Here is a 263,785-nt window from a genome sequence, read left to right as displayed (position 1 = left end):
GAGCACAGGGAGCGTGGGAGAGAATCTCCCTGCTCTCAGTTCTGGAGTCTGGCCCCACCCTGGCCCACAGTAGCTAGACTCAGCAATTGCAAGGGAAGTCCTTCTCAGACCCTCCAGCCCTGGGTTGCTTAGTGCAGGGTCTAAGGTCTGCTTAGTGCAGACAGGATCATCAGAGAAATTAGCTGCAAAACTCTAAATCTCCACAGAGCATGTGCGAACAGATTCTTTCCTAAAGGTTACAACCTAGCCAGATTTGGGTGGATTATTACTAGGAGGGCAAAGAGAATGTCCCTGATATAAAGGTCACTCTTGGTCAAATGTCAAGCCCCTGCTGTAAAGCATGGAGGTATTGAAGCTTCTCAAAGAAGAGGTTACCATATATATTTTTTTTTGTTAACATGGGCAAAACATATTTCTCCCTAATCCTAGTCTCATAAGGTTTAACCATTTTATCTGAAATTTTTCACACAAAAAAATTCAGCCTGAGGCAGACACCTAGCATGGGAAGTGTCACCCTGAACAGCTAGTTTGGCAAAATTGTAAGGAACTGAAAATTGGGTCTTATAATGTGAAGTGTCAGGCAACCTTAAGCATAAGTGGAGCTGGTAGCACCACCAATATAGACAGGACCAGGTCAACAACTCAGGTGGTAAGTAGTCATTGTGACCAAGGTAACTCAGCCAATCCCCTTTATTATTCTCCAGTTAATTTGCATGGTACAACTCTATTAATTGAAATGAGTTGGTGGGGTGGGACTGTACACATGTCAAGAACAGAGTGGTTGAAAAATTTCCACCAAAACTGTTTGATGGAAATTTGAGTTTTTGACTGACTAAAATATTTTCGTCACAGTGCTTCATGGGAAATGTAGTTTGTTTGCCTCATGGCCCCATTCTCCTCTGTGGTCTGGGCTCTCTTGCTGGACTGTATCTCCCATGAGGCAACTGTACCCTTGTCCAAGAGGGGAGACCATGGTGCATCAAGAGAGATTGTACTCTGACCAGGGAGTCTAGCCTATAGGTGGGAATGGAAGCTTGAGGCATCAGATGTATAATTCCCATGAGGTACCACAGTAGCATTTCGTGGTTTTGATTTGTGGCACAAATCAAAATTTTCTTTGAAAATTTAGGCTAATTATTTTTGTTTACATCAAAAAATTTTTGGAGGTGAGAAGGAACCTATTTTAACAACCTGTAGTCAAGAATTCTCATAGACTTCATTATGCAGAAAAGGCAAAAGTATTCAATAAATGGTTCTGTATTTGGAAAGAAACAGGATGAGTTATCTTTTACTGATAAGGAAACACTTTCTATTCCATCAGTAACTAAGAGATTGTTAAACAGCAGTTATTAAAGTTATTTTTTTTTAATTCAGTAAGGCTGGACAACTTGCACTCAAAAGTACTACAAGAATTAGCCGAGAAGCAATCTGAACCATTAATGTTGATTTTTAACAAATCTTGGGGAAATTCCAGACATTGGGGGATAAACTAATGTGATGACCACATTCTAAAAGGGCAAACAGGATAACCTGGGTAACTAAAGGTGGTTAGCATGACATCAATCCTGGACAAAAATCACAGAAAGACTGATATGGAATGCAATTGGTAAAGAATTCATAGATGTAGCATAATTAATTCCAATCAATGTTGTTTTCTGGAAAATACATGTTGTCAGACAAATTTGATATGGCTTTTTGATGAGATTACAAGTTTAGTAGATGACTTGATATAGTATTCTTAGACTTTTGTAAGAGATTTGACTTGGTACCTCATGTTTGCAGTGTTGTTGAAACTGTGCTTGTCCCAGGGTATGAGAGAGACAAGGTGGGTGATGTAATATCTTTTACTGGACCAACATCTCTTGGTGAAAGAGACAAGCCTCCAAGCCTTCAAGTTCCACAGAGCTATTCTTCTTCAGTTTGTCTCTTTCACCAAGAGACGTTGGTCCAGTAAAAGATATTACGTCACCCACCTTGTCTCTCTTAGTTCCTCATGATATTCTGATAAGAAGTTTGCACTATACAAAATGAATATAACCTATATTAAGTGGATTAAAAACTGGTTCTCTAACTCACAAAAAGTAATTTCATATGGGGAATTGGCATCCAATTGGAGTATTTCTTGTGAGGTTCCACAGGGATCTGTTCTTGACCAAATGCTATTCAATATCTTTATCAAATAGAACATCACTGCTGGTATAATTTGCAGCTGACAACAATTGGTGGAGTAGGGACAGGTCAGCTTTACAGGTAGATCTGAAACACTTGATAAGGTGGGATATGCACAGTCATATGACTAGGGGCAAAGAATATTGGTCACCCATACAAGATTGGGAGAGAGTATCATGCAACGTACTGGCACTGAAAGGGACTAGGGAGTAACAGCAGGTAACTGACTAAATGCGAGCTCCCAGTGTGATGTTCTATCTAAAAGGACAAATACAATCCTCAGATGCATAAGCAAGGAAACTATCAAGTAGAAACAGGGAGGTGGCATTAAGGGTCCAAAATGTCATTAACACAGAATTAAGATTGCCCAGGCATGCCTCAAACCTTTCCAGAAAATTGGGTTCCACTACACTCAAACCTCTCAAAACCAGGAAACACAAACTTCTGAAAAAAATTACAAAATTCAAAGCTACAGTACACGATGCCCCAATGCCAATCACACATGTTAGCACTTTGCCCATACAGATGCTACAGAACACTTTGGGAACAGAACACATGAGTAAAGGTCTTCAAGGGCATCAACTCATCTAGATATTTGCCTAGTTTTACAAAAAGCTACCTAAAAAGCACTAGCAAAGTCAGTACAAACTAAAATTTCATACAGACAATGACTTGTTTATACTGCGCTATAAACTATACACTGACATGTAAGTACAATATTTAAATTTCAATTGATTTCTAATTCTATGGTAAAAATGAGGAAGTCAGCAATTTTTCAGTGACAGCATGCTGTGACACTTCTGTATGTTTATGTTTGATTTTATAAGTAAGTACTTTTGACGTGAGGTGAAACTTAGGGGTACGCAAGACAAATCAGACTCCTGAAAGGGGTACAGTAGTCTGGAAAGGTTGAGAGCCACTGATCTAACACACCTTCTCTTTGCTAAGGCAAAACTCACCTATAGGTCAGGCATAGTGAACAGCAGCTACCTACACTTGGCCTACACTCAGACAAACACAGACCACCCCAGACTTGCAAAATGTTACCATCCTTTCCTCCTGGCCCTGACAATTCCATCTGAGACATGGCCTTCACTTACCGCTCACTAAGTCCCAGAGACCAAAGTGCTGATGATCCCAAGACAAGACAACCCAATGCACTGCTTCTGACACAACCTACAGAATTCAGTGCTGAAAGGAGGCATGCTTGATTTCTCAAGGTACGTGTGCACCTGCCTCACATCACAGTGACAACGTCTCCAACCTGCTCCAATCACTCCCCTCTCAGCATTCAGTACAGCCCCACCTAACACAATGAATGCAACCGGAGTGTGTGCAAGTAAATGCTGCAATTCAATCATATGGAATGCAACACAAACAATGGCAGATTCTTAGTCTTTCATGTCTACTTAGGATGGCACCACCTTTACTGACCCACACCCAGTGACTAATGCCAGCTCAATGGGGCAGGCTTAAGTTTGCATTGAAGGAGGGCATATACTTTAACTCTTCATTTCCTGGTTTTCAGAGGTTTGAGTGTCACTGAACCTGATGTTCTGGAAGAGCACAAGGCACCACTGGGCAACGCTGTTAAGTTTTTAAGCAGTTAATTTCCCTATTTTTTCTTATCAGCATCCCCTGGTTCCACAGCCCAGCTTTCCCTCTCCACTGCCTCTGGCTCCTTAGAACTGACTAACAAGCCACAGAAGTCCCTGGATGCATGTTAGTCCTTTCAGTGCCATGCATCATCTCATCTCTTCACTCCCCTCTCTGCCTGTTGAGCAGCAGCCCAGTCCTCCTTCCCCAGCCAGGAAGAGGTGTGTATTGGCAATGGCCCCACAAGTTGAGGAACTAGGGAGAAGGTGCAGAAACAGTGCAGGGACTGATGTGGAGTCAATGGGGACATGTTTCGAAGGGTGGACAGAAATAGAGGTATGACTTGTAATAGGGTTTGGAGGAGCAGAGCTGAAGCCTCCTCCATACCTCACTGCACAGCTCTGACCTTCTTTCTTTTCCACACTGTCCTCCTTCTCTGCTCTGACCTCTGCTAGAAGCAGCAGCAGCAGCACTAAAGGAAAGGGTCAGCCCAGAGCCTTTTCCCCACTGCAGGAGGCAGCGTGGGAAAGGAAAGGTGTCCTGGTTTTTTTCCCCTGATCAGGGAAGGGTGCCCCTGAGCCCCTTCCCTCAGCCAGGTGGCACAGTCATGAGGAGGAATTCTTGAGCAACGAATTGTATTTGTAGGGCAGGGCACAGACGGGACCATTTTTCTCCCCCTTCAAGTATGTCGCTGCAGGGGAAACTTCCCAACCTCCCCTTTTATGGTTCTGCTCTGTCAACACATCTGAGCTCCCAGAGAGCCCTTTGACTTACTTGTTGAAAGAGCATAGAAAAGCTGAATTTTTGGAAACCCACTTCTTTCTCAGAGCCTGCTGGTCACTGAACTGGGTTTTCAAAAGCAGTGTTTAAACAATCTCCTACACTAATAGGGGCTAGTTGTCTAGGGGTGTGCTGGTCCCTCTGTAGCTGTACCCGACCCTTCACTGCTCCAATATTCCCTTGTGTCCCATCCACATACACTACTGACCCCCATATTTTGTGGCTCAGCCCCAAAAAGTTATAACAACCAGAATATGTTACGAGCAGCTCATGATTAGGGGGCTGAGTATTAGTAACCCCCTGAGCAAATGACCCAGTGACTTGCTTTCCTTTGATCACACTCAGTCCCACTGTTCAGGAAACAGATGAAGAGCAGGCATCAGGATTATGCTACCCTGACTGCTTATTAGCATATTTTATCTTTCCTCTGTTTAATTAATGCTAATTTTCTTGACAATTCATCTAGAGCAGGGTGTTGATTAATCGCAATTAACTCAAAAAAATTAATCACGATTAAAAATTAATCATAAAAGTTCATTCATACAAGTACTATAGTGCAATCTCTTTATCGTGGAAGTGCAACTTACAAATGTAGATTTTTTTTTGTTACATAACTGCACTCAAAAACAAAACTATGTAAAACTTCAGAGCCTATAAGTCCACTCAGTCCTACTTCTTGGTCAGCCAATCGCTAAGACAAACAAGTTTGTTTATATTTATGGGAGATAATGCTGCCCTCTTCTTATTTACAATGTCACTAGAAAGTGAGAACAGGCATTTGCATGTCACTTTTGTAGCTGGCATTGCAAGGTCTTTACGTGCCAAATATGCTAAACATTCGTATGCCCCTTCATGCTTCAGCCACCATTCCAGAGGACATGCTTCCATGCTGATGATGCTCGTTAAAAAAAATGCATTAATTAAATTTGTGACTGAACTCCTCGGGGTAGAATTGTATGACCCCTGCTCTGCTTTACCTGCATTCTGCCATATATTTCATGTTATAGCAGTCTCGGATGATGACCCAGTACATGTTGTTCATTTTAAGAACACTTTCACTGCAGATCTGACAAAATGCAAAGAAGGTACCAATGTGAGATTTCTAAAGATAGCTACAGCACTTGACCCAAGGTTTAAGAATCTGAAGTGCCTTCCAAAATCTGAGAGGGATGAGATGCGCAGCATGCTTTCAGACGTCTTAAAAGAGCACGACTCCGATGCAAAAACTACAAAACACAAACTACCAAAAAGAAAATCAACCTTTTGCTGGTGGCAGCTGACTCAGATAATGAAAATGAACGTGCGTCGGTCCGCACTGTTTTGGATTGTTATCGAGCAGAACCCACCATCAGCATGGACGCATGTCCTCTGGAATGATGGTTGAAGCATGAAGGGACATATGAATCTTTAGTGCATCCGGCAAGTAAATATCTTGCAACGCCAGCAACAACAGTGCCATGAGAATGCCTGTTCTCACTTTCAGGTGACATTGTAAACAAGAAGCGGGCAGCATTATCTCCTGCAAATGTAAATAAACTTGTTTGTCTGAGCAATCGGCTTAACAAGAAGCAGAACTGAGTGGACTTGCAGGCGCTAAAATTTTACGTTGTTTAATTTTTGAATGCAGGTTTTTTTGTACATAATTCTACATTTGTAAGTTCAACTTTCATGATAAAGAGATTGCACTACAATACTTGTATTAGGTGAATTGAAAAAAACCTCTTTTTTACAGTGCAAATACTTGTAACCAAAAATAAATATAAAGTGAGCACTGTACACTTTGTATTCTGTGTTGTAATTGAAATCAATATATTTGAAAATGAAGAAAACATCAAAAAATATGTAAATAAATGGTATTCTATTATTGCTTAACAGTGCAATTAATTTTTTTAATCATGTGATTAATCGCAATTAATTTTTTTTAGTCGCTTGACAGCCCTAATCTAAAAGTAAAATCCGTCTGCATGTAGACTTCAGAGGACTTTAAAATATCAAACTAGAAACTTTGGTCTGAAGGCAAAGCGTCCAAAAGGTTTTTTGCTGCCCCAAGCAAAAGATTTGCCGCCCCAAGCTCTGAGAGCGCAACTGCCCAAGGAAAAAAAAAAAAAAAAAAAGGTGGCCGGAACGCTGCCCCTGGCATTGCGCCGCCCCAAGCACGTGCTTGCTTTGCTGGTGCCGAGCACCGGTCCTGCCCGCAGAATGCAAACAGAGCAATTAATGTGCACAACACATTCTCTGAACACTGCCAAGAGTAGACTTGAGCTCCCAATATGGCCAGGTTCAGTCTCCACAGCATGTCACCTTGAACCCTGCAGTTACTGTGACAAAAGACTGCTAGCAACAGAGTCCATAGACTTGCTGCACATGAGCATTTCACCCTCTGGCATGTCAGTTTAGCTCAAACCAAGCTGGAGTTCTAAATTTAACTGTCAATAACTTGCTTCCCCAAAGGGGCTGGAGCGGTCATCCTAGCTGAGCTCAATCCTGAGCAGGTGAAATCTGTCTGAGGCGGATCAGAGCCTTAGAGCCCCAGAAAGGCACACACACACACACAAAGCTAAGAAACAGGTGATTTTGTAAATACATGATCTGGGGGTCTGTATTTTGGGAACCCCTTGCTCAAATGACCCAAACTTTGGGCCAAAAACTTTGCCCTGCATCCCCATGAGGCACAGCAATTTTCACAGCAATCAGAGGCAGCATATGAATTTCAGAGCATTTATAATTGGTCTTCCTTTAACCAGTAAGTGAGGCTCAACCTTGAGTGGCTGGTCTGCTATATGATGGCATTAGGGAGCCCGTTACTGGAATAGTGTGTTTGGTTCTGGTAGTCACACTTCGACAAGGATGTAAAGTTGGAAGGGGTTCAGGAAGGAGTTACAAGAATGAGTCACGATCTGGAAAGCACGCTTTACAGTGAGAGACTAAAGAATCCCAGTGTAAGAGATGGTTGAGGTATTTTGACTAGTCTACAAGTTCCCTCACGGTTAGAGATTTCTGATATTAGAGGGCTCTTGAGTCTAACAGAAAAAAGTGGACTAAGATCCAGTGGTTGGAAGCTGAAGCTAAGCTATTCAGACTAGAACTAAGATGCAAATGTTTAATAATGAGGAACAACTATGGATCCAACAATAAATCCACCAGGTATCATAGACCACACACTGCAACTTTAACTCTTCAGTGTAGGAATGCTGATGGAGCTGTCCTCCACTTGTAAACACACTTTGCACTGATTTTGGAGTAAATCATCACCATCCTTACTGAAGAATAAAGGTGGAAGAAACATACCAATGTATTTTTGAGTCGAGGTCAAAGAAAAACCTTACACACTTCTAAATTACCTTTTCACTTCAGTGATATAGTTGTATGCTGTCTAGACAGCTACAGAATCTGTCAATCTCACACTCAGGGTCTGAGTCATCCAGCTGTATTTAATGACTTCCTGAACACCGAAGACCAAATTCAGATTGGAGTTTAAGCCCTTATAGTTTATGCCTTCCAGCCTCTTGGCATTTAAATTACATCAAATTAGGCTGCCTTACGTACATTTAAAACCACTTAACAACATGTGATTTACTGAATTTCTGCCAGATGTGAACAAGGGCTCTCAAAAATGCGTCGCAAAAGGCCTACAGTTGCACTGGATTTTCTCCAGTGGTAGTGCAAACCTGCACCATCCCTGCAGGAGCTCAAGGAGGCAAAATTCCTGACCTTGCTGGCGAAGAAGGTGAGCTCATCAGCTGCTGCTTCCCTTTAGCAGTCCTGGCCTACTTCCTTTGCTACATCAGTTCCCTTCAGGACACTGGTGTTAGGTGGAAAGGGCATTGCTATTGTCCCATCCCCTCAGGCATGCTATATATACCCGCAGGGGTGAAGGAAGAGAGAAGTCCCTGTGTTCCCCGATACAGGCCCTTCAACAGCAATTCCAGGCCCCAGGGCAGAACAGTCAATGGGCCACCATACACGTAGAAGCCGCGCTTGCATGGACACAGTCTGCGTGACATCTGGGTGGTGCTGTGCCTGTGCTGGCTATTGCCCAGCAAGCGGCTGGCTCTGCTGCTGGGGGCGCTCTTCCAGCATGGCCAGGGCTTCCATATGTCCGCCCAACTGCCTAATTCCACAAAGCCTAGGACCCTTCCCCCACCCCTTTCCTAAGGCCACGCCCCTTCCCTGCCCCTTCGCCAGGGCCCCACTCCCTGTTCACTCCATCCCCCCCTCCCTCTGTCGCTCGCTCTCCCCCACCTTCACTCACTTTCACCAGGCTGGGGCAGGAGGTTGGAATGCGGGAGGGGGTGCAGGCTCTAGGAGGGGGGTTGGGTGTGGGCTTTAGGCTGGGGCAGGGGTGGACTGGGTTAGCACTTACCTTGGGCACACCCCTCTGGCAGCAGCTCCTAGGTGGGAGGTCCAGGGAGTCTCCGCACGCTGCTGCCTGCAAGCACCACCCCCACAGTTCCCCTTGGCTGCAGCTCCCAGCCAATGGGAACTGCGGAGTCAGCACTGGGGGCAGGGGCAGTGCACGGAGACCCCCTGCCCCCCCTCCCTCCCAGGGCCGTAGGGCCATTCTGGCCACTTCAGGTAGTGGCATGGAGTGAGGGCGGGAAGGAAGCCTGGCTTAGCCCCGCTGCACTGCCGGTGACGGCAGCCCCTGGGCCCTTTTAAATCACCCAGACTACTGGGCAATTGCTGCCCCTGTCAGTGGGCCTGCCCTGATCACAGGGACATCTCTTATGTGAGCTACCCAAGGTGGGGGGTGAGATAAGAAAAGGCTGCTTGTGGACACTTCCACACTGCAATACAATCTTAAGGGCCAGGCTCAATCTGCCCCTAGCGATGTGCTTACTGCCAATACCTGCTCTACGCAGCCAGGAGACGTGGCACCTCATTCCCAGGCTGTAATTAACTAAGGGGAGGTTGGAAGGCTGGAAGAAATTGTGGTGCAACTCAAAAAAAAATCATTTGGCTCCAGGGTTCCTCCTCTAGAAAATCTGGAAATAGCAAGAGAAATTTCCTGCACTTATAAGACTTAAAATATTTTCAGGATAAAAGGGCTCAAATTCTGAACTCAGAAAACTTCACAGTGGGGCAAACATCCCAATCAGAGCAACACATGCTCATTGAAATCAGCGGGGCCCCAAGCACTTTCATTTCCCATTAGATGCACAGAGGAGAAAGAGAGCTGAGGCCTGAACCCGACGCTGTGAACCAGAGTTAGGCCATGTATTAAAGTGGATGTTTACAAATTCACTATATGAGAACCAGAGTTAGGCCATGTATTAAAGTGGATGTTTACAAATTCACTATATGACCTTGGCAAAGGCACTGCTAGCATGGCTGAAACACAGGCACTCCGAAGAAGCGACAGATACTGGGTATGTGTGAGAACATACTCCAAACAATTAGCCCAGGGACATGTTGGCCTAGTGCTAAATAAGAGGGTCTGCTAGAAGTAATGAATAGGGATGTTGTGCCGGAGACACCTGGAGCATTATACAAGGGGAGGTCACAAGCAGATGTCTTGAAACATGTGAGAAGGTACGAAAGTGGTTTATCTCAGTCTATAAATATTAGGATGCCTTGCCTTCACCATTTGTGAGGCCTTGGGGGCAGCAGAAATTCCCACTGCTGATGAGATGTTCCATGCCACTGGACACTCTTGTGTTAGTGTACCTATAACCATGGAGCCAAGGCACAAGTAATGTGTCTTGAGGGCAATAAACCTGGCCGAGCACCTTTGTCACTGAGCCATGCCAGTGGTCATTCTTTCTGAGTAGTACTGTCAAGGCCTGTTGAGCCAACTATCTTCGCAGGGTTTGGACAGCACACAGAGAAAGCACACACACACCTACCTGACAGCAGTGCACATAGAAAGGGGCCTGGAGTTCCAAAGATACATATGCACAGCCTCTTTTTGTGCACAGATATGTGGCTCTTGCAAGCCACTCAACCCCAGTACAATACATTAAATTACATTAATTTAATGTAAATTAAATGCCTAGATTTCAAGGCCAGGAGGGACCATTTTGATGGTGTAGGCTGACCTCCTGCATAACAGGACCTAGAATTTCACCCAGTGATTCCTGCACCAAGCCCAGTAGTTCATGGCTGAACTGCAGCATCTTTTTTATAAAAACATTCGATCTCAAGTTAAAGACTAAGCGATGGAGAATCTACCACATGCCAGTTTGCTACAATGGTTAATTACTTTCATATGTTTCCAGTTTGAACTTCATTGTTTTAATTACGATTTTAATCGGTTAATTACTTTAATATGTTTCCAGTTTGAACTTCATTGTTTTAAAGTTTGAGCTGTTGGATTTTATGCCGTTGCTGGACTGAAGTGCATTGTGGTATCAGAGTAGATCAATTTATGCAGCAAGGTTATTAGCTACTGGTAGAGAGCCCTTATAAGCATGTATACAACACTTTTCCTCTGTGGATCTCAAAGTGCTCTACAAAGAAAGGTAAGCATTGCCACCTCCATTTTATAAACAGGGAACATGAATTAGACACTTCACCCAAGACTACTGAAGCAAGCTACACTGAAAAACACATACCCAAGTGAGTCTTTTGGCACTGAAAGCCAAGGTGCTATCCTGTGCCACAACACACAACCTGCTCATATGAGGCATGGAACATATAGGTAGGGCCCTTCATTTTCGGGTTTTATTTTGTTTAATTTTCCCCAGGAATTTATCAATGTTTATTACTACAATAATGAAAATCTGAGTAAAAAACTATTAATAATTTTTCTGGGTAAATGCTGGGTTTTATATTAGTGGATGAAAGGATGGGGGAAAGTATTCCATAGATTAATGGTTTGATGAATAGAATTCAATGTGATTTGCTGCAGAACTAAAATAGAACTCAAGACACAATGCCCTCTCTGAGTTTAAGAAAACAATGTGTCTCTAATCCCCAAATAAAACTTTTCATTTGAATAAACAATTTACTGTTGTAGACTTCGAACTATTCGCCTATGAATATTTACATTTAATAATTGGGCCACACTATTTGCAGTGCATACACTCAGCTTCATCCTCTTCTCCGGTTTTTGTTTTTTTAAAACTTTCAAATACTTCCCTGTGTTCTGAAACGTATTCTGACTCAGATTTTCATTTTCTTCCCATTTAAGTGTGTCAAATCTTTAAACAGTTATCCCCTAATAGCTTGAAACGTGTACGTGGTGGGTGTGAGATTTATCAGTACGTTCAGATGCGTGCACACTTCAGAGCTTGCATGAGTGCCTGTTTATCGGGTGTATCTTCTAGACTAATACAGAGCCTTACTTCAACAGACAGCTTTGCATATCCACACAGACTAATGTATCATAATAAATCTTGCTCATGCAATGAGTTGTATTTTCCAAATAAAACAAGTTATTTTTATATATTTGAATTATACAAAAGTAGGGTGAAAATCGGAAAAAAATGAATATGCTTTTTGTAAAATCCAAGATTTTTTCAGTAAAAATTGGTTTAAACTGAAAACGAAGGGACTTACATACAGGCCAAGAATCTCTCTATAGGAAGTGCCCTGCAGGAATGATTTCCTGTTCTTTAGCCACCAGCCAATTAGAAGTAAGACATGTGCCTATCTTAATACATTTTATTTAAGGAGGGCACTGGATCTGGGCTCTCAGAATAGCCAAATGAGCCAGACTTCTGCCAACAGTCTGCAGAGCCCAATTCCCCAAGCTTGAGGGTGCATAGTTTTATAATGTCAGAAGCAGTGCAATTTTTTGATTCCTGGAACACAGAGCATGAGGAGAATAATTGTGGGAGTGAACGGCTCCAATTACCTAGGAGCAGTTCCTGAAGCACTGGCTTAGATGACATCTCTCTGATAATAATGAAGGGAGTCTTCTTGTAGATCAAATTATTTGAAATATTTGCTAGCTTGCTCTAGCACTCCCATGACAAGTTAACATCAGCTACTATAATTTCTTACAGGTTGGTTCCTGTTAGCTTGGTGCTGTAACACTGGTAGCCAAGTGATATTTAAAGCAACTTTCCCCTTGCTATTTTTCAAGGAATCAAAACATTGATCTCTGCTTTCAGTTAACCCACTCGAGATAAGAATCCAGATGCCAGAAAGGCTAAGACAGCAACAAGAGCAGACTCCTTGATGATAGTGGGACTACTTTACCATGTTGCTTTTTATGGAAAATTGAGAAACTAGGTTAGAAGTTTCAATCTTGCCAAATCTTCTTCTTTTTTTAATTTGCAAAAAGATAAATTGGGGTTTCATTGACTGAAATGACTGATCCCTTTGGCAACACTGCAAACATTTCCATCTGAGTCAGACAAAGTAATGACAATACCTGCATCTTAATTACACTCACACCACCATCTAATCCCACACTATCATAATGCTTTATTTCTTAAAGGGCAATGAGCACTATTTTCAGGTTTGCAAGCTAAGAAAAATGAGTGCTCATGAGGTTCCTAAATGAATAGAGCATCTAGCCTCATTCATTGCACGCGTGTAAGTACCAGCCATCTTGAGCAATGGATTAGGCAGGCGTACTGCTTGAGGGAATTTTTTGTTTCATGATGATATACTACTCTACTACTACTAAAGTGGAAGAATTAAGGTTGCACAAAAAGCCTTAAATTCTCATTTCTGAACTTTGCAGTGCTTGACCTCGCAACCTCAACTTTCTTTTTATGTAGTTTCTTGTAATATATAGATATAGATAGATATATAGAGAGTCATTCTAAATATTATGTCCAGGTAGACTCTTGAATCTGTTCAAGTTGAGGATACGCTGTGTCCAGATTTATTTTTAAGTGGGTCAGCTTTGTAATACAGCTGTTTGATTTCTATAAATCCTCCCAAACTTATTTTATGCAATAAGATTTCAATGGCTCCTTCAGTATCTGATACTTCAAGTACTCAAATATATTCGATATCGACACAAACAGCAGAGACACTAATTTTTGAGCTGCCATTATTGTACTACTGCAAGTCCACCAAGAACTCTTTATATACCACAACTCAATAGTTTCTTGTTGATCTCCTCTCCTGGCAATTTTTAAATCAAAGTTGGATTTTCAGATATGCACTAGTTCAAACAGGAATTATTTGGGGAAGTCCTATGGCCTGTGTTATACATAAGTCACAGTAGATGATCACAATGGTCCCTTCTGGTCTTAGTACCTATGACCCGATTCTCCTTTGTCTCAAACAACAAACACCACCACCTTGGAGGGGAAGAAAAAAGACCTCACAATATGCCTGGAACATCAACATATCTGGGTGTGGGTGGATTAAGGTGTGAGGAGCGAATTCCAAAGTCAAAGGGCTTTCACAAAGCCTGCCCTCTTGTTTACACTGGATTTCCAGTTTGAGGAACCACTACTGTCTAAAACTAGACAAGCCATTTACAACGCACACTTTGCTTCTCTACAAAAGAAAAAAGACACTAAACTTTCTAAACTACTACATGCTACAAGGGGCCACAGCAATGGTTCCCTCACCCCACCTAGCAATATTGTTAACCTATCCAACTATACTCTCAGCCCAGCAGAAGCAGCTGTTCTATCTCGGGGCCTCTCCTTCTGCCCCTCCACCCCCACGAACATGATACAGTTCTGTGGTGACCTAGAATCCTATTTTCGACGTCTCCATCTCAAGGAATATTTCCAAAATACCTCTGAACAACATACTAATCCACAGAGGTCTCCCTGCCAACACTACAGAAAGAGGGATTCTAGATGGACTCCTCCTGAAGGTCGAAACAGCAGACCGGACTTCTACATAGAGTGCTTCCGTCGACGTGCACGGGCTGAAATTGTGGAAAAGCAGCATCACTTGCCCCATAACCTCAGCCATGCGGAACGCAATGCCATCCACAGCCTCAGAAACAACTCTGACATCATAATCAAAAAGGCTGACAAAGGAGGTGCTGTTGTCATCATGAATAGGTCGGAATATGAACAAGAGGCTGCTCGGCAGCTCTCCAACACGAGTTTCTACAAGCCATTACCCTATGATCCCACTGAGAGTTACCAAAAGCAACTACAGCATTTGCTCAAGAAAATTCCTGAAAAAGCACAAGATCAAATCCACACAGACACACCCCTGGAACCCCGACCTGGGATATTCTATCTACTACCCAAGATCCATAAACCTGGAAATCCTGGGCGCCCCATCATCTCAGGCATTGGCACCCTGACAGCAGGATTGTCTGGCTATGTAGACTCCCTCCTCAGGCCCTACGCTACCAGCACTCCCAGCTACCTTCGAGACACCACTGACTTCCTGAGGAAACTTCAATCCATCGGTGATCTTCCTGATAACACCATCCTGGCTACTATGGATGTAGAAGCCCTCTACACCAACATTCCACACAAAGATGGACTACAAGCCGTCAAGAACACTATCCCCGATAATGTCACGGCTAACCTAGTGGCTGAACTTTGTGACTTTGTCCTTACCCATAACTATTTCACATTTGGGGACAATGTATACCTTCAGATCAGCGGCACTGCTATGGGTACCCGCATGGCCCCACAGTATGCCAACATTTTTATGGCTGATTTAGAACAACGCTTCCTCAGCTCTCGTCCCCTAAAGCCCCTACTCTACTTGCGCTATATTGATGACATCTTCATCATCTGGACCCATGGAAAAGAAGCCCTTGAGGAATTCCACCATGATTTCAACAATTTCCATCCCACCACCAACCTCAGCCTGGACCAGTCCACACAAGAGATCCACTTCCTGGACACTACAGTGCTAATAAACAATGGCCACATAAACACCACCCTATACCGGAAACCTACTGACCGCTATTCCTACCTGCATGCCTCCAGCTTTCACCCTGACCACACCACACGATCCATCGTCTACAGCCAAGCTCTGCGATACAACCGCATTTGCTCCAACCCCTCAGACAGAGACAAACACCTACAAGATCTCTGTCAAGCTTTCTTACAACTACAATACCCACCTGCAGAAGTAAAGAAACAGATTGATAGAGCCAGAAGAGTTCCCAGAAGTTACCTACTACAGGACAGGCCTAACAAAGAAAATAACAGAACGCCACTAGCCGTCACCTTCAGCCCCCAACTAAAACCCCTCCAACGCATTATTAAGGATCTACAACCTATCCTAAAGGATGACCCAACACTCTCACAAGTCTTGGGAGACAGGCCAGTCCTTGCCTACAGACAGCCCCGCAACCTGAAGCAAATACTCACCAACAACCACATACCACACAACAGAACCACTAACCCAGGAACTTATCCTTGCAACAAAGCCCGTTGCCAATTGTGCCCACATATCTATTCAGGGGACACCATCACAGGGCCTAATAACATCAGCCACACTATCAGAGGCTCGTTCACCTGCACATCCACCAATGTGATATATGCCATCATGTGCCAGCAATGCCCCTCTGCCATGTACATTGGTCAAACTGGACAGTCTCTACGTAAAAGAATAAATGGACACAAATCAGATGTCAAGAATTATAACATTCATAAACCAGTCGGAGAACACTTCAATCTCTCTGGTCACGCAATCACAGACATGAAGGTCGCTATCTTAAAACAAAAAAACTTCAAATCCAGACTCCAGCGAGAAACTGCTGAATTGGAATTCATTTGCAAATTGGATACTATTAATTTAGGCTTAAATAGAGACTGGGAGTGGCTAAGTCATTATGCAAGGTAGCCTGTTTCCTCTTGTTTTTTCCTACCCCCCCCCCCCAGATGTTCTGGTTTAACTTGGATTTAAACCTGGAGAGTGGTCAGTTTAGATGAGCTATTACCAGCAGGAGAGTGAGTTTGTGTGTGTATGGGGGTGGGGGGGATGTGAGAAAACCTTGATCTATGCAGGAAATAGCCCGACTTGATTATGTAAAGAGTTGTCACTTTGGATGGGCTAGCACCAGCAGGAGAGTGAATTTGTGTGGGGGGGGTGGAGGGTGAGAAAACCTGGATTTGTGCTGGAAATGGCCCACCTGTTGATCACTTTAGATAAGCTATTACCAGCAGGACAGTGGGGTGGGAGGAGGTATTGTTTCATGATTTCTGTGTGTATATAAAGTCTGCTGCAGTTTCCACGGTAAACATCTGATGAAGTGAGCTGTAGCTCACGAAAGCTCATGCTCAAATAAATTGGTTAGTCTCTAAGGTGCCACAAGTACTCCTTTTCTTTTTACTGATCTGAACTAAGGCAATGTGGCATGGATTGAGAATTAACTTCAGAATTGTTAATTAGATCAGACTAGGAAACTGTCTAGCACCATTAAATCCTAGTGTAGACAAAGCCACAGGTAACCAGTTGCCAAACCATTTAGGGCATATTAAATCATAATTTTTCTTTCGTGTTCTCTCACTGCCTAGAAATACAGAGAACCTTTCCATCTAACTACTCTTCTTTCTGCCCTGTTGATGTTAATTCAACAAACTCCCCATTTGGTGAAATAGGATTAGATAAGATGACGATGATGATAAATAAAAGTCTTTTCCGACAGCAGGGTAAAACTCATGGGAGACTGAGTTTTCTGAAGCAGGTTCTTGCCCACCTTATCCAGAAAAAAAATTCAGCCCCTTTATTCCCACCGGCAACAGACACATTTAGGAAACTGCTGGGTGAAGGCTGTATGTGGCGAGGCAGGTTGTTTGACACTTTGGGTGTTCATGAGATAATTTTCTAACACATTTTTGGCATCATCCCATTGGAGCAGCTAAATATATTCATTAGTTGTGCTCACCAGAAGCTTCAGTAATGCATCCAATTCAGGCCCTCTACCATGTATCACCCTAAGATGGAGACATTTCAAACAAGCTCTGATATTTTCCTATAAACAGTACAGGAAATAAAATGTAACCAGTGTGAAGTGCTGCTATGAAGTCCATAGAGTCTTAGAGACTGTTTAAGGCCTGGCTGTAAAAATCACACAAAGCATTGGCATGTTAATTAACGAACACCCTAATTGAATTAAAAGGGAAACTGTCAGGTTAAACATACTTCTAAAATTATTATTCAAACAAACAATCTAAAAACTGTCAGGTTAAACATACTTCTAAAATTATTATTCAAACAAACAATCTAAAAATCTCTTCACCCTTTATTTAGAAACTTCATTTACTTGGGTTTATACAGCTAATTTACTTTTTGTACCTCGTGTAACTTTGACTGCTATGACAGATTAGTCAACTTCACTTTCTGGCCCTCTGGTCATAGATCAATGTTGTAGTATTTCAGGTACAAACACTGCTCAGAAAAACCCAAACAGAACACACCTACGCTGACATTTAAAAAAAAAAGTGGACATCTTTTTCTTAATAAATTTTGTAATTTGTTCAAACAAATCTAAATTTTGGACTTGAAGTACCTGACACTGGGTAAAACATTCCACTCCACTTCAAGTGAAAAGGAGCAAAATGTAGTAGGTTCTTCTGGGATGTTCCAAAAGGTAGTGTCCAGGCTTGGCATAATGATCCCTCCCAGCCCCACAGAAGAACCGGTACAGGAACAAGCTTCACAAGTGTGGAGGAACAGGAGTGGGGGCACAGCTGCTCTGCAACATTAACTGGACTAATGCTCATTACTGGTTACCTTCTCTCCACTCCAGCAGAGCTGGAGAGAAAGGATCTAGCCAATGGAAGGCAAAATTCTCCAATTGAACATCCAGCAAGTATAAGGCTCCATAATCCAAAAGGAAAGTAACTTAGGTTATATCTATACTACCGCTGCAAGTCGATCTAAGTTACACTACTCCAGGTACGTGAATAATGTAGCTGAAGTCAACATAGCTTAGGTTGACTTACTGAGGTGTCTACACCGTGCTGGGTCGACGGGAGATGCTCTCCCGTCAACTTACCTTACTTCTCTTGTTCGCAGTGGAGTACCAGAGACAGTGTTCTGACATTGATTTAACGGGTCTTCACTAGACCCGCTAAATCGACTCCCAGTGCATTGATCGCAGCAGCCTTGATCCTGCAGTAGTGTAGACATAGCCATACAATCATAGAACTGGAAGGGACCTCGAGAGGTCATCTAGTCCAGTCCCCTGCACTCATGGCAGGATTGAGTATTATCTAGACCATCTGAACTCCATACAGGCTGGGGGAAGGATCAGGCTGGGCAGAGAACCAGAATCTGTATGTATGAGCAGCAGCAGCCAGGGATCAGACACTAGACGGCTGAGAGCTGTGTATGCACCTGTGCCTGGCAAGGGGCCAGCACCAAGCTTCATGGCAGCTTTCAAGAGGATCATGTGGAGGGGTCCCAAGGAGACATAGTTAACCTTATGGACATTTTCTGGAGTGCCCCTAGGGGCTGAGTTAAGAGCTGGTGGGTCAAGCCTTTGTGCAAAGGAGAGTGAGGACGTGCTGATAGCTGAATGGGTCTGGATGCTGGGGGGCAGTCAGAGGTGGTGCTGCAGTAAGGGGTGAGTTTGAGGCTGGCATGAAGGGAGGGGAGGCTGCTGGGTGCAGAAGTTGTTATGCAAGGGGGAGTGCTGCAGCTTTGCTAACACCAGTTGCCCCAAAATATCCATTGCCCCCAAAAGTTAAAACTAATTTCAATATGAGACTTTTTTAAAGTTGATTTTAATTTGCCTTCTGGTGTTTGATCTTTTAGACTTGAAAACATGAACCCTTTATTTACAACCACACAGTCTAGAAAGGTTTTTTTTTTTAAATGAGAGCTTGGATTCTCCTGTAATAGCAGGATTCCAGGAGCTGGGGCTTTAAGAGAAACACCAACTATCATGAAACATGTGACAAAGAACAAGAGTTGGTAAGATGGGTGCTGGGGCAAGAGGACAAAGCGTAAGGCTCATATTGCAAGTGGGAGGTGAGGGCAGTGCTCCAACAAGGAGAAGAGATGATGGTTTTATGGAAAATAGATCTTGCTAACAAACTGAGTATAGCTTTTAATGAGATCATAAGTTTGAAGTAACAGTGATATAGACTTTTATAAGGGATTTGCCTTAGTCTTGTAGGACAATCTGATAAAAAATAGTGCTATACAAAATTTGGTTAACTGATAGATCACAAAAAGTACATGGCAAAGCTCATCACTTGAGGTGTTTCTCATAGCATCACACAGGGATCTGTTCTTGTGCTGATGCTATTCGCTACCTTTAGCAGTGATCTGGAAGAAAATATAAAATAATTACACATAAAAATGTGTAGATGATACCAACTGGTAAAGTGGTAAATAGTGACTGGGACAGGTCAGTTACGCAGACCAACCTGGATTATTCGGCAAGGCTCATTTGAACAACATGCATTTCAATACAGCTAAATTTAAGGTCAAAATCTAGGAATAAAGACTGTAGGTCTGTGGCGGGGTCTAATAGGCCGTCTCTGACCTCTGCTGGAGGCATTGGTGCATGGACATCCCCTGCTCAAGGAAAACGCATTCAGATTGGGCTACTACGAAGACAGTTCTCTGGAGGCCTAGAAGGACCAGGTAGATACACTGACCAATCAGGAGCCAACCAACCGGTTAAGAAGTCTTGCCTGCTGCTTCTCACTGGTAGAGCTGGAGGAGATTGTGACAGAGGAGGTGTGCCCCAGTGTTAGCCCAGGACCCCAAGGCCAGATCAGAGCATTGCTGCAGTTAAGCGGTTGCCTTTGTGCTTTTTGTTTCTCCATTTAATGGCTCAGGCAGCCAAACTCTGAATTTTGTTATTTAGTTAGTTGACTGCTTAAGAGACCAATGTCAGGCTTACGGCACCGACCACCCTGCTCCAAACAGGAGCCAAAGCCTTGTGGACTCTGGCAGGTAACGCTGTCCCCTGGGTGCTGCAGAGCAGCCCCACTGCCACAAGGCCACACATAAAGATGGGGGAGGGTAGCTTGGAATGCAATGACACTGAAAAGGACTAGGGGGTAATTGGCCATAACCAACTGAACGTGAGTTCCCACCGAGATGCTGTAGCTAAAAGGAAGAACAGGATATCTGAACATATAAGCAGGGGAATGTCAAGGAGGAGTAGGGAGGTGGTATTATCTCTGTTTATATTATTAGTCAGACTGTTATTGGAATACTCTGTCTCATTCTGGTGTTCACACATCAAAAAGGATGTTGGAAAACTGGAGAGGGTTCAGATCTAAAAGAATGAGTCACGGTCTGGATCACCTGGCTTACAGGAAAGGACTAAAGAAACTCAATTTTAGTTTATCCAAAACAAGGATAAAAGGTGACTTGATCACAGTCTGCAAGTACATTCAGGAGGAAGAGATTTCTGATATTAAATGGCTCATTAATCTAGCAGAAAAGGTATAATGAGATCCAATGGTTGGAAGCTGAAGCTAGACAAATTCAGACTAGAAATACGGCTGACATTTTTAACTGTGGGGTAATTAATCATTGGAATACTTTACCTAGGGACATGGTGGATTCTCCAACAGTACAGTCTTTAAATCAAGACTGGATATCTTTCTAAAGCTCAACCAGAAGTTATGGCTTGATACAGAGATTTCTTGATACACAGATTTCAGCTTTCCAAGAGCTCAACCAGAAGTTATGGCTTGATACAGAGATTACTGAGTGAGGGTCTCTGGCCTGTGTTCTGCAGATCAGATTAGATCAGGGTGCCCAACCTGTGGCTCACCAGAGCATTGCCTAAGGCCGAAGGCCTGCTTCAACACAACAGTAATGGCGGATTTATTAGCATTTTGTCATCATGTTTACCTCATTTTAGTTTACACAAGTGTGTAAACAGATAATATTTTACATAGAAACAACCTATCTAATGCCATACGAAACAAGCTGAACTTAAAACCCTGTTTGGAGAAGGGTGGTCAGTGCTGTAAGCCTGACATTGGTCTCTTAAGCAGTCAACTAACTAAATACAGGTGACTTTAAATCTTATTAAAATATGTAGAATCTGTTTGGCCCACACAAGGTTGTGCTTAGGTTTATGTGGCCCTCCTGTGTAATAAGGCTGGGCACCACTGGGTTAGGTGACCATAATGGTCCCTTCTGTCTTTGGAATCTATGGATGTATGTGGAGAAGTGAGATTTCAGTGGGGGGGCAGGTAGCTAGGGAGACACTGCGTTGAGAAAAGGAGACCTCCTGGGTGAGAGAAGAGGTGTGGAAAGGGGCTGGGAGGTGGAAAGGATGACAAGGGGAGGCCTATCCCAAGAGAATTGAAGGGGGAAAGACCCTAAAGAAAGTAAGTGGGTTATCAAAGGGGGAGAGAGCCCAGGAGAGGGAAGGGACCCAAGTGGGAGAGAGGAACTTGGGCTGAGCTCCTGTATGGAGACATTCCAGGGGAGACATCCCAGCAGGAAGATGAAATAAGTGGATTTAGCAGGAAGATGGAGAAATAGGGACAATGAGGGATGGGGAAGAAGAAAATAAAAAGAAGAAAAGGGAAGTGTTGGAGGTGCAGAAAAACAAATGCTGAAAAGGACTGAGAAAAAGATGAGATTGGAGTGAAAGTTAACAACCATCAGTGGAAACACATTAAATCGCTGTGTCCCAAAGATCTTTTGGTGTCAGCAGGCAGAGGGCACAGGGGCACATAAGCGTTCCAGAGATCCCCTGGATCTAGTATCTACCTACCACTTCATGCAGGAGAGCCATGCAAGGCATGCATTGAAAGCCTATATCACGCTGGTCATCACAATCACTGCAAGATGTATTTGTGGAAAACATGTGAAGGGTTATGTATAGGGCCCTAGCAAATTCACGGCCATGAAAAACATGTCGTGGACCATGAAATCTGATCTTCCCCCCTGAAATCTAGTCTTTTGTGTGCTTTTACCTTATACTGTACCAATTTCACCGGGGACACCAGAGTTTTTCTAATTGGGGATCATGACCCAAAAGGAAGTTGCAGCAGGGTCACAAGATTATTTTAGGGCGGGGGTTGCAGTATTACCACCCTTACTTCTGCACTGCTGCCTTCAGAGCTGGGCAGCTGGAGCGTGACAACTGCTGGCTGAGGGCAGGTAGCAGTGCAGAAGTAAGGGTGACAATACCATACCATGACATCCTTACTTCTGCGCTGCTGCCTTCAAAGCTGGGCTCCCAGCCAGCAGCAGCCAATCTCTGGCCACCCAGCTCTGAAGGCAGTGCCGCCACCTGCAGCAGTACAAAAGGATAGTAGAAGGATAGTAGTACCAAAAGCCCTCCCCCCTGCCAATAACCTTGCAATCCCCCCACAACTCCTTTTTGGGTCAGGACCCCTACAATCACAACACTGTGAAATTTCAGATTTAAATAGCTGAAATCATGAAATTTACTATATTTAAACTCCTATGACCGTGAATTTGGTAGGGCCCTAGTTATGTATACATACTAAAAATTATGTTCTCCAGGGCTGTGAACAAAGGCAAGTCACCAAGAGGTGATCCACATTCTCCTATCAGGCAGGGGGAGAAGAGACACTTACCTCACTCTGGCTGGTCATGTGCAAATTGTATATTGCCTGGCTCATAGTGGCTGCCCATTTACAGTCTGAGCAACATGCTAATCAATAGATTGCAGGGGGGTGTAGGAAAAAACAAAACCAGCAGGGGTTATCCAGTTTAGGGGTAAAGCAATGAGCTTTTGAAACTATAGGTTTTTAAGGCCTGGCTTGACAAAGCCCTGCCTAGGATGATTTAGTTGGGGTTGGTCCTGCTTTGAGCAGGGGGTTGGACTAGATGACCTCCTGAGGTCCCTTCCAACCGTAATTGTCTATGATTCTATAATTATATGTTGGTGCAGCTGAACCATCAAACTTTGAGGACAAGCTGTCAACAGGCTTGATCTCAGGAGAAACGATCTCAGCCAAGCTCACTGAAAGCTCTGGGAGAAGGACTTGGTGTACACTATCTTGCAAGAGACAAGTAAAGTTTAGTGAGTTAAGTTTAGGCTCTAGAAAGCCTGCTATGATTTTGTTTGATATGTAACCACTTGTTTCCAAGATTCTCACTCTCTAATCACTTGGACCTCTGTTCTTTGATAATAAACTCATTCTTGTTTCCACTCTGTTATATAAGTGTGGTGTGTTAAACAGGGTGGTGATCCTGAGTTGACTCTTGCATGCTGGCATGCTCTGTTCCTTTGGGAGGAGTGAACCCGCGAGTTCTGTAAGCATTCAATGGGTCAAGGACTGGGCACTACAGGGAATGTGTGGAGGACTCTGGGGTTGGTGTATGCCTATCGCTAACCTCTACAGAGAGCGTGAGGCCTGGAAGGCAGAGCCTGTGTGGCCAGAGGCTGGTGGATTCAGGGAGCCGATCCACCGCAGGCACAGACAAACCAGAAAAGTCAGATTTCCATACAGTGGTTTTTTGCTGCAGACAGACAAGCACTGTGATATCAGGGGTAACGCAACCAGTCATCAATCGCTCTCTCCTGTTCATTTGCATACTTTAATCCCATTGGTTGAAGTGAGTCAGCAAATGAAAATACAGGTGACTTTCACAGAGTTGGTGGGTACAGGACGAGTAACCGGGGCTGCTTCAGGTCAGGGGCTGAATTGGCCAAGTAGGAGTGAGGCTGGAGATTTGCATTATGGCTCCTTCCCTTCATGCTGGACCTGGCTCAAACAAAACCGTGCACCTTTGCCCAATCCAAACTATCTGGTAAAATCATCTAAACAGTGCCCATTCGGTGCTGCAGGGAGAAAGATTCCTCTGCCTTCAGCACCAGGCGGGCAGATGACCAAGGCAGGCAGCAGGGTTAGGGTTCCAGGAGGGAGGAAAGGAGTGAGGAATGGCCGAGTTGCCTCTGATGTCACAATGGTCATGGTCCTCTGCCTGGAGCACTGAATGTCAAGGGGAAGCTTTTGTTGAAATGAAACTACTAACACAGTGGCAAGAAGAAGTAGCAGCAGCGTAGAGAAATTACCCATCACAGGGCGGGTTAGTAGCAGTACCCTGTAAAACTGCTACCAGTTCAGGGACAGCGACTGTGTGCCTGCCTTTCACGCCAGCTGCCAAATCAGCATGTGTCAGCAGGCCAAGCATGCGGCCCTCTACTATGGCCCTGGCATAAATACAAGGGTCTGCCCTGACACGCTAACAACTGAAACAGACCATGTAGGAACAAAGGGAGATGGGCCGCCATGGAAACCAGCGCCTCTGGCAGGGGAAGCCGAGCCCAGGGCTGCTTGGTAGATAGTTTTTAAAAATAGCTTCTGCGAATGCTATGTAACAACACATCCAGACTCCGATTTTATCTAGCAGACACACTGCTGACATGGGCATGGGATGCAGAAATAGGCACTTCGTCATGGTGAGTATGAGAAGGGGTAACATGGTTTTGTTTTGTTTTCAGCAGCGATGCCAGCTGTTCAAACCTTTTTATTTTACGTCTGTGTGTCTGATGAGCAGTTAGGGCCCTAGGACCTCGTGCATCTTTATTGGCCTCTGCCAAATTTTGGTCCATGAGAATGCAAATTATTTAAATACAGACTCGCACCAGGAGGTTTCTTATTCACTTACAAGCCTCACCAGGTCCCTTGATCAACCTGTGTTTTCACTGCCAGTGGAGGTCATGGGAGAGGATGACCCTCACATGTTGCATTTCAGGCATCAAGAGACCACGGGCACCTGTTTTAAAGAAAGATTACAAGATCCAGGATAGAAATCAGGATACCTGGCCACTTGCTTCTCTCTCTGCCCCGATGGGGATTCCTGGGCTAAGTTGAAATAACCGCATCACTGTCTCCCCCTTCCCTTCACAATGTCAGTCCAAATAAACAGTGCTTATTGGGGCTGAAGAACGTGTAGGAACATGGCTCTGCGGGACCTGTGTTTCCACAGCAGCTGGGAGGTAGAATGGGTCGCACAGCCACCATCGGGATGGCTTGGGCCTCTGCTGGATCTTCTGGGATTATCACATTTGGGGGTAGCCAGAGGTTTCCAGGTCAAACTAGTTCTCCAGGGGAGATCGCTAGCCAACCATGCAGCTGAAAGAATCAGGTGGCAATTCAGCTTCCAGTCTTGAATGTGAGTATTTTACACATGCAGGAGACAATATGACCCTCTCCCTTCACCAGCATTAGAATGTAGTTCAATCTGTTACTGTTAGAATAGCTGCTAAGCCTGCCTGTTCTTCCATAAATGTTACCGCGGTTTAAGTGCCATCTGTGCAGAGGCAATCTGCCATCAGTTTATAAACCATGTGCAAGTAACAGGAGAGTTCTTTAATTTAGATGCTTTTTTCCAAAGTCCTCTCAACAAGTTAAACATGTCAAATATTTTTAATGATTGAAACTAGTTCATTTCAATAAAACTTCAGCTAAGAACTTTTAAATATCTTTTTAAAAACCCTCACACTGTTAAATCAAAATGATGTCAAGAAAGTTGAAACATGAAGGGAAATGCTAGCAAAACTCTGACAAGAAACTAAAAGAGCAAGTGACCAAAGTCAAACAGCATCAAATGGCATCTGCTTGAGAGCAAAGAGAATATTACAATGGCTCTACTAAGATCAGAAAGTGAATTGAAATGTTAGCAAAATAAGCACCTCTTTAAATCAACCTCCACATATTCCTATTTCCATACTCAATTAGCTTCACAAGAACACTAAGAGGTGTCTGAAGTCTCCTTAATGTAATCATCCCTTGAGGGAAATTTCCTTTTGCATCTTTGTACAAATTGCTCTTACTGAATAGGTGATCATTTCACTCCGGGAGATGGGAGAATGCCTGTTCCTATCCGGCTCAATTCAAAAGTCTTTTTTCTGCACATCTTCTTGTATTTCCATTCTTGTGTCTGAAATTAGGACACACTTGGAAACACTAATTACTTCATGATCTAATAGCAGATTTAATCTAGCTGTATCTCTTATTCAGAGTAACAAACCCCTTCCTTTGGATTCAACCCCCCATTTTCCCCAGATGCTAATGTACACGTGTTGCATTTATCACATTTCACAGCAATGGAAACCTTCCTAGCAATAAAACTAGCAACACCTCTGCAACACAGTCTGACAAGTCTGTTAGTGAATTATCCTCTGTACTGCCAGATAGTAGAAGCGGTTTCCGGAAAGGAGGAGAAGGGGTAGATGATAATCAGCATGTGCTAATGACAGAGATGAGAATGCATCAGCTGGATTTGACAGCCAGGATTTTGCAGATTGGCAAAATGCATCTACCCTAGACAATCATATCGTTAGTAACTGAACAAGGATTGCACTGCCAAAGTACCAGCTCTGGCCAAGGCCAAAGGCATTAGCTAAGAACTGACAAGCTTGTTGCCGGCACCCAGTGCCAGAGGCAAGCAACAGCAGGGATTCGTTGCCCGGTGTGCGTCACCCAATAATCACAATGGGGTGGAGAAGCAGAAAAGTTTATTTGAAGCTTCAAAGAAGGTACAGGGAGAATAGAATCTCAAATCCTGCACACAGAGCAGGAAGTTACACAGGCTTTTATACATTCTTTTTTCAACATACTTATCCAATAGCAAGCTGCCCTAAGTATCCATATAGCCAGCCAATCCAGTTACCAGCTAATTCCCTTGTTCTCTGTACCATCTATTAAACTATAGATATAAAGCTGCTTTGTTCAGCATTGTTCTGCCATATCTGCCCTGTTTGGCCTTGTTTAGTTTCAGAAAGTCTGACTTTGCAACATATTGTTGTAAAATCCCCAGCATGATTGCTGCAAGTGCCTCCGGCGGGGGGGGGGGGGGCAAGGACACTTGGGCCTAGTGCAAGGGGGCTTCATCGACACTCATGGTCTTCCACCCTCCCGAGTTACCTAGTGTAGTGCCCAGTGTCCCCAACAAGCTCATAGCTGGAACCCAAACCAGATCACCTGTATGTTAGTTTTGTTCAAAATAGGTATTAGTCTTACAAGAATGTATTTGATGTTTAGACACTCTGAAATGCTTGTACGTTGTGCATGCATTAATTTCACTTTTAGTGTCTGTATACCATGCTATGCTTCACGGGAAGTGCAGCCCTGTCTGCAGAATGTTGCCACAGTAAAGACTCAGGCTGACAAATGGTGTGGCTTTTCTGTTGCAAGTTGAGGAAATACATGTCGCGACTCAAGCATGGCTTTAGGCACTTTTCCGGCAGTAGTGCATACAGAAAGCCAGGAGATGAGCCAAACAGTTAGTGGAATTGATGCTGCTGCTTCACAGAAGCCAATGTCTTGCCATCAGCCTAGCAAACTAGAGATGTAAAGCAGGAGTAGTCAAAGAAATCAGCCTCACAAGCAAGATGTGCTGAGCCACAGCCCTTTAAGAAACGTGGGCCTTCACATCAACCCAGCAAGCTAGAGGTGCTCATCAGATGATGATAGAGGCCTGTCACTTCATGGCAGCCCAGTAAGCTACAAGTCCTGAGGATGAGCTCTCTCAAAAGTCTGGGCTTCAAACAACATCCCAACCAGACATGTTTTGAGACAGTGACCCGTGAAAGTAACATGAGAGGCCAATGTCTTAAAATCAGACAAACCAACTTAAAATAGCTCAGCCTGCAAAATCAGAGGCCTATGGCTTTGTATCACCCAGAAATCAAGAGTGCTGAGCCAGTAACCACAAAGGCCTTAACAGATTGGTAAGATAGAAGTGCTGAGCTCACAGGCTCAGGGGCCTGACCCTCAATATTGTCCCAGCAAGGCAGAGGTGCTGCTGCGCCAGTAACCTCAAAGTCTTGATCTTCTAATCTCAATAGTAGAGTTTGTCCTTTAGTTTAAGCAAGGACTGAATCACTTCTACTTAGAGCAGCAACTTCTGCCTGCTGGAGTGGAGGGATTAAAATAGCCAGAGTACCAAGATTTACATTTTCACAGATGGCTCAAAAACTGTGCCGTGATCATGCAAAGCCCTGTCATTTGACTGGGTAATAGTGACTGTCAGCAAATCAGAGGACAGGGATTTACCTAATCACTGATTATGCAAATCAGGCCCTAACAACCAGAGTGCAGGGAATGGAATAACTTGTGGGGGGGCTGGGGGAGAGAACTGGGAGAGTACTGTGACTGAATAGCACCCTTTATTGGCTGTCAGTTCCAGTTCCGTATGATATTAGACATTACAAAATAAATACCTGGATGTAAGAAACTACATGTTGGTAGGATGAGAGATGCCCTGAGTGCAGGGTTCATTCTCAGCTTGAACGCTTCTGGCTTAGCTTCGGGGTTACACCAGCTGTGGCATATGGTACTTCCCAACAGTGCGATTTTAGCTGGGACTGAGAATTTACTGGCCCGGGGCTACGCAGCGGGCAGTGGGCCACTCACTGACCTGAGAACTCCTCCCCAGGCAGGTAAGCGGGAAAGGGAGAGGCCAAGAGGGTGCACATGAAGGAGTGTCCTAACCCTTTAAGGGACAGGCTGGAGCCTACAACCAGCCAAGGAAGCCTCCTGCTCTGCCCTGGGGGTGAGTGGTTGAGCAGGAACAGGAAGTTGACCTGAAGAGAGGGGACCAGGAGTTATGTGTTTTGAGGTTCTCCCCCCAACTCCCACATTGGGTCCAGAGACTTTTGTTTGCTGAATAAGTCTGGGAGCTCTAAAGTGTAAGTCTGGGAGTCCCAAGGAAAGAGCCTTATGAATTCCATTAAGAATGCTCCGTCCATGAGACCTTCCTAAATGGGACATGCTTGTTTTGGTTTTCCTTTGCGTGGATCCTTTATGGGACAACACAGCAGCAGGACCACCAGGAGTAGCAAGTGGAAGGCCGAGAGGAGTTTTGGGATTGAAGCTGGGGAGAGGGCTTTATATCAGTGATTTAAACCCCTCCACGTGGATTTAAACCCAGTTGCAGCTTTATAAAACAAACTTGACCTATTGCAACTTCAGATGAAGATTTATAATTAACTAAATTATAAATGCAGTGTTTTGAATACTACCACTAGTAAGGTGTCACTTGAATCTTTCAAACTCCCATGGACAATACATAAATAATTTAATTGACAATTAAAGCCTTGATCTGGCAAACCCTTGTGCAGCTATGTAACTTTGCTCATATGAATAATCCCATTTGACTACATGGGGACTACTTGTGTGCTTAGAGATAAGCACGACTAAGTGTTTTCAGCACTGGGCTAAAATTGTATATTTATTAATACTTTTCTTAGTATCATAAAACCTTTGTCACTTCAAAACAAACATAAACTTGACTTTTACTAGATTTTTAAAGGTATGAGGTGTTGCTGCGCTCAGCTTATTGAGAAGCTGGCTTTTAGGCTCTGAAGTGCCTAAATCACTTTTGAAAATGAGATTAGGCTTATAAATCAGTTAAGCATTGCAATGCTGAACACATCAACGCCTAAATACCTTTAAAAATCTGGGCTTTAATACATGAACAGAATTAGTGTGCACTATGTTATACACAGGCAAAACATTTCAGTGATAGGAACCTGAAGGGGGACTCCTAAACCCATGTGCAGGCTGGTGAGGGGTGAGATTTTCCAAAGCATGTCAGTGATTCAAGAGTATGTCATGTTAGGGGTGTGATTCCCAGCTGAAGTAGATGTACCAAGCGAGCTTTGATTGACTTAGCGTGCTAAGAACAGAATTACAGCCATGGCAGCATGAGCAGTGGGAGGTGATATATATACGTAGCCAAAACTTCAGGCACGTACGCGGAGGGGCTAGCCCCTTGCTCCACAGCAGCTATCCTTCTATTTTTAGCTGCTAGCTCAATCAGAGCTGGGGCTTTAAGGAAAAACCACAAATATTGGGAAATTTGCGATACAAACCACAAGAGTTGGTCTGACTGCATTGCTAGATACTGTGGAGTAGTTACCAAATCCAGTTGTGCACCCACTGCGTTCAGTGCAAGTTTTGCCACTCACTTCATTGAGAGCTGGATTAGGCCCGTACTTTGGGTTAGTGAAAATGGAATCATTAAAAATATTTATCCACTGGGGGAAATTAATCCCTGGTGTAACTAGACCGAAATCACTTCTGCTAAGAATGAATTAGGTCCATTATAGGTGATATAAATGTTCTATGATTACTTTAACCTAACAAGTTTGTTTGACTGTTTAATAGACTTATATTGGGGTTCTATGAACGGTCAAGGGCAGACAGAGTTAGAGCATTTTCTATGTGATTTGAGGGTGAAGGAAACAGTGGAAGTTCAGCAAGGGGACTAGAAAGAGAAAGGGGGGGGGATGGTTTCCCAGCTAACCAGCATCACTAGCTCAGGACCCCTTTGGGTGTAAAGAATCCATAGCGTTAAATGGAGAGAAATGGCGAATTGTCATTGGAGGCTCTAGACTGACAGATCATGAGAGCTATGAAGGACTAAATTGTAATCCCTTTACTCACATAGAGCAGCCCTACTGATTACACATGGTGCAAGGTACTTTCCAGCATTAGTAAGGGTATCTTAACTTTGCCCAAAAAGAAGCAAAGCATCTATGGAAAGTGGAGCAACTGGACAAGCATTAGTATTGTGTCTATTGGGGGTAATGCACATGCGAAAACATAATTCAAACTATACATGTAAAATGATGGGGTCTAAATTAGCTGTTACCACTCAAGAAAAGAGATCTTGGATAGTTCCCTGAAAACATCCACTCAATGTGCAGCGGCAGTCAAAAAAGTGAACAGAATGTTGGGAGTAATTAAGAAAGGGATAGATAATAAGAAAATATCATGTTGCCTCTATATAAACCCATGGTACACCCTCATATTGAATATTGTGTGCAGATGTGGTCGCCCCATCTCAAAAGAGATATATTGGAATTGGAAAAGGTTCAGAAAATGGCAACAAAAATGATTAGGGGTGTGGAACAGCTACCATATGAGGAGAGATTAATAAGACTGGGACTTTTCAGCTTGGAAAAGAGACAACTAAGGGGGGATATGATAGAGGTCTACAGAATCATGACTGGTGTGGAGAAAGTAAATAAGGAAGCATTATTTACTCCTTCTCATAACACAAGAACCAGGGGTCACGAATGAAATTAATAGGCAGCAGGTTTAAAACAAACAAAAGGAAGTATTTCTTCACACAACACACAGTCAACCTGTGGAACCCTTTGCCAGAGGATGTTGTGAAGGCCAAGACTATAACAGGGTTAAAAAAAGAACTAGATAAGTTCATGGAGGACAGGTCCATCAATGGCTATTAGCCAGGATGGGCAGGGATGGTGTCCCTAGCCTCTGTTTGTCAGAAGCTGGGAATGAGCGACAGGGGATGGATCACGTGACGATTACCTGTTCTGTTCATTCCCTCTGGGGCACCTGGCACTGGCCACTGTCGGAAGACAGGATACTGGGCTAGATGGGCCTTTAGTCTGATCCAGTGTTGCTCGCCATCCTTACTTTTATGTTCTTTAAATACTTGCAGATCTTTACTCATATTCCCCCTTACTCCTCATTTAGTCCCACACTGCAAATCACTTTTGGCTCAATCTTCTCCCCCCCCCCAACATTTTTGTTGCTCTTCACTCCCTTTCACTTGTTGAAGTTTCTCTCGATTGGAGGTACCCACGTACTTTGTCTTTTCCTCCCATTTCCTTTCATGTAAATGAGATGACAGTAAGGCTGATCTCACATTTCCATGTTGTGTGCTATGTGACAGAGGCACAACTACCAAAACGACACTGCCAGCTACGGTGGATTTACGCCTGGATTGACGGCGTTCAATTCCAGATGCCTCCACGCCAGGCAAATGAACGAGAGTGCAGAGAAGGGCAGCAGAAATGGCCAGGGGGTTGCAGATAGCCTTGCAGTGCGAAATGTGTGTAGCTGGGCTAAGTGATGAAAAAGGGAGATGTGATAAAACATCACAGAGGGAGAAAAAAATGTCATTGTTCAAGGGGGCCTGACTAGGGGTAATGGGATTCAATTTTAAAAGGGGAAAAAAATTCAGCAATAAGCTCTTCCTGCTGAGCAAGCTGTTAAATTGTTTAGTGAACTTTTGAGGAAAGTTGGCAGAAACCCCAGGGCTTGAAACATTTAAAATTATATAGGATGTTTGCCAGTGCTTTTTTCCTACGAGGAACAATCCTGCATAGGCAGGGAAATAAACAGAAAAGCTGATTTTGCTTGAAACTCCACATTTGGTCATTCATAGGATGGGAGCCAAGTTACCAGACATCCAAACAGTGATGTACTTCCCTATAAAATGGTTACAGTCTCAAACGGAGTTCATGCAAGTGGTGCAAACACAGAAAAAAATGCCAGTAAAAGCAAACCAGCCCTTTGCACAATGACTTTCCCCCAGCTATAATGTATAGGAATTTGCCCTTTCAGGCCAGGAGGTGGCAGTATAAGCTAAGAAATGTATTCAATTATTATGATACTAGTTTGTATTCATGTGCGTTATCCAAGGAACAGGCAAACTCCAGTGTTTCTCTGGCCTTGTCTACACTACGAAATTAGGTCAAATTTATAGAAGTCGGTTTTGTAGAAAGCGTTTTTATACAGTCGATTGTGTGTGTCCCCACACAAATGCTCTAAGTGCATGTAGTCGGTGGAGTGCGTCCACAGTACCGAGGCAACCGTCGACTTCCAGAGCGTTGCACTGTGGGTAGCTATCCCACACTTCCTGCAGTCTCCGCCGCCCATTTGAATTCTGGGTAGAAATCCCAATGCCTGATGGGGCTAAAACATTGTCGCAGGTGGTTTTGGGTACATATCATCAGGCCCCCCTTCCCTCCCTCCCTCTGTGAAAGCAATGGCAGACAATCATTTCACACCTTTTTTCCTGGGTTACCTGTGCAGACATCATACCACGGCAAGCATGGAGCCCACTCAGATCACCATCACCATATATCTCCTGGGTGCTGGCAGACGTGGTCCTGGATTGCTACACAGCAGCAGCTTATTGCCTTTTGGCAGCAGACAGTGCAGTATGACTGGTAGCCATCATTGACGTATTCCAGGGTGCTCTTTTAACCGAACTCGATGAAGCCAGGGGCGCATGGGCAAACATGGGAGTGACTCAGCCAGGTCATTAAGTTTCATCTCATGGTAATTCAGTCCTACCAGCAGTCCTACTGCACCGTGTTTTAATGAGCACCCAAGAGATGACAATGGCTAGCAGTCGTACTGCACAGTCTGCTGCCAGCAAGATGTATAAAGATAGATGAAGTGGATCAAAACAAGAAATAGACCAGATTTGTTTTGTATTCATTTTCTCCTCCCTCCCTCTGTGAAATCAACAGCCTGCTAAATCCAGTTTTGAGTTCTATCCTTGAGGTGGCCATTCTGTTTCTCACAAAGCCACCCCCTTTGTTGATTTTAATTCCCTGTAAACCAACCCTGTAAGCCATGTTGTCAGTTGCCCCTCCCTCCATCAGAGCAACGGCAAACAATCATTTCGCGCCCTTTTCCCTGGATTGCCCGAGCAGGAGCAGACGCCATAGCACAGCAAGCATGGAGCCCGTTCAGCTCACCACAGCAGTTATGACCATTGTAAACACCTCACGCATCATCATGCAGTTTATGCAGAACCAGCACCTGAAAAACCAGGCAAGGAGGTCACGGAAGCGCAGTGATGAGGATATGAACACACTTTTCTCTAAAACCATGTTCCCCCGCAATTTGGAGATCATGGTGTTAATGGGGCAGGCTCACGCTGTGGAACGCTGATTCTGGGCCCAGGAAACAAGCACAGAGTGGTGGGACTGCATAGTGTTGCAGGTCTGGGATGATTCCCAGTGGCTCTGAAACTTTCGCATGTGTAAGGGCACTTTCATGGAACTTTGTGACTTGCTTTCCCCTGCCCTGAAGCGCAAGAATACCAAGATGAGAGCAGCCCTCACAGTTCACAAGTGAGTGGCAATAGCCCTGTGGAAGCTTGCAAAGCCAGACAGCTACCGGTCAGTCGGTAATCAATTTGGAGTGGGCAAATCTACTGAGGGGGTTGCTGTGATGCAAGTAGCCAACGCAATCATTGAGCTGCTTCTATCAAAGGTAGTGACTCTGGGAAATGTGCAGGTCATACTAGATGGCTTTGCTACAATGGGATTCCCTAACTGCGGTGGGGCTATAGACGGAACCCATATCCCTATCTTGGGACCGGACCACCAGGGCAGCCAGTACATAAACCGAAAGGGGTACTTTTCAATGGTGCTGCAAGCACTGGTGGATCACAAGGGATGTTTCACCAACATCAACTTGGGATGGCCGGGAAAGGTTCATGATGCTCACGTCTTCAGGAACTCTGGTCTGTTTAAACGGCTGCAGGAAGGGATTCACTTCCCAGACCAGAAAATAACTGTTGGGGATTTTGAAATGTCTATAGTTATCCTTGGGGACCCAGCCTACCCCTTAATGCCCTGGCTTATGAAGCTGTACACAGGCATCCTGGACAGTAGTAAGGAGCTGTTCAACTATAGGCTGAGCAAGTGCAGAATGGTGGTAGAGTGTGCATTTGGACATTTAAAGGGTCGCTGGCGCAGTTTACTGACTCGCTCATACGTCAGCGAAACCAATATTCCCATTGTTATTGCTGCTTGTTGTGTGCTCCACAATCTCTGTGAGAGTAAGGGGGAGATGTTTATGGCGGGGTAGGAGGTTGATGCAAATCACCTGGCCGCTGAATACGCGCAGCCAGACACCAGGGCGGTTAGAAGAGCACAGCAGGAAGTGCTGCGCATGAGAGAAGCTTTGAAAACCAGTTTTATGACTGGCCAGGGTACTGTGTGACACTTCTGTTTGTTTCTCCTTGATGAAAACCCACCCCCTTGGTTGCCTCTACATTCCCTGTAAGCCACCCACCCTCCCCACTTCAATCACAGCTTGCTTGCAAAGGAAATAAAGTCACTATCATTTAAAAAACATGTATTCTTTATTGATTATAAAAATAGGGAGATAACTCACAAGGTAGCCCAGGTGGGGTGTGGGAGGAGGGAAGGAAAAGGCCACTTTAAAACTTCTTCAATGACAGCCTTCTGTTGCTTGGGCTGTCCACTGGGGTGGAGTGGTTAATGCCCGGAGCCTCCCCCCACCCGTGTTCTTGGGCGACTGGGTGAAGAGGCTATGGAACTTGGGGAGGAGGGAGGGCGGTTAAACAGGGGCTGCAGTGGCAGTCTGTGATCCTGGTGCCATTCATGAACCTCCACCAGGCGCTGGAGCATGTCCGTTTGATCCTGCAGTAGCCCCAGCGTTGCCTCATGCCTCCTCTGATCTTCCTGCCACCACCTCTCCTCACGTTCATCGGCCGCTTTCCTGTACTCTGCTATTGTGTTCTTCCACACATTCTGCTGTCAGTGCTGGATGACTGCATGAGCTCAGAGAACATTTCATCGCGTGTGCGTTTTTTTCGCCATCTTATCTGAGATAGCCTTTGGGACAGAGGAGGGAGGCTTGAAACATTCTCAGCTGCTGGAGGAAAAAAAGGGAGTGAAGTATTTAAAAAGATGCATTTTACAGAACAATGGCTATACTCTTTCACAGTGAACAACACTATTCACATTACATAGCACATGTGATTTTGGTACAAGGTCGCATTTTGCATCTTATATTGAGTGTCTGTGGCTTTGGTGTTAGAGATCACACACACAGTGCCGGGCAACAGAATTCAGCTTGCAGGCAGCCATGGTAAGCCATAGTCTTTCGGCTTCTGCAACCTTCATAACAGCAGCCCCCTCCTCTCCCATACCAAGCAAAGCCGATTGAGTTGGCCATTTAGTGCTGCAGTTTTCCTCTTAACGTGCAGCAGCAGTAACCAAATTAACTCCTTCCCCCCATCCAATTATCTGGGATAATCGCTTTTCCCCTCCCCCCACCGCCTGGCTGGTATCGGGAAGATCCCTGCTAGCCAAACGCGAACAGCTCAGTGCCAATGCCCTCCCCCCCACCGCGTGGCTAACTGTGGGGAGGATTTCTTTTCAGCCACAGGCAAACAGCCCAGTAGGAACAGGCACCTCTGAATGTCTCCTTAATTAAATTCCCCTATTTTAACCAGGTTACCATGAATGATATCACTCTTCTGAGGATAACACAGAGAGATAAAGAATGGATGTTGCTTGAATGCCAGCAAACATCAGGACCAAACACTGCCAGGCTTTGTCATGCAATGATACCAGATTACTTGCTACTAGCATGGCGTGGTAAAGTGTCCTACCATGGAGGACGGAATAAGGCTGCTCTCCCCAGAAACCTTCTGCAAAGGCTTTTAGAGTACCTCCAGGCAGGGGTGAAAGTAAGTTGACTGACTTACTGGTATGCTGGGGCCAGCTCTGGCCCCTGGAAGGGGCGGGGCTGAGGGGGTCAGAGCCAGCCCCAGCCCACCCTGTAAAGTAAGTGCCCCCCTTCTCCTACCCCCCTCCCCCACTGAGGTAGCAGCAGTAGCCCAGGGCTCCTGGGGCTATTTAAAGGGCCTGGGGTGCCACTGCTTCTACTGCCCCAGTCCTTTAATTAGCCACCAGAGCCCTGGGGAAGTGGCAGGACTCCAGCAGCTATTTAAAAGACCGCAGCAGCAGAGGCAGCTGGAGCCCCGGCCCTTTAAATAGCTCCTGGAGCCCTCACTACCCCAGGGCTCTGGGGGCTATTTAAGGGGCCTACAGCTCCCCTGCTTCTACCACCCTGGTCCTTTAAATAGCCCCCAGAGCCCTGGAGTAGCGCCGGTGGGGCTCTGGCGGCTATTTAAAGGGCCGGGGCAGTAGAAGCAGGGGAGCCCCAGGCCTTTAAATAGCCGCCAGAGCCCCGCCACTGCTACCCCAGGGCTCCAGCAGCAGGGCTCTGGAGGCAATTTAAAGGGCCTGGCCAGGCTCTTTAAATTGCCCCCTGGGGAAGCCAGGCTGCCCCAGTACTGTGCACCGGCTCTTGCCGGATGCCGTACCGGGGCATACTGGCTTACTTTCACCTCTGCCTCCAGGAGAGCTTCATGGAGATGTCCGTGGAGGATTTCCGCTCCATCCCCAGAGATGTTAACAGACTTCCAGTAGCAGTACTGGCCACGAATGCATCCCATGTCCTCAGAGCTACTTAATCATTAAAAGACACTTGCTTTTATAATGTATTATATTTAAAAAGGTACACTCACCAGAGGTCCCTTCTCTGGCTTCATTGGGTTGGGAGGGTATTTCAGTCAGGGTGATAAAAAGATCCTGGCTGTCGGGGAGAACTGTGTGCTGTGTGCTCTCCTCAAGCTCATCCTCCTCCTCCTCCTCATCTTCCCCATCCACAAAATCCTCAGGCATGGCAGAGAGTACTCCATCATCGGAGTCCACGGACAGGGGTGGGGTAGTGGTGGTGGCCCCCCCTAGAATTGCATGCAGCTCAGTATGTCTGGGGCTCTGTCCCAGAGCATCTGTTTGATTCTTTGGTTTTCTGGTACATGTGTCTAAGCTCCTTAAGTTTCACGCGGCACTGTGTTGCGTCCCTGCTGTAGCCTCTGGTCCTCATGGCCTCTGAGATTTTTTGAAATGTTTTGGCATTTCATCTTTTGGAACGTAGTTCTGATAGCACAGATTCCTCTCCCCATACAACGATCAGATCCAGTACCTCCCATTCGGTCCATGCTGGAGCTCTTTTTTGATTCTGGGACTGCATGGTCACCTGTGCTGATGAGCTCGCCTGGCCAAACAGGAAATGAGATTCAGAAGTTCCCGGGGCTTTTCCTGTACACCTGGCCAGTGCATCCGAGTTCAGAGTGCTGTCCAGAGCACTGTGGGATAGCTCCCGGAGGCCAATACCTTCGAATTGCATCCACACTAACCCTAATTCGAAACGGCGATGTCGATTTCAGCGCTAATCTCCTTGTTGGGGAGGAGTACAGAAATCGGTTTTAAGAGCTCTTTATGTCGAAAAAATGGCTTCGTTGTGTGGACGGGTGCAGGGTTAATTTGGATCTAACGCTGCTAAATCTGACAAACTCATAGTGTAGACCAGGCCTCTAACCGCACCTTTCTTCCATTTATGTCGATAGCTGTAGATTTGTGGTTGTGGGGGATCAGGGTTTCCATGCAGTAGAAGTTGGAAGGGGCTCTCTTTGTTTCTCCAGTAGATTTTGTCTTTCAGCATGTGTGCTGCTTGAGAGTCCTTGAATCCCTGTATTTGATCCCCCTTTTCCACTGTATGAGGTTCAATCTGCTTTGCTTTCGGGGGCATTGTGAATGCCTCTCTAGCTGTCTTTCCTGCTGTCTCCTCAGTTCTGCCACCAATGCTAGCTTTGTGTACATCTAACAAGTGTCTTTGCACCTTCTTTCCCTGTAGGCATGTAATGTTCTCTACACACTGCTCTGCAAGGCTGCCACCTCAAACCTACTCTTTGAGACCTACAAGACCAATTAATAATTGAGAGGCTGGATAACTGTGGCACATCTAACAAAGTATAGTGTACATATAAAAAACTGAGCACAGGACAGGATTCTATTAAGCCTCTGTCTTTTTATCTGTAATTTCCTGGACTGTAAGCTTTTTGGGGCAGGGGGCTGAACTATCCTGTATGTAAACTGTACCTAGCACATTGCAACACTTGTGGCCTACTGCCCTCCTAGCAGAGGGAAGTTAGTGTTGCTCACCAGAGGAAGATGGTCCTTTGCCCAAGGGGATTACACACTAAAGATGACAGGCAACAATTCAGAGAGATGCAGCACCAGGAGGTGCTGGAGTCGTGGCAGGGTGGTGGTGCCAGGACTGGGCAGTTGTGTATTTTTAAAACAAGTAAAAACTTTCCTAAGGTGGTGGATTAACACAGGCATGCTTCACAGAAGAGGACTCTTGCGGGGGTATTGAAAGAGAAGAGGGTGGACTAATTCTCTCCAAATGTGTACATTTTTAATATTTAAAGGCTTTATTTGAAGGTTGTCGCAGATTCTCCATCACTGGCACCTTTTAAATCAAGACTGGATGTTTTTCTAAAAGAGCTGCTCTCATTCAGACAGGAATTATTGTGGGGAAATCCTATGGCCTCTGTTATAGAGGAGATCAGACAAGCTGATCACAGTGGTCCCTTGGCCTTGGAATCTATTAAACGATCATAGAAGGGAAGGACTGTAAAATGCTGGTAATAAAGAGAAACACAGAGAGGGCTGTGTATGGGATGGGCACACATCCATGGTGCTTTCTCAGGGTTAGTGTGTTCCTGTTTGAATGGCCAACTGATTTGAGGTCAGAATTTAACCCCTGACAGTGATTTCTTTCTGCTTGGATAGAGTAAAATTACTAAGGACATTCGCAGCTTTCACTGTGTCTGAATTTGGCCCATTATATTGAAATTCCACTGAAGGTGATGGTCCTGTGGCCCTACCTCCCAAGGCACAGGCATACGGAATGGAACTGGTGTGTAGACAAGGTATATGTTGCATACTAGAAAGATGAGTAACAGAGGGCTGGGGGAATTAGGGAGGTAGGATGCCTCCCCATGCTTTCCCCAGAGCAGTTCAGTGTGACAAAGTTCCTGCGCTACCTTGGTGGGTCTTGTGCTTATTGGCGGATTTGCTCGCCTTGGAGCTTCACAGCAGCCCTCAGTTTGGCCGTTTTTCTGAACCCACAGTCCAGGTCGACTCCTCCTGTGTCCGGCCAGGAGTTGGGAGGATCTGGGGGGAACCCGGGCCCGCCCTCTACTCCGGGTTCCAGCCCAGGGCCCTGTGGAATGCAGCTGTCTGGAGTGCCTCCTGGAACAGCTGTGCGACAGCTACAGTTCCCTGGGCTACTTCCCCATGACCTCCTCCCAACACCTTCTTTATCCTCACCATAGGACCTTCCTCCTGGTGTCTGATAATGCTTGTACTCCTCAGCCCTCCAACAGTCCGCGTTCTCTCTCTCAGCTCCTAGTGCCTCTTGCTCCCAGCTCCTCACATGCACACCACAAACTGAAGTGAGCTCCTTTTTAAAACCCAGGTGCCCTGATTAGCCTGCCTTAATTGATTCTAGCAGCTTCTTGATTGGCTGCAGGTGTTCTTATCAGCCTGTCTTAATTGTCTCCAGAAGGTTCCTGATTGTTCTGGAACCTTCCCTGTTACCTTACTCAGGGAAAAGGGACCTACTTAGCCTGGGGCTAATATATCTGCCTTCTATTACCCTCCTATAGCCATCCGGCCCGACCCGGTCACATCAGCTCTGCATCAATTCAGCCATGGCCTGTGTACTAAAGGCAAAATAGAATCCAGCAGTTGCTAGGTAACAGTATTTTGCTCTGGAGGGGGCAAGTTTAATCAACTAGTGTTGGTTCAGATGATGTAATGCTTCTGATCCAGTATGTGCTAGAGAATTTGTAGAGGAGCTCTCCGTCCGTCTCCAACAGTCTGTCTCTGTAGCTGAGACCACGACAGCTATCATGCTCACCAAACTGAGTTAAGCTCTGTTAATAAAGCAGGCATCTCTCATTTGCTTCTCAACTCCAAACAGAACAAGTAGGAAATCATGAAGCTGCTTAAGATGCTACTAACTGCAAGTTGATGCTTGTTCTTGCATCCATTTTGCGGTTAATGACTTGTGTTTTGAAGCCAAGAATGGTAAAGCTATTGTCATGGAAATTCTCCAAGAGTTAAATGGAAATCAAGATAATGGAAATGAAAGCACCAATGACAGTAGAAACTCAGGGTCAAATACTCCCTTAGCAATTGCCAGCAATGCTGTCAACATCACTTAGCATTTTAGAAATTCATAATGAAATTGACAAGATCCAACTAATGCCAATTAGAAATGTGTTGAGAATCTGTCAGGAACTGACCTGAAGAAAAGGCAGATGAAAGTATTGAACTCAAATGGCATTAATCTAATGGAAGTGGAGCACTTTGCAAGACAAATTTTACGATTTATGACGTGATTGGAATAACAGAGACTTGGTGGGATAACTCACATGACTGGAGTACTGTCATGGATGGTTATAAACTGTTCAGGAAGGACAGGCAGGGCAGAAAAGGTGGGGGAGTAGCACTGTATGTGAGGGAGCAGTATGACTGCTCAGAGCTCCGGTATGAAACTGCAGAAAAACCTGAGTGTCTCTGGATTAAGTTTAGAAGCATGAGCAACAAGGGTGATGTAGTGGTGGGAGTCTGCTATAGACCACTGGACCAGGGGGATGAGGTGGATGAGGCTTTCTTCTGGCAACTCGCAGAAGCTACTACATCACACGCCCTGGTTCTCATGGGCGACTTTAATCATCCTGATATCTGCTGGGAGAGCAATACAGCGGTGCACAGACAATCCAGGAAGTTTTTGGAAAATGTAGGGGACAATTTCCTGGTGCAAGTGCTAGAGGAGCCAACTAGGGGGGGAGCTTTTCTTGACCTGCTGCTCACAAACTGGGAAGAATTAGTGGGGGAAGCAAAAGTGGATGGGAATCTGGGAGGCAGTGACCATGAGTTGGTTGAGTTCAGGATCCTGACACAGGGAAGAAAGGTAAGCAGCAGAATACGGACCCTGGACTTCAGGAAAGCAGACTTCGACTCCCTCAGGGAACTGATGGGTAGGATCCCCTGGGGGAATAACATGAAGGGGAAAGGAGTCCAGGAGAGCTGGCTGTATTTCAAGGAATCCCTATTGAGGTTACAGGGACAAACCATCCCGATGTGTCGAAAGAATAGTAAATATGGCAGGCAACCAGCTTGGCTTAACAGTGAAATCCCTGAGGATCTTAAACATAAAAAAGAAGCTTACAAGAAGTGGAAGATTGGACAAATGACCAGGGAAGAGTATAAAAATATTGCTCGGGCATGTAGGAATGAAATCAGGAGGGCCAAATCACACCTGGAGCTGCAGCTAGCAAGAGATGTCAAGAGTACCAAGAAGGGTTTCTTCAGGTATGCTGGCAACAAGAAGAAAGCCAAGGAAAGTGTGGGCCCCTTACTGAATGAGGGAGGCAACCTAGTGACAGAGGATGTGGAAAAAGCTAATGTACTCAATGCTTTTTTTGCCTCTGTCTTCACTAACAAGGTCAGCTCCCAGACTGCTGCGCTGGGCAACACAGCATGGGGAGTAGGTGGCCAGCCCTCTGTGGAGAAAGAGGTGGTTAGGGGCTATTTAGAAAAGCTGGACATGCACAAGTCCATGGGGCCAGATGCGTTGCATCCGAGAGTGCTAAAGGAGTTGGAGGCTGTGATTGCAGAGCCATTGGCCATTATCTTTGAAAACTCGTGGCAAACGGGGGAAGTCCCGGACGATTGGAAAAAAGCTAATGTTAGTGCCCATCTTTAAAAAAGGGAAGAAGGAGGATCCTGGGAACTACAGGCGAGTCAGCCTCACCTCAGTCCCTGGAAAAATCATAGAGCAGGTTCTCAAGGAATCAATCCTGAAGCACTTACATGAGAGGAAAGAGATCAGGAACAGTCAGCATGGATTCACCAAGGGAAGGTCATGCCTGAAGAATCTAATCGCCTTCTATGATGAAATTACTGGTTCTGTGGATGAAGGGAAAGCAGTGGATGTATTGTTTCTTGACTTTAGCAAAGTTTTTGACACGGTCACCCACAGTATTCTTGTCAGCAACTTAAAGAAGTATGGGCTGGATGAATGCACTATAAGGTGGGTAGAAAGTTGGCTAGATTGTCGGGCTCAACGGGTAGTGATCAATGGCTCCATGTCTAGTTGGCAGCCGGTATCAAGTGGAGTGCCCCCAAGGGTCGGTCCTGGTGCCAGTATTGTTCAATATCTTCATAAATGATCTGGAGGATGGTGTGGATTGCACTCTCAGCAAATTTGCGGATGATACTAAACTAGGAGGAATGGTAGATATGCTGGAGGGCAGGGATAGGATACAGAGGGACCTAAACAAATTGGAGGATTGGGCCAAAAGAAATCTGATGAGGTTCAACAAGGATAAGTGCAGGGTCCTGCACTTAGGACGGAAGAATCCAATGCGCCGCTACAGACTAGGGACCGAATAGCTAGTCAGCAGTTCTGCGGAAAAGGACCTAGGGGTGACAGCGGACGAGAAGCTGGATATGAGTCAACAGTGTGCCCTTGTTGCCAAGAAGGCCAATGGCATTTTGGGATGTATAAGTAGGGGCATAGCCAGCAGATCGAGGGACGTGATCGTCCCCCTCTATGCGACATTGGTGAGGCCTCATTTGGAGTACTGTGTCCAGTTTTGGGCCCCGCACTACAAGAAGGATGTGGATAAATTGGAGAGAGTCCAGCGAAGGGCAACAAAAATGATTAGGGGTCTGGAACACATGACTTATGAGGAGAGGCTGAGGGAACTGGGATTGTTTAGTCTGCAGAAGAGAAGAATGAGGGGGGATTTGATAGCTGCTTTCAACTACCTGAGAGGTGGTTCCAAAGAGGATGGTTCTAGACTATTCTCAATGGTAGAAGAGGACAGGACAAGGAGTAATGGTCTCAAGTTGCAGTGGGGGAGGTTTAGGTTGGATAGTAGAAAAACTTTTTCTCTAGGAGGGTGGTGAAACACTGGAATGTGTTACCTAGGGAGATGGTAGAATCTCCTTCCTTAGAGGTTTTTAAGGTCAGGCTTGACAAAGCTATGGCTGGGATGATTTATTTGGGGATTGGTCCTGCTTTGAGCAGGGGGTTGGACTAGATGACCTCCTGAGGTCCCTTCCAACCCTGATATTCTATGATTCTATACATTAATGAGCATCAAATACAGTGAGTGTGGCTGTTTTATTTCTTTAAATAATATTTCTATGCTGAAATAACAGTGCACTACAGAATGCTTATTGCATACTATATTTTATTCAACACTCCAAGAACACCATGTTCCAAAACTAAAGTGAATTATTTATATAATCATCTTTAAATATTGAATATTTGCTTCAGCTTGTTCGGTGAAGTAAATATCAACAAGCATGTTTCATAGCTGATACCTTAAACATATTAAAGGTCACAATGAAAATTACTATTCTGAGTCCATCAAATCTGTTGTCACAAGATTTTTGACTCAAAATCTAAAATCTACCTATGGATAAATATGGAATCATAGAATCAGGGTTGGAAGGGACCTCATGAGGTCATCTAGTCCAACCCCCTGCTCAAAGCAGGACCAATCCCCAATTTAATCATCCCAGCCAGGGCTTTGTCAAGCCTGACCTTAAAAACTTCTAAGGAAGGAGATTCTACCACCTCCCTAGGTAACGCATTCCAGTGTTTCACCACCCTCCTAGTGAAAAAGTTTTTCCTAATATCCAACCTAAACCTCCCCCACTGCAACTTGAGACCATTACTCCTTGTCCTGTCCTTGTCTACCACTGAGAATAGTCTAGAACCATCCTCTTTGGAACCACCTCTCAGGTAGTTGAAAGCAGCTATCAAATCCCCCCTCATTCTTCTCTTCTGCAGACTAAACAATCCCAGTTCCCTCAGCCTCGCCTCATAAGTCATGTGTTCCAGACCCCTAATCATTTTTGTTGCCCTTCGCTGGACTCTCTCCAATTTATCCACATCCTTCTTGTAGTGTGGGGCCCAAAACTGGACACAGTACTCCAGATGAGGCCTCACCAATGTCGCATAGAGGGGGACGATCACGTCCCTCGATCTGCTGGCTATGCCCCTACTTATACATCCCAAAATGCCATTGGCATTCTTGGCAACAAGGGCACACTGCTGACTCATATACAGCTTCTCGTCCACTGTCACTCCTAGGTCCTTTTCCGCAGAACTGCTGCCTAGCCATTTGGTCCCTAGTCTGTAGCTGTGCATTGGGTTCTTCCGTCCTAAGTGCAGGACCCTGCACTTATCCTTGTTGAACCTCATCAGATTTCTTTTGGCCCAATCCTCCAATTTGTTTAGGTCCCTCTGTATCCTATCCCTGCCCTCTAGCGTATCTACACTCCTCCCAGTTTAGTATCATCTGCAAATTTGCTGAGAGTGCAATCCACACCATCCTCCAGATCATTTATGAAGATACTGAACAAAACTGGCACCAGGACTGACCCTTGGGGCACTCCACTTGACACCGGCTGCCAACTAGACATGGTGCCATGGATCACTACCCGTTGAGCCCGACAATCTAGCCAACTTTCTACCCACCTTATAGTGCATTCATCCAGCCCATTCTTCTTTAACTTGCTGACAAGAATACTGTGGGAGACCATGTCAAAAGCTTTGCTAAAGTCAAGAAACAATACATCCACTGCTTTCCCTTCATCCACAGAACCAGTAATCTCATCATAGAAGGCGATTAGATTCTTCAGGCATGACCTTCCCTTGGTGAATCCATGCTGACTGGTCCTGATCACTTTCCTCTCATGCAAGTGCTTCAGGATTGATTCTTTGAGGACCTGCTCCATGATTTTTCCAGGGACTGAGGTGAGGCTGACTGGCCTGTAGTTCCCAGGATCCTCCTTCTTCCCTTTTTTAAAGATTGGCACTACATTAACCTTTTTCCAGTCATCCGGGACTTCCCCCGTTCACCATGAGTTTTCAAAGATAATGGCCAATGGCTCTGCAATCACAGCTGCCAATTCCTTTAGCACTCTCAGATGCAACTCGTCTGGCCCCATGGACTTGTGCACGTCCAGCTTTTCTAAATAGTCCCTAACCACCTCTTTCTCCACAGAGGGCTGGCCATCTATTCCCCATGTTGTGATGCCCAGCGCAGCAGTCTGGGAGCTGACCTTGTTAGTGAAGACAGAGGCAAAAAAAGCATTGAGTACATTAGTTTTTTCCACATCCTCTGTCACTAGGTTGCCTCCCTCGTTCATTAAGGGGCCCACACTTTCCTTGGCTTGGGATTGCTTGAGAATAAGGGCATTCTCAGGATATAGAGCTGTTAACCACCCAAACTGTGAAAAATGCTTCAGCTGCTATCTCTCTGCAGAACATGTGTGGTTTTATTACACCAGATTCTGCTGCCCACGTGCTGAGTAACACATTACCTCACAAATAGTGCCCTTGACTTAAGTTGGCTTGTTTGTGGCGTGAGAGTGGCAGAATCAGTCCCCTACTAACCGTGGGCCCAAACATAGATCTATAGACTAAGGCCAGAAGAGACCATTATGATATTCTACTCCAACTTACCTCTGCATAACACATGCCAAAGAACCTCACCCAGTAACTTCGAGCATCAAGCCCATAACCTGTTTGAGCTATAGCATCTCTCTTAAGACAACTTTCAGTGTTGATTTAAAAACTACAAAAAGCTGGAGAATCCACCATATCCCTAGTTAAGTTGTGGAATGCTGCATAGCATGTAGTCAACGTGGGGAGGAATGCCATGAGTCAAAGACAGGAATCTGGCAGGAGAACTGGAGTGTGTGAACACAGCTGAGTTTGGCAGATTATTCTTTATGAATAATGAAAGGGTTGACTGCAGACAAGTCTGTGGTGGACAGAACAACTTGGGGAACACTGTAAACGCCTTCTGTGATGGGAGGCTGGTTGAGATTTGATGGTCCTCATTTAAACAGACGGGTGCCAGCCAGCTGGGTTCAAAACTCTGGGGGCTTGTTAAATGGATGTGAGGGGCAGAGGGTTTGATGTTAAAGAATCTGAAATGCTTACAGTTAGAATGACAGAAAGACAATGTTCTGCAAAAGATCAACTGTAAGACTAAAAGTTAGTATTATCTAAAGTGACTACAGAAAAAGGCAGTGAGTGTGGGGAAAGAACTTAGAAGACATGCTAAAGGATGCTCCATACAGGCAAAACAGAAAGCTGGTGGGAGGCTCATCACAATGAGACTGTCTGCATCAATGGGAACAAGCTACACAAGATAGACGAATGAAGGAAAAGGTTCTCCTTTAGACACAGTCTGGGCACACCTAACCTGTAGTACAGGGGTGGGCAAACTTTTTGGCCCGAAGGCCACATCAGGGTTGCGAAACTGTATGGAGGGCAGGTAGGGAAGGTTGTGCCTCCCCAAACAGCCTGGTCTCCACCCCCCTATCCGCCCCCTCCCACTTCCCACCCCCTGACTGCCCCCCCTCAGAGCCCCTGACCCATCCAACCCCTCCTGCTCCTTGTCCCCTGACCACCCCCTCCTGGGACCCCCTACCCCCTATCCAACGCCCCCTGTAACCCTTTACCCAACCCCCCTCCCACTCCTTGTCCCCTGACCGCCCCCACCCGGGACCCCCCATCCCTAACCACCACCCCAGGACCGCCCCCCGCTCCCTGTCCCCTAACTGCCCTCCCCCAAACTGCCGCTCCATCCAACTGGCCCCTGCTCCCTGTCCCCTGACTGCCCCCCAGAACCCCCTGCCCCTTATCCAATCCCCCCACTCCCTGCCCCGTTACCATGCTGCTCAGAGCAGCAGGAGCTTGCAGCCCCGCCGCATGGCCAGAGCCAGCCATGCCGCCGTGCTGCCCGGCAGGAGTGGAGGGCCAGAGAGCTGGCAGCGCAGCGCGCTGAGGCTGTGGGAGGCAGGGGGGCAGCAGGGGAGAGGCCAGTTCAGGGGCTGGGCAGGACGGTCCCACGGCCTGTAGTTTGCCCACCTCTGCTGTAGTAGCTGAAGAAATATCAAGGTGGGTTAAATTCAGTTCTGAGCTGTCCAACTTTCAGTACTGTTCTGCCCTGGGAAAAAGCACCAGTGGTCAACAGGGCATCCTGTCCTTTAAAGTTGGGACCTTCCTGTCCTAAGGGAAAAGCACACATACCCAGGGAGTCAATAAGAATGGCAGCGCTGTACCCAGGAAGCAGGTGGCTTCCCCCCCCCCAACAAGATAAGCTCTTGTCTCATCTCTAAGGAATGCCTCCTTTTGTTTTGTCTTTGGAGCTTCAGCAAGCTGATTTGCGGTCTCTTCCCATGCTATATAGAAGTGCTGCATGTTCAACCCAGGTGTATTTATACCATTCAGGCAGGTGCACAAGGAGGGATTTGTATAACACTTGGGGAAAAACATTCGTTATCCAGCTGACTCAGCCAAACGTAGTGGGGATTTATGCCAACGTTGAAGGTCTTGCTGCAAGGCATGTGAAAAGGTTTGCAAATTTGCACCCTAGCTAATGTAACTGACCCTGCTTTCATTATCCATCTAATGCTGCTTGGAAGGCAGCTAAGCTCTTGGTTCCCACACTCCCCCAGAGGAGTAATTTTGCCCCAAAAGTTAGAAGTGGGGAACAGAGTCCCCTGCAACACTGCAGAACCATCCCTCCCAACACCCCCAGGGGATTTTAGAACCTCAGTGTGCTTTCTCCCCATTCACCACCAATCCCCCAGCACTTACCTTGGCTTCCCTCTGGCTCCCATCCTACAGCGTTTCAAGTGGCTCCCACCCTGTGCCCAATTGCGTATTTCTGAGAGCAGCTGGTTCATGTTTCCACTATTCCCCCAGCTCCACCTCCCCAGCATCCACCCTCCGTCCCCTCCTGATTCCTCAGTGTGAAACTGCAGCGGGCTCCCCTGCTTTCCACAAACTCCTCCCATGTCTCCTCCCTCTCCCCCCACCTTGAACCTCATTCTCTCCTTCACCCCAGCCCCACAATCTCTCCTCCCACTTTTCACTAGTGCATCTCTCTGTTGTACTGGGGTTATCATCACAATGGTATCAACCTTCCCTCCCAAAGCCTCCAGCCACATCCCTCTCCCAACTCCCTGCCAAACTTCTAATCCCCTGTCTCTTCTCCCTTTCCCCACCCCAACTTGCTTTCTTCATGGCCTGCTCCTCCAGCATGTCCCTTCCCTGCCCCCTCACAGGTGCTCTGGCATCAACTCTGGGTCCTGCTGCTATCCTCCCTCCTGGAGTCCCCTTTCACCCTCCCCCCAAGCCCCTCCGTTCCTCTCTGCCCTCAGGGGTCCCCTGTAATCCCCCCATGCACCACAGACATTCCTCCATCCCTGGCCTCCCCAAACCCCCTATTGACACTCCCATAGCAGCCTCCCCTGCCCTTCCTCATGGGCAGCAGCCTCCCCTGGAATCCAGATGTTGCCCTTCCCCCAGAGAAGCCCATTCCCCTTCTCCCTGCTGTACCAATCATCCAGCTGCCCCCGCCTCCCACCCCAAAGCAGCTCCTGACTCTGCCCTCCCCCACACTGTCCCTTGCTTCCTCCAAGGCTGCTCCTGCCCCTCATTCCCTGCCTGGACCCTCCAGGGCTCTTCTTCCCTCTCCCCCAAACCCATGCAGTCCTCACCATGCTGTGTCCCTATCCCCAGGAGCTCCCCCTTTCCCTTGTACCTTTGCCCCAGGTGCCTCACACCTTAAGCAGTTGGGGGAGGGGAGAAGGGAAGGTGCTGATTTCAGGCCAGGCCTGGCTCCTGCTCCACAGACACTTAGAGCCTGGAGGTGAGGCGGCAGGAGGCCAAGCATGGTGGGGAACTGACTGCAGGTAGGAGTCACAGCTGCAGCAGCCAGACAGAGCAGCCCCCAGAGGCAGAAGGTTTCAACATGGCTTCCCATCTGGGAGTAGTAACAGCTGAGGGTGTAGGGGGCAGCCTGGTGGTGGGGGAAGCAGCCTCAGACCACTCTGACCCGGCCCCTTCACAGCCAACCAAGAACTGAGGGGAGTTACACAATGTCCCTTCCAGCTGAGAGATGACCCCCCCCCCCCCCGAGGATACCAGGTATTCTGCTCCCTGCCTCACGTGCTATGGGTCAGGAAGCTCTCTGGACCCTCCACATTCTGCTCCCCATTGGAGCATCTTTAAACTGGATCGTTGAAAGCCCATCTTCACATAGCCACTCAGGAGACTCATTCAGTCTGTGACTTTGCACTCCATAATGTTTTATGGAAATAGGCTTATGAGTGTAAATATGAGGTGACTGGAATATGCTTCATGGAAAGGGTCTCTTGTAAGGTATCATTACAAAGCTTACGAGCTACTGAGTGTGTTCATCCCATTTGTTTGTGTGTGTTCTTTCTAGATCTGGAGTTAGGAGAATAAGATATAAACTTGTATCACTGATGTAAACATATTAAGTGGAAGCCATTAAGGGTGCTTCAGAATGAATGAGCTGTCAATGGGTTTGTTTAACTGCAAACCTTCCTATGTATGTGTCGGCCAGATCCTGGGTAATGAAGAATGACGTCTTACAGTGACATGTGACCTGAACTGGAATCCATCTTAAACCTGGTACTTTTCCATTTAGAAGGAGGGGTGGGGACCCAGAGAGACAAAAGATTCCCACCTTGTGCCAAAGCTATAAAAGGGGGTGGAGCAGGACAAAGAAGGTCCCAGTCACGAGAAAGGTCCTGCATTTCACCTAAGATGCCTGCTGGAACTAACAAGGACTGTACCAGGGAAAAGGATTGGGCCCAGACTAGGAAGGAGTCTAGTCTGTTCCTAATTGGAACATCTCTGCGGCTGAGATTTACCTGTATTCAGTTTCTTAATGTATTAGGCTTAGACTTGCGTGTTTTGTTTTATTTTGCTTGGTGACTTACTTGAAACCACTTAAATCCTACTTTTTATACTTAATAAAATCACTTTTGTTTATTAGTAAACACAGAGTAAGTGATTAATACCTAGGGGAGCAAATAGCTGTGTGCATCTCTCTCACTGTTATAGAGGGCAGACAATTTATGAGTTTACCCTGTATAGGCTTTATACAGAGTATAATGGTTTTATTTGGGGTTTGGATCCCATTGGGAACTGGGTGTCTGAGTGCTGGAGACAGCTAGTTTTTGGTTAAAGTCTGCAGCTTTGGGGGCATGGATCAGACCTGGGTCTGTGTTGCAGCAGGCTATCACATCTGGCTCAACAAGGCAGGGTTCTGGAGTCTCAAGCTGGCAGGGAAAACGGGCTCAGAGGTAATTTCAGCACAGCAAGTGACAGTCCCAAGGGGGTCTCTGTGACCGAACCCATCACAAAGTCTACATAAGGGTGTAACTGCAAATATGAGACTTGCTTAATTGTAACCCACATTAATGGGGTGACCACTTGCCTGCCTAATGCAATACAGAAACATTTAAAGAGGCTTTGGAAATAAGTTTTGTGAGGAAAAGTTAAGTTATTTCCTCTTTTAAAGAAAGAAATAGGCAGAAATTGTTTGTTTTGTTTTAATTGATCATTGATTGAATGATGTCACATTTCAAACAAAGTGTTTTGTTCAAAAATTTTGTGCCCAACATTAATAGCCCATTCATTTTTTGTTTACAAGGTTTACTCTTAGACTATTTCCTTTGTATACATACACATGTATAGATTTTCATTTCACTAGTAGCAAAATGCCTTGATACACTGCATTTCCTGATAAAGATGCCAAAAATAAGGTTCAAACTTCCTTTGTCCTTCCACTCACCAAAACCAAAAAACTCTAAGTACAGTAGCAACTACATGAAATTACACAAAGTATCTCCAAGTGATTTAAATCTTCCTAATGTAGACGCTGATCGCTTCTAGAAGACTAAATTGCAAATATACAGTACATTCAATTAAAGAGAGGTTTCTAGATGCCTCTCAATCCTGTTTTGCAACACTTCATCAAAAAACTTCAATCAGAAAATGCATCCTTCATAGAACAGTTGCATTCATATTTTTGGAGTGTCTGTTTTAAAATGTGAGGCAGTATAATCACCAGTCTGGCAATAAACTTATCTTAAGCAGGGGGTAAGCGAGTTATACAAGATTCAAAGAGATTAGGACCATAGTGCATTTGTTATTCTCTTACCTTAATACACAGATTTCAATATTCTATGACCATTGCTGAATATTTTGAAAATACATCTCTGGTAGTGAAAAGATTTCTGCACTAGGAGCAAACTAAAGCAGTTGGAAAGTGACACATTCTTGTTAGCGATTTTGAAGGCTGATTACCTTCAACTCCAACAGAAAAATGTCAGCAGACCCACAAAGAAAAGTGCAAGACCAAAATGTTAAGGTTTTGTTTTATTTTAACCTCATTCACAATATCAAAGTATTTGTGATAAAGAAATTCTTGGAAAACTAAGTGTAGAACTTATACAAGAGAATCACTTTTAAAATCAATTAAACTCATAAGACCCTGCAACTATTTTTCATAGGCAGCAAATGAAACTATTGGCTGTGACAACTTGGGCCTACATTGCCAGTGACTGGAAAATTAAAAGCCTGATCTGGAGACACTGAACATTCGTGAGTCCCAATGACTTTGAGAATTGCAAGTCCTCAGCACCTCCCAGGACAGGCCCATATTTGTGCAAAATCTTAATGCCCAGAACACAACTTTGAGAGAGCCAACTCTGCTTGGAGAGGAACTCATTCTGCTCATGGCACAAAGACAGTTCTTCTAGGAGGAGGTAAAAAAAAAAAACCAATTCAATCTAGTGAGCGTGAGCACTAAAATAGTAACAGTTCACTTTACACTGAGAAGTGCAAAGGGAAAGACTACTTGCCGGTTTTGCTGATGGATGACGAAGGGCTGAAAGTGTCCCTACTATTGCTATTTATGCTTACATCCCTCCTGGCCAGTGTGGCTTAAGATGACAATTTCAGGTCCTGCCTACCTTTTTTGCTGGAGGAAAAAAGTGACAAAGTGCAAGGGCTATTTAATCACTGTTCTTTCGGTAGCCTGTTTAACTCCATAGCTAACACTCACGAGGCAGAAAAGACTTCTCTGTTAATGATTCTATATGGCTACCAATGGATGAAAATACCAAAATGCTCAATTCTAAATCACTATTCTATTCCTATTGGATACGTCCAATGAGTTCTCAAGCAAAAGTTGGGAAGGCCAGGCTTGGCTTGCTTGGTGTTCTTACAGTTAAAGAAAAAGCAAGCAGATTTCATCACCACCACACACACTTTCAGAAAGATATTGCCCTCTTTTTAGGTCATCTTTAAAGTACACTGAACCATTCTTAACCACGCCTTTACTATCAGCTCTCCTTTGGGTCAGATCCATAGTCACAGCTCAATTGCCCTACCCTACAGAGCTGACAAATTCCTATTGCATACAGTTTATTACCCCAGAAACAAAATTACTAGAACTGTCCCTCACTTTCACATTGTATATTCCCTTCCCTCACTGTCCCGCCCTCCCAAAATAATGGTCCCTGCAGCCAGGCCTTGGTCCTGGATGTAACTGATTGCCTGTAGGCAGTGCTGCTCCAAAAACAGCTGGAGAACAAAGACCAGAGATTATATAAGTCTTAGCCTCTGATTCTGCATTTGGTGATGATGGTGCAAGGCATGGATAATTCCATTGCAATCAATGGAGTAATAGTGACTTTTTTACACTGGTGTTTTAAGTGAGTTTAGAATCAGGCTGTTGACCTCTGCTCCTCCACAATGATTTATGCTACATCATCTTACGTTTGCTTCTGCACTACAGCAGTCAGGTTTTAGAGTAGCAGCTGTGTTAGTCTGTATCCGTAAAAGGAAAAGGAGTACTTGTGGCAACTTAGAGACTAACAAATTTATTAGAGCATAAGCTTTCGTGAGCTACAGCTCACTTCATCGGATGCATACAGTGGAAAATATAGTGGGGAGATTTTATATATGCAGAGAACATGAAACAATGGGTGTTACTATGCAGACAAACAAGAGTGATCAGGAAAGGTGAGCTATTACCAGCAGGAGAGCGGGGTGGGGTGGGGGGAACCTTTTGTAGTGATAATCAAGGTGGGCCATTTCTAGCACTTGACAAGAACAGTAGGAGGGGAAATAAACAAGGGGAAATAGTTTTACTTGCAACAAAGCCCGTTGCCAACTGTGTCCACATATCTATTCAGGGGACACCATCATAGGGCCTAATCACATCAGCCACACTATCAGAGGCTCGTTCACCTGCACATCTATCAATGTGATATATGCCATGTGCCAGCAATGCCCCTCTGCCATGTACATTGGCCAAACTGGACAATCTCTACGTAAAAGAATAAACGGACACAAATCAGATGTCAAGAATTATAACAGTCAAAAACCAGTTGGAGAACACTTCAATCTCTTTGGTCACTCGATTAAAGACCTAAAAGTAGCAATTCTTCAACAAAAAAACTTCAAAAACAGACTCCAACGAGAGACTGCTGAATTGGAATTAATTTGCAAACTGGATACAATTAACTTAGGCTTGAATAAAGACTGGGAGTGGATGTGTCATTACACAAAGTAAAACTATTTCCCCTTGTTTATTTCCCCTCCTACTGTTCTTGTAAAGAGATGTCCCCACTGGCTTTTCTTTCAGTATAACTATTTTCTGGGTGACAATCACGTGCATGCTGGTCATCTGGGCCAATTACAGAGCAAAGCCTCCCGACCTGTAACTGGTGCTTTGGGGGTCATTAGGGCTAGAAGTCAGTCTCACCCCTGCACTTCTCCAACTGCTGCTCATTATGGCAGATGAGCCTGGAAAGGCCCTGCCCACCTCACCCCAGTATAACGACTAGGGAAAGGAATGATGTCAGAATTAGAAGTGACACAGAACAGTCACCAGGTAGTTGCCCTTCCCAATAAACTACACTCACAATCCAATACTTAGCTTTGTCTAGCCTTTAATCATTACGTTGATAGCACTTCCTCTGAAGAGCTACTCTGCTGTTTACAGTCTCAGTTCAGAACACTAACTTGCTATAACGTCATCTGAACTTCTAAACAGAAACCAGCAGGGAACAGGCATGTGTTTCATACACTGGTCTGAAATATTTAAGTCACCCTCCACCATCTGATTCTGAGATGGGGCAGCTCAGCTCTTCCTTTCTTTGAGGTGCATCATTTAAGTTCCCTGCAGTTTCCTGAGTTGAGGTATTTCTGCTGAAACACTAAAAAACAGAGGCTGGTGTTTTCAAGTCGGGGTGCCTAAAGCTGGGCTGCTAAGTGAAAGGGATCAAGTACTAATCACTAGGTTAACTTCCATAGGAACTGCAGGGGCTCAGCTCCTTTGAAGATTAGGCCACTTATTTTAGGTGCCTAACTTTAGGTACCCATGTTTAAATACTTACGCCCAGAGGTCATGGCTGTGCTGATGTTAAAAGGTCCCATGACAGATTTTGTACGATTAAGCACCATGTGCAGTGGTGACACTTCCTGTCCCCAGCCATGGTGGAGATCTGCTGCTCCTTGCACTAGAGCTTGTGGCATTTCAACAGTGATAGTGATTGTGATTTCTGAAAAACCACAAATGGACACATGAACAGTTCTTTACTGAAACCCAGTCTACTATATACAGTCTTGTATCCGGTAAAACAATTCAGCCCAAGGAAATCAAGTGTGACTAGCAAGATTTACTGTTTACACATCCATACAGCAATTTCCATCCCCAAAGACTTCATACATCTCTATCATTTCACCCATCAATTAAATGGAGACAGCTGGGGTGAAAGGCAGGCAACTCATTCCTTACAGTACTCCACAATTGGTTAAGGGGGAAAATCCTATGCTGTTTATTATTCATATCACCTCTCCATACTTCATTACTTCTCTAAGACTTCACAGTAACTGGCAGAATTGCTCTTTTCTTAAAAATCCACTACTGCACTCCCCAGTTCTCCTAGACTTCAAAGGACACCACACTGGAAACCTAGCCACATTTCAAACTGCCTTGAGTTTCTGGTCCTGTACTGGTCCTTCCCTCACCTCGCCAATTTTTATTATTTTAAAATTGCTCCCTGCGGCTGCCCCAAAACCAGCACAGTGATGATACAAGAGAAAGAGTGCAAGTGACTGCACATAAGTGCTGCGAAATACACAAACAGAAAAAAATAGTTCTCCAACCTTTTCCGTTACAGTAATCTTAGTTGCTATACTTGTAGCAAAGAAATAAAAAAGCATGATTTTAAAATGGACAGCCTTCCTTTAAAAAGGATTGGTCCCTGAACGTCCTGGCCCAAAAATGTTTAAAACTGCACTACTGCCTAATGGTCCAACCCTCCCGAACCCCCGTATACAAAACTTATATTGCTTTACATTACCTTGCCCCAGATAGATTTGTAAGAGTCTTTATAATCTTAATACTTCAGCCCTCCCAAGAGGACCCTAAATTTCATGAAAATAGGCCTTGTATACAAGAACTACGAAGGGCCCCAAACATGTAAAGAGTGTTGCTCATGTCCATTCCATTCTAGGTGTGTGTGCACCCATGTGCACAGATGTCAGACTTTTGCCTTAGCGATGTTTGTAGGGCCAGCTGTGGCGCCATCTGGAGTACCGCACTCATGCGGTGGTATATCAGGCGCCAGCGGCCCTGCGCCCTTTCAGTTCTTTCTTGCCAGCAACTCCAACAGAGGGGCAGGAGGGTGGGTGAGGGAATGGACATGAGCAACACACCTTGAAGAACAACAGTTACAAAAGATAAGTAACCGGTTTTAATTCTTCGAGTGCTTGCTCATGTCGATTCCATTCTAGGTGACTCACAAGCAGTATCCCTGGAGGTGGTCTCCGCATTAATGGACATGCAGCTTGTAATACTGCTCTACTGAAGCCGGCATCGTCTCGGGCTTGCTAGGTTAGCACATAGTGAGATGTGAATGTGTGAATGGATGACCAAGTGGTGGCCCTGTAGATGTTTGAAATTGGCACATGGGCCAGGAAGGCTGCCACTGAGGCTTGTGCTCTAGTCAAATGGGTGGTTACAATTGTTGGTGGAGGAACTTTTGCCTGATGATAGCAAAATCAGATGCAGGCGGTGATCCAAGATGAAATTCTCTGGGTGGACACTGGAGGACCTTTCATCCTGTCAGCCACCGCGACGAACAGCTACGTTGACTTGAGGAACGGCTTGGTCCTCTCGATGTAGAAGGCTTGCAGTGAGTGCAACCTACGTTCCTCCTCAGACTTATGAGGCTTCATGAAGAAGACTGGCGAAAATATGTCCTGGCTCATGTGAAATTGCGAAACCACCTTGAACAGGAAAGCTGGATGTGGCTGCACCTGGACCTTGTCCTTGAAAAACACCATATAGGGCAGGTCCGAGGTAAGTGCCCTAATCTCAGAGACCCTTCAGGCAGAAGTTATCACCACTGGGAATGACATCTTGCAGGAAAGCAGAAGAAGGGAACAGGACACCAAGGGCTTGAATGGAGCTCTTATGAGCCTGGCAAGCACCAGATTCAGGTCCCACAGAGGGACTGGGTCCCAGACCTTGGGGTAAAAGTCATTCCAGACCTTTCAAGAATTGGACTGTTATGATATGAGTGAAGACCAACCTGCCCTGGAATGGAGGGTGAAAGGCTGATATGGCAGCCAAATGGACCTTAATTGGAGCTTGAGATGCATAAGGTAGCCCAGGATCAACTGCAGCGAGCTGGCCTGCTCAGGCCTAACCCCTAGGGCCAAGGCCCAGCACATGAATCATTTCCATTTGGCCAGGTAGGTCGCTCTAGTGGAGGGCTTCTTACTACCCAGTAAGACCTGCTGGACACGGGCCGACCACTCCTGCTCTTCAGCAGTTAACCATGCAGCAACCAAGCTGTCAGGTGCAGAGCTGCGTGATTCGGGTGCAGGAGCCTGCCATGATTCTGGGACAGGAGATCCAGCCAGAGGGGCAGCTGCAGTGGGGACATCACTGACAGGTCCATCAGTGTGCCGAACCAATGTTGGTGAGACCAAGCCGGGGCTATCAGGATGACCTTGGCCTTGTTCTGCTTGGTCTTCACGAGGACTCTGTGAAACAACAGCACTGGTGGGAAAGTGTACATCAGAGCCCCCAACCACAGAAGTAAGAAGGCATCCAACAAGGAGCCCATGTCGATCCCTCAAAATGAGCAGAACAGGTGGCATTTTCTGTTCTTTTGAGTTGAGAACAAGTCCACCTGGGGAGATCCCCACTTTCGGAAGATCCCACTGATTACCTCAGGGTGGAGTGACCGTTCGTGGCGACATGAGAAGGCTCTGCTGAGGTGAGCTTCTAACATGTTCCTGGTCCCGGAGAGGTGTGCTGCCACAAGGCGAATGGCATGCTGCACACAGAAGTCCCAGAGCCAGAGAGCTTCCTGGCAGAGGGCTGATGACCTGGCTCTGCCTTGCTTTTGTTGATATAAAACATCGTGGAGATGTTGTTCATCAGGACTTGAACCACTTTGCCTTGTAAGTAGGACCGAAAAGCCTGACAGGCCAGGCAAACTGCTCTGAGCTCTCTGACATTTATGTGGAGGGAGCGGTTGACCCCCAACCACTGGCCCTGAGTACCAAGCTCACCCAGCCCAGGTCTGAGATGTCAGAAACCAGAGTTAGCGACAGGGCTGGGGCCACGAAAGGAACTCCTTGCAATGCCAATGCGGGGTCCAACCACCATGCCAGTGATGAGCAGAAGTGGTCCGGCACCTTGACGACGAGATCGAGGTCAAGCCTGTTGGGGACATAGACCGATGCCAACCAAACCTGTAGCGGCCAGGAGTGGAGCTGGGCATGACGGACCACATAAGTACAGGCAGCCACGTGGCCTAGCAACCTTAGGCAAGTGCAGGCCGCAGTGAGCGGGTGGCCCCTTACACAGGAAATCACATCTGACATGGCTTGGTAATGGGCCTCCAGAAGGAAGGCTCTGGCCTGTGTGGAGTTGAGGATTGCCCCAATAAACTCTATTTGTTGCACTGGTATGACTTCTTTTAGTTCACTAACAGATCCTGGTTGTGACAGGTGGCACACACTATATCTGCACTTGATCCTGCGACCTGCCCTTGATTAGCATGGAGTCCTTAAACTTATGGAGGGAGTCCCACAGGTTACGGTTATATCTCCCCAAAAGAGCCTCTGAATTGGAGACTGGCCATTGAATAAATTTTCCTCACAAGAAGTTCCAGTCTCTTGGCCTCCTCATTTTTTGGGGTGGAACTAGAATGTCCTTGCTTGTCTTTCTTGTTGGCTGTTGAAACAACCAACGAACCCGGGGGTGGGTGAGTGTATAAGTATTCAAACCCCTTGGTGGGGATGAAATACTTCTCAGCCCCCTTGGAAGTGGGCAGGATTGAGGATGGGGTTTGCCAGAGGCTTCTGGCAATCTTTAGGACGCTTTTGGGCACCGGGAGCACGACACGTGCGAGGGAGGATATAGAGAGCACATTAAAGTGTCTGATTGCTCTGCCATCTCTTCCACCTCTAGGCCTAAGTTAGTGGCCATCCTTTGGAGCAGGGCTCGGTGCTCCTTAAAGTCATCCGGTGTGCTAGCACAAGAGGGCCCCACCACAGCCTCATCTGGAAAGGATGAGGATGACTGAGCCATTGGGGGAGGGCCCGGGACATCAGCTCTCTACCCCAGTGTCTGTTTGCACTTCGCGCACTAAGCCTGGTGCCATTTGATGCTTATCCAATGGGGCGACCAACGATTGGTACGACAGGGGCATCGGCATAACCGGCATGCCCCAGGCATTCCAGTAAGGCCATTGCGCTGGCCACTGGCCCTGCTGCCAGCATGGCATCGCTGAGGTGGACACAGCCTCAGGAGCCCAGTCACGACGGAGCTGTCTCAGTGAGGGGCTGAACTCCTTCTCCATGCCAGAGGAATCCTCCTTCAGTGACCATTGCAGGGCTGTCAACACCTGAGTCTGGTGGCTAACCATCGCTGTTGGTGAACGGTGTCTTGAGTAGGCAGACTGGTGCCGGGAGTAGAGGGAGCAGCGCCATGTCAGGGAGCGTCCCTGTGGTTTAGGTGACAGATATCGTTGGCGTGGAGGGGGTTGGCGTGAGGATAAATGGTGCCGACCATGCAGTAACCGGTGCTTCCCTCTGGGCAAGTCCTGATGAGAGGATGGAAACCAGGAGAGCAGTGATGACGATCTGTGGTGGTGAACCGGTGACCTAGGCTGATGCGGAAACCAGGGACATGGCAACAAGGAGCTCTGCCTCAGCTCCGGAAACCAGTGGCATTCACTCGCCTTCTGGGAGGCTTTCATGGCTGGCTTGCCCTCGTAGGGAGACTTTGCCAGGTCCATCGCCGCACGCGATGTCCTTTGCTTTCTCAGCGCCGGGAGCTGGGAAGGCATTAACTCCGCCATAAGTCTGGGTCCCCTACCACTCCCAGAATTGGTGGCAGATCCCTTGGGGGGCAGGAGGTCCCCACAGGGACGTGTCCCTCTGTGGCTCTGGCATGGACGGGACGCCAAAACCGGGTCCTTTACCCAATGCCCCTTGGTCTGTCTTGCTCGGTGCTGGGTCCACTTTTCAGACTTCTTCTTGGGCACCGGCAAAGGGGATCAGTGCCAGGTAGAGCCCGGTGCTGGGGTGCACTACGCACCAAGGCTGAAGTGCTGGGGACACTTGCGTCTGGCCGGGACAGCTCTGAGGCTGGGCGGAGAGCAGCCTCCATCAGGAGGGCCCTCAAACAAATGTCGCGCTCTTTCTGTGTCTTGGGACGAAAGTTCTTACAGATGCGACACTTTTTTTACATGGGATTCCCCCAGGCACTTCAGACAGCTGCCATGCAGGTCACTAACAGGCAGGGCTTAAAACCCGGTGACCTGGGGCAAAGTGTGGGACCCTTACTGAGTAACTGCAGTACTTAACACGGGGTGGGCAAACTTTTTGGCCCAAGGGCCATATTGGGGTTGCAAAACTGTATGGAGGGCCAGGCAGAGAAGGCTGTGCCTCACCAAGCAGCCTAGCCCCCGCCCCCTATCTGCCCCATCCCACTTCCCGCCCCCTGACTGACCCCTCAGAACCTCCCACCCATCCAACCCCCCTGCTCTTTGTCCCCTGACGGCCCCCGCCCCTAACTGCCCCCCTGGGACTCCACCCCCTTTCCAACCCACCCTGCTCCCTGTCCCCTGACCTCCCCAACCACAGTGCACACCCCCGGCCCCTGACAGGGCTCCTGGGACTCCCACGCCTTTCCAACTCCTCCTGTACCCCATCCCCTGACTGCCCCCCCCCGAACCTCTGCCCCATCCAACCACCCCCTGACAGGCCCCCCAGGACTCCCACACCTATCCAACTTCTCCCTGTCCCCTGACTGCCCCCTGGGACCTCCCCAGCCCCCTTACCATGCTGCTCAGAGCAGCATGTCTGGCAGTCACGCCGCCCGGCTGGAGCCAGACACGCTGCTGCGCTGCTCTGCAGGAGCAGGCAGCCCCACTGCCCATAGCACTGCCAGCGTGGCTGTGGGGGAGGGGGGACAGCAGGAGAAGGGCTGGAGGCTAGCCTCCCCGCCCAGGAGCTCAAGGGCTGGGCAGGACGTGGCCCACACACCGTAGTTTGCCCATCTCTGACTTAACAGCTACTTACTAACTAATCTACAATAAACAAAACTATTTACAGCTGTAACGCAAAGGGAAAGAACCACTGACCACCTGCGAGGCAAGGGAGAGGGGCGCTTTGACCAACCAGCACAGACGGCAAGAAGGAACTGAGAGGGTGGAGGACCGGTGATGCGCGATATACCGATGCATGAGCGTGGCACTCCAGAGGGCGCCACAGCCGAGCCTACGGATACCACTAAGGCGAAAGTCTCTTACAACTGTGCACGTGGGTGCGCACACACCTAGAATGGAATCAATATGAGCAAGCACTCGAAGAAGAATCAGTGGGATTAAGGCTAATTCAGAGTTGTGCCGGCACAAACCCATACTTTCGATTTCAGATCAGAGTTCAATAATCCTCCTCCACTCTTTCAAAATTCACAGTGACCGAATATATGTACACACGTTACATACAGAGGTAACAGTTCAACTGTGTTGTATCCGAGTTTGGTGGGAGCCTGTAAAGTGCACACAGCATTCAAATAATCTCTTCGCCAACCCATTCACTGTGATGCCGATTTGGCAGTGGAAAGCCTCATTTCATGCAAATTGTGGGATAATCTGAATTAAAAAATTAGAAGACGCTCATTGTAAGACAGGTACCTTGACATCACTGCAGCTCCTTTCTCAGTTAAGAATCCAAACTGGATACAAAGGCAAATTGATTAAAAATACACCTTTTAAGATACTTGGGTAGATTCATAGATATTCAGGTCAGAAGGGACCATTATGATCATCTAGTCTGACCTCCTGCACAATGCAGGCCACCGAATCTCACCCACCCACTCCTGCAATAAACCTCTCACCTATGTCTGAGCTATTGAAGTCCTCAAATCATGGTTTAAAGACTTCAAGGTGCAGAGAATCCTCCAGCAAGTGACCTGGGCCCCACGCTGCAGAGGAAGGTGAAAAACCCCCAGGGCCTCTGCCAATCTGCTCTGGAGGAAAATTCCTTCCCGACCCAAATCTGCAGTGCAAGAGACTGTCACCAAAACTAAATATCACTCTAACAAACATTTGCAAACTAGCCCCCAGGAACTGGGATTTACAGTTTGGAGTTATACAATAGTCATTGGTCGTTAGTATTCAGTTATCCATATACTGGGTACATGTTAATTTTTGTTTTTTGTTTCTTTTTTAAAGAGATGAGAAACAGTACAGTGAGCTGTGTTCTCACACTGGGTTCTCAACTAGTCTTGCACTAGCCAACGCACTCACAGTACATCAAGTATATGATGCCCTAACTATACACACTGGTTTGTTCTTTGCATATAAACACATGTGCATGCATGCTTCTAAAAATCAAGTTCTCAGACATACAACATAAGTATCCCACTGTCAGTATAAGCACAGGAAACGCTTTCAAGGGGCTAGCTAAGAATATACCATTGACTCAGTTAAAACAGACAAATAAAAGCAGAGTAAACTGTTTTGTGCTCACATTTCAAGTTTTAGAATAAATGACTGGTCAACTTTTTTCTAGTATGGTATTTATAAAGCCAATGGAAGGCACATTCCACTAGAAAAAAAATAAGAGTAAATGCTGAAATTTATAGAGTAGGAAAATAAACACTAGTCATAGTGGTGCCTTCCAAAAGTTCATAATAAATAATAAAAAGTTAGAATATGCAGTCCTTATATTAAAGCTAAGATTTGTTTCCAGGTTCATGATATGCATTTAAAATCAAATCAAATCAAATCAAGAACAACCCTGGCTGACTTTCCATTAACTGGGAGTTATTTGGCTAAGCAACTGTCAATTCATTGTAAGGAACACAGGTATTGCCAGAAAATATTTTAATTATTTACAGAATGATCATCAGAATGATTACACAAAATACAGATGAAAATGTACACCTCTTATAGATTCAACAAAAAGATATGCTGAGCAAATTCACTGCTGATAATATAACTAAAGCACCTAGAATAAGGCGACGGTCACCAAACATCAAAATCAAATCATGTAACTATTGAAAATATAAAGTACAAATTGAGGTTGTGTGTTTCTTTTAAAGAAAAACCAAAATCAGTGGATTTGGAATGGCTCACACACTTCTGATACCATTACGCCAAAAATCAGTGGATTTGGAATGGCTCATGCTTTCGATACCATTACGCCAAAAATCAGCGGACATCATTAAAGTTATTTATATTTCAACATATTTAAACCTGAATGGAAAGATCTATTCTCAGGCTAAGATTCTGAAGCATTGAGCAGTTGTTCTCTGAGTGCATCTGTGTATGTTTTGGATTCTGCATCTTACAAAATGTATCACCCACTTCCGAGTATGATTTCAAACTGTGCTGAAATCATGCAAAAATCTTTCTTAAATCCTAGAGAGAAGAAATTCAGACTAACAATTCTCCACTCCATTTTGCTGCACATACATTTTGAAAATCCTGTAAAGATGAAGTTTTAGAAAAGGGATTTTGATCCCTGGTTTTCAAACTCTGACCATGCATCACTCAACTCCATGAAGATCATTTTGGCATACTGTTCATAAGGCTGTCCTGTGGCCTGTAAACAAACAGAGCAGGTATTAGGAGCTTACTGCAGAAGTCCAAAGAATGTAAAGAACTGCAGCAGGGCTTGAGAGAAAACTGGATTTTACTAACAGTGAAATTCACACCCTGTCTCTTGTTTAGCCCCTTTCTGTTTACCTTTATTTGTTATATAGTGCTGTAAGTGTGCATGGCTTTTTCATCCAAATACTGTAATTCCCTTTTCTCCCCAAGTCCCCATATATACCAAAGTCATAGTTTAAATGGCACTGAGAGATTATAATTTGCCTGCATCACTTGAAATTTTTAGTCTAATTTGCTCAATGTAACTGAAGTCGTACTAAAGTTTCCATCTTGTATTAAAGGAGTTAATAGACATGGTCTTCATTTTCAGCAAGTGGCTCTTTAAAAATGAAATCAAAACTAATTTAGGTAGAAAATACTGCATTGCAACTCTTACATTAGTAACCCACAATGCAACTGAAGAGCTATTTCCAAGAACGCTGTTAAATTCTTTTACACTGGAGTCCGACTTTCCTAGTTGAACATACACTGCTGACTAGGAATACTCCTAGACTTTTTAGCCTGAAACAAATACACCAAGTTATGGAGGAAGTTCTGCAATCTAAATTGGTCTGTGGAACCAGTATGTACACAGTAATACTGCAGATACACCACCTGCTCAATTTTAACTCATCCTGGCTCAGATGGGCATAAACACGAGGCCCCATGTATTCTGCAACCCCAGACGTTGCTGCAGGATTATGCTCCAGAATTAGAGTTTTTTTTAAAAAATTCCTTAATTCTTGCTCTTGTTGTTAGAAAAGCAAGAAAATTTGAACCAAGCGCAAGAGATGCAATTTTATCTTCCTGCATCTGTACACAGCCACGAACAGGAGCCCTGAAAGGGGTGAACTACCCTAATTCTTTTAAAGGGATGTTATTGCTGACACTACGGATAATGTAGATATAATCACCATTTACACAGGGTCTACTGTGCTTATTGGATTATTCTTTTTTTCCATCTTTTTTTTTTTGTTTTTAAATTGGAAGCTGCCACATCATTCCTACCAGGACCTTTCAACAGATTTTATATCCAGTTTGCTGTGGATTATATGGGACCCTGCCTCCACTGAAATCTCTGGGAGGCCTAGGAGTTGGAGGATCCCCCCAAGACCCATTCAAGGAGTAGAGATTAAGCACAGATTCCACTGATCTGCATTTTGATTGGCAGATGTCCAGAACCTAACAGAACTCTGCTCCAGTAACTGGGCTTTCCTCAGACTGAGCTGAGTGGGACCCAGATGTGCAGGAGTTCAGGTGAGGGCAGGGCTCAGCCCTGGCTGCTCTGACACCTCATTACTGTGATATGGATGACAAGTGAGACTTGAGAATCCTGTACTGCATGGCCTCATTAGTGTGCTAACTTCAGAAGACAACAAAACAAACAGAAGGAAGGCAGAGCCTGTCGCTGGCCAAGCACCCATGAAGCTGGGTCCAGCAGTGAATGATAATATGAGTGGTGGAAAAAGTGCTTCTCAACCTTTGTATCTGAAGGGAATCCTTATCTCCACAGTCTGATGCTGCCACCTTGAAGTGCCAGAGTTCAACACAATAACCGTACAGCAGAAAGGTGGACTGAAAAAACACTCAGAAACTAGCCTATTGTCCCTGCCAATATTAAAACTCTTCCCCACCGAGCCTTGCTGTGCTTGCTTGGGTTTTCTGTTCAAAAGCAGGAAGTTTAGCAGATTTTCCTTTTAGGATTGCAGAATTAATTGGTAATACCAGTTCGATAAATAGCCTTTAACATACCCAAGAAAACTACTCACCTTATCTGGATGAACTACAAGTACTGCTTTCCTATAGTACTTCTTTACTTGTTCAGGGGTAACGAGGTCTGCCATGCCAACTGGCTTCCACTTGTTCTCCCCTTCCCAGAGCACAGTGTGAAGAGTGGATATTAACGCTCTTACATTTCTCTCTTTTCCTTCAATCCAATCTAGAATCTGAAACAAAATTAGAAAAATTCAAATTGAATGCAGTTGCCTTAAATGATGTTTCCAATTTGCTTGAAGATATTTTCCTCTCCTATCACTGAAAACAAGACAATTGGACTCTGGGCTTCAAAAATGTTGAGAGCACTTTGCAAATATGGTCTTAATCATGCATCCAAATTCCAAAGAGTGGATACCATGCTTAGCCTTGGAACTCAACAGTGATATATCAAGTCTGCTAGCAGAGGACCAGCATGCTTATATGTAGTTAATTTGGCTCTTATATAGGAATCATTCCAAGAGAACTGAATTAACAACAAGTTACGTTTAAAAATTGTAGAATAGATGACAAGAAGTTATCTGAACAAAGTAACCATGGCAGAATATTCATTTTAGTTACACTAATTAATCCCATGGTAACAGAGGTTGTCCATTCCAATGCTAGAAATCTTGTTTTACTTGTAAATTTCAGATAAGGGTCTTAAGATGTTTTGAGACTTGTACACTCATATGGTTTGTTTGAGTAAATTGAAGTTTTCTGTACTAGATTGCCCCTTGAACTACAATTGGCTAACAATGCACTTTTCTTAGTTGATTTTATATAATGATATTTATATCAATCTATATAGAATCCCTATGGCAGTAAGGTGAGTATCTCTAAATTGTAACACATTATGTAATATCTCCCATCTTCCCTACTAACCAGGGTGATGGTAGGTAAAAGGCTCTATTTTTTATTTATAGTATTTTACATTAAAAAAGCATTCAAACCAACCTATGGACATGAGTTAAAATATTCCATCAATAAACTGATTTCCCCAATTCCTCCCTGAGATTATTTCTATTAATATTGTTCAGAACTATGTATATTATCCTCACAATGTTTTACAAAACTGAATAGTAAATGTTACCATTTAACCTTATCTGCAAGTAACACACCAGGAAGAATTACAAAATCTGATCAGAATTCACTTGGGGTGATGCCACCGTGGAGACTGGAAAGAGTAATTTTAATACGAGTTTAATAGTCCATTTTCAGTGGATTTGATAGAGGGACAGAGAGCCACCGTGAGGAGAATGAATGACTGCCCTAAGAAAGGTTTCAGAGTAGCAGCCGTGTTCGTCTGTATCCACAGAAAGAAAAGAAGTACTTGTGACACCTTAGAGACTAACAAATTTATCTGAGCATAAGCTTTCGTGAGCTTACTTCATCGGATGCATCATCAGATGCCCTAAGAAAGTGATTCTCAAGTAGTTTTTGTTCTCCACAAGACATAATTTTGTATCATCAGTCACATCCATCACAGTACCATAGCCCTGAACCCCTTCACTGAAAGGGCACTAGTGAAACTGTACTTTATTGGAGAAAAGGTAATAAAACAAGGCTCTAGCTGCCAAAGAGTGGACCTGATAGCAATGAAAACCTTTTGACCCAAAAAGAAAAGGAGTACTTGTGGCACCTTAGAGACTAACCAATTTATTTGAGCATGAGCTTTCGTGAGCTACAGCTCACTTCATCGGATGCATACCGTGGAAACTGCAGCAGACTTTATATACACACAGAGAATATGAAACAATACCTCCTCCCACCCCACTGTCCTGCTGGTAATAGCTTATCTAAAGTGATCATCAAGTTGGGCCATTTCCAGCACAAATCCAGGTTTTCTCACCCTCCACCCCCCCACACAAATTCACTCTCCTGCTGGTGATAGCCCATCCAAAGTGACAACTCTCATTGTGTAGAGAGTTGTCACTTTGGATGGGCTATCACCAGCAGGAGAGTGAATTTGTGTGTGGGGGGGTGGAGGGTGAGAAAACCTGGATTTGTGCTGGAAATGGCCCAACTTGATGATCACTTTAGATAAGCTATTACCAGCAGGACAGTGGGGTGGGAGGAAGTATTGTTTCATATTCTCTGTGTGTATATAAAGTCTGCTGCAGTTTCCACGGTATGCATCCGATGAAGTGAGCTGTAGCTCACGAAAGCTCATGCTCAAATAAATTGGTTAGTCTCTAAGGTGCCACAAGTACTCCTTTTCTTTTTGCGAATACAGACTAACACGGCTGTTACTCTGAAACCTTTTGACCCAAGTTCTCCCAGCTTGGTACAGACCAGAAATGCACCCTCCCATCTTCTCCTTAGTCAAAAAGAGATTTGTGCTTGTCTAGCCAAGCTTGTACCAAGACATGCTCTTTAATGAAATGGGAAACCTAGGCCCTTGTACTATCTAGGGGAGAAAATCCTACATTAGATGTAAAACTTCAGTTCACACACATTAGGATTTTACTTGTTTGTATCTGGGTTTGTTTTCAGCTATGAGTTGGTAACTACGTTCATCAGAACTTTCCAGCTCTCTCTCACTCTTCTCCCCCCATATTCAATTTCCCTGTCCATGAGATTTTACCTGCTGCTTTTCTAGTCATTTTCAAAGTCTCAAAATCCTTTTACAATAATTTCTTGTGAAATGAACATTAGATCTGTTCTAGGATTACCTTGTCCACCTCCCATTCTGGATTAGGTGGTCTGTAACAGACTACCCACAGCATAAATTACCCTTTCCTTTTTGCTCCTTTTTATCTTATCACACACTTTAGAGAGGAGTTTTACCACCATCTGCACTTCAAAGCATGCCAATATGGAACAAACCCTCTCCCCTGAACAAATCATTCTCTTCTGTACTGATACCCCAGTTGCCCACTGTATCTTGGTTATGCTAAACAATTAGGATATACATTCATGCATTAAGACCAGTAGGTTCCTCAGTTATTCTGCACATGGGTAGAAACACATGTAAAATTTTAGTATAAACTTCTACCATCTTTGTACCCCTTCAGTTTCTTTTTTATCCTTCAATATATCCTCCCCCATTCTACCATCAATAGTTCTAAGTAACAGAATTATGTTTATATTTGAATCAAAACCACTGTTTTTATTATTAAATATCAAACCTTTAATTTTAAGGGGTCCATGTCTTTAGACATTTCTTGCTTTCTCATCTCGGCAATTGTCTTGGTTCCTTTTTTGTCAGATTTAGCTGAAAACCCTTGATTAGATAATAAATCCTCAAAATCATTTTCTGAAACTTTTGGCTTTTGTCCTGTTAAAACAAAGAAAAGAAAAATGCTTACTGGTACATCATCATGGCAGAGGTAACAAGTGTACCACACTGTGTGTATGTCTATGCTGCACTTTCACTGATGGCAGCACGTAGGGTGTGTATAGCCACTTGCCACAGCAAAGGGCAGGCCATGTCATCGCTGAGGTGTATATCTACACACAGCAGAGAAAGGCTCCCGCAGTGGGGATCTGCCAGAGCCTTTCCCTGCTGAAAGAGCCTTTCCCCACTGCTGGAGCCGTTGCCTGCGGCGGGAAAAGACTCCAGCAGTGGCACATGATGCTGCTAAAAAAGCCGCGTAGACGGGGGAGGCATTACTATGCAAGTAGAGAGTTGTGTAGAATCACAGAGTCGTATGACTGGAAGGGACCTCGAGGGCTCATCTAGTCTAATCCCTTACACTCTTTATCTCAACCATCCCTGACAGGTGTTTGTCTAACCTGCTCTTAAAAATCCAGTTATGGAGATTCTACAACCTCCCTAGGCAATTTATTCCAGTGCTTAACCACCCTGACAGTTAGGAAGTTTTGCCTAATGTCCAATCTGAACAGCTCTTGCTGCAATTTAAGCCACAGGCTTCTTGTCCTATCCTCAGAGGTTAACAAAACCAATTTTTCTCCTTCATCCTTGTAACAATCTTTTATGTACTTGAAAAAGTATGTCCCCTCTTGGTCTTCTCTTCTCCAGACTAAACAAACCCAATTTTTGCAATCTTCCCTCATAGGTCAAGTTTTCTAGACCTTTAATCATTTTTGTTGCTATTCTCTGGACTTTCTCCAATTTGTCCACATCTTTCCTGAAACAAGGCACCCAGAACGGGACACAACACTCCAGTTGAGGCCTAATCAACACGGAGTGGAGCAGAATAATTACTTTTCGTGTCTTGTTTACAACTCTCCCGATAACACATCCCAGACTGATGTTTGCTTTTTTTGCAACAGTGTTACATTGACGACTCATATTTAGCTTGTGTCCACTATGACCCCCAGATCCCTTTCCGCAGTACTCCTTCCTAAGCAGTCATTTCCCATTTTGTATGTGTGCAACTGATTGTTCCTTCCTAAGTGTAGTACTTTGCATTTGTCCTTATTGAATTTCATCCTATTTACTTCAAACCATTTCTCCAGTTTGTCCAGATCATTTTGAATTTTAGTCCTATCCTCCAAAGCACCTCCAACCCCTCCCAGCTTCGTATCGTCCACAAACTTTATAAGTGTACTCTCTATGCCATTATCTAAATCACTGATGAGGATATTGAACAGAACAGGGCCCAGAACCAATCCCTGAGGGACCCCACTCATTATGCCCTTCCAGCATGACTGTGAACCACTGATAACTACTCTCTGAGAATGGTTTTCTAACCAGTTATGCATCCACCATATGGTAGTTCCATCTAGGTTGTATTTCCCTAGTTTATGAGCTGTAGCTCACGAAAGCTTATGCTCAAATAAATTTGTTAATCTCTAAGGTGCCACAAGCACTCCTTTTCTTTTTGAGTATCAAAAGCCCTACTGAAGTGAAGATATACCACATTTACTGCTTGCCCCCCATCCACAAGGCTTTTTACCCTGTCAAAGAATGCTATCAGGTTGGTTGGTCACGATTTGTTCTTGACAAATCCATGCTGACTGTTACTTATCACCTTATAGGTGTTGGCAAACTGATGGCTTAATTATTTACTCCATTATCTTTCTGGGTACTGAAGTTAAGCTGACTGGCCTGTAATTCCCCAGGTTGTCCTTATTTCCCTTTTTATAGATAGGCACTATATTTGCCCTTTTCCAGTCCTCTGGAATCTCTCCTGTCTTCCATAACTTTTTGAAGAGAATCGCTAATGGTTCAGATATCTCCTCAGGCAGCTCCTTGAATATTCTCGCATGTATTTCATCAAGCCCTGGTGACTTGAAGACACCTTATTTGTTTAAGTAATTTTTAACCTATTCCTTCTCTATTTTAGCCTCTGGTCCTACCTCATTTTCACTGGCATTCACTAAGTTAGACAGCCAATCACCACCAATCTTCTTCGTGAAAACCGAAACAAAAAAATCATTTACAACTTCTGCCATTTCCACATTTTCTATTATTGTTTTCTCCCCCTCATTGAGTAATGGGCCTACAGCGTCCTAGGTCATCTTCTTGCTTCTAATGAATTTGTAGAATATTTTCTTGTTTTATGTCTCTAGCTAGTTTGATCTTGTTTTGTGCCTTGGTCTTTCTAATTTTGTCCCTAAGTACTTGTGTTATTTGCTTATATTCATCCTCTGTAATTTGACTTAGTTTCCACTTTACATAGGACTTTTTTTTTTTTTTTGAGTTTCAGATCATTCAGGATCTCCTGGTTAGGCCAGGGTGGTCTCTTGCCATATTGCCTATCTTTCCTATGCAGTGAGATAGTTTGCTATTTTACCTTTAACAATATCTTTGAAAAACTACCAACTCTCTTAACTGTTTTTCCCCTAAGGCCATGTCTACACTAGTGAGCTTACTGATGCAGGTGTGCTGATGTAAAATAGCTCGTGTAGCTGCTCTATATCCACAGGAGAGAGCTCTCCCATAGACATAATTAAACCACCTCCAACAAGCAGCAGTAGTTATGTCAGTGGGAGAACCTCTGTCCACATCGGCGCTTCTGTCGGTGTAACTTTATGTTCCTCAGAGGGGTGTTTCACATATCTCAAGGGACCATTCAAGGTTAAGTGGATTATAGGTTTTTTTCCCTCCTTTCCCCCTCTATGTCTGAAGGGCCACTTAACCTTGAATGGTCTCTTGAAACGTGTTAACTCCTTATGCTAAACAAACTACCACCTTGTATTTAACTGTGACACTCTGGGCTTTTCTACACTTAATGAAGACACTACCTACGCCCATGGGAGGAGTTCTTCCATCAAGGTAGGTAATCCACCTCCCCGAGAAGTGGTTAGCTAGGTTGATGGGAGAATTCTTCCGTTGATCTAGCACTGTCTACACCAGAGGTTAGGACGGTTTAACTGTGTTGCTCAGGGGTGTGGATTTTTCACACCCCTGAGTGACAGTTATAACTGACCTAGTTTCCTAATGTAAACCAGGCCTCTGTGTTCATTTCCCAGACCTGAAGAGCTCTGTGTAAGCTAAAAAGCTTGTCTCTCTCAACAACAGAAGTTGGTCCAATAAAAGATATTACCTCATCCACCTCGTGTCACTGATATCCTGGGACCAACACAGCTATAACAACAATGCATATGTCATCCTAATATCTATCAGGAACTGCTGGTAGACAATGAGAGATATCCGAGAAGTGGACCTTTATCTGAATGCAACTGCTTAAATGCCATTCATGTTACTGCTATTAGACCTCATTTAACAACAAAACAAAACATGAAGCCTTTAACATGACTAAAATAAATTCTTCAGAACCTTTCAAAGCTTCTGGTTTTCATAAAGCCCCACAACCATGCTTGTAGAGATCACAAGGACTTCATATGCAACACGCCATTATAACTATAGTTCCAGGAAACAGAACTTACCAAAGCCTGGAGCTCGGATACCTCTCTCTTCTCGGCCTCCAATAACACTGAAGTTCACAGTATAGTTGGGTTTACTCTGTGTGCTGGATTTAACTTGCTGTGGTTGAGCGTGGGATTGCCATGAAGTACCTGTACTTTGTGGTTTCTTTGTCTGCCACTGATTCCCTCCTTTCTGGGACGGAGCTGACTTCTGACCAAACCCACCAGCTGGGAATCCACCACCAGAAGGACCTAGACAGTAATAGTGCGTAATTTAGTTGTAATACATTTTGAAATATTTCAAGTACTTAATACAGTCTCGCCCAAGTTCTGGTCTGGACACCTACCCAAGTGATTTAGTAAGAGACACCCTTCAATTTACATGAAATCTAATGTAGAGAACATGGGTGTCTGAAAGTGAAACTTAATGAGAACAGTTTCAGCAAAGCTAGAGACCATATCACAGTTCTAGCCTGGAACCCATTACTGTGTGTCAGTTATTCCACCTCAAACCTGAACCACTTAACTGTCATTTTGTGACAACTGCTAACAATTGTCTGATCGGTCACCACATAGTGCACTTCAGTGGATATATTCAACACAGGAAAATACATTAGATTTTCATTGCTAACTCTATTTACATTTCAGTATTTACTAATTATTATGAGAAAGATACTGGGAAACTCCCATCGTACTCAAGAAAAAGAAGTGTGCTCTGAAGGCACTTCCATTAAAATCCATGCCCTCGAGCTTCCTTTTGTGTATTACTGTTTTTAAATAAAGAAGTCTTCACCAGATTGGGGAAATGGTTCTAAAGCTTTTAAAAAAATATTAGTAATGGGCTGTATACAAATACGGAGAAAAAAACGGAACGAGGTCTGACAGCAGAGAAATTGCTTTGAGAACACCACTGAAGTACGATATATACACAAACCCAACATACTAAAATTATCTTGTCTGATAAGCTAGCATTATCTCCCTCATTAAATCACAGTCTAGATTTCTCTAGTACCTCCCATCTCTGCCTGGAGAGGAAAATATATTAGCCCTCCGTAGCTTCACCAGCTAAAACCGAAGGCCTGATCCTCCATTGGTTACACCGGCGTAAGCCCAGTGTAATGGAATCCAGCTCGAAAGCTTTAGTTTCAGCACTCAGCAGGACAAGCCAGGGAACGATACTCCTAGCCAAGGCTCCACCCAGACTGCCTTTATTTGACTTCTCTTTCCTTCAGACACATTTCTAGAAAGCGAGTTTCCTTGGCAACTGGCCGACGTAACACTTCCTGGCACAGGCCTATTCAACTGAAAAGTAGCTTGGTAGTTGAATTTAAATGCAGTATTATCATCCAAATTCAGACTGGAAAGAGGAAGGTCACATTGTTACACCTCCGTAAAACAGATCTAAACCACTTCACACTACAACAGGTATAAGCCAAGCATAGACAGGCCTTAGACATCCAAACACAGGCAGCAATGCCCTTTATTTCACAATTTACCCTGCACCCCACTTCTACAGAAAGTCACAGTTGGGATGTTTTGAGGAAAAAAATCAAAACAGAAGGCCCTGCATGTATGGGTCTATTTGCAGCTTTCCATGCTACACTTGAAAAATAAACACTGACATGCACATTTCCCTAAAAATGTTACAACGATGGAAAAGAGCCCAAGAGGGGCAGCCACACTGGTTTTCAGTTTTAACAAAATCCAAGCTGGCCAGCTTTTTGGCAGGCTTTAGGCCAACATGGTACATTCTTGTTTCTTTGTTACTAGTATCGCACGTTGTGTTACTAGTATCGTACGTTGGTCAGCCAGGAGCGAAGCTAAGCCAACTTCTCATTCCAATAATCCCTCAAAACCTGACATTTACAACTACTGCTGGACATTTTGATTGCTATGAACAGAGGGAACCTACTAATTTGAGGCCTTGAGATAGGACTCAAAATCCTGCACATACTTTACAATCAGTTCCAAGCCTGAGGATGCCAAGAAGTTGAACTGACACTTTATTCACATCCTAGTATTATTTCGGATGAGATAATGACAACATAGCCACTCCTAATGGAATACATGTTTACCACTGAAAATGAGCCAAAGTGGACACTACGGGCTCAATCCAAACCGCACTGCAGTCAATGGGAGTCTTTCCATTGGTTTCAACAGGTGCTGGATCTGAGTCTACAATAGCAAGCTTCTGTAAACCCGCTCGCAAAACCTGACTTGCACAGGGTCTTTTGTTAGGAGAGTAAAACAGGTTTTTTGCATCTGCACTGTCATGATAAAGCGGGGCGAGTAGATATTTTATTGGGCAGCCTTACAAAAATGTATTGGAACACTTTTGGCACCTGAGCTTTGCACATATACAACTGAAAGGTTTGCAAATAACTTCAAACCTGAACAGGACCTTCAAGGCAAGGCAAACGTTGTATTTTATCATTTTTGTTTAAATTTGGTTAATTTTACGGACAGTGCATTCAAGCATTGACAATATTCATAGTAAAGGCAATAGGAAAACACCTTGTTGCGAGAAGCTTTATATGGTATATGAACACGCAACAAGCTTCTAGTGACAACCATGCAAATTGCTTATATGGAATAATTTGACACCCTCTACTCTGGTTGTCACAAATAATTATGAGCTTTAATTTCAACAGTGCTGGACCAAGATATCTCCGACACTATCTCCCCACTACACCCCATTGTGGTGGTTACAAGTGGCTGGCCAGCTCTTGCAGTCTGATGCTGAAAGCTGTGCAAAGAGGGGTGCAGAGGTATTTTCTGCATTTGCAGCTTGCTTCTGCATCTCTTCAGGTGATTGCCAATGAGAGGAAGGTGACAGAGGTGAAGGAGGGAGCTGATTTTGGGGGCCATTGGTATTAGTAATGCTTAGGTTCGTTTTTATAGTAAGGGCGAAGCGCTAGTCCTGATGATGTTTCTTTGGGATGATCCTGTAGCGCAAGGGGGCCATAAAAGTTGCCTAACCAGCTAGGCTGCAAATTCCCCTAGCACAGACCTAACGCCTCAGGTGACACTGGGCTGGGCTATCTCTAGGGTGCCACATCTTCAGGCCGCAGCATAAGAAGTATGGCCAAAGCACTTCTACATCCGGTTGTAACTCCCTCACTGGACTGTGCGGAACACTGGCATAGATTATGGTCTGACATATACCAGTGTAAAACTGGGGTAACTCCAGTGTAGCTGATGGAATTACATTGGTGTAAAATGTATAAGGGAGGACTGAATCTGGCCCACTAGGACATACTAAAGTGACATAGCTATTAAGATAAAGGCGTGGATGATGTTAACCATGTCATATTTGTTTGGCACACGGCTAACCTAATGGGGATGGTATAAAATGAAAAACGGTGTAAGTTACATCAAAACTATTGAGATTATCTGGCAAAAATAAGGCCTCCATTGGCATGAAGTAAAGCAAAATAGAAGTGTGTTGGCACTTCTGCAGCATCTAGCATCTCCCCAAGAGCTTTCATGCTTGGCATAACATCATTTTCTCACCTCCCCAGCACGCAAGTGCCTTCAATCTTTCTGCTCCTTTGTGCGTCTGGCTGCCTAAGACAATGGCAATGAACCACCAGGCGTAACAGACTGGCACAACTGCTCATTTTCCCACTGAAGCAGCATCACTGCAGAAGCACCTTGAAGTTATCAGGTAAAAGTCTGAGGATCATCAGCTGAAGCAAAGACTTCATTGCCAGCTGCATGTGCTGTATTGCTGCATGCAGCACAAGGACCAGGCTCTGATATCATGACCTCTGTGCCTGGCCTCCCGCCAGCCCCCCAAGCTTGCACATGCAGTGGAGCAGAGAACTGAAATCTGCTCTCAGTTGCTACAGATTCCATCCAGCTTCACTATTACATTGTAGTTATAACACAGGAGCAGAAGGAAAACAGACACCGGGGGGGGCGGGGAGGGGAGAGGCAACATGGAGAAAAATCAGAGTGAGCCAGCACTTCATGGTTCCATTAATTTCCGATTAATTTAAACAAAAATCATGTTTTAAGCTTAACATATTTTTCTTGGACAGAAGCTCTCTCAACGTGAACTGCACTGAGACTGCCGACAGGAAGCTACACATTCTAATAGAAAGGCGTAGAAGCTTCCTTACTGATTTCAGCAAGAGTAAGAACTTGACACAAAGCCAAAGACTCTCAAAAAATTCATCAAGAAAGCAGAGTCCACACTGGAGACTAACAATCCAGAAGAGGAGGAAACCTGATATCTCATACTGATTTTAATGCAAGGTAGAAAAGACCAGGCTTCTCTGATTAAGTTGGCACATATTTTACTAGGGAGTAGGGGCCAGGGAGTACACACAGACAATTTAGGGAATGAAAGACCACACACCATATACACTTTGCTAATTGTATCAGAGATGTCTTGCTTACCCTTGACTTCCAACCCCTCTGCTCCCTGTGCCTGACCACCTCACCTCCTCTCACTCATACTCTCCTAACTCCAGATCCTTTTCCTTAGCATGAAAACTCGCACTAGGATCCTCACTTCTCAGAAGGCCAATCCTTAACCCCAATTGCCTCGCCAACTCCCAGCGTCTTTCTTTTCCACTCCACCTCCTGAACAAGCTGTTTATAGTCACTGCCTTGATTTCCTCTCCTCTAATCCATGCAGCCTGTGCACTTCCCCACTCGACTGGATCAGCTCTCACTAGCTCTCCCATTACCTCTTCTTGACCAAGTCAAAGAACTGCCTTCACCTTCCCTGAGCTTTCTGCTGCTTCTGAGAGCGTCAATCACTTTCTCCTTCCTGGATTTTTACCAATGTGGTCTCCATTTTCTACCTGCATCTGAGGGCTCTTTCAGCATCTCCTGTAGCAACTTCTTCTCTTCCTTGCCTCCACTGTTAGGAGTCCCTCACGGCTCTGTCCTCAATCCCCTCTTCTCCCTGAGTGACTTCATCGGCTCGCAGCTTCAGCTACCACTCAAACATGCTCCCTCACTCCTGTCAACTTCCTCCTGTCCCTTACACAATATCTAAAGGTCTTTCCAAAAGTATCATCCTGGATGCACTTCTGCCACCACCAGAACCCAACGGAGCTACTTCCAAAACCTTTACCACTTCCTGTTATCAGTACCTTGATCTTGCATCACAAGCGCAAGGCTATTTTAGACTTCTCCCCCTTCCTCCCTTGCACATCCAAGATAGCACTAAATATCACTACATCTTGCCATTTATTCCATTTCATAAACATTTCAAAAAAATTGGACCATTCCTTTCTGTCCTGTCATCATTGCCTGCCTTAGCTTTAATAACTGCCTCCTCCCTGGCCTCCCTCAGCACCGACATCTTTCTTCTCAATCTGCTTAAAACTCAAACTTTAAACTTGTCCTTTCCTCCAAAGCCCTGTGCAACATTGCCCAGTGCAACATTGCCCCGAGCAAGTCTCAGATTTTGTCGCCCAGTCACACCACCCAATTTGCTTTCTTCTACTCCAGAACTCTTGCTTTCCTCCAGGCTGCCCCATATGCATGGGATGATCTCTCAGTCAGTGTGCTAGTCCCCACCCCTTCCCAAAGACCTGTGCTTTCATAAAGCCCACAAACTAACTCCTTCTCAAATGCTTTCTACATCCCATATTTAATAGGCAAGAGAAAACTGAATGGGTTTTTAAAATTATTTTGAAATACCACCTCCCCCAAATCTCTCAGTGTATCTTCAGAGTAACAGCCATGTTAGTCTGTATTTGCAAAAAGAAAAGGAGTACTTGTGGCACCTTAGAGACTAACCAATTTATTTGAGCATAAGCTTATGCTCAAATAAATTTGGGTTAGTCTCTAAGGTGCCACAAGTACTCCTTTTCAGTGTATCTTGTTTCTTAAGCCTGTCTTTTGGATAAAAAGGTTCTGGGATAGAGACTATCTATATAATGGAGTTTTGTACAGTTGGAAAGATATGGTCAGTACATAAACATTAACTCATAACCAAATAGTTGGTTATTCATTTTTTCTTGATTGAATTTGCTGCCATATGGCATGTGACTATTGACAAAAGGAAGTGCTAATCAAGGTTTCTGAGGTTTCCTTTTTAACTCAATACTTGCTGCAAAATTATACAAAAATATTGAAGAGAAAATAGCTAATTTTAACAGTACATAACAAGTCTGTAAAGTTGGGTGTAAATTTACAGTGCTACTTTACAGATAATGACGTACACTGCGTGCAACTCAGGAAGTCAGACACTGAGATGGCATGTGGATAAATACTGAAAAATTCTCACTACTAAACAATGATTCATAAAATGATCAACCCTGTAATGAAACTCAGCGTAACACTGATCATGGGTGAGTACTGAGAGAGAGTTTAACAAAGAAGTTCTTGACGTTCCTGTCCAGAGCCCAACCATTAACCAGTGAAGAGAGATTACAGTTATTCATGTATTCTGTTTCCTTTTTTAAGTTACCAATATAAAATAAAGAGCAGTTTAACATTTCTACTAATGGTGAAAGCAATTTCAGAAGTTCTGCATCACAGGAAGGTGCAAGAAACCTCACGGTGGGCAATTATGGAATAACATAATTAAGGAATAACATGCTTATTCAGAAACGTTTCGAAACGTTTTTCAAACCAGTTCATTTAGAGATTGAAGCATTAAAGGGTTTATATTGCTTCCAAGCTATGTTTTCAAAACATAATTTCTACGTAGTAACTGGAAGTTCCCATCTGTATAAATGTCTAATCTTTATCTGAACCCTGCTATGCTCTTGCTCTCAAGGCTGGTGTGTGAAATTTGCTGTCACTAATTAGCTGTGTGTTATATAAGAAGTGTTCCCTTTTATCAGCATTAAATTTACTGGAACAAAAAAAATCAAAGCCACTAGATGCATTCAGAAAGTCAGAGCACTGGACGGGGACCTTCTTGGCTCTGCCACAAGCCTACTGGCTAACCTTAGACAGATCACATCACCTCTCTGTGCCTCAGTTTACCCACCTGTAAAATGTGGATATGATACTGCTACCAACTTCCTTTGTGAAGTGCTGAGAGATCGACAGATGAAAAGTGCTGTGTCAGAGGTAAGGATTGTTATTAGTTACTTTGCTCTTTTAAGAAAACGTACAAGATTACCTGGAAGACCAGATTTAAGGTTAGCAAGGTCAGCAAAGGGGTCGAAGTTCTGAGATTTTGCTTGGCTGAAAGACAAACCTGAAGGCACACTTGTCTGGCTTCCTGTAGTAAGAACTTGGCCTGTGTCATAAAAACAAATATGAAGTTATGTACAAGCCACAGATGGCAGGGGACGAAAATATACATTTTTTTTAAAAGGTCTTGACAAAAACGGTCTCCCTGATTCCTAGGAAATTGCTATCAATATTTTCTCTGTAGATTCTTGTCTGAGGCCTCTCCTCCAAAATTCTTGTTATGTTACAATGTTAGCTTTTGCCACATCTGTAACTGTCAGTACTTTAAAGCCAAGTATTTTAATGTGACTGTATTTAATGAACCACATGAGAGCCACATATGGTTGTTCCGTTGTTTTGGGTGGCTGATATTTGGAGAGCACGCATTTTCTTTAGCAATGGAAATACACAATATATTTTTGTTGCATAATAATACCTTCAAGTGCAGACTTCTTAGGCTGTTGTGATGCTAGGTTGGTAGTAGTTGGGGAATCTGCCCAAGAATCCCATCCACTTAAAAGATCTGGGTGGCTTGCGGAGGAAGTCATCTTAGGTAGGTCTGGCGCCAAATTTCCTACAAAAAAATTGCAAAAAATTGTCAGTAACAAACCCACAGTGGTAACTGCACTTTTTGGGAAGAGTACCCAAGACTTCTATCCAGACTCCCAGCTGGGTCACTATTTGGCCGGTTTACATTCCCTATATTACTACCAATTATCAAAATTATATAGTGTTGCTATGTGTTCTTACCCATCTGCCGTGTTCCTTGAAGGGTTCTGCCATTGGAGTACTTGAGAGAGAGAGAAATCAAAGCCATTTTCAAATTTTGCTGAGCAGGCCAAAATAAAGGTACCTTCATTCACAGCTGCTGCTGTTAAATTAACACTTCAGCTCTTCCAGACTAAGGGATCATACAAGGGTCACTGCTTCAGGGTCCTCATCTGGTTTTTTACAATACAGCAGGTGTCTCCAAATCAGCAACACTTTAGGAATGGCGCTCCATGCCACTCAACAGTTCAGGAACTACCAAGCTCCTAAAATGGATTTACATGGGCTATGGGTAGGGCCAGTGGAGCTCCATTTGGGGCAAAGGTTTGTCCATGGACCCAATACCATAATGACCACATAGGCAGCTGAAGAGCAGGACACAGCAAGGTGTCTTCTGCTCCACCTTGGGAAAATAATTTTAGGGACAACTGAATCTTTTGCTCCAGAAAGAAAATGTGGAGAGTGAACCTTCAGGCCCTTCCCTCCATGCATGCCGCAAAAGAAGAGTCTGTCCTGATTCAAAACGCAGAATGAAATAAGAACAAAGTTAGACTAAGAAGGGTTTGAGGGGATGGTCCCATTGACTGCCATTACTTATGTCCCATCTTAACTTAGAGCTGCTTCCTTCTTCCCCACCTCAGCAATTTATGCATTTCACTGATGGAATAAGCAACTCATATACATATCATTTGGCATCCTTTCAGAGTCAGAAGTGCTAGATACATTGGCATTTATTAGTAAATAACATTTAGCTCCTCATGTTAGCTTTGAGCATTCCCTCCAACAGTTTGCTGAGAAACTAACATACAGGAATAATACACAATTTTGCAACGCATTTGTGCTCTCTCTTTTCTTGACTGCTCGGGCAATTGGTGACCAGAGATACAGACTGCAACTGAAAAGTTCTTTGGTGAAGCTGGCATGTAGTTTAGCATCAACCCAGGACAGCTAACAGAACCAGGGCATGTAACCCAACCACCACCACTCAGGAAAACATCATGATTTTTCCAATTTTCTCAGCCTTCCAATCCTGAAGAGCCTCACTTTTTGGAAGCTGAGAAAAGACAGCACCATCACCTAGTGTGTGTGGAATATTCTGAAGATCTGGTTTAACAGAATATAATCTGAAGCTCCGTATTTGCTAGTCTCCTTTTTTTAGCCCCCTTATGTTCAGATTGTTTAAGTAAAGAAATTAAGTCTGTAGCACTTATGGTTGCAAAGAAATCCTTTAAAATAGGAATTATGTGTAACCGACTCAGACATAGCTACCTCAGTCTGCAAAGAGCCTGGAACAAAGTCTCAGAAGTTAGTTGCCTTGTTCATCTAAATAGAATGTTAACTCTGGATCCTAATGAGGATATTTATAAATATCAGCACTGAAGTATCATACCATATATTCAATCTTAGCTACCTCACCAGTGATCATTTTAGCAGATTCCTCAAGCCAAAGTACTTCTGTTACATGCAGCAACAGAGAAGACATCGGGATAGAGGACAGCTAGTTTCTGACAAAGGTTGCAGGAAGCAAGCGAGCTAGGGCATAATATAGCTCCTAAGTGAATAGCCATCCTCTCTCTCTGAAGGCATTAAAACTACTTGTCCAAACTAGTCCCTCCAACAGGTTATTCCAAGTTGGAAACAGCAGGAGACGCTCAAGCCTACGCTTGTTTAACTTCTAATTATGATCAACTGTTATAGCTCTTCCCTACAATCTAATGAGATCTGGTGATTATTTACTGCCCATGAAACTTACTCATTCATTTATTATTGAATTATACACACCCATCACTGCTCCGACACTGAGTTCACTCCATCTCATTACTGTGGATTATTTTAATGAACACTGAATACTACTAATTCACTTTTTAATGAGTTTAAAATTGCTTCTCTATTCAAATGACCCTAGCTGTGCTTGTGTCTCGCTCTACATCACTGGTAGCGCTCTGGACATGGTCTCTCTGTCTCTCGCTAAAGAAGTTGCTCTCCTTTGCACTTACATTTCAGATCACTGTACACCAGTCTGTGTTTCATTTCACTCGGTGGGTTTTGCCTCTTACCTTACAACACTCACTTAAATTAACAGCACTACAATTATCTTCCCATTCTCTAAATTTCTTATTAAAATAAATGCATAAACCTGACCACAAGGCGGGTAAAAGCCCAGAGATCCATTTCAGACACCGTACTGAAGAGTTTTCATTCTGGAGATAAATTTGAGAGATACCCAACAGCAACCTACCTCCCCATTTCTGCTGGGTTTTATGAAGCCTGTGTGACACCAGTTTGCTGTCAAAGGAAATCTGATGACAAATGCTGAACAACAATCTCACTAGTAAATCACTGAAGAGGAGAAAATGGGCTTTTCTGACTCTGAAAGGACACCAAACATTTGGTGTCCTTTCAGAGTCAGAAGTGCTAGATACATTGGCATTTATTAGTAAATAATATCTAGCGCCTCATGTTAGCTTTGAGCATTCCCTCCAACAGTTTGCTGAGAAACTAACAAACTTTTGCAACGCATTTGTGCTCTTTCTTTTCTTGACTGCTAGGGCAACGGGTGACCAGAGATGCAGACTGAAAGGAGGGATTAGAATTGTTCTATCTTCATGTGACACACAAGCTTGCAATTGTACAATTCCACTCAAGATATCCATTTCCTGGTTTGGGGGGAAGGGAGCACCTGAAACCTGAGGATATTTATGTTGCACTGAATGAGGATTTTAGTGCATGCCATGCTCTTCCCCATGGCAACAAGCACCATCCTTGCTGCCAGCCAGCCTTTAAGAAGCTCTCTACTGACTTGAGGTTTAAGAAAAAACACTATTCAGTCCTGGGGAGGAGGGGGCATAGCAGAGCCTCTCTCATCAAGAGAGTATAATTTAACCAAGGCGTACTTACCTGGGCTGTACTGTAATCATTACAAAAGTATCTGCTATCCATAACAACCACAAAAGGAGAATACAAAAATCCACTTGCAATTTACTCATTCACAGAGTAAAAGAAGGCTTGGTGCAGCTTATGTATGGAACACCACACCTCAGTGCTAAGCAACTTCAGCTGATTTTCTGAATCCATTGGTTATGGCAAAGAAGAAATTTCATACAAATGTTTCACACACTGGGTCATCATTAAACACGTACAACAGAGCAAATGCTACTGGGGGAATTGCAGCAAAAAGTTCAATTAATGCTCCCCGCACTAGCCAGGGCACAGCTTTGATGGGACAGAAACACTGGAGACTCTTCCTGGGGCAGGAAAAGATCTGAATTGGAACAGCTGAGGCAATGTTCCACATGCCCATTCCTTTTCTCCACTCTACCTCCATGCCTTCACTGTGTGGGGACCTCTATTTCTCTCTTTCCACCCCATGGTGCAAGGCCTACAGGACAAAAGCAGTGGACCACATGCTGCATCTGGCCCCGTTGTGTTGCCAATGGACAGTTGGGGTCATACTGTGACTAAGTGATTGGCTCCTGTCTGTTCCTTGCTTGGGCGATAGGGGAGGGGAGTTTATACACTTTGTGGACTCCTCCTTTCAGCCACATCCTTCCCACCCTTAATCTAGTTGCTGGATCTCGGGGGTGCCAGGAGCTTGGTTTATCACCAGTTTGGGGGTCTGAAAGGGATTTTGCCCATATGGCAAAACTAGCATATTACTGTGTGGGCTTTTTCACCTTCCACCTGGCATCCAGGAGGGCTGGTTGGGGAATTTAGGTTACAACTGCTGCAAGGCAGGCTCCTGTGAGGTTGGTGGGTAGAGGGTCCAATTGATGTCCTCATAGCCTAAGGCCTGCATCAGTACACACGATTCCCTCTTCACTCCAGTCTCAGCTCTGCAGAAAGCTATATCCATCACTCATGCTTTTCCTGCTCACTTTCTGCATGCTCTGATCTCCTCTGAGCAGTTCACCTTGCAGGGTTAAGGACCTCTTTGGCCAGACTTTCAAAGGAGCTCAACTCCCATTTACTCACCTACATGAAACGGCCCCATTTTCAAGAGTGCTTATTACGCAGTAACTCCCATGGAACCCTAATTTAGTTTTCATCAACACATCCCAAAGGTATTTTCTTGCCTAAATATCTATGAGGAGCATAAACCCAGAGAGCAGAAATAAGTTGGAAAGGGATTTAATGCCCTTACATCAAAAAACTCAGTGTCCATGTTTGCTGTATCACAGCACTGAGATTCTGTAACAGAAGTGACAGCAGAAAAACAAAAAAAAAAAGATGGCAATTAAGCAGGATGCATAATTAGAGCCCTGCGTGGATACAAAATTTGTATCCGCATCCAATCCGCAAAAATGGTCCGCAGATATAAAGCGGATATCCGCAGATTTGCAGGGCTCTACACATAATACAAACAGAGACATTTCTTCTTGAAGATGAGCTCAAGAAAAGGCTTTGCACCCATGCAATAAACAAAGCAAGGCAGACTCATTTACAGCAGCTACCAATATCCAAACAATTAAGGCCCATCTTCCATCTCTAATAGTGCAAGTGCCATTAAGAAGTTCCAGCTGCCACAGCTGGGTCAAGAGCTTACACAATGTGTAACTTGACTAAAATAGCTTTTATAAAGCAGCTGAGCCTAATTCATGGTATGGTTTGTAAAAGCCATTTTATCCATTGTGCCCTCCCGACACTGGTGACCCAAACACACTAGCTGAAATGTGACCAGACCAACAGCTTTAGAAACAGAGACATGGCCTGGACCTTACTGTTTAGGGGACATGGCTAAACAAGGGCTAAACATCCCACCTCCATCTATGAACCGCAGAAAAGCTCCTAAGTGAACATGGTTAACTGCATGAAAAGAACCTCCGAACAGGAAAGACCACCTTTGACTGCCTTCACCGGCATCCTATTGCTTGCTCTCTCATTTTCCCCCAGGCTGACACCACTGTTGTTCTCAGTTTTTATGTAGGTGAACTGTACTATTTTTCTGTAAACATCATTTTGTATGATCTTTGGGGCAGGGAATGGTCTAACTAGGTAACTAGTTTTGTGAAACATCTTGTTAGTTTACAGTAAAAATTCAGTGATTTTTAATAATGCTTTTGCCCTTTTGCTTTGTTCCATCCTGCCTACATGACAAAGTGAAACAGTGTGGCTCAATTCCCCTACCTGAAGTGCATAAGGACCTTTAGGCATTGTCTAAACTACACAAATAGTCACAGTTTCTTTTTGCCTGTGCAGACAGAACATCTTGCAACCATGTTAAAATAGGCTTGTGATGGGGTATACAAGCCCACACCGGGAAAGAAGGAGTAAAAGGACAATACTGGGCCCACCTAGCCCCGCCCCTCCAACCCTGCAGAGCCTACTCCAAGTGGAAGCAGAGTTGAAAAGGAAGCAACCCAGCTCAGAAGTGGGGAGAAGTGCAGACGTGCCCCTGCAGGCTCCTGGAAAAGGGATTACAGACACTTCCCTGAAGCACCAAGATGGTATGCTGAGCCCAGTGAGGCTAACCATTTGGTTTCCTTTTTATTTTCTGTTTCCTTATCTGGGACCTGCAGCAGACGGAGCAGTGGTAGCAAGCAACCCAAGGAGGGTAAAACAGAAGGTTCACCACCCCCCTCCAGAGGTCAGTGTTGCTGACACTTCGAGGGCCTTGGTTCGGAGCACAGTGGAGTGGGTGAACCCGCTCTCTCCTACTACTACCCTTCCCCCAAAGATGAGTGGACGTTAACCACTAGGCTACCAAGGACGCTACTACAATCCTGTCATGTTTAGACATATGTATCCATCAGGATTCAAGTGTCAGTAAGCCTGCAAGCACTTCTTAAAGACAGCTTCATATCTACTATTGTTGTAACACCTAACACCACTGGAAATGAAAAGTCACATGTTCAATCTGTTTACTCTGACCCTACACGAAGCGGTGCCAACTGCGCAAGTTTGCTGTTCCCTTGAATAACCAGGTAGCTGGGTTTTTCAACTGTCACCAAAAGCCATATAAAACATTAGCATGCCTTTTTCGAGGCATTTCTTCATTTTTATTTTCGATATTATTTAAAAGGGCATTATATTAGAATCTGGAGGGGTTTTTTGTTTCTTTTTTTTTTTTAAATTAGTCGACTTAGAATTCAGGCTGACAGTCCCTTCAAAACAATTCCCTAAAATGGTTATAACATGGCTTTTTCAAAACCAGGATTCAAAATTGTGTTTTAATATGGTCAGCTCTGTAGTGTAGACAGAACTTTTGTGGCTCCAGATAAGCAGGTTTCCAACAAACAAAACTGAAAAATTTAGGTTTACTTTTTTGTTACAAAACAGGCTGGGACAGTAGGTAGTGCAATATATGTACTTTAGGACTATTGTAATTGTTCAGACACATTACATGATAGGTGAGTTAGTCTGGACCTTGATATGGGCTTGCTCTCAGTGACTGTGGCTGATGAATTCAGACAATCATCACAACTCCACCAGTCCCTTCATTCATCAAACCAATGAACGATAGAGAAATACCCAGGAAGCTGGGAGAGACGGCCTCTGAGAGTCAGATACAGGGTAGGATTCCAAATCCAGGCAAAAGCTTTTCCCGCTTCGTCTGCCCTAATTTCCTACCAAAAAAATTCCTCTTCTGAGGGACACCTGTTATCAAAGTAGATACTGAAACTTTCTATGCCATTATTTTCAGTTGCACAAGTGATGATTTATCAGACAGCCTTCATATTGATCGGCTATACAGCAGCTCAGCTGAGAAAATGCAAATGGGCCTTACCATTGTATAAAGAAACAAGAAAGTATTGGGATGCGCCTTTGAGAAGAAAAAATTCTTCACTGCTTGGTATTAGTCAACAATCCCCCTGCACTTCTATATTATCCCTAGTTTCAGATGTGATTAATGAGAATAGGTAATGTGTATATTCAGTTTTCCTGCATCATTAAACAATTGCACCTTGCCCTAAAGCATGAAAGATTCCCCAACACACATAGCTGGCATCTGCTTCAATTTTGCAAAGGGAAAATCATTTTCAAGTAATATCTTGCTTTGAAATGAGTCCAGTGTGGGTCGTTTTATAAGCCTAGAGAGAGCATAACATGATAATTACACTTATTTACAATATAGACAAGGTATGTCCAGCCAGATCCCTTTGACTGGCCTCTTATTTTAAGAACAAACTACTGTGGGATCCAATATTCCCATGCCCAGTTTTGGATACCATTTACAGACCGCCCCCGACTTACGCAATCGTTCCGTTCCAGAAAGCCTTGCATAACTTGAATTTTGCGTAAGTTGGAAACGTAAACCCATACGTTACGCAAAAATTTCCGCAACTCGAAAATCCTATTTCTGACTTATGGAACTTTTTCCATAAGTGCGAATTTGCGTAAGTCAGGTCTTGCATAACCCTGGGAGCGTCTATATACGTGGCTAATACTCAAATTGCAATATGGCACACTGCAAAGTAATCTAGTACTACTCCATCAAGTACAAGAGGTTGTCCCAAAACAAACATTTCCACAAAGCAAGCTTCTGAGAAGAAGAAAGTGCCCCTGGATGTCAACTAGAGGAAAAAGCAGAGCTGACGAAAAGGTATTACTATCCCCTTACTACCATTCACACCTTCTAAGTTCACTCTTAACTGTATATAGCTCACACCACCATTTTTCTGGTTCCACATATTTATTCTTCCTAGCCTTGTATTTGACTGCATGGCAAAGCTGAAAAAGTTGCATGGCTGACCTTGTGCCAAACCACAGCACTTCCTCCAACATTAAAGGAAACAAAATCCCCACAGTGGCAGTGAGTGGTAATCGTAGGACCCACAGAGGATATTGTCCAACATGCCTTATGGAATCTGGCCTCGGTCTTGGTGTGCAGAAACTACCTCTCTTCCACAGGGAACTTCTAGGTTTTAGAAAAATTGTGTGCACCTCGCCTGAGGGAAAGGCCAATGCTATTTGTCATGTTAACCATCTAGGAGGACCTCTTCCTGAGACAGTAAGAACTACTCCACTTAAGAAAATGGAGGATTGTGCCCCTGAAACGCCATGGTACATATAACCTGACTCTAAATGGGTCCCTTGCCACTGAGCTCCTGTTTTGACATTGTTAAATTATGAGTGGGTATTTCAACTTTACAAGCCTTTGAATACAGTCTAGTACTCACATTACGATAATCTCATAATCACCACCAGGGCTCTGCTCTGCTTAGTGCTGTACAAAAGTAAAGTTAGACCTGCATCCTGCCTCAAACTGCTTACAATCTGGAGACAAGATGCAAGGAGTGAATAACAAAAGGCGGTAGGGAATGAAGACAGTTATATCATGTGGTTTACAAAGACTAACCATTTACACAACATTTGCTCCCATCCCCAGGAGAGAGTGACCTAGGCCCACTACCTATAGTTTTCTTCATTCATTTGCTTCGCCTTCTAGGTAGGCCACTCCCCAATCTCCCATTTACCTGACATTATTAGCCCTTTATTTAAAAAAGATGCAGACTATCCCCAGCACAACATGGGGAGGAGGTGACCAGCCCTCTATGGAAAAAGAAGTGGTTCGGGACTATTTAGAAAAGCTGGACGAGCACAGATACATGGGGCCAGATGTGCTGCATCCGAGAGTGCTAAAGGAGTTGGCGGATGTGATTGCAGAGCCATTGGCCATTATCTTTGAAAACTCATGGCGATCGGGGGAGGTCCCGGACGACTAATCTAATTGCCTTCTATGACAAGATAACTGGCTCTGTGGATGAGGGGAAAGCAGCGGACGTGTTGTTCCTTGACTTTAGCAAAGCTTTTGACACCGTCTCCACAGTATTCTTGCCAGCAAGTTAAGGAAGTATGGGCTGGATGAATGGACTATAAGGTGGATAGAAAGTTGGCTAGATTGTCAGGCTCAACGGGTAGTGATCAATGGCTCCATGTCTAGTTGGCAGCCGGTATCAAGTGGAGTGCCCCAAGGGTCGGTCCTCGGGCCGGTTTTGTTCAATATCTTCATAAATTATCTGAAGGATGGTGTGGATTGCACCCTCAGCAAGTTTGCAGATGACACTAAACTGGGAGGAGAGGTAGATACGCTGGAGGGTAGGGATAGGATACAGAGGGACCTAGACAAATTAGAGGATTGGGCCAAAAGAAATCTGATGAGGTTCAACAAGGACAAGTGCAGAGTCCTACACTTAGGACGGAAGAATCCCATGCACCGCTAAAGACTAGGGACCAAATGCCTCGGCAGCAGTTCTGCAGAAAAGGACCTAGGGGTTACAGTGGACGAGAAGCTGGATATGAGTCAGTGTGCCCTTGTTGCCAAGAAGGCCAATGGCATTTTGGGGTGTATAAGTAGGGGCATTGCCAGCAGATCAAGGGACGTGATTGTTCCCCTCTATTCAACATTGGTGAGGCCTCTTCTGGAGTACTGTGTCCAGTTTTGGGCCCCACACTGCAAGAAGGATGTTGAAAAACTGGAAAACGTCCAGCGGAGGGCAACAAAAATGATTAGGGGACTGGAACACATGAGTTATGAGGAGAGGCCGAGGGAACTGGGATTGTTTAGTCTGCAGAAGAGAAGAATGAGGGGGGATTTGATAGCTGCTTTCAACTACCTGAAAGGGGGTTCCAAAGAGGATGGATCTAGACTTTTCTCAATGGTAGCTGATGACAGGACAAGTAGTAATAGTCTCAGGTTGCAGTGGGGGAGGTTTAGGTTGGATATTAGGAAAAACTTTTTCACTAGGAGGGTGGTGAAACACTGGAATGCGTTACCTAGGGAGGTGGTGGAATCTCCTTCCTTAGAAGTTTTTAAGGTCAGGCTTGACAAAGCCCTGGCTGGGATGATTTATTTGGGGATTGGTCCTGCTTTGAGCAGGGGGTTGGACTGGATGGACATCCTGAGGTCCCTTCCAACCCTGATATTCTATGATAACTCTAAGAGGATGAGCCCCTGTAGGGAATTAGCATCTCTGAAATTTCCATTAGGTGGAGTTTTAGAAAAATATCCTTATTCCAGGGTTTCTCATTATTCCTTGGGCAATTCATCATGGACATGTGGCATAACATTGGTTTGTTCTAGGTAGGAAATACAGCTTGAGCTCACTTTGTTTTTGCCCATTATGATTAAAAGTATGTCAAAGATATTTCTCGTATTTAGAAAACTCTGAGATCTATATCCTTTACAAGGGTAGCTAAGTTTCATTATCCTCGTTTTACAGCTATGGAAACCGAAAGAGAGGGATTGTGACATCAGAAAAGAACAAAGTTTTTCTGAATGGCAGTCCAAGCCCTATCCAGGGACTACCTGCACAGAAAGATGTTCACATACTGATATGGACTGTACTGTATTTTTTATTTGCTCCATAATTCAGACATGTTTCTAATACGGATTTCAGATTTTACAATAAATTAAAATCAGAAGGTGTAACTATTATGGCAAACGTATTGCATGACAGTTATACTTCTGAATCACATCTCACTGAATATTAAACAAAATTAAATTGAAAATCCACAAAGATTCATTTTAGCTTTATTCCAGAAATTGAGAATTTAAAGGGTGACACAGAATTCTTGTGCCTTCAGTTTTTAATTAACAGGGATATATATTTTTAAATTTTTACAGTCCAAATCAAGTAACTTGTTTCTGTTTAGTAAAGCAACAATGTAGTCTACAACTTCATTAGATAGTATCTGAGTTAACTGACAAAATTAAATGGATGATTTAATCGTTAAATGCTGTTGGGTTACTTTAGATACACAGTACTGGAAAACTGAAATTGCTTTTGATGAGTATATTGGTGAGTTGCCACTGAGTGATAGTTTGTATTACTAGCTCTCTCTGCATTTATAGAAAATCAATCATTTTATGTGTTTATTATTATTATATTTGACTAGGATATAATGCTCATTATAGCAACTCTAAACTCTCCCACTTATACTCTTTTTACTGGAATTTTTTTATGGTAATAGCATTAAAAGGAAGCACATGGAGAAAAGGTACCTATGGTAGCCGGAAGAAATCATTGAAATAAATTAGCTCCAAGTATTATATAATGTAGCCTATAAATATATTTTAACAAAATTACTTCAGTACAAGTAGTTCCAACTAGCCTCAATTCTGAAATGTTTAAAGGAAACAACATTCTTCTAACAGATCCTAATCCAGAATCACTTGTATTCTTCTACTTTCGCTTTCCAAGGCCTTAAGAACCTAAGAACCTAAGATATTCAAACCTAAGCATGTAAATCATATTTACATTTAGTAATCTAGGTAATTTAATGAGATTGAAAACACAGCTCTCTGTGTAACCTCAGTTCTACATTGTCATCTCCCAGAAGACAATTAAACACAGGATTAGCAAAAGGTTAGCAATCTTGGCAAAATAACTGTACCAAGATTTACTACAGTAACACTATACAGGAAATACTACCAGCTGGACATGTTCATCTGCGCACCGGGAACATGGAGCTTATTAAAATAGCAGCCACAACAAGTGGATCTGTTAGACGCTAATCAACCTTGACTAAGCTGATAGAGTAAAGAACTAAACCCGGGGAAAGCCACAGAAACCCTTATCAAAAAATCATGCCAAAAGTACACTTACCTAAATGTAAGAAGTCTGAGCTGGAAGAAGGAGGTGGTGCACTTTGTGTGGAAGGAAATACACTAGATGTAGATGTTGCATTTGGATTAAGAATATCTCCAAAGAGATCAGGACCGGACAGAGTCGGCTTCTCAGATCCTGATGACATTGTGAATGGGTCAAATGGATCAGCTAAAGAAAGAGGCAGAAAACAAAATTATCTTGAGGGCAGGTGTTACTGCAAATAAAAATCACAGGAAAAAACTTACACCCTCTTGGGCAGGGGCAATAAGGTGAGGTCATGGGTGTCAACTGACGAAGCCTTTTGAAGTTTCTCTTCTTTACAGCAGGAGACAACCATCTGTCCCTGCCCCCCAGACATTAGTACTTACATGCTATTAGACAAGCAGATCATTTCAGCCAATCACAGCCAGGGAAAACAATTATCCCTTCAAATGTAAATCCTTACTGACACTATAAAAATTCAGCCACAAGGCTCACTTTCTCTACACAAGCCGTTCCCTCAATCTTGAGTCATTCATTTCAAATCAACCCACATTTATCCAAAAATTCACATTAGTAGGGAGATTTTAAAAAGACAGTGACAAGATAGGAATCCCAGAGCCCCAGATAAACTGTAACCAAAGTGGGCTGTTAAACTAGCAAAAACAAAACAGAAAAGCCACAGTACCAGGAAGGCATGACTAAAGGTGATTAAGGTACACAAAGAGCGTGACGCAAGAGCTGGAGAAGACAGCAGCACAGTGTCCAGGAGGGAGCTACTTCAGTGACCGCTGTCAAGGAGAGAAATAACTGGAACAGTATTTATAGCCAGCAGGGGATGGCACGTGATAGCTAGCAGGAGGCTTGGCTCAAGCTCTGCTCTGTACCTGTTGCCCTCAAGGGTCAATAAACTTCAAGAACTAAGGGACTTCTACCAGTCTGACTCCAAAAAACTAGATCCAGGAGTGATAATCCAGTCCTGATGTATCTTTAGATAACATGATTATATTGCATATGATGTTGTAAAGCAGGGGTGGGCAAACTTTTTGGCCCGAGGGCACATCGGGGTTGCAAAACTATATGGAGGGCTGGGTAGAGAAGGCTGTGTCTCCCCAAATCATAGAATCATAGAATATCAGGGTTGGAAGAGACCTCAGGAGGTCATCTAGTCCAACCCCCTGCTCAAAGCAGGACCAATCCCCAATTAAATCATCCCAGCCAGGGCTTTGTCAAGCCTGACCTTAAAAACTTCTAAGGAAGGAGATTCTACCACCTCCCTAGGTAACGCATTCCAGTGTTTCACCACCCTCCTAGTGAAAAAGTTTTTCCTAATATCCAACCTAAACCTCCCCCACTGCAACTTGAGACCATTACTCCTTGTCCTGTCCTCTTCTACCATTGAGAATAGTCTGGAACCACCTCTCAGATAGTTGAAAGCAGCTATCAAATCCCCCCTCATTCTTCTCTTCTGCAGACTAAACAATCCCAGTTCCCTCAGCCTCGCCTCATAAGTCATGTGTTCCAGACCCCTAATCATTTTTGTTGCCCTTCACTGGACTCTCTCCAATTTATCCACATCCTTCTTGTAGTGTGGGGCCCAAAACGGGACACAGTACTCCAGATGAGGCCTCACCAATGTTGAATAAAGGGGAACGATCACGTCCCTCGATCTGCTCGCTATGCCCCTACTTATACATCCCAAAATGCTATTGGCCTTCTTGGCAACAAGGGCACACTGCTGACTCATATCCAGGTTCTCGTCCGCTGTCACCCCTAGGTCCTTTTCTGCAGAACTGCTGCCTAGCCATTCGTTCTCTAGTCTGTAGCGGTGCATTGGGTTCTTCCGCCCTAAGTGCAGGACTCTGCACTTATCCTTATTGAACCTCATCAGATTTCTTTTGGCCCAATCCTCCAATTTGTTTAGGTCCCTCTGTATCCTATCCCTGCCCTCCAGCGTATCTACCACTCCTCCTAGTTTAGTATCATCCGCAAATTTGCTGAGAGTGCAATCCACACCATCCTCCAGATCATTTATGAAGATATTGAACAAAACCAGCCCCAGGACCGACCCCTGGGGCACTCCACTTGATACCGGCTGCCAACTAGACATGGAGCCATTGATCACTACCCGTTGAGCCCGACAATCTAGCCAACTTTCTACCCACCTTATAGTCCATTCATCCAGCCCATACTACTTTAACTTGCTGACAAGAATACTGTGGGAGACCGTGTCAAAAGCTTTGCTAAACTTTGCCAAAACAGCCTGTCCCCTGTCCCCTATCCATTCCCTGCCCTGCCTTATGATCATCTAATCTGCCCCCTCCTGGGACCCCCCGCCCCAACTGCTCTCCCGGGACCCCACCCCCTATCTAACCACCCCTTCTCCCTGTCCCCTGCCTGCCCCAACCCTTATCCACACCCCTGCCCCCGACAGGTCTCAGACACTCCCATGCCTATCCAGCCCCCCCATTCCCTGACCCCCCCCCGAACCTCCACCCTATCCAAATGCCCCCTGCTCCCTGTCCCCTGACTGCCCCCCGGGACCTCCCACTCCCCACCCCCTTATCATGCTGGAGCCAGCCATGCCACCGCGCTGCCTGGCAGGCCTCGATAAGTTTATGGAGAAGATGGTATGATGGGATAACATGGTTTTGGTAATTAAATATTCATGGTAAATAGGCCCAATGGCCTGTGATGGGATATCAGATGGGGTGGGATCCGAGTTACCCAGGAAAGAATTTTCTGTAGTATCTGACTGATGAATCTTGCCCATATGCTCAGGGTTTAGCTGATCGCCATATTTGGGGTCAGGAAGGAATTTTCCTCCAGGGCAGATTGGAAGAGGCCCTGGAGGTTTTTCGCCTTCCTCTGTAGCATGGGGCACGGGTCACTTGCTGGAGGATTCTCTGTTTCTTGAAGTCTTTAAACTACGATTTGAGGACTTCAATAGCACAGATATAGGTGTGAGGGTTTTTGCAGGAGTGGTGGGTGAAATTCTGTGGCCTGCGTTGTGCAGGAGGTCAGATTAGATGATCATAATGGTCCCTTCTGACCTAAACATCTATGAGTGCTGGCAGGCTGCAGGGGATGGGGAACAGCGGGGGAGGGGCTGGGGACTAGCCTCCCCAGCCAGGAGCTCAGGGGCCAGGCAGGACAGTCCCGCGGGCTCTAGTTTGCCCACCTCTGCTGTAAAGCACATTATCCTGAACACTAAATCCTCATGCATATACAGCCTGCCTTTTGCTTCAGCATGCAGGTACAGAATCTCAGACATCAGTCTGACTTAAGAAGGTAATATGCAAGTTGAAGCACCAGATATACTCATTCCTGTAATTCAACAAAACTACTATATGACTGTTACTTTCTTTATATAATGTAATGACAGGTTGAGGTGCATTTTTCAGTGCTTCCCCACAGCTAAGTTATCGTACAAGGAGCACATAGTCAAAGGATAAACTACACTATATCTTTTATGGATTCCTGCCAATGAGAGAAAATGCTAAACCTAAATAATTTGAATAATTCAAACAACTGAGCAATAATGAAGCAGTAAATAAATATTTCAGGGATCACATAAGTTATCTAGAATGCAGCAATGTAGCATGTAATTCTAGCTTTCTGTCCAAATCTGATGACCTTTGTGCATTTAAGTTAGACCCCTTAACCACTTCCCAAAGAAAATGATGTCATTGTAACAGGGATATTTTAGAATGACATTTACAGTGATGAAACTAGGGAAAAAAATTGGGTTGAAGGAACATTTAATACTACATTAAGCTTGAAGGAATTCTGCACTCTAGAACTAAGACTAATTCTAAATCAGAAATCAACTGATGGATCCTAGTCCTCTTAGCCCTCTTAATAAAGGAAAGCGGGACTTCTATTACAGAAATCAAAATAATTTGCTTTCTGAAGATCAGGCAGTTGGGAAGGTTTTGCTTAATTCATAGATAGTAAGGTCAGAAGGGACCATTATGATCATCTAATCTGACCTTCTGCATAACGCAGACCACAGAATCTCACCCACCCACTCCTGAAAAACCTCACCTATGTCTGAGCTACTGAAATCCTCAAATCGTGGTTTAAAGACTTCAAGGAGCAGAGAATCCTCCAGCAAGTGACCTGTGCCCCAGGCTACAGAAGAATGCGAAAAACCTCCAGGGTTTGTATATTCTCCTTGCACTTTAGGCTTATGTAGGTGCGGATGCTGAATTACGGGAGGATCAAGACCTAGCACTGGCCCAGTTCTGTCCACACACTGGCCCAGTTCTGTCCACACACTGTCAAAGAATCAGACTAGTAACATCCAGTAGTTCTTTAATCATGTGTTAGTATCACTTCTTGGAGCTCCTGTCTTGTGACAGGGATAAATGACTGTATACAAGTGCAAGACTCAGATAGTAATGACTGAGTTGTCGTCTTTCACTCAAAGCTACTATCAATCTCCGGAAAACGTTAGGAAGAAATGGGTAATCATCCTTCCCTGGGTTGGCAACATAAGTTCTATGTACTCTGATCCAGAGAGGAACATAAAACAAATCAACACTTTTGCATGCAGGACAGTACAAGGTTTTGCTTTGGCACGATTATTTTTTTTTAAACAAAGTGAGATGAATGTGTGTAAAACTCAGCTGAAGCTGTACTTCAAAGTCATGAAAACAGGGAAAAACGCAAGATTGTCAATGTCATATTTGGAGCAAAGGTGCCTTTTTCAATGAAGGTAACAGTCCCCACATTGTAAACTTGAACCATGTGAAAAACTTCTAAGTGTTATCAAGCAATTATTCTGTCATAAGAAACAGAAAAAGTACATAGTAAAAAGTTTAATTATTATGTGCCCCTTTCGCAGATTCTGATGATAGACTGTAACAGATCTTTTAGGTTTCGACCAAAACATGGTACTAACATAGTGTACAAACAGAAAAATAGTAAAGCAGCTAATAACTATAGCCTCATTCAGTTATTCACACTATATCACAATTCCAAAGTAGAGATAATTGAGTTACATACCAGCAGAAGACAATGTTGTGGATGGAGATGTACCCTGGTTACTGGCTGAAGGCTGAGGTTGACTGCTGAAAAAGAAGTCTGCCCCTTCTCCTAGAAGGTCCCCAGTAGACTCTTCTGAAATCTGTGACGTGCTACCCACAAGCAAATTGTTCAGTAAGTCTGCGTTGCTAGATGAGCTCTTCATCTCTGAGGCAGTTTGATTCTGCTCTGATGGAGCATCAGAGTCTAGTCCCAATAAATCTATATGGTCTTCCAACTGAGGTTCTCGTGGTTGGGCACATGGAGTTTCAAAATTAGCTTCAAAAAATATATTTGCATCTTCTTCTGGAGGACTGGGTTTTTCTTTTTCTTCAACTAAATCGGTTCTTCCTTCACTAGGAAATGCAGAAAATTCTTCATCTGATGGGTCACTTTCATCCCTGTCATCAATCAGTCCAAGATGATTATCTTTAGACAAGCGGTCCTCTGCTCCAGTCTCTGGATCTTTTCCTTCTATTGAATGAATAAAAACAGATTTACCGTTTTATAACACCTTGAAGTTAACAGGATTCTCCTGCTCAACCAGGATAAACCAGGTTCAAGTGCCAGGGTCTGAACTTAAAGCTCCTTGCACAAGAAAGGTCAGGGGGCAGGCACAGAGAAGTGAATTGCCACTGGCTTGCCAAGCTCAGAAAAGGCGGTAGAAAAAAAAAAGGGGGGGGGGGCTTGTTTTCCTGCAGGTTTATTCTCCGGCCACTAGAGGCCACGACTGCTGCTACTGAGCACTACCTACAAATGCTCCAGTCCCCTCGTCTCCTTCCATCCTCAGAGGCACATGCCCCCTTCCCCACAGACAAAGCCAAGGGAGCAGAATGGCTCTGACTGCCAGGAGCACATGGACCGGAAATGTGACTAAGTATATTGCTCCATCACTCAACATGTGCATCTATTATCACTGCACAATTAAAGCAGACCCTTGTGCTGGACAAGGAGATATGATCTGAGTTGGGGATGGGAGTGAGAGAGTGGGGAAGAGCCTTCAGTCTGACACTCCCCTTCAGGACACTGAATAAATTATGGTTTAAAGGGCTTTATATTATACTGCTGCTCTAAAATCAGTGGTAACCACTGTCACCAATGGCACCCCAGCAATTTTACTGTCAAGTGCTGAGGAAAGCCAGGAACCGCGTGGAGACACAGGGCTCTCTGAAAACACCAGAGCAGGCAGGCCATGTTTTCAGTCCAGACCATGCCGGAATTTCTTGGCCAGTCTACCTGCTCACTTTGTAGCCAGCATCCGTAAAGGAAGTGGGAGGATACAGCCTTGCCTCAGTTTGATTTGTGAGCAGCAATGCATGACTATTACATAAGAACATATGAATGGCCCTACTGGGTTAGACCAAGGGTCCATCTAGCCCAGTATCCTGTCTTTTGACCTTGGCCAGGGCCAGGTGCCCCAGAGGGAATGAACAGAACAGGTAATCATCAAGTGATCCATCCCCTGTCGCTCATTCCCAGCTTCTGGCAAACAGAGGTTAGGGTCACCATTCCTGTCAATCCTGGCTACTAGCCATTGATAGACCTATCCTCCATGAATTTATCTAGTTCTTTTTTGAACCCTGTTATTGTCTTGGCCTTCACAACATCCTCTGACAAGGAATTCCACAGGTTGACTGAGTTGTGTGAAGAAATACTTCCTTTAATTTTTTTTAAACCTGCTGCCTATTAATTTCATTTGGTGACCCCTAGTTCATGTGTTATGAGAAGGAGTAAACAACAATTACCTTTACTTTATTCTGATTTGGAGATCCCAAATGAAGGTGGACGGCAACATTTGCAGACCTGAAAAGCTCACTCATTTTTAAATGTTTTTTACTTGCACTCTGATGAGGCAACACACAAAACTGAAGTAATCATGATCTGTCCTTTTGCTACCACTGTGCAACAACATGTCAACGCTGTGGCAATCCTTGCAGGTGGGGGAGAGACAACTGATGTATTGCACAAGAGATTAGTCTTTTTGGTAAATAATTAGTAACTTCACCTACCTTCCCAATCCAGAGTATGGAAGAAGTTATTTCCATCAGTGCTGCTGCTCTGTGGAGAATCTGGCTCAGTAGGTGCGCTTTCGGGAGATTGTTCCGATTTGGACTCTTCTGCTTCATACTGGGCTGTTGAACCTGGCTGTCTAGGCAGTTCAGGTTTACCTGCCAGATGGAATTTCAAGCCAAAAACCTTAGACATACACTTCTGACGTTGAAAAAATGCAGATTGTGTCAATCCTAACATGCAGCATGTGGTATCTTACTCAAAAACATATCAAGGTGGCAGTCAGGAAGTAACTCTTGGTTGGATCTCATGAGCAAGCTGCTATTCTTTGTGTAGGAAAAAGGCCAGAAGCTGTGAATTTAGGATGGAATATTAACCCTGGTTTCAGCCACACACGTAACAGCACTGAAATTAAATTAAGGTATCAGACTTAATATTCTAGTAGAGTTTTGTGTCCTATATTTAAACTGATGTGACTCTATTCAAGTCAGCTGCCTTCAGGTTTCTGGTTCTTTATGGCATAGCAGTAACACTCTGTAGATATTACAAAATAGAACAAGGTGGATAGGAGGGCTGTGAACAAAACTCAGCCATTTCAAAACACAGGAAACAAAGAGCCCTCCGTTTCCCTTCCCCCACAACACAATATCCAAAAAGAACAGGATCAATGAAACTCACAGAAAGTACTTAAAGTGTAGGGCAACAACAGTGTACCACTGATATAGGATGCAAAGCTGTCAACCTCAGCTTGGAAGCAGGTGAGTGACAGCACCCTGCTCGTGCAGGAATTGGTCACTTTCCTTACTTCAATGTCAGGTGCTGGGCTGGAGGGATATCGTAAGAAGCTAGGGAAGATTGACTTATCAATAGCTCTGTAGTCTCACATAAGAACAAGCGCTCCCTGCCAAATCAAAGAGCACAAACAGAAGTACAGCTGTAGCAGTGGGACAGGCTAGCCACCCCGGTACAATCCTGCTGAGGACCCTAAGCATGTACCCAGAGCAGCTAGCTCGCCCCACCCTAACTACGTTCTTATTCTTAGTGCGCTAGCTCAAAACAGTATGCATACGCCTACCCAAAATGACAATTATGCTTCCTGCTCAAGTGTCGACATACCCAAATGCCAGCAGTGTAGTGTCTGACTTACTGGAGTGCTGCAATATCATCTTTGTTTAAAAACCAAAAGATTCACAAAAAATATAGTATGGGATAGGCTAAACTTTAAAGGGGTCCTGCCAACTCAGCTTTGGTCCCAAGTTTAAGTTTTATGAAAACAAATTTATGAAGATCTAAGAAAAAAAACTATAACATTTATCTTAAGTTTCAATATTTATATATATAAATATATATATATAGAAATATATATATTTCTCCCCTCCAGTTTTTGAAACCCAAACATTTCAGGGCTAAGGATCTAAGTTAAATCAACTTCCAGGATTTTCTTTTTCTCGAGATGAAGACAAATTCAGAAAGTAAAGGAGTACTTGTGGCACCTTAGAGACTAACAAATTTATTTGATGCATCCGATGAAGTGAGCTGTAGCTCACAGAAGCTTATGCTCAAATAAATTGGTTAGTCTCTAAGGTGCCACAAGTACTCCTTTTCTTTTTGGGAATACAGACTAACACGGCTGCTACTCTGAAACCTGTAAAGGAGCATAGTAACTAAGTGTTTAAAAAAAAAAAATTCTCCCACTTCCAATACCAACACCTTAGATTAATGTAAAACAAAAAATTTTGTTCGCAATATGACTTAGTTGAGTGTCTTAACGAGAATACAATATAAAAGGGAGATTATGTTAAGGAAAGAATAACAAGGCTTAATGCAAAATGCAAGCCTGGCAGAAATATACTTTTCTAAAAACATATGAAAAGGGGAAAAGTGACTATATGTTGGATCAAGAGAAAAGAGAGGCAAAAAGCAAATACATTGAATTTAAAAAGATAAAAGAAGCAGAAAGACAATAAGTTAGGTCTTATTTATTCTCTAAATACAGCCATACAGAGAACACTAAAGAAAGGATGAAGGAGTGAAACATGAAAACTAATGAAACCAAGAAAAAAGCAAACACTAAATATAGAAATCCTGGCAAGAATTACTAAAAATATATCCAGAACGAGGAAGTTGGATAAAGAGACAAGACGCAATGTTAAAAAAGTGAAATCCCTTCAAGAACAATGGATACTCACGAATGCGGGGAAAATCTTGAAAGAAACAATCCATAACTCTACTGGAATAGGCACAAGAAACATCTCAACAATATATTTTGAACTGTGGGTATGAAAGACCACTTATGGAGAATGTTAGAATACTTTGAACTGCATTGATGAAAGTGTAAACTCAGCTAATCAGCAAAAGCTGAGCAAATTCTCCCCAGGTTTTGGAGGCAAAGGGCTCAACTGCCAAATATTTTTGTTTTATGTGTCACTCCAAATAGGGCCTCCAGAGCTCTAAGAAAAGGTGAAAACAGTGCCAATATAGATAAAAAGACTGGGCTAATTACAATCTAGTATTAAGGAAAAACTCATATTCCTTAATAACATGCAAGGGTACGGCACAGCTGTTCACAAGAATTAAGTTTTCCCTTTTAAAGGAAATTTAGAAATCTGTTTAAAAATTTATGTCTGAAAACGAAACAAAATGAGTCCTGAACTGGAATGCTTTAAAAGGATAGGAAACAGGCTAAAGTTTCTAATGCCTCCAAAGTTAAGCTTTACCAAATTTTGATAAAATCTCTTGTTGTTCCTCCCGACTGGAGAAAAGGATCTTGGGATTCAGTCCCTTTATGTTCAAGTTATCCCATGGCGCTCGTTCACTACAGGGTTTGTCTCTGGGCTCCACCTCCACTTCCAGATTCACTTGAAATAAGTCAGGATATTTCTCTTGAATGTCACAGGCATCCAGATCATACCTGTAATATGTTGATGTAATAAAAATCACAAATCAAAAATCTTTCAAGGCAAATATTCAATCAGCCCATCAGGCTCACTATCTTGGACTGCAACAAGCTAAGTGACTAGTACTTCTATGGAATTAGTGTGCAAAGCATAAAACCAATTGGATTTGGTAATTTTTTCCCTGTTTAATCTCACAGGGATGATTTATTATGAAGAAATTTCAAAAAAACCCTCATCAAAAGACGTTGAGTCGAAGGAAGTGTAGTCAATCAAAAGCCAGGACTCATTTTGTTAAAAATGAAAGCTATCCATTTCCAACACTACTAAAACACATACTCCACCGTAGATCTGTTGATCTGGCAAGTAAAATAATTTGAAAAAAGTTTCTGCAAGTTGTGTTCAGCAAAATATTCACGTACTTAGCAAATTTCACTGTGGTGGCATTCCGGGGCACAAAACCTGTGTGGAATTGAATCTGGAACATCTTCATTGAAGCCATCTATGGGGAGAAGAAAACATAGGATAATTACATAATTCTGTGTAACAGAAGCTAAGGACTCTGTATCTTACTTTCCTTTCGGTAGAAAGCGTTTTTGATATTCATGAACGTATTCTCTTTCAGTTCAGTTTCTCTAAACATACAGTAGCTCCATATAGCATTTTTCTTGGGATGGCTGAATTTGGACTTGTTTATTTCTATTTTTCAAGTAAGTTGGTCGTATCACTGAAGAAACACCATCAGAAATAAAGACACAAGGGACATGATTCTAATCTCTACACCTGTACAAATTGGGAAAAGCTTCATCAAAAGCTAGTATAGCACGCTCAAAATCAAGACAAGCAGTGGCAGATTAGCCACTCAGGGGCCCCAGCCAACGAACTCGCTCTGCCCGGCGCTCCTGCTGGGAAGCAGGGGAAGCCCCCATGCCCCAACCCCGCCCCCCAGCAGGAGCGCCGGGCAAGTGGGGGAAGCCCCTGCGCCCTGACCCTGCTCCCCGGCAGGAGCACCGGGAGGGGGATGGGGGGGGACTGCAGGCAGAAGGGATGGGGAGAGGCCCCCACTTGCTCTTGCCCAGGGCCCCACAAACCCCTAATCCGCCTTTGAAGACAACACATAATTCTGTAGGGTAGAACTCTGGATCTTTCAGTAGCTTTTCCAAAATAACTAACATTTACAGGATCCATCTACAGCATTGAGGGAGAACAGCCTAAACAGAACTACATGTATTAATCAAGCAAAAGTTTGTCAGCATCTCAGTACTTATGTTTACACAGAATGTCATGTGTATGAAAGGACTTCTGTTTCCTGTGCAATATCCTGGCTGTCAATCTCACATTGGCCAGCATTATACGTTTTTTTTAAACTGATTCATGATATCCATCTAACTTATCCAACTCTTCCTTCTGCTGACAGACAAGACAATTTTCCCTTCTGCAAACACCAATGTAAGTAGCTTGCCTTTATTTACATATATACATCAGTCCTGGAAGAGAGGTAGCCAGAAAGTACACAGGGCAATCCATCCTTTCAGGAATCTCAGCCCAAAGGTAATGCTAGGTTCCCTGAGACCAAATGAGAGAGCAAACTCCCCTGCTGCTGCCTGCAATTAGGGTGACCAGACAGAATGTGAAAAATCGGGACGGAGTTGTGGGGGGCACCTACATAAGAAAAAGCCGTGAAAAATCAGGACATCTGGTCACCCTACCTGCAATGCTCCCTCTCCAAACACCACTGTGTCTTGCTCAGAGCTGTGTACTATGAAGGTAAAACACAGCAGGTCTTCCCAAGACTCAACAGTTGCTCATACTCTAATTAAAAGAGCTTGGAAGATGTAGAAAAGCACTATCTGGAGATACCTGCTGTAATATTTGCAACACTACAGTATCAAATACCAAGGAAACGCAAATCTAAACTTGACTCCTAACTTCAAAAAGGAGTTACTTTTAAAAAAGAATATATTTTCAATAAATGTATTGTGAACAGTACAAATAGGATAATCCTCTTTCTTGTTGATGTGTATTCACTTGACTATGAAGAGCAGCATTTACCAGATTAACATACATAAACTTAAGGCAAGGCAACATGTTTCATTATTAGCTTTAACTGCTATTGTAACATTTTCATTTCAGTCAAAATCCATACAAGACAACCCAGTTCTACAGAACAACCAAGTGCAATTTGGAAGATCAGAATGGACAAAGTCACACTAATGGTCAAAACAGGGAAACGCCATTACTGGGGCTGTCACTGCCCATACCTATGCTGTGGCTTGGAGTTCCACTAGGACAAAGAGCTAAAATAGAGAGATCATGGCAATAGACATGTTAAAAGTTTAGTGTCCAAGATTCTTAACTGGTAAGTGCTCAGTCCTTTGGGAAGTCAAGCAATTTATCTAGGAGCCTAACTTTACACACTTTTTTGTTGTTGTTTTTTTTTAAAGTTTTGGTTTTGTTCCAGAGGACAAAATGTCTTACATACCCTCCTTCTAGTAAGACACAGCTATCCTTATCTTACCAACCTCTGTGGCTTTCGAAAAAAGTGAAATCAGCTCTACTTATTTTGTAGCCAATAAATAGACGCTTATAGTTTCAAGTAGTGATCTTCACGGCTAGTTCTCCACTTTCAATGCACTAGCAGCAAGTTTCATAGTCAACATATATCAGTGTTCAATTACCAGGAAGTGGGAAAAGCTTCTAAGAAAGGCACCAAGAACTGCTTATGACTGGACAGTGGCCTCCCTCAACATTTAACCAAATGTTATTCAAGCGACTTCTTCGCTGAGTTGGGAGCAAGATTTTTCTGATCTGGCAAGAGTCCAATTAAAATCCCACATGGAAAGCCAGTTTTCCAAAGAGACAGTATGTCAGCCACAGGCTACGTGTACAAGATACTACACTTGCTGGAGCAATGGTCTGAGCCAGCATGTTAAATCCTACCAATTCATACAGATTATATCGCAGGCCACAGAACCTCACCTACCCACTCCTGTAATAGTCCCGTACCTATGGCTGAGTTACTAAATCCTCAGATCTTGATTTAAAGATCTCAAGTTACAGTGACTCTACCATTTAATCTAGTTCAAAATAGCAAGTGACCATGGCCCATGCTGTAGAGGAAGGTAAAAAACCTCCAGGCTCTCTGCCAATCTGACCTGGGGAAAAATTCCTTCCTGACCTCAAATATGGCAATCAGTTAGACCCTGAGCATTTGGGTGAGACCCACCAGCTGCACACCTGGAAAAGAATTCCCTATAGTAACTCAGAGCCCTCCCCATCTAGGGTCTCATTTTTGATGGCTGGAAATACTTGCTAAAAGCAGTCGCAGATGGGCCATATGCCACTGTAGACAACCACATCATACCATCCCCTCCATAAACTTATCAAGCTCAGTCTTGAAACAAGTTAGGGGTTTTTTGCTTCTACTACCCTCCTTGAAAGGCTGTTGCAGAACTTCACTCCTCTGATGTTTAGAAACCTTTGTCTAATTTCCGAATACAATATTCCAGGCGAGGTCTCACCAGTGCCTTGTATAATGGCAACAACACTCCCTTACATCAACTGGAAACACCTCGCCAGATGCATCCTAGTCCTGAATTAGCCTTTTCCATGGTCACATCACATTGGCGACTTATAGTCATTTTGTGATCAACCAATACACCAGGTCTCTCTTCCACCTGTTGTTTCCAACTGATTAAGTCCCCAGCTTATAGCAAAAAGTCTTGTAGTGCATGGCCTTGCTCTTTGCACTATAAAATTTCACCCCATTTCTATTACTCCAGTTTTCAAGGCCATCCAAATCTTCTTGTAGAATATTGCAGTCCTCCTCCACATTCGCAATACTCCCAACTTTGTGTCACCTGCAAATTTTATTAGCATACGCTCACTTTTTGTGCCAAGGTGATTAATGAAAATGTTAAAATAAGATTAGTCCCAAGACCAATTCATGAGAAACTCCACTAGTAACCTCCCTCCAGTCTGACAGTTCACCTTTCAGTATGACCCACTGAACCAGTTCTTTACCCACCTTTCAATTCTTTTATTAATGTCCATCTTCTCCAATTTAGCTAATAAATTTCCCATATGGAACTGTATCAAAGATCTTACTGGAATCCAGGTACATAATATTTACTGCACTTACTTTGTCTAGAAAAATCAGTTATCTTTTCAAAGACAGATCAGATTGGTCTGGCATGATCTCTCTTTTGTAAAACTATGTTGTATTTTACCCCAATTACCATTTACCTCTATTTCCTTAACTACTTTTTCTTTCAAAATTTGTTCTAAGACCTTGCATATAATTGAGGTCAAACTAACGGGCCTGTAGTTTCTTTGGTCACTTTCATTTCTTAAACAAATTTGCAATTCGCCAGAGTATGACTCCCGAGTTTAAGGATTCATTAAAAATCCTTGCTATTGGGATCACAATTTCATGTGGCAGTTCCTTTAATATTCTTGGATGGAGATTATCCAAGTCCCCTGACTTGGTCATTAAATTCTTTGAGCTTGACTTCCAACTCAGATGTGGTAATTTCTACTTCCATATCCTCATTCCCATTAATCACCCTGCCAATGTTTCCAGTCTCATCGTTACTCTTATTAAAAACAGAGGCAAGAATCTGTTTACGCTTTGGGCCATGCCTAAATTATCTTTTATCTCCACTCCATCCTCTGTGCTTCGCAGTCTCACTTCTTCTTTCCTTATTTTCATGGCTAAAGAACCTTTTACTGTTGGTTTTAACTTCGTATGCAAGGTCCAACTCTGCTTGGCTTTTGGCAGTTCTCACTTTTTCCCTATATATTCTGGCTTCCAAGAGGTAGCTTTCCTTGCTGATCCATCCCTTCCTTCCATTCCTTGTAGGCTTTTTGCTTTCTCTTAATAACTTGTTTGAGATGCTTGCTCATCCAGTTTGGCCTACAACCCTGCCCCATGAATTTTTTCCTCTTTGTTCAGATGCAGGCTCCAGGTAGTTTCTGCAATTTTGACTTAAAGTCATTCCAAACCTGCTTCACATTCAGATTTTTTTGTTCTTCAGTCCAGTCCACTTCCCTAACTAATTCCCTTAATTTTGTGAAGTTTGCCCTTTGGAAATCAAGGATCCTAGGTGCAACCCTAGTTATCTAGCCTTCCATTTAGCTTAAACTGAATTAGCTCATGATCACTTGAACCAAGGGTGTCCTCTACAACCAATTCTTCTTTGAGAACCTAGCTACTCACCAATACTAAATCTAAAATGGCATCGCCTCTTGTTGGTTTGGTGACTATTTGGTGAAGAAATCAGTCAGCTATCACATCCAGGAATAGCTGGGCCCTACCATTATTAGTAGCATTTGTCCTCCAATCTATAGCCTCAGAAATTAAAGTCCCTCATAAGCACACAAATCCCAATAATATTTTATTTCATTAAAACCATTAAAGAGGTCTCTGTCCATATCCAAATCAGATCCTGGAGGTCTGTAGCAGACCTCAAGCACTATCCCAGTGGAGCCTCTTATCTTTCTTCTCTGAAGTGATTTTGACCCAAACAGATTCAGTTGTATCCATCCCATCACTCCTAAATTTCTTTACAGTCTACCTCATCATTAATATACAATGCTACTCCATCACCTTTACCTTTTATTTCTGTCTTTCCTGAACAGTACGTACCCTTCAATCCCTGTACTCCAGTCAGACTACTATTCCACCATGTTTCTGTTATCCCTATAATATTGGGTTTCACTTCCTGCACTAATAGGTTTAGTTCCTTCATTTTATTACTTAGACTTCTTGCATGAGAACGTAAAGACATCTTAGTTGTTTCTTATTGGCTTTGCCCAGATTCCTTCTCTGATTAGGTACAGTCATTCTACTGCCAGTATCACCTGACTGTTACTGGCAATTGTACTGGCACTATCTTTCCTCTTGATGTACAATCTCCTACCCTCTGTTGTTCCCTTCTCCTTTGCTGAATCCTCTAGGACTCTATTTTCCTTCCACTTGTTATTAGTATTAGGTGTTGATATAACATGAGCATCTCCACAGATTTCCTAATTTAAAGCCCTTTTAATCAGTTGAGCCAACCTCCATCCTAGAAGTCTATTTCCCTCCCTACTCAGGTGGAATCCACCCCATGAAAACAGTCCTCTAACCATGAATGCCTCACAGAGGCTGAGCATCCAATGCCCTCTTTATAGCACCACTGCCTGAGCAGGCTCACCATAATCACTCTCCTCCTCTAGGAAAAGGTAGTATCCCACTGAAGATCACATGAGCATCCATTTCTTTAAAAACTTTTAAAACTTTTTCCCAGCTTGGCATACTCTTCCTTAGAGAGACTCTAGCAAGATCATTTGTCCCATGTGAAGGAAAAATCAATGGATCTTTTACTATTCCCATTAGGATCCTCTTCAGCCTCAGTTCCACGTCGTATATGTTAGCTCCCAACAGATAGCACACCCTTCTGTTCTCTGGATCAGCTCTGGTGACAGATCTGTCTGCACTTCTTAGTAAGGAGTCTCCAGTCACTCGGACCTGCGCCTTTCTGGTGCTGTCACAATTCTCCGGCCTTCCCCCTTCTGTTTTTTCTGGCTGCAAGTCCTCGTCTTTTGTTCTCATTTGCAATCTTCTGTGAATCTGCTACAGGTATTCTTTTTTTGTGAAGCCAAGTAAGCAGTCAACACAAAGACATGCAGATATAAAACAGTCTCACCAGCTGACCTCTCTCGGCCCGGTTATATACAAGGAATGCCTGAAAGCCATATCAAAAACTTGATTTTTTTTTTTTTAAATTCCTCACTGTACAGACATTGAGCTGCTCACTGACTGCTTTTTGCGTGCAGCAAAACGTTTTGGCTTAACGATCAGTCTAAAGAAGACAGAAGTCATGATCTAGTATCAACCAGGAAGTACTGCAATTACTCTAGTTGAGTCCATTGAAGATGTACCACTCAAGGTCACTGACAAATTTTGCTGCCTAGGCAGTGTTGGGTCATGTGAGGCAATAATGATGATATTATGAAGCACATTGATACAGACAGTGATGCCTTTGGACAACTTCAGTGTCATCACTGAAATGAACAAGGTATCAGACTGCCAACAAAAATTCCTGTTTACCTTGCTGTCGTCATCCCCACACACTTCTATGGCTGCACTATGTAAACCACTTAACAACACGACATAAAATGCTGGTACCGATTCCACGTATGATGTCTACAGCTGATAACAGGTATATAATGGCAAGATTTAGTTCCAGATATTGAGGGATCCTTAAGTTCTGCAATATCACAGGCACTGAAGTTTTTATAGCAAAAGCACAGCTGTGATGGTGCGGTCATGTGATCCGTATGCCTGAGAATAGAATACCAAAGACAGTTTTCTACGGAGAATTGCAACTGGAACTCATTTAGGGACAGACCAAGAAAACATTACAAGGACAATGTTGCAGTGGGGGAGGTTTAGATTGGATATTAGGAAAAACTTTTTCACTAAGAGGGTGGTGAAACACTGGAATGCGTTACCTAGGGAGGTGGTAGAATCTCCTTCCTTAGAGGTTTTTAAGGTCAGGCTTGACAAAGCCCTGGCTGGGATGATTTAACTGGGATTTGGTCCTGCTTCGAGCAGGGGGTTGGACTAGATGACCTTCTGGGGTCCCTTCCAACCCTTATATTCTATGATTCGATGATTCTATGACACTCTCAGGGTCAACCTCCAATCTTGTAATGTAGACTTCAACATCTGGGAGCACTTAGCCCATGACAAGATGCAATAGTGGCAGCTCTGCCACCCTGGACTGAAACATTTTGAGATCTCATGGATTGCTGCAATCAAGGAGAAGCATGCAAGGCATAAAGCTAAAAGCAGAGCACATTCATCTACAATTATCTTCACTGGTGGCACTTGTGTACAGGGCTACAGGTCCAAAATTGGTCTCGAGTCTCTTCTCAGGACCCACAATAAGTGACTGCAGCTCAGCTGTCCCAGTCAACAGAAGACTCCATTACTGTGCAGAACGCTCCCTGAAAATAATCTGGGAGAAAGTTTTACAGAGTTTGATTGCAGATGCTGTCTCAGAAGTTCAACATCTGGATTATCTCTACCTCCATTAGTTTACCAAGACGGGGAATTAGAAATTCAAGGAAATTCTCAAGCTATTTTTAAGTTTTAAATAATTGCTGGAAAACCTGAGTATTATCCCAATCAGCTGACTGTAGGAACTGAATGCTGCACAAGTTACCAATGGCCCATTTTTCCTAACCATGTATTTTCTTTATTAGCAAATTGAACTAAAACTACAAAGTTGTGATTTCTAATAGGAACCAGAAAAATCATCTAAATGAATCTGGCTTCCAGGTTGGTGATTTTCCAGACTTACCAGGAAAGTTTGCCTGAAGTTTCTTGTAAATCATTATGTTTTATATGAAGAGCTGTCTGACTAAAGTGGATAGCCGCAAACAGGACAGTAATCCCTATATGCCAGTTACAGGTGGTAAACATATGCCATGAGCTAGCTGCACATGTTCTCAGTGTAAGTTAGAAATTGTAAACTTGATTGTTACTTTACTTCCGAGTCAGGGATTTCTGAGGTTGTGGTGTGGAGACTGAGTTGCAACAGATTCACATGACTATGATGTAGCCATGGTGGCATGTAGAATGGACTTCCATCTTCAACGGTCCCTTGCAAGTTTTCTTTCTTTGACAAGATCAGCGTAGGAGGATCCGAGCTGCTTAAATCCCTAATTGCATCTTCCGATCTCATGCGTGATTAGCCTTGCACTCCACTTCCTTCAACCGTAGCTCTATAAAACTTCTGTAAAAGCATATCTTCTTCTGCATGTTGGGCATGACCCCAGCATTGAAGTCTTGTTCTCAACTGGTGCAAGACTGCAGCAAGCCAGGATCATTCAAGTACCTCGTTTGACAAAAATCAAACCAATCAATGTTAAGAATACACCGTAACTTCTGACACTGAAAAAAAATTTAGTTTCCTCTCAACTGGTTTTAATGGCCACGATTCTTTTCCACATAACAGTTATCATGACTACAATATTGAACACTCATATCTCAGTTGTCACACAGGCATCTTGCCACCCAAACCGAGGCCTTGGAAGATGCTGAAACATCATTTATGCAAGACCAATCCAACGTGCGACTTCTTTGGTAATAAAACCTCCTGCTGACAACTGAATACCCAGATAGATACAACTATTCACCCATTCAATGTCATTGCCATCTACATGCATCAGCAGCAGATCGTTCATTTCCATTTTATAGGAGGCATGCATAGCTTTGGTTTTACCACCACTGATCTTGCGTCCCATAGATTCTGCAGTTTTTTGCAGCATTAACTATAGAAGGTAAATAATCTCTCCAAGACAGTATCAGCTGCATAACTGAGTTGCTCTAAAGATGAATCTTTAAATTTCACACCACCTACTTTGGCCTCAATCAGTTCTGTCTATTAGATAGTCTATTAGAACATTAAACACAGAAGAGAGAATGTATTCCTGGTGTACCCCCAGTTCTACTGAAAACCATCTGTAATAGAACCATTGACCCTCACACAATGAAATGTATCATGGTACAGTTCCTCCACTAGGCAAATTAAGTCCTCAAGCATGCCATAATGGTATAGCAATATCCACAGTGCTGATGGATGCATTGAGTCAAAATCAGCTGCTAAGTCCATAAATGTGATTTCAGTTTCCTTTGTCACTCTAGCTGCTCTTTAACATTCCATGGAGCATATATATTTGGGGTAGCCAAGCCACAGCATGTAAGCCACATGCAACTTTACAAGAGTTGAAGTGAGGCTCTTGGAGCCCCTTTCCCCATTCTGGTAGGCAGAAATGTTTGGGGGAGTTTGGGGCTTCTGCCCAGCAGAGGGGGTGGGTGTGTGTGTGTGTGTGTGTCTCAGGGTTTCAGTCCCATGGGAGGCGCCTACTGGTGTGCCCTGGCTCTCGAACTTCTGAAGAGTGTCATATACAGCTTGGAAGGTCAGTAAATTTGGCCATCATTGATATATAGCATGGATTGTCGATTGACCTGGATGGTTCTCCCTCATTTTTAGGTTGAGACAGTATTTCTATCAGTTCAGTTGTATGATCATAAGCACCTTCCCTGGGATTGACAGCAGCGTTATTCCTCTATAATGTGAGCAAACTGAATGGTCTCCTCCCACACCTTTCAAAAAAGGATGTAGGCCCTTTTCCAATCTTCTGGAATATGACTGGTTTCCCAAATTTTTAAGGCAACTCTATGAAGCCAGTGAACTAAACCATACCCTTCAGCAGTTCTGATTAAATAATGTCAGTACCAGGTGATTTATTACTTCGTAACTGGTCGACTGCAAATCTAGTGTCACCAGCCTGTTTTCTGCTGGGTTCATTTGTTAAGGACTCTGTTCTGACCTTCCAGTGCATCCATTCTGCACCATGCCTCTTTTTTCCTCCCATAATTTGATGGCCTCCTCAGTAATCCAGCTGCTGCTTCTTTATTGTCCTTAGCCCCAGTTTTCCAGCAACCTGTGACAGAATCCTGAAATGAAGTCCACTCTTTCTCCATGGTAGTCATCCAATATAGAATATTTGTTGGAAATCGCTACCGTCTGACTATTGGCGATCACTTCACTATACCACTGGTTCTTTGTTCCCAGAGCTGGTCCCAATCTGGATAAAGTGGGAGGGTTGGGCAATGACCTGGCAAGCCAGCCGCGTAAAACATCTCTAGCTTCACCAGCAGCAGAGCTGGAGCTATTTGATGTAAGTTACTGAACTGGATCCAGATCTGCTACAATTAAGACAAAGGACTTCAGAGATTTGACATCCAAACTCTCTGTGGCTCAGCTTTGATTAGTAAGAGTCAGCCCAGCCATGGACTACCTTCTATCTTCTGTAAACTTGTCATATGGAAGGCTGTCATTTAGTAATACCAACTATCTTGGATTTCTCCAATTTTGGCAGATTTCCTCAGAGAGGCAAATACAGCTAAGCTTGGCCTCTATGGTACTCAGAGGTTTCCCTGAGTATCACGAGACAAAAGTTCCCATGGAAACCTAGGAAACCTGAAGGAGGAATTACACAGATTGAGTGAAGAATGTGTAGTAGAGAAATACAATAGTGAAAAAAATCTGAAAAACTAACTTCTACCAGCACTGAAACTATTTGCATAGATGACGAAATGCTTTTATCCATCATATTTGCATGCTAAAATATTGTTTTCAGAACCTGTGAGAGACAATAATTCCTTGAATTCTGTAGGTAAGTAATCCTGAAATGTATAAATATTTAATATTTCACATATGTATCTCCAGACTTCACTATGGCTACACCAAAGCAGAGAAAGCTAGAACTTTTAGTAATTTGGGTTGAGAGAGAATTCACATGCAAGCTTTGCTTTTATAGCCTGAAAAATGTTAGCATTTTTAGTTGAAAGAAAAATCATGAAGCAACAATGTTCTGTTGTCTCCTGCAGAGTGAAGGATAGTAAGGAGACTATGCACTGAGCCAAACCCCAGATGGAAGCAGGGCACTGGAATAGATGGACCTCCTAATCTGTGCGGGATGGAAATTCCTGGAATCCCACTTTGCTACAGGCCCAAATACCTATTCCAGTTGTGGTCTCTGTGTTCTGGACATTAAAAAAAAAAAAATCTCACTATCATACAAGTTATCAAAGAGGTGTATCATGGTGCCCCCCCATGATCATGGTAAAGTATATTATACGCCAGCTCTCTTGCAATGGAGAAAGAAAAGGAAGTCAACTCTTGAATGTTAAATGTGCTAGGATGCATGCTATCTTGTTTATGCAGCTGTCAGATGGCTGGACCTTTCATGAATACAGTGAGGCAAGGCACCAAAACAGATGTTGGGGGTCGGGGGAAATAGTCCCTATTTTTAGAGATGCTGAGCATCCATAAAACACGCTGACTTCAATGGGAGCTACTCCATGCTCTGCACTTAGGTTTATAAGTGGCTTAATTTTTCATATATGTGCACTTTGGATAGTAATTTTAGGTGCACACACTGTGAAAATCATCGTCCAAGTTAAGTCATCCTAAGACAATGAGCGTCAATTCTAGCTAGAGTTAATCACTTACTACATGCTCTGAATAATGAAGAATCAAACAAACAGTGACATTTTATATCTAAAATTCAATCTCCCCAGAACTGGGAAGGATGGTGGTCTGTTTCAGTGAGAGTTCAGATAGTCCATACAAGTTCAATCTGATACTGTATCTATCACAGAATAAGTCAGAAAACGTAATTCTGTTTTTTAGTGCCATGACAATAGCAAGGGATTCCAAACAAACATTTTACACAACTGTAATCAGACAGCCAAGAAGGTAGCTGTTTAAGATTTTGTTTTAGTGATTTACTCTTGGCAATTGATGTGATTAGAGAGCCTGTATTATACTGCGGTTTGACTTTTAGACACAAAAAAGTGATCAACCTTCCTTTTGGTGGGAAATAAAAACAGATGAAGACTCCTGGCTAAAACATGAAGTTCTGATTTTTTTCTTACTTCTAAGTAAGGAACTTCGGCAGAACTTCATGGAGAACAGAGAAGTCCGGGACAGGCGCTCCAGGCATAAGACACTGGGGATAATTACCAGTTGTTGAAATGCTTGCTTACCAGAAAATGCTGAAAAAGGAGCAACTAACTGTACACTTCTTGTCAGAATGCTGACCAGAGGCTGCATGTCATGACAGGACTGAAAGGGAAGGTTGAACTCCTAGCCACCTGAAAACCTCAAACTCTTTTCTCAAAGACAGATGAGCACACAGAAGGGCAACAGTAAAACCACTTAAGTCAAACTACTAACAACCAACAAACACCACAGTAATCATGAAAGAGACCATGGGGATTGTTCTGCATTGCGAAGAATAAACCCTGTAAAGGTTCCATTAAGTATGTCGTTACCTTGGCTTGGAGTCTGCCTCCTAATGTTGACCTGGCATGATAGATCACAATGAGAACATCACCTTGGACGGTTATACCCAATTGGATTATGGCTTTGCCATCCTCAGTTTTGAAGTCTCTGAAGAAAAAGCACATCTCATGTTAAGTTTCAAGAAAAACAACTGCTTTGAAATTGATGTGTTTTTACCTGTTCTGTCTGGTTACTCCAGGTCCTTCTAGGCAATTTAGAAATTTCAGAACTTTGTTTTACTATGGAACTAGGACTTGATATTTCAGAAAGTAACGTCTTTTTTAGAAATTGTCCCTCTCCCCACAGGAGACTGAGGACCATCTAGACCAGCCTACTATCTTGCACAGTGGCAAAGAATCAGATTGCTGTTACCACACTATTGAGCTGACCATAAAACTAGTTACCACACTACTGCACGCGTCACAGCAGTGAGACACTAGGTCTTCCTAATGCCCATTCCTACTGCTCTCCTTAGCTTATTGCTAGGTTAGATAGATTATCTCCCAAATTTGCTTCACACTCAGTGCCCCCCTCTCAAGGAGGAGCAACCACCTTTCCCAGCTTCTATAACAGTATGTAGCTCTGCCCCTTGAAAGGATCAATTTCATAGCTGCAGAGAGCTGTGGGTGAGGTCTGAGCAGGCATGTGAAAGTTGTCAGGGGCAAAATGACAGACCATCATGCTGGTAGCACAGATGCATCTGCACATGCTGGGTTCCTGAAAGACCACTGCTGAGCTGTGGTCTTCCACCACTTTTCCAGTTCATCTCTCTGCGAAGCTCTCCTAATCCAGTGTGTTTAGAAGGTGCAACCCCATTTGTATCCCCTATTTTTAACTCCCGGAAGCAGGCCTGACCTTCAAATGTCAGTGGAATCTTTCTCTGCTCCTCCTTACCACCAGAGTTTGGGATTTGAAATAGAAGATTACAATAATATGCTGCTGGTACCAGTTCTCTTCCTGCCTAGGTCCCAGACTCTCCCAGAAGCATAACTCTGACACTTTCACATTCAAATTGCCAAGACTACAGCAATCCTGCTCAGCTCAATCTGCTCCTGGAAGAGCTGACAGGAACTGTTGCTGTGTAACAGTATGAATCCAGTTGAATTTAGGAAAATAATTCAGGAGAGTCTTCCGATTAAGAGATCATGTGGGAAAAACACAGCCATTTTAAATCAAAACGGAGTTGCTGCCATTTCTATACTGTCTTTCCCCAGTTCCGGTGCTGCTTTTAATCACTGAGCCAAAGCTGAAAACAAGTTGCTAATCTCTGTTGTGAGCTCCTGATCTCATTTTAAATGGCCAAGTTTTAATAGGGATGTATTGACTTGACATATAGAATTTCACTAGGCACAACCTTAACACATGCTATATCTATCCCCTGCACAATACCAAGGGTTTAAATGCGAGTCTGAATACGAACTATCCGCTGCTCTGAGACTGTGTATGGAGTTAGGCCTTCCAGACAGAACTTGGGTAGAGTATCCCCAGGTCTGCCCTCAGTGACCCCAAGCAAAGGCAGAACAGACCGGTTCTTTCCATGCAAGATTTGTATGAAAGGTGTATTCGCTGCACTGGCACAGTAATCTTTGGGGAGCAATGTTTCAGTATTAAAACAGCTCCAGAAAGAGTTCAACCTTAAGTTTAGGAAACAAGTTACAACCTGCACTTACTTCATTTTGTCATATTCCTGTGAAGTAGTAGTCACTCTTTCATCCCCAACATAAACTTCACAAAAAGGCCTACAGCCATTTCGCAGCTTGCTGAACAGAGGAACTGGTGTCATGGTAATTGATTTGATAAGGATTGGCTTGCTGTGAGGAATAATGGGTTCTTCTGAAATCATGTCACACATGTACTCTATATACCTGTCAAAACAAGAGGTATTCGTTCAGAAAAACAATACAGCCTAGAAATGCATGATTCAAAACTTACCTTGTCATTGTAAATATTCAATTCAACAGTGTTGCATGACACCATTACTCATAAGCATAAGGGAGTGCATTTAACAGCACATTAGGAAACTTAAGTCTGATTTTATCTATTTCAAAGTCAACCTTGCATGGAAAGAATGAAACAGAGAAAAGGGGAAAACAATTTAAATGTGTATGTCTAAACACATTTCACCCATGGCCAAAGGAGAGTTACTACAGCTGTATCCATGCACAAATTCCCATATTGTTCTAACTTAGGCACCTATATGGCCCCCATCAACAGTAGTTGAGTGCCTCAGTCTTCAAAGCATTTCTCCTCCCAACACCCCTGTGAGGTGGGGGATATGCTAATATCCCCATTGTACACATGGGGAACTGAACCACAGAGGGACCAATAAAGGTCACATAGGAAGTCTATGATAGAGCAAGGAATTTCACCCAGCTCTGTCAAATCCCAGACAAACATTCTAACCTCCAGACCATGCTTGGATTCATCCTGGTCAGAATGCACTGACTATTTCAGTAGTGGGGCTTTAAAAAACTTAACCAATTTTAACCAAGTCGTATCTAATTTAAATAATTCTAAACTGTAGTGTACAATTTTGCTCCTCTGCAGTTTGCTAATCCACACACCTCCTTTTCAGAAATCTCTTTATTCTGAAAGGCAAAGATTTATTGGCAGATCCTCTAGTGAAGTCACTTGTTACTTAGATTTCAGTACTTTTACAAAATCTAAATACAGTAGACCTGAAAAACTCAAGTTATACTACAGTTGCCAAAATAGATGATACAATGCATCAAAATGATATGCATTTACTCTTTTTAAAGTAGTATGTATCCTCTTATTCACTAAATATGCAATGAACTGACTTCAAGTTAGTACTTGTTATACTTTTGGATTCTGTAAGTCTGAAGAGTGCTCAGACAGCTGGAACTTACGTCCACAATGAACAAGCTATACTTTTTGTCTCTTCTACATTTGAGACTATAGGTTATACTTTGCTTTGTAAAGAAGTATTTAGGACAGTTTTCATTTCAAGCATTTTACAACCTCAGCTTTCATTCTTAATGTAGTTCCAACACACATCATGTTGATTTGTTCAGTAATTAGGGTCACATGAAAAATACAAAGATCTTGCAGAATTCAAAATTTACCCAGTTCTATAGAATAGGAGTACTTGCGGCACCTTAGAGACTAACATATTTATTTGAGCATAAGCTTTCGTAAGCTACAGCTCACTTCATCGGATGCATTCAGTGGAATTGAGCTGTAGCTCACGAAAGCTTATGCTCAAATAAATATGTTAGTCTCTAAGGTGCCGCAAGTACTCCTTTTCTTTTTGCGGATACAGACTAACATGGCTGCTACTCTGAAACCAGCTCTATAGGTGACTCATTTGGTTTTTCACGTTTTATCATTCTAACAGGCTAATTCCTAAATCAACTACCTTGCCCTACAAATTGGTGTGCTAATTTTTTTTTTTTTTACAGTACATGTTCATATGTAGATTTGCTTCAACAATGCTTTGAAGAGAGATTGATACTGTACCTTTTATGAGAAGGCCAAATGCCAGGTGGACAGCGTTTCATACTGAACATATAAACCGCAGCCTCCGCAGTAGTGAAGAGACGGCAAAAACATAAAAAAGAGCAAACTACAACAGCAGATGCTGCTCTTCCATCCTACAAAAAATTGTGACCTAAAGTTATTAAACCTAGTTGAAAATGTTAAGAAAATTACTGAAGAACATGCCTGTCTACACAAGAAGCCAAGTTCATATCCTTTATTTCAAGTTATGAACTAGGCATAATTTAAGTTGATAATGGCTGGTTTTTGAACCACGGTTTTACTAATAAGGCTTTAATGTCGTGGGATCAGTGGCAAATTTCTTTAATAATTAAAATTAAATGTTTTTAAAGATGAAACATAAAAGCTAAGCAAGAAATAAACTGAATTAATTGCTCATTTGAATGCTAGCAATAACTGAGTAGCTACTAACTTGAGCTTTATATTATCTCAGAGTTCTGAGTGTTCATTTTCTTAGCATCAGTACCCAAATTTTTAACCACATTGTCTGGCTGCTGAGTGGGAGATCCATTTTAGGCACTTCTTCTGCTGACAAGTTAAGGGGCTTCCATTACAGCGCCAGTAAGCCTTGAGGTGCACAGGAATAACCAGCAAAGCCATGCAGTTAACATTGGCTCCAATTCCTGCCCAGCAATACATCTTTGGTAATTATTCATATTTAGAGGAACACAGAGGGAAGTCTGAGACATTACAGAAAAATTCTTGAGCAAAAATGTCATTTTGACAGGGCAAAACATTCAGGAAATGCAACACGATTAAGACCACATAAGAGAAAGAAATAGTTAATTGGTAAACAAGTCTCTGATGACAGAGCTTTGCACTTCATACAGAAGCTTGATAATTTACAGAACGGAAACAGGAGAAATGTCAATATAAGGGGGTTGTGAAAAAGAAAAGCATGTACTTCAGTTAATTTGTCCCACCACATTTTGATGGGAAGGTGGTGACTGAATATAGTAACAAAGCTAGTGCTTGGATCAGAAGTCATTAAGAGAGTAATCCAATGCAAAAAAAAGTCTGAGCCTGCTGAACTCTGAAGATCTCTCCCCCACACCCTCCCAACAACTTCAAAGCAAGTTAACAGATTATGGCTACATTATTTCACAGTAGGAGTGCAACCTTCTTAAAATACTATGTACATCAGCAAAATATGAATTTCAGTAGCACAGGTCAAATATAGCCATTTGGTGAACTATTTAAACTGGAAGGCTTATTTAAATGAAGTCATTGTAGTTTTATCATCGAGTTCTAAACGTGACTGTTCATTAACGATGACCATCATTCTGTCTGCATAAACCCCAAGTTATTAGGCTTTACTACAGGTGAACACGTAAGGGAGGGGGTATAATGGTGCAGTGCAGCCTCCTGACAGCTACTTCATTCTATGGGCTAGAATGGCAGCTTCTGCACCAATTGTGAAGGAATGGTAGGGCCACTGGATGTGTTATTAGAAATCCCATAGCCCCTCTAAGTCCAGAAGGCCCTTCGTTAAATGTGGCTTACGTGGGGCAAAAAGCTTTACTTGAGGTTTCCACATAAAGATTACTTACTTCTAAAGTAGCAGGGCTTATATTATGAAATACAGTGTTACTGGTTCATTCAGGGGAGGCCTTGCACAAATACATGGGTAAAGAAGAATTATAAATCCTTTACATTAATCCTTAATTTTGTTTTTCCAGCTCCTTGCATGCTGTTTCACCTCTATGGGGAAATATCAACAGAACTACGATCATCATTAAGACACTATCTAGTTCTCTGAAGTTTGTTTAGCTCCTGGATCACAGCTTCAGAATGAAAGACACTTTAGGCTTATGCAGTTACTCAGAAAATTTACTGTATCTTCTAATTAAAACCACCAGTTCGGAGACTTCTTTTGTTTTTCTGGTTTCTAAACAGAGGAACTTCTAGTAAGAAGAATCTGAGATCTGCATATGGCAGGTATTGCTCTTTTCTATTAAAGTAGAGGAATTTATGCCAGTACTATGTGGAGTGTCTGACCTGCAGCCATACCTCACTCAAGCTTTCCATCATGTCACATCTCAAACAGGGCTGAACCATGTATGTGCATTAAAAAGAGATCTCCATAGACTATTGCAAGAAATGGTGTTAACTCATGAGATATCACTCCTGAGTCTGTACTGAAACAGTGCCTTAAGCATGGTATTTAGAGACACTACACTGGTGGAGGTACCATCTTAGATGTCAACTAGACTCCTAAACACACATGGAATTTTTAAACAATCACAGTTTTTCCTGTGAGAGCTGTGCATTAACTAAAGTTGTACTGGGAAGCAAAAAGGGAATGTATTTAACTTTTCTTCTTCTTGACCTATTGAACACCAAATTGGTGCAAGTTACACTATTTTACCACATAAGCTCCTTTTTTTTTTTCCCCCCAAAAGAAAACACACACGTAGACTGCTACAGAATTGGCTTAAGACTGTAAAAATCAATGTTACTCATAAAAAAGGATTAATACTGCAATCCTCACTGTCACCAAAAGCTGGACTAGATGAAAAATTTCAGATGTACCTACTACTTACAAGGCAGTGTACAATGCAAACTTTTTTGTGATCTTGCTTTAGCCATAAATGCATGTTCTTGCAAATGCTGTAAAGGTTTTGAAGATTTGGTGCACGTCTTGCTGGCCAACCACATTCAGAAACCTGGGTTGGGGAATGAGGTAAGAGGTAAGAAAATAAAAGTGACTACTACAACACTTATATAAGCTGTAACAACAACAAATTGGCAGTTCTGCATGTAAATATTAAATCCAAGAACAAATTTAAACAGGAGCAGTCTCAAATGAGATCTTAATTTGGATAAGCTCTTCACAATATTCAGCCCGAAAGGTCCTTAATCCTGACTGTTGTCTCTGGGTGCTACAGCAATACAAATAAACAGCTACAACATGAAGTTGCACAAGGCTGTTTAAATATCGGGGGTAAGTCTATGTTACAATAAAAACCACACTGCACCAAGTCTCAGAGGCTGGGTCAGCTGGCTCAGGTGGAGGGGCTACAAAATTGTAGTGTACACGTTTGAGCTCGGGCGGAAGCATGGGCTCTGAGACCACCCACATCATGGGGTCTCAGACCCCAGGCTCCAGTTTGAGTCTGAACATCTACACAGTAATTTACAGACCCGCAGCCTGAGCCCCGTGAACCGGAGTCAGCTGATCCAGCCCAGCTGTGGCTGTACTGTGGGTCTTTTATTGAAGCATAGACAGACTCCCAAACACACTACGTAATCCTCCTAAAAAGACTGTCTTAATGTCAGGGTCAGAAAAAATTGGCAGAACGGAGAGTTCTGCTGACTTAGGCAGGTTCTGGGCACCCAGAAACTATATTAGAATGGGAGAAGCTATTACATTAGAAAGGGAGTCAAAATAAGCTGGGAGAGGATTCAAAACTAGCATTAACTTCAACTGTAATGAACGCAAAAGACAAGAAAGTTCTGAGAAAGTCTTGTATTGGTGGATAAGCATAGGAGCGAGAACTTAAGCATGAATTAGAGAAATAGCTGCCTGCCAGGCCTAGATTATCCACAGATGAGGAAACATCCATTTTGCAATGGCTAGTCAGCGGAGTATTGAAGTTATAAGCATGTTGTGTTCCTCTGTGATCGTAACATCACAATGAGTCTCAAAGGTGAGTCTTTCTGGACACTGAAGGAGTCTTGAATGCTATTAGCTTCTGACATGGCTGCTTTCATTCAGCAGGATACTCTAAATTTAGAAACTGTCTTCTTTTTGTGTCCACAACAATGAATTAATGAGTCCAATTTGTAGCATGACTATATTGTGGAGACAAAATTTTTGCCCTGCTAATATCCAGAGAATTAAGTAGCATGTCCTTTAGGTGTATGAGGTTCAAACAAAGATGAAAAGAAAAAGCTTCCGGATTCAAGGGAAACAAAGAGCTTATTTTCCAGAATAAATTTCTGTGTGTGAAGGAAACCTTGTTTTCATAGGTCTTCAAATACCTCTGGCTATTGATGGGAACCTTATCAAGATCAGTTTGAGCAACAGCATTTGACAAGTGCAGATCCACACTTACCTTCTGACTACAATGGAACAAGGAAGGACCATGTCACTGACCGGCTAAATGAACAGTAAGGCCTGACAAACAGGAGGTCACTTAAGGCTTTGGATTTGCCAATTTCAAACAGTGCCTTCACCCATGCCAAGAAGGCTCGGGCTGTTACTGCATGGGCAAACAAACACTTTAAATATGCCTGCTAAGGAACTGTATATCTTATGGGTAGACTCGAGTTTTCTGTCCAGGGAATGAGATTTCTGTAAACTGCAAATGTGATTTGAATTGGAAACTTTGGATAAAGTTAGACTTTTTTTTTATTATTAATTATTATTATTATTATTATTATTAAAGGAAAAATGGTGCATTTGGAGGACCTTTTTAAATTTTTTTTAGTGTTGGAGGCATGTTGCTGATAAAGCTCTTACTTTCAGGATTTTTCCAAATGCATTATGGGTCACAATAATCTTAGCATTAACATTGTGCACCCCAGAAACCTTTAGGCGAAGACCCTAAAGATCCCTCAATCTTTCAGGCTTAGTCACTTTCCAGGCAGCTTTAGGCAAACAGCTCATCCTCCCCATCTGAATTCTAATCCTCAGGCTCCCATTTGCAGACAGAGGGAATTCTCTTTTAGGTCTGAGGTGCTACCTCGTGTCCTTCTATGGCGAGAAGGGGACTTGTGGGAAGAAGGGGTAAATGGCAAGGACAGGCCAATGGAAAGCACGGTGCTGGGCAGACACATGATTTGGGGGGAGAAGGGGGCAGAGGAATATTATTTAACTCTTATATGGATGAAGAAGGGATGTTAATGGAGAGATCCCATCTCACAGCTAAAGGTCCAAGAAGGGACCTGGAATAGATGAGACTTCCAGACTATCCAATACTAACACAGAGAAGGGCAGGCTGGGTTATGCTGCATCCACCATTTCAGGAAGCAGCAAGGAGTAGGCATGGCTAGATCGCTCACTTGAGCGAGGGCGACATTTGTGGGCTGGGTCCAGATGGAAGAGAAAGATGGAAAAAGGAGAAATCCCAGTAGCGAAGCCATCATAAGTAGCCCCCACGGCAGTGAGGGAAGCCTCTGCAAACAGGTGGAACACAGGTTTGTTCCTGAACCTCATGTACTATATACATATACGGAGGTTCTGGGTGCCTAGATGTTTCTTCAGCAAAGCTACACCATTCCAGTAAGTGGAAAAATCCTTCCTATTACCAAGTCTGAATTGGTGGTAAAAGCATGGCAGAGGTAATGTTGCCATGAGACCTTTAACTTTTGTAATTGCTCATTTGTGAGTTTAACTATGCATCCTAAACATTGGATTGCAGAAAACTGTAGCATGTAATACAACAAGAAGTGGTAGATCTACTCAATTTATTGTGTTCAAAGACCTACTAAAGGAAAAAAATCAATATGCAAGAAAAACACATACACACCCTATTATGAAATCTTGAAGACCTGTATGTTCTTGGAGATAGATTGTAAACAGCATAGTGTCCAGGGTGTTTAGAGTCTAAAAATAACCGTACATCTTCTATGTTATTTTTGATGGCAGATTCTACACCTTCTGCTGGAAAGGACATCACTGAAAACAGAACATCACCAATGTTTGAGGTATCAACTTTTACAAAACCACAGTTAAAAACAATGATTAAGAAAGATGAAGCTATCATACCAGCAATTCTGGAAGTGATATATGATATATCTAAATCTCCCTTTGCATAACTGAAATAAAAAAAACAGGTCTAAGTTAATATATTTAAAAAATGAATTCATTCAAATGCAAATAGAAATTTCTGAAGCAGTAGTAAGAGCTCTGCTTAAAGCAGGATAGCTGTGCACTGCAGGGTAACACAAATACTGCAGGACCAAATACATTTAGCTAAGAAAGGTAGCTGTTGTGGAAATAGATTAGATTTTCAAATGGAGACTTTTTTTTTTTTAAACAGACAGTCCTTGCACTTACGCATGAGGAGGCTAACAAATCTTAACCAGTGCAGTTATGACATATGCTGGCATGACTGAAGCAACTCACCTGCTTATCAACTTCCAGCTATTCAAACCTTTTTATCAGTATCTTCCTACGTTAGGTACTTCTATGGACCTCATTACTACAGTATCAAAGTGTCTCAAACTTTAATGCATTTATCCTCAACGCCCTATGAGGTATGGAAGTGCTATTATCCCCATTTCACAGATAAGGAAGTGGAGCACAGAGATTAAGCGACTTACGTAACAGCACACAGGGAGTACGGGGCAGAGGAGAGAATTATACCTAGGTCTCCCAAGTCTCTGACTAGCACCCATCCTTCTTTCCCACACAGGCTCTTATTTCCTAAGCAGTAATTAAATGTTTCCCACTTTATGATTTATATTTGAATTCTATTTTGGAGACTATCTAGTAGGTAAATTGAATATTTAAGATGCACTTCCATGAAAAGTAGCCAGTATGAATTTACAGAAGACAGATCATTGCTAAAAATGTAAGGAAGAAGTTATGTATATACAGCATTTGAACTGGAAAGTAGCTATTGAAAGAGGGCTTCAAGACACTAGCAGGTAAGGTATTGTATTGTATTGTACTGTATTGTATTGTACATGGGTGGACCACATAGGTAGCAAGCTGTTCAGCAATAATAAGTAAGCAGGAAAGAAAACACTTACGAGGTACAGAAAACTAGATCAAACTACAATTAGTATTTGGACAATTTGTTACAAGGGGGTTTAAATCTGTCTACGACATGGAAGATAAATGACTTGTAATGGTAGTTATCTATATACAGTAGGGTTACTCTAAGAGGGGAAAAAAGGAGACATCATCATGAAGTCTTCCTGCAGGATAGAGAATAAACTAAATGCTAGCATTAATCTTCAGAGATTCTGTCTGCTCCACCACCACACAGCTCCTGGGGACTTTGAAAATAGGGGGCAGTAAAAAAAAAAAAAAAGTCCAAAACAAAAACACTTTTTTTTTACAAAAAAGAGTTTTGTAGCACTTCCCAACCCAAGATCTCAAAGTGTTTTATGAAACTTGACAGCTCCCTTATGAGGTAAATTCCTATTACCACTATTGTACAGATTGAGGCACAAAAAGATGAAGCACAGATGACTCACTCCAGGTAGAAGTCTGACCCAGCCAGGAATAGAAACCTGATCCCCTGACTTCCACGTTGGTGTTTCGCCCACAAGAACACCATTCCTCTCAAAATAGCTTGGACAGACAAGGCGCACAGACAGATAAAAATGGAAATCTAATTTTCTATAGGTAAATATGGTAATGAAGGCACAGATCTAAGGGCATGGTACAGGCCAGTTAAGACAAACTCCTCTAGACAACATTTGATTTATCACTTTACTGAATGTCTGCTCTAGATGATCAAGCAGTGTTCATTTGACCTTCAACAGGGATCAATTCAACCATGTGCTGAAAGGGGAAGTGTTCTAGCCATACCAATATTTATGCCTTTTTCTGGTGGAAGTAGCCCACTTGTCAGCCCTCAGGCATAGTGGGAAACGTAACAGGAATTGAAGAGGTGTGAATTCTTATTTAGCGCTGTAAAGGTATTTAAACAAAACCAGAAGCTTTAGCTACATGTTCAACAAAAAGTTTACCTATACAAATGAAGGCTCATTTTATCAATGGGCCTTGACAAACAGTGGCTAGATTTAGTTTGCTTAGTAGTAAACTCATTGAGGGGGGTGGGGGCAGGGGGGAGAGAGTCTCACACAATGGGCAAATATCTAAAATTAGCAAAATTCACAAAACAAGCTGGTTAATACAACTATACCTAATTACCTTGGACTGCTAACGGATACAGGTGTGAAATGATGAAAAGTTAACCAAGAAAAAAAAAATGGTCAGAGGAAATCAGCACAAGATATCAAGAAATCATAGCAAATGATTTTGAATGACAAATCACATTCATTCAATTCATGTGCTAATACTTGAAAGTATCCTTCCTTTTACAAGTTTGCCAATTCTTAAAGCAATGAACATTACCAAGTATGCCGTTTATGTTGCAAATTATGTTCTAAAAGGAGTCACAAAGGTAGTCCTCAAATTCACACCAATCCTGTACGACAGAGCCTTGTTTCATAAAACAGAATTTAATCATCGAGCCATCTAGTGCCAAACCAAAGTTCCATGCACTGAAACAAACCAAAGCCCATTTCTGAATTGAGCCAAGAAACAAAATGCATCCGATGAAGTGAGCTGTAGCTCACGAAAGCTTATGCTCAAATAAATTGGTTAGTCTCTAAGGTGCCACAAGTACTCCTTTTCTTTTTGCAGATACAGACTAACACGGCTGCTACTCTGAAACTAGTAAAGAAATTATCCAGCAATAAAAGGCACCTAATTGTTGCCTGGACTCTTAGGCTGTAAACTCCTTGGAGCAAGGACCATGCCTCCCTTTCCATTGTGCAGCAACTAGCAAAACAGGACCCAGATCCTGACTGGGGACTCTGTTACCACAAACACACACTAGTGGAAATTAGCAAGTTACCCAGTTTACCTTCTGGCAAGTACATAACCCACACTTCCCAGAGACTACACAACAAGAACAATAATTATTTGTCTCAAATATTACAACACCGTTAAGATGAACAAACTTTTGATTTACCAAGTTTGAATCAATATCTACTGTACATGAAAAGAAGAGACTGAAGACTGTCTGGCATTTTAGAGTTCAAACCATTTAAGAGAGGAGTTGTCTAAAGCTAGGTTTGAGACTTACATGCATTTTATAAAAATTATAGGTTGTGAAAACGGTAAAATGTACCTAACCATCTGAAGTACTACATATGTATTAGTTATGCTCAGATTAATGCAATATAAAATAGGACTAATTAAAACAAATCCTATTTTAAATGTGTTAGAATTAAAATATTGACATGGAGTAATCTTAAATCAAGCATACAGGATAGTAAGGCAAAGCTGCAGATTTGAGGGCCCCTATGAGTACGGTTGAAGTGACTAAGAATAGAAGAACAGGTTACAGAAGCAGTACAGGAAGAAACAAAATCTCATTCATTGCCACCTTGGATACTGGCTCAATGTCATCTGGGGTAGTCAGAGGTATTGAAATCCACTAGTCCTTACAGGGCCAAAACCAAAGCAGATTCCATACAAAATTGTGAAGAGGTCAGAGGCAACCTTCTGGGCAATACCTGTGCACGCAACAGCTGTGTGGTAAGATCATTCCATCACCCTCCCAAATCCAATATGGTTACATTCAATCACAAAAAGTATTTAAAAAAAATAATAAAATGGTGGAATGGGCTGGACCAAGAACCTTATGGGCTTAAATGTTCTCTATTAATGAAAGTCAAAGAAGCAATGTTCGAGTTGCTCAGCGAAGTCCCATTCCAACCAACTTGACCCAATCATCTGAGTGAGACAACCGTCAGAAGCAGCTCAGGAGCTAGTATTTTCTCCCATAATGTAAGAAAAAGTGACCGCTTATCCTAAGAAATCTACCAGCAATAAAACTCTTGACGTGTTTACAGAGCCCCTACACCCTAATGACTCATTTCAACCAGTAGAACTGCAACACACAAGCTAACTTGGGACGAAGGGTCATGATTGGTTGAGTTCCTCTCATGTCAGAATGGTCCCACTAAAGATTGATGTGAGCTATTGACCATGGCCTGCCTAAGTATACTTAGATTTATGAATTGTTAATAACAATTACAAACCAGTTGCTTCAGATGTGGCCTACACAAGAGATTTGAATGAGTTTTAACTATTAACAAAATAAACAGGCTCTTCAAACTTCCTTAAGATCGTTAAAAGAAAAGGAGCACTTGTGGCACCTTAGATTAGTCTCTAAGGTGCCACAAGTACTCCTTTTCTTTTTGCGAATACAGACTAACACGGCTGTTCCTCTGAAACCTGTCATTAAGATCGTTAGTTAGACTAAGCTCTTGAGGGCAAGGACAATCTGTGTGGGTTTGTCAAATGCCTACCACAGTGTGACCCTGATTCATGACTGGGGCCCATAGGTACTAGTGCAATACTCAAAATCATCATAATGAATAAAAAGTCTGAAACAAATGCTAAATTTCTTAGAGAACTCATTTAAAATTATCTTCAGCTCAAACTTATTTATTTATAAAGTTAACAGAAAATTCATTAGGAAATCTCAGTGAGTAAGTACTGTAAGTTTGGGGAGGATGCTCTGTAGTCGCCATACAAAGAGGATGAACTCTAGTTTAGAATGCAAAGATCAACCTTACTAGGGAGTCACAACCAACACATCCATAATACATCACTAAAACTTTGCACATAACTTGATAGAAATAAAAAATATGGTCCCTGCCACAAAGAGATTAGTCTAAATCAAACAATTACAGGAAATTATCAGATACAGGAATTGGGCAGTATCCCTTTAAATAGTTTGAGAGCCCTCTAGTGATGCTCACTGTGTTTCCTATTTAGGAAACTGCCAGAGCAGCAGTGTAAATATGTAGTCAGGTCTTGCATCTTGTGTATTTAATTAAAAGTTATCTGGACTCCACTGCGCCCAAGTAGTTCCTTCATATTAGATTTGTTGTGTGAAAAGTCAAGGACAAAAAAAAATGCACATAAGACAAAGGAAGCAGTAAGAAGGGGGGGGGGTGAGCATTAAAACAATGAAGATAATGTGAGGTGTATTCTATGCCCTGGTCTACACTAGAACTTTAGTCGAATTTAGCAGCGTTAAACCGATGTAAACCTGCACCCGTCCGCACAATGAAGCCCTTTATTTCGACTTAAAGGGCTCTTAAAATCGATTTCTTTACTCCACCCCTGACAAGTGGATTAGCGCTTAAATCGACGTTGCCGGCTCGAATTTGGGGTACTGTGGACACAATTCGACGGTATTGGCCTCCGGGAGCTATCCCAGAGTGCTCCATTGTGACCACTCTGGACAGCACTCTCAACTCAGATGCACTGGCCAGGTAGACAGGAAAAGAACCACAAACTTTTGAATCTCATTTCCTGTTTGGCCAGCATGGCAAGCTGCAGGTGACCACGCAGAGCTCATCAGCAGAGGTGACCATGATGGAGTCCCAGAATCGCAAAAGAGCTCCAGCATGGACTGAACGGGAGGTACGGGATCTGATCGCTGAATGGGGGAGAGGAATCCATGCTATCAGAACTCCGTTCCAGTTTTCGAAATGCCAAAACCTTTGTCAAAATCTCCCAGGGCCATAACAGGGACCCGAAGCAGTGCCGCATGAAACTTAAGGAGCTGAGGCAAGCCTACCAGAAAACCAGAGAGAGGCGAACGGCCGCTCCGGGTCAGAGCCCCAAACATGCCGCTTCTATGATGAGCTGCATGCCATTTTAGGGGGTTCAGCCACCACTACCCCCGCTGTGTTGTTTGACTCCTTCAATGGAGATGGAAGCAACACGGAAGCAGGTTTTGGGGACGAAGAAGATGATGATGAGGAGGAGGTTGTAGATAGCTCACAGCAAGCAAGCGGAGAAACCGGTTTTCCCGACAGCCAGGAACTGTTTCTCACCCTGGACCTGGAGCCAGTACCCCCCGAACCCACCCAAGGCAACCTCCTGGACCCGGCAGGCGGAGAAGGGACCTCCGGTGTGTGTACCTTTTAAAAAACTATACATGGTTTAAAAGCAAGCATGTGAAAGGATTAATTTGCCCTGGCATTCGCGGCTCTCCTGGATGTACTCCCAAAGCCTTTGCAAAAGGTTTCTGGGGAGGGCAGCCTTATTGCTTCCTCCATGGTAGGACACTTTACCACTCCAGGCCAGTAGCACGTACTCGGAAATCATTGTAGAACAAAGCATTGCAGTGTATGTTTGCTGGCGTTCAAACAACATCCGTTCTTTATCTCTCTGTGTTATCCTCAGGAGAGTGAGATATAATTCATGGTCACCTGGTTGAAATAGAGTGCTTTTCTTCAGGGGACACTCAGAGGTGCCCATTCCTGCTGGGCTGTTTGCCTGTGGCTGAACAGAAATGTTCCCCACCGTTAGCCATGGGGAGGGGGAAGGGTGAGGGGGTAGCCATGCGGTGGAGGGAGGCAAAATGCGACCTTGTAACGAAAGCACATTTGCTATGTATGTAATATTAACAGCAAGGTTTACCCTGAAAGAGTGTAGCCACTGTATAAAATGTGTCTTTTTAAATACCGCTGTCCCTTTTTTTTCCTCCACCAGCTGCATGTGTCTCAATGATCACAGGATCTTCTCTTTCCCAGAGGCTAGTGAAGATTAGAAAGAGAAAAAAACGCACTCGTGATGAAATGTTCTCTGAGCTCATGCTGTCCTCCCACACTGACAGAGCACAGACAAATGCGTGGAGTCAAATAATGTCAGAGTGCAGGAAAGCACAAAAATGACCGGGAGGAGAGGTGGTGGCCTGAAGCTCAAATGTGGTGGCAGCGTGATGAGAGGAGGCAGGATTCAATGGTGAGACTGCTGGAGGATCAAACCAGTATGCTCCAGTGTATGGCTGAGCTGCAGCAAAGGCAGCTGGCACAGACTGCCACTACAACCCCTGTGTAACCAACCACCCTCCTCCCCAAGTTCCATAGCCTCCACGCCCAGACGCCCAAGAATGCGGTGGGGGGCCTCCGGCCAACCAGCCACTCCACCACAGAGGATTGCCCAAAAAACAGAAGGCTGGCATTCAATAAATTTTAAAGTTGTAAACTTTTAAAGTGCTGTGTGGCATTTTCCTTCCCTCCTCCACTTCCCCTCCTGGGCTACCTTGTAGTCATCCCCCTATTTGTGTGATGAATGAATAAAGAATGCATGAATGTGAAGCAACAATGACTTTATTGCCTCTGCAAGCAATGATCCAAGGGAGGAGGAGAGGGTGGTTAGCTTACAGGGAAGTAGAGTGAACCAAGGGGCGGGGGGTTTCATCAAGGAGAAACAAACAGAACTTTCACACCGTAACCTGGCCAGTCATGAAACTGGTTTTCAAAGCTTCTCTGATGCATACCGCGCCCTCCTGTGCTCTTCTAACCGCCCTGGTGTCTGGCTGCGCGTAACCAGCAGCCAGGCAATTTGCCTCAACCTCCCACCCCGCCATAAACGTCTCCCCCTTACTCTCACAGATATTGTGGAGCACACAGCAAGCAGTAATAACAGTGGGAATACTGGTTTCGCTGAGGTCTAAGCGAGTCAGTAAACTGCACCAGCGCGCCTTTAAACATCCAAATGCACATTCTACCACCATTCTGCACTTGCTCAGCCTGTAGTTGAACAGCTCCTGACTACTGTCCAGGCTGCCTGTGTACGGCTTCATGAGCCATGGCATTAAGGGGTAGGCTGGGTCCCCAAGGATAACTATAGGCATTTCAACATCCCCAACAGTTATTTTCTGGTCTGGGAATAAAGTCCCTTCCTGCAGCTTTTGAAACAGACCAGAGTTCCTGAAAATGCGAGCGTCATGTACCTTTCCCGGCCATCCCACGTTGATGTTGGTGAAACGTCCCTTGTGATTCACCAGAGCTTGCAGCACTATTGAAAAGTACCCCTTGCGGTTTATGTACTCGCCGGCTTGGTGCTCTGGTGCCAAGATAGGGATATGGGTTCCGTCTACGGCCCCACCACAGTTAGGGAATCCCATTGCAGCAAAGCCATCCACTATGACCTGCACATTTCCCAGGGTCACTACCCTTGGTATTAGCAGATCTTTGATTGCGTGGGTTACTTGCATCACAGCAGCCCCCACAGTAGATTTGCCCATTCCAAATTGATTCCCAACTGACCGGTAGCTGTCTGGTGTTGCAAGCTTCCACAGGGCTATCGCCACTCGCTTCTCAGCTGTGAGGGCTGCTCTCATCTTGGTATTCATGCGCTTCAGGGCAGGGGAAAGCAAGGCACAAAGTTCCATGAAAGTGCCCTTACGCATGCGAAGGTTTCGCAGCCACTGGGAATCGTCCCAGACCCGCAACACTATGCGGTCCCACCCATGTGTGCTTGTTTCCCGAGCCCAGAATTGGCGTTCCACAGCATGAACCTGCCCCATTAGCACCATGATGCATGCATTGGCAGGGCCCATGCTTTCAGAGGAATCTGTGTCCATGTCCTGATCACTCACATGACCGCGCTGACATCGCCTCCTCACCCGGTATCGCTCTGCCAGGTTCTGGTGCTGCATATACTGCTGGATAATGCGTGTGGTGTTTAATGTGCTCCTAATTGCCAAAGTGAGCTGAGCGGCCTCCATGCTTGCCTTGGTATGGCGTCCGCACAGAAAAAAGGCGCGGAACGATCGTCAGAGCAACGGCAGACAGAGGGAGGGGCGACTGACGACATGGCTTACAGGGTTGGCTTACAGGGAATTAAAATCAACAAAGGGGGTGGCTTTACATCAATGAGTATTTCAGGCAGGACTTCACGGAGGGTTCCAATAAGAAATGGTGCACCTAAGTTACCGTTCTTATTGGAACAAGCAGGTTGGTCTGGCCTCTGATTGATACATGTCTAGATTTACCTCGCTGCACCTTCTCTGTGAGTGACTGCAGAGTGACCTAGAGGAATGAGTCCCCTAGACCGGGGAGAGGGAGGAAGCAAAAGAGTACAAAAAAAATCTGGTCTATTTCTTGTTCTGATCCACTCCATCTATCTTTTACATCTTTGGCTGGCAGCAGACGGTGCAGAAGGACTGCAAGCCATCCACATCTCATGGCTGCTCGGCAGAAGACGGTGCAGTAGGACTGCTAGCCATCCTCATCTCTTGCCTGCCTGGCAGAAGATGGTACAGTAGGACTGCTAGCAATCTGTATCGCCTGCCTGCTCACCATAAGATGGTTCAATAGGACTGACTGCAGGACTAAAGAGAATGACCTGGTCAAGTCACTCCAAATTTAGTCCCTGTGCACATGTCTGCCCAGGCGCTCTTGGCCGACGTGGCCAGGAGCACCTTGGACACGACAATGACGGCTACCAGTCGTACTGTACAGTCTGCTGCCACAAGGCAACGGGTTGATGCTGCTGTGTAGCAATGCAGTACCACATCTGCCAGCACCCAGGAGACATAGGGTGACGGTTATCTGAGCGGGCTCCAGGCTTGCCGTGGTATGGCGTCTGCACAGGTAACTCAGGAAAAAGGCGCGAAACGATTGTCTGCCCTTGCTTTCACGGAGGGATGGAGGGAACGGGGGCCTGACGATATGTACCCAGAACCACCCGCGACAATGTTTTAGCCCCATCAGGCATTGGGATCTCAACCCAGAATTCCAATGGGCAGCGGAGACTGCGGGAACTGTGGGATAGCTACCCACAGTGCAACACTCCAGAAGTCGACTCTAGCCTCGGTACTGTGTAAGCACTCTGCCGAGTTAATGCACTTAATGCACTTAGAGCATTTTCTGTGGGGACACACACACTCGAATATATAAAACTGATTTCTAAAAAAACGACTTCTATAAATTCGACCTAATTTTGTAGTGTAGACATACCCTATTATGAATGAGTCTTCTCCATTCAGGTATATTTAAACTGAGTATGACAGAGGAAGACAGGAGTGGCGCTCAGGAGGAACCAAGGTGTGAGTGGGTTTTGAAGGGGAGATGATGCCCGGCACAAAGGCGCTCCAGGCACAGGGGACAGCATGGAAAGAGGCACGAAAGTGAAGAGAGCAGAGAATACGAACAAGCAACAAGGTGACAAGAGTGAGCAGAGCACACAAGGGAAGGTGAGAGCAATGAAAGTTGGGATGTAGGTAGTGCCTTAAATGGGAACAAAAAGTTTGAACTTTTGGTGCAAGAGAACCGGAGCCAGTGGAGGTTGAGAGAGTTGGGGAAAGGAGGGGGAGGAGAATGACTTCGCTGAAAAAGCAGAAAAAGAGTTTTAAGTGCTGCACGTTACATGGACTGACGATAAGCAAGTCAGGAGGTTAATATGAGAACCAAGGGGTAGTCATAGCTTTGCAGCTGGGGAATCTGAGGAAGAGGCAAATTTTAATAGACATATTGTAACAGGAGAAACAAGATTTGGCAAAGGCCTCAATGGGAGGACAGAAGGCAAGGGAACTATCACAAGTAGCTCCAAGGCTGTGAACATGAATGATGGGGGAAGATAATGCAGCTGTTGAACATAATGGCAAAGGAATGAAAGGAAGATTGTTTAAGTAGTAAGAAAAGAGGTTCAGGTTTCACTGTTTAAGACAGTGGCTCTCAACCCACCACCAGTGGCCTGCTTGCGGCCCAATCAGCACACAGCTGCAGCCCATGTGATATCCTCAGGGCCATACAAAGTTGTATATATATTTTGTGGATGCGGCCCACAGAACACAGAGAGCTGCATATGCAGCCCACAATGGTAAATGGTTCAGAGCCACTGGTTTAAAGAGAATGATGGAGGAGCCATCAGGAAAAGAACAGGAAGATGAGAACTTGAACAAAGAGAAGTGGAAGATCTGAGAGTCATGTGGCACCACGGAAGGGATTAAGATCACTGACAGGAATAAAAGGTGATAATACACAGACACTTGTAGAGCACCAGAGAGGATCCAATGACAATACTGCTGATGGAACAGGTAGCAAGGCCAAGAGAGAATGAGGCTAGGGAGATATGGAAGCCCAAGAACCTGTGTCTCTAGTAAAAGGTTGTCAAATTCGTCAAAGGCACCATAAATACTGAAAGGAATAAATATGGGGAAAAAGTCCTTTAGATTAGGGCTTGCTGGTTACTTGCCAGGATAGTAGAAATCAGATAAAAGAAGAATCAAGATGTTGAATATGGAAGTCAAAGCCATGTGAACAGACAGCTCTCTCAAGGAACCAGGAAAGAGATTACCAGAGCCCCTCTTTCCCACTTTGGTCTTCCCAACTCTTTTTTCATCCTCCCTCACTCCCACCCAGAGCTATCTTGGCTCAAAGGTCTGCTTCCCATCTAGCTATGTGTGCCAGGATCAACCTAATTGGGACTTCAGAATCAGTGCAGCCATTTAACAACTCCTTCCCCGGCAGCTGCCATGCAGATATTAAGCAGGAAGCAGATATTATTTCCACTCACATTCAACAGCTGACTGATACACAAAAGGAAAGGAAGGGGATTTACGTCAGCAGCACTGCCCTCCACAAACTAGTCAAGATGATGAATGCCGCGCTCTGTAACCCAGGCTATGAGATACCACATCTTTGAAAATTTGCTACTCAGGTGCAAATATCTTCATCACTAACGGCTTTAATTCTCCTGGTTCCAAATGTTGTTTTCCCCCAACTCAACACAGATTCCTCAGCGAGGAAAACACATGGCAATTCTGGTGCTTCCATTTCATGCATTTGAATTATCAAAGGAAATATTAAGAGCAAAACACCCCATCAAAAATAGCACGAAAACAACAGCTGCACAGATACTCTTCAAAAAAATAATTGGCTTTGGAGCTGATGCCAGGCATGAGAAGTTTCATCTTGAATGGAGAATCTTGAGAAAGTTGTGAGCATCTGAAAACAGGGTTTCACCCTGACCACATCAGCTGCAAAAACATGGCTATAGCAAACAACTTGGGAAGTGGGCCTAAGGGAGGTACAGGAAGCATGGGTGTTTGGAGGATGTAAATACTAGAACATAGAGGAGTGGCAGAGTTATTTAGGGGAGCACATTAAGAGCTGCAAGCATCTGGGGACTTGAACCCACGTCTGATATTCCCACCATGCCACCGGAAGGCCATGCAGAAATACAGCCAAGAAGCACTGTGGAGAGGAGGTGCTGCAGGTCTCTGTTCCAGGCCTGACTCTGACCCTGACTCTTGCTTACAGAACCTAGCTCTTGCAACTCCTCCAGCTGCTGCCCAGAAACTACAACCCTTGATGGGCAGAACTCAGCCCAGCTGTGATTGCTAGACCACGCTGACTACAAGAAGATTAAAATGAGCAAAGAAAACGTATGTTGCATAACAGGAAAGCTTTCCAAACCCTAAAACCAACTATACCATGGCTTCATATCTGGAGTTATTGAAACTAACAAACCATTTAAGATTTTGCTCAGCCCACAGCATTTGCCAGTGATCTAATAGATCTTTTCACTTCCTAAAATTATATGGAGTGTTAAAGAATCATTTTCTTTGTTAATCTTATTGATAATGCAAGATTATTTATTAGTGACTTAATAGGTCTTTTCTAGGATTCCATGACATGTTGGTCCAATAACAGAGATTACCTCACCCACCTCGTCTCTATGACATGCAACATCATTTTTAATATGGAGCAAATGCAATGTACAGTAGAATACTTATCCTGCTTCTTGTCTGACATACACAGTACAATGCACTTATAAACTTCAAGCATCCATGAAGAAACTATCTAAACTGAAAATATGCTTGGTAATACTAACTAGAATCAGAGTAGACAGAAGTGCTGTTTAAAATGTGAGATCCTCAGAAAGATAATCCATCATTTAATTTTAATTTTGTTTTATTCCTTTATAACTAGGGAATACACGTGATTTTCTTATTCAAAAAATCTTTAGAATTTTATATAATCTGTGGAAAAGGGAAACAGATGCAAAGTCTAAGAAAATTAAGTCTAATGAAATCTCAAAAATAATTGATATGAGCTTGGATAAAAACACTTTTACCTGGGCTGAAAACTTACTGAAAGACTATGAACAATAGATAATGATCTACACCAATGTTCCATGCCAAGTTGGGAAGGTTATCTAGAATGATACCTGCAGGGATCTCTTTTAGGCCTGGCATTATTCAATCTTTCAATTAACTGGGCCAGACAAAGAAGAGAAACTGATAGGAAAAACTTAAATTCCTATGTACCCCCTGTTTTGGGCATAGAATCATAGAATATCAGGATTGGAAGGGACCTAAGGAGGTCATCTAGTCCAACCCCCTGCTCAAAAGCAGGACCAATTAAATCATCAATTAAAATCATCCCAGCCAATTAAATCATCCCAGCCAGGGCTTTGTCAAGCCTGACCTTAAAAACTTCTAAGGAAGGAGATTCCACCACCTCCCTAGGCAACGCATTCCAGTGTTTCACCACCCTCCTAGTGAAAAAGTTTTTCCTAATATCCAACCTGAACCTCCCCCACTGCAACTTGAGACCATTACTCCTTGTCCTGTCCTCTTCCACCACTGAGAATAGTCTAGAACCATCCTCTCTGGAACTACCTCTCAGGTAGTTGAAAGCAGCTATCAAATCCCCCCTCATTCTTCTCTTCTGCAGACTAAACAATCCCAGTTCCCTCAGCCTCTCCTCATAAGTCATGTGTTCCAGACCCCTAATCATTTTTGTTGCTCTTCGCTGGACTCTCTCCAATTTATCCACATCCTTCTTGTAGTGTGGGGCCCAAAACTGGACACAGTACTCCAGATGAGGCCTCACCAATGTCGAATAGAGGGGGACGATCACGTCCCTCGATCTGCTCGCTATGCCCCTACTTATACATCCCAAAATGCCATTGGCCTTCTTGGCAACAAGGGCACACTGCTGGCTCATACACAGCTTCTCGTCCACTGTCACCCCTAGGTCCTTTTCCGCAGAACTGCTGCCTAGCCATTCGTTCTCTAGTCTGTAGCTGTGCATTGGGTTCTTCCGTCCTAAGTGCAGGACCCTGCACTTATCCTTATTGAACCTCATCAGATTTCTTTTGGCCCAATCCTCCAATTTGTCTAGGTCCCTCTGTATCCTATCCCTGCCCTCCAGCGTATCTACCACTCCTCCCAGTTTAGTATCATCCGCAAATTTGCTGAGAGTGCAATCCACACCATCCTCCAGATCATTTATGAAGATATTGAACAAAACCAGCCCCAGGACCGACCTCTGGGGCACTCCACTTGACACCGGCTGCCAACTAGACATGGAGCCATTGATCACTACCTGTTGAGCCCGACAATCTAGCCAACTTTCTACCCACCTTATGGTGCATTCATCCAGCCCATACTTCCTTAACTTGCTGACAAGAATACTGTGGGAGACCATGTCAAAAGCTTTGCTAAAGTCAAGATACAATACATCCACTGCTTTCCCTTCATCCACAGAACCAGTAATCTCATCATAGAAGGCAATTAGATTAGTCAGGCATGACCTTCCCTTGGTGAATCCATGCTGACTGTTCCTGATCACTTTCCTCTCATGTAAGTGCTTCAGGATTGATTCTTTGAGGACCTGCTCCATGATTTTTCCGGGGACTGAAGTGAGGCTGACTAGCCTGTAGTTCCCAGGATCCTCCTTCTTCCCTTTTTTAAAGATTGGCACTACATTAGCCTTTTTCCAGTCATCCGGGACTTCCCCCATTTGCCACGAGTTTTCAAAGATAATGGCCAATGGCTCTGCAATCACAGCCGCCAGTTCCTTTAGCACTCTCGGATGCAACTCATCCGGCCCCATGGACTTGTGCACGTCCAGTTTTTCTAAACAGTCCCTAACCACCTCTTTCTCCACAGAGGGCTGGCCATCTATTCCCCATGTTGCGATGCCCAGCACAGCAGTCTGGGAGTCTGGGGCAGATTTGGATAGAACACATCTATTAATACTGAATTTTAAATTTAATTTTCAAAGTCATACGCAAATTATTCTGGGGCAAAGCCACCTAACAGTGTCCTTTGAAAGGTGAACTAGAAAGCAAAATCTCAACATGGCCTGGGCATTTTACTGCTCCGCGATGTACACAGAACATTAAACTTTTTAATAACAAGTACTGTTGCTTATATCTTCTTCACTGTACTAGCTCACTGCCTCACATACTTTGCAACACACGGAGGCAGGAAAATATCCCCATTTACAGATAGGGAACTGAGACACAAACTTCAGACCAAAATTTTGAAAAGTGAGTGATAAGGTTAAATATGGATTTAGAAGCCTACAATTATGCACTGCTTTCTGAAAAAATCTTCTCCTATATGACTTGTCCAGGGTCAAACACGAAGTCTGTGGCAGAGCCAGAACTTGAACCTGTATCTCCTGCATCTACTGGTCCAGTGCCATAACACAGCCATCCTTCCTCTCAGTCCTGTGTCACCTCTCTTGTCTGAAGCACTCAGCACACTTGGAAGATCGAAATACTGCTGTTGCACTCAGCATTCATGGAGGACATTAGCAACACTAGAGAATCCTACCAGTGATGTCACACAAGGCTGCTCCAGCACTCTCTTCTCCCCTTTTTCTGAAATTGCCTGACCCTGGTGACCTTTAGGGCCCACCACAAAGCTTGTCCTCCCTCCCTGACCTTTAGGGATAGGGGAAATTGTGAGGCTCTGTACTGCTACGGGCTGAAATGCTCTTTTTTTCCCCTGCTTCTGAGTTGTTTCCTGGAGAGTGACTGAGTAAGTATTTTATTTGTTTAATAAACAATTGTGCAGGGACTCCCATTTATTGATGGATACTGTTTATTGCTGGTTCAGAAACTTGAAAAAAAATACAACAGTTTAAAGGAGGCTTTATCAGCTGGAGCCAGAACTCAGATTACAGCTGTATGTGACCTCACTATCCAGATCCTCCAACAGGAGGAAAGGAGGACCTGATTTCTAATATGGTATCACTTTTTTAAAAAGAAAATTGAACATCTGTACACCAAAGAAACAGTAAAAGGGTATTTTCTGCATTGCAGCCAACCCTTCAAGTTCAGCAAGTATTGAAAAAAAGGAGGCGTTGCCAACACCAAAAGTACAAAAAGGGACCCAGATAAAGCGGAAATTCAGCAAGTAAACAATGAGATTCAACCTGGCTAATAACATTAGAGGGTAAATAAGCCCAGAGTGCTGTTTGACAGGAAGGAGACTCTCTTGTAAAGCACTAATGCTGAGTATCTGAGAAAGTACCAACAAATAAATTACATGTGATCTTGTAATGAATACAGCAGAAAGAATTATTGGAACATTGGCCCACACAGAGGCATCTAAATCATGGAAAGAAAGTCCATTTTCACACCTTTGTGACACCACATCTAATGTTCAATAAAACGTACTTGAGTTCTGATCATCCCTGTACCACAAAGATAAGAGACACTGAAAGAAATTCTGAAAAAAATCAGCAAAATGGGAATGGGTTTGAAAGAAATGAGATAGAAAATAGCGCCAAAAAAAAAAAAAGTATAGCTTGGCCGAACCAAGAGGGAGTACACTGTGTTTAAGTATCTGAAGAGTGCATACACTGAAGAGGGAGACAGTTTTGTTTAGCCAGAAATACAGGGAAACTGAGAGAAAAGGGTAACTTTTCAGCATATCTAGCCTTAATTTTCCCTACCCACAAGCTCCAGACACTTGAGTCATTTTCAGGAGTGATGGAATTCTTAAAACACTTAAGACTACACCAGGTAGACAAAACTGTATCAATATTTCCTCTAGCTTCTTTTTCTTTGTAAGGTACTAGTGACTGCAATTAATAATCTACACATTTCTCACACTTTTATTCCCTCTCCCTCTTGTTTTGTTCACTCATTACTTCTCCTTCCTCCTCCACTTGACTTTGTCTACATTTTTAGACACAACTCTGCCCCACAACTCCCTCACAGCCCTGTGACTCTCCCTCACGCTCTGAGTCCCCACCCCACATTCCTCCCTCTCTCAGATTCTCTTAACATGTGTGAAAGCGAGAGAGAGAAAAAAAGAAAGGGAAGGGAGGAGCAGAGTTTTGGAGGCTCTTCCTATGCTGAGGCTGGCTGGCTGCACAGAAAGTGCTAGAGTATGTGAGCTCTGATCATCAGTAATGGGCAAAGCAAGGAGGCTGTCTGTCCAGGTGCCCTACTCGGGGGAATTCTGCTATACATTGCAGAAAACCATTCCCCAGTGACTTAAAGATTCATTACATTTAAAATGCTCTTTTCCAGTTCTAGCTCCTATGATACAGTTACCATAGTGATTTTTACATTAGTTCACAGTGACGAAATTTTAAATGGAATACTGAGTACTGGCATATTTGGTCTCATATCAGCACCAACAGGATGCTTTTTGTAGTTTCAATGAGACACTTCTGACCTTCCCTTTTAGAAATTATCAACACAGATGTTCTTTCTACTTACTTGGCCACAGACTGGATCACTTTAGAAGAAGTATCCTTGATGTTTGTGAAAAATCGCTCTGTTCCACCTTTGAGAATATCAAAGAACCCTACATAAGACTGGTCAAGTTCTGCAACTGTCAGGCCTAGAATTAAAAAGCAAATTAAAGTTACAATTTAAAAAAAAAACAAGGAATGTAACGGAATTGTGCTCCAATTTCTCTTCCCAATGCAAAATCAAACTGAACTACCAACAACTTAAGATGTACTAAAATAGGATCAGCCTTCCTGTTACACTCAGTCCCAGAATGAAGCTTTCAACTTCTGAAGAACAAACTACACAACGACAGGTTTCAGAGTAACAGCCGTGTTAGTCTGTATTCGCAAAAAGAAAAGGAGTACTTGCAGCACCTTAGAGACTAACCAAAGCTGTAGCTCAAGAAAGCTTATGCTCAAATAAATTGGTTAGTCTCTAAGGTGCCACAAGTACTCCTTTTCTTTTTGAAACTTCACAACAATATTTTTCTATGGTCCCAACATACTATGGTGGTAAACCAGAATAGTTTACAGGTATTATATTTACAAAACATGTAACAAACCATTTTACATCTCTTTATGAAGGAAAGACAGACCACCAAGTGTCTGGCTGTATGCTTCTGACATATCACTGTTTAAATCAGGGGGTCTCAAAGTCCTGGCCTGGGGGCCATCTGTGGCCCAAGAACCTCCCCACTGCGGCCCACAGAGGAAAGAGCCACACTGCCAGCAATGTCTGCGGCAGGCATTGGCCCCCACAGCTCCTATTGGCTAGGGGAGAGGGATAGAGATACCATTATTAGTTGCCAGGCACAGTCAGCCATGGAGGCAGCATCATTAGTTGCCAGGCAGAGTCAGCCATGGAGGCAGTGTCGTTTATATTCCTTGTGGGGGAAAAAAGTAAGTCAAAATACTGAACACAACTATCTGATGGACACCTCGCTGCATTCCTGAAGGTTTCAACTGCTCAGTCACTGAGGACAAACAACAAACTGACAGAACTGAAGCATTGCCAGGTGTCTGGCAAACACTAAAAACTCTCTGGAAGGCAAAAAATTGTATGAAGTTGTATGACAGTTTTATTACTTCTCAGAAATTCGAAATAAAAGATACAATATAAACATCTTCTTTTCTGAACGCCATCTTCAGTGACATTATTGGCCTGCTGGGAGGATTTGAGGACTGGCACTGGCCCTAAGGTAAATTGAGTTTGAGACCCCTGGTTTAAATTGTGGCATGCTGTCTTTCTATTTAGTGCCATCATCCTGATATGCAGTATGCCACTGACAAGCTTACTTGACCGTATGTAGTACATTTTACAGCCATTTCTGGTTTTATCTTGGAAAGTTACATTTGTTACCGGGAATACTAACATTTCCTTTTATCATCATCCGCTGGACAACAGCCTGTTAATATTATTGTGTAATACATAGTCTTCTTTCACCCTGTGTGAACCAGATGGCCAGAAAAGCATTTGAAAACACAATCCTGTTATGAAGGAAGATTCATCCCACAGAGAATAAAGTGTGGATAGTATTACTAAAGTCCTTTATTGGTAGTATAAATTTACCACATTTTAAAGTTCCCCTTTCAGGTAAATTATTTTAATTTATACTTTTCCCTCATGAGCTGCACAGAAGGTATGAATAAAATAACTTAAATCAAGGAGGAGAAAAAATTGCATGCAGTAAAATTATTTATGTTTCCAGTCTTTCATTTTAGGTGAAATATTCAGTTCCTTGAAGCATTTATGTTTATGAAGCTAACAGTTTAATATTTAGCCATTAAATGACACAGGACAGAAACTGTTATTTCAGTTAGCAAGATTATACATATTAGACACAAAAAAAGGATGCTTTGACTAAGACCAATTAACAGATTAGTTGGAAGAACTGAAGTTCAACCAAAGTAGGCTATTATCTGTTTTTAGCATAATATATTTCTAAAGTGGAGGTTTCTATTTGAGTTTTTTTTGGAAAAAATGACATTTCTGATCCTTAACCAATCTATTTTTATGTTCATATAGCATGTTCCAATTTTTATATGAATCTTCTAAGTGCTGCCTTTTCCTTAGCTGCTATTATTTTTATGAACTGATATTCATTGTGCAGATAAGTCATTTTCATCTAGGTGTTTCATCTAATTGTTTTATTCCACAGGTTATCAATGTCATTTGGTATCATCTGTTGCACTTAAGCAAGCTGAGTCTTTTCTCTCTTCTTGTGAGAAGAATGTAGGGAGTAAATTTTTACATTTGAATGTATAAACATGAAGTCTATTCTGAAGAAGGTGGAATCAATCTACAAATGTGAAGTCCTTCACAAGAACTATATAAGCTTGCTTAACAATAATCATTTACTTAACCTAAGTGGTTTTCATAAAGCAAGATAGCAGTATAACTCAGCAGAAATTAACATTTCTGCTAAATAAGTTCATTTAAAATTTCAAGCCCACCCAGAAGTTTTCATATACCATAAACTTAACTAGTTTGTATTCACACTGTGTGTGCAGAGATGCGTATCACTGTACATACCTGCATTGTACATATTGTTGAGCTGTCCTGCAGGCTTGGAGCCCTGTGGCACCGAACTTGTAGACATTCTAGGCACAGTATTGTTTCCATAGCCTCCATTTTGTTCCAGGAGCTGCAGAGAGTCATATTCATCAGGAGAAATTTTTTTTAAGTTTATATATAAACACCGCATTGGCAAAGGACAGTTACAAAACTTAAGTGGCCCGGTCCTCACTGTTTAGCCCTGAATGGCTGTTTAAACTACTGAAAGACAAAAAAGTTTCACTAGTTTTGTTTCAGTGCATTAGGCACCATGAGAAGCCAAGGCACTATTCTTTAGTTTGGCTCTCAGCCCAGGTTTTTCTGGGTGCATGCATCACTTTACTGGCTGCTCAGGTATGTTATTACTGCTCAAAGTCAGAAGTAAAACTTGAGCTTGAATGGGAGGAGTATCAGGATCTTGGTAGGAAAAATCTCCCAGCTGAACTGCTGAAATACTGATACCATAAACTCAACATGTTAGCAATAAGGTGGCTGCCTTGCAAACCTATCCCTAATTTTTCTAACCAGAGCTAACCTTACCCATAAGGACTCAACTTTCTTCTACAACACAGATGAAAAAGGAAAGGCTAAGAAAGATGGCCCAGCTTTAGAAGAGTGTGATATGGTACCTTTACTCCAGAGCAGTGATACTCAGACTTCAGTGGTTCAGGAGCCAAATTACGATCAACATTCCCCAAAAAAGCCACAGGAGTGTGAATTCATTGTTTCATTTACTATTTTTATATATATCTCACAGCAAAACGACTGACCAAGTATTCTACAATTGGTTAACATAGAAAAGGCATCTTGATTGGTTAATAACTTAGACTGGTTAATAATTAAATCATTCAGTGTTTTAATATTGCATGTGACAAAGAGCCACAGGAGATACAATAAGGAGCCACTTGCAACTCCCGAGCCTCAGTCTGAGTGTCACTCTTCCAGAGCAAAGGACAAGCAACAAATAGGACAGCCATGAATTGGGTCACTTGAGCAGAATCCTACTTCCATTTCTAGAAAAGTCTTTACAAGTGTGCAGACACTTCCAGTGCTTCCTTCTCTCCCACTTCCCCTAAAGCAAGAAACACTCCTCATGAAAAAAGTGTGACCACCAAGTAGGAGACAAAAAAGCAGCAAGAGTTATCTAGCAAGACAGGCTTCTGTATCCCACACTACATGTTTCATTTAGGTCGCTGCACCTCAAAAAGGAACACAGACAGAAGTGTACCCTAGACAGCCACTATACTAGTGAGCTTCAGTGTTGGCATGAAGGATAATTTGAACTGCAGGAAATAAGGCACTTAGATTGCAATGTTTGGGGACACATGCCTAACGTCCAAATTACGCTTGGATGAGCCATTCACCTAGGCAGAAATAGAGGACCACCACATGAATGCAAATATGGCCAAAGACACCAAGGGAGAAGGCTTAAAAACTGAAGATAATGTTGACAACAACAAGCACTTCCCAGAGAAGAAGGGGAATCACCAGAGGAAGCACAAACAGGTAAACTGGGCTGCACACACTCTCCTTGGCAGGAAGGGGGAAGCATAAAACACACTGTTACCAAGGACAGAAACCTGAACCCATATGCAGCTGCTACATTACACTATTTTGGATCCAACCCATAACTTACCAAGTGTAAACTTGCAAACAGGAATGTAACTGTAGCTGGTAAAAAGAGTTTTCTTGGGAAAGCTAACCCCAAAGCTTGGGAGACAGAAGAGGGCTTGCCAACCATGAGTTAAAGACCAACAGCAGCCTCTACTACAGAATCCCATTCATACAGAACAAGCAGTGGCAGGTCTACACTACTGCTTAAAATCGATCTAACTTGCATCGCTCAGGGATGTGAAAAAGACACCCGCCCGAGCCAGGCAAGTTACAGCGAAACTAAGCACTGTCCACACTGGCGCTATGTCAGCAGGAGATGCTCTCCCACCAACATAGCTTCCACCTCTTGCAGAGGTGGAGTAATTATGCTAACAGGAGAGTCCTCCCATTGGCATAGAGCGTCTTCATCAGATGCACTGCTGCTGTACCAATGTAGCACTTCTAGTGTAGACCTGCTGTCATAAATATAAAAGGGAAGGGTAACCACCTTTCTGTATACAGTGCTATAAAATCCCTCCTGGCCAGAGGCAAAACCCTTTCACCTGTAAAGGGTTAAGAAGCTACGGTAACCTAGCTGGCACCTGACCCAAAATGACTGATGAAAGGACAAAATACTTTCAAATCTGGAGGGGGGGGGAGAGTGGAAACAAAGGGTCTGTGTCTGTGTGATGCTTTTGCCGGGAACAGATCAGGAATGCAGCCTTACGACTTCTGTTAAGTTAGTAGGTAATCTAGCTAGAAATGTGTTAGATTTCGTTTTGTTTAATGGCTGGTAAAATAAGCTGTGCTGGATGGAATGTATATTCCTGTTTTTGTGTCTTTTTGTAACTTAAGGTTTTGCCTAGAGGGATTCTCTATGTTTTGAATCCTATTACCCTGTAAGGTATTTACCATCCTGATTTTACAGAGGTGATTCTTTTACCTTTTCTTTAATTAAAATTCTTCTTTTAAGAACCTGATTGATTTTTCATTGTTCTTAAGATCCAAGGGGTTGGGTCTGTGTTCACCTGTACAAATTGGTGAGGATTCTTATCAAGCCTTCCCTAGGAAAGGGAGTATAGGGCTTGAGGGGATATTTTGGGTGAAGACATCTCCAAGTGGGCTCTTTCCCTGTTCTTTGTTTAAAACGCTTGGTGGTGGCAGCAGCATGCGGTTCAAGGACAAGGCAAAGTTTGTACCTTGGGGAAGTTTTTAACCTAAGCTGGTAAGAATAAGCTTAGGGGGGTCTTTCATACAGGTCCCCACATCTGTGCTGTAGAGTTCAGAGTGGGGAAAGAATCTTGACACCTGCCCTTGGTTAAACCAGTGCAGTAAAACTAATGCAACTGTCTGTGTGGACTCTTACTTCGGTTCTGCAAGTTTAAAGTTTTGTTTCTTTTACAGACAGCAGCAAAAATCACAACAGTTCGAAAGGCTAGTCTGCTTGCAGAATTGCACCAGTTCAAATGAAGGCAAGATTTTAAATCTATTTACTTAAATCTGTGCAAAAGGACACTCAAGTCAATTAGGAACAGGTTTAAGAAACTGAAATAAGCTACCCTTAAACCAAAGTAAAAGTCCACACAGGCATTTGCATTAACTGTATCAGTTTAACTAAGCTGTTGTGTATCTGTGTAGGCCTAAATTCCCTGTCACATATTTAACTCCCCCCCCACACACACACCCTCACAACCACCACGTCTCAGGTCAATTTCAATCAAATCTGATGTGACACTGAAGATCTACCTCCAGAAGGAATGCTGTTGAGAGGAAGATGCTTCCAAGAGTCTGACAATAAGCAGGAAGAACCACCATTGGTTTCCTTTTAACATATTTGGATGAGAAAGAGCTTTGAGGCTGGGATTTTCAAACCATTAGTTATGCATCCAAATCCCATCGAATTTCTATTGAAATTAGGCACATAAATCCCCTAAACTCAATTGAAAATCTCACTACAACTATTTTGACAGCTGTTTCAAAGTTCCTATTGACTGAATGTGGGGAAAAGAAGGATTATACTCTTTATAGCACTCCCGTACCTCTGTGATAGGAGATTTAGGATTCACATTCCTGGCAGCCGCAATCTCCTGCAGCTGATTCACAAGTTCAGTGACTGACAACCTCTCCTCTGGGTTCACCTTCAAAGTGGAACCTAAAAAAAAAATAATTTAGACATTACAACAGTCCTTTTTTGATTGCATAAATATGTACTTTATTCAGTGGATTCAAGTGCAGCATGATTATCAATAGTAAAGCATGCAGAAAAAACAGGGAAACAGTAAATTTGTACCCAAGTATCATTTGCCTTTAACAGCTATCTATGTATTAAGAATAACGATTTTAGTGATGAATCAAGATGACACTTTTAGTGATGAATCAAGATGACACTAAGAAAATACTAGAAGAGCATCAAACTTGAAGAAAATGTTTAAAGGCAACTTAGAACCCACCCCATTTCATCAGAATTTTAACAACCAACTGTATTAGTTCAACTGTCTTTTGAACTTTAGTAAAACAGTTTCTGAAACAAATTCAGGGAATCAGAACCAAAATGCAAAGTATTTCCAGCCAATTTATCAAAATCCTAAGCATGATTAAGCACTGAAAATCAGTGAAAAACCAGAAGGTTTCCACTCAAAAATCTAGTTCTTAACTGAATGTAGAAAAGTTTGAAAGTTCTTCATATTGATGTCAAATAGCTAAAAAAACTAATCACTCTCATACGGTTTACGACGCCACCGTCAACGGAACTGGAAATTCTGATTGATTAATCCCACGGTACCTAGCATATTTTTAACGATCAAAGACGTATGGTCCACAAAGCATCAGAATAAACAAACAAGATTTTAAACTTACGAATGAGATCATGGAACACAGTATATCGAGTGTCATTCTGAGGAATAGAGTATTTCCCATTGACTATGCGAAGCTTAGCCCCATCTTCAAATGGATGTTGCCTAAAGCACAATAAATATAGGATACAGCCCAATGCCTACACAGAAATAAAAGCAAACATTAAAGAAAAGTCAGTAATTCAGGCACCGAAAATCATTTAAAGTTGAATTTTAGATAGGACACCGATTAGATATTGGAACAACTCTGACCAAGCTCAAATCTAAAATAACTTTGCTATAAAGGCAAACTGCTTAGTCATGGAACCCAACACTATTAACAGTGTTTCAGCTGCATTACCCCCCCCCCCGCTTTCTAAAATAACTAAACCTTTGAAGTTTCATGCTTTAGGATCAAAGATTAACAAGAAGCCTAGTCTACACAAACTAACAGTTTCTAGCAGCATGGAGACTGTGGTAGTTTTGCCATTATGATTAAAGGTTTAATAGTTTCCTCAGTCTCAGATTTTTTTTTTTAAATTCTCTCCACATTGAAGGATTTATATTATAGTATAATATACAGTCATATAGGTATCAACACCTTTATTATATATGTAGCAAAGTGTAGCACAATGATTTTTAGAGTAGGAGGTCCAAAGAGAGAGATGTTCTATTTTTAAGGGCCAAATCCTACATTCATAGTTTCTGTGTAAGTCACTCCTACTTAAAGGATTTGGTCCTGTCTTTCTACTCCTAATTCAAATTCATTCTGTTACTAAGTACATAACTGGGTAGTTTGCAAAGCGCAAATCACTTTATTCAAACAGCATCCCATGCAAAGGCCCATTTAATTCTTTAATTTTTTTACAAACAATTCCAGAAGAGAATTGAAACCTCAATAAAACAATGATACACTGAGGCCAATGAGTTAGTGGGGGACTAAGTTCCATAACTGAAAATAGATACCACACAATTTGCCCTGGGAAATAGCACGTGCCTAAAGTCAGGATTGAGTTCTACTGTTGCAAGAATCCAAGAATAATGGGATGAGTCAAGGAGAACATTTCACTTAATGTTTGCAGGTAAATTTGGATACTTCGATTAACATTAGATACCAAAAAAAAAAAAAGAATAGATCCTATACTGAACCAGTGGTCCATCTAGTGTAGCAAGAGGTCTTAGAAAAAAGCGTGCCCTGTAACAAATGCTTCAGAGAACAGCAAGATTTTCAGAATGCTTCTGGAAAATTGTGCAAAATCCCCCTGGAAATTTTTTCTTAACCCTGCTAGCAATCATCTCATAGATCTAGCCATGGTGGCTACTTGCACCAATAGAAGACCATCTGAAGAAAGTGGTCAAAATAGTGACTCATCTCCTTCCGTCTCAATCCTATCTTATACCAACAAGTCACAAGTTATCACTTTATATTCTGTATAATTTTAGTTCTGTTTAAACTCTAGCGTTACCTTTTTCTGGAAAGGGTGAAAAGTATCACTCAACTGGCCATTATTTTATATGAGTACCTTAATCATATCCCATTTTGTTCTACCAGATTAAGTTCCAGTGTTATTTTATTCTCTATATGGAAGCTTCACGTTCTCCTGATTATTTTTGCTGCCTTTCTTTGGCCAGTTTCAGCTACCTCCTTTTCAAGGGGTGATCAAATTGCAACATTCAAAGCCAACGTGTATCACTGATTTGTAGAACACCTAGGTAATGCTGTTCTTTATTCTCTTTAAAATGCAGCCTAATATCTTGTTAGTTATTCTGATGGGTGCTGTGCACTGAGCAGGCTGCCTTCCTTCACCCGTCCATAACGACACCTCAATGTACTTTCTAAGGTGTCAATCATTCAGAACCCATAAGTGTATATGGTTTATTTAAGTTTTTCCTTCCAAAGTGCTTTAACTTACAGATATTTACTTTGATAGCTATCTGTCACTTTGCGGCCATCTACTTAGCACACCTACTTGGGTTACACTAGTTAAGTTCTGGGTGCCTTCATGATTTTCACTAGTCTCTGAATTGTGTGCATAGTAAATTTTGCCCAATATATTAACCAAACAGTTTCACTAAAGGTGTCCTAAAATCTTAAGATATAAACCATCTTTCCACAATGAAAAAATAGCTTTTCATTCCTACACTTGCTTGCTCTCTTAACTAGTTTATAAAACCCAAGATGCAACACACCACCCTGTGGTTTCCAAGTTCCCTTAATAGCCTCTTTCTTTATAAAAGTCCCTTGTCCATCTACATTATATAAATCAGTTTTAACTGAGAATTCTTACAAGTTAAAAATGGTACAATTCACCATCACAAAGAACATGCTTAATATGATGTTACATTACTCAATTCTTTGTAGTTCTTTCTTAGTTACTTTGTCTGGTACTGAAGAAATACCCAGTGTAATTCACAGAATCACCCTTAGTTCTCTATGAACACATGGATACAATGTTATACCATAACTTGAGCCAAGTGACTTCACTTCTCTATGCCTCCTTGTTACCCTCTTATGTTCTGTCTGTCTTGACTATTCAGACTGTATGCTCGCTGGAGCAGAGACTCTCACTGTGTTTGTACCCAGCCCAATGGGTTATCTGTTGGACATGGAGTCCCTACTGTAATACAGATTAATACTAGATGTCTGGAGGGTGACTATGAAGTTGCACTTTTGTGTTTGCAGCTCAGTGAGCTTGTTTTTGTTTCCAAATTCTTGGATGAAGACTATCCAGCCTTGGCTTACTACAGTTTAATCTTCTAAACTGTTTATTTTTGTACACAAACACCTTTGAAGAGTCAGGAAATGTTCTCATATTAACAACTAAAGGTAAGAAGGAGTTAACCTTTAACAGAGCAAATGCACTCAGTAACAGATGTGCAGAGAAAGAAATCTGATTAGCTCAACTTTAAAGAGCTGTGATACAGGAAAAAGTCAAAAGGTTCTGCTTTTGGAAGTTCTAGTGCTATCAACATCTTGTGCTAGAAACCCACCAGACACCAGCCAAATGTGTTTCAGTAAAGATTCAGAGGAATTACCCTAAAATAAGTGATATAAAGCCACATTAAAGAAGTGAAACTGCATCAGCCAAAATTAATAAATTGGATAAAATAAGGAGCAAAGAAAACAGCCTTGACAAAAATAATCTCGAGCACTAGAGATAATGGAAGAACTCTGATAAACAATAGCATTTGGTTTTTTTGGAGGCCAAGTCCCAGGAGGACCTGCTATTTGAGGGAACAAAAATATTTTTCCTTTAGCTCAGCCTGAAGATAGAAGCAAAAAAAGGAACTTCAGTTCAAGAGATGCCCATTAAAACTGGTAGAAGACACCATTATTTCTACTAAAATGTGGTATTACTTAAAATAAAACCTTTATTTTAGGTACAAAAATCTTTAAAAACAATATCTTCCAGCTTCTTCCATCAACAGGTCATCTAAGTCATGGTGACTTGTGAAATGCAGAGAACGTGACCTGACCATGAGCAGAAGTCAGCTCAGGTGGAATCTGATCAATTGCAGAATACAGAATTCCCAAAGTGTTGTGCTTTGCTGGTGTGGGATACTGAAGATTCTGCACAACAGCGCCACCCATTTGGTAAGTAGCACATCATGCCGGACACATACAGCACCAAGATTCCAAGAGCCGAACTGGCTCCCGCAAGTTTCTAGGTGGATTTCAACATGCTTGTTTTAAACAGGCAGCCCTACCTGGTTTGGGATCTGGTTAGCTGGGAGACCCCCGTTCTCCCATTCCATACAGACACAGCTGAGACCAGACAAAAATAATTGAGCTAAAGGACTCTCAGAACAGCAGGAGGAGCTGCTGGCAGGACACTGGCAGCGATGGGGTTCTCTTGGCTCTGCAATTCACTTCCTTCTTTCAGACAGATTTGTTAACCATCCAAACATGCTCCAAAGCCCATTTTCCCCCTCACAGGAATTTAGGGAAATTGGGGTCAATAGATAAAGGTGCTGGACACTAAAGAAGGATGTGACTGGAGACGGGCCTTTGCATTATGATATGGTGAGGTAAGGTGTTTGGTTTGAGAAAGGCTTTTACTTGGAAAGTATAAGAACTGTTCTGAAGATTTTTTTTTTTTAAATTGTGTGCTTTAAATTTTAGAAGATGCCGAGACTTTGGAAAAGGAGCCAGAGAAAAATCAATAAAATAAATCAGAAACCAGGAGAATGCTGACCACATTTGAGAACCTGGTAACTGCTCAAAGAAGTAACAGAAGTAATATCTAAATGTATTCCTGATCTGCAAAAGCATTTTTGGAAACTTTGTGGTTAACAGGAGTTACATTTTTGATCCACACTGAAGTTTAGACTTTTTTATGGCCTGAGCAGCAGCACTACAAATTCATCTAGACAGTATGGTGACAAGCACTTAGAAGAGAGCAGTGGAGGATACTGAACTCCCTGGGGGAAAGTAAAGTACAACCTGTCATAAATATAAAGGGAAGGGTAAACCCCTTTGAAATCCCTCCTGGCCAGGGGAAAGCTCCTCTCACCTGTAAAGGGTTAAGAAGCTAAAGGTAACCTCGCTGGCACCTGACCAAAATGACCAATGAGGAGACAAGATATTTTCAAAAGCTGGGAGGAGGGAGAGAAACAAAGGGTCTGTGTCTGTCTGTATGCTGGGTCTTTGCCGGGGATAGACCAGGAATGGAATCTTAGAACTTTTAGTAAGTAATCTAGCTAGGTATGTGTTAGATTATGATTTCTTTAAAGGGCTGAGAAAAGAATTGTGCTCAATAGAATAACTATTTCTGTCTGTGTATCTTTTTTGTAACTTAAGGTTTTGCCTAGAGGGGTTCTCTATGTTTTTGAATCTAATTACCCTGTAAGATATCTACCATCCTGATTTTACAGGGGGGATTTCTTTATTTCTATTTACTTCTATTTTTTATTAAAAGTCTTCTTGTAAAAAACTGAATGCTTTTTCATTGTTCTCAGATCCAAGGGTTCGGGTCTGTGGTCACCTATGCAAATTGGTGAGGCTTTTTATCCAACATTTCCCAGGAAAGGGGGGGGTGCAAGTGTTGGGAGGATTGTTCATTGTTCTTAAGATCCAAGAGTCTGGGTCTGTAGTCACCTAGGCAAATTGGTGAGGCTTTTTACCAAACCTTGTCCAGGAAGTGGGGTGCAAGGTTTTGGGAAGTATTTTGGGGGGAAGGACGCGTCCAAACAGCTCTTCCCCAGTAACCAGTATTAGTTTGGTGGTGGTAGCGGCCAGTCCAAGGACAACGGGTGGAATATTTTGTACCTTGGGGAAGTTTTGACCTAAGCTGGTAAAGATAAGCTTAGGAGGTTTTTCATGCAGGTCCCCACATCTGTACCCTAGAGTTCAGAGTGGGGGAGGAACCTTGACACAACCATTCACCCAAATCACAAACTAAAAGCACTGGGGCTGGTTTTGTTCAATATCTTCATAAATGATCTGGAGGATGGTGTGGATTGCACTCTCAGCAAATTTGCGGATGATACTAAACTGGGAGGAGTGGTAGATACGCTGGAGGGGAGGGATAGGATACAGAAGGACCTAGACAAATTGGAGGATTGGGCCAAAAGAAATCTGATGAGGTTCAATAAGGATAAGTGCAGGGTCCTGCACTTAGGACGGAAGAACCCAATGCACAGCTACAGACTAGGGGCCGAATGGCTAGGCAGCAGTTCTGCGGAAAAGGACCTAGGGGTGACAGTGGACGAGAAGCTGGATATGAGTCAGCAGTGTGCCCTTGTTGCCAAGAAGGCCAATGGCATTTTGGGATGCATAAGTAGGGGCATAGCGAGCAGATCGAGGGACGTGATCGTTCCCCTCTATTCGACATTGGTGAGGCCTCATCTGGAGTACTGTGTCCAGTTTTGGGCCCCACACTTCAAGAAGGATGTGGATAAATTGGAGAGAGTCCAGCGAAGGGCAACAAAAATGATTAGGGGTCTGGAACACATGAGTTATGAGGAGAGGCTGAGGGAGCTGGGATTGTTTAGCCTGCAGAAGAGAAGAATGAGGGGGGATTTGATAGCTGCTTTCAACTACCTGAAAGGGGGTTCCAAAGAGGATGGCTCTAGACTGTTCTCAATGGTATCAGATGACAGAACGAGGAGTAATGGTCTCAAGCTGCAGTGGGGGAGGTTTAGATTGGATATTAGGAAAAACTTTTTCACTAAGAGGGTGGTGAAACACTGGAATGCGTTACCTAGGGAGGTGGTAGAATCTCCTTCCTTAGAGGTTTTTAAGGTCAGGCTTGACAAAGCCCTGGCTGGGATGATTTAACTGGGAATTGGTCCTGCTTCGAGCAGGGGGTTGGACTAGATGACCTTCTGGGGTCCCTTCCAACCCTTATATTCTATGATTCTATGATTCTATGCCCCTTGCAGTTGTGATGTACTGGATATGCAACTCTGATTTCCCTGATCCCAGACCACTGGATAGGAGACAAGGCAGCTTAGCAGAATGGCAGGCTCTATATAAGCCCCACTAGTTGGAACACGTCCCTTTTAAAGAACAGAGAGGTATGTGACAATAGCTGACATACTGTTAAATAGGAGTAGTCAGCCACGTCAGTGAATACCTGGGTTACCCTAACCCAAAGATTTCAATCGTCCAAGTCCTTTGAATAAATGGAGCTCTACCTTTCCTGTTTTAGATAAGTGGATGCAATTGTGGTCTAACTTGTATGGATTTAATTTGATAGATGGGTAAGGTGTTTAAGAATTATATTACCCTGGGTTTTCTCTCAAAAATTCAATATGAAGATTGACAACTACAGAGGCAGAACACAAAAAGCTCAAATTAGTTTTAAAAATGTATTGTTTAAAAGGTTTAGACAGTAGTTGAGATTCCAATAGCTCTGAACAGGCATCACAAATGTTAATGTTCAAGTGTCTATTCTGCTTTGATATTAAAATACATGTTTAAAAAGTCATACAGACTTGTTTACCAACACTGGTACAATATTTAGAAGTTAAGCATGTGCATTCATAAAAATATCCAATACTCTGAAAAATACTAATGTGTAACATCACCAAAAAGAATGCAAAAGGACTCATCACTGACACTGTTACCCGAAGATGCACTGGGAGTTTAAATACTTCTCTTCAAATGCAACCAAAATCCTTTCAGTGAAGGTTACGCATTTGCCACTGCCTTTTGCCATCCTACTTAGTTGCAACAGAAACATACGTGATTTCTACACAAACAAGAGTTTAGAACTACTAATGTTTAGGTTGTTCCTGCATTTCACACTCTTCACTACTCTGAGACTAGGATTTGCGAATGAGCAAAGTCAGAGTTGTGTGTCTTGGCAACCTCTGTCTAATCACATAGTGATCATGGACTCCAAGAGAGCCCTGTCCTGACCTCCAGAGAAAAAGCAAAGTTGTTGCAACATTCATTCAAGGCATTGAAGGAGCTGGGACAAAGTTCCCGAGGTCTATGCCTCAGGTCAGCCCAAATTAAGATTTAAAATTCATACCAATTAAGCTTATTTTGCCTGAAATGTATCAGATACAGATGGCTGAAGTTTTGTTTTAATATCAAACAATGCAATCAATTCAGACTGCATCTTATATTCCAATAGCAGCGAATGTGCAATTAGTTTAAACATCACAACTATGATGAAATACAGGAACTATTTAACTATGATATCTAACAGGCATCATTACAAACAAAGAGAAACAGAAGTTCCTACCCATATATCCTGTTTTTCACCGATTGGAAAGTTTGAATATAAGTCTATCATTTCTGGAGTCCTATACATTGGTGTTGTGTTTCTTGTAATCTGCAGAAACAAAAGTAAAAGTTCATGAAGCAGAGACCTGAGCAATGCTTTATGTACAGTCTCAGGAAACAGCGTTCCAAAAATGTTCTGCTAAAAAGTAAAAAGGGCATTCTGACTTCAAAAGCTAGTTTGGGGCACATTACTCAAGGTGCAAGTCCTTGGTTCAGTATCAAAATACAGTTATGAGGGAAGTATCTCTACGTGAAGCCTATAGGAATGACATTTTAACTGTAATTAAAAAAGTACCTGCTGTAGTAGTCCCTTCAAGCCACACACAGCAAGCAAAACCAGACTACATGCTCTCAACAGGGGAGAGTAACACTGAGAAACAAGGAACAGTTATATCATGCCCTTAGGATGCATCTGGAGGAAGGACCCTACTTTGTGCCTTTTTTCCTCCGTCCCATGTGAGAAGTTCGCCAACTGCATGGCACCATCTTCTCTTCCCTTCCCAGAGGGCCAGCAGACAATTCTCCATGAGTTCAGGTTCCAAAAAGGAGAAGGGGACCAGAAGCAAGCAGGCTAGTACTCAGGACCTCCCAAAAAAAGAAGTTGATGCTGTGAGAGTCTGCACACTCATTGACAAGTTCATGGATTTTGTCTAGTTTAGTTTGAGTCTGTTTAGTTTGAGTCTCATTATTGACCTTCTCCACAGATTTAGAAGGGTTTGAGAAATCACTTAAAGTAAATCCATCTTTACGCGCTACATTAAGATTTGTCAGCATTAGTAGTACTTAGCCAGATCTATGGACAAGTTGCATTTTGAAAGAAAGGGGGAACATGCCAACATTGTTACAGCTGTCCTAAGAGTAGAGCAATACTGTCTAGTCCAAGATCTGTCAAACAGACCTACTGCTTCATCGCATGCCACCCAATTCAGTTTTAGAAGCCATGTCTGATTAGATTTGATCAGAGTCACTGGGGCACAACTGACTTTTTACTTTTCTGCAGAGGGTGAAAATTCACATACTAACAGAAAATAGCAGTCAATTCCTCACTCCTCTCCCTTTTTATTAAAAAGGTCATTAAAAGCTACACTACCAACTGTGTCAAGTTTCAATTTGGGTTTACATTTTATTTCTCCACATCAGAGAGTAGTAGGCACTCCATGGCCATTGATAGGATAGGTGCTCAGGAACATAGTTTAAAAACACAAGCTGTTTTGTTGTTATGGCAGACAGCATTTGAACGATGTAGCAGCAGCTGACTCGAAAAATAAGGCCTTGTAATCCATTTCACAATTGAAAGGGCTTCAATTGTCTTAGAACAGTCATAAATGAAGTAAACTTGGGGGTTAAGACGAACAGAGCAGCACTAATAGAAAGAATTTAATATCTTATAATTAACTGCAATGTCAAGCTTCTCACCTCCTCTTCAACTATTGCTCTCTTTTGTGCAGACCAACTGTAATCAGGATAATGTGCTATAGTTGTAGCACTGCCAAAGTCACACAGCTTAATTGTCCCTTGGTTACTAATCAGCATGTTCTCCACCTGCAGATGGAGGTAAGTTAACAAATTGAAAGAGTTACACACATTTATGAAGGCTGTAGCTCATGCACACTTTTAAATCATACCCAGGAAGTGTACACATATTCATTAAATAAAATGAATCAATACTTAGTATTTTAGTGCACATGGTATCCCATGTTCGAGGGGACACTTAAGACTCTATAAGAGTAAGTGACAGGCTTAAGGTCCAAGCCGTAGGCAAAACAGGTAGTAATCCCAGGAATTCAAGCTCTCCCCCTTTCTCTAGCCACTAGACAGCTTGCCCTGAATGACATGAACTATTTTGTGGAATAGTACATCTTTATTTCTAACAAATTCAACTCAAAGGACCTTGTAGTTTATTTAATCCATGTCCCTCCATATGTTAGTTTTGCATGACATTTTCCAATGCTTTAAATTTGAAAAGACATGCAAGGAGTCTTTCACAAATTGCCCTGCAAGATTAATGAGTAGTTTAAAACCTTATCAGGAGCACCAGTTAATAGCTGGGGGGGGGCGGGGGGGGATGATTCTGTGCTGATTGTGAGGCCCGCAAGTGAAAATATAAATTAAATGGTTTCAGAGTAACAGCCGTGTTAGTCTGTATTCGCAAAAAGAAAAGGAGTACTTGTGGCTCACGAAAGCTCATGCTCAAATAAATTGGTTAGTCTCTAAGGTGCCACAAGTACTCCTTTTCTTTTTATAAATTAAATGTTTCTTCAAAAAATTAAACTGTTTTCAATAGGCCTCCCACTGTATCTCATCTTCTCCATTAGCCTTAGATCATGATAGCCTCAGAGCAGGGAATATCTTGCACATTGTATCTTGAGGCTGCATTCCCTTGACCCACCCTGATAACAGACTCTTCCATTTAGTGGTTTCTATTCTGTTAGTCCACTCTTTAGTGTGCTCCTTTATGTGCCAGGTCTGGCATAGTGGGCAGAGCAACAACCAAATACAATCAGCACACACTAATATCAAAGGCACAGAGTAGAATGTGCATGCTTACTTGGGCCCAACTTTAAGAAACAGTGGTCACTACCTTTCTAAGAATGTCAGTAGAGTGTTCATATTTTAAGGGGGTCTCTACCTGTCTCTTCCAAAACCAGCCCACAGGGAACTTTAAAAATCCAAATTTAATTATGAAGAAAATGCCTACCCTATGCTACAAAATGACTTGTTTTGTTTCACGTGGCAAGTACTCAAGGGGACAAACTAATTCAGACAGTTTCAAGTATGAGAGCCACGAGACTATTTTCAAAATGCCCCATAATTAACGTGGAATTTAAACATTTTAAAAAGTGGCACCAGTTTGTACAATGCTGCATGCATGTAAATCACATTAACATTTGCTTTCCCCTGAATCCTTTTGACAATGGCTAATGATGGAGAGCATGCCACACCAACAAACAAAGGAATGAAGTAACGGGAAGTCTGCAGTGGAGATCACTGCATGAATCTCAACCCATTTGAAGGTGCATTATATCAGAGAATTTCAGAGATCCTAATATCTTTAAGAATTTGAAAAGTTACAAAAGCTTTGATACTGAGCCCAACCACCCGTTTTCCCACACAATCAATACCAGATCACTCACTTTAGGGCCAAACAAAGTTAAGATATTTATATTTGTAAATAGTTATTAAAGCAAAAACATTTTAGCTTAAAAGATGCACAAAGACCATTTGACGTAAGTTTTCTCCTCCATCTACCTAAACTCAGTTTTCTGGGAACGGCAGTGCAAATACACCTCCCTAGATCATTTTAGTGAGGCCACTGTCTGTTGCAGCACAAAGATCAAGATCTTGCCCTGTATTTTCTTGTAAAAGCCCTCTCCCTGTGCAGCTACTGTAGTATGAAACCAGCTTTCTGCTTCCCCCTGCCCCCCATCACTTTGAGTTTCTGCCAGGGACAGGTTTTCTTAATAGGCACTGGAATAGTAACAGAAGAAATCAATAATGTAATATTTATTTAACTCTGTAAAATTGTCTATCAGGAACCCCACCGTTCAAGGTGCTGCCCTTGAACTAGTGTCTCAGGAAAAATTTCAAGTTTTACAAAATGCTAACCCTTGGCAACTGCATAGTGCCTCCCAGCAGGATGGCACTGGCCACAGTTTTACTTCAGAACTCAAGACCTTCCATACCATTTGTAAAGGACTGACAAAGGATGAAAGGTCTTAAAATAACCAATCAGGAAATAAGTGGCCCCCTTGATTAATTTTAGTTCAAAAGTCAATGTGCTCCAAAACAAAGTACTACAACAAAAGGTAGATTTTAGTGCCTTTTGAAATGCCAGCCATCCTAATACGACACACTCCCTGCAGCTGGTTGCTAGATTCAAGAGAGAAGTAGCATTTCAGTGGCACACTGACGACATGCTCCTCTTCCTTTCACAGCTTTGTGTTTCTGCTATTAAAAAATTCTTACCACCAAAATGTGTGTGGCTTCCAGTCACGAGCATACTTACCAGCAAATAGGAACTATTGTTCAGATTAAAGTAAGAGTGGGAAACAGACTACATGGTTTCAGTTTGAGCTCCAAAATTTAATTAACAGGATATTCAACAAGTATTTCCAACACCAAAAATATAGGTAAAAGATGCGGTCTAAACACTAAGCCATGTAGTGGTGTCCTTCATTCCCAGTCAGCAATCCCAACGAGATGGATATATACTCATACCATCATTTGAAATGCTGCATATTCAAGAGTCTCAATTTCATTAGTTCTACACCATCTACTTTGTAGTCCAACCTGGAAGTCTGCTTTTACATTTCGTTCAAATGTTGCAGTCACTTAAATTCTATACTGTACCTTTAAATCTCTATGAATAATAGGTGGTTTCTGTTTATGCATATGTTGCACTGCTCTGCAGGTCTGATAAAATATCTTCAAAACTGTATCACACGAGAGAGGCCCTTTGGATTCAACTTTCTTTAAGAATTCCACCAGTTGCCCTACAGGAGATGGAACCAATTCATGTTAGTATACAAATGCTTTAAGTTTTGGACAGATGGAAATACTCTTACTTCAAATGATCCATAGTTTTAAAGCATTCAGAGCTTCCATCCCATTTGGATATAAATACTGCCCCTTCATTTCATCAGACTATGCCAGCAATTCCCACTGGACATTTTATTGCCCAATATTAGCTACCAGGGAACAACATAGGGTTTACAACAAGGAATCAATGACTAAACTAGCCATGAATCATTTTAAAGGGGCCTTTCACTATACCAGCTGACACTCTTCATCACAGATGCAGTATACTCTTTTCCATCCTCTCTACTCCTGCCAGGTCATGAGTCAGAAACCACCCTTCCAGCTGAGAAAAAACGGACAACACCCTTAGCCAGGAACTGCTGCTCCTACACAAGCAACTAATGGAAGTCTGAATGCTTCAAGTAATTAGTCTAAACCATGGTAGTTAAAGGTGTGGTGGGATTTACAGACAATTAGAGATTGCAAACATTGGCTTGTTTAACCTTGAAAGGAGAAGAGTTAGAGGGAATTTATGAGAAGTACTGTAGATTATAAAGGGGACAGTAAAAACTGACCACCTTGTTCCTTTTCAGAATGGCCCATAAATATGAAAAATAGGTCAGTTAACAGCAGGTAAATTGCTGTCTTGCTAGATATGGTTTAGCTGTTCTCCATGTAGTAAAACTGTGCACTTTTCCAGTTCAAGATCTACGTATTCATTAGGAAGAATTTACTCTGTTCCTAAAACAAGCCACACCACTCAGGAACAAAAATAGGTTTTACCTTTACAAAGCTCGGTGAGCAGAAGAAACTCGCCCTGCCCAGTATCAGATTCTTCTTTTCCTATTGATGCAGCAGAGCAGAACTGGACAATATTAGGATGACCTGAAAGCTTTTTCTGGGGATTTGTTCAAGGAAAAACTTTAAGTGTGTCAGAGATTTTCTTCATACTATCAGCTCACATACACGTCTAATTGGGTGTGTTTAATATACACAACAGAAAAACCTAACCAGTGTCTCATTTGAACAGAATGAGAACTAAAGGCAAAGTCACCAAGAGTAAAAAAGTCAATACCTGTTAATATGGCTCTGGAAGATGCAGATTCTGATCTAGATACAGCTTGGTCTCTCTTGACAATGATTGCAATGCAACAATATAGGTATTTGTAAAAGACATCTCCAGCAACTAGACTTAATCACGGATATCTGCTGACATTCTGGCTGTGTGACCAAGGCAGGTTCACTGTGCCCTCCACGCAGGTCTATACACTAGCCCGGGGTGCTCTGTCTGTTATGGTTTTCCTTCAACTAGGTAGAAAAAAGTCTCACAAAAATCAGAGCCAAGAAGCTTCGTTATAAGCAAGATTATAAAAAAGGAAAATCAAAAACTTTGTACTATAAAATACTTTTTAAAATGTCACTTTCAATCAAAAAAGAGGATTCAGGCTCCTAATTCCAGTGTGGGGAGGAAGAGAGAGAAGTAAACCTAAGTGACTTTAGTCACTGGCTGAGGAGCTTACAATGTATCTGTTTATACAGAAACTAGAACAGTGGGACCCTGGTCTAAAATTCGCAAAAGGAAAAGGAGTACTTGTGGCACCTTAGAGACTAACAAATTTATTTGAGCATAAGCTTTCGTGAGCTACAGCTCACTTCATCGGAGCTGTAGCTCACGAAAGCTTATACTCAAATAAATTGGTTAGTCTCTAAGGCGCCACAAGTACTCCTTTTCTTTTTGCGAATACAGACTAACACGGCTGCTACTCTGAAAACTGGTCTAAAATTGTGGTCCACAGGTATATTGAGCCATGAACGCATGAAGCCAAGCGCTTAAAAATGGGTATTGGCCAAGGGCTGTGAGTAGTGTTGTGACTCTCGGGCCTACAAAGCATGCCCCTCCTGTGAACTCAAATGTAAAAAGTATGTGAAAGTTCACAAGATGTTACAATAACCTTGAAAAATTGGTCAAAATTGCTTACAAAGTTGAATGTTGTAACAAGTGAATGAGAACCGGACAAAGAAACTGGATTAGTCTAAACCAAAAAGGCCATGCTGATATAATCCAAGGACTGTTGAAATAATGCTGATTAAAAAAGATGTGGAACCAGAAGATAACAGATAAAAAAATGGTGTGCCTGATATTAGACCTAATTAGTGAACAAAATAATGAAGGGGATGAACTATGCTGCCCACTTTTTCCTCTTTGGGGGTTTCTTAAAAAGAGACATGTGCGAGGTAGGGGAAAGATCAGTTCAGTTCACCTCTCCCTCTTATCTCCTGTCCCACCTTGCATCCCAGATCATCCTCCAACCTGCCAGCACCACAACTCATCTAAGGGACTTAAGGGACATCTAAGGGAAGGCCGGCTGGCTTTGCTCTTGTTTAAGGAACTTTGTTTTCACCTGTGAGTGCTGAAAGTCATCGCATCATCATGACAGCCAGTCCTGAGCCCGCCAGCGGGGAAATCTAATTACCAGCACCACAAAGACATGCAAAATCCTGAACTGTATTCCCTTCTGCCCCACGGTTTCTTTCTTCCCCCCCTCTCTCACTCCTGGCGTTTCATTGAATCCTGAAGTCAACTATACTGTAGTCATCCAAGCCTGCCTTATCTAAGGAGAAAGGATCCAACCAAATGACAGCCCTGACCAGATTGTAACTAACCAGGGTCAAAGCAGCAGGTGTCTTGGTCGAATAGGCAGCCAAAGCAACCACTTGTAACTAACCAGAGATCCAGTGTTCCAAAAATATCAAGCAAAGCCATATTTCACCCATCTTTTCTATCCAGTCTCTCCCTCCACCTTTAGTCTGCCTGTTTGTTAAGAACAGGATAAGCAGGTGCCCTTCACATCAGGACAGAGTAAAATTAACCTTTGCCTTTTCATCAAAGAAAGACTGATCTGAAAATAAAAGACTAATAGTTTGACAGCAAAAGGAGAGAGACTTTGATAAGGTCTAACTAAGTCTCTTTTGCATAGCTACTCAACCACAGTTTAAAAATAAATACTTGTTTTAAATTTCTTGTTTTCTTGTGTTTAACCAATACACTTTCAAATTAAATGAATGCTCAGAGGTGTTTCCTAAATAATCAAGGGCTTTATTTAAAAATAACCAACCCCAAACCTATCTATCACTGTTTAATGTTATACAGAGCAAGTTTATAAAACCTGTAACTCTTCAGGCCTTTGAGACCAATATCCATACAACAACAGGGAAAGAGAAGAAGAGTTGTTCAACTCAACAAGGGGAGTAGAAAGTTTAAACAAGTTTTTATCCAACTGGGAAATGACACATTTTCTGAATTTCCCCTCCAAAATTATGACAGACCAAACCACTATCTCCCATTCCATGCATCACATTACAGCTGTTTACTTTAGTACTGTGGAAACATCCTTTGACTTCACAAATTATGGCTCGGCAATTAGTGACCTCTAGCCTATGATTGGTCACTGAAGGAAGGAGTAAATAGCAGGTGCAATAAATTTATTTAAAAAGAAGTTTGATATCCATAACTATTTATGAAGTACAGTTACTTTGGCATCAGTTTTCCAGAGTTCAATTTTATGGATGACACTAAAATGTTAGCTAAACATTTGAACAGACGACAAAAAAAGGAGCCGAATAACTCAGGGGACTGATGTGATTGAAAGCCTTTTATCCTGTAACTCATTGGTCTGTACCAAGCCAAGGGTTTCAGAGATTTTCTTCACTGGAGAAATACTTTAGAAATACTTTCAGTGTCAATATGGATCGTGAAGAACAGAAGCTTTCTGTGTCTTCAGGATGTTCATTTCTTCATTCTAAATATTGAATTTTGACCCAAAGAGGATACCATGAAACAAACTTCTTGAATGATGGCTCTGTTCTTCTCCTCTTCATTAGACAATAACCTCTGTATCGGAAAAAAGAATATTGAAAAGGGATATAAAATTTTGAAGAACTTACAAAAACACATATATGGGAAAAATTAGAGCTAACAAAACAGTCAACGCTCAAGATCAGGGAGCAAGAGTCAAAGCTGGCTTGATCGCATTTGGACATGTCACCACAACAATAACCAAGTTTCTAGTCACCTAGTTCAAGTTTCTAGTCTTCTGTTCATCTACATCAGTGGTTTTCAACATTTCCGGAGTCTGACACTCAAGCCCCACCACCCAGGGATGAGGCATGTAACATAGCTTCACGGGTCCCCCAGGCAATTACCCTGCTTGCCACCTTCTAACACCGACCCTGCACTTGCGACCTCCCTAAATCCATCCCATTGCTCCTCTGGGGCTCACAACCCCCAAGTTGAGAAACACTGATCTAGGTGAGCTGATGTACCCTGGAAGACCTCTGTGTATCCCTGGTTGAGAGCCACTTATCTATATTCTCTCTCTCTTGGAGCGCAGCCTCTAGAATCATGCTTGCACTACTGCACATAGCAATTCCCCACGCTCAAACCCCATGCATTATGGAGCCCACTGGAAGTTAGTTCTGCAGCAGTCTTCTGGACTTCTGGGATGTTTTGCTACAGCAAACAAACTTGTGCAGCAGATTCGAGGGAATTTTTAATGGAATTAAATGACCATCACTACCAATCTTCCTTATTTTATTTATGTGAATATTAAACATACTGTCCCCCACACTTCCAATTTGCTATTGACTTATGCATCAAGAAATGCAACTCCATTCTAGTGGCAGAGGGAGGAGAGAGACTGGAGATTTGGGTAGCTGTAACTTTTGGCACCTACGGAGTGGTTGGGGTTTTCTGACAACAGTGCCACTCTCTTGTCTTAGGTGAAACAGAAAGATCAATAGGGAGAGAGAACTTGGGTGTTCTTGCCACTCACTTGGACTGTCCATTTCCCCTTCTGAAATGCATTTTCCTGAGGGTTACCCCTAGAAAAAGTTCAGTCCTGCTATGAGGTTGGAGTCATGCAGTCTCATGGTGAAAGAGGTTTCATGCTGTTGTCTGCTAAGGGCTGGTCTACACTACCACTTAAGTCAATCTAACTTACGTCACTCAGGGGTATGAAAAAGACCGGCCTGCACAAGAGATGCACGTTACCATGATCTAAGCACTGTCCAGACCAACACTATGTTGGCGGAAGACACTCTCCTGCTGATATAGCTTCTGCCTCTTGCAGAGGTGGAGTAATTATGCTGATGGAAGAGCGCTCTCCCGTTGGCATAGAGCATCTTCACCAGAAGAGCTACAGTGGTGCAACTGCGCTGATGCAGTGCTTCTAGTATAGACCTGCCCTTGGATGAAGATCTGTTTGTTCCTGCTGCCGTTCCTTGCCAAAGAATGGCCACTTGATAGGTGATGGCCCATCAACTTTGATGACACCTGGCTAGACGTGTCAGCTTGTTTGTCTTTGAGAAATTGCTTTACCCACTCCCCAGACATGTCTGGTAAACACACTTCAGTCATGATTTAATCTTATATTTATATACAGTACTAGTATCCTGTAGACCCTATCGGACCACCAATACATGTATGCCCATAACAATGGACCAGCTCAGTGAACGGCGGGACTTTCTGTTCTTCCCTAGGCAAGACAAAAATACATCCTCTGAGATACATCTTTATTCCCTGAAACAAACGAGTTAGTACTGCCCCCCGACATGGCTAGTTATTACCCATCACCTTGTATGTGTTGGCTTTGACAAAGTGAAGTATTTTCTGTTTCCTCTACTGTGTAAATGGACAGTGTGTATGTGAATCTGGACTGGTACAGTAAGCAATGGAGAAAATCCTTCAGCTCTGACTTTTTTGTTTTGTATGCACACACATACAACAGTGACCATCATGCTAACGCACTGAGTCAAGAGACACATTTCAATCTTTAAAATGATTTAAACACACATTACCTTTAAAGCATAATCTTTGCCACTGCCAAGATCTTGAGCTTCATATACAAAAGCAAACCCACCTATCAGATTAAGAAAAGTCAATTATACATTTCATTAATGTCTCTAACAGGTAAATTGATTATTTAGCTTTATTTTAACAACTATAAATAGAAAAAATTCAGTTAATATTAGAAGTGTCTCTAAATACAGTGAGTGTATTCGATTACTTTTCAATTCCTAATCAGCAGCATTAAGAATACCATAAATGCATTGGAAAGTTGGAATGGACTTCTGCTAAGATTCAGAGGGATGGATTAAGGCTGATCCATTAGCCCTCTACAATTGCCCCTTGTGTTAGCAGGCCCCTCCCATATGGCAAAATATGGGTGGGCCTGCAGCCATACTACAGAGGTCAGAGAAAAAGCATCCTTGACATGCTGTCCATTCTGGTCAGGGTTTTTTTGGTGGTTCATTTATGGCCTGGACACAAAAAGAACACCTCCCAACATTCAAAGAGCTAAAGGTGTTGCAGTCTGTGGGACAGAGCTCCCCAAAGAAAGTACCCAAAAAGTGAAGTGGCTAATGACGTTCACTAAAGTGAACTTAAAATGATTTCATGCCTACAAATGTGTGTATCTTCTTTTGAGAACATTTTGGCTCTTTACTAGTGTAATTAATGGCCTAACACAATAGCTCTCTCAGGATGCTAGCCAATCCCTAATCCTCACTCCTTTTTTGGAGGGCTCCATGCCTGGACACCCATTTAAGTTGCCTTGTACACGTTCAGGAGTAGTTCCCATATCACATGCTTTTTATCTGTCTTTCTCATTTTCTTTAGTCTCCTATTTGCAGGTTCGACTTTGTTTTTCTTTCTTCACCCTTTTCTCTTCACTGCTCTGCTCCCCTACTTTCTGAAGCACACACGTTCACAGCTGCTCCCTCTGTTCACCTTCCCCATTTCTCACTAACAGCAGGTCCCCCACTGCTTTGCTCTCCAATCTCTGTTGGCCTCTTTGGGTATTAGATCCACCTTGTGCAGTCTCCGAGCCCTTCCACATACCGGAGAAGGGAAATGGCAGCTTTTGGAGCTCAGAGCCTCCCTTTATTCCACCACTGCTTCAGGCAGCACTGCTTACACCACCATGCTCCACCTGGGAAGTCTGATTTCACTATGGAAGGGCATGCCTTACAAACTCTGAACCATCAGCCTAACCACTGCACTTTAAGTTTTAACTGGCTTTGTTCAAATTTTTCTGTCTTTACTACCCTCTTCACCTAGCAAATCATTCATGGATCAAGTTTACCTGCAACAGGGAGAAAAGACAATATCTGGGTCTCAACACACCTTCCGCTAAGCCTCTTTCCACTTGCAGAAGGGTTTAGTGGAAGAGCTGTAACAGTAGCCCCTTTAGGAGACAGAAGTGAAGGGAATGCATTTAGACTCCATATCCAAAGAGAAACCAAGACCAAAAAGAAGCCCAAACTGGGGAGTTTCTCTGTTCGCTTTGTTATACCCACACCACAGCCTGAGAAAAAGGCGACACTGGCTGATTTTTCCCTGTCAAGATATTCTGTCAGTTTACATATTTGTTACTTTTCACACCTCTCATTTGATTAAGGGCTTGTCTACATGTACAGCACTGCAGCAGCACCGGTACAGCAGCACTGTGCAGCGCATCTGGTGAAGATGTCCTTTGCCAGCAGGAGCGATCTTCCCGTCGGCATAATAAAACCACCCCTGAGCATGGCAGACACGATGTCAGCAGGAGAGCTTCTCCTGCCAACACAGTGCTGTGCACACTGGCGCTTGTATTAGCATAACTTATGTCACTCAAGGGGGTGGTTTATTCACACCCTTTAGCGACATAAGTTATGTCAACATAAGCTATAGTGTAGACACAGCCCCAGTTTAGGTCTTAAAGCCCAGATTTCAACCCTGCAAAGGCTAAATTTAATACATGTTCAAGGTTATTCTGACTAATTCACCTCATGACTGGGTGAATATTTTGCACTGCTTCCATCTGGCTTCAAAGGGAATCTCAGTGATATTTCAAGTACATAGGAGAGAGAAATTGCTTATTTGGGTTTTCTTAGCTACATTTTGTTATCATTTATGATGATTAGAGTTGTGTATAAAGTGGAGTCATTTTCAAAACATAGATGGACTTTCTACCATCAGTCTATTGTTAAAAGCATTATGATCTTTTGAAGTAGCAAAACATTTATGACAGGTTTCAGAGGAACAGCCATGTTAGTCTGTATTCGCAAAAAGAAAAGGAGTACTTGTGGCACCTTAGAGACTAACCAATTTATTTGAGCATGAGCTTTCGTGAGCTAAACATTTATGGGCTTTCATTAACTAAGTGGGGTGGTTTGTTTGTTACCAAGCTGTCATTTGTTATTGGCGATAAACATAGTATGCACCCTCAACTTCTTTTCACAATGCCTACCGGTAACTAATTAGGAAATTGGTTCAGAGCTCTGAATACAAAACAAATCCTCCTAGTTAATGGGAAGTGACAGAGGAGTGAGTCATGGGCCAGTCTATTTTCCTTATTTATTAGCTACTTCTGATCATTTAATTCAATGTTCAGCTGTCTGTAAGTATACACCAATAGCAAATTATTTGTATGGTTCTAATCCATTTTGGAAGTGATTTCAATTTCTTTCATTTGTGGATATGTATGACAGCCAAAACTACAAATCAATTATTTATTTGGCTGCAGTTTTTCTTCTACTGTTGAATCATTTTCCCTGTAAGATTATAGTAAACTGAGGAAGAGCAGATAACAAAATGAGAAGGTGGTGGGAAACCAATCATACCTCTAACGGGATCTTATCCTAGTCCCACTGAACAATGATATTCTCAGAGTTTTATATCAGACAGAAGAGAAGGAAGAGAACTCTGATGTCATAAGCCTGTAATGTTTCATAACTCAGCAACAAGAAAGGGAGGACAGAGCAGGTCTAAGGAAGAGAGCAGTGCAAGAAAGACAAGGAGGAGTTGACCTGCTATCCCCTTTGACTAAGGGAACAAGATGCTAATATCTCCAGCCCAGACACCTTACACATGCTGGAACAACTGCTCTGTGCATGAGGAACACTGCCCAAGTAAGGCAGGAGGATGAATTTGCTTCATGAGCAATCCAAACAGCTACAGTAGCAGGCTTTTCAGAGAGCTGGTACTCAGAACCCTTTTGTAGAATTATGTTCGAACACTACATTCCCATACAGTAACAGCTAACCAGCAAGAGAATCCCACAGAGGATCCACTCATCTTGTTTTTCCAATAGTGCCAACAACAGAGAGTGAAATTACAAGAACTCCTTGACTCTCCCTCTGCTGTTGGTATCCTTAGGGAACTACTATATACAGGGGAAGCACAGGCAAAATCATGGGGGCATGAGGTGGAAGGAAAGGAACAAGATGAGCAGAGGGGCTAGGGAAAAAGTCAGACAGAGCGAGAGAGAGAGAAACACTGGAGGGGACAGACTAACTAGTAGGGCACAGAAGATATTTGATATTCCGGTGCCCCTGATGTGAAGTACTATTTTTGTTAATCGCTATATTTAAAATTGCTCCAAATTATTATAGTCCTTTGAAACATGCCATGTTTGGAGAGGTGGGGCACCACCTACACTAGCTGAGTGAGCCCATATGTGAACAATTAGAACTCTGTTATTGCCCTTTAAAAACACACCGAGAGACATACAGCATGAAGAGATGCTCTTCAGAATAAAGACTTATGTTCTTCAGTCAGCACATGAACAGACTCCCAGCACATTTAAAAAAAAAACCTACTGCAAACTTAGTTTTCTGAAAGGCACTACAAGTGCAGGTAGAAGGCCAACCGTAAGGCTGTTTTTGAAGATCAGTCAAGTTGTATGCATTTGAACAGACGCTACAGATAGGTTTTGGAGTAGCAGCTGTGTTAGTCTGTATCCGCAAAAAGAACAGGAGGACTTGTGGCACCTTAGAGACTAACAAATTTATTTGAGCATAAGCTTTCGTGAGCTACAGTTCACTTCATCGGATGCATTCATCTTAGAAACATGTGTCTGAAACTACAGCTGAGAAAGCAACAAGCTGCTTCAAGGAACTGGAAGGGGTTAGAACCAAACACATTTTATGAGCCCATGCTCGCTGAACTGCTGCAACTCTGCTGCTTTTCATACAGAAGTCTAACACTGCAGGGATACTCTTCACGGGTAAGTCTGCTTTGTATTAAGTTTTCAAATAAAATAAAGCCAGATCATGCTAAACTCCATCCACAGTCACATAATGAGTTAATAGTGAATAAAGTAGCTAGAAGTCAGAGATGACCAGAGTACGCAACCAGTCATCTTGACACTACCAGAAAACAGACTCCGATTCACAGAATTTTGTAGTTTCACCGTAATGACTGTGGAACCTCCACTTGTCATCGTTGCAGGACACCTCACCTTTGACCCCTCTCAGGTGTTAGACTCTGTACCTTCACTTACCTCAGGAGAGAAACCCGGCATTCTCCCATTCCTGGGCTAGGCACAACTGAGTTCAATGCTTCCCTTTGGGAGTTATCAGTGGTTAATACAGGTGATCAGACAGTCTTTTCAAACCGAACAAAGCTTAATATAGGGAAAAAGCATTTTAACACAATAAATCAGTCATGATTATCTTACTATAGTCCTATTTTACCCTAAACCCCAACCTCTGGAATATGGGTGTTAGTCTGCTCCCTAACAGTGTCTGCCTCAGTCTCCCCTGTCTGTCAGGGACTCCCTTTTTAAAACTAACCAAAGGCTTTAATTCTCTCCTGTATCTGCTGAACCTGGTTACACCAGGTCCAGTGGCTCAGCTCCCTACCCAAATGTACACTCTGCATGCCCCTTATCCCTTTAAGAGTTTACCATGAGATGTGAATAGCAGGATCCAACATCCCCCACTGAGTCTTATGACAAACCTGCTAGTGAATTAGCATAATATAGGCATATAGTAAACACCACAATACCTGGTCAAGATACAATATTTGTAAATTACAGGTCAGCCCCATGTCCTTTACACCACTGGAAAGAAATTAATTTTGCAAATTGTTCAGTATTTGCTAAAAACCATAAAGCAAGAGTAAAGCATCGGAGGACAATTTAGACTAGGTATACAAGCAGTAATTTTGAATAAGTTGGAACTTGCTTGAAAATCATGAGTTATAAATATGATAGAACTTGAACCTTAGAAGTTAAGTTCCATTTACTTTGATCAAGGCATGCATATTTTCTTTTTTTTTTTTTATGGAAATTAAAGGTAACATCTATAGAAGTATGGCAAGAATTACTTTCAAACACAAAGTCTTGGTTTGAATGACAAGCTTTAAATTAAGTGCATTTTTGGAGGTTTCCCCTGAAAAGCAATGGTTTAGAACAAGGGAAGAGAGGTTTTGCAAAAACCAAAATTTCAAGTTATTTAAGTGTTGCAGAACACTGAGCACTATATTTTGCCATCTCTGACTTTACAATTTCAATTTAGCATATCATATGGAACTTGTACATGTTCTGTTCATCATAACAAAATGGTAATCCACTACAGTGAGATTTCATGTTACTATTACAGTTTGATGGAGAAGCGTAGACACCAGTGGGAGTTTTGAGTGCATTTTGGAGTGCTGTAGGTGACTGGAGCGGAGTATTAGCAAGGTTCTTAAGCAGTGGGTCTTAAATATTTGTACTGTGGACCACTTGAGAGCTGGTCAACTATGGAACAACTCCCCTTTCTACATCACAATATTCCACTTTAATTGAAGCAAATACTGTGAAGGCCCCTTCTCTGAAGCAGCCCATTAGACTTAAATTATGCACTAAGGGTTCACAATTTATGCAGCAGTATTACAATATTAGTCTCAGGGGAAAGATAATTATTAAAATGGCATTGAGAGTACATGAGTAAATTAGGGGCTAATGTCTTTACAAGAATATTGTAGTTATAAAAAACCTCATGCACTAGAAACAGAAAACTCAAGAGTTGGGAATTGAACTGCAAAGAAACCCAAACTTCAAACACTGTAGAAGAGTCAAGTTGCCACAGCATTGCTGGTGACATCTTCAATCTGGAAGCATCACTACCAACAGTCTGGTACAATGACTGAACCACTGCCATCATTTTGTCTCATCTTCAATGTATTTTCATAACGAGTTTAAAAATCTGCTGCAGCTGTGGACTAAGCTTACACTGAGAAATTTGTACAGACATGTACAGTACCAATTGTAAGTATATTTTCCCACCACAGTAAGCTTTTCTCTTTTCAATTCAGAAGCATGATTTAGTTATCTGGGACAAAAAGGTTTCTTTATACTAGTTCTCTATTCAACAATATTCTATAACTGATACTACGTGAAGTCCCATTAAAGAATGGAGAAGGACACCATTTATCTCATCAGCAATTTCGAACAGTACGTCTCTCTATAAACAGTGTGTGGTTGTAGTGGCCACTAAAGTTCTAAACATGATTAAAAGGGAGGAAGCATTTGGAAGAGGAGGTGTCATGGACTAAATGAAACTTAAGAATGGAAAAATTGTCTCACAATGTATTTTACTTTGTCTGGAAATTTACTAGTAAAAAACTATGCAATTTAGCACCTGGAAGCAAAGAGGCAACAACATGAGTAGCTGGAGAACCACCAGGTTATGGGCTGAGTTTAGTTGGAAGGAGGAAATAGGAGCGCTGATATGACAGGCTTACATTTTGCGGACAACTTTCTCCCCACTGAATAAAAGATGAACGAGGATGAATTAAGATGGGGCGGTCAATATCTGTGGGAGTAAGACTATGGGAGCGAGGGGTCCATGGACAGGCTTTAATTTTATATCCATTGTCCCAGACTCAGCAGGTAGGAGACTGAAGCTAGTCTCCGTGTGCAGGCAAGCATGCAAAGGAGAGTTTAGTAAGGAAAGACTTGGTGGGTTATATTTTGGGGATGAGCCCACAGGATTGGAAAGAGACAATGAGTTTTAGTTTGCCCTTTTCTCTAGCTTTGCTAGGTGAGAGGCTGGGGCCATATTGGTAATCTTCTTCATGTGCAGATGGGATTCATAAAGGAAGAGGTCTATCTGGGAGATAGAACTAACGGTTCAGTGTCTACCCTAGCTGTGCTTCCTCACTTTTTGAAAAACTTTGATACCGTTTCATATCCACACTGTTCTGAACCACTGCCACTGCAGCAATTCCCACCCACCACCACCCCCCTGTAATGTAGGACAATGCTCTGGACCCATCAGTCTAAACCATTTCAGTGCTGTCCACACAGTACAAGCTTTCCCTTGCTTCATCCCAAGTAATACTGATGCCCGTTCTGCATCTCATACAGCTGCATGTCCTCTGCTTCCCCACTTCCCAGCCACTCTGTCCCTTTCCTGCCAAGCTCCTAAAATGGTGTCAGAAAAGCTGAAGAAACAGAAAATGGTAGAAAAACCGCTTCCCACCTCCCCCACCCCCTTCATGTGGACACAGACGAGCTTATGTGGTCCATGGCAAAAAGGTGCATTACAAACCCAATGCACACACAGTGTCACAATATCTCCCAAAGCAGCTATAGCCCAGGGAAAGAAACAAAGACAGGGTCTTGCAAGTCCTGTGTCCCAGACCAGACATACTTTCCCAGGGCACCAGACTCAGCAACCTTGTCTCTCATTTCTATATGGGGAACAAAAGCAGCAGCTATAAGAAGCCTTTAAAGTTCCATGACATCCTTCAGCTCTGGAACTGGACTTTCCTCATTTGCTAAACTAGTTATAAGTCTCTCTGTATCCCATTCTTCTACCGCTGCATTCCTTCAGCAACCCAAGTTCAAGCTCCCTGCCAGTTTTGCTTCTAACCTTCATCCACTCCCATTTAAAACCCTCCTCCCCTCTTAACCTAACACTGCGTCGTCCCCCACACACACATTCCAACACCAACTATTCCCCTATAAAAACAACAAAACTGAAAGTAACTTACTGGTTATATATATGTGTGTATACACACACACACACACACACAGAGCTAATATAGCACTTTTGTCTCACAACAGAAATGCTGTAGATGTTTTTGAAAACTAAAATTACTCTTTGCTTCTGATGAGGATTCTACTTTTCATTCTATAGGACACTGAAGGAACTTCACAAACTTAAAGATACTCCTGTCTGAAAAATGTGTGCTCGTTACATCACCTAAGATCACTGTAACCGAAGAAAGTATGTTCCAGCTTGTTTGTTCTGAGCATTTGAGAGCACCCTGTGTTTAGTTTGTTTTCCATGCTACTTCTCTGACACAATGGGAAAGAAGAATTTTTTAAAACAGGTACATATGGATGAACAACCACCAAGTTTTCATGGGATTCAAAGATAGTTGTATCTAAAAATATTTTACATTATTTCACTAAAATTGTCTGGATTTCATGTTTACAGCATACTTTAGCAATTAATCAACATATAAAACCATTGTTTTTATAGAACAAAGTAATCTGACACGTCAGATTAAAAGCTGTGCTCGTGAAACTGTGCCCTTACATACGGTGTTAATATTTTACATGATTTAAAAACGAAAACATTTAAAAAACCCAAAGCTTTTGCTTTTTTGTTAATCTTGAACAAGAAAGACTATTAGTCAGTATCACTTTCTCTTTCTGTGTTTGGAATGCAAACACTGCAAGCGACCATTAAAAACCAAGAAATGGGCTTACTCACACCTTTTTAAGATGGGAAAACATTTTAAGGTTTCAAGAATCTGTGTAAAAAAACAAAAATCACACACACACACACTCTAAAATTTTGGGCTGGCGATATCCCTTAAATTCACTGTGTATTGGAAAGACAGACCCTCAAAACGTTTTCGCCACCCAACTACTCTCCAGGTTTCATTAGATTTCATAATTCTTCCAAATGAAGAATTATAGCAGCCAGGAAATCCCAAGTAAAGGACACTTCCTCATGCAAACTATACAAGTAAGTTTTTAAACACTGAAGTCTGCAATTACTTCTTAAAACTAAAAAGAAAAGGAGTACTTGTGGCACCTTAGAGACTAACCAATTTATTTGAGCATGAGCTTTCGTGAGCCACAGCTGTGGAAACTTCCATACTGTGGAAACTGCAGAAGACATTATATACACAGAGACCTTGAAACAATACCTCCTCCCACCCCACTCTCCTGCTGGTAATAGCTTATCTAAAGTGATCATCAAGTTGGGCCATTTCCAGCACAAATCCAGGTTTTCTCACCCTCCGACCTCCCACACACAAACTCACTCTCCTGCTGGTAATAGCCCATCCAAAGTGACCACTCTCCTCACAATGTGTATGAAAATCAAGGTGGGCCATTTCCAGCACAAACACAGGTTCTCACCCCCCCCACCCCCTTTTTTCAAAAAAACACACACACAAAAACTCACTCTCCTGCTGGCAATAGCTCATCCAAACTGACCACTCTCCTTACAATGTGCATGATAAGCAAGGTGGGCCATTTCCAGCATAAATCCAAGTTTTACCAGAACGACGGGAGGGGGGGGGGGGGGAGTAGAAAAAAACAAGGGGAAATAGGCTACCTTGCATAATGACTTAGCCACTACCAGTCTCTATTTAAGCCTAAATTAGAATCATAGAATCATAGAATATAAGGGTTGGAAGGGACCCCAGAAGGTCATCTAGTCCAACCCCCTGCTCAAAGCAGGACCAATTCCCAGTTAAATCATCCCAGCCAGGGCTTTGTCAAGCCTGACCTTAAAAACCTCTAAGGAAGGAGATTCTACCACCTCCCTAGGTAACGCATTCCAGTGTTTCACCACCCTCATAGTGAAAAAGTTTTTCCTAATATCCAATCTAAACCTCCCCCACTGCAGCTTGAGACCATTACTCCTCGTACTGTCATCTGATACCATTGAGAACAGTCTAGAGCCATCCTCTTTGGAACCCCCTTTCAGGTAGTTGAAAACAGCTATCAAATCCCCCCTCATTCTTCTCTTCTGCAGGCTAAACAATCCCAGCTCCCTCAGCCTCTCCTCATAACTCATGTGTTCCAGACCCCTAATCATTTTTGTTGCCCTTCGCTGGACTCTCTCCAATTTATCCACATCCTTCTTGAAGTGTGGGGCCCAAAACTGGACACAGTACTCCAGATGAGGCCTCACCAATGTCGAATTAATAGTATCCAATTTGCAAATGAATTCCAATTCAGCAGTTTCTCGCTGGAGTCTGGATTTGAAGTTTTTTTGTTGTAAGATAGCGACCTTCATGTCTGTGATTGCGTGACCAGAGAGATTGAAGTGTTCTCCGACTGGTTTATGAATGTTATAATTCTTGACATCTGATTTGTGTCCATTTATTCTTTTACGTAGAGACTGTCCAGTTTGACCAATGTACATGGCAGAGGGGCATTGCTGGCACATGATGGCATATATCACATTGGTGGATGTGCAGGTGAACGAGCCTCTGATAGTGTGGCTGATGTTATTAGGCCCTTTGATGGTGTCCCCTGAATAGATATGTGGGCACCATTGCTGTGGCCCCTTGTAGCATGTAGTAGTTTAGAAAGTTTAGTGTCCTTTTTCTTTTGTAGAGAAGCAAAGTGTGCGTTGTAAATGTTTCGACCTTCAGGAGGAGCCATTTACAACGCACACTTTGCTTCTCTACAAAAGAAAAAGGACACTAAACTTTCTAAACTACTATATGCTACAAGGGGCCACAGCAATGGTTCCCTCAACCCACCCAGCAATATTGTTAACCTATCCAACTATACTCTCAGCCCAGCAGAAGCAGCTGTCCTACCTCAGGGCCTCTCCTTCTGCCCCTCCACCCCCACGAACATGATACAGTTCTGTGTGGTGACCTAGAATCCTATTTTCGACGTCTCCGACTCAAGGAATATTTCCAAAATACCTCTGAACAACATACTAATCCACAGAGGCCTCCCTACCAACATTACAAAAAGAAGGATTCTAGGTGGACTCCTCCTGAAGGTCGAAACAGCAGACTGGACTTCTACATAGACTGCTTCCGCCGACGTGCACGGGCTGAAATTGTGGAAAAGCAGCAACACTTGCCCCATAACCTCAGCCGTGCAGAACACAATGCCACCCACAGCCTCAGAAACAACTCTGACATCATAATCAAAAAGGCTGACAAAGGAGGTGCTGTTGTCATCATGAATAGGTCGGAATATGAACAAGAGGCTGCTCGGCAGCTCTCCAACACCACTTTCTACAAGCCATTACCTTATGATCCCACTGAGAGTTACCAAAAGCAACTACAGCATTTGCTCAAGAAAACTTCCTGAAAAAGCACAAGATCAAATCCGCACAGACACACCCCTGGAACCCCGACTGGGATATTCTATCTACTACCCAAGATCCATAAACCTGGAAATCCTGGGAGCCCCATCATCTCAGGCATTGGCACCCTGACAGCAGGATTGTCTGGCTATGTAGACTCCCTCCTCAGGCCCTACGCTACCAGCACTCCCAGCTACCTTCGAGACACCACTGACTTCCTGAGGAAACTACAATCCATCGGTGATCTTCCTGATAACACCATCTTGGCCACTATGGATGTAGAAGCCCTCTACACCAACATTCCACACAAAGATGGACTACAAGCCATCAGGAACACTATCCCCGTTAATGTCACGGCTAACCTGGTGGCTGAACTTTGTGACTTTGTCCTTACCCATAACTGTTTTACATTTGGGGACAATATATACCTTCAGATCAGCGGCACTGCTATGGGTACCCGCATGGCCCCACGGTATGCCAACATTTTTATGGCTGACTTAGAACAACGCTTCCTCAGCTCTCATCCCCCAACGCCCCTATTCTACTTGCGCTATATTGATGACATCTTCATCATCTGGACCCATGGAAAAGAAGCCCTTGAGGAATTCCACCATGATTTCAGCAATTTCCATCCCACCATCAACCTCAGCCTGGTCCAGTCCACACAAGAGATCCACTTCCTGGACGCTACAGTGCTAATAAACAATGGTCACATAACCACCACCCTATACCGGAAACCTACTGACCACTATTCCTACCTACATGCCTCCAGCTTTCACCCTGACCACACCACGCGATCCATCGTCTACAGCCAAGCTCTGCGATACAACCGCATTTGCTCCAACCCCTCAGACAGAGACAAACATCTACAAGATCTCTATCAAGCGTTCTTACAACTACACTACCCACCTGCAGAAGTGAAGAAACAGATTGATAGAGCCAGAAGAGTTCCCAGAAGTCACCTACTACAGGACAGGCCTAACAAAGAAAATAACAGAACGCCACTAGCCGTCACCTTCAGCCCCAAACTAAAACCCCTCCAACGCATTATTAAGGATCTACAACCTATCCTGAAGGATGACCCAACACTCTCACAAATCTTGGGAGACAGGCCAGTCCTTGCCTACAGACAGCCCCCCAACCTGAAGCAAATACTCACCAACAACCACATACCACACAACAGAACCACTAACCCAGGAACCTATCCTTGCAACAAAGCCCGTTGCCAACTGTGCCCACATATCTATTCAGGGGACACCATCAAAGGGCCTAATAACATCAGCCACACTATCAGAGGCTCGTTCACCTGCACATCCACCAATGTGATATATGCCATCATGTGCCAGCAATGCCCCTCTGCCATGTACATTGGTCAAACTGGACAGTCTCTACGTAAAAGAATAAATGGACACAAATCAGATGTCAAGAATTATAACATTCATAAACCAGTCGGAGAACACTTCAATCTCTCTGGTCACGCAATCACAGACATGAAGGTCGCTATCTTACAACAAAAAAACTTCAAATCCAGACTCCAGCGAGAAACTGCTGAATTGGAATTCATTTGCAAATTGGATACTATTAATTTAGGCTTAAATAGAGACTGGGAGTGGCTCAGTCATTATGCAAGGTAGCCTATTTCCCTTTGTTTTTTTCTACCCCCCCCCCCCCCCCGGTCGTTCTGGTAAAACTTGGATTTATGCTGGAAATGGCCCACCTTGCTTATCATGCACATTGTAAGGAGAGTGGTCAGTTTGGATGAGCTATTGCCAGCAGGAGAGTGAGTTTGTGTGTTTCTGAGGGGGGGGGGCGCGGGGTGAGAAAACCTGGATTTGTGCTGGAAATGGCCCACCTTGATTTTCATACACATTGTGAGGAGAGTGGTCACTTTGGATGGGCTATTACCAGCAGGAGAGTGAGTTTGTGGGGGAGGGGGGCGGAGGGTGAGAAAACCTGGATTTGTGCTGGAAATGGCCCAACTTGATGATCACTTTAGATAAGCTGTTACCAGCAGGAGAGTGGGGTGGGAGGAGGTATTGTTTCATGGTCTCTGTGTATATAATGTCTTCTGCAGTATCCACGGTATGCATCCGATGATGTGAGCTGTGGCTCACGAAAGCTCATGCTCAAATAGATTGGTTAGTCTCTAAGGTGTCACAAGTACTCCTTTTCTTTTTGCGAATACAGACTAACACGGCTGTTACTCTGAAACCTGTTCTTAAAACTAAGTCACTGCAAATATTCTTTTAAGTTGTTCGGAATTTCTTTTCATGTATGCTTTATAAAATGGAGGTAGTATAATACCTCCTCCGCAAAGTGAAAATTGCACTGAGATTTGCACATAAAGCAATTCAACATTCTGTATGAATATAACAAGTTCTCCCCGAACTCAAAGAACTTAATCTGTGCTCTGGTCTAGGTTAGCAACAGTGATACAAGCATAGAGAAGGCTTCTGGGAACACTGGTGTTTTCAAGTCCTTGCATGAGGTTAGACAAAGTGAGATTAAAAACCACCATCAGCCTCCAGAACTTAGTTTACACTAGCACTCCCACTACTGCTACCCTGGTGGAAATGCACCACTAAGAATCTTTTTATGAAATTCCCTAGTGCAAACAACACCTTGGTACAAAACAAAGTTCTGAGAGAGTTAACTAGTCAGTCTGCTAGTTTACAAATCAAACACCATGTTGTAGGCTATTTTAAGTTTATTAATGTGTTTTCCTTTAACAGTTTATCTATGAACTGAATATCACCACACAAGAGATGCTCCACAATGCAAGAACTTAAGTCCATTTCTAAACTTCATGTTTGTGAACAAATATCTTAAACACACAAGTTTAACCCAGTGATGTCATTTGTCCTGAGCTGCAGACAGCCTGAAACGGTCATTCATATGGATCAACTGCTCTGCCTCAGCATTGAGAATGCAAACCTAAAAATGACCACCATTTAGTGTCAACATCAACTATCTCACTGGGGATCGTTTTAGCAGACATCCAACTAATGCAAGAAATAGATTGGATGACTAATTTGCATGTAAAGTTGGAATTCAACCTTTTTATGCATGACTAATATAGCGTATCCCCTCCAAATTCACACACCTTCCAAATACAGAATGCATTCTCTGGGAATTTTAGTGAAAAATCCACACCGCTGAGCGACACAGTTACACTGACCTAACCTCCGCTGTAGACAATGCTTTTCCCATCAACATAACTATCGCTTGTGGAGGTGGATTAGCTATGCTGAAGGGAGACGCTAGTATGCTGAAGGGAGAGCATTTTCACTAGAGTGCCACAGTAGTGCAGCTGTGCTGCTGAAGCATTTCAAGAGTAGATAAGCGCTAAGCAACTGAAACCTTCTGAATGCCTTGTTGGCAAATTAACTTTTTATAGAGCCATTGACTCACTTGTAGATTACTCTTCAAACTTATTTCAGACAACTGATGTGCCAATTTGATTTGCAAATAAGCACTCATAACATTTCTATTCGTGATGCAGTATTTGCTGTGTTTTTCATATGAAGTATCTTACAACAGGATGTATAAAAACTGATATTTAAAAATATTTTTAAATACCAGATTTTTTTATTGAAAATGAATTTAATATAAATACAGAATTTAAAAATAAATCAAATTAAATTTTAAAATAACAGCCTATATTAAAGGCCTCATAACAATTTATTAAAATGATTTAAATTAGACAAAAATAATATTAGGCTGTACATGTTTACTGCCGAGTTTTAAAAGAAAGTCAAAACACCGAACTGGTGAAAGTCACTGGCTAAGCACTTGGAACCCGAGTTTGACAACATGCCAAACCAGATTTAAAAAGCAGAAGCTTCTTCAACAGATACTGAGGGTATGTCTACACTACGGAATAAGGTCGAATTTATAGAAGTCGGTTTTTTAGAAATTGGTTTTATATATTCGAGTGTGTGTGTCCCCACAGAAAATGTTCTAAGTGCATTAACTCGGCGGAGCGCTTCCACAGTACCGAGGCTAGAGTCGACTTCCGGAGCGTTGCACTGTGGGTAGCTATCCCACAGTTCCCGCAGTCTCCACTGCCCATTGGAATTCTGGGTTGAGATTCCCAATGCCTGATGGGGCTAAAACATTGTCGCGGGTGGTTCTGGGTACATATTGTCAGGCCCCCGTTCCCTCCCTCCCTCCGTGAAAGCAAGGGCAATCGTTTCGCGCCTTTTTTCCTGAGTTACCTGTGCAGATGCCATATCACGGCAAGCATGGAGCCCGCTCAGGTAACCGTCACCCTATGTCTCCTGGCTGCTGGCAGACGCGGTACGGCTTTGCTACACAGTAGCAGCAACCCATTGCCTTCTGGCAGCAGACGGTGCAATACAACTGGTAGTCGTCCTCGTCGTGTCCGAGGTGCTCCTGGCCACGTCAGCTGGGAGCGCCTGGGCAGACATGGGCGCAGGGACTAAATTTGGAGTGACTTGACCAGGTCATTCTCTTTAGTCCTGCAGTCAGTCCTATTGAACCATCTTATGGTGAGCAGGCAGGCGATACGGATTGCTAGCAGTCGTACTGTACCATCTTCTGCCGAGCAGCCATGAGATGTGGATGGCATGCAGTCCTTCTGCACCGTCTGCTGCCAGCCAAAGATGTAAAAGATAGATGGAGTGGATCAAAACAAGAAATAGATCAGATTTGTTTTGAACTCATTTGCCTCCTCCCCTGTCTAGGGGACTCATTCCTCTAGGTCACACTGCAGTCACTCACAGAGAAGGTGCAGCGAGGTAAATCTAGCCGTATCAATCAGAGGCCAGGCTAACCTCCTTGTTCCAATAAGAACGGTAACTTAGGTGCACCATTTCTTATTGGAACCCTCCATGAAGTCCTGCCTGAAATACTCCTTGATGTAAAGACACCCCCTTTGTTGATTTTAGCTCCCTGAAGCCAACCCTGTAAGCCGTGTCGTCAGTCGCCCCTCCCTCCGTCAGAGCAACGGCAGACAATCGTTCCGCGCCTTTTTTCTGTGTGGACGCCATACCAAGGCAAGCATGGAGGCCGCTCAGCTCACTTTGGCAATTAGGAGCACATTAAACACCACTCGCATTATCCAGCAGTATATGCAGCACCAGAACCTGGCAGAGCGATACCGGGTGAGGAGGCGATGTCAGCGCGGTCACGTGAGTGATCAGGACATGGACACAGATTTCTCTGAAAGCATGGGCCCTGCCAATGCATGCATCATGGTGCTAATGGGGCAGGTTCATGCTGTGGAACGCCAATTCTGGGCTCGGGAAACAAGCACACATGGGTGGGACCGCATAGTGTTGCGGGTCTGGGACGATTCCCAGTGGCTGCGAAACCTTCGCATGCGTAAGGGCACTTTCATGGAACTTTGTGCCTTGCTTTCCCCTGCCCTGAAGCGCATGAATACCAAGATGAGAGCAGCCCTCACAGCTGAGAAGCGAGTGGCGATAGCCCTGTGGAAGCTTGCAACACCAGACAGCTACCGGTCAGTTGGGAATCAATTTGGAATGGGCAAATCTACTGTGGGGGCTGCTGTGATGCAAGTAACCCACGCAATCAAAGATCTGCTAATACCAAGAGTAGTGACCCTGGGAAATGTGCAGGTCATAGTGGATGGCTTTGCTGCAATGGGATTCCCTAACTGTGGTGGGGCCGTAGACGGAACCCATATCCCTATCTTGGCACCAGAGCACCAAGCCGGCGAGTACATAAACCGCAAGGGGTACTTTTCAATAGTGCTGCAAGCTCTGGTGAATCACAAGGGACGTTTCACCAACATCAACGTGGGATGGCCGGGAAAGGTACATGACGCTCGCATTTTCAGGAACTCTGGTCTGTTTCAAAAGCTGCAGGAAGGGACTTTATTCCCAGACCAGAAAATAACTGTTGGGGATGTTGAAATGCCTATAGTTATCCTTGGGGACCCAGCCTACCCCTTAATGCCATGGCTCATGAAGCCGTACACAGGCAGCCTGGACAGTAGTCAGGAGCTGTTCAACTACAGGCTGAGCAAGTGCAGAATGGTGGTAGAATGTGCATTTGGATGTTTAAAGGCGCGCTGGTGCAGTTTACTGACTCGCTTAGACCTCAGCGAAACCAGTATTCCCACTGTTATTACTGCTTGCTGTGTGCTCCACAATATCTGTGAGAGTAAGGGGGAGACGTTTATGGTGGGGTGGGAGATTGAGGCAAATTGCCTGGCTGCTGGTTACGCGCAGCCAGACACCAGGGCGGTTAGAAGAGCACAGGAGGGCACGGTATGCATCAGAGAAGCTTTGAAAACCAGTTTCATGACTGGCCAGGTTACGGTGTGAAAGTTCTGTTTGTTTCTCCTTGATGAAACCCCCCGCCCCTTGGTTCACTCTACTTCCCTGTAAGCTAACCACCCTCTCCTCCTCCCTTGGATCATTGCTTGCAGAGGCAATAAAGTCATTGTTGCTTCACATTCATGCATTCTTTATTCATTCATCACACAAATAGGGGGATGACTACAAAGTAGCCCAGGAGGGGAAGTGGAGGAGGGAAGGAAAATGCCACACAGCACTTTAAGCACAGCACTTTAAAAGTTTACAACTTTAAAATTTATTGAATGACAGCCTTCTTTTTTTTGGGCAATCCTCTGTGGTGGAGTGGCTGGTTGGCCGGAGGCCCCCCCACCGCGTTCTTGGGCGTCTGGGTGTGGAGGCTATGGAACTTGGGGAGGAGGGCGGTTGGTTACAGAGGGGCTGCAGTGGCAGTCTGTGCTCCAGCTGCCTTTGCTGCAGCTCAACCATACACTGGAGCATACTGATTTGGTCCGCCAGCAGCCTCAGCATTGAATCCTGCCTCCTCTCATCACGCTGCCGCCACATTTGAGCTGCAGCCCTCTCTTCAGCCCGCCACTTACTCTCTTCAGCCCGCCACCTCTCCTCCTGGTCATTTTGTGCTTTCCTGCACTCTGACATTATTTGCCTCCACGCATTCGTCTGTGCTCTGTCAGTGTGGGAGGACAGCATGAGCTCAGAGAACATTTCATCGCGAGTGCGTTTTTTTTTCTTTCTAAGCTTCACTAGCCTCTGGGAAGGAGAAGATCCTGTGATCATTGAAATACATGCAGCTGGTGGAGAAAAAAAAAGGGACAGCGGTATTTAAAAAGACACATTTTATAAAACAGTGGCTACACTCTTTCAGGGTAAACCTTGCTGTTAACATTACATACATAGCACATGTGCTTTCGTTACAAGGTCGCATTTTGCCTCCCCCCACCGCGTGACTACCCCCTCAACCTTCCCCCCTCCCTGTGGCTAACAGCGGGGAACATTTCTGTTTAGCCACAGGCAAACAGCCCAGCAGGAATGGGCTCCTCTGAGTGTCCCCTGAAGAAAAGCACTCTATTTCAACCAGGTGACCATGAATTATATCTCACTCTCCTGAGGATAACACAGAGAGATAAAGAACGGATGCTGTTTGAATGCCAGCAAACATACACTGCAATGCTTTGTTCTACAATGATTCCCAAGTATGTGTTACTGGCCTGGAGTGGTAAAGTGTCCTACCATGAAGGACGCAACAAGGCTGCCCTCCCCAGAAACCTTTTGCAAAGGGTTTAGGACTACATCTAGGAGAACCGCGAATGCCAGGGCAAATTAATCCTTTCACATGCTTGCTTTTAAACCATGTATAGTATTTTAAAAGGTACACTCACCAGAGGTCCCTTCTCCGCCTGCTGGGTCCAGGAGGCAGCCTTGGGTGGGTTCGGGGGGTACTGGCTCCAGGTCCAGGGTGAGAAACAGTTCCTGGCTGTTGGGAAAACCGGTTTCTCTGCTTGCTTGCTGTGAGCTATCTTCTTCTTCGTCCCCAAAACCTGCTTCCGTATTGCCTCCATCTCCACTGAAGGAGTCAAACAACACGGCTGGGGTAGTGGTGGCTGAACCCCCTAAAATGGCATGCAGCTCATCATAGAAGCGGCATGTTTGGGGCTCTGACCCGGAGCGGCCGTTCGCCTCTCTGGTTTTCTGGTAGGCTTGCCTCAGCTCCTTCAGTTTCATGCGGCACTGCTTCGGGTCCCTGTTATGGCCTCTGTCCTTCATGCCCTGGGAGATTTTGACAAAGGTTTTGACATTTCGAAAACTGGAACAGAGTTCTGATAGCACGGATTCCTCTCCCCAAACAGCGATCAGATCCCGTACCTCCCGTTCAGTCCATGCTGGAGCTCTTTTGCGATTCTGGGACTCCATCATGGTCACCTGTGCTGATGAGCTCTGCATGGTCACCTGCAGCTTGCCACGCTGGCCAAACAGGAAATTAGATTCAAAAGTTCGCGGTTCTTTTCCTGTCTACCTGGCCAGTGCATCTGAGTTGAGAGTGCTGTCCAGAGCGGTCACAATGGAGCACTCTGGGATAGCTCGGGGAGGACAATACCATCGAATTGTATCCACAGTACCCCAAATTCGAGCCAGCAACGTCGATTTAAGCGCTAATCCACTTGTCAGGGGTGGAGTAAGGAAATCGATTTTAAGAGCCCTTTAAGTCGAAATAAAGGGCTTCATTGTGTGGACAGGTGCAGGTTTACATCGATTTAACGCTGCTAAATTCGACCTAAAGTCCTAGTGTAGACTAGGGCTGAGAAAATATTTTCTTCATTTCATTTAACTACTTAAAATTCAGTGACTACTTCATCCAAAGTTAAGAAACCCATTAGGAATTAAAAAAAAAAGATCAGGAAGGTTTGTTTTACTCTTCCAATCTAGGAATAAAACTAGGTGTGAGAAGAAAAGATCTACAAGCGCTAAAGTCCTGAAGGTTGCAGTGACAAAAGGACACAGTTAAATTCATTTACTACAAGTAATACTTTGTTTTATTTAAAAAAAAAAATCAGTTTTAAAGGCAAAACATGTTTTGATAAGGAAGAAAGTTTATGTATCCACCACATTTAAGGCAGTTTTATTTAAAATGTCACTTGTGTATTTTAAACTGAATTTCAAATTTCAATCCAGCTAGAGCTTGATACAAATTGCTAGTAAAAAAAATTAATCACCTAATAAATAGAAAATGGTGAATGGTACATTTCTTAACACAATAAAAAATGTAACACTTAATATTCTAAATAAATGTGAGTTAAACTATGCAACTTCTTAGATAAATGTATCCAGACAGATATAGTGTATCCTAGTAAGCAAAAGGAAGCAAACACATTTAGCGTAAAGGCTCTGTTTATTTGCCAACAACACGTTTTAATGGTTGCTAACTAATAAGAATCATCCTTTCTTTAGGAAAATTAAGTAAATGCAGAACACAACTGAAAATTGATTTAAATCAGTCTACCCTGTTTTATGAATATTTTTACACCATATAACTGATCCTACTTCAAGAGTTTTCACTGGAGAATAGGATGTACACCATAAATTGGCACAGTAAGCTGCCTATTGGGAACCCAATGGAGAACAGATCAATCTACGCTTAAAAAGCTGCAGCAATGCAGCTGTACCTCTGTAGCGCTTTAGTGAAGATGCTACTGCGCCAACAGGAGAGTGTCTCCTGTTGTCATAGTTAATCCATCTCCATGAGAGGAGGTAGCTATGGGCAGGTCTACACTAGAAGCACTATACTGGCGCAGCTCTGCACCACTGTGTTGCATCTGGTGAAGATGCTCTATGCCGACAGGAGAGCGCTCTCCCATCTACATATGATTCAGTGTTTGCTGGCTAAACTAAAAAGAAAGACCCACTCCTAGAACTCGTCTCAAGTCCCTCCTATAGATTTCCTATGTTCTGCTCCCTCATTACACAGAGGCACAATGGTAACTCAAACCCCCCAATACCGTATTACTAATAAGTGACAGGTCTATTAAGTTATTATCTCAGCACCTGCTCATGCCATACACCAGACACACCAAGATAATCAGACCTAGGGACCTAAAGTTAGGCTTTTAAGTCTGTAATTCTGCAACTGCCAGATTTCAAGAATGATGAATATCTAATACCTCCCTCTGACCTCAATGGGACTTCAAATCTGAAAGTCAATGCTGGAATGTCCACACCAAATTTCAACTACCTTGACCTCCCTTTTTGCTGAAAAGCATGACATTTGTTTACATGCATTTCTTTTTACATGAAAAGCAAACTGTAAGTACAGGAATGTTATGCCTCACAACATAGCCTTCCCAGCCCACAACATGAGGGTACTGGATAAACACACTTTTGAAACCAAACTGGCAACTAAACAACCCTGTTTATAAACGGTTTTCTAGAATAGTACTAATCCTTTCAGATTTTCATGAAGTCAGGGCCTCAGATTCCACTACCATAAAAATGCCTTTATTCTTTGTCACCCTCCCATTCCTGCAGTATTGTATTGCCAATAAGAAAAAAAAAAAAAATCAATGGTCCTACAGATTTCCTGTTTCCCCTCAGTCTGAGCTCTGACCAGATATATTTATTTCCCTGCCTTGGTCTCTGCTCCACTCCTTTAAATACTCCACCTAACAGTACTTCAGAGACCAGGGTTCTAATATATTTCTCTTTGCTACCCACACACTGAATAGAGCTAGAAAAAGCAAAGCAAGTAATAAGGTTTCACAGGAGTAAGCCTCTAGACCAGATAGGTCAGGCACCCAAAGATCACGTGGTCGTTTTAGTGAAGAGCATATTGACAGCTTGTTCTGTGAGTATGGTCATCACGAAGCTCTCTCTCTCAGAAAGGCTGTCCGCAAAACAAGCTACATTAAAGTTAAAATCTAGACTGTAAACTATTAGGCAAAAGACCATAGCACCCTGGTTATCCCCAGGCCCACCATTAATGAGAAGCATCTGTTTTATATGTTTGTGGAGCTGAAGGGAATCTAGACCTTCCAGGTTACATTACTCCTTTTAACCGTCACCAACACATGAGCAGTGTACACTATGAGCAGGCCATGAAGAGAGGTATTCACAATCTGTTAACATCTTGCAAGACTATTTAACACAAAGTAGGAGTATCCTTGCTGCCATACAAGCATTTTCCTTGAGACAAAACATTCACAGAATTCATGGAAAGTGAACCTGCATTGAAAATGCCATTGTTCCATTTCACATAGAAGCTTTAAAGATTAAAGTCTGTACTTCCCAGACTTTTTTTTTTTTTTTTTAAATTAGCAGTGGAGCCAATTTTAACCTGAACGTTCCAAATGTATTAAGGTAAGTACTGCTCAATCGGCCATTTGCCCATGATGGAAAACAGTTTTAATAAAATAGTAATTCTGGCATAAAAATTCATTTCAAATATTACTATTTGTATTATTGTAGCACCTAGGAAGCCCATTCGGACCAGAACCCCATTGTGCTAGGTGCTGTACAAACATATCTGGCTCAAAAGTGGTTTATAAATAGCCTTTTCAGTTAAAACAGCTAATTACATATTCTACTGGTTAATCTCAAAATTAAACACTCAGTAATAGTTTAAAAATCTCACCTACCAGCAACAAAATATTTTCAAATAGACTACTGACCAGAGTTAAACACATCATAAACCTGCCAACTGTAATTTTTATATCTATAAAAAAAAATTCCTTCTAAGGGTATTTTTCTGAGCAATCTAACAAATTAAGAATCTGCAAAAATTTCAACAGAAGAGCCGTTTGTTCTACTCTGGTCTTTCAACTCTAAGGAACAGTTGAGAACTATCAGTTTTTAGCTCACTCATATTAAGCCTGTATTTAATCTGTTGCTAGTGTATAGTGATGACTAAATAAAAAATGGAAATATAACAAGACCTGAAATCATTTATGAACAGTTGAATTGTTGTATTGTTTTTCTGACAAGGAAGCAAGTCAGCTGCTGTCACACAAACGTACTGCTGAATACATTCAAATACTTGAACAACTATGCAGTCTGTAAATGTTTTAGGATATAGTTAAAGAAACACTAAAAACATCACTTTGTTGCCTTTTTGTTTTTGAATATGCTATTAAGAGTAGCAGAAACTGCCATTTACTGTATGTTTGGACAGTGCCTAATAAATGGTACCCTGACCTCCTGAAACCTCACGCCACTACTGCAATTAACCATAATCATTACCATCACTACCTACATTTACTGCAAGATTAGGAAAATAGCTCTAATTTTCTCAGTGTCTTTTTGGGATTTGAAAGCATTTTATCTAATGAGTATCATTTTTTGCCCTGGATAGTTAATTTCCCCTTCAGAAATATAGTTTGTTCAAAAGGAAACAGGGCAAAGAGAAAGCGCATTTTAAATACAGAAAGAAGGCCCCCATCCTCCCATGTGCAAGTATTTGTGAGATAGCGGCATCCACTCCAAGCCCCATTACCATCAGTGGGACGCAGTCTGCTCTCCAGCAAAAAGGTCCAGGACAGTCGCATGGTTCAGAGATAAGTGGTACCTGAATCAATTATATCTTGTGTACATTTACGGATATTCATAATTTCTTACCCTCAGTGTTGCCAGCACCAGTGGAAGAAATTCTGAAAACAATCAGTAAAGGTTTATTCGTAGTTGTTCCTGCTCTGAACAATTTAGTATCTAGTACTTATGAAGACTGAATTCACAGAGCTGTTTCTGTAGAAAAAATGTACAGACTTCTTCCAGGAAACAGTTTTTATTGATAGATGGGGAGGTCAAAGAAAAAGTCAATCTGTTGTCTTATACTTAGACAGCAAGATATTTGGAGCAGGGACTGGGGCTTTTTTAAGTTTGTTTTTTGTTCTGAGATTGTATAGCATCTAACACAACGGTGTCCTGGTCCATAATAATAGTAGTAGAAATAATGAAACATGCGGATTAATTTCATAGTTATTCAAATGGACTTGAAACGTGTCCAGCTTGGTAGAATGAAGTGGTCAGCTTCAGGATCTGGTGGATAAGCTAAGGAATTGCTACAGAATCATAGAATATCAGGGTTGGAAGGGACCTCAGGAGGTCATCTAGTCCAACCCCCTGCTCAAAGCAGGACCAATCCCCAACTAAATCATCCCAGCCATGGCTTTGTCAAGCCTGACCTTAAAAATATCTAAGGAAGGAGATTCCACCACCTCCCTAGGTAATGCATTCCAGTGTTTCACCACCCTCCTAGTGAAAAAGTTTTTCTTACTATCCAACCTAAACCTCCCCCACTGCAACTTGAGACCATTACTCCTTGTTCTGTCATCTGCTACCACTGAGAACAGTCTAGAGCCATCCTCTTTGGAACCCCCTTTCAGGTAGTTGAAAGCAGCTATCAAATCCCCCCTCATTCTTCTCTTCTGCAGACTAAACAATCCCAGTTCCCTCAGCCTCTCCTCATAAGTCATGTGTTCTAGGCCCCTAATCATTTTTATTGCCCGCCGCTGGGCTCTTTCCAGTTTTTCCACATCCTTCTTGTAGTGTGGGGCCCAAAACTGGACACAGTACTCCAGATGAGGCCTCACCAATGTCGGATAGAGGAGAACGATCACGTCCCTCGACCTGCTGGCAATTCCCTTACATATACATCCCAAAATGCCATTGGCCTTCTTGGCAACAAGGGCACACTGTTGACTCATATCCAGCTTCTCATCCACTGTAACCCCTAGGTCCTCTTCTGCAGAACTACGGCTGAGCCATTCGGTCCCTAGTCTGTAGCATGGGATTCTTCTGTCCTAAGTGCAGGACTCTGCATTTGTCCTTGTTGAACCTCATCAGATTTCTTTTGGCCCAATCCCCCAATTTGTCTAGGGCCCTCTGTATCCTATCCCTACCCTCCAGCGTATCTACCTCTCCTCCCAGTTTAGTGTCATCTGCAAACTTGCTGAGAGTGCAATCCACACCATCCTCCAGTTCATTTATGAAGATATTGAACAAAACCGGCCCCAGGACTGACCCTTGGGGCACTCCACTTGACACCAGCTGCCAACTAGACATGGAGCCATTGATCACTACCCGTTCAACCCGACAATCTAGCCAGCTTTCCATCTACCTTATAGTCCATTCATCCAGCCCATACTTCTTTAACTTGCTGGCAAGAATACTGTGGGAGACAGTGTCAAAAGTTTTGCTAAAGTCAAGGAACAACACATCCACGGCTTTCCCCTCATCCACAGAACCAGTAATCTCATCATAGAAGGCAATTAGATTAGTCAGGCATGACTTGCCCTTGGTGAATCCATGCTGACTGTTCCTGATCACTTTCCTCTCATCTAAGTGCTTCAGAATTGATTCCTTGAGGACTTGCTCCATGATTTTTCCAGGGACTGAGGTGAGGCTGACTGGCCTGTAGTTCCCAAGATCCTCCTCCTTCCTTTTTTAAAGATGGGCACTACATTAGCCGTTTTCCAGTCGTCCGGGACTTCCCCGGATCGCCATGAGTTTTCAAAGATAATGGCCAATGGCTCTGCAATCACATCCGCCAACTGCTTTAGCACTCTCGGATGCAACGCATCCGTCCCCATGGACTTGTGCTCGACCAGCTTTTCTAAATAGTCCCGAACCACTTCTTCCTTCACAGAGGGCTGGTCACCTCCTCCACATGCTGTGCTGCCCAGTGCTGTAGTCTGGGAGCTGACCTTGTTCGTGAAGACAGAGGCAAAAAAAGCATCGAGTACTTCAGCTTTTTCCACATCCTCTGTCACTAGGTTGTCTCCCTCATTCAGTAAGGGGCCCACACTTTCCTTGACTTTCTTCTTGTTGCCAACATACCTAAAGAAACCCTTCTTGTTACTCTTAACATCTCTTGCTAGCTGCAACTCCAGGTGTGATTTGGCCTTCCTGATTTCACTCCTGCATGCCCGAGCAATATTTTTATACTCTTCCCTGGTCATTTGTCCAATCTTCCACTTCTTGTAAGCTTCTTTTTTGTGTTTAAGATCAGCAAGGATTTCACTGTTAAGCCAAGCTGGTCGCCTGCCATATTTACTATTCCTTCTACACATTGGGATGGTTTGTCCCTGTAACCTCAATAAGGATTCCTCAAAATACAGCCAGCTCTCCTGGACTCCTTTCCCCCTCATGTTATACTCCCAGGAGATCCTGCCCATCAGTTCTCTGAGAGAGTCAAAGTCTGCTTTTCTGAAGTCCAGGGTCCGTATTCTGCTGCTTTCCTTTCCTCCTTCTGTCAGGATCCTGAACTCGACCATCTCATGGTCACTGCCTCCCAGGTTATCCGGGGGGAGGGATAGCTCAGTGGTTTGAGCATTGGCCTGCTAAACCCAGGGTTGTGAGTTCAATCCTTGAGGGGGCCATTTGGGATCAGGGCAAAAATTGGGGATTGGTCCTGCTTTGAGCAGGGGGTTGGACTAGATGACCTTCTGAGGTCCCTTCGAACCCTGGTATTCTATGGTATTCTATGGTTCCCATCCACTTTCGCTTCCCCTACGAATTCTTCCCGGTTGGTGGGCAGCAGGTCAAGAAGAGCTCTGCCCCTAGTTGGTTCCTCCAGCACTTGCACCAGGAAATTGCCCGCTACATTTCCAAAAACTTCCTGGATTGTCTGTGCACCGCTGTATTGCTCTCCCAGCAGATATCAGGGTGATTGAAGTTTCCCGTGAGAACCAGGGCCTGCGATCTAGTAACTTCTGTGAGTTGCCGGAAGAAAGCCTCGTCTACCTCATCCCCCTGGTCCGGTGGTCTATAGCAGACTCCCACCATGACATCACCCTTGTTCCTCACACTTCTAAACTTAATCCAGAGACACTCAGGTTTTTCTGCAGTTTAATGCCGGTGCTCTGAGCAGTCATACTGCTCCCTTACATACAGTGCAACTCCTCCACCTCTTCTGCCCTGCCTGTCCTTCCTGAACAGTTTATAGCCATCCATGACAGTACTCCAGTCATGTGAGTTATCCCACCAAGTTATTCCAATCACATCATAATTCCTTGACTGTGCCAGGACTGCCAGTTCTCCCTGCTTGTTTCCCAGGCTTTCCCATATACTTAAGTCTCACATTTAGGCTTAAAATCATCATCATTTAAAGTAAGCTATCCAAATGGCAAAATGGAAAATATGGGGCCCAGTCCTTCAAAGGTTCTCAGCCCTTTCTACAAGGTACTTAGTGCTCTCAATTCCTACTTAATGCAAACAGAGGGAACCATAAACTCTAAAAAAAAAGTACGTAACCTAACTGCCACTGAACAAAGTTAGCCTGGTGATCGGTGATGTAAAAATCAAATGCAGGCAGGGGGCACTTAGATGTTAGGAGTCTCAAAAGGGAATAGTACAAGATAAGATAACTTGGTTAAAAAAAAAAAAAAGTCAGGAACCTTATTTGTAAGTACTGAAGAGAAAGCTAATTGACCACAGTTATGTTTGTTCTTACCAGGAGGCCTCTTAAACACAATCTCAGAGCTGAGATCAATCCTGCTTTAGGCAATGAAACAGGAGAAAGTTCAAAGGACAGAAAATAATTCCTGATTTAAGTGTGGTAACAGCAGGAGGAGGAAAATGCTTCAGCCATCAAAGCATTTACAAGAGAGTATACTTTACAACAATACTTTACACAGCAGAAATCTGTGCACTTTGCAAAGAAAGGGCAAATGTCTTCTGGGATGTGTTGGCAGCCAGTTGGCTCTTGGACAAGTTTAGAAAAGACCAAGTAAGAGTTTCCTAAAATAATTTTGGAATTACAAGCAACTCAGAGGCAGACCTCTTTTTGAAGCCCACTTAAGGCAGGTCTACCCTTAAAAACTATACATATAAAATGATGGGGTCTAAATTAACTCTTACCACTCAAGAGAGAGATCTTGGAGTCATTGTGGATAGTTCCCTGAAAATATCCACTCAGTGTGCAGCGGCAGTCAAAAAAGTGAACAGAATGTTGGGAATCCTTAGGAAAGGGGTAGATAATAAGACAGAAAATATCATATTGCCTCTATATAAATCCATGGTATGCGCACATCTTGAATACTGTGTGCAGATGTGGTCACCCCATCTCAAAAAAGATACATTGGAATTGGAAAAGGTTCAGAAAAGTGCACCAAAAATTTTTAGAGGTATGGAACGGCTTCCGTTTGAGGAGAGATTGATAAGACTGAGACTTTTCAGCTTGGAAAAGAGACGGCTAAGGGGAGATATTATTGAGGTCTATAAAATAACGACTGGTGTGGAGAAAGTAGATAAGGAATGTTGTTTATTATTTCTCATAACACAAGAATTAGGGGTCACCAAATAAAATTAATAGGTAGCAAGTTTAAAAAACAAACAAAAGGAAGTATTTCTTCACACAACGCACAGTCAACCTGTGGAACTCTTTGCCAGAGGATGTTGTGAAGGCCACGACTAGAACAGGGTTCAAAAAAGAACTAGATAAGTTCAAGGAGGACAGGTCAATCAATGGCTATTAGCAGGATGGGCAGGGATGGTGTCCCTAGCCTCTGTTTGTCAGAAGCTGGGAATGGGCGACAGGGGATGGATCCACTGATGATTACCTGTTCGGTTCATTCCCTCAGAAGCACCTGGCATTGGCCACTGTCAGAAGACAAGATACCGGGCTAGACGGACCTTTGTTTTGACCATGTATGGCCATTTGTGTGTTCTCTTGCAAGTGTCTTTCTTCCTTTAATTCTCCTGTATTGTTCCCTGAAAACCGATGAGTTTATCCCCAATTAAAATTGTACATACCAGCCACCACAACTTGATAGTTTGATGTACAGTGAGGGCTCACTGAACATATTTATGTTGCACTCTGACAAATAATCATGACAACACTGCTTGACAAGTAGCAGCAAAGATTTACTTAAGGTTGAATTGGAGTTTACACTTTAGCCTGGTTTTCAGATACTCATCATCACTACCTCAAAAAATTCTCTTTTCCACTGTATTTTCCATTTTTGGGCTAAGGCCAAAAGGGATTTGAAAATTAGAAGAAGATCAAATTTGCCAATTTGAGTAATAAGATGGTGGAGGAAGACAACTTTCAGCTATTGGAAATTATTCTATATATACTTGCACACACAACTAAAACAGTCACTTTGGAAAGCTGCGACTTTCTACTACAAAGATCTATGACAATTATAACAGTGCAAACTTATAATTTAGGAATTTTTTCACCGTGAAGGTTATTCCTCAAATGGGGCTTCTGGGCATTACTGTAATACACACTATCAGCAGCAGCAACCTGCATAAACTCACCCAGCAGATTAAAAATATATCATGAAGTTAGAAGACAGATTAACATTTTACTTTCTTCCAACAAAGAAAACAACATGAAAGTTTATATGATGTTAACATTAGAATTTTTATCCTTCAGAACTTTCTCTGAGATATCTTACCTCCTCCACACTACATTTATAGAACATTATAGTGTTCGATGTAAATTTTTTAAATAAAACAGGTACATTTCAGCCTCAGATACGGACCTACAATTTCCAATGAAAACTGCACAAATATATGCAACAGCAATAATGAGTCTTATGTGTGCATTGTAGACAAGTTAACTCCTAGAACCAAATCATATATCCTGACTTGAATGTTTAAAATTAGTAACATTCGTATACCTTTTTTGCACTGAACAGCTTAACAAGTAATAAGGTACCGAACACTCTAGTTTATAGCCTTGGTGCAATTTTTTGTTAGATGTGCAAGTGTGAATATTTCTTTCCATTCCTGATTACACCACTAGATTTAATAAATATTTTAGAATACTTCTACTGTGTAAAAAAGTTAAGATACACACTTGCAGATTAGATATCGAGCAGCTAAAATAGTTTGCACCAAAAGCAACATGCTCATTTCTCCAGGTCAGGGTCTCAAACGTTTTCATATTGTGAACCACTTCTTTACATCTATTCCGCCTATTAGATCTGTCTCTCTCAAGACCCTGCAGACCACCTCTCAGCCCATTTGCAAAACATAACATCCCTGGTACCACAACAGCAAATACTTTTATAGAAATGAAATGTCAAAGAAGCATTTAACATATTTTAGCAACCATATGGAAGTAAAGGAAGCCAGCATCTTGTGACCAGATAATTCTCCAGACCACTAGCAATCAGTTAAGGGCCCACACCACAGCTTCAAATCAGAAAAGATACCGCCACATTTCATCCCGGTCCCACAAATCTAAGGGTATATCCCACTCCTGCTGATGTGGGGGGGTAGGAAAGAGAAACTATGAACAGCAATATGCCAAAGGCAAAACTTGGAAAGGGAGCCAGCCTTCATTCTGGAAGAGGAAGGGAAAAGATGGGTTATTTGTGAGGGGGAGTCACGGCTCTATCACCTTGCACGGACTAGTGAGGGGTTCAGCGCAGTCTCTAGCAATGCTGTGTACAGAGCGGATCGCTTATGTCGCTGTTTGCGCCTCTATAAGACTAACCCCACCGAACCCGGCGCCGGGGTGTGGCGCCGGCCGGGGGGGGGGCGGGGGGATGTGCAGCGCCCGGCGCCGGCGCTGGCCGGGGAGGGCGTGGGGGGGGATGTGCAGCGCCTGGCACCTGCCCCGCAGGAGGGCCCGGCCCAGGGGCGGCGACCCTGCCCCCCTCACCTTCGGCGATGACCCTCTTGATCCGCAGCTTCATGTCCCCCAGCTCCACCGTCTGCCCCACGAAGTCGTTGTGGTCGCGGCTGGCGGCCCCTAGGGAGCCGGGCCCCGCCAGGAAGTCCCAGGCCGACTGCAGCAGCGACATGGTCCCGCCGGGTTAATGGGGGAGCCGGGCCCGCTTCGGCTACTGCCTGCTCCTCGGAACAACAACACCCGAACCCGCCCCGCTGGCCACCGTACCCCGCCGGGGCCCACTTCCGTGAATGTTGCGTCATGTATGACCTCACCGCCCCGCCTCCATTGTGCCTGCCCGGCTGCGGCCGCCCGAGCCGCGCCCCTTTATCGGAGCCACGCCCCCCAACCCTGATCCCCACCGTTTCGCGGCAGGGGCGGCGCTTATATTGCGGCGCGGGGGGGGGGAGGATGTGAACTCTGGCCGGTTTAGGGGGGTCTAGCCTAGTTACCTGCCACTGACTCCCAGGCGCCCGCTCCCAGGGCAATCCCCTCATAGGGGGGTGCACTTACTGGGGGCACGCCGGATGCATGTGCACACTGGTGTGGGGGGATGTGCACAGGGGGGTATACCCATAATGTGAGGGGGATGGGTGCAGGGGGAGACCCATGTTGTGTGGGGGGAAGACCCATGGTGTGGGGGGATGTGCACCGGGGGGGGAACCCATGGTGTGGGGGGGATGGGTGCAGGGGGAGACCCATGGTGTGGGGGGATGTGCACAGTGGGTGCAGGGGAAGACCCATGGTGTGGGGGGATGTGCACACGGGGCGGAACCCATGGTGTGGGGGGGATGGGTGCAGGGGAAGACCCATGGTGTGGGGGGATGTGCACGGGGCGGGAACCCATGGTGTGGGGGGATGTGCGCAGTGGGTGAAGGGGGAGACCCACGGTGTGGGGGGATGTGCACGGGGGGGGAACCCATGGTGTGGGGTGGATGGGTGCAGGGGGAGACCCATGGTGTGGGGGGATGTGCGCAGTGGGTGCAGGGGAAGACCCATGGTGTGGGGGGATGTGTTCAGTGGATGGGGGGGAAGACCCATGGTGTGGGGGGATGTGCACCTGGGGTGAATGTGCACACACGGGGGAAGGGCTGGAGGGGGTGGAATGCGGGGAACCCATGCTGGGGAGAGGCACATGCACACCACATGTATGTTTGTGGGTAACCCACTCCTGAGGGGATCAACTCACCTGAAGGATGGGAGGAGACCCCCTCACCTTGGGTTGTGTATGGCAGAACCCCCTTACCTATGGCTGCACTCACCTGCGGGAGGGGGGGAATTAATGGGGGGTTCACACTGGGTGTGTGGGAGGGGACTCAGTCACCTCAGGACAGAAGGGGTGGGGAGGAACACATTCAGAGCTGCAGGAGAACCAGAATTTGCATCTTTGACGCTGGCAGACAAGGTGCCAGCTCATGCCAAGGCCCCAGGCCTTACTGAACAATGACAAATGCATAGCTGGAAACCAGTCTGGCTTAAGTGTATCGTTTAAATAGATATTAGAGTTTTGAGAATGTGTTTAGACTTAATGGAATGCTTGTAGGATGCTGCATATATTAATCCTTATTGTATCTGTGTCCCATGTTATAAGGTAATGTTTAAATGTTTGCTCTGTCACCATAAAAATATTTGCTAAGACTGTAAATCCCACACAGTCAGAGGAGAAACATTACGAAAGGTGAAATACTGGGGGAATATACTTTTCAGTTTACCACAAAAGCTGTTACCACCTCCCCAACAAACGAAAGTCTACAGACATCAGACAAGCCGTTGTGGACAAAATACTTTGATTGCTTTGCCTGCACCCCGGAAGAGGGTAGGTGCTCAAGTCCTCATCCCCTCACAGTTGGAATGCTGGGGAAAAGAAATAAAAATGCCTGCTAAGGAGAAATTGGTATCTTTATGCTGTCTGGACTCTGAGAGGCAAAGATTTCTAAACACAAGAAGGAGATCCCCATGCCATTTTGCTTGGGTTACCCCTAAAGAACATAAAAGCTTATTTCTCATATAAGCTTATGTTACCTTTTGAACTGAAGATTGTACCTCATTTGTGTGTGTATATTTATGTCCTTTAACTTTGTAAATACCTCTCATTTCTTTTTCTTCATTAATAAACCTTCAGTTAGTGTGTTACAGGATTGGTTACAGGCTTTGTCTTTGGATTGAGATCGAAGTACTGTACATTTGACCTGGAGTAAGTGACTGATCCTTTGCGACTGGGAGTAACCTGAACATTACTCCTGGGGGAATTCTGCACAAATTCATGTTGCCCGCAGATGACTTTGCTTCCCCGCAGAAAAATGACTTTCTGACAGGAAAGCAAAGGGAAGCTGCAAGAGCAGTCATGCACCACTCCCTAGCTGCGCAGGTACATTGTTTCAGACAACCGGAACAGCTGGCAGAGCTGGGGACACTCCAGCCAGTGGCTCCTCCCCTGAGCTGGGCAGGGCCCCAAGGTGTTTCTGGGGTAGGCCCAGGCCTTGTGCTGTGCCAGGGTTGGGTGGAACCTAACCACTGAATCCATGTCCTGGGGGTGGGGGCTTTGCTGGGTGATCTCCCACCTTGATGCAGCCTGTGCTCCACACTGCAATAGTGGATCCTCTGCATTTATTTATTGACAAATAAAACTTGCAGAATTTTTAATTTTTTGGCACAGAATGCCCTCAGGAATAGAACACTGTTGTGATATGTGGCATAAGCAACCATCTATCACAAAGTCCAGCTTGCCTAGGCGGCAAGATAGAGAATGCCCAATGGGACTGTCTAAGACTCCATGATAAGTCTGTTAGAGTGCTTTTGGAGTTCACATTTGTTACTGGGTTGGTAAAGAAAACACAACAGTTTCAGGTTTTTGACCTGCTTGTTGACAGTCTGCCCTGAGGTTGGCACTCAGGGTCATGAGCCACTCCAAACAGTGTGACAACATCCCATATAAAAGTTTACCCCTCCCCCTCCCAAAAAAGGGGGGGGGGGACGGTCCCAATTGGAATGCCAAGTCAGGTTTGTGAAATTTTCCACAGGAGGGACATTTTTAAAAATTCCATGGCAGTCAGGGAGCCAGATCTGGCAGTGAGCAAGGCAGAGTGACCAGCTGGTTTTCCATCAGATGTTTTGATGGAAGTGATGTGTTGGCCCAGCACTTTTCAGTAGTATCAAATCAATATTTTCTGACAGAAAACTAGGCCAGCGGGATACTTTCAAGTAACTCTAGCACCAGTCACCTCAAGAAGCATGCGGTAAAAAGAGGGTTTGAGGCACTCAAATGACCACAGTCCCCATGAAACCGAAGTCATGTAGCCCAAGACACAGCAGGAGTGTGAGGTGCTACCCCTTAGGGGAATGCATTGTTGGATGGGCTGGGGGAATGGTGCAGGAGACAGATGACAGGTGTAGAATCAGGCTGCAGTATCTGCCAGTGGATGCGTAGGAGGGAAAGGCTCGATGACTGGGATGGCATGGGTAGGAGCTGCATGCATAAATAGTAACAAGAAGCAGGCATGCTTAACATTGTTCAGCGGTGACAGAACTCATTAAGCAACAATTGCCTTGTTTACTTCTTATCTCTGGCTAGTATCAGCTGTTCAAAGTTCCTGCGTGCTGCACCACAGAATACCTGGGACCTTCTTTGTGTCTTTATCCATGGGGATCCCACTGATAATGCACATACACCTCACGCATGCAAAGATTGCTGTCATTTCTCCACCCATGTGCACTGGAGCCCCACATCTCATGCCTCCCAACATGAGGGCAGAATGGCCTCAAGCATCTCTCCATTCCCTCTGCTTGCCCATGGCAGGAGATCAGAACTTGGCAGAGTCTGCTTTTTACCCTGAAATGCCCTCGCATCTCATCAATTTTGTAAATGTTATAATTATTGTAATATTAGTTATTCCTATAATTAGTTTAGAAGATTGATCTCACTTAGGCAGAGAAGCCAACTCCTGGGCATCTGTACAACTGCAAATAGCAAGCCTTATTTGCTAAATATGACAGCGCTATGAGATACAGTAACAACATTCATTGACAAGCTCTCTGGAAGTGAGCTGACTGGCAATCTACCATTCCAGAGGGACAATTAGGAGCCAGAATTTCCCCCAGAGAGCCCTGAACACCTCTGATACAGCATCTACATCAATGTCTATAGCCATCACCATGTGATGGGAAACACGAGGGATTCCCAGAGCAGTCCAAATGACTACAGAAGATTTCCCCTTCAAAGGTTGAGGTCACGGTGAAATGTTATCCAAGGGATTATTAGAAAGCAAGTGAAATCTTAACTCTCTCTCTATATATATACTGAAGATGTATAGTTTAGACTTCCCCCATAATTGTTTTCAAAAGGATACCATACTGATTTATTTAACAATGCAAAAATAGTAAGAGGTAGTTCTCATCATGAACTAGCTGTGAAATATTAAATTTTACCTCATTTCTCAGCATCTAATTAAAAAGTTACTGCTACAACAGTAGCATGCATATTGGCAGCACAGGATTGTAAGCCCAGCCAAAAACACTTCAGAAGTACAGTTCAGAAGGAAGACAAACCCATCCCTGAGGTTTGGATTTATTTTGTTGTTCTTCTGACTCATGCTAAAAGCATGAGTCACCAGAGCAAACAGAACAGGTTCTAACTGTTTTTAATCTTAGTATCCTGGTTCTACATACAGAAAGCCTCTCTCCCTTTGGAGACCAGACAGGTCCCTTATTCCCAGAACAGATTTGACAACATAGGGGAAGCCACTTACTTTGCTTGGCTGACACTTCTGCTTCAGTCATTTTCTCCCTAACCCAGACAAACCAAATAAGAAAAGAAATAGTGCCCTTCTGCTTCAAGGGCCTCCCACTATGCAGCAAGAAGCATGTGGTTTTGAAAGCACCAATCTCAGTCCCCTGGCTGAAATATCTGATATCTAGCTCCACTGTTTATTCCTGGCTATATCCCACTGTCTTGTAGACAGGGACATGTTTTTATTGTAAAGAGGTGGTTTTTTAACTATAGAATTTTCTCCTGTTACTTGCCAGAGTACACCTCCCCAGAGGGTGAAGTCCAAAAATAAAATGCCTAGGCTATAATTTGCTCTTAGTCTGATTTGTTGTTATAGTTTCGTATTTTTTATGCATAAGAAAGGTTAAAAGCCATTATGTTTACTGTATGTGGTTTTATATAAAAAGCTTACATATCTCTTTCCAGAAGATGCCGGTTTTGATAGAGGCCAAGTGTATAAAATTGTAGCTGCTCGGTATTGCTAAAGTAAATTTTTTTCACTAGTCCCTATGTAGATAACTGGAATATTATAGGCAGTGCTAGCAGCAGCTTCTATAATTAAAGTTGCCCAACATTTCACAGTATAAGGTTCCATTTTAATTGCTTGTACTGTAGTCAAAACTTTAACCAGTTATGCTGAAGATTTATATACACCGGGGGTCTCCTTCAGGCCAATGATTTTGGGGGAAAAGTTTCCACTAAACCAGTTGAGCCATTTTCACAAAGCAAGTTAAAGAAAATTATGCCATTTTGCCCATGGTAAGAAGATTCTTAAAATGGTTTTGCAGAGAAGGTCTAGCACCTCTAGATTTTGCAACAGAGCCTGAAATTTGGCAGGGGGAGGCTGTGACAGAGTGCTGGGAGCTAGCACCTATTGAAATCCCAGGAGTAGGTAGCCCCATCAGAAGGCTCTTCCCCCAGCCTAAGGGAAGGAGGCACTAAAGGCCAGGGTTCATATAAAGTTGGGGGATAACAAATGACAAAGCAGGAACGGGAGTGTGGGTTACAGGGTCAAAAGCAGGGAGCCAGAAAGGGACACCTGAACAGAGAACCACGGACAGCGCCCACTGCTCCTCGAAAGCATCCAGGGAGCCAGTGGACCCAGCCCAGAGGAACTCTGTTTGGATACATGATCTAAAAGAGGAGTGGAAATAGGCCCCATTGTCGCAAAGCTCCTCCCCATCCAGCATCCTCCTCCTGGTATGGTGGATGGCAACTTCATGGGGCCACAGATAGGGTGTGCATAAATCAGGAGGTGTGAGTAAAAGTGCAACCTGGTGAAGAGGCTACTTGTGAGTATTAGAAGGCAGATCCAAGAAGAGCACCTTGCACTTGTAGTAGAAGGTGGTGAGGTTTGCAGTAGTTGCTAGTTACTGTGGGAGTTTATTCCACAGTCTCAGACCAGTCTCAGAGAAAGCGGTCTTCTGCACAGATGAGCTCTACTGTTAGGGTAAAAAGGATGATTGTGCCAGAGTTGTTGCCCATGGTCTTCAAGGCAGAACTTTGGGCAATCATTTAAAATGTACTAAGTATCAGAGGGGTAGTCGTGTTAGTCTATATCCACAAAAACAACAAAGAGTCCGGTGGCACCTTAAAGACTAACAGATTTATTTGGGCATGGGTCAATGTACTGGGTCAAGACAGTTTACTGCTTTGAAAATGAGGCCCAATACCTTGAATTTGATTACTCCTTAGAAAGCCAGTGTAGAGCACAGGCCTGATGTGCTTGCAATAGCCAGTGTTGCTGAGGAGGTGTATAGTAGTGTTCTCTATAAGCTGGAGTTTAGTATGGGCTGATAGCTTCATGGCCAGGTATATTGCATTGCTGTAATCCAGACAGGAGCTGACAAGTATGTAACACTGAGGCATGGTCATTATTTACCGGGATGGGATGGAGTTGCCTAGCCAGGAACACTCCTTAACTCGTGTCCATTAAATAAGGCCTGGGACAACACACAGGACAAATGAAGTAAAACAAAGTATTCAGGGAGCACATTCTATTCTGTACACTAAATAAGGCAGCAGGCCTGTGGAAAAGCTAGTATGTTATTATGTAATTTAGGGCTGTAATGCATGCGCCCAACAGGGATGAATTAAGGTTGCAGAAGCAACCTTAAATCAGGCATTCCTAAGCTTTTGAGTTCTTGACTTTACAACCTTAATATTCTAGAACCACAGCAATATTCTTTACAACCTTAATATTCTAGAACCACAGCAAGACTGAAAAGAGTCAATCCTCCAGGAAAAGAGAATGAACTAACCCTGCAAGAAATGGATCTTCACTATTCTTTCTTTCCACCAAGTTGCTGGTTGGTTCTTGATCCCAAAATGAGGTGAGAGAAAAGAGGCCTCATGCCTGTCTACTTAAGCACCTTTTACATAGAGTCTAGTACTTGTACTGAATCCTGCCCCAGGAACATCCAGTTCTGGGGGGGCCTAGGTCAACTCTTGACATTCAGTATCCTAACATTTTAATGGTGTTGAGAAAGCTATTTTGAATGATTCCAGCACCATTATCAACCGCTCCATTTATGTATCTCCAGACAATATTTTGACATGAGCATATTAAAATGGATGGTTAAGCTAGAACATGTTCTCCTCCTGGAATGGGTGTATCTAGTTCAAACTAGATTCATTTTGGATAAAGACACAGGGCCCTGTCCTGCCCTTGTGGGCATAGTGAAGACTTCCATTACAATCAATAAGATTGCTTCTGCTTATTCAAGGGAAGAACGGGGTCCTCCCTGCATAACAAGAGTGACCCATAACATTGTTTTGATTAATCGGGCGTGCATTTGTCAGTAGAAAGTTACTGAGGCAAGAACAGCTATCCAAATGCAAGCAGACTAACATGGCTCTAGGAGTTGCCCAAGTCAAGGCTCTCTTCTACCTCAATTGAGATTAGTATCGCAATTCAATTACTTGTGTTTGAGGTGAGCCCTGCCCCCCTCTTTTGGGTTGCCCTATTGCTAAATTCCCCTCCATTAATCAAAATGGCTACAAAACTACACATGGACAATATTCTATATTAGTTTAGAACAGGGAGATCATTTGCTCATCTGAAAGAGGAAGAATGTTCTTTCATATGTACTAGCCTTGTAGTCCTTGAAAAATTAAACAATTGTGCATCTCATGTTAATTTTGATTTACGTTTTCAGTCACTTGAGTTTACAAATCATTTCTACAACAGGAAAATGTTTATATTTCAAAACTTGGGTAGATTAAACTCATTCAGTTCAGAGTTTACACATAACCAAAATTAAAATTTAGGACAGCCCAAGCACAGAAAGTTTCAGGGCAATGAAGACTGGGGGCCTTGTCTACATTTAATATGCAGCAAGCTGGGGTATGAATGGACATGGCACTCGCCTATCATGCACTAAGAGACCATGTGGACCCAGCTACCACAGACTATAAAATTACAGTGGGAGTACACCAAACGGCACTACAGAACTTATAGTGCGTGGAAGCTGGGCCCACATGGCCAGTTAGAGCATAGCACTTAACTAGCTGTGTAAGCAAGCCCTGGATGTTTACACTGAAACACATACCAACTGTCACAAAAGTATACACACAAAGCTTTGACTCATGTTAAAGCAAACTTAAGTAAATGTTATCTCACAGCTAAGGCATATACAGATTATAATATGTAATATCCCATAATAGGTGAGCATTTTCACTAACTCACTTGGATAACTGCAGCAGAGACTAAGGGCAGGTCTTCTCTACCCGCCGGATCGGTGTAATGATCGATCTATCAGGGATCGATTTATCGCGTTTAGATGAGACGCGATAAATCGATCCCCGAACGCGCTCCCCATCGACTCCGGAACTCCAGCTCGCGAGAAGTGGAAGTGGAGTCGACGGGGGAGTGGCAGCGGTCGACTCACTGCCATCCTTACGGCCAGGTAAGTCGACCTAAGATATGCCAACTTCAGCTATGCTATTTGCGTAGCTGAAGTTGCGTATTTTAGGTGGACCCCCCCCCCCCCGACCCAGTGTAGACCAGGGCTAAAGGTTGTAAGTCACTTGAGTCCTTTCTGAAGAAATAAATGAAGAGACACTAGGTTTCATATACGTGTATTTAAAATGTAAAGCCAGCATAAAAGTTACATTGCTTATAATTATCAGTACCTAGTTCAGTTATAAGAATGTCATTTATTAGATTTTAAAAAAATTCTTTTCCCCTCTGACAGTTTAGTGGTCATACCTGCTCATTAAAAAGATTCTCCATTACAAGAGACAGATTTGGAAAAGCCTAATACACAAGCTTCTTTGGTATTTCCCATGTAATTCTTCTCTTCCAAAGTGCCCATAATATGCAGTCTGTTGATATATTGGTCTCTTCAAATCCAGTTCCCTGCATAAAAAGAAACAGAAGTATTTTTTTAAGTCTACCACTGCAAGAGAAGATGCAAGTATATTAGTGCAAGATATGCAAGATATGCAAGATACTCTGATGCCCTCCCCAGACAAACAAGGGGAATGATTTTAACTGACAGTGCAAACTATAATCTCTCCTCCATGAAATCATCCAAATTTACAAAGGGAACAGCAGCCACAGAATGGATTCAGGGTCCATTTATAGCACCTGAAAACCAAGAGCAGAGTGCCTGAAAGTCTAACTATCAGACACAATATCAGTATGCAGCTAGTAGCAGAAACATTTGGATCACCTTGCTCAGCCACAATGTTCACAAAATGTGCCTATGGACTTGAAATGTTTTTCTCCTATGCCTGTGCAAGTCTGTGGAAGGACACTTTGTTCATTTTAAATGTAACATAGGGTATATTCAAATGTAGCCATAAGACAGTCAAAGCCAGATCATATCCTCATGTAGGAAACATCCCGGAAAGGACCCTATGAAGGACAGTACTTCCACACTAGTAAATCTAAACACTAAATACCAATTTTCACAATGAACATGGGTTCTGCCAGATGAATATTTTCCAAACTAGCTAGTTTTTGTCTACACTAGGCTTTAGACCTGATAACAGCCATCAGTGGATAGATGCCAGTGTAGCTGCAATGGTGCAAGACACTACCGTGACAGGCAAAGCAACTTTTTGCAGGGGTGGAGCTTAACCCTGTTTGCAACCAAGGTAAATTGCACTAATGCAAGTCTAGTGTAATAAGGGTTTACCGTGCCTACACTTAGGGTTTACAGCTACTGGAATGGTCAATCTCTGATTTAAAAATTTTATTAAAGCTAATGTTAAAAAAAATATACACTACATAGGTTGAGAAAAGAGTGTTTGTACATCTGGGTATAGTGCTTAGATTATCCACAAATATAAAGTTAGTTTTTTAAAAGTCATATGATACATATAGTACATAATCAGCAATAACCCAAATTAGGTGAATAGATTTAACAATACAGTTTAGATATTAGAATCCGAATACTCGTGTACATCACTCATGAAAAGCTGCACAGAGATTTGGTTATAGAAAGCAAAATATATATCAATGAGTGGAGGTTGTCCCTCAGTAATTGGGAATTAGGTTGGTTGTCCATTTAGAAAAATACAATCCATGAGGAAAGTATTTGTTACTTTCCTGACTGCGCTTCTCATTGGCACTCCAGCTCATCCCTCCCAGTATTGCGGATGTCCGGTGATGTGTTCTATGTAGATGTCCCTCAACCACCTGATGGCGTCCAACACCATAAGTTGCCGCATCAGCCGAGAGTAGCGTTGACCAATTCCGCATTCTCTCAGTACTCACTCATTACTGGGGTCCCATGCACCTAAGGCTCTGATGATCAGTGCATGTGTCTGGACCTGGTAACCCTTAGCTCTCAAGGTTTCGGCCAGAGAGGCATATTTCTCTACAGTGGACTTGTGTCCCAATATCAGCTAACGTCTGAATCAATATGGGCCATTACTGCATTTCTCTGTAATGTAAGTTTCATTGAATCCAGGCTCACTGTACTTGTTAATCTTTATTTGAAGGGTTTATGTTTAATATAGGAGATTTCTTACTCTACTGTTCTTAAGCTAATTTCCTCTTGAGCACCTTATTGTCCTGGCTATTGCCCAAGTCTTAAAAACTAAGGTAAAGTGGAACAAGTACCATCAGGATATCCATAGATCTTCAAGCTGGAAAGAGGCTGTGTGGTCCAGAGCATGCAGGAGCCAATATCAGGACCACATACCACACCAGTACTTACGTTTGGACAAGACTATTTTAAAACAAGATGTACGGGCCTGATCCAAAGCTTACTGCAATCAATGGAAAAAATTCCTATTGACTCCAATACGCTTTGCATCAGACCCAATTTAGAAGATGCTAATACTTAAAAGGCCAAGTAAATGAGCAACAAAGCAGCAAGACTGTCAAAGGGTGGGGTTCCCTCAGCATGGATTCTTCATTGCAAACAGACCTCACACACTCCTGCATAGATTCAACATCATATGCGTTATTTACAATGTGCTATACAAGTGCTTGTCCCCCACAACATAAGGCTTTTACTTTCTCCTCACATACAGGGTGAGAAACAGGGAGAGATCTCATCTCTCTGAGATCATGGGTTAGCCTCAGGGGCGGCCCTAGACTAGCTGCCAGCAACGAGATCTAGGCTGAGGTTTTTGGTAAACTGCAAAACATTTTGCCCCTTTTTTCCTTGTAATGTTTTTTTTTTTAACCAGAGGCTTAATTATTCGGTTTGTCTGTCCGTCTGTCCACCCAATGTTTCTGAGATCAGATAAAATAGAGACACGAAATTTTCAGAATAGATTTGTACACAACAGCTAGATGATATTTCAGTCTGATTTCAAATAAAAATGCATTACAAATGTTAATTATAATTTTTATTATTACAAATCCAAAATCATCCATTACGCTATCCTGCTTTAACTGCCACTACCAACATACCCATTATAGAAAGAAATAACAAAACTCTTCAATGAACTTTAACCTGTATTTACAAAACACTCCGAATAAAAAACACTCTATGCTCTTAAAACATGACTTTTCTCGCTTTAAGTTTTGAAAATTCAGTCACTAGTTCTTTTAGATCCAGTTTTCCAGCGATTTCATGCTCTACTGACATTGTGGCAAGTCCAACAAGTCTCTCTTGCACCATTGTTGAACGCAGATATGTTTTTATCAATTTTAACTTTGAGAAGCTACGTTCCCCACTAGCTATGCAAACTGGCAAAGTTAAAAGAATGTGTAGAGCTATAAAAATGTTTGGAAAACTGTCTGAGAGTTTATTTTCACAAACAAACTTCACAAAAAGAAAAGGAGTACTTGTGGCACCTTAGAGACTAACCAATGTACTCCTTTTCTTTTTGCGAATACAGACTAACACGGCTGTTACTCTGAAACCAAACAAACTTCAGTACTTCTTCAGGAGTGGAATGTTTCTTAAATCATCTTGGAAAAGCCTGAAGCTCACTACACAAAACTGTAGCATCAATGTCTTTTGAATTTTCATGAGTCAATGCCGACTCCAGTTTTAAACAAAATTCTCTTATCTGTTTTGCTGTTTTCTTTTGCAAGCTGTGGATATCATACAGAAAGCCAAATACTGACTCTAGCTGCTGCATCTGTTGAAATCTTTCATCAACCAAGTGAATAGCAGTATCAAGGACTGCAAAGTAGAAATTCACTTTGAACCTTTGTTTTGGGTTCTGAATGGGTGTGTCTCATCCTTCATACAAAAACTGCTGTTTCTTTTGCCGAATGCGAACTGGCTCTGGTTCAAACTCTGTCAGAAAGTCTATTTCTTCAGCAAGCTCGAGAGAATCTACCAGTGTTCTTTCAAACCCTTCATCACTTCTGAATTCCTCCAGAATATTTTTAGTTAGCTGCAGTTTTTGAATAGCAGAATGTATGTTCAAGTTCTTTTCCTGAAGCTGCTTACTAGTAAGGTTAATCTCGGAAAGGATATTATACCACAAAATCAGTGAAGTCACAAATTTGAACTTGGAAAGGCCATTTTCAAGAGCTACTGCATCTGGACATGCCGTATTGTCAGTTGATCTAGTAAAGGTAGTATCATCAGAAATTTCAGTTAGGGCATCATAAATGTTTCCAAGTTCATAGCAAAGAGGCTTCAAAGCATCAGTGCAACTCTCCCATCTTATCTAAGTGGTTTCACAGTTAGAGAATTCATATGGCGAGTCAGAATCTCCCAATGGCATGTTGAGCCTGAGAAAAACACAAACACGTTGCACCAAGTCAAAGAAACTGCTTGCCTCCAAACAGCATCTAGCAGCATCATTGACAACCAAATTCAGAGAATGCGCACTGCAAGGAACGAAAAAGGCCCTAGGATTGATTTCCATCATTCTCCTTTGCACACCATTGTCTTTACCCTTCATATTACTCCCATTATCATAGCCTTGGCTACATAAGTTTTCAACAGATAATGACATTGTTTCAAGCTCTTGTAGAATAGTTTCAGTCATAAATGCTCCAGTCGTCTCCTTCAGTGGTACAAAACCCAAAAAATGTTCCTTTATGAGCACTTAAACATTATCTTCATCTACAGACTTTTCCATATCCACAAAACGAATGATCATCATCATTTGTTCAACATGACTCACATCTGGTGTACAGTCCAGTACTATTGAAAAGTATTTTGCAGAATGGACAGTTTCTACAATTTTCTTTTTAATGGCATTTGCTAGGATTTGAATCAGTTCATTCTGCATATTTTTTCCTGAGTAAAGAACCTGTGTTTCATGATCAGTTATTTTACATAGAAAGAAAAGGAGTACTTGTGGCATCTTAGAGACTAACAAATTTATTTGAGGATAAGCTTTCATGAGCTACAGCTCACTTCATCGGATGGCATAAGCTTTTGTGAGCTACATCGGATGCATCCAATTAAGTGAGCTGTAGCTCACGAAAGCTTATGCTCAAATAAATTTGTTAGTCTCTAAGGTGCCACAAGTACTCCTTTTCTTTTTGCAGATACAGACTAACAAGGCTGCTACTCTGAAACCTATTTTACATAGATGTTCCTTCATGACTGGATCAAACAAAGCTAGGTATTCAACAAATTTTAAAAAGTTTCCATAACCTGGAGTGTATAATTTTTTATTTCTGCTGCGGAATGCTAAATTTTGCCCACCAAGAACTCTCACTAAAGGAATAAGATGCTCTAATATTTGTTGCCAATATTCTTCTTTTTCCTTGACACACGTAAATTTTCTTCATCGATAGTTTTTCCTTTTTGCAATCATAATTCAAGTTCTTTCCAATTTTGAAAACATTCCAAATGTTCTGTACTTCTTTCATGTGAAGAGAGAATTGAAGATATGTTTTTCCAGTCCTTCAAACCATTTTCAATAAGTGATGTACCAATTGCTTGATTTCTAAACAACTTGCAGCAAAAGCAAAACAGAGTCCTTCAACACTGAATATTGTAACCAGTTTTAATTAATTTCTTCCCCATTAATGAGTTTCCTCTTGTAATGCTGAGCAGAGAATTTTCTTTGATTTCCATCCTTAGGGAAGGGAAATTCATGAACTTGTTTGGGTCCATGTTCCATGAGAATTTGCCGCACACTGTCATCACATCTGGGCCATGAACCTGGGTCCCCATACTGTAACTTGTTTGTAACTTCCTTATCCTTTCTTCCTTCTACTTCATTTACTTCAATTTCTGCATGTCTCTCTGAAGGTGAATACATTTTCTCCACTTCCATATCAGTCTGATGCTGTGAGTTGCCTTCATATAGAAGTAAGTTTCCACCATCTTGAGTTTGCAAACTGCTTTTTTGTGGATGTGAGCTACCCTCATCTCGAAGTAATATACCTTCATCTTGATATTCCAAACTGCTTCCATGCGGATGTGAGCTAATCTCCTCCCCAAGTAAAATTCCTTCATCTGGATGCTGTGAACTGCTTCCATCTTTATTTGGATTAAAGAGAAGATATTTCAGGAAGAATCCCTGCTGTTTTGCTTGGTCCTTTTCCTTCTCAGCCTTTTGTTTACAATACTCAGCTCCTGAGGGTTTTCTTTTTCCTCTTTCTGCCATTGGACATTTGAATATTGTTATGTACTGTGCTCCTGACTGCAAGCATTATAGCATTAAGGATGGCTGACACACCACATGGTTGGTGACTTAAACCACATTGCAGCCATCCCAACACGTCTTTTCGCTGCTTAAAGGTTCAATGATTAGTAACATACACTCACTTACCTATTAAAACAATTAGTTACAGTTTTTACATGGAAACAAAATGACCTTTTTCAATGTTATAACCTGACACCAGTTGTTTGGAAAGTAATCCCCTTCCTCACGCTTACCCGCTTGGAGTATGACGTCATCACTTTCGTAGTCTATTAAGCGTTAACGCTGTTACTTTTCTTTTATGGACCTTATTTATTACATGAACCAGTTATAACAAAGAAAAGTTCATAATTATACAGTCCGATAATAATACTAAGGTTTAATAACACTTAAAGATACTCACATTTTGGATTTATAATGCTGAAAGACATTATTCTTTATTCTTTGGCACCAAGAAACATAATTTACCAAAGTATTCGGTTGATTCTTAACCATCTAGCTGCGACGTGTGTTAAAATATCCTTTTGACATGTATCAACTCGCGATATCTCCACTCTACATGAATTTCTGGCTATGAGACCTTGATGTATATTCAAATGAGGTGTCACTAGCATTGCAGCTCTTGCCACTGGTGGATGTGTTTCATTGTGGCTGAGTTATTGCTTATCAAAATTGCGGAGTGGGTCATCTTGACCCTATGTCGCAAATTGAAAAAAAATTAGCTAAAATGTTATTTATTTTTGCAGTAAATAAAAGTTTTGACATATTAATAAATTCTCAGAAATGTAGAGAAATGAATTATAATTCATATTCCCTCTGTACATGCATGGGAATTGAAATAATGACATCTCCGTTATTTTATTAGTATTTTTTTCATCTTTTTCATTTTTTTCCTCGAATTTGGCGCCCCATTTAACTTGGCACCTGAGGCGACTGCCTAGTTCGCCTATATGGACGGGCCACCCTTGCCTCCTCTGTCTCTTTTAACTATCCCCAGCTGATGAGCTGAATCATCTTGTTAGTTGTTTAATCATCCAGTCCTTAACCAATTATCTCCTTAGTTTGGCCCATGTGGGGACACTTGCCGAGCACACAGAGTGATGAATAAGCCTTAGGCTATTTACACCTGTCACAAAGACTCCAAAACCTTTGGCTCCTAGTTGATTGGAACAAATCACCTGTGGTGCTCAAAACAGTGAAAGTGGTTTGTGAGAAAGGGATTAATCTAGCGATATGTATTAAACCATGTTGCATTGGATGTTATTAAATGAACAAAAATCACTCACGTCAAGAGGGTCTGGGTGTCATAATAAAATAATAAAAAGAATATAATAAGAAATCACTGAAGTCATCAGCTTATCAACAGCAAGAGTGAAAACGGCAAATAAGAATTTAGATTGTACTAGCAGATTGAGTCCAGTCTGTGAATACTGGTGACTATCACAGGAAGGATATTACTTTCCAGAGTACAGTATGTAATAAAGGTGTCAGCTTAGGCTTGAGTGTCAGTGATTTTTCCTCCCTTGTTATCCTACTGTTAATTGAATTGTCTTGTTAGACTGACCTCCCACTTGGTAAGGCAACTCCCATCTTTTCACGTGCTGTGTATTTATACCTGCTACTGTATTTGCCACTCCATGCACCTGATTAAGTGGGTTCTAGCCCACGAAAGCTTATGCCCAAATAAATGTGTTAGTCCCTAAGATGCCACAAGGACTCCTCATTGTTTTATCTTCAGAAAAGCTAGAAAATGCTGTCCTCTGAAACGTACTACGTAAGTGATGATCTTACTCAACAGATCTGCTCCCTCTGTGTATACAAAGTTAACAGCTGACTGAAGAGTAGTATAAGATTTAAAGATACTGGCAGAAAGTTTCTCCACATTTTGACATTTTAACTTGGGGAAAGAACATTTTTTATCTGATTATTTAAGGTACATAAATAACGTACATATTTAAGGTACATATTATTTAAGGTACATAAATAACATAGCTATGGCTACACTACAGAGCTTACAGCCGCACAGCTACATTGGTGGAGAACTCTCCTGTTGACTTAATTATTCCAGCCCCCATGAGCAGTAATAGCTAAGTAGATGGCAGGAGAAGCTCTCCCATGGCGGCGGTGTAACTTATGTAGCTTGGACGCGTGGTTTATTCATACCCCTGAATGATACAACTTATACTGACTTAAGCTGTAGTGTGAACATAGCCTTACTACTTCTGTAATGCATCCAGGTTTTCCTTAGATGCAATATATATGAAACTCCACAATACTATTTATAATCCCCATCAGACTAGAACCACATTAAGGGTGCTGGACTGAAGATGTACGTGAGCAATTAAAGCAATATTTTCAAAATTCTGAAAGGGATTCTTAAATTTATATTAGCACTTTACAAAGATAAGGAGTTCAAAACTGAAAACTAGGAGTAGAGAGGCAATTCCCCATAACAATTCACATCACAGGCACTGGCTTCTAATTTTCCCCAGGGGCGCTCAACCCCCTTTCAGCCCCGAGCCCCACCCCCATTTCATCCCTTCCCCCAGCTGGCGCACCCACAGAGTCAGTGCCTATGATTCACATAAAGAGTCAAATGAATCAGTGACCAAAGGTAAGTATTAGGGTCAGACTGCACCCCTCCTCTGTGCAAGCAGGCAAGTGCTGGTCAGGGAGCACCTACCCCCTTCCCTTTCTGACCCCCTCCAGAGGTGAGGGGCCAAGCACAGTCTTTATGCTCCCCTGAGTGCCAGGACTGCATTGGGCTAGTGTCACTAGCCACGCCATGGTGGAAGCAGTGTAAAAAATGGAATAGAGCAGCTTCAATAGCTGCACAGGGTTTCTCCCCCACCCACAACTGCTGTTGATTGGGTGACACCTTCAATGGTTTTTATAGTTTCAGCCACAACTGGATTTTGGCTTAGGGCTTTAAGCCAAGTCCCTAATAGTTTTACACAATGTTGTGATTGTTTCCCTGTGTTTATTATGAGAGCATCTAACAACTAAGGGTAGGGGGCTTACCAAATTTGCAGCCATGAAAATCACATCACAGCCCATGAAATCTGGTCTCCCCTGTGAAATTTGATTTCTGGTCACCTAGATCTGAAGACAGAGCAGAGAGCAGCAGCTGCTGGTGGGGTGCCTAGCTCTGAAGGCAGCGGCACCAAGAACAGCAGGAGCACCACAGAAGTAAGGGCGGCAATAGCATACAATGCCGTGCCTAGTTCTGTGCTGCTGCTGGCAGCAACACTGCCTTCAGAGCTGGAAGCCTGGCCAGCAGCTGCCACCCAGTTCTGAAGGCAGCACTGCTGAGAGCAGCAGCATAGAATCAGGGTTGGAAGGGACCTCAGGAGGTCATCTAGTCCAACCTCCTGCTCAAAGCAGGACCAATCCCCAACTAAATCATCCCAGCCATGGCTTTGTCAAGCCTGACCTTAAAAATATCTAAGGAAAGAGATTCCACCACCTCCCTAGGTAACGCATTTCAGTGTTTCACCACCCTCCTACTGAAAAAGTTTTTCTTACTATCCAACCTAAACCTCCCCCACTGCAACTTGAGACCATTACTCCTTGTTCTGTCATCAGCTACCACTGAGAACAATCTAGATCCATCCTCTTTGGAACCCTCTTTCAGGTAGTTGAAAGCAGCTATCAAATCCTCCCTCATTCTTCTCTTCCGCAGACTAAACAATCCCAGTTCCCTCAGCCTCTCCTCATAAATCATGTGTTCTAGTCCCCTAATCATTTTTGTTGCCCTCCGCTGGACACTTTCCAATTTTTCCACATCCTTGTAGTGTGGGGCCCAAAACTGGACACAGTACTCCAGATGAGGCCTCACCAATGTCAAATAGAGGGGAACGATCACGTCCCACAGTCTGCTGGCAATGCCCCTACCTATACATCCCAAAATGCCATTGGCCGCCTTGGCAACAAGGGCACACTGTTGACTCATATCCAACTTCTCATCCACTGTGACCCCTAGGTCCTTTTCTGCAGAACTGCTGCCGAGCCATTCGGTCCCTAGTCTGTAGTGGTGCATTGGATTCTTCCATCCTAAGTGAAGGACTCTGCACTTGTCCTTGTTGAATCTCATCAGATTTCTTTTGGCCCAATCCTCCAATTTGTCTAGGGCCCTCTGTATCCTATCCCTTCCCTCCAGTGTATCTACCTCTCCTCCCAGTTTAGTGTCATCTGCAAACTTGCTGAGGGTGCAATCCACACCATCCTCCAGTTCATTTATGAAGATATTGAGCAAAACCGGCCCCAGGACTGACCCTTGGGGCACTCCACTTGATACCGGCTGCCAACTAGACATGGAGCCATTGATCACTACCCGTTGAGCCCGACAATCTAGCCAACTTTCTATCCACCTTATAGTCCATTCATCCAGCCCATACTTCTTTAACTTGCTGGCAAGAACACTGTGGGAGACCGTGTCAAAAGCTTTGCTAAAGTCAAGGAACAACACGTCCACCACTTTCCCATCATCCACAGAGCCATAGATGTAAAAGTGGCAATACCACGACACCCCTACAGTAGGCTTGCGACTCCCTTTTGGGTTGGGGCCCCCACTTTGAGAAACGCTGCAGAGAAAGCACAGATTTTTTGTGGGTCGGTCACGGCATAAATAGCCGTGTTATCCATGAAATTTGCCATTTATGTCATGACCGACCCACAAAAAATGTGTTTTTTCTCTGCAATTTAAGTAGACTCCTAAAACATGGGACTAGCTGGCTGCCTTTTAAACCAAGTTTAGTCAACTTCAAACAGGCGTTATAAGATTGCAGCACTATTATTAAGGTTGGCTCTTTGTTCCAGATCACTAGTTGGGTTTTCACCTCATTATCAAACCAAACACTTTCCTGAAATGGAGAAAATATTTGCAGTAGCTGGCCCAAAACTCCACCTCTCCAGAAGTGGATGTTGACATGCTTGCTACAGCTCTTGATGGCTAGCAACAGCAAGTACTGGACTGCCACTTTCTGAAAAGGGCCAGATTCAGATGTATTCAACTTGAGTGAGGGTTATTTATTCCACAGACAATCTCACTGATTCAGTGGGATTATTTGTGAAGTAAGTATATCAGAAGCTGGACCATAGGTAGCAACACCTGTGGAAAGCTGCCCCAAAGGAAGAGAGTGCAGGGAGGCCTCATTATAGAGTAGTCCTTTGTAGAAGTGGGAGTCCTCAGATAAACTAGGGAGGTAGGAACAGTAGGTAACCCAGTGGCAGATGCTGTTAGGCAATCCTGTCTATGCCACAGAGGAACTGTACTGAAATTTAATTACACTTTGACATGCATACTACATTACCCTGGTCATGAGCCACAGTGAAATGCAGTGCACTGCCATGGTTATAATTAGGGCCCTATTTAAAAAATATAAAAGTATAAAAATTACCAAATTTGCATCTGTGAAAAACGTGTCAAGAACCATGAAATCTGATCTCTTCTGTGAAAGCTGGTCTTTTGTTCACTTTTACCCTATACAATAGGCATAAAAGTATACAAAAGTACACAGTGTTTCTCAAACTGGGGGTCCCAACCCAAAAGGTGGTCGCAAGCCTATTGTAGGGGAATTGCGGTATTGCCACCCTTACTTCTGCACTGCCTTCAGAGCTGAGCAGCCAGACAGTGGCGGCTGCTGGCCAGGCACCCAGCTCTGAAGGCAGCACTGCCGCTAGCAACAGTGCAGAAGTAAGGGCGGCATAGTATGAACACATCTGCAAAATCTGCTAGTTATGATGTGACCAACACATGAAAAATGTTTGATTTCTCCGTGATTTAAGTAGACCCCTACTTATAATCATGTGTAAGCGAAGATGTGTGGCCACAAATTGTACCAGAATTAAACAGCATTATCACCTTCTTACCAGCTTGGTAAAAATATGTGGTATAGACAAGTCTTATGGGCACGATGTTTTAAACCATTCTACAGGGAGGACCCAACTTGAGGACTGGTTTTAGGCTTCTGAGTGGAGCAGTTTGTGTAACAGGGAGGACACAAAGATGGCGCTAATGGGTATTTTAATGATTATAAATTATTTCAGAGTCAGGAGTATAGGAACCAAACACTTGAATTTAAATTGTTCAACTGTCTATTATACTAGAGTGAACTGTCAATGTGTGTAAGTTCTCCAATGGGAAATAAACCTTATAATGACTCCAAGGCGTAGATCAAAGTTTTTCTGCACAATTTCAAGCAGCTCTTCTTCTGATGTATCTGAAGTGCCATAGTGGAACACAGAAATGGCTAGAGGATGGCTCAGACCAATACAGTAAGACAGCTGTAGGATATACACATGAAACCAAGTTAGTAATTGCAGTTCATTTCAGCACCCTTCTGCTTTACAAAAATAGAAACCTACCTAGTTTTAAGATTCCCTGCAGTACAGATAAGGTATTTCCTTTAGGACCTGTTTTTAGTATTCCATTGCGGCATGCTCCTACTCTATTGTGGTCTGGTACCTTCACCCAGCCAAAACAGCTAGTATTGGGCCAGTGTTGTTGGGGTCTGTAGGAACTACCATCTTACAATGAAAATATGCCATACTCAGGAACTAGGACTTGGAAGGGGCTCTACCATGGGAAAAAACCTTTCTGCTTCCTTATGATGTATAAGTGAAGCTGGGAAGATTTGTTGTTTCTGTTTGTTTACATTAGAAATTTAACTCAACTATCCTGTTTGATTGGAAGACTGTGCTCGACTGGGCAAATATTTCACAGAAATGCTATGCAGGTGAAACCAGAAAAATTAAGAGGGGAAGTGCTTTCTACTCAGCCTATCAGAATCCTTCTGACTGGCTAACTGAACTCAAACACTTCCAATGATAGCCCTTCTGCTGAAGAGTCAACACCTCCTTCCCCTGTTCAGCCAAGGGCTGAGAGAGCTCAAAACTCAAGTCTCTGGGTCCCAAGAGGAAAGCCACCAATAAAGCAAGAAAAACTGATTTGACAATTGTCATAAATATAAAGGGAAGGGTAACCACCTTTCTGTATACAGTGCTATAAAATCCCTCCTGGCCAGAGGCAACATCCTGTTACCTGTAAAGGGTTAAGAAGCTCAGCTAACCTGTCTGGCACCTGACCCAAAGGACCAATAATGGGACAAGATACTTTCAAATCTTGGAGGGGAAGGCTTTTGTTTGTGATCTTTGTTTACGTGGTTGTTCTCTCTTGGGACTGAGAGAGGCCAGACAGAAATCCATCTTCTCCAACCCATCCTAATCCAAGTCTCCAATATTGCAACCAGTATAGGTAAGACAGGCAAGGCGGATTAGTTTATCTTTTGTTTTATGTGAATTTTCCCTATGTTAAGAGGGAGGTTTATTCCTGTTTTCTGTAACTTTAAGGTTTTGCCCAGAGGGGGGATCCTCTGTGTTTGAATCTGAATACCCTGTAAAGTATTTTCCATCCTGATTTTACAGAGATGATCTTTACCTTTCTTTTTTTTTTTTTTTAATAAAATCCTTCTTTTAAGAACCTGACTGATTTTTCCACAAAAAGAAAAGGAGTACTTGTGGCACCTTAGAGACTAACAAATTTATTTGAGCATAAGCTTTCGTGAGCTACAACTCACTTCATCGGATGCATGCAGTGAAAAATACAGTGGGGAGATTTTATATACACAGAGAACATGAAACAATGGGTGCTACCTTACACACTGTAACAAGAGTGATCAGGTAAGGTGAGCAGCAGGAGAGTGGGGGCGGTGGGGAAAAACCTTTTGTAGTGATAATCAAGGTGGGCCATTTCCAGCAGTTGACAAGAATGTGTGAGGAACAGTGGGGGGGGGGGTAGGGAGCAGGGGGGGAATAAACATGGGGAAATATTTTTACTTTGTGTAATGACACATCCACTCCCAGTCTTTATTCAAGCCTAAATTAATTGTGTCCAGTTTGCAAATTAATTCCAATTCAGCAGTCTCTCGTTGGAGTCTGTTTTTTAAGTTTTTTTGTTGAAGAATTGCCTCTTTTAGGTCTGTAATCGAGTGAGCAAAGAGATTGAAGTGTTCTCCGACTGGTGTTTGAATGTTATAATTCTTGACATCTGATTTGTGTCCATTTATTCTTTTACATAGAGACTGTCCAGTTTGGCCAATGTACATTGGCAGAGGGGCATTGCTGGCACATGATGGCATATAGCACGTTGGTAGATGTGCAGGTGAACAAGATCTCTATCAAGCATTCTTATGTAAGCAGTGTCAGGATGAGCTCCACCCTGACATCTGGTGGTGAGGTGTGGCAAGTTGTGGAAAAGAACTTCAGGGGCCGATCTCATTTGCATAGGCACACCCACCATGCCTAGAATGAGACCATAGCTGCCCAAATGGTCACTTTGGCTGCTGTGGGATCCCCAGTGTCTCTGTTATTGGGGCAGGAAGAATAAATTGTTATTACCCTGATTATGGGAACTGTGCTTGGCCCCTGTACGTGGCCTTTTGTTATGATGGAGGGATTCACCATCAACTAAGTAGCACTCGCTAGGCAAGGGTCATGGGTTCCAAAACTGTGTGAAGGGAGAGAGGCTGGGGACAAGTATTAATACTTGGTGGCATGGGCCCCTTGGTGAGGGCCTTACATGCTAATTGCACTTCCTCCTCTCTCCACTGTGGAATATCAGAGCTAATTTTGATTTCATTAGAAGTCTAGTTATAGGCTGCTGAGCTCACTTTGGGCTGAGAGTGCACCAGCACTGGGGCTCCCCTACTACAAGCTGAATTCACCTAAGAGCTGAAATCACTGAGTGTTGTGTTAAGTAGTGGGGGAGCCTGAAGATATATTGTGGAGCAGTTCGACGCGGAGCAGTGTGTGGATGGCAGGAGCTGCTTGTGGGCCGTGGAGCTGAGCAAAGGAGTTCGTGGGGTGGCTGGCGGAGCGGAGTGCAGCGGAGCGAAGGAGTTTGTGGGGCAGCTGGCGGAGCGGAGCACCGCTATGGGGCGGTCAGCTTCAGATCACGTAAGGTGCCTCTTACCCCCGTCCCATTTCCACCCAGGTTGGGAGGTAAAGCTCCGCAGATAAACTTTCGAACTCTGGGGCTGCTCTGACCAGGGACAGAGACTTTTGGGGCATTGGACTTTTGGGACTTCGGGTGATTTGGGGTTGCTGGACTCAAGAACCAAAGGGAAAAGGGCATGCCCCAATTTGCCTGGGGTGGGTTTTTTGTTGCTCATGGGTTGTGTTATGAATCCTGTTGGTGGTGTTTCCCCAACATAATGCCACATTGTTTCTCTCTGTTATTAAAAGGCTTTTGCTACACTCAGACTATGTGCTTGCAAGGGGGGAAGTATTGCCTCTTGGAGGCACCCAGCGGGGGTGGTATATATTTGTCCCAGGTCACTGGGTGGGGGCTCAAGCCGGTTTGCATTGTGTTATTGGAATGGAACCCCTAGATATTGAACCCGGCCCTTGTTGCTGCCAACTCTGATGGGCAGAAGGGTTACACTTACAACTAGAATACCAGATTGACAGAGCCAGAAAAGTACCCAGAAGTTACCTACTACTGGACAGGCCCAACAAAGAAAGTAAAAGAACGCCACTAGCCATCACCTTCAGCCCCCAACTAAAACCTCTCGAACGCATCATCAAGGATCTACAACCTATCCTGAAGGACGACCCATTACTCTCACAGATCTTGGGAGACAGGCCAGTCCTTGCTTACAGACAGCCCCCCAACCTGAAGCAAATACTCACCTGCAACCACACACCACACAGCAGAACCACTAACCCAGGAACCTATCCTTGCAACAAAACCTGTTGCCAGCCATGTCCACATATCTATTCAGGGGACACCATCATAGGGCCTAATCACATCAGCCACACTATCAGAGGCTCGTTCACCTGCACATCTACCAATGTGATATATGCCATCATGTGCCAGCAATGCCCCTCTGCCATGTACACTGGCCAAACCGGACAGTCTATACGTAAAAGAATAAATGGACACAAATCAGATGTCAAGAATTATAACATTCAAAAACCAGACGGAGAACACTTCAATCTCTCGGCAGCAGGCTGAGCGGGGCCAGTGGCTGGGACTCGGCAGGCAGCAGCGTGCCATTAAAAATCGGCTCGCGTGCTGTCTTTGGCACACGTGCCATAGGTTGCAGACCCCTAGCCTAGCACAGTAGGGCCTTGTTCCTAATGGGGACTTCTAAGTGCTGTGTCATTATTAGTCATTATCAGGTCATTGCAGGAACCAAGGGTGCTATGAAACCTTAACTCAAGTGTTTAACTGTGGAACAGCTCTGCCCTCTAATGTATATAAGGATGTCATGTGCTGAATGAAAGCTGATATACAGCAGCCACCCAGAACAATTATGCATACTTGCTGGTATTGCATGCTGCCTAGACAATCACCATGTTTTATTTGTTTTGCATTAGTTTTGGGCCCAGTCATGGTAATATCTCTCACCACAGAAGTTGGTCCAATAAAAGATATTACTTCACCCACCTTATCTCTCTAATATCCTGGGGCTAACACTACAAACATGATCACACAATATCATAATAATGCATATGACCAAGGAAGCCAAATAAGTTTGCACAGGCAGCCTTCATTCTGGCATTTCCTAATTTTGGAATGCTTGACTTTCCAATCTTAACGTTCTTTTCATGTCATTTTTTGGGATGTATTTTCATAACAAGCAATCTGAAAAAAACAAATTTTTATCATGTGGAACCATACTTACTCTCATCTGGGTCATGAGCAGGGCTGAGACATTCAGACTTTTGCCATTTGAGGTAATGAGTAGAGAAGCACAGTCTAGTAGTCCTATGTGGACCAGCCACTGGAAGTTGGGAGGTGAGGAAGAGACATTGTACCAATGGAGTTCACAGTTATTTGCTAAAGAATCAGCAACCCTGGGTTCAGTTACAGGTTCTGGGGGTAGGATGTTCTCTCTAGTGGTCTAGTTGGGGTCCCTGTGCCCCAACATAGAATCATAGAATATCAGGGCTGGAAGGGACCTCAGGAGGTCATCTAGTCCAACCTCCTGCTCAAAGCAGGACCAATCCCCAAATAAATCATCCCAGCCACGGCTTTGTCAAGCCTGACCTTAAAAATATCTAAGGAAGGAGATTCCACCACCTCCCTAGGTAACGCATTCCAGTGTTTCACCACCCTCCTAGTGAAAAAGTTTTTCCTACTATCCAACCTAAACCTCCCCCACTGCAACTTGAGACCATTACTCCTTGTTCTGTCATCTGCTACCACTGAGAACAGTCTAGAGCCATCCTCTTTGGAACCCCCTTTCAGGTAGTTGAAAGCAGCTATCAAATCCCCCCTCATTCTTCTCTTCTGCAGACTAAACAATCCCAGTTCCCTCAGCCTCTCCTCAAAAGTCATGTGTTCCAGGCCCCTAATAATTTTTGTTGCCCTCCGCTGGACTCTTCCCAATTTTTCCACATCCTTCTTGTACTGTGGGGCTCAAAACTGGACACAGGACTCCAGATGAGGCCTCACCAATGTCGAATAGAGGGGAACGATCACGTCCCTCGATCTGCTGGCTATGCCCCTACTTATAAATCCCAAAATGCCATTGGCCTTCTTGGCAACAAGGGCACACTGTTGACTCATATCCAGCTTCTCGTCCACTGTAACCCCTAGGTCCTTTTCTGCAGAACTGCTGCCGAGCCATTCGGTCCCTAGTCTGTAGTGGTGCATGGGATTCTTCCATCCTAAGTGCAGGACTCTGCACTTGTCCTTGTTGAACCTCATCAGATTTCTTTGGGCCTAATCCTCTAATTTGTCTAGGGCCCTCTGTATCCTATTCCTACCCTCCAGCGTATCTACCTCTCCTCCCAGTTTAGTGTCATCTGCAAACTTGCTGAGGGTGCAATCCACACCATCCTCCAGATCATTTACGAAGTTATTGAACAAAACCAGCCCCAGGACCGACCCTTGGGGCACTCCACTTGATACCGGCTGCCAACTAGACATGGAGCCATTGATCACTACCCATTGAGTCTGACAATCTAGCCAACCTTCTATCCACCTTATAGTCCATCCAGCCCATACTTCTTTAACTTGCTGGCAAGAATACTGTGGGAGACAGTGTCAAAAGCTTTGCTAAAGTCAAGGAACAACACGTCCACCACTTTCCCCTCATCCATAGAGCCAGTTATCTCATCATAGAAGGAAATTAGGTTAGTCAGGCATGACTTGCCCTTGGGGAATCCATGCTGACTGTTCCTGATCACTTTCCTCTCCTCTAAGTGCTTCAGAATTGATTCCTTGAGGACCTGCTCCATGATTTTTCCAGGGACTGAGGTGAGGCTGACTGGCCTGTAGTTCCCAGGATCCTCCTTCTTCCCTTTTTTAAAGATGGGCACTACATTAGCCTTTTTCCAGTCGTCCGGGACCTCCCCCGGTCGCCATGAGTTTTCAAAGATAATGGCCAATGGCTCCGCAATCACATCCGCCAACTCCTTTAGCACTCTCGGATGCAGCGCATTCGGCCCCATGGACTTGTGCTCATCCAGCTTTTCTAAATAGTCCCGAACCACTTCTTTCTCCACAGAGGGCTGGTCACCTCCTCCACATGCTGTGCTGCCCAGTGCTGTAGTCTGGGAGCTGACCTTGTTCGTGAAGACAGAGGCAAAAAAAGCATTGAGTACATTAGCTTTTTCCACATCCTCTGTCACTAGGTTGCCTCCCTCATTCAGTAAGGGGCCCACACTTTCCTTGACTTTCTTCTTGTTGCCAACATACCTGAAGAAACCCTTCTTGTTACTCTTAACATCTCTTGCTAGCTGCAACTCCAGGTGTGATTTGGCCTTCCTGATTTCACTCCTGCATGCCCGAGCAATATTTTTATACTCTTCCCTGGTCATTTGTCCAATCTTCCATTTCTTGTAAGCTTCTTTTTTGTGTTTAAGATCAGCAAGGATTTCACTGTTAAGCCAAGCTGGTCGCCTGCCATATTTACTATTCTTTCTACACATTGGGATGGTTTGTCCCTGTAACCTCAATAAGGATTCTTTAAAATACAGCCAGCTCTCCTGGACTCCTTTCCCCCTCATGTTATTCTCCCAGGGGATCCTGCCCATCAGTTCCCTGAGAGAGTCAGTCTGCTTTTCTGAAGTCCAGGGTCCGTATTCTGTTGCTCTTCTTTCTTCCCTGTGTCAGGATCCTGAACTCGACCATCTCATGGTCACTGCCTCCCAGGTTCTCATCCACTTTATCTTTCCCTACTAATTCTTCCCGGTTTGTGAGCAGCAGGTCAAGAAGAGCTCTGCCCCTCGTTGACTGTTCCCCTTTTCTTCAGCTCCCATTCCAGACCTGGTTTTCTACTATTTCAACCCCCCTCTCACAGCTTTTGTTGCTTTCAGGCTTCCTCTCCTCCCTCTGCTCCTCATCCTTTTGCACTGTAATCAGGCTGCCTCCCCCAAGCTTTCTGGGTGACAGTAGGGGGCATTAAGAACATAGAAAGAGGGTCTCCTTGCTCAGTTCCAATACCTCCCTGCCACCACAGGGTCTCCAGCAGCTAAGAAAAGCCATTGCAAGCTAAATCCTGCTCAGCCACTATAGCCCTGGAATGGAGCATGCTCAGGCACTGGGGAGGGCACATATACAGTCCAGTCAGCATGCAAGAGGAATCCTTATAAAATGTAGCTGCCAGCCTCTAACATCTCTACTGAGGATGTGAAAACTGATTTTTCAGAGGCTTATAACTTGTCCAAATTTGGGTTTTCACAGGGACCAGAGGAGGCACACATCACAGGAGGAGGCACACATCACAGGAGGAGGCACACATCACCGAATTTCAAGCCCTTTCTCCAAATCACTGAGGTGCCAGATTTCCTCGTTAAAGCTAAGCATTTAAAATGGGTAAAAACAGTATTATTCTTCATCCTCATTCTTGGCAATAACGGAACATTTTTTGGTGAAACTTGCCCCCCCCCCCCAAAAAAAATAAAAAAATCAGTCTGAAACTTACACCCAGCATGAAAAATTTCAACCCAAATGGTTTAACTCTGGAAAAAGTATAAGCAACTGAAAAGTATAAGCAACTGAAAACATGGTCTCATAATTCAAAGTGTTAGGCAGCCTTAAGTATTGAGATTGCTAAGAGATCTACCTATAATGTGTTTAGTAGGGTATGCCTGCTCTTGATTTTTCCCTTCTTACGTGGATCAATACTCTTCTACAGAGACCAGCTTTCACTAGGGATTTTGCAACCCAGCAAGCTGCATATGCTGCTGAGTGATCAGCTTTGGAAGGATCTTTCCCAGAGAAAGCACCTCCTCCATGGGCTCCCCAGCCTCCTTAAGTATCAACAATGATCTTTCGGCCAGTCAATCCAGCATCACTCTGTAGGGCAAACAATTACACGTTGACTTGACAAACCAAGGCTCTGTGTATAAATTAATTCCAACACCACTATGGATTAATTGCTTGTATTTATGTCAGAAACAAAACAAGCCCAATCAATGGGTTGCTATGCATCTCTTTGTAGTTCGTTATTTGATGTAGCCTACCTGGGTAAGGTGGAATTTTATGTAGGATGTGCCACAGTTTGTACTGTAATAATTTTAAAAGATTGATATGAACACAGACCGTTTTTGAAAGACACAGTAAAACCTATTACTTTGTCATTTGCCCCATCCAGCACAGATCATAATGTTGGAGCTGCTAGCCAGTGAACATGTTTAGTGCCACTTGGTGGGACTATTCACCCTTTCAAGGGGAAAGAGGAGTGGTTTATGGTAAAACTTAGCTTCACTAAATACGGCAAAATGCTAGTCAGGATTTGCCTTTAGTTATCTAGTGAAATCTGTACACAATTGACTAGATTGTACCTTGTAAACACTTCCCCAGTGGGGAGCTGCACCACTCCAGCACAGGTCATCTGACTCCCAGACACAGTGCCATCCAGTGCACAGGGGGGTGCATGAACTTCAACCCCCCACTCTGCCCCCATTTAAGAGGTGCACACAGTCCCCACCTATGTAGCAAGATGCCTGGAGAAAAGGGGGAAGGAACAATGGCATTATTTACTTCCCAGCCCCTCTGGGGAATTGTTATCACTGGGGACTATGGCATCTCTATGGCAGTCCTGTACTCTCCTGAATTTGGCCATTTGTTACACCACTTGTATAATGTAGGGAAGAGGTTTTTTATTTTCTTCTCCCTTCTGCACACCCAGGTAAGGGCCAACCACAATCTTGCTCAGTGTGTGTAACTGAAACACTGAACAAATTCCAGGTTCTGATGTATGGTGAGAATTAATACATTGTGTCTCAATCTTAAATTGCATAGCCATCGGGATAGCATTAACCATACAAATTACTCTGAGTGCTAAGCATTATAGGTATTGTGACATCAACTCAAGTGCTTCAAGTCAAGAATTTTAGCAAGTAATTTAAGAACCAGTTTGTTTAACATAATGTTCAACTTTCTGTAATGATTGAAGTATATTTTGTCACTGATAAAGATTCAAGAATCTCTACATATCCATTCTTGATTGGCCAAACAATTATGGGATCAGTTTGGATGCTAGCTTCCTCACATCCTCCTGATGACTGAGTATAAGCAGCAGTTACCAAGTTTCCTTAAAAATGTAGTTGAGACTTGTATTGTTTCACTAAAACAGTACATTTAATTGTTTTGAAGGAGAACATTTAGAAAGGACATTGCAGAATATAATCTCAGTCTATTTGTGTTAAAAATCTTTCAAAGTACCATACCTTAGGACCACAGTTCACTTGGAAGGAGATGATAGATTGTGTTCTCATCTAGATATTTTGCTGGAATAACTTCTTTGACAACTTTTTCCATTAGTTCTTTCCGCATTTGTTGAACAGGCATAAAAAATTATGTGTTAATTAAATTTTGAATGAACTCCTTGGGGGAGAATAGTATGTCTCCTGCTCTGTTTTACCCACATTCTGCCATATATTTCATGTTATAGCAGTCTTGGATGACCCAGCACATGTTGTTCATTTTAAGAACACTTTCACCACATGTAGGATTCATACAAGGTTTATGCGCTTGGCAACATTCAGGGCACACCCGGAGTGTTGTGCTGGACCTGTGCACACACAGCTCCTTTCAAGGGCATCAACCTTGGAATCTCGCCCAGATGACATGAACCGTGGGAAGCCTCCCAGGACTGGGCTCAAGGCCCGAGAGCAAGGAATGTGGTAGATAGATAGAAATTGGTAAATAAGAATGTTAAACAAAGCCAGTGTATTCCTTTTATCTGTTGGAGAATGTAATGCGCGGGGGGAGAGAAAGAATAAAGGGGAAGGTGGAAAGCTGACAGGCAGAAGCCTGTTAGCAGACCAGCCGTTTGCTTGCTAAAAGCTGTGTTCTGTCTTGTCATTGAACCGCCACAACTGGCGCCCAAACGTGGGGCCCTCAGCACTCACCTCGCCCGGCAAGGGTTTCAGACGCGTCACTCATCCGCTTCACGGATCCCGGTGAGTATTTTTCATTGTGGTAAGTATGGGAAGCTCCCTTTCTGCTTTGCAAGTGCAACACCGCAGTGAGCTACAGTATTTGCTGCGTAAGGCTCAGCATGACTGCCCCACTCGAGAACTCACTCTCCTGCTACAGGAGGTGAGTGCCCAGTGCCCGTGGTACCCTGAAGCTGGAACCCTTAAGCTAGCGGACTGGGAGCGGTTGGGCCAGACATTGCACAAAGAGCCTCGGGCGCCCGTGCAGGCTCTACATGCCTGGCACCTCTGCCGCGACGCGATACAGCGTGTCGCCTCGGACAGGCCCTCCCTCGCGAGGCTGGCGATCTCGCCACGCCCGTCTGCTCCTGCAGCCATCCCCCCTCCTGGTGATGCGACACAGCGTGTCGCCTCGGAAAGGCCCTCTCCCGCGTCAACAGAGGGGCTGCCGATCCCGCCACCCCCGTCCGCTCCTGCAGCCATCCCTCCCCCTGCTTCGCCCCCAGTGCCTCTATTACCACCGCCTCCCTGGCCTTCCCCACCGGAGCTGGTGTGTGATCACCCTCCCCCCGTGGGGCCCCATGCTCCGGGGCCCCCCGGGGGGTCGTCCGCGTCTGCTCAGCGGCTTTCGCTGGTGCAACAAATGGTTCACGCAGCGAAGACTCGCTCAGATATTACAGCAGAGGAGCTGGCTGATCTGGTCTCAGTTTGTCCGGTGACCTGGCAGGATGATGGCCAGGGCAACCAGGTTGCAAACTGGGTCAGTTTGCCCTACTCGGTGATCAGAGACTTAAAGAAAGCGATTCACGAGTTCGGCCTCACTAGCACATATGTAAGTGGTCTCATTGAAGGGCTAGGTACTGGGTACACCCTGATCCCTGAAGATTGGAAGGTGCTGTTGCGCATGATGCTGACGCCCAGTCAGTATGTTATTTGGCTTAGTGAATTTCGGCAGACGGGGGAACGCCAAGCCCAGGTGTATAGAGAGCAAGGTGTCATTTATGAGCAATTGGCCAGGGAGGGCCAGTTTGCTACTGTTCAGATGCAGTCTCAACTCCCTCAGGCCGTCTTCCCCATTATTTCCACCTGCGCCCAGCATGCTTTCCGGAAGGTCCCGGATTCAGGCAAGCCTACCAAAAGCTTTGCCAGTATCCGTCAGGGTGCAGAGTCCTTTATGGATTTTACCAACAGATTGCAGGAGGCTATCCTCCGACAGGTGGATAACCCTGCGGCAGCTCAGGAGATCCTGTTAAAAATGGCGGTTGAAAATGCGAACGAGGATTGCCACCGTGCTGTCCAGGCTGCACAAGCCTCTGGAATTCTAGAGCTGTCAGACATGCTGCGGGCGTGCCAAAACATCGGAACTCAAGCACATAAAGCTGGGGTTATGGCCGCCGCCCTGCAGAAAAGCGGGAAGGAGGGGAAGCGTTGTTACCACTGTGGTAAGGAGGGTCACTTTCAGCAGGAGTGCCGCTCATCGACGGTGCCCGCCCGCCCCTCAAAGAAGTGCCCCAAGTGTCAGAAGGGCTATCACTGGGCTAATCAGTGTCGTAGCGGGTCGGGAAACCGCACGACAGGTTCCCCCCGAACCCAGGGCCAAACGGGGGTGTTTCCCACTCAGACAACTGTTCCTCTGCTTTAAAACCCATAGACTCCATGAAGGTGGCGACTGCCGGAAGTGCAGGGCTTGATTTGATTATGCAGGAGGACGCTGACTTTCGGTTGCCGGGGGAGGTTTGCGCCATACCTAACCAGGTGACGGGACCTCTCCCTGCTGGATTTGTGGGTCTGGTTCTCCCTCGCTCACACGCTGGGAAACAGGGTTTTTTTGTCATCCCAGGGGTCATTGACGCCAATTACACCGGCGTTATTAAGGTTCAGGTATGGACCCATTTTCCACAGTCGCTCCCGCGTGGACAGTCAATTGCGCAATTGATTTTAGTCCCCTATCAGGTGCCAGCCACAGAGGATCGAGCCCGGGGCAGGAAAGGCTTTGGATTGACGCTGTCTCAGTTGCTGTCTCACAACACGTCCTCTCCACTTGTTGCTCTAACAATGTCTGTCCGCCCCTCGAAACCTCAGTTAACACTTCTCTTAAATAATGTTCCTTTTACAGGGCTGGTGGACACTGGAGCTGACGTTACGGTGATTCGTGATCCGGAGTGGCCAGTCGGTTGGCCAACAGTTCCTTCTAAAGAGTTGTGGGGGATCGGGGGTAGCAAACCCGGGTGCCAAAGTTTGTCTTGGGTCACGATCTCTAAACCAGGAGGCCGTGCCCTTGCTACAATCCGCCCTTTTGTACTCCCTGTCCACCTCAATATTTGGGGCCGTGACTTACTTGTAAAGCTGGACACCACCCTCGATATTAATATATAATGGCCCGAAATCCTCCCTCACCCACCTTGCCATCCGCATTACCATTGGTATGGCAATCCTTAGAGCCCGTATGGATTGACCAGTGGCCCCTCCCCCTAGAAAAGCTGAAAGCGCTTCATTCACTTGTACAACAATATTTGCATGCACAGCGCTTGGAGAGCTTTACTAGTCCTTGGAACTAGCTGCTGTTATTTTGGCCTTTTAACTTTTTGCTGATTGTCCCTTTAATTTGATCATGGACACGCATTATGTTTATCAGGTAATTGATCATTTACCCCTTGCCCTTATTACCCCTCAGGTCGTTGCGGACCTTCTTCGCCTGTTTTTGTCCTTACAGTATCTCATCACCACTTGTAATTTCCCTTATTTTGTTGCTCATATTCGCAGTCATACTCCTCTGCCTGGGCTACTTACTGAAGGCAATGCACGCGCTGATCGCGTGTTACGTGGTCAGGTAAATTCCCTTTTTTCTGACCCCATTGAAAGCCCTGCCTTTTTTCATCAGTCTGCCTCTGTTTTGGCCCGGCAGTTTCACATTCCTGCTGATCATGCACGTTCTATTGTTCGTTCCTGCCCCCACTGTGCCGCTGCTGCCCCTACCTTTTTTTATGCCGTTAACCCTAGAGGTACCGCAGCGAATCAGCTGTGGCAAATGGATGTCACTCATGTGCCACAATTCCGCCCCTATTCATTTTTACATGTTTCCATTGATACCTATTCAGGATTCCTCTGGGCGACCCCACAGCGTGGGGAAGCCACTCCCAAAGTTATTCACCATTTGTTAGCCTGTTTTGCTGTTATGGGTCACCCGAGCCAGATAAAAACAGATAATGCCCCAGCCTATTGGTCCACAGCCCTCTCCATCTTTTGTGCCCAATGGGACGTCTGTCTCAAACACGGGATCCCTTATAATTCCACAGGCCAAGCTATTGTTGAACGTGCAAATTGCACGCTAAAAACCTTGCTCGACAAACAATTAAAACAAGGGGAGCTGCGTCTCCGAACCTTAGGAGACATTCAGCAGCAATTGCATATCCTTTTGTTCACTTTAAATAATTTAACGCTGAATGCAGATCAGCAGACCCCCGCGGATCGGCATTTTCACAAATCCGAGGTACTGGAAAGACCGCGTGTCTATTACCATCAGCTGCCCGATCCGCAATGGCTGGGCCCAGTGCCTTTAATTACTTGGGATCGGGGATATGCTGCTGTGTCTCTCCCTGCAGGACCGTTGTGGGTTCCGGCCCGGTGTGTGCGACCGGCACTGAAACAGCATGGCATGGCACCAGGGGCTGTCGAACGCCATACCGGAGTTTCAGCTGACCTTGGAGGAGAACGCGGTGCCTCCCAGGTCGACAACGGCGGGACGGAAACGGAGGAGGCGTAGCGTCCCAAGCCAGCCCGTGACATGGGGAGCAGTAAAAGCATTGGTCGCCACGGCTCAACGAAGACTGGCAGCAAACCAACAGCCAGAGACTTCTGAGACTTTGTTTGTGGTAATTCTCGCCCAAATTACTGCTAATTCTGTATTGATTGTATGCCTTTTGTGCCTGCTATTTCCTGTAGGGGTTGGCTCGGGAGCGCTTTCTCCGTTATGGGCCCGAATGATATATAACCTATGGGAAATATTGGCTTCAATAGCAAATGTTACCCACTTTTGTTTATTTGATTTTGTAGCAGCTGAAGAATTGTTAGGTACGTGCCTTATTCCAGTATGTCATCACCCTGAGGAAATTGGGAATAAAATGATGCTCGCTGCTTACGCAAACCTCTTTTCCCAGTGCTCTAGCATGGCTAATTGGGGCCCTGCCAATTACACTTTACCTTTTTAAGCTTATTTTTTGCTGTTGCTGTGTGCAATGTATTTCCTTTTTGTTAAGGCTTTGTCAAGAACCGCCCTGACAGGCTCCACGAGTTATGACCTCGTCTGTCCGGGAGTTAATTGGCTTGCAAAAGCAAACTGATGGCTACCATGAGATGGCCGAGCACAAATAAACAAAAAAGGAGGGGATGTAGGATTCATACAAGGTTTATGCGCTTGGCAACATTCAGGGCACACCCGGAGTGTTGTGCTGGACCTGTGCACACACAGCTCCTTTCAAGGGCATCAACCTTGGAATCTCACCCAGATGATATGAACCGTGGGAAGCCTCCCAGGACTGGACTCAAGGCCCGAGAGCAAGGAATGTGGTAGATAGAAATTGGTAAATAAGAATGTTAAACAAAGCCAGTGTATTCCTTTTATCTGTTGGAGAATGTAATGCGCGGGGGGAGAGAAAGAATAAAGGGGAAGGTGGAAAGCTGACAGGCAGAAGCCTGTTAGCAGACCAGCCGTTTGCTTGCTAAAAGCTGTGTTCTGTCTTGTCATTGAACCGCCACAACCACAGATTTGACAAAACACAAAGAAGGTACCAATGTGAAATTTCTAAATATAGCAAAGGCACGCAATCCAATTTAATAATCTGAAGCGTCGTCCAAGATCTGAGAGGGACAAGGTGTGGAGAATGCTTTCAGAAGTCTTAAAAGAGCAACACTCCGATGCAGAAACTACAGAACCCAAACCACCAAAAAAGAAAATCAACCTTCTGCTGGTGGCATCTGACTCAGATGATGAAAGTGAACATGCATCGGTCTACACTGCTTTGGATCATTATCGAGCAGAACCCATCATCAACATTGACGCATGTCCTCTGGAATGGTGGTTGAAGATGAAGGGTCATATGAATCTTTAGTGCATCTGGCAAGTAAATATCTTGCAATGCTGGCTACAACAGTGCCATGAGAATGCCTATTCTCACTTTCAAGTGACATTGTAAACAAGAAGCAGGCAGCATTATCTCCTGCAAATGTAAACAAACTTGTTTGTCTGAGTGACTGGCTGAACAAGCAGTAGGAATGAGTGGACTTGTAGGCTCTAAAGTTTTACACACTGTTTTATTTTTGAATGCAGGTTTTTTTGTACATAATTCTACATTTGTAAGTTCAATTCTCATGATAAAGAGACTGCATTACACTGCTTATATAAGGTGAATTGAAAAAATACTATTACTTTTGTTTTTTACAGCACAAATATTTGTTATAAAAAATATAAAGTGAGCGCTGTACACTTTGTATTCTGTGTTGTAGTTGAAATCAATATATTTGAAAATGTAGAAAAGATCCAAAAATATTTAAATAAATGGTATTCTATTATTGTTTAACAGTGTGATTATTTGCGCAATTAATCACAATTAATTTTTTTAATCGCTTGACAGCCCGAAATAAGACATTAGTGAAACCCTGACCTAAGTCATGTGATTGCTCAGAAAATAAAGACCAGTCTCTTACCAAAATTCCTTTGTCATTTATTACCTGTATCCTTCCTTTACCTGCTGTTTGTATGTATATGAGTGCCTACATGCCAACACTTTCTCATAACATGAAAGAAACCTCCCAAAACAGTTTTTGGATTGATTCAAGTGCTAAAAAGGTCATGGAACCATATGATTTTCTTAGCACTTGACAAAAATACATCCCCAGTAATATCCCAAAGTGCAGTAGTACAATGCAACTTAACTCACCACCACTGAACCAGTGAAGTTAAACATAAACCGCCCTCTCCTCCAACAATTCCCCACATTTCCAATTCCCACTCCTCATTCAGTTCTCCTCTGCCTTCTGAGAACATATGTACATTAACTGTCTTACTAGGGAGAAAATGTAACTCTAACCATTCAGTCAGCAAACCCACTCATGACAGTACTGAAGGCTAAGGAGATGACTAACCAGATATGCAGCCTGTTACTTCTAGGTCATTGCTTCAAATGTAGCCTGTGGCAGCACTGACTAAAAGATCTGGGGGCCTGAGAGAAGTGAGTGGGTTGTCCCAGTCCAGTTGCCTCACAAAATGTGTCCACATCACAAAAAGCACCATCCTAGCTGGTACCAACTGATCATGTTAGTGTCCAGGGAGACAGATATGTTCCTCTCACTCCTTGTGTTGGTCCCAAGAGTCATGACTGAGGCACTGACAGGACAGCGTGGACCAGGCCATATGTGCAGTGGATATGAAAATGCCATCTCCTGGCCTGTCTAATCTACTCCATTCAAGCACATAGAATTCATGCCACTGCCACACCAGCTGTCCCTTCATTTCTTGAAGAACATGAATCGGGTCTAAATTCAATCGTGCAAGTTAAAGGGCCCAGCCCTTTTCAAATCTGATTTATAATCCATGTTATTTACTAACCTGTGTTTTCCCATCTGGTCTAACCCTGGGCCATGTTCCATTCCTCTCCAGGGCTTTTATCTTTGCATTAAGTTTGTGTGCAAGTAGGATTGTTAGAGGCATGCATTCCTCAGTTTCATCAGTGGCATAATCAAACATCAAACCCTGCATTGAGGCAATAGAAAATAAAACATAATTCCAAGGCACTTATTTCCATTTTCTGTTCATGGGAAGAGGCATCTGTGACATGAAGTCTGGGTGTAGTGTCACTTGCTTCTTTACACATACACCAGTCTTGAAATCAAACAGCCGACCAGTGTAATCCCTTCTTCGAAGAATCTCAGATCAACAGCATTGCCTGGTTCCCAAGAAATAATTCCATCTCATCAATAACCCACTCTAATCAGAGACCAAAACAAAGAGCTAACTGCTGTTGCTTGCACAGCTCCACCCGCCCTCCTCAAAACTACCTGCACACACAACCATCCATAACCCAAAACACCATAGCATGTCTTTTTAAGAACTTGAAAGACTAACACAGTGCCACCTGATGACATCTGCCATAACAAAAAGTTTAGTTGTAGCTTTAGCCTTTAGAGCCGTTGGATATGTGCAGGCAGCACTTATTGAAACCAATGCGTGCCAAGTTTTCTTGGCCTTGTTATTAATCATGTACACAATATTTAGTTCAAACCCACATGCTTTAATTGTCTACCATGTATTCTGCATAGTCTTTTTTTTTTTTAAACAAAGGATATGCTCCAATGCAAATTAACTGAGTTTGCAATGTATATTGGACTGGGCTTTAACTGCTTAAAATAAAGACACTTTACCTGGTCCCCAGCTCCAATGTCATCTTCACTCTTGCCATGGGAGACAGCATGTTTGATTTCTTTACACTGTTGTTCTAGAGCTACCAGCACTGTACAAGTCTTATAGTCTAATCCTGGTGAAGAGAAGTAGAAGTGAATGATACCACAATATTCTTCTTTTGTTTGTTTTCAGAAATAAGTCAGCTATAAAAGCTTTACTTCACGGATAGTTCAAAAAAGGTTGGCTGAAGATTTGAGGTATTTGGGTTACAAAGTGTAGGAATTAATCTTATGCCAGAAGCTTGGCTTCGTCTCCCTCCAGTGGGTAGGCCATGTATAAACATTTGCACATTACAGTCCCCAAGCTATTCTGGGCTTTTAGGCAAATTAGCAGAAGCTCATGCTTTTCATGAGGTGTCAGATTCTATCCCATAGGTCACGCAATCAGAGACATTGTCCATATTCTGTTATTGGTGGACAAATGCCAATGCCTAAAGTCATTTAATTAGGAAAGTTTGAAGAGTGTGGTGAAAGGAAGCAGGGCTTTTTTTCATTGTCTCCTGTAAAGGGCACTTGATGAAACTAGACAGAAGTATATTTGAGATGAATACAGGGAAATGCTGACGTAGAATAGTCATGTAGGGGAGTCACTGCTGCAGGAACCCACTGTAGCAACTACATTAGTAGGAATACTGAAGAATTCCCTTGTGTATGAACTTCAAGTCTCAAAGTTTACTCAAACCTAAATACAAGGAAGACCAGTCCTTCTGTTTTTATAATAGGCCATCTGGCTGCAGACAAGTCATATACCATGCCTAACCATCCTGTCATTTATGCATGCTCCAATTCCACTACTTCAGTGGGAATAGTGGGGGTTCAGCACTTCTAACAGTCAATTTCTGAGTGACATGTTGACTCAAGGCCACATCCAATACACATCCATATTTATATTATCTTTTTTCCTCCTGCAGGATCAGAGTCATCCATGATGTTATTTCACTGAGGACTGTTACAGAGTAATTTGACAGCACGTAATCAGAACTGACTATGAACCAGGAAGCAAGTACATAACTCACCTTTTGAAGAGTCATCATAGCCTATCCTCTTAAGGGTCTCTCGCACAATTTGCTGGTAATCCACTACAGCTTTGGAAGTGATCTCTCCACAGAGCAAGATTATCCCTGTTTTGGACACACATTCTGTAAAGAGTTGAAATAATACTACAGTAAAATGAAAGTTCTCGCTATGTGTATAGGCTTTTGAAAGAGTATTTGGTCCTAGAAGCAACTGTGTAGTACAGTTTGAGGCTGATTGGACAGAACATGTTGTGGAATTGCTTCAGTAAATAAGTCTTAAGCTTGGCCTAATTTTTAAACATGTCTTGCTACCAATCACAGACTCTTGTCCTTTGCAACAGTGTGGGATGGATCCTCCTGTCTACTCCAGTTGCTTTATACTGTTCTGGACACCTGAGATTCCCTTAGTGAAACTGAATCCCCTGGTGGTGCAAAGCAACTCCTCCTGGCCCTGGACATGGTGAGAGTTCTCAGTAAACAGCGAGCATCATCAGAATGGCTCTGTACTCCACCAAGTGCCAGTTGCCATGACGTCTGGCTGTCCAGCTGACCAAGGAGGCAATTTATAGCACTTTGAAGTGTGACCCTGTGATCCTGTAACTATTCCCTTCCAATTGCCTGTTGCTCCCACTTGATGCCTCTTATCTTGGTTTAGACAGTAAACTTTGGGGGCAGGAATAGTCTTAGGCCCAGATTTCTAATAGTATTTAGCTATTGCTATGCAGAATGTTGCAACGCCTAGACACTTAGGAGCCAAAATGCCATTGACAGTCTATGGGAATTAGGCTCCCAAGTGTTTAAATCCCTTTTGAAAAGAGGATTTAGGGTCCTGAATCAGTTAGATATTGTAGCGCTGATTGCAGCAACACCTAAATACCTTTAAAAATCTGGACCTTAGTGTCTACAGTGCCAAGCCCAGCAAGCTCAGATTTTAAGTAAGACCCCCTCCCTCCCCTCCCCCGGTGCTACTACAGTACAGTCTCTCAATTTACAGTACATACAACAAAGTGGCTGTCCTGAGCTGCACGTACCTTTGTCTAAAGTTAAAACACAATCAAATGAAAGCCAGCAGCTGCTCCTCGCCCTCAAAACAAAAAACCAACCAACCAAAATCATTGAGCCCAAACAATACCTCTGCCCACAGACCATTAGTGATTGTTGGGTGTGGGGCTGGACACCACCTATGCTAAATCCAAGGGCGGGTCACAACCTGCTATCATAAATGTCTGAAGCACCATTGTACTCACACCCTTTGCACTACTGCAATAATATGTGTACAAAATAAGCCTTGTGAGGTATCATATGAAAGCTAGTATGCTGCTGATTATTAATATCATTGCAAAATGCATCTGTTAATGTTATATGTGAAATTATGAATTCCCTCAGTATGATATAACTAGAACATGTTTACAGCCAGCAGCCTAGCCCAGGTGATAAACAAGTCTGTCCTCGACAAAGGAATGTGGGTTTACCTTAATTTCCATATTATCAATACACAGAGCCATCAAGCTAAACCAATGGGGTTTATTCTGATCCTGAACTGGAGAGACAGAGAATTAACATGGCTCCTGGACCCCAGAGAGACACAGGAGACTGAATCCCCAGGAGGCCTTTCTGAGACATCAGTTCAGAGATAAGGAACAGAGAGAGATTCCATCTTTATCCTTTACCTTAGAAGACAACGAAACCACATGATTTGATCTCTGTGATGAGTCCTGGCCAGCAAAAGCTGGAAAGCCAACTGTGGATGAGAGAAACTGCCTTGAACAAAGACTGTATCTTGCTAGATTAAGTTTTAGACTTTTAGATTCATATTTTCACTTTTAGTTGCTTGTAACCAGCTCTACCTTTATCTTGTTTATTTGGTATCACTTAATCAATGCTCTTTTGTTAATAAATTTGCTTTGCTTTCATTATAAATCATCAGTGCTGTGTAAGTTCAGTAAAGTGTGTGCTTCTAGGAAGCTAGCAAGTTGGAGTGTTTTACTGTCTCTGTAAAGGCAGCAAACACTTTCTCTATGAGGGCCTCTGCAGTAGGACAATTTTGGGGTGAATTCAGGGCTGGAAAGATACTATGGTCAGTCTGCAAGGAGTAATCAGGTTGGGCAAAACCAGGGTGAAGCTGTGATGGGATCCCTGGGGCACAACCTGGAACTGTGGGAGTGCTGTGCCCTTAACTCTCCAGCCTGGGCTGTCTCTTTCAATGCTTTGTTAGTGACAAGCAGCAAACCTCTCCAGGTGCTGTCGTCACTTAGCTAAAAGCATGCAGGGAAATGCCCAGCTAAATTACATGAGTGCTATCTCTAAGCCACACATGAACCATACATAGAGAAACACCAGCAAATCCCCCAAGCCTTGCACCCCAGAAATGTACAGTTTTACACTGCTCAAGACCTACTCTTGAACAATGAAGGTTCATTAATTTATTTGCCGCTTTTTCAAAGAATAGTGGACAAGCACCAGTCTCTGTAATCGGAACAGATTCCCCATGAACTTTAGACAAACTCACTGGTAAAGATAAAACATTAAAATAAGCTTATTAACTACAGAAAGACAGATTTTAAGTGAGTATAAGTGGTAGGCGTAAACGTCAAAGACAGTTACCTAAGAAATAAAAAGTAAAAGCAGTCTAAATCCAAAGCTCTATTAGACTAAGGAAGATTTGAATCAAACAGCTTTTCCCAACCCACTGAATGTCACAAGTAGGTTACATATCTTAATACACCAGCTGAATTTCCTTCTCAGCCTGGGACCAATCTCCTCAGTTTGAAGTCTTTGTCTTCCCATCATTATTGTTGTCTTCAGTGTAGGTGGGGGAGAAGAGAAGTAGTCTCATAATGCCACTGTTCCTTATTTTATACTCTCAATTCCTGTCCAGGAAAAATATTGGCCCAGACATGTCCTGATGGGTCTTGCTGAGTCAGAGTTGAGCAATCCCGTGGTGCCTGTGCAACTGTCTCTTACAGAATTGTAAATCTCTTCTTTACAATTCCCCTGCTGGTCAATGACTCGTGATGGTCACATAATGCCTGTTTGGGTGTGGGTCACCTCCTTTGTTGCCACTGGAGAACTAGCAGTGGGCGACTCCCAGACAAAAGGCAGATAGTTACCAAACCCCTTAGAGGCCTGGATGAATCCCAAAACATCAGAGGTTTTGCACAGTGTATCAGAGGTGTTGTCTACACAGATGTTTCACACTCCCAATGAGAGTCTTGTGAACTTCAGTGTCAGACAGTATCTCTTGGATTCTCTGGGAAGCCTTAGCTGTCTAGAGGTTTATAGATTAGCAGCACACTCCAGTGATTCTCATCTCTGATTTCTGATTAAATGGATGCCCTAAAATGATTTTGATTCAAGTGAGCTTTTGCTGCACTTGAACCCAGAAAAAATTAGTAGAATAGCTACTCCATCTCCTGATTTATCCTCCTTGGATCTGTGGCAGCATCTTCCGTCTGGATTTACTGCTACCACCGTGTCATCAGTGTTTTGATGAAGCAGATGTATGTCTCAGATTAAGGTAGTGCTGGAAGACAATTTAAGAGCCCATTTTCAAAAAGAATTGGTCTATGAAATTTCAAGGAAAGTGAAATTGAGGCCTTCAAAACTACATTTTCACACAGTAACTTTTCACCTATACACCTAGCTTTAACAGATTTGTAAAATGAAGTTAATAGCTGCGTAACAGGGATATTAAGGTTAACGTGTACATATATTGCTTTGAGATCCTCCACAGAATTTAAAGCCAGAAGAGACCATTAGATCACCTAGTCTGACTTCCTATACATCACAGGCCATTAAATTTCACCCATTTACCCAGTAACTTGTGCCTGACTAAAGTATATCTTCCAGAAAGGCACCCAGTCTTGATTTGAAGGCATCAAGAGATGGAGAATCCACCACTTCCCTTGGTAGTTTGTTCTCATGGTTAATTACCCTCTCTGTTAAAACACTGTGCTTTATTTCTAATTTGAATTTGTCTGGCTTCAGCTTCTGGTTCTTATTATGCCTCTCTTTTCTAGATTAAAGAGCCCCATAGTACCTGGGATTTTCTCCCCATGAAGGTATTTATCTATTGTAATCAAGTCACATCTCAATCTTATTTCTGATGAGCAAAATAGATAGAGTTCCTTAAGTTTGTTAGGCATGTTCTCCAGCCCTCAGTTCACTTTGTGGCTTCTCTGCACCCTCTCCAGTTTTGCAATATCCTTTTAAATTTGTTGACACCAGAACTGGATGCAGTATTCTCACATTGGTCTTACAAATGCTGTATACAGAGGTAAAATCAACTCCCAACTGAGTACTCTGCTGTTTGTACCACTGCATTAGCCCCTCTTGTCACAGCATCACACTCAGAGCTCCTGTTGAGTTGCTTGTCCACTATGACCCCTGCATTCTTTTCAAAGTCACTGAGGTCTGGGATACAGTCCCCCTTCTATAGGTATGGCCTGCATTCCTTCTTCCTCAATATATATCCTGGCATTTGTCTGTATTAAAACAAATTATGTTTGAGTGGGCCCATTTTACCAAGTGATTCAGATCACTCTATATGACTACCATGGCCTCCTCATTATTTACCACTTGGTCACTCTTTGTGTTACCTACAAATTTTATCAGCAGTGATTTTATACTTATTTCTAGATCACTGATTTGAAGTTTGAATAGCCTCAGGTCTAGAACAGATGCAGAACCCCACAAGAAACACCCCCATTTACAGACTCCTCTTTGACAACTACTTTGAGATCTGTCAGTTAGCCACTTTTTAATCCATATAATGTATGCTCTATTGATACTGTATAATGCTAACATTGAATCAGAATATTATGGAGCACTAAGTCAAATGTCTGATCAAAAAAACCCCACTACATTTATTACATCCACAAAGTTACTTTATCAACCAAACTTTTAATCTCAAAGAATAAAACCGGGTTTGTTTGACAAGACTTATTTTCCTTAAAATCACATTGACTAGCAACTAATTATACTGCTATCCTTTAATTCTTCACTGATTCCTGTATCAGGTTTTCCATTATCTTCCCCAGGATTGATGTCAGGGTAATCGGCCTGGGACACCTTGGAACATCCTGCTTGCCCTTTTTGAATACTGGCACATTAGTATTCTTCCAGTCTTCTGGAATTTCCTTGGTATTCCAATATTTATTAAAAATTAACATAATCAAGCCAGGGATCTCCTAATCCAAATCTTTTAGGACTTGTAGGTGCCAGTTATCTCGGCCTGATGATTTAAAAATATTTATCCCTAGCAGATGTTGTCTAATGTCATCTTCAGTTACTAATAGACTGGAAAATACTTCATCATCCTCATGTGATACAAGTATATCATCATGGTTCTTTCCAAAAACAGAACAGAAATATTTATTGAACACGTCTACCTTTCAACCTGATATACTTCAACTCTTTATTGTCCTTAGTCCCGCCAGCGTTGGATTTTTCTCTGGTGTCTTTAGCTTCCTTTATCAAATTTCTACACTTCTGAACTTCTATTTTATATCCAGTGCTATTTCCCCTTTCTCCATTTGGTATATATTCCTTTCCCCACCCCACCCCCAAACTACTGCTTTCACTTTACACTGAACCAGTTTGGGCTTTTAGCCAAAGTTGTCTTCTTTCTTGATTGTGGACTCGTGGCTTTTTGGCCATCTAATAAACAAATCATTGAATGCAAAGCTATACAAATGCAGAGAATTATTTATTTTACTTTTTTAATTTTATTTTTTCTTAATCAGAAAAGAGTACTTACCACAAGCAACCTTAGCATCTGGATCAACTCTGATATGAGCATCAATGACAGCATCGCTGATCTGATCACACTTTTTATCTAGACAAAAAGTAATATATTATTTAGTTGTTACCTGTAATAAATATTTTTAAAACATAATACAAACATGATCTCCAGAAGTATGCCATGTACTAAGAGCATCAGGTAGGCACCATAAAGAAGGAGATGCATAAACAGAATTTCCTTCCCAATGGAAATGAGAGTTCTAGTTTTTAAGTACCTGCCTAGATGCAAGTTTGGCACTAAATATACAGAAATGGATCTATGCCTTTACTTTCTCCTCCCGCTCCAGTCCACAACAGCAGAAACATCCCTGCTATCTCCCAGTACCCCAGGCCCCACAAGTTATAATGAGTCACCAGGAGGGGAAATAGCCTTCTCTAAAATGGTCTGAAAACTTAGTTTCAGGGAAAAACTCCACAATCACTGAAAAAGGTATTGAATCAAATGGTAGCTAAGCTTTGGGACAAGGACTATATTTTACTTTGTACAGTGCCTTGTACTCTAGGATACCCAATGCTGACTGGAGATTAACTTCTAGGCATTATCACTGTACATATAACCTGGACAAAAAGGTGAGCTGTAACTAGATCAGAACTAGAAGAAAACATTAAAGAAAAATACTACACTAGATTGTTTATAAATATGTAATTTTTACATATTTATATATATATATTATATTTCCAGTGCATTGAGCATATGGAAGGACAGATTAGATCCAAAAATCTGTAGTTTGTGTCAGTAGAGACCTGATCCAATTAAGTTTGTTGAAAATTTTATTTTCAAACTTCCATTTAATGTAAAAAACAATTCCTCTCTTTTCAGAGCTCCTCTAAGGCAAGCAAATGTGGAATTTGTAGAGAAGATAAACAGACTGTGATGTGACTATAACCAGGTGTTGAGGTATGCAGCGCTTAATATTCATAAGATAAAATTCTTTTCTTCCTGTCTTCATCTGCAAACAGGGCAGGAATTTAAGGAAATTAATTTCAACCAGAGGGTTTACGTGCTCCTAATATTTGGAGCAAAGCTAACAATTATGCACAGCAACGGTATTTTTTTCTGTAATAATAAAGCAGTGACTTAAGATTCAGAGGGTGAGCGCAACCTGCACCAAGGACTTAAAGTCAGGAGGCATTTGGACAGAGTACTATGCATACAAAGAAGTATGTATTTATGCTGAAAAATCTCAACTTGACGTTTTAATGTTAACTTCTGGCTTTACTTTAATTACTAGAAACATAGGGCCAGATTTTTAAAGGTTTTTAGGTGCCTAAACATGAAGATAGATGAGCAGTGGGGTTTCTCTAAAGCATCTAGGCACCCAAAGTCTATTGATGCTTCTGAAAAATACCATTAGGAACCTATCTGCATCTTTAAGCATCTAAATATCTTTAAAAATCTGGGCCTTTACTCACCACTACTCCCACACTCAAGTTCAAATTAAGAACAGACCAAAACAAAAAGGAAGAGCACGAAGAATTTGTGAGCCACATAAATATAGTAAAGCTTTGGTGTATAATTTTTATGTCCACACTCACAGGCTTGTTATGTTGGTGCATATGAAGTACAAGTACATTTCAGTTCAGCGAACAATAGTTCTGTGGTTGAGTGTTCACATTCTGTAGCTGCAACAGGAAAGTGAATTTCAGTGCTAGTGTATTTTGATCTTTTCGTATTTGCTTTCCATGAATGATCTTGTCCTAACGCCTTAACAATGCAAATACTCATGAAAATCAAGTAAGTGTGACTGACTATTGATCAAAGGCTAATTATTTTCCTTTGCTAGTCAGTTGTAAAACTTACAGTTTGCTATTTCCTACAAGGAAGTGCACTGGCATGGACTTCTGCACCTGTTCAGAGTCTTATTCAGACTCCATGCTAGTGTACTTACTTGTAGGATCAGAACCTTTGTCAGTTACATAAGTCAATCAGCCAGGGTGAGCTGGCGGACAAGAGATAATTGCTAAGAAGTTAATGAAGATATGACCAAATTTGAAAATGTTGTTATCTGACATCAATATGTGAAGGTGAAATTCACTCAATGAATTATTTGCCTCTAATCTGAAGAGATGAAAGAATGTTTTCTAGCTAGCAGCAGACTTTGTTCTTTCAGTATATTAGGTATCCTAAAATGCATTCTACATTGCTATGGAATGAAACAAGACAGACAGCAACACCAAAAACTCTGGGGGCCTCATGTTCCCCTCTCTTTATGCAGGAGGAGAGGAGCCAAGAGAGAAAGTAGACTGTAGGGAGCAGTGATCCACCCAGACCAGACCTACACCGTCCCGGACCGCAGTATCTTTGATAACCTATTTCTGGTTCGTGACCTTTTGGAACTCGGGAGTAGAGACGGTCTGTCGTTCGCCCTCCTGTCCCTAGATCAGGAGAAGGCGTTCGACAGGGTGGACGACGGGTACCTCCTGAACACTCTGCAAACATTTGGCTTCGGACCCCAGTTTGTGGGTTTTCTCTGGGTGCTGTACGCCTCCACAGAGTGTCTGGTTAAGCTCAACTGGACCCTGACTGAACCGGTCAGCTTCGGGTGAGGAGTATGGCAGGGGTGCCCCCTCTCGGGCCAGCTGTACGCTCTGGTGATCAAGCCCTTCCTCTGCCTCCTCTGCAGGAGGTTGACAGGGTTGATGCTGTGGGAGCCAGAGCTGCGGCTGGTCCTGTCGGCGTACGCCGATGACGTTACTGATTTCTGGGCTAACAAGTTCTGTTCTACGCTGTGTTCCTGTCGACTAATAAACCTTCCGTTTTATGCTGGTTGAGAGTCACTGCTGACTGTGGAGTTGGGGTGCAGAGCCCTCTGGCTTTCCCAGGAGCCCCGCCCGGGTGGACTCACTGCGGGAAGCGCACAGTGTGGAAGGGGATGATGAATGCTCTGAGGTCAGACCCAGGAAGTTTGAAGCTGTGTAAGCTTCTTGCCCTGGTGACAGTATGCTCAGAGAGAGGAGGCTCCCCCAGAGTCCTGACTGGCTTCATACAGAGCAGTTCCAGAGCATCGGACCTATGACTCTGTGACAGGGACTAAAAGCAGTGCCCTGCCTCAGAGGTTCTTAAACTTGTTGATGCTTAGGCCACATCTGAAAAGGTGTCTGGTAGACCATCTCCCCTCCCATTCTGACCATGCAGACCGAGACCACCATCTTCCTTCCTACTTGCAATCCTACAATACCCCTATAGCAATTTCAGCAATTGTTTATACAGACAAATACTATTTGGAAAGCATAGCATTAAAGATAATTAAGGTGACTGAAGAAGCTCAGTCCTCTTTGAAACGGTGACTGTACTTTGGCTAATTTCATTACGTGTATTGCAGTAACACATGCAGGCCCCAACCAGGGATGAAGGCCCCATTATGCTAGGTGCTTTGCACATGGAATAAGAGTGAGTCCCTGCCCCAAAGAGCTTAGAGATAAGATTTTCAGGAATTACTAGTGACTTTTGATGCCCCAATTTTTGGGTGCTCTGCCTGAGACACTTTAAAGGGACCTGTTTTAGACAGCAGGTGCTCACTCTCTGAAACACAAGCCTGTAAGGTGTCTCAAGTAGAGCACCTACAAATGGAGTCACCAAAAATTACTCTGAAAATCTTGGTCTATTGTTGGAGCTATCAGGGGGCGGTACACACAAACGAGGATGGAAAAACAGTGAACTGACTGCTCCTTAAAATACTAAACCATTGCAGCACACCAGTTGCCTAGCCATTGTCAAGTGTTTCATATACATCGCTGCAGAGCTGACCTGAGGAATTTTCACCTTTTCACTCCCATCAGTTCTGTCTCAGGCTAGGTCGTCATTACAGAATTAACTCTGGTTATCTACACTTCAGTTAACTCCTTAAATTAACCTAGCTCAGGGAGGGCAGAACAACACTTGAGCTGCACAGAGTGATAGGATTAGCAGCTCACTAGTTGTGCTAACTCAAGCTGTTGCTTGTACCTGGGGTCAAGCCAATTCTGGGCAGCAGTGACCATGAGATGGTCGAGTTCAGGATCCTGACACAAGGAAGAAAGGAGAGCAGCAGAATACGGACCCTGCACTTCAGAAAAGCAGACTTTGACTCCCTCAGGAAACTGATGGGCAGGATCCCCTGGGAGGCTAATATGAGAAGGAAAGCAGTCCAGGAGAGCTGGCTGTATTTTAAAGAAGCCCATTGAGGGTGCAGGAACAAACCATCCCAGTGTGCAGAAAGAATAGCAAGTATGGCAGGTGACCAGCTTGGCTTAACACAGACATCTTCGGTGAGCTTAAACACAAAAAGGAAGCTTATAGGAAGAGGAAACTTGGACAGATGACTAGGGAGGTGTATAAAATTATTGCTCAAGCATGCAGGAGTGTAATCAGGAAGGCCAAAACACAATTGGAGTTGCAGCTAGCAAGAGATGTGAAGGGTAACAAGAAGGGTTTCTACAGGTATGTTAGCAACAATAAGGTCAGGGAAAGTGTGGGACCTTTATTGAATGGGGGAGGCAATCTAGTGACAGATGATGTGAAAAAAGCTGAAGTACTCAATGCTTTTGTTGCCTCAATCTTCACAGACAAGGTCAGTTCCCAGACTGCTGCACTGGGAAGCACAGTATGGGGAGCAGGTATGCAGCACTCAGTGGTGAAAGAACAGGTTAAGGACTATATAGAAAAACTGGACATGCACAAGTCCATAAGGCTGGATGGAATGCATCCGAGGGTGCTGAGGGAGTTGGCTGACGTGATTGCAGAGCCATTGGCCATTATCTTTGAAAACTCATGGTGACTGGGGGAGGTCCCCAGACGATTGGAAAAAGGCAAATACAGTGCCCATCTTTAAAAAAGGGAAGAACCAGGGAACTACACACCAGTCAGCCTCACCTCAGGCCCTGGAAAAGTCATGGAGCAGGTCCTCAAGGAAACCATTTTGAAGCACTTGGAGGAGAGGAAGGTGATCAGGAACAGTAACATGGATTCACCAAGGGCAAGTCATGCCTGACCAACCTGATTGCCTTCTATGATGAGATAACTGGCTCTGTGGATACGGGGAAAGTGGTGGACATGATATAGCTTGATTTTAGCAAAGCTTTAGATATGGTCTCCACAGTATTCTTGCCAGCAAGTTAAAGAAGTATGAACTGGATGAATGGACTATAAGGTGGATAGAAAGCTGGCTAGATTGTCGGGCTCAACGGCGAGTGATCAGCAGCTCGATGTCTAGTTTGCAGTCAGTATCAAGCGGAGTGCCCCAGGGGTGGGTCCTGGGCCCGGTTTTGTTCAACATCTTCATTAATGATCTTGATGATGGAATGGATTGCACCCTCAGCAAGTTTGCAGATGAAACTAAGCTGGAGGGAGAGGCAGATATGCAAGAGGGTAGGGATAGGGTCCAGAGGGACCCAGACAAATTGGAGGATTGGGCCAAAAGAAATCTGATGAGGTTCAACAAAGACAAGTGCAGAGTCCTGCACTTAGGATGGAAGAATCCCATGCACTGCTACAGGCTGGGGACCAACTGACTAAGCAGCAGTTCTGCAGAAAAGGACCTGGGGATTACAGTGGACGAGAAGCTAGATATGAATCATAGAATCATAGAATATCAGAGTTGGAAGGAACCTCAAGAGGTCATCTAGTCCAGCCCCCTGCTCAAAGCAGGACCAATCCCCAACTAAATCATCCTGGCCAGGGCTTTGTCAAGCCTGATCTTAAAAACCTCAAAGGAAGGAGATTCCACCACCTCCCTAGATAACGCATTCCAGTGCTTCACCACCCTCCTAGTGAAAAAGTTTTTCCTAATATCCAACCTAAACCTCCCCCACTGCAACTTGACACCACTACTCCTCGTTCTGTCATCTGCTACCACTGAGAACAGTGTGCCCTTGTTGCCAAGAAGGCTAACGGCATATTGGGCTTCATTAGTAGAAGCATTTCCAGCAGATCGAGGGAAGTGATTATTCCCCTCTCTGGCACTGGTGAGGCCACATAGAATCATAGAATCATAGAATATCAGAGTTGGAAGGGACCTCAGGAGGTCATCTAGTCCAACCCCCTGCTCAAAGCAGGACCAATCCCCAATTAAATCATCCCAGCCAGGGCTTTTTCATGCCTGACCTTAAAAACTTCTAAGGAAGGAGATTCCACCACCTCCCTAGGTAACGCATTCCAGTGTTTCACCACCCTCCTAGTGAAAAAGTTTTTCCTAATATCCAACCTAAATCTCCCCCACTGCAACTTGAGACCATTACTCCTTGTCCTGTCATCCGCTACCACTGAGAATAGTCTAGATCCATCCTCTTTGGAACCACCTTTCAGGTAGTTGAAAGCAGCTATCAAATCCCCCCTCATTCTTCTCTTCTGCAGACTAAACAATCCCAGTTCCCTCAGCCTCTCCTCATAAGTCATGTGTTCCAGTCCCCTAATCATTTTTGTTGCCCTCCGCTGGACTCTTCCCAATTTTTCCACATCCTTCTTGTACTGTGGGGCCCAAAACGGGACACAGTACTCCAGATGAGGCCTCACCAATGTCGAATAGAGGGGAACGATCACGTCCCTCGATCTGCTGGCTATGCCCCTACTTATACATCCCAAAATGCCATTGGCCTTCTTGGCCACAAGGGCACACTGTTGACTAATATCCAGCTTCTTGTCCACTGTAACGTCTAGGTCCTTTTCTGCAGAATTGCTGCCGAGCCATTCGGTCCCTAGTCTGTAGCGGTGCATTGGATTCTTCCGTCCTAAGTGCAGGACTCTGCACTTGTCCTTGTTGAACCTCATCAGATTTCTTTTGGCCCAATCCTCCAATTTGTCTAGGCCCCTGTATCCTATTCCTACCCTTCAGCGTATCTACCACTCCTCCCAGTTTAGTGTCATCTGCAAACTTGCTGAGGGTGCAATCCACACCATCCTCCAGATCATTTACGAAGTTATTGAACAAAACCAGCCCCAGGACCGACCCTTGGGGCACTCCACTTGATACCGGCTGCCAACTAGACATGGAGCCATTGATCACTACCCATTGAGTCTGACAATCTAGCCAACTTTCTACCCACCTTATAGTGCATTCATCCAGCCCATACTTCTTTAACTTGCTGACACGAATACTGTGGGAGACAGTGTCAAAAGCTTTGCTAAAGTCAAGGAACAACACGTCCACTGCTTTCCCTTCATCCACAGAACCAGTTATCTCATCATAGAAGGCAATTAGATTAGTCAGGCATGACTTGCCCTTGGTGAATCTATGCTGACTGTTTCTGATCACTTTCCTCTCCTCTAAGTGCTTCAGAATTGATTCCTTGAGGACCTGCTCCATGATATTTCTGGGGACTGAGGTGAGGCTGACTTGCCTGTAGTTCCCAGGATCCTCCTTCTTCCCTTTTTTAAAGATGGGCACTACATTAGTCTTTTTCCAGTCGTCCGGGACTTCCCCCAATCCCCATGAGTTTTCAAAGATAATGGACAATGGCTCCGCAATCACATCCGCCAACTCCTTTAGCACTCTCAGATGCAGCGCATCCGGCCCCATGGACTTGTGCTCATCCAGCTTTTCTAAATAGTCCCGAACCACTTCTTTCTCCACAGAGGGCTGGTCACCTCCTCCCCATGCTGTGCTGCCCAGTGCTGTAGTCTGGGAGCTGACCTTGTTCATGAAGACAGAGGCAAAAAAAGTATTGAGTACATTCGCTTTTTCCACATCCTCTGTCACTAGGTTGCCTCCCTCATTCAGTAAGGGGCCCACACTTTCCTTGACTTTCTTCTTGTTGCCAACATACCTGAAGAAACCCTTCTTGTTACTCTTAACATCTCTTGCTAGTTGCAACTTCAGGTGTGATTTGGCCTTCCTGATTTCACTCCTGCATGCCCAAGCAATATTTTTATACTCATCCCTGGTCATTTGTCCAATCTTCCATTTCTTGTAAGCTTCTTTTTTGTGTTTAAGATCAGCAAGGATTTCATTGTTAAGCCAAGCTGGTCGCCTGCCATATTTACTATTCTTTCTACACATCAGGATGGTTTGTCCCTGTAACCTTAATAAGGATTCTTTAAAATAAAGCCAGCTCTCTTGGACTCCTTTCCCCCTCATGTTATTCTCCCAGGGGATCTTGTCCATCAGTTCCCTGAGGGAGTCAAAGTCTGCTTTTCTGAAGTCCAGGGTCTGTATTCTGCTGCTTTCCTTTCCTCCTTGTGTCAGGATCCTGAACTTGACCATCTCATGGTCACTGCCTTCCAGGTTCCCATCCACTTTTGCTTCCCCTACTAATTCTTCACATCTGGAGTACTGCATCCAGTTCTGGGCCTACCACTACAGAAAGAATGTGAACAAATTGGAGAGAGTCAAGTGGAGGGCAACGAAAATTATTAGGGGGCTGGGGCACATGACTTATGAGGAGAGGCTGAGGGAACTGAGCTTATTTAGTTTGTAGAAGAGAAGAGTGAGGGGGGATTTGATAGCAGCCTTCAACTACCTGAAGCGGGGTTCCAAAGAGGATGGAGCTAGGCTGTTCTAAGTGGTGGCAAATGACAGAACAAGGAGCAATGGTCTCAAGTTGCAGTGGGGGAGGTCTACATTGGTTATTAGGAAAAACTATTTCAGCAGGAGGGCAGTGAAGCACTGGAATGGGTTCCCTAGGGAGGTGGTGGAATCTCCATCCTTAGAGGTTTTTAAGACCCAGCTTGACAAGGCCCTGGCTGGGATGACTTAGTTGGGGTTGGTCCTGCTTTGAGCAGCGGGTTGGACTAGATGACCTCCTGAGGTCTCTTCCAACCCTAATCTTCTATGAGTCCATGTTAAAGTACCACCACACTCAACAATTCAGTGCAGAGAAACACTGCAGTGAAAACAAGCCTTCTGTTAGAAGCCACAGCCATATGAGCAATCAGCTCTTCAGAGACCGCCAGCAATTGCAAGTAGTGCACAGGCCACTGGTATCAGTTTGGCAATGTCTGCTTGCCCTATCTAATTTGCTGAAGAGAAAAAGCTTTCAGTGCCCTGTGCTGAAGGAATCCAGTGCTCAGACATTTGGGCAATATTTGTAGAGCAGTGATTGCTCAAAAGGGTATGTGATCTAGAGCAATAAAAGGACTTTAAACCAACATCAATGAATTTTATTGAGCCTTTCTGAAAATTATTAACTCATTTAATTTATTGCTTTACTGTACTTTTAAAAGGTTCATTATTGCAAAGTACCAGTAAGAGAGGGAAGGCAATGATCCAAACTAAAAATACCCAGGCACTGTTTTGTGAAAAGTTAGTTCCTTTGTGGTTTACTTTTATCTCTTAATAAGTATGAACTGATACATTGATGTTCCTCCACACAGAATTCAGAGACATCACTGGAAGTTTTGTGTGTGAAAGGAATAGAGGATTGCTAGTCTGAGAAGTTGAAATATTTGAGAGGGTACAGAAAACCCACAAAAACTATTTGAGGACTGGAGAGACAATCTCAGCTGGCCCACTCCTGCTGACTTGGGCTCACGCTAAAGGGTTGTTTAATTGTGGTGTAGACATTCGGGCTTGAGGGGCAGCCCAAGCTCTAGGACACTCCCCCCTTGCGGGGTCCTATTGGCGGGAGTCCAGCCCAAATCCAAATGTCTACACCGCAATGAAATAGCCCCTTAGCCCGAGCCCCAGAAGCCTGAGTCAGCTGGTGAGGGCCAGCCATAGGTTTTTAATTGCACTGTAGACATACCCTTAAAGAGACCAATCTGTTTAGCTTACCATAAAAACTAAATTGACTTAATTACAGGGTATAAGTATCTTCACAGGGAGAAAATTTCAGGTATTAAAAGGCTCTAATCTAGTGGAAAAAGGTATAATGAAAACCAGTAGCTGGAAGCTGAAGCCAGACAAATTCAGATCAGAATTTAGACACAAATTTTTAACAGTCAGGGTATTTAACCATTGGAAAAACCAACCAATGGAAATGGTGTTTCTTCATTTCTCAAGGTCTTCAAATCAAGACAGGAAGTCTTTCTGGAAGATATGATCTAGTCAAACACAAGTTATTGCAGTCAGTACAGGGGTAACTGGGTGAAAATTAATGGCCTGTGATATATAGGAGATAAGACTAGATGAGCTAATAGTCCCTTCTGGCCTTAAACTCTGTGAATCTGAAGTATTTCTTCGTCCCCAAGAAAGTAAGATCTTAGTCCCAATTCAGCAAACAGAGGCCTGGTCTACACTACGGGATTAGGTCGAATTTACCTGCGTTAGGTCGATTTTAAAATGAATGCGTCCACACAACCAACCCCATTCCATCGACTTAAAGGGCTCTTAAAATTTACTTCTGTACTCCTCCCCGGCAAGGGGAGTAGCACTAAAATCGACCTTGCTGGGTCGAATTTGGAGCAGTGTGGACGCAAATCGACGGTACTGGCCTCCAGGAGCTATCCCAGAGTGCTCCATTGTGACGGCTCTGGACAGCACTTTGAATTCCGATGCACTAGCCAGGTACACAGGAAAAGCCCTGGGAGCTTTTGAATTTCATTTCCTGTTTGGTCAGCGTGGTGAACTTAGCAGCACAGGTGACCATGCAGTCACCCCAGAATCGCAAACGAGCTCCAGTACGGACCAAACGGGAGACACTGGATCTGATTGCTGTATGGGGAGAAGCATCTGTGCAGGCAGAACTCCGATCAAAAAGAAGAAATGCAAATATACTTGCCAAAATTTCACAGGGCATGTTGGAGAGAGGCTACAACAGGGACACACAGCAGTGCCGCATGAAAGTTAAGGAGCTGAGGCAAGCCTACCAAAAGACAAAGGAGGCAAACAGTCGCTCCGGGTCAGAGCCCCATACATGCTGCTTTTATGATCAGCTGCATGGCATTCTAGGAGGGGACCCTACCACTACCCCACCACTGTCCGTGAACACCTGCAAGGTCTCATGCAACAGGGAGGAGGATTTTGTGGATGAGGAGGAGGAGGAGAATGCGCAGCAGGCAAGCGGTGAATCCGTTCTCCCCGGCAGCCCCCACAGGACCTTTTCATCACCCTGGAGCCAATACTCTCCGAAGGCGGGATCCCCTGACCCTCTAGTGAGTGCACATTTGTAACTACAGTACAGGGTTTAAAAGCAATAGCGTTTAATGTTTTATTTGCCCTGAAGAATTGGGATGCATTCGCGGCCAGTACAGCTACTGGAAAAGTCTGTTCACATGTCTGGGGATGGAGCGGGAATCCTCCAGGGACATCTCCATGAAGTTCTCCTGGAGGTACTCTGAAAGTAGTCTGGAATCTTTGCAGCACAAAGCATGGCAGTGAATGGTCCTGGGTTTTGGTCGCATTTAAGCAACATTTGGTCTATATCAGGGATCTCAAACTCAAATCATCATGAGGGCCACATGAGGACTAGTACATTGGCCTGAGAGCCACATCACTGACACCCCCCACCCTGCTGCCCCTGGCCCCACCCCACTCCACCCCTTCCATGAGGCTCTGCCCCGCCTCACCTCGTCCCACCCTTTCCCCTCCCCCATTCCAACCCCTTCCCCAAAGTCCCCACCCCAACTCTGCCTCCTCCCTACCCCTATTCCAACCCCTTCCCCAAATCCCTGTCCCTGCCCCGCCTCTTCTCCACCTCCTCCCCTGAGCACGCGGCTCCCCACTCCTCCCCCTCCCTCCTGGAAAGCCCTAAGCGCCGCCAAACAGATGTTTGGCGGCAGAAAGCGCCTGGAGGTATGCAGAGGAGCGGGGACGCGGTGCACTGGGGGTGGGGGCAGCAGGTGAGGGGAGCTTAGTGGGCCACAGGAAATAACTCCGGGGGGCACCAGGGAGGGGCCACAGGGAACTTGGCAGGCCACAGCAAATAACTCCACAGGCCTCATGCGGCCTGCGTGTTTGAGACCCCTGGTCTATATCTTTCTGTGTTAGCTTCAGGAGAGCGATATCATTCATGGTCACCTAGTAGAAATAGGGGAATTTTTGTAAGGGAACAGTAAAAGGACCCCGTTCATGCTGGGCTGTTTGCGCTTGGCTAAAAGGAATCATCCCGGAGAATAGCCATGCGGTGGGAGGTGTGTGCTGCACATCCCCCCGAAAACCGCAGCCCCTCCTTTTAAATGTGAAACCCAAACCATTGCTTGCTATGGGAACGGATGGTGCTGCAGTTTGAAAGCACTTCCACATGTTATGCGTAAGAAGCCAACTCCACATACCCTTTGCCTTACCATGGCTGCATGGAAACCGAATTCTGTTGCCCAGCCGTGCGTGATGTGTCACCATACCGGCAGGCGCTCAATGTAAAAGGCAAAATGCAACCTTGTACCTAAAGCACATGTGCTGTCTGCTCTGAATTGCTTGATTCACTGTGAAAGAGTCTCCCTTCTGTTCTTAGAAATGTATCATCTTAAATTTTACTCTCCTTTTTTGTCTCCCCCCAGGTGCAAATGTTTCTAGGCTCCCCCTATCATCTCTGTCCCTGAGGTTATCGCAGATTAGAAGGTGAAAAAAACCTCACTCACGATTACATGTTTTCAGAGCTCATACAGTCCTCCCGCACTGAAAGCTGAATAGCTTTATGCTGCATAGCTGAATGCATGGAGGCATTCAGTGTTAGAGGCTAGGAAAGCATTAAGTGAATGCGAAGAGCAGAGGCAGGAGGCAATGCTAAGGCTAATGGGGGAGCAAACGGACATGATGAAGCATCTGGTGCAGCTGCAGGAAAGCCAACAAGAGCACAGACCCCCGCTGCATCCATTGTACAACCATCTGCCCTCCTCTCCAAGTTCCATATCCTCCTCACCCAGATGCCCAAGAACATGGTGGGGAGGCTCCAGGCACCCAACCACTCCATTCCAGGGAATGGCCCAAGCAACAGAAGGCTGTCATTCAAACAGTTTTGATTTGTAGAGTGGCTACAATAAGCAATGTGGCCTTGTCCTTCCCTCCTCCCCCACCCCACCCCACTTGGGCTACCTTGTTATCTCCCTTTTTTAAAAAATTAATAAAGAAAGAATGCATAGTTTCAAAACAATAGTTACTCTATTTCGAACGGGGGAGGTTGGTTGGCTTACAGGGAATTAAAATCAACAAAGGGGGCAGGTTTGCAGCAAGGAGAAACACACAACTGTCACACCGTAGCCTGGCCAGTCATGAAACTGGTTTTCAAAGCCTCTCTGATGCATACCACGCCTTGCTGTGCTCTTCTAATCGCCCTGGTGTCTGGCTGCTCAAAATCAGACACCCAGCAATTTGCCTCAACATCCCACCCCACCATAAACGTCTCCCCCTTACTCTCACAGATATTATGGAGCACACAGCAAGCAGCAATAACAATGAGAATGTTGGTTGCGCTGAGGTCTGACCTAGTCAGCAAACAGCGCCAGCGAGCTTTTAAATGTCCAAAGGCACATTCTACCTCCATTCTGAACTTGCTCCTTACTACTGTCCAGGCTGCCTGTGTACGGCTTCATGAACCATGGGAGCAAGGGGTAGGCTGGGTCCCCAAGGATAACTATTGGCATTTCAACATCCTGAACGGTAATTTTCTGGTCTGGGAAGTAAGTCCCTTCTTGCAGCTGCTCGAACAGCCCGGAGTTCCTAAAGATGCGAGCATCACCTTTTCTGGACATCCCACGCCCGATGTCAGTGAAACGTCCCTTGTGATCCACCAGTGCTTGCAGCACCATTGAGAAGTACCCCTTGCAGTTTACTTACTGGTTGACAAGGTGGTCCAGTGCCATGATAGGGATAGGGATATCCATCTATTGCCCCACCACAGTTAGGGAAACCCATTGCAGCAAAGCCATCCATTATGACCTACACATTTCCCAGAGTCACTGCCCTTGATAACAGAACATGAATGACTGCATTGGCTACTTGGATTACAGCAGTCTCCACAGTAGATTTTCCCACTCCAAATTGATTCCCGACTGACCGGTAGCAGTCAGGCGTAGCAAGCTTCCACAGGGCTATCGCCACTCGCTTCTCAACTGTCAGGGCAGCTCTCATCTTGGTATTCCTGGGCTTCAGGGTTGGGGAAAGCAATTCAGAGAGTTCCAGGAAAGTGGCCTTATGCATGCAAAAGTTTCGCAGCCACTGTGAATCATCCCATACCTGCAACACTATGCAGTCCCACCAGTCTGTGCTTGTTTGCTGGCTCAGAATCAGCATTCCACTGTATCAACCAGCCCCACTGCCGCTATGATGTCCCAATTGCCACAGCCCATGCTTTCAGGAATGTATGTGTCCATGTCCTCATCAAAATCGTCCTCGTGCTGGCATCTCTTAGCCCCGTTCTGCATATACTCCAGGATAATGCGCGAGGTGTTTACAATGCTCACAACAGCAGCAGTGAGCTGAGCGGGCTCCATGCTTGCCGTGGTATGGCGTCTGCAGGAGAGCAGAGTTGCAGCGGAAGCGGTGGATGACGAAGGATGCCACGAGAATAGATATCTATACACGACGAGAGGACCTGCGAGGTGGATTCGTGGCACCAGGAGAGCAGAGTTGCAGTGGAAGCAGTGGATGATGACAACATGGAGAAATTTGCTATTGAGACTGAGCTCATTTACAAGAGCAGGAGAGTAGAGCTGCAGCGGAAGCGGTGGATGATGACAGTTAGCAGTCGTACTGCACCGTCTGCTGACAGCAGCACCCAGGACACAACAGCAGTGGTGATGGTGAGCTGAGCTGAGCGGGCTCCATGCTTGCCATGGTATGGCATCTGCATGGAAAAAAGGCGCGAAACGATTGTCTGCCATTGCTTTCACGGAGGAAGGGGCGACTGATGAAATGTACCCAAAACCACCCGCAACAATATTTTTGCCCCATCAGGCATTGGGAGCTTAACCCAGAATTCCAGTGGGTGGCAGAGACTGCGGGAACTGTGGGATAGCTACCCACACTGCACCGCTCCGTAAGTGGATGCTAGCCACGGTAGTGAGGACGCACTCTGCTGATTTAATGCGCTTAGTATGGACATACGCAATTGACTGTATAAAGTCAATTTCTAAAAATCGACTTCTATAAAATCAACCTAATTTTGTAGTGTAGACATACCTACACACATAAGTTAACAGGTAAGAGTGTTCCTATTGACCTCAGTTAGGCTACTCACATAAGTTACTTACATGTAGGCCCATAGACAGCCAACCCAAAGGTGGAGAAGTACAGGAAACTTTGAAGAGGTCAAAAAAAGGTCTGAAAGATTTAAAATTAAGACATTTTAGCTTACCACTTAGCATTTTAACTCAACAAGATTTGGCAAACACCAGACACGTGTTGAAGGGTCCACGCCAATATCCTCTCCCCAATTTGGGTCTCTTTGCCCCCATTCCTTTTCACTCCCTTTGATTGATTGATCACCTACCTCACTGGCTTACTTGCGTCTCTCCCCACCATGTTTTCATCTTTACAATTCTCCCAGACTCTGTCCCTATTCTTCTACCCCACTTTGAGGTGAGGTGATGTCTCTACATTCTTTATAATGAGGCCTCGCCATTCTCATGGGAGGTCTCTTTCCTCCAATGCAATCTCCCCTGCAAGCATACCATAGACCTCTTTGCTAGGCTGGAAGTACCACTGGGATATGTACACCCAACAAGGGAGCGGCAAAGGAAGCTGCTATCAGTGGCTAAAAGCAGAAGAGGCATCACAGCTCCCTGTCCTACGAAGGAACTGCAGAGTTTTTCTGAACCCCCTTTTCCCCATCTCATTATTGGGATTTTTGTCTGGGGAGGCAGAGAGAGACAACTGGGGAGGCAGTGCCACTTAGCACCTCCTCACTGCAACAGACCTGTTCTGTGTGTTAGCATTTGCACCATCAGGGCCTTAGCTTGGATCCAGGTTAAGAATTTAAACCAGACACAGTTTAAATACTTCTAGATATGTGAGAAATGAAGGAGAGGGGATAGCTCCCTTTTATGGACACCCAGCCAGCCAGTTATCTACAAAATCTTTGTTAGTAGCTATTCTCTACTTGCTTTACCTGTAAAGGGTTAAAAAAGCCCATAGGTAAAAGGAAGCGAGTGGGCACCTGACCAAAAGAGCCAATGGGAGTGCTAGAACTTTTTAAAATTGGGAAAAAAATTTCCCTTTGTCTGTCTGTTGTTGTTCTCTGGAGAGAGGGGACAGACCAAAAACAGGGCTGAAGCTATGCTGTAAAAAGCTGTGAACCAGGTATGAAAATCACCAGATCATATCTAAAACTACTCAGTTTGAAATCCCAGATATGTAAGTAGAGCAAGAAATGTCTAGAAAGATGCGATTAGGTTTATCTCTTTTATTTCTGTAAGGCTTGTGGACTCCTCTGTGCTAACCCCCAAATGCTTTTTTTTGCTTGTAACCTTTAAGCTGGACCTCAAGAAAACCATTCTTGATGCTTAATTATTACATTTGCTCTTTCTAAATCTAGCAATAGCCTAAGTTCCAGATGTATTTTCTTTCTTTTTGTTTTTTTAATAAAATTTACCCTTTTTAAGAACAGGATTGGGATATTTGTGTCCTAAGAGGTTTAATGTTGTTTAATTAGCTGGTGGCAACAGCTGATTTCCTTTGTTTTCTTTCTCAGCTCTTTCCCGAACGGGGTGAAAGGGCTTGAGGGCACCCCACAAGGAGGAATTCCCAAGTGCACCTTCCTGGGTCCGAAGGGGATTTTTTGCATTTGGGTGGTGGCAGCATCTACTCATCCAAGGTCAGAGAAAAGCTGTAACCTTGGGAGTTTAATACCAGCCTGGAGTGGCCAGTATTCGTTTTTAGGATCCTTGCGGGCCCCCACCTTCTGGACTCAAAGTGCCAGAGTGGGGAAATCAGCCTTGTCAAGATAGCATTGCATACAAATAGGTAAAGAAATGTTTACATAGTGAAGCACTCAAAACTTTGTAAATACACATTATGATGCACTCCATTTCATGACGCTTTACCTCATTCCATACACATCTTCAGTTCATGCTCCACTGCTTCCGCTATGGACACATATACTGCATTAATACAGCACTGGGAAATTATTACTAGTACATCCCTGCTACCTTATGATTAAAAACCAGTGTATGTGTTAAGTATGTTGAAAGTATTATAAATTACAAAAATCCAAGTGGATTGTCACCATACCACAAGAAACATCTGCAACCAGGTGATTTTTAAAAGAAATATTTTGCTTAATAGCAAGATCTTTTCCCCATCCCTTTTTCCTGCTGAAGAACAGTTGAACTTTTTCTTGCTCAAGTTTAAAAAAAAAAAAAACCACTTTCTATTTGGGGACCAGTCACAAAAAGCAGTATTTTGATAGGTGAAAGTTTGAGTGTTATATAAGCAACTGGCAGACTTTTTAGACTGGAAACAATTCAGCTATGTTAACTTTAGATGTAGCTACACAATGCAGCTATACATACACCAAACCAAAGTCCCTTTTTTTGTCTTCAACAATTACATTTTCAGCTCCAGTCCAGAGGCCTGCACCTGTTCCAGCTCAAGTCGTGCATATTCTGCCAATATTTATCACATCATTTAAGAGCTTAGCTCAGCCCAAGAGCACTTTATAAAAAAAAACATATGTAATTGAATCTTTGCCACAGGTCCTCTCTCCTCTGTCTTCCAAGTGTGATGGGGTAGTCTGTCCCCTTGAGGATAGGAGGGCCGAGGGTTCATTCAATCCCCCCGTCTGGGGCGTGGCTCTTCAATGGTTTGGGATGCCTGATGTACCTAAGGCATATTGGGATGAGTATTTGGAAGGGGATCAGCATCTCTCGCAGCCAACTGGGATGAGCATTTGGAAGGGGATCAGCATATATACTGCCTCCTCCCTCATAGCAGTGGAGACAATAGCAGGAGAAAGTTTGCTTGCTGAATCCTTCTTGTCTGAAAGCAAAAGCATTGACTGGGAGAAAAGAGTCAATGGGAGGAGAAGCTGCCTGAGGCCCTACAGCTGACCTGAATTACACCCAACTCCCAGGAGGAGAGATGGGGATTCCTGGTTTCAAGAGAGAAAGGGACAGGCTGAAGTATAGCCCAGCTGTGGGAGGAGGGCTAGGGTCTCATGAACATGGGGAAAGGAAGCCTACTTGGTCTCTTGTATGGACCCAGAGTGGGAGTGAACTCAGGATACTAAAAAACTGGTTTGTGCTCTGTAAAAAGACCTAGTAAACCAGACCCCACGAAGGAGGTACTAAAAAACCAAGCAGGCACTGTCCTTCCTTGGCCACAAGAGGGAGTACTGGACAGCAGCAGACTTTTACACGTGTTTGAAGGAAGGTTCTATTCTGAGAAATTACTGTAGAAATGGTTCTGTTAGGGTTGGCAACTTTCTCATCACACAAAACCGAACTTCCTAACCCCACCCCTTCCCAGGCCCTGCCCCTTTCCTGCCCCTTCCCCAAGGCCCCACCCCCACTCACTACACTCCCCCTCCCGCAATGGCTCACTCTCCCCCATGCTCACTCACTTTCACTGGGCTGGGGCAGGGGGTTAGAGCGCAGGGCGGGGTGAGGGCTCTAACTGGGGGTGCAGGCTCCGGGGTGGGGCCAGAAATGAGGGGTTCAGGGTGCAGAAAGGGGCTCTGGGCTGGGGTAGGGAGTTGAGGTGTGGGAGGGGGTGGGCAAACATTTTGGCCCGAGGACCACATCGGGGAAAAGAAATTGTATGGCAGGCCATGAATGCTCACAAAATTGGGGTTAGGGTGTGGGAGGGGGTGAGGGCTCTGGTTGGGGGTGCGGGCTCTGGGGTGGGGCTGGGAATGAGGGGTTTGAGGTCCAGGAGGGTCCTCCGGGCTGGGATCAAGGGGTTCAGAGGGTGGGAGGGGGATCAGGGCTTGGGCAGGAGGTTGGGGTGTGGGGAGATGCTCAGGGGTGCAGACTCTGGGCAGCGCTTACCTCAAGCGGCTCCCAGAAGCCGCGGCATGTCCCTTCTCTGGCGCTTATATGGAGGTGCAGCCAGACGGCTCTGCACCCTGCCCCATCCGCAGACATCGCCCATGCAACTCCCATTGAAGCGCCGGAGGGGGGCCACGTGGCTGCTTCCGGGAGCTACGTGGAGCAGCCCCCAACCCTGCTCCCCGGTTGGAGCGCCGAAGGGGGGCCATGCTGTGGCTTCGGGGAGCCGCACTGAGCTCCCCGACTGGAACAGGGCAAGCCCCAGACCCTGCTCCCCAGCGGGAGCTCGAGGACTGGCCTAAAATGGCTGGCGGGCCGGATTTGGCCCGCAGTCTGCCCACCCCTGGGGTGAGGGATCTGGCTGGGGGTGCTTACCGGAGCCACCAGGGTCCCTTTTCGACCAGGCGTTCCGGTTGAAAAACGGACACCTGGCAACCCTATTCTATGTTTGTCTCAGTAATTTCTGTCTCACCTTAGCTCAGTTGACACCTGTTCTCCAGTTCAGCTCTGCAAGCTCAGTCTAATGAAGTAAAAGATTATTTTCTTCATCCATCACTACCAGCAACAGATTCTGCAGAAAAAATGTTGCCTTCAGTAATACTTGTGTAACCATATAGCTTTAAGTGGGGTGGCAAAGAAATAATGAAGATAGTGTGATTGCACAGGTAATGGTGCTTACAGAATTTAATTCTGCTGATAAACCAACCAGATAAGAATCCACTTCATTTTGCTAGAACTGTGTTTTGCAGGAGTAAAAAGTTGTCTGATTTTATGTGCATTAAATAGAATAGTTATGACTGAATCCACAGATGCAGCACTGAAAATGCACCTTTTTATACTCTCATTTCTCAGATTAGAACTATTCCATACTTATGGTTGAAGCTATTTCTCCAAACATAAACTCAGTTTTCAACTTCCCCCCAAAATAAGTGCCTTTAGATAGTATTTGTGTTTTACTCTAATCAGCTTACACTACCCCAGCCGCAATTCTGAGACATAAAATTTGCAGAAATATATATAGTTTTAAAACAGCTTATAATTGTATTCAAGTGACCACTTTCCAGTCTTGTAGAACACTAACATATAATTTTTCACTACAAAGAGCCACATATTACATGCTACACAAGAGTTAAACACAGGCTTACAAGAGCTACGGCCATTTACATAAACCTGCAACACCATATGAACAAGTCTCATGGTACCCACCAACTCATCCAATTATAAAAATTCTACTCCAGCACACCATAACAAAAAGTTTAAATATATTACCAGTATTATGGCCATCCCAAAGACCCCCAGTCAGGACTGGACCCTACCGCATACCATACAAACCAGAGTTTACATTCTAATTCAAAAGAAAGATGCAACCAGGGGAACAATGGGAGGGAGAATAAAGACAATATATAAGAACAAACTATTCACTAGGCTAGTTATGTGCATAACTTCTTATTTCTGACACAATGTTAAGAAACTACTGCTTTACTGCTAAAGGAGACACTCCTTCAAAGTGAGAGTCCCAGCTGCATCCCTAGTCTTGGCCTTTTCTAGGCCTCTGGACATCCCTGGCTTCTTTCCCAGCTCTCTTCCCTAGGGCCTAGAGGACTGAAGAAATTCCCAGGCACACTGCTCCCCCTGGCTGTCTCTCTGTTCTATGCAATAGGCTTCACTTATAACAGAGTTGGGCAAACTACAGCCCGCGGGCCACATCCGGCCCAGCCCCTGAGCTTCTGCCCCGGGAGGCTCGCCCCCAGTCCCTCCCCTGCTGTCCCCCCTCCCCCGCAGCCTCACCTCACAGTGGGCGCAATGCTCTGGGCCGGGGGGCTGTGAGCTCCTGGGGCAGCGCAGCTCCAGAGCCCAGCCTGACCCGGTGCTCTGTGCTGCATGGTGGCGGTGGAGGCGTCCAGTCAGGTGGCGCAGCTGTAGCGCCGCCAGCCACCGGTGCTCCAGGCAGCGCGGTAAGGGGGCACGGAGCAGGGGGGGTTGGATGCGGCGGCGGGTCCCAGCAGGGCAGTCAGGAAGGAGAACGGTGGGTTGGATGGGGCGGTGGGGGGCAGTTAGGGGAGGAGGTACAGGGGCAGTCAGGGGACAGGGAGCAGGGGTGTGTGGATGGGGCAGGGGTCCCGTAGGGGCCGTCAGGGAACAGGGCAGGTTGGATAGGGCAGGAGTTCCGGGGCAGGGGGGCTGATAGGAGGTGGGGGCCGGGACACGACCCCCTCCCCTGACCGGCCCTCCATACAATTTCCGAAACCCGATGCGGCCCTCAGGCCAAAAAGTTTTCCCGCCCCCACTTATCACCTGTCCCCCTTCCCAACAGGCCTTGCTTGCTCTGTCTCCTGACCTCTAGGAACTAGAACTCTCAGTACCGGTCAGAACTTGGAGCAGGGTTGTGCTGGCCTTTAGGATTACCCTGAAAGGGTCTGTATACCATGGGACTATTAACCTGACCATGGTGCATCTATTCACTATTTTGTATTATTGAATTTTAGAGACTTCTAACATACTTCATGTACTCAGAGACTATGCTTTGCAAAATCTTCCCCTACAGGCTCAGGAATATCTACAGGGCATATCTAGAGGGGGGCGGGAT

At 43.6% G+C, this 263,785-nt stretch overlaps 3 protein-coding genes and 1 long non-coding RNA gene across 7 annotated transcripts; all 4 read right to left on the bottom strand.

Annotated features, from left to right (window-relative positions):
• Positions 1-63,083: 63,083 nt before the first annotated feature.
• Positions 63,084-205,446, bottom strand: GAK (cyclin G associated kinase). Of its 4 annotated transcripts, none has more exons than XM_048851459.2 (28): positions 205,412-205,446; positions 166,290-166,351; positions 164,266-164,325; positions 161,217-161,331; positions 160,266-160,408; positions 157,332-157,457; positions 155,875-155,964; positions 148,203-148,338; positions 147,386-147,498; positions 143,733-143,844; positions 141,186-141,309; positions 123,918-123,967; positions 123,679-123,827; positions 120,748-120,870; positions 118,166-118,299; positions 116,356-116,550; positions 114,676-114,793; positions 102,200-102,279; positions 101,601-101,794; positions 98,883-99,041; positions 96,856-97,347; positions 91,864-92,034; positions 79,986-80,123; positions 79,497-79,616; positions 72,422-72,652; positions 68,752-68,900; positions 65,638-65,814; positions 63,084-63,821 (listed from the first exon to the last, which is right to left on the bottom strand). In XM_048851459.2, exons 3-28 carry the CDS (start codon positions 164,266-164,268, stop codon positions 63,720-63,722), a joined length of 3,744 nt encoding a protein of 1,247 aa, XP_048707416.1. In that variant the 5' UTR covers positions 164,269-164,325; positions 166,290-166,351; positions 205,412-205,446; the 3' UTR covers positions 63,084-63,719. The 4 variants fall into 4 exon arrangements, with proteins under 4 accessions (XP_048707416.1, XP_048707413.1, XP_048707417.1 ...); XM_048851456.2 differs by lacking the exon at positions 205,412-205,446 and adding an exon at positions 196,950-197,224; XM_048851460.1 differs by lacking the exons at positions 166,290-166,351; positions 205,412-205,446 and adding an exon at positions 196,950-197,078.
• Positions 184,050-185,821, bottom strand: LOC125637240 (uncharacterized). Its single transcript, XM_048851489.2, has 2 exons — positions 185,227-185,821; positions 184,050-184,638 (listed from the first exon to the last, which is right to left on the bottom strand). Exons 1-2 carry the CDS (start codon positions 185,786-185,788, stop codon positions 184,118-184,120), a joined length of 1,083 nt encoding a protein of 360 aa, XP_048707446.2. The 5' UTR covers positions 185,789-185,821; the 3' UTR covers positions 184,050-184,117.
• Positions 205,447-234,611: 29,165 nt separating the features above from the next.
• LOC142072264 (S-adenosylmethionine synthase-like) lies at positions 234,612-245,784 on the bottom strand. The gene is made up of 5 exons (XM_075128962.1): positions 245,718-245,784; positions 242,380-242,457; positions 236,622-236,744; positions 235,567-235,679; positions 234,612-234,898 (listed from the first exon to the last, which is right to left on the bottom strand). The coding sequence occupies exons 1-5, from the start codon at positions 245,782-245,784 to the stop codon at positions 234,743-234,745; spliced, it is 537 nt and encodes a 178-aa protein (XP_074985063.1). The 3' UTR covers positions 234,612-234,742.
• A 9,840-nt stretch (positions 245,785-255,624) lies between these two features.
• LOC142072065 (uncharacterized) lies at positions 255,625-261,758 on the bottom strand. Its single transcript, XR_012668331.1, has 3 exons — positions 261,671-261,758; positions 257,464-257,533; positions 255,625-257,057 (listed from the first exon to the last, which is right to left on the bottom strand). It is a non-coding gene; the product is annotated as an uncharacterized LOC142072065 (long non-coding RNA).
• Positions 261,759-263,785: the final 2,027 nt, after the last annotated feature.

Source organism: Caretta caretta, chromosome 5 (assembly GCF_965140235.1).
Source record: "Caretta caretta isolate rCarCar2 chromosome 5, rCarCar1.hap1, whole genome shotgun sequence".
Taxonomy (NCBI): domain Eukaryota; kingdom Metazoa; phylum Chordata; order Testudines; family Cheloniidae; genus Caretta; species Caretta caretta.
Note: the sequence above shows the minus strand (reverse complement) of the source record. Positions and strands in the feature narration are given on the sequence as shown.

Coding starts and splice junctions, on each gene's coding strand:
- LOC125637240 (XM_048851489.2), bottom strand. CDS start 185,788: ATGCAGAGCTCATCAGCACAGGTGACCATGATGGAGTCCCAGAATCGC. Junction 184,639..185,226: donor AGGCGGAGAAGGGACCTCTG/GTGAGTGTACCT, acceptor TTTCTCCACCAG/CTGCATGTATTTCAATGATC.
- GAK (XM_048851456.2), bottom strand. CDS start 197,091: ATGTCGCTGCTGCAGTCGGCCTGGGACTTCCTGGCGGGGCCCGGCTCC. Junction 118,300..120,747: donor TTTGCATTGTACACTGCCTT/GTAAGTAGTAGG, acceptor AATTTTTTGTAG/GATGGAAGAGCAGCATCTGC. Junction 65,815..68,751: donor TGGACCCCTTAAAATTAAAG/GTTTGATATTTA, acceptor ATTTTGTTTCAG/ATTCTAGATTGGATTGAAGG.
- LOC142072264 (XM_075128962.1), bottom strand. CDS start 245,784: ATGGGGCCTTCATCCCTGGTTGGGGCCTGCATGTGTTACTGCAATACA. Junction 235,680..236,621: donor CTATGATGACTCTTCAAAAG/GTGAGTTATGTA, acceptor TCTCTTCACCAG/GATTAGACTATAAGACTTGT. Junction 234,899..235,566: donor ACATTGGAGCTGGGGACCAG/GTAAAGTGTCTT, acceptor GCCTCAATGCAG/GGTTTGATGTTTGATTATGC.